General features: G+C 41.9%; 16 protein-coding genes across 24 annotated transcripts; 4 read left to right on the forward strand and 12 right to left on the reverse strand.

Annotated features, from left to right (window-relative positions):
- Positions 1–5,660: 5,660 nt before the first annotated feature.
- Positions 5,661–15,091, forward strand: LOC128454162 (neurabin-1). Of its 3 annotated transcripts, none has more exons than XM_053437435.1 (19): positions 5,661–5,755; positions 5,931–7,927; positions 8,576–8,708; positions 9,096–9,216; positions 9,306–9,410; positions 9,940–10,030; positions 10,117–10,272; positions 10,513–10,566; positions 10,975–11,075; positions 11,262–11,390; positions 11,537–11,624; positions 11,715–11,784; positions 11,933–12,069; positions 12,168–12,397; positions 12,504–12,566; positions 12,901–13,099; positions 13,293–13,391; positions 13,541–13,729; positions 14,544–15,091. In XM_053437435.1, exons 2-19 carry the CDS (start codon positions 6,191–6,193, stop codon positions 14,775–14,777), a joined length of 3,936 nt encoding a protein of 1,311 aa, XP_053293410.1. In that variant the 5' UTR covers positions 5,661–5,755; positions 5,931–6,190; the 3' UTR covers positions 14,778–15,091. The 3 variants fall into 3 exon arrangements, with proteins under 3 accessions (XP_053293410.1, XP_053293411.1, XP_053293412.1); XM_053437436.1 differs by having other exon boundaries at positions 11,966–12,069; XM_053437437.1 differs by lacking the exon at positions 13,293–13,391.
- A 217-nt stretch (positions 15,092–15,308) lies between these two features.
- On the reverse strand, positions 15,309–30,618 carry LOC128454163 (integrin alpha-6). The gene is made up of 26 exons (XM_053437438.1): positions 30,359–30,618; positions 24,500–24,627; positions 24,327–24,406; positions 23,704–23,965; positions 23,375–23,506; positions 23,054–23,267; positions 22,771–22,964; positions 22,545–22,642; positions 22,109–22,236; positions 21,938–22,027; positions 21,358–21,419; positions 21,059–21,210; positions 20,819–20,959; positions 20,588–20,706; positions 19,955–20,108; positions 19,752–19,835; positions 19,586–19,665; positions 19,331–19,405; positions 19,144–19,246; positions 18,854–19,024; positions 18,464–18,562; positions 18,237–18,347; positions 17,535–17,633; positions 16,782–16,907; positions 16,538–16,621; positions 15,309–16,076 (listed from the first exon to the last, which is right to left on the reverse strand). The coding sequence occupies exons 1-25, from the start codon at positions 30,532–30,534 to the stop codon at positions 16,553–16,555; spliced, it is 3,147 nt and encodes a 1,048-aa protein (XP_053293413.1). The 5' UTR covers positions 30,535–30,618; the 3' UTR covers positions 15,309–16,076; positions 16,538–16,552.
- Positions 30,619–55,931: 25,313 nt separating this feature from the next.
- On the forward strand, positions 55,932–57,615 carry LOC128454165 (putative nuclease HARBI1). Of its 2 annotated transcripts, none has more exons than XM_053437439.1 (4): positions 55,932–56,593; positions 56,673–56,785; positions 56,866–56,977; positions 57,086–57,615. In XM_053437439.1, exons 1-4 carry the CDS (start codon positions 56,161–56,163, stop codon positions 57,454–57,456), a joined length of 1,029 nt encoding a protein of 342 aa, XP_053293414.1. In that variant the 5' UTR covers positions 55,932–56,160; the 3' UTR covers positions 57,457–57,615. The 2 variants fall into 2 exon arrangements, with proteins under 2 accessions (XP_053293414.1, XP_053293415.1); XM_053437440.1 differs by having other exon boundaries at positions 57,089–57,615.
- Positions 57,501–59,406, reverse strand: LOC128454167 (uncharacterized). 3 transcript variants are annotated; one of them, XM_053437444.1, is made up of 8 exons: positions 59,029–59,406; positions 58,865–58,935; positions 58,438–58,614; positions 58,116–58,174; positions 57,980–58,042; positions 57,830–57,892; positions 57,610–57,741; positions 57,501–57,526 (listed from the first exon to the last, which is right to left on the reverse strand). In XM_053437444.1, exons 1-8 carry the CDS (start codon positions 59,199–59,201, stop codon positions 57,506–57,508), a joined length of 759 nt encoding a protein of 252 aa, XP_053293419.1. In that variant the 5' UTR covers positions 59,202–59,406; the 3' UTR covers positions 57,501–57,505. The 3 variants fall into 3 exon arrangements, with proteins under 3 accessions (XP_053293419.1, XP_053293420.1, XP_053293417.1); XM_053437445.1 differs by having other exon boundaries at positions 57,501–57,741; positions 59,189–59,406; XM_053437442.1 differs by having other exon boundaries at positions 57,501–57,741.
- A 3,514-nt stretch (positions 59,407–62,920) lies between these two features.
- LOC128454166 (eukaryotic translation initiation factor 4 gamma 3-like) lies at positions 62,921–66,021 on the reverse strand. The gene is made up of 2 exons (XM_053437441.1): positions 65,427–66,021; positions 62,921–64,009 (listed from the first exon to the last, which is right to left on the reverse strand). The coding sequence occupies exons 1-2, from the start codon at positions 65,829–65,831 to the stop codon at positions 63,524–63,526; spliced, it is 891 nt and encodes a 296-aa protein (XP_053293416.1). The 5' UTR covers positions 65,832–66,021; the 3' UTR covers positions 62,921–63,523.
- A 9,370-nt stretch (positions 66,022–75,391) lies between these two features.
- Positions 75,392–81,511, reverse strand: LOC128455020 (uncharacterized). The gene is made up of 3 exons (XM_053438649.1): positions 81,409–81,511; positions 78,942–81,098; positions 75,392–76,819 (listed from the first exon to the last, which is right to left on the reverse strand). Exons 2-3 carry the CDS (start codon positions 79,264–79,266, stop codon positions 76,497–76,499), a joined length of 648 nt encoding a protein of 215 aa, XP_053294624.1. The 5' UTR covers positions 79,267–81,098; positions 81,409–81,511; the 3' UTR covers positions 75,392–76,496.
- Positions 81,512–87,596: 6,085 nt separating this feature from the next.
- Positions 87,597–90,697, reverse strand: LOC128455019 (eukaryotic translation initiation factor 4 gamma 3-like). The gene is made up of 2 exons (XM_053438648.1): positions 90,103–90,697; positions 87,597–88,685 (listed from the first exon to the last, which is right to left on the reverse strand). Exons 1-2 carry the CDS (start codon positions 90,505–90,507, stop codon positions 88,200–88,202), a joined length of 891 nt encoding a protein of 296 aa, XP_053294623.1. The 5' UTR covers positions 90,508–90,697; the 3' UTR covers positions 87,597–88,199.
- A 14,401-nt stretch (positions 90,698–105,098) lies between these two features.
- Positions 105,099–108,833, reverse strand: metap1d (methionyl aminopeptidase type 1D (mitochondrial)). The gene is made up of 10 exons (XM_053438650.1): positions 108,723–108,833; positions 107,870–108,018; positions 107,594–107,743; positions 107,365–107,513; positions 106,954–106,996; positions 106,683–106,846; positions 106,462–106,559; positions 106,249–106,296; positions 106,084–106,162; positions 105,099–105,773 (listed from the first exon to the last, which is right to left on the reverse strand). Exons 1-10 carry the CDS (start codon positions 108,760–108,762, stop codon positions 105,689–105,691), a joined length of 1,005 nt encoding a protein of 334 aa, XP_053294625.1. The 5' UTR covers positions 108,763–108,833; the 3' UTR covers positions 105,099–105,688.
- Positions 108,834–110,120: 1,287 nt separating this feature from the next.
- LOC128454802 (electrogenic aspartate/glutamate antiporter SLC25A12, mitochondrial) lies at positions 110,121–119,036 on the forward strand. The gene is made up of 18 exons (XM_053438348.1): positions 110,121–110,212; positions 110,947–111,000; positions 112,217–112,362; positions 112,808–112,923; positions 113,285–113,424; positions 113,564–113,710; positions 114,364–114,502; positions 114,608–114,701; positions 114,817–114,901; positions 115,069–115,150; positions 115,266–115,424; positions 116,158–116,210; positions 116,513–116,593; positions 117,051–117,191; positions 117,307–117,445; positions 117,560–117,718; positions 117,826–117,916; positions 118,061–119,036. Exons 1-18 carry the CDS (start codon positions 110,201–110,203, stop codon positions 118,272–118,274), a joined length of 2,052 nt encoding a protein of 683 aa, XP_053294323.1. The 5' UTR covers positions 110,121–110,200; the 3' UTR covers positions 118,275–119,036.
- A 248-nt stretch (positions 119,037–119,284) lies between these two features.
- On the reverse strand, positions 119,285–128,332 carry LOC128454803 (dynein, cytoplasmic 1, intermediate chain 2a). 2 transcript variants are annotated; one of them, XM_053438349.1, is made up of 16 exons: positions 128,184–128,332; positions 126,399–126,507; positions 126,149–126,281; positions 125,564–125,648; positions 124,779–124,906; positions 124,597–124,686; positions 124,228–124,390; positions 124,024–124,123; positions 123,737–123,862; positions 123,096–123,242; positions 122,880–122,993; positions 122,656–122,789; positions 122,304–122,448; positions 122,067–122,207; positions 121,542–121,667; positions 119,285–121,150 (listed from the first exon to the last, which is right to left on the reverse strand). In XM_053438349.1, the coding sequence occupies exons 2-16, from the start codon at positions 126,504–126,506 to the stop codon at positions 121,049–121,051; spliced, it is 1,842 nt and encodes a 613-aa protein (XP_053294324.1). In that variant the 5' UTR covers position 126,507; positions 128,184–128,332; the 3' UTR covers positions 119,285–121,048. The 2 variants fall into 2 exon arrangements, with proteins under 2 accessions (XP_053294324.1, XP_053294325.1); XM_053438350.1 differs by lacking the exons at positions 125,564–125,648; positions 126,399–126,507; positions 128,184–128,332 and having other exon boundaries at positions 126,149–126,264.
- An 820-nt stretch (positions 128,333–129,152) lies between these two features.
- On the reverse strand, positions 129,153–130,812 carry and3 (actinodin3). Its single transcript, XM_053437996.1, has 4 exons — positions 130,758–130,812; positions 130,513–130,559; positions 129,965–130,108; positions 129,153–129,863 (listed from the first exon to the last, which is right to left on the reverse strand). Exons 1-4 carry the CDS (start codon positions 130,810–130,812, stop codon positions 129,153–129,155), a joined length of 957 nt encoding a protein of 318 aa, XP_053293971.1.
- A 3,603-nt stretch (positions 130,813–134,415) lies between these two features.
- pcyt1aa (phosphate cytidylyltransferase 1A, choline a) lies at positions 134,416–146,672 on the forward strand. 2 transcript variants are annotated; one of them, XM_053438351.1, is made up of 9 exons: positions 134,416–134,772; positions 140,600–140,713; positions 141,491–141,587; positions 141,800–141,916; positions 142,358–142,509; positions 142,648–142,726; positions 143,375–143,517; positions 143,636–143,824; positions 144,237–146,672. In XM_053438351.1, exons 2-9 carry the CDS (start codon positions 140,600–140,602, stop codon positions 144,453–144,455), a joined length of 1,110 nt encoding a protein of 369 aa, XP_053294326.1. In that variant the 5' UTR covers positions 134,416–134,772; the 3' UTR covers positions 144,456–146,672. The 2 variants fall into 2 exon arrangements, with proteins under 2 accessions (XP_053294326.1, XP_053294327.1); XM_053438352.1 differs by lacking the exon at positions 134,416–134,772 and adding an exon at positions 138,349–139,622.
- A 268-nt stretch (positions 146,673–146,940) lies between these two features.
- On the reverse strand, positions 146,941–159,693 carry LOC128454806 (AP-2 complex subunit mu-A). The gene is made up of 12 exons (XM_053438353.1): positions 159,137–159,693; positions 157,623–157,745; positions 152,118–152,383; positions 151,682–151,764; positions 151,148–151,153; positions 150,892–151,027; positions 150,273–150,417; positions 149,328–149,450; positions 149,062–149,197; positions 148,783–148,880; positions 148,466–148,577; positions 146,941–148,098 (listed from the first exon to the last, which is right to left on the reverse strand). The coding sequence occupies exons 2-12, from the start codon at positions 157,694–157,696 to the stop codon at positions 147,964–147,966; spliced, it is 1,314 nt and encodes a 437-aa protein (XP_053294328.1). The 5' UTR covers positions 157,697–157,745; positions 159,137–159,693; the 3' UTR covers positions 146,941–147,963.
- A 322-nt stretch (positions 159,694–160,015) lies between these two features.
- Positions 160,016–174,309, reverse strand: LOC128454782 (segment polarity protein dishevelled homolog DVL-3). Its single transcript, XM_053438321.1, has 15 exons — positions 174,078–174,309; positions 172,102–172,171; positions 169,433–169,548; positions 168,684–168,796; positions 167,706–167,841; positions 166,735–166,825; positions 166,560–166,629; positions 166,191–166,330; positions 165,448–165,524; positions 165,254–165,321; positions 165,014–165,163; positions 163,490–163,621; positions 162,924–163,091; positions 162,516–162,719; positions 160,016–161,320 (listed from the first exon to the last, which is right to left on the reverse strand). The coding sequence occupies exons 1-15, from the start codon at positions 174,236–174,238 to the stop codon at positions 160,962–160,964; spliced, it is 2,055 nt and encodes a 684-aa protein (XP_053294296.1). The 5' UTR covers positions 174,239–174,309; the 3' UTR covers positions 160,016–160,961.
- Positions 174,310–176,359: 2,050 nt separating this feature from the next.
- copb2 (COPI coat complex subunit beta 2) lies at positions 176,360–183,037 on the reverse strand. Of its 2 annotated transcripts, none has more exons than XM_053437420.1 (22): positions 182,907–183,037; positions 182,324–182,461; positions 182,114–182,200; positions 181,767–181,893; positions 181,495–181,643; positions 181,236–181,382; positions 180,991–181,090; positions 180,746–180,888; positions 180,332–180,531; positions 180,082–180,192; positions 179,902–179,990; positions 179,709–179,815; positions 179,452–179,595; positions 179,123–179,253; positions 178,806–179,013; positions 178,541–178,651; positions 178,192–178,406; positions 177,950–178,088; positions 177,646–177,783; positions 177,470–177,541; positions 177,141–177,323; positions 176,360–176,834 (listed from the first exon to the last, which is right to left on the reverse strand). In XM_053437420.1, exons 1-22 carry the CDS (start codon positions 182,907–182,909, stop codon positions 176,739–176,741), a joined length of 2,838 nt encoding a protein of 945 aa, XP_053293395.1. In that variant the 5' UTR covers positions 182,910–183,037; the 3' UTR covers positions 176,360–176,738. The 2 variants fall into 2 exon arrangements, with proteins under 2 accessions (XP_053293395.1, XP_053293394.1); XM_053437419.1 differs by having other exon boundaries at positions 177,141–177,329.
- A 2,599-nt stretch (positions 183,038–185,636) lies between these two features.
- LOC128454580 (uncharacterized) lies at positions 185,637–200,797 on the reverse strand. Its single transcript, XM_053437999.1, has 12 exons — positions 200,718–200,797; positions 198,998–199,143; positions 197,681–197,864; positions 195,691–195,776; positions 194,507–194,895; positions 192,621–192,735; positions 191,932–192,110; positions 191,753–191,837; positions 187,199–187,297; positions 186,612–186,790; positions 185,975–186,076; positions 185,637–185,808 (listed from the first exon to the last, which is right to left on the reverse strand). The coding sequence occupies exons 2-12, from the start codon at positions 199,107–199,109 to the stop codon at positions 185,755–185,757; spliced, it is 1,584 nt and encodes a 527-aa protein (XP_053293974.1). The 5' UTR covers positions 199,110–199,143; positions 200,718–200,797; the 3' UTR covers positions 185,637–185,754.
- Positions 200,798–223,308: the final 22,511 nt, after the last annotated feature.

The raw sequence follows: 223,308 nt of genomic DNA on the forward strand, positions 1-223,308 counted from the left end.
AGACACATTCACCGGTATATACTACAAACTAGCACTCAGTAGAGCACGTACCTCCGCCAAGAACCAACCGTTCTCTTTTTGGAACCAAGCTGCACCAAATGCACACAATCAAAGATATCTCTGCCCTAAATATAACAGGTAAAATAAATTGAGATCAATTCATTAGTTAATGGGAAATTGATCTAAAGGTCAAAAGAACACCAATGTCGCAATGTTGAAGAAAGTGAAAATAAAATGTTCAGATTTCCCCCTTTGTCCAGATCTGCTCCAAGGTTTAATGGGTTCTTTCCTGACCCATCCTTCCACCAGGTTTCATGGAACTATGTGCAGTAATCCTGCTGATAAACAAAGGGCAGGGGGGACAGCATAGCCTTCTTGGCGGAGGTAATATTTATAAATCAGTAATGAATTCCTTGGCTCACTCTCAGGCGCTTGAGTGCAACAGAGCCAATTCTCAGTGTTATTAGTAACACCAGTGCTTTTCTTGCAGCGACAGAGAAAATGTCTACACTTAAAAAGCCCTATTGGATGGACATTGTTTTTCATAAGTCATTTGGGGATAAAAAAAAACAATTATTTTGAAAGGAAGCTGTGATATCCATCTCGTTCACTCCCGGAACCTTACGGTAAAAACACATCCAGTGAGATCCACCCCAACAAGATGCCATTCCTATTCAGTTTCCTCTCAGTGGTGGTCAAGTTGTAGAGAACTGGCCTACGATAGGAGAGAAGTATTCACTTTATAATATTTTTATTTGAGGGCTATGATGTGCAACAAGTACAACAACAAATCAGAAAACACAACAAACTATAAAGCACAATTTATCTCATGTTATTGTGTTTTGTGATTTGTTTCTGTGTTTTACACTTCAAGGTCACAGTAAACTAGAGTCCCCCAGCAAGGCGTCAGACTGAGGGCAACACGGTTAAATGCTATTCACCAAACCAGTAGGAACAGTAACATACTTCAATAAAAAATGGTGCCAGTTAATATTTGCAGACCTAAGTATAAGAAAAAGACAATTATTTATTGAAATATCATATAATTACAATGATCATTATTCCAGATGTGATGATATTCCTTTGATACATACTGGTACATAACGCACCATATTGTTTAGACTCTTGACCAACGAATCAGAATGATAAAAGGGATTTGGTTGGACTAATGTCTCCTGACGAAAAGGAGGAAAGCAGCCAAACATGTGCCTGGTCAGTATTAAGCCGACCATATAAGGCAGCTGTATATGAGCACTGCTTCTGCAGAGGCGCTGATGTAAATAAGCATTGGTGCACGATGCTTCTGCCGCGGCCTTGAAGGATTCCATACGTGAGATGTTGTGCGAACAGCAGCAAAGCAGCGTTATAGTTTCACTTGTTATGTTTCAACACGACAGACGGCATCAGCCGAGAAGCAGCCTGTCACCAGGACGTCCGCAGCCAACACAGCAAATGGAGGAAGGAAAGAAGAAGGGGAAGGAGACTAAGAGGGAGCAGCTGAGCATAAAACTACCAGCTAACTTATGTCCCAATGCATATGTAAAATATGCAGAGAAGAAAAAAGAGAACACCAGTTGTACAGAGGAATTTGGATATGTGTTCATATCCTGTTCAGGGGAAAGCACAGCAGCCAGTTGTCTGTAACATGATGAATGAGACACAATGGAGGCAGGAGGAATACTATTGAAATTCAGGCTCTTTCTCCTTCACCTCACGCTGCACATTGATGTTGATAGAGCAGTTAGTTCTGCTGCATCAGCTGTATTGTTATGTGAGAATGAACCTGTTGAGATGTGCATGTGGACGTTTGCACCTGCCTCAGTGGCACTTCTGCACGCACGCATGACTGAAATACTGACCGGTGATTGAGCAGGTTTTCGCCATGCTGTTAATAATGAGGTGTAGTTGTGTGTCACAGTAAAAACGAACACAAGAGCATAGAATGAAATAATGCTTTAAAACAAATAATTAATGAATGTACATCTGAGGTTCATACAGGTCAATAATGTCTTGGCTAAGCCTCTTTCTTAAGCACGTACATGGATTACAGTTTTGGATTTCATCATGTTGGACCCTGGAAAGGATTGAATCCGTAACTCTGTGATGCCACGCTCTACATATTTATCGTGACAGGATTCCCTCACTATCACTGGTGGTGTTAAATAGTAAATGTGCAGTTCACACATCCAGACACAGAGCGGCAGTATCAGTGTTTTATGGATTTAGAGATGCAACAATAAAAACTTGCATTTAAGGGACACAGTCTAATTCACGGCACTGTATAAACTAACTGTTCATTGTGAAGAGCTCATTTAAACTGCTGACTTTGTGTGTGTGTGCGCATATTTAAATGTTCAGAGAATTGTTTCACAATTCCCTCGTGAAGCTGGGGAACTCTAAATATGGTTGACTGAACAGACGACCATATGGGGCATAACTGTCTGCATGACTGAGACACACACACACACACACGATGATATCAGCTGTAAAACAGATTATTTGTTTAAAGATGGCATCAGTCCTTTCCCCCTTGACTATTTAAAATCAACAGAGTAAATGAAGCTGCTCATTACACTTAGAAGTACAAATCTACTAAAGTCACAATGATCCTTTTGAGGCATATCCCAAAAAATAAAATAAATCAAATGATGCTTTAGCATTTGTTTGTTCATATAAGCTCAAAACATTGCATTAACATTTTTTACAATGATCCATTGAATCCTTGTCTAATATAATAGCGACACATATAAGTACTGAGTAGTCTGGTAATATAGTTCAAAGACAGAAAGATAAAGTTGTCAGTGCTCTCTGGTGGACGGACTCTGTAATGTCGACATAAATCTATACTATCTGTAAAGCATTCTCATTAGACCTGACATGCACCCAGTACAGATATAAAGTGTTTATGATAAGCTGAGATTAAATGGGGACAGAATGCAAATGGGCTCGTGAATCTGTGTCTTCTATTCGTTGTGTAACATAGATTATTTAGCTCTCATCACAATATGTGCTTCGCAAAACATGATACACGTTAAGCCATCCACCTGTAGCTGACACATACAGCTCAACACTATCTGTGCTCAGACTCACTGTGACATTGTGTGTGTCTGTGTACGTGTGCATGTGAAGACACGACTGTCATAGGGACTAAATTGAACTAAAAATCCCTGTGTGAGCCTGAGGAGGGAGCAAAACAAACTTCTGCAGAAGTCAAGGTGACCTGCTGCTGGAGAGAGAAATGGGAGTTGAGGCTTATGACGGCACTCACAGATCTTTTTTTATTTCTCATCCCACTCGCCTAAACAACACCGCTGTGGCTGCAAACAGAATTGATTTGCCTTTATTCCACAGCACGTATGATACCTGTAATGTGCTGTTTTCTCCACCTGCACCTCTCAATTCATACGACTGCCACGCCCCGAATAATTCTCTCTTCAACAAATCCAGGTTAAATTTCTCTCTCTCCTCTTTGTCTCCATCTCCATCTCCTCCCCTTCCTCACTCACTCACTATCTTACAATCTCTCTATACCTTGCCACCCACCCCTGACATCACTCTCTCATTTCCCGTCTCTCCTTCAAATTCACTCTCCCCTCCCTCCCCATCCTCTCATGGTTAGCCTCATTCAGGAGCGGGCTTTTGTGATTGGCCAGTATTTATATCAACTAGGTCCCAGTGCCACCTGGGACAATGGTCTCCAGTCAGATCCAGGTCACAGCAAGCAGAACCATTCTTTGGCACCGCACGGGTCGGTCCAGTCCAGTGAAGTCTGGTCCAGTCCATCTGCCACGCGAGCCAGCTTCACAGACAGAGACAGGTACTGCACCGACTGGCATCCCACTCACACACACACACACACTCACACACTCACACAGGTAGGCACACACATACATCAGCAGGTGCTGCATCACTGCTCTCGTCTGCCTCACACACAGGTAGATGGAGAGTGGGAGATCTGGCTGACTGTACTAACCTGCATCATGCTCACAGGTGACTAGTCGCACAGAGCTTACCTCTGAGCCCAGGGGAGCCTCTGTCACTGTGGTATCGGCTCTCACAGCAGATGGCGGCGCAGGCACTGATGCTGAAAGACAGGTAGAGGTAAGTGAATGCAACCTGCATGTTGTTATAGTGTTAGGTGCAGCTAGATTATATGTTTACGTCGAGCTGGCAGATGAAGCTATATTAATAATCATCATGATCACTAGCAATAGAGGAAAAGCTCACTATATGGATGTAAGGATAATGCATTGTGTAAGCAGTGATGAGGTATAACTCATAATAGAGCTACCTCAGAATTGCTGTCAGGTCGATTTATAATCAAATTTATAGAGCACATGCAGTTGACCAAAGTTCTCTAGAATAAAGGGAAACAATGCAAGATGCAAGAAAGGGTCAAATAAAATGAAATACTTTAAAATTTAAAACTACTATGATGTGGATAAAAACAACGTAGAGTATTTTAAAAGTCTGAGAACATGGAGGTCTTCAGTTTTGTGTTAAATGTGTCAAGCGAAGGGGATTTTAAAGTGCTTGTCATTCTCTGAAATTAAAAGAGTTCAAACCCACAACCTTCACTCTGGAGGGAAATCAGCCTTAACAATTAAAATAATACTAATAATGATAATAATAATAATGTGACATTAGTCATGATAATTATAAATATTGACTGATATGGAGAGAAAAAGATCTTGGTTTCCTTACTGTTCAGATCACCCAGAATCTAATGTGGAGTTTATGATGCCAAAATATCTATTACAGAAAATGCACGGGACTTAAACACTATATATTTTTTAATTATTAAAATGACTTTACACTGATGCACTTGAAGAGGCTGACGTGACGTTTATAGCAGCATATCGTTAAGATTCATGATGTAAATAAACCGTGCACATGTAGACTAACTTGCCTCGGGGCTGCTGCCTATACTCACCCGCCGGCCTCCCTCTGATAGTGGGGTAGTTTACACAGGATTACCGGCGGATCATCCACTTAGTGTATTTAGAGACATGAGTCGCCATCTGTCTGTATTTATCGCAGAGACGGAGGGAGCCACCGACTGCCTGCAAACAAATAACACCTACGGTAGGAGAGGCAGTCGGTAGAGGAGCAGAGAAACACTGCGATTCTGATACGACAGTTAAAGAGTCAAATATCCCGGGGGTTTCACGCCGAAAGCTGCTTTTTACCGAAGGTCCGTGAACGAGGTTGCGACCTGACGACTATCACGACCTTTAAACCGCGCGCGCGCTCCAAACAGGTTAGTGAGACGTGTTGCCTTTCAAGCCGTCGTAAACGCTGGCTTTCACTCTTATGCATTCCTTTATTATTTATGTATTCATTTTAGCTCAAAGCTAATGCACCACAAATATTGGTTTATACATTTAGGCTGCACAAATCTAACATTGAGGGGTTCTGCATGTGTATTGCAATGATTCAGACAAAGGTAATAAGTAATTGCGCCAAACGCCACAATTAGCTCCTAACATGACAAACAGCGGAAACACCCTAAGAGCTAAATTAGCTAAACACTAATGACTATCATTTAATTTGTAAAGTAGTGGTTTGTAGTGTGCACATGCATTGCTACGTCCCTGCACACTCCATTCTCTTCCATTTCCGACTGCACTTTAAAGCGGCGCGCAGCAGATTCATTACAGGTAAATTATAAAGACCTGCGTCGATTACCTCACTTAACTGAACGTATTCACGCTAGTTAACACTGTTGTGGTGGAGCTGCTCTTCCAATAGACCTGTGAGTATGAGTACACATGGAGAGAACATGTTGGTTTGTAATCACTGCATGAGAAAGCCACTCAGCTAGTTTGTAGTTTGATGTCATTGTTAATATACCGACCCCCATGTGCTGTGCTGTGTCACCTGTTCAAAGAGTCAAAACTTTACCTTCCCTCAAACTTTTGCATTTCCAGGAGACGTTTGCTGTGGAGAAACCGACCTGAAGACCATGAAGTTTCCAGAGCCGGCCATTGTTACCTGCTGCCATCCAACAAAGCCCGTAACCTCTTAAATCACCAGCAGCCCCATTATCCGGCACATTTCTGGCCTCATTGCTGCCATTCTGCTGCACCAGCACATCTTCAAATATAAAAAATATCCACCTGCTCAAAATTTGCCGCATTGAAAAGCTTCCTCTTCAGCTCCTTCACAAAAACCAAGCCTCCATTGTCAAATGATGCGGACGGACAACAAAGGCCGAAGTGCCTCCCCTCATAGGATAACCTACAAGTCTGACTTCCATGCCATCAAGTGTTCATTTGACGCCGGGTCCAGCCTACAGACCAGAACTGCTGCTGCTCGGTGCTCATCAGTTCATACAAACAGGCTGCCCTCCAGCCTGTCAGACCCCAACATGTCCCACACCACCAGCAGCAGCCCGGGCAGCAGAGGGAGGGTCAACAGCAACAGGGGGACCAAGATCAGAGAAAACATCTTCCTCCAAATGGACAGCCATCAGCTGAGACAAGATGGTGGTGCTGGGGTTCTCAGTTCCGGCTCCCCGCCCCTCCTCTCTCTTAGCCCGCAGCCCCAGACCTCGCCTTTCCCAGGATCCGGACGTTCCCTCATGGGTTCTTCATGTGTCCTGAGCACCGTGGCCCACATTTCCAGCCCAGAATCCTCTCTGCAGGACAGACCTTCCCTGTCAGATGAGATAAGGGATATCGACAGAGCCGCCCTGGCTCAGAAGTTCTCTGTTACCCGGAGGTTGTTTGAGAGCAAGGTGATGGAGATCGGAGGACCTTCGAAACATGTGACTGTTAGGGGAAGCAAGGGGGTGGAAGATAGGAAGGTAGAAGGAGAGGATGGGAGAGGAGGAGGAGGCAAACAGGTGGATAAAGAGGAAGATGCGAGTAGGAAGAGGGAGGATGGCTCTGATGAAGACAAATCCATAAACCTAGCTGTCATAAATATCTCCTCGCAGAAGCCCCCTGCTTCCACGTCACCGACAAGGCACCGATACTCTCCTGGCCCTGCGGAGGCATCCAACAAATCTCCCTCCTATCGTCTCAAACACGGTGAAACCACAGGAACATGGGCAGAGGAAGAACCGTCAGAAAGCAGTGATCTAGACCTCTGCTTGACCCCCGAGGAGCCAGTGAGGGCAGAACTTGTCGATGTAAATGCAGACTCGTCAGAAAGCGACGGGAGCGAAGAGGAGAAGGAGCGGAAAAAGATCAGAGTATGGTTTAAAGTTGAGGAGGAAATGTATGTGAACGCAATCGAAAGAAGAGGTGCGGAGGCCTTAGAGGATGACGTGTTTGAGGAAACGAGGGACAAAACAACAACAACAGCAGCAGGAGGAGGAAGGCCAGTTGATCCTTCAGAAGAACACCATAGGCAAGAAAGTGTAAGAGACAAGTATCAGCATGTGGATGAACCACGGGAGGGTGAAAGGGAGGAGCAGAACGGAGAGTTCACTGCACGAGAAGAGAAGTCAACAGACAAGGGGGACAACACAGAGAAAATGACAGATACAGGAGTGGGAGAAGGCGCTGGAAGGAAAGAGAGGGAAGTTGAAGGGAAGGGGAATGATGAACTTGTGCAAAGTCAAGAGGAGGAGACGTCTGAAAATGAGGAGAAAAGGCAGAGAGGAGAAGGTACAATGTCTGAGCACGCCGAAGAGGAGGTGAAACATGTGGTGAGTGGAGGAGGCAGTGATGGAAACGATGACAAAGAGGACAGGACAGGATCTGCGGTAATCTTAGGGATTGAGAACAAGGCTTTTGTGTGTGATCGGGAATCCAAGTGTCCTCCAGAACATTTACCATCACCGAGACGGGACTCTGGAAACGCTGAGGATCAGTGTTTATCAGAATATGAGGAAATTCCTGGTGTTCCTGATCAGGTTGATGAGGATTCACCGGACGTGGTGAAGAGAACGGTCAGGTTCTCATCAGAACCAATCAAGGTACGGAAATCTTTAAGAGAACCACACAAATGAAGGCTTTCAGCATCTGATATTTAGTGAATCCCGACTACAGGGTCACTTGTCTCTAGAGCAAAGCATTTATGGCGGCTCTTCGTTGAAGATTTGTGCGTCTGTGAGTTCCAGCTGCTGCTTAAGTCCATATAAGACACGTTTTAGCCCAGAGCCATGTTTCTGATCCATTAAGGGAGGGGGAGTAGGCAAGATCCCACATGCTTCAGTCTGTCAGCACTTAGCTCAGAGCTGCCTTGACACAAAAACACACCGCAGCCTGGTCCTGTTCTTTGCAAACTATTGCAGCAGCAGTGGTTAGTGTGTAGTATCAGCAACTCGCACATGGGAGTTGTGTTTGCACACTGAGATTTTTTTTACTCATATCTTTGCACTTTGCGAATCTCTCACTCTGATTCTCTCGCACTCTCGCTGACAGATTTGCCAACACAAACAGTGTCTTGTTGTGTCAATAGCTGCAGATGGTTCTCTTTACAGTCGGCTTCACATGTATTTGCTATCAATGCATAAAACAGTATTTGCCCTAGGCTGGAATTTTGCATCAGTGTTGATGTAAGCTGTGGCTGTTGCATTGTTAAATTTAGTTTTTTTAAGTGTATATTGACTGCTGTCTTCCAGGTGTACATCACCTACTCTAACGCAGACTACGACAGACACAATGAGGACATTGACCCAGTGTCCGCCTCTGCTGAATATGAGCTGGAGAAGAGAGTGGACACGATGGACGTCTTTCCAGTGGAGATAGAGAAAGGTTTTGTATCCCTCTGTTTTCCTCTGTGTTTTGTCGAGGTCAAATTTAGTGACATATTTACGATATAGCAGTATTCTTTTCAACTTTTTTGGCATAGTGGGACATCAGTTATGTCACTACAGTCATTTGCTGCAACTGTTCAAGGTAGAGCCTTTATACTCAAACCAAACAACTTAGTTGGGCTGTAAATTCAAAAGTAAGACTAGACTGATGTAATGAAATAGGTGAAACACAGAGATATTCTCTCCTTTTTTTTAAGCACCAGGTTTCTCTTGATGTGTTTCCTCCCTTTTTCATTTCATATCCTACGCCTCTTTATTGTGTTGCAGACTCTACCATGACTAATGTTGGTATGAGGATAAAATCCTGATCTCTGTTCCTTTTCAGGAGATGATGGTCTGGGTATCAGTATCATAGGAATGGGTGTAGGTGCCGACCAGGGACTGGAAAAACTTGGAATCTTTGTCAAGACTGTAACTGAAAGTGGAGCAACGCAGAAGGACGGAAGGTGCATTTCAGCATCAGTCTCTAGTTAACTGGGGATTCAGTGTGGCTTTACCGATGTGACTCTGTCCTGTGTGTGTGTGTGTGTGTTAGGATTCAAGTGAATGACCAGATCGTGGAGGTGGATGGAGTCAGTTTGGTTGGTGTCTCCCAGCTGTTTGCAGCCACAGTCCTCAAAAACACATCAGGCCTCGTCAAGTGAGTTACTGAGTCAGTGTGGTTTTCCTGTGCATTGTTTTTATTCTTCACCACACAGCTTTGCTTTCTCTGAACACATGTAGCAGACCTACCTCAATAAATTCCTTCCACCTTGGAGAAAGACTAAGAATATGCTCACTGCTGATTTCGATGCTATGTCTCAGAACTAATTTTGGCCTGGTGTTTGATATGTCCCTTTTTAAAACAGGTTATTTTAAGATGAAACAATTAAAGTGAGATAAATATAACTTTTCTCCAACAGATGTTGGCTTTATTGGCCAGTGGATCAGCTACACACAGTATAATGTGTACCTTATATTAATGCCATCCATTTTCCAAACCAGACCATAGTGTTGATGTTTAGTTAAAACACTGACGTGCTTCACTTGCATGTCGTCAATGTTATAGGTGCAGTCTCTGCTTTAGCTACTAAGACGAGCTAAAGTGTACCTAAAATGCAATGTACAAGTGCATTATGGGAAGTGTGGATTGCTTGCAGCTGTAACTTATTCGCCTTCTGCTGCTTCAGGTTTGTGATTGGTCGCGAGAGAGAAGGCGTGCAGAGTGAGGTTGCACGACTCATCAATGAAAGCCTGGAAATGGATAAAACGTCCGGAAAGGTGTGTTTTCTAAATGAAGTGTTTCTGAGTTGTTGAGAATTCCATATGGCTTCTTGTACTGTTTACTGTGTGTTTTAAATATGAAGAGGGAACGAGCAGGCGGAGACGAGGATGATTATGATGCCAGCGTGTCAGAGAAGGACTGGGTGGCTGAAGAAGAGGAGGAGGAGGAAGATGAAGAGGAGGATGTGTCTTTTCTTTCCGGTCTGGACAACTACCAGCTCTGCCTCAAATATCAGCAGGTATTCAACGTGAACTCTCTGACATGCATCTAAACGCACTAAGGGAGGGTTTCAGAATTAAAGACAAAGCAATCATATTTGCATTAATTTCATTGCAGTTTTATCATGTAGAGCAATAGATATTAGTCTGTGTTATCCCTTCCTTATAATGTTAAATGTGTAATAGTTTCTCCGTCCATATGAAAATATCCTAAAGGATCCATTATAATTCACAGCCCTCTTTTTTTACAATCTCTGTAGCTTCAGTCAAATCTACGAAGCAAAACGGCCCAACTTCACCAGGCTAGAGCAAAGGTAGGTCACTCAGTAGAGATTGAAATCACACACACACACACACAAACAATAAGTGTACTCACTTTAATACACGTTTGCATCCACTCTTAGAACAGTCTGACCCATTTAACTGTGCACGAGGTGGCTCGGCCCGGAGTTATTAGGACACGGGCCATGTTCCAACACGTCAGCCTCGCTCTTCTGCCTTTTGCTTGAAGTAATCACCACTGTGACATAAATGGGTTGCCTTTCAGTCGGAAATCTGGCTTCCCTCCATCCAACGGATCAGTGAATACCTAATTTGTTGTGTCGAAACGGCAAACAGGATCGAAGACGTATACTGAATGTTCTTTTGGGCCTTTTTTAATAAGCCCTTTTAATTGTAGACGTGCTTATATCAAGACATGCGTAATATGTTGTGTTTTTCAGTTAAAGGCATGGGAGGAGCGGCAGGAGAGTTGGGAGAGTCAGAAGGCTGAGCTGGAGCAGAGAGCAGAGGATGAAGAGGAGAAGGTTGAAAAGCTAGAGAAGTACGATGCTTTAGAGGCCATGCTCTATTTTTATTGTGGGTGTGTATAGTGTTTTGCCATGGTGGATGTGATTTCAGGTTTAAAGTACACAGAGTGGGGGGATGGAGCCTGCAAAATGTAGAGTAACATTATGCAGATAATTTTAGTTTTTCAGAGCGTATTATTGGACTGTCCCTCTGTTATCAGGTATTGGCAGGAGGCCCAGACCTTGTGCAGGGTTGTGAGCCAGCGACTGGCCGATGCCCAGAGCCAATCAGAAAGCCTGGAGATCAAATACAGCAAAGCCAAGAGACTGGTCAGAGAATACCAGCACAGGTATTTATACAAATCTGTCAGTGTGTCATCCATTACTCCAAAACTACTGAAGTGTATTTGGTAATAAAATTGTGTGCCGCTTTTATTTAATTGATTTTTATTCCCTCCATAGATTATGAATTAACTTTTCAAACATTGTGTTTCAGAGAGAAGGAGAGTGAGGAGGATTTGAGGGGAGAAATGGAGGCGAGAGAAGAGCAGCACAGAGACACTGTTGAAAGGCTGCAAATCCAGGTGAGGGGGGACTTCTCAATCCTGACTGGATTAACTTCACTGAGGCGGCCATTTCTGCTTTCACACAGTCTGTCACTCTGTTCGTCACAGATAGCGCAGCTAGAGAAGAAAGAGCCTGGAGCTGAAAGAAAGAACAACTCTGAGGACTCTTCACCCTCAGGTACGTGGCTGTGTTACTGAGTATACCGTTTATTTCAGTTTTTTTAAATGACGTAATGCCAATGAAGAGGAAAAAATTAAACAGTTTTTTTAGAAAAGCTAGAAACAAAATGTGCTTCTAACCAATCAAAAGGAACCGTTTGTCTCAGGTCCACACTGGTATGTTCCTGTCCCCGATACAGTGCGTCTAGACTCCAGTGCTCAGATAGCCAGAGCTCAGCTGGCCCAGAAATCCAAGCGCCACCCGCCCTCACGAGACAAACTAAGAGAGAGCTTTAGAAAACCGGTGAGTGGACAGACCAGAAGACGTGGCACAAAATTTGCCGTTTCAAAAACGGTCAAACCCTTAACTCGTCCCCACGCCCGTCTCTTGATGCTTTTTAGGAAGATGAAGTCCAGAAACGGCTCGAGAGACAGTCACTGTCTGCTCCCACACTGGTACCAAGGAGCAGCAGAAGTGACGTGTCCAGTACGTCCTCGCTCTCGACCCTGAGTCCTCGTCCTCCCACCAGCTCCGTCTCCACCCCTCCCATCTACGTCACAGACACGGTCACTCCTTCACCATGCAAGTCCTCCGCTTCGAGGAAGTCCAAAAGGAAATTTCCAGACTTCAGGTGTGGGCTCTCTGTCTCTCCCTACTGTCACCCAACAGCTAAGTCGCTTGTTTTTCCAAAATCCTTGATAAATGTAAGATTTTTTCACTGACTGATTTGTTTTCAGCGGCCTTCGCAAGTCTCTCAGCAAAAGGAGTGAAAAACGCAGCAGGAGGTTCATGATCAACAGGTGTGATAACGTCACGCATGCACAAAATGAACCTCGTCTATCTCGTACACAAAATAAGCGTATCGCTGTTGAATGTCATTAAAGCCATTTAAAACTGATGACCCAAAATATTGTATCTATTTCAGTTTCCCACTGCTTTTATATCCCATTTTTATTTATGCACAAACATCCCTCAGAAAAAAATGTGGAGCTATATTAAAACACGATGGAAACTGACAGTTTCTTCTACATCCATGACCTGTTTTACATCCTTCCACTCAAAATAAAAATGTTCCTAATATTTTTCGAATTTGCTTAAAATATGGGAAATTTAAACGTCCTCATTGCCTTCTAGCAAGGGGTCATGTGGTGACCTGGTGGATGAGCCCTCTGGAGTGTCTCTGTCTGGTTCACTCACCTCCATACCCTCCTGCTTGCCCTTTCCCTGGTTTGGTGAGAGAGGGAAGGAGGAGGAGGGGAGAGGCAGGGAGAGGCTTCGGTCTGTGTCCAGCAGCAGTTTGCCGTACCTGACCACCACAGGACGAAGAGATCGGGTAAGAAAAGGCTTTCTGGTGGCTAAAGCAGTGTTTAGAACTCCCACGCTCCTCTGCATGACATCCTCTCTTTTCACTTCCTGATGTAGATTCTTCTTTAGATAGATCTTTGTCAAATAAACCCCACGTGCATGGATAAGAATGCAATAGATGTGACATGTGCTAGCGCCCAGGTTTGTTTTCTCGGTTCCAGAGTATTGGCTCTCCAGTGGGCCGCTCCAGCTGGGTGGGTCATGCTTCTGATCACTCCCTCTCTGGACACTCTTACACTTTCACCTTTTCCTCCACCGAGGTGAGACTATCCCTCCCTTCCTTTCCCTTTTGCTTACTTCCTTCCCTACAGCGCACTCCTTGTCCTTTTTATATCCTCCTGAGCTAATCTCCTCTTTAGCTACAGTTTCCTCTCATTTGACTCTGTCCTCGTCTCTGGTGTCCTGTCAGACGTTGGACGATGACCCAGCTCCCACCAACAACAACAATCAGTGGCAAAGTCAACCCCTCTTGGAGTGGAACAACCAGCAGGTCTGTCTGTGGTTAATCGCCATGAACATGGATCAGCACGTGTCAGAGTTCACCACCAGAGGAGTGAACGGCTCACAGCTGCTCAATATGGACGCTGAGAAACTCAAGGTGAGCGGTAAATGACCATGTTGAATATATATATAACGTACCTCTCTCTGATTATTATTTTCCTTAATTTTGTTTTCTGTGATATCCACAATTCATAAATTTAAATTTATGCACAAAATGCCGCTAATTATTTGTCTGGAAATGTGATTACGTTTTTTAAATTAAGTCAGTGACTGGATCTACTGGATTTGAGGCCACATCAATTTATAAAGAGTTTAAAAGTCTGATTTAAATGGGAGTTTGCTGAATTTACAAATAAGGATCATTTTGAACCTTAAAGAATGGTTTTTAAGCTATGTACTGAGCTTTGCTTTCTGTACAAAATGCAGTAAACTGAAGCAGCATTAGCTGCAGCAGCAAGTCCTCTTAGAAACACTCGATGTGGGAAACGCATCGCTCCAGTCCCAGCTGAACTACACTGATCTCCCCTCAGATTTCAGACTCGTTGATCACTTTTTAAATCACTACCTGGTCTGGTTCCAGTTTGTATTCCAGAACTTTTAACTGCTTACTTTGCTCCGAAACCAATGAGATCAGACAACCAAATGTTTAAAGTCCACGATCCAAGTTTAAAATAAAGGGGTTCATGCATTCACTTTGTGCCGATCAGTCGGAACACAGTACTCTGTATAGCAATGCTTTAGGGCATCGTTGTGCATCAGCATGTCTTAACTGGTAGTAAATAGGCTGCTCAAGTGGGCTTGAACCATGTTTGTTGCCAAATGTGATAATACGAATCAGTTGCAGTGGAAACATTTTAATCTGCATCCTTGAACGTCTACTTTCACATCCACTCTCTTCTCACTGTCGTCAGGCTCTGGGCGTGTGCAGTCGAAGTGACCGGTCAGCAATGTTGAAAAAGCTCAAGGAGATGAAGAAAAGGGAGGAGAAGGAACAGAGGAAAGAGGAGAAGAGGCTGAAGGAAAAAAGGGAGAAGGAGAAGAGTGCAGTTTTGGAAAAGGAGAGCGTGAGAACAACAATGGAGGAGAAGTGTGTAAAGGACGTCGGGGGCAGTGGTAAAACTGTCCGAACAGAGTCCCTCTTATGAAGAAGGTGACGTTGGACACACCACCAGAATGAGGGAGCGTCTGCAGTCTGACCCCAAGAAATGCACTTGAACCATTTTTCTGTTAGGTTTTCATTTAGGGAACAAAGATCTTCAGATTTTGACTCCGGCACCAAAGTTTCCTCTCACAGCAGTTATCGATCTTTTAATGTAATGTGTTTGTGATAATTTTAGTGTATTTTATTTTCATGAACTTTAAGTTATCGTGTCTTTTAATATTTAACAAGGTGCTTTTTTAAAGCACCAAGGTATTTGCTGTAAATGCTTTTTTATGTTCTAATAAATAATTATTTTGACATCCTGCAGTTGCGTTAAACTCACAGGTCACATCCACATTCATTTTAGTTTTCAGGCCCCTGAAACAGACTTTTGAAAACACTGCCGGCCTGATGCTTTATTTACATTGTTTGTCTTTCCCTAGGATTACTCAATCTACCAAACCACATTACCCTTGGTGGAGGTATGCTCTCTCTAGTTCAATTTGACCTTGAACAATAACACAGAACAAATGGATATGGAAAAAGGTTTTATTTTGCTCTCACCTCCTTCCTATTATAGAGCCAGTAAGTTCTGCAGAGGCTTGGATGGAACTTTACAAACCGAGTATTTGACAACTGTGGATGAATTGTAGTTTTATATTGGAACAACCTGAGGCAGCTTAAGCACAACATACAAAAAACTGATCCGACACCAAGAGGCTCTGTAGAAATGAGTTAAAACTTGCGTGGGGTGGATGCAATGTAGTTGACAGTCACTTGTGTAAGCATTGAATGACTCTTTGGCCAGAAGAGCATGTAACAAAGAACTCAAAGAATAAATATACACAATTCTGCAAAACATTTCTTAAAAAATTTACAAAAACTGTAGAAACGCTCCCACAGCAGGACCATCTCAAACTGCCACTCAGTCCAGTGACTCATACAAACTATCTGAAGCAGAATGTTTAAAGTATTACGTTTTTTTTTTACATTTATTTTGTTTAAAAAAAAAAGGATGACTCTTTATTTACAGTCCGAGCTGTTCAAAGACAGGGGGGGGGGGGAAATCTGTGGAACCTGTATTTCCACTGTAAGCTTCGGAGGATCCGCCTGATCTGAGTCAAAATGTCATTGGCTGTTAAGAATAATGTTTGCTGTCATGCCAGGTCGTCATCCATGGCTTCTTCTCAAGGGTCGCCCAGTTACCATTTCCAGCATTTATGTCTCTCTCCTCCCGTTTGATCCGAACCGCATTGTAACTGGGGACCTTGTCTTCATATCTGGCACGATTGAAAAAGCCGCACTGCAGGCAAGAGGGGAAAAGTCATTTTTGTTTGAGAAAAAGCTATTCAAAAAGAATTAAGCAGAGAAGGCAAAATAGGTTGGTAAGATATTTAAGATGCTGCAAAGGTTTAAGAGGTGCAGAACGCCGCCTGCACTCTTAAAGAAGACATATTTTGTGATGCCCCTGGTTTTAAATGGAGAGAGAAAGAAACCTTCAGGAGGAGAGAAAATCAAATAGATGCAGAGCAGCCCCCAATTCCTCAGCAAATCAGATCAGCCATCACCTCCCCTGGCCATGCAGGTAAACTGTAATGATCCACACATACAATCATGTGTACAAAAAGGTCAGCTGTTGGAATAGCATTCCTGCCACCGTTAGGGTTGCCCACTTTCCAATACCAGGGCAGAAATGCTTTTGTAGCAAAAAAAAGAACCAAGAAAAGACGTTTCACTCATTCATGGCAGGCCATGTTATTTTACCCTCTCTCTCTGTTTTTATGCATTTGACGTCAGTGTCTCTTTTTCTGGTGCCGCGTCTTTATTCTTTTTTCCAAAGACTCCACACTGAGGAGAGGAACATTGTTAGAAGTTGTGTGAAATGGCTGTGATACTTATTGTTTTGTAAATGTTGGTTTACAGACTTGTAAAAACAGACGTGAGCTGTAAGTGTGTTCAGCAGCGCGAGGCAGCCGGTGTGTCCTGGTGCTGTATCCTTGAGTCTTACCTTCCAGAGAAGGAAAGCCAAGAGGCCCAGCAGCAGCAGGCCGAAGAGGATGGACAGCAAAATGATCCACCATGCCACTGCTCCATGTTGAGCTGCACGCATCTCTGGGAACACCGTCAGTTTCAGCTGGGAAACAGTGTAGTGGCAGAGCGTCGCTGATTAAGATCACATCCTCATCAACGTTTCAAAACTTCTCTTTATTCTCTTCACATCATCCATCTTTGTGTCCATGCACAACAATGACACCTACACTTAAGACCTGTTGTATAAACCTGCATCTGATCCAATAAAATAATCACGTCCCCTTCTTGGTCCAGGACAGTCACAAATTATAAAAGCTAGAATTACTACCCTGTGGTTGAATGCATCCACCAGTGCAGTTGAGTCTGCATACATTTTTAGTGGCCTAGGACCTTTGACCACGGAAATCCCATCAGTTAATCTGAGTCTAAGTGACCATTTGAAACAAATTTGAAAGGATTCTCTCAACGTGCTCTTGAGATAACACGTTCAAAAGGAAAAAAAAAAACATTGTGAGGTCATTGTGACATTGATCTTTTGACGTCCTAATTCTAATCAGGTCATGCTTGGGTTCAGTTCATATGTAAGTTCAAGTGAATGTTTTTGGTGTTCTTGAGATATGGTCACAGGAATGGGATGGACAGATGGAGGGAAAAAACTATAACCTAAAGCCTTTGGCCACTGACGGTCACCAACCGAGAGGCCCAATAACCTGTGTTTGTGTTTATTCACCTCAGTCTCAGTGTTTTCCAGAATTGTGTTCTTCTTTGTGCTGTCCAACTGCAGAGAGGCCATCACTTTCACCTCCACATGATGTAAATTGGAATAATGCTGTACACAGAAAATAGGATCACAGTTAGATTGGCGGAATAAAAGAACACACTAAAATAGACATTGGTCATCGCGTGTGTCTGTTGCAAACTTAATTCGGCTCTACTATGAACTGGTTATATTCACATTCAATTATTAAGATTCCCTTCAACAAAAATACTTATATAATTATTTGAATTACCAAAATTGGACAATAGAAGATTGGAAAAACGTTGCCTGGTCTGATAAGTCTCGATTTCAGCTGCGACATTCAGGTGGTAGGGTCAGAATTTGGCGTAAACAACATGAAAGCATGGATCCATCCTGCCTTGTATCAACGGTTCAGGCTGGTGGTGGTTGTGTAATGGTGTGGGGGATATTTTCTTGGCACACTTTGGGCCCCTTAGTACCAATTGAGCATTGTTTAAACGCCATGCCTTGTTGAATCTATGCTACGAAGAATTAAGGAAGTTGTGAAGGCAAAAGGAGGTCCAACCCGGTACTAGCAAGGTGTACCTAATAAAGTGGCCGGTGAGTGTAAATTGCCCAAAGGACAGTGAACCTGATTGTCACAGTTTCATAGAGTTGTAACATTATAGGACATTTGAGTAAAAACCAAGTTACCTCGATGAAGGTGCTGTTCCAAAGGCGAGAGTGAATAGTGATTACTGCATTACTGTCCAGGCCCTGCAGGGGGCACTTTATGGTCACACAATCAGCCCCTTTGTCACAGGACTGTCAACAAAGAAACGGAAGACAGAGTCACCACTGGACTCCTCTACTAGTTGCTGCAAATGCACATACAACATATTATAAAACAAAAGAATAGAACTTTGTTGTGTGTTTGTTACCAGAGAGAGCCTTTTCTTTCCTTCGTAACGGGACATTATGCCTTCATGAATTCCCTTGGAGTTTTCTGCTGATCTTCTTCTCCTGTTGCTACTTGATCCCTTAAAGCAAATGCACATTCAACTATTATTAACAAAAACACGTGATCCCTGCAGTGGAATTCATCATCATGTCCTGCCTCCTGCATGCTTTACTCAGACGCCCCCCCTCGCCGGAATGTTTCAATGGCGTTTTTCCTTTTGTTGTGAACAAACCATCTCCGGCTGTGTTCTTCATATATGAAAGGCAAACTTTCATGTCAGAAAACAGTCTACTTCTTCCCCCACATGCCAGGAAACATCACATATTCTCTTCGAATGCCCAACAAATAAGAATGTGATGCTCTCACTGACCAGACTCAGAGGGTTGATCTCGTCTTTAGGAGAGCAGCGTAAATTCTCCACTCCTGTGGAGCTGATCCTCATCAGGTAGAGCAGCCACTTGCCCGACTCCACCTGCTTTGGCCACCTGATGTTGAGGGTGGCGCTGTCAAGACCCGTCAAGCGTTTTCCCAGGTTGACTATCTGTAAAACAAGTCAAGAGCAAGTGTCCTGCCTCAGTAAATTAAGTATCAATTATCAACCTAAAGCACATGTAGAGTGCTTTAGAGGACAATTCTGATCAGGTAGGTATCTGTGCTCACTCTGAACTGATGTGTGATGGCAGGGCCTGCTTCACTTTCAGTCTTCATGGCCGCCTCATCTTTGACCTTTCCTGTATAGTAGACCTGAGACGGCTGGATTTGTCTAGGAGGACAAAAATGCCATTATGCATGACACTATGCATACTTTTGTGTTTTTTGGGTGTGTGCATGTGTGTGTCTGTTTTACCCTGAAAGCATCAGCTGCAACCTGATGGCCACCTTTGCCTTTGCTTTGACAGGAGCTATCACCTGGTTGCTTGTGCTATTGGATCAAAGGTTACACACAAGGTTACACACAGGCAATGCAAATGTCAACACATAATTAAATAAAGTGCATTAGTGCCTGAGCATGTCTGAGGATAAGTCCCCTAACTACCCAAGAAGTGTAATCCACGTTATTCTGCTGTTTGTGCTGCAGGATTACAAGCTTACAAATACTTACGTATTTAGCTGAAGATCAATCTCCAGATCAGAATTGTTGAGAGAGATGCGGGATGTACCCAAAATAATGTAGATGGTGATCTATATGGACAACAAAAACATATGCGATTTTTTGTTAACAATGTGTTAACAATGACAATTGTGCAGAGGAGAAAAACAGGACTCACCATTGAGTCACGGCTGAAAGGGTTTCCAAGATCACAATCCAAATTGGAACCGTCTTTATTGGCTCTGCAACTGACTTTGTTATCCTGAAAGTGAGAACAGGTCCTAGTCAGTGTTTGTGTGTGTGTGTGTGTGTGTGTGTGTGTGTGTGTGTGTGTGTGTGTGTGTTTGTGTGTGAGAGATTGTCAGAGAAAGAGAGACTCACATCAGGTACATGGTGAGCTGAGTAGGTCAGGGAGGGCGGGAAGGAGGCCACCAAACGTGCTTCATGTGCGTCATCTCCTTCGAGATTGGTCACTTTGACCTCCAAGGTGACGTCCTTCTGGTTGCTGAGCGAGATTAGGGGCAGGCCGTCCTCCCTTTCAACACACATATACAACATACATTTATGAATCTTCACATAGTGTGTATATGTATGTATGAAAAAACACTTTTATCTTAACAAGAAGCAAAAAACAACGGCCGACAAAAAGAAAAGCATCTTTATCTTTTAAGTTGAAATTCTATAAAATATCTGTTTAAAGTTAACTGTTTAAAGTATATTTTACTTGAATATACAAATACAATTGGCAACAATTTCTATCGGGGAAAAGTAGTTTAGCACGACACCTGCTGATGTGCTTGGCATGTGGTCCCGCAAACAGTTAATTGTATTGATAACTAGGCACATGCGGTAATGTTAATGTTGCCTGTAAGCCAGGCAACTACCAAAATTACAAAACACAGAAATGAGGCACCAAAATCTGCGTTGTGATTCGGTCTTGTAGTTGTGATTAGGTCCGCTAGTTACTAGGAACCGGTGCGTATCGGTACCCAGCCCTAGTGTGTGTGTTTGTACCCCTTTTTCAATGGAACGAAGGGGTCCTTGTCACTCGCCCTGCTGCCGTATTGACTTTGCATCTGCAGGTTGCTCTGGCAAACGTTGTCGCTGCCACAACCCTCCTTCAGAAAATTCACCTATAAACACATTAAAGGTAACACAGGGTCAGAGGAATATCTGCCACAATAAAATGTCAACGATATCTATCAATGATTCAGTTCACACACACACTGTCATGCTTATGCCCACCACTGATCGAGTTATCATCGGCTGTAGAGCATCTAGAACTGGGGCCAGAGGACCTAAGCTCTGCCTGCGTTTACGTTTGGCGTCCTTGATGTCCACAGTCACTTCGATGGGGATCCCTCGCAGCTTGTCTCGAATGTTCTCCTGTGGGATGACCGACAACACCACATGCAGCATTACTACCCACAATGCCGCAGTACTCAGGAGTGAATGGATACTTTGGTGATTGGAGAGAGTGATTACCTGAATGGCAAGCTGACGTTTAGTGCAGGTTTCTGCTCCTTGGCTGTTCATCATGATGGTCCCCTTGTCAGAGTCGGAGGAGCCGGGGAAAGTCGCCCTGGAAGGGAGACCGCTACTCCTGTCAGCGTCCGCCTGCAGAGTGTACTCCACCGCTAGATGGAACAGAATAAGTGAGTTCGCTTGACAGTGGAGTTTGAGCAATGAGCGATGAAAAAAAATAATTTTAAGTAGGTGTTTTTCACTGAAACACTATAAAGATGAAATTGAGCTTTAATGAAGAAGAATGTGGCTCAGCTTACTCAGTTTGGGAGTGTAGCTCTTGGGATAAGCAGTGTAAGTGAAGCAGACCTCAACCTCCAAGCTGGAAACACAGTGAGTATCAATCAGAGACATCAGTACTAAAATACAGTTTCCACATTATTTTGTCCATAAATTTGCAGGGTCAGTCTCCATACTTTTTTATTCCAGACTCATATGAGGTAATTGTGACTTTTGACCAATGAAAACCAAGTGACAACTGGTCAAAGTTTTAAAAAAAATTGAGCCCATCGTAACCTTTGACCACCCAAATTGAATCTGTTCATCCATGAGTCTCTGTCAACATTTGTGCCAAATTGAAATGGATTCCCTGTAGGTGCTCTTGAGATATTGCATTCACAAAGCAACAGCTCACAGTGACCTTGACCTTTGACCACCAAAATCTGATCAGTTCATCTTTGAGACAAACTAAATCTTTGTCACAAATTTTATGAAATTTCCTCTGGGTGTCTGGGAAAAAAAAAGATTAAGTTAAACAAATAATGGTTCCGCTTTTTCACGATAAGACATTAAACATCACATTTAAAAGAATGAATATGTCAAAAAACTGCGTACACTTACCAAAAGCCACTGGCACAATTCTTCTTGGTGAAGTCGATTTCCTTCGGTGTGAACCTGATTACTTTCTTGATGTTAATAACTGGCCGGGTTCTGCGTGGACCAAAACTCAGTGAGCATCTCAGTGAACACTTTGAGCGACAAACGACCAGATTAACACATCGGTTGACTCACTTGAACACAAAGACAGAGTCGGAGAGGGATCCGACAGCCAGGTCTGGGTAGGCGTTCTTATCCAGGTCCATGTTGCCTGCCAAAGAGTAGCCAAACAGCTTTACACCAAGAGTCTGGCCCGACAGCACCTACAGCAAGAGAAACACATATTCGTGTATGAGAACCAAAGTATAAACCAATATCACCCTGGAAAGATTTTTTACCAAAACGATTTTTGTATGAGGCTTTCAGGGTTTGGTAAAACAAGTACGATCATTAGGGTCACTTAAGGAAGAAAGTGAGACTGCAGCTCATTTCCTACATTCTTTTAATTTATTCTCCTAATATTACAATTTTCTTCTCTCTTACAACTTAACTCTTGTAAAACTACATTATTCTATTTTTCATTAGCTATAATGCCTCTACTGAGGCATTATAGCTGAAATGTCTTACATACCTGATCAGCTTTTTCAGAGCGGAGTCCTGCAGCTGATCCCATGTAGATGTAAACCTTCCCTGACCCTTTATCGTCATAAGGAGCTCCCACTGCAAAATCTGTCACAAAGACACACAACAGTACTTTTCAGTGTTGTTCTAATGGTACAAGTATTTCACTCACACAGAAACGTCATGAAAGGCCTGCAGGCCAGTAGGATGCATATGTACAGGTGCTGCAGCCTCACCCTCGTAACCATCCTTATTGATGTCTCCCAGGTTTTCCACAGCGAGGCCAAACATGGAGTCTTTAGGTCCGTCTATTCTGGTCGGTTTGACATTGTTCCAGATTCCTGCTTTGTTGACATAGACGTAAACGGCTCCACCAATTTCTCCGTCCTTCTCGAAGTACTGAGGTGCTCCCACCACTATGTCCTGCCAGCTAATTCACAACAGCAATACATGTCTGTGAGGATACAGGCAAAATGGCAATTTCAAAGCCGCGTACACGTATCGCCCTCCATCTCTCACCCGTCCCCGTTGAGATCCAGCACAGTCAGATCATAGCCGAAAGACGACGCAAGCCCCTCCCCTTCCAGGGTGAACTCTTCCAGCAAGATCTTGCTCGAGGTGTCGCCTTTCTTCAGCAGAACCACCGCCCCGCTGTGGTTCGCGCGAGGTGCTCCGGCCACCACTGTTAGCTCACGATTCTTGGTCAAACTCTTGCCCGAGTCCAGAGAAAATCCTTGAAGACAAAGGAACGCTTGCTTACATAAACGGAAAAACAGGTGCTTGGATATGCTTCTTGTGAAAATAGAACAACTAGGGCCTTGTGAGAATTGAGCGCTTTACCCAGGTAGCTGTTAGGAGGGGCAGGGACCAGGTCGGCCTTCTTTTCTCTCTCGTCTCCCACCTCAAATGGACCATCTTCATAGATGCCCATATCTAATAGCGTGTCATTTTTTTGTTCCAAGCGTACCACACCTTAAAGAGAGGAGCAGAGACAACACAAAATAAGATAGGATGGATTTGATTTGGGATGGATTTTGAAATACACATTTACACATTTACACACACATACACATACACACACACACAATTACACATACACACACACACACACACACACACACACACACACACACACACACACACACATACACACACACACACACACACACCTTTCCAGTTGTATGCTCCTGGAGCCCCAAAGATGAGGTAGTGGTAATCCTTGTCGAACGTGGCAGAGACCCCCTGCTGGCAGGATCCAAAACTCTCGTGGCCTCTGGGCCTCTGGTCACAAAATAGCCATCCACCTCCATCTTCAGTCGCACCAGTATCGATTTTCAAATTCTGACTCAGCACATAGCAGCGACCAATAATGTCACGTGATTCGATGGATGTTTTCACATTGGACCGGCGCTGGTATCGATGGGCACAGGTCTAACAGGGAAACAGAGACACAAAAACATGACATTTTCATGTCATGTTCTTGTCCAAACAGATATCGGAATATTCCTATCCTATCTAAAGTACATGAGTATTTTAGATAGATTTTTTTCAATAGTGTAAAAAACACATATTCACGTAAAATTCTAAACTACTTAGTAGACCTTTATCTGTATTTTATTTTAGTTTTATGTTTAATCCATATTTAACTTTTTAATCTCACTTTCTTATTTAATCTTGCGTCAATGGAGGACGAGAAAAGTACAAATGTCATTTGTGGTGCCACGCCCATTTCTTGAATCTGTTGTTGTTGTTGTTGTTGTTCATGGTGCGATACAAAAACAAACAGCCATACCACAATCTTCCCTCCTGGCCCTTGACTGTTGACTGACACTCCCATCCACTGGTTCTCTTTGCTCTCTCTGGTTGAATCCTCTTCAAATACAAAGAAGACACAGAGAAGATAATGTGACTCAAATCAAGGCAAGAAGTAAACCGTCTCAAATCACTGAACACAGATCAACTCACCTTTATCCTCAAACTGAAGTCGGTCGCAGCTAGTTGAGCTGGAGCTCATGTCACAGCCGTACAGTCCTCCTGTCACTTTGGATGTTTGACCTATCGTTGCTTTCGCTCTCGGGGCGCCAACCAGCAGACTGCAACAAACACACACACACACACACAAACACAAAATCCATTTAGCCATATGCAGCTCAATCGAATGCACATTGTAACACTCTTCTGTCATCTGGGATTCAGAACGAGGAGCGCTCTGGCATTTCTACCTCTTGAACATTAGTATTATAATAAATTCCAGTCTACTGTGAGACACAGCCCCATATTCACACACTCACAAACACACACATCCGCCGCCAAACTGATGTTCCGTTTCCTCATGGTCCAGCTGAGTCAAAGACAGCATTCAGACGCCTGCTGGGCCTGATTGACACAGGCTTTCTATCTCTTTCTGTGTGTGCACACACACACACACACACACACACACACACACACACACACACACAGGGTGCCTTTGTGGACCAAGGACAAGGGCAAATGCCACACCCAGGCCTTGGTGATGGGCCTTCAGTGCCCAGTGTTTCCTACAGAGTAAATAAAACATATCATCCTTTAAAATTATGCTTTGTTGAGGTATACAGTGGAGAGTTGGTCTCTCACACATTCTCACAAACACACACACACACACACACACACACACACACACACACACACCATCTGTGGGGGACTCCACATTTACATTCTGACTGTACAGTTACAGTAAAGAGCAGTGGCCACAATGGGATCAGCATGTTTTCAATGCAGACCTCCACAGTCAGCACCGCCAAACACTGAGTGCACATGGGAGGAGGTTTCACACGATAGAGAGGACTTTCTGCGACAGTGTAAATCAACAGGAACACTGACTTCAGCAGGCAGGATGGGGATTAGCAGAGGACAATAAATCTATTCATGTGACATACAATAAATATGACTTTAAACGGCGTTATCCGCAGAACTCTGCCGAGATGAGATGAATCTAGTTGTGTTTTGCAGGAAACAGAGAGAAAATGTGATTAACTTTCTTTACTTTTTCTACAATACACTGCAGTAAAAGAAGTCATCACAATAGAAGCACATTCCTGCTGCGTGACGGACAAATAAACACTGTTTTTCCTGCTTTAACTACTGGATTGGTTTTGGTCTAGTTTCAAAAACCAGAACACCATCATTTGTGAAGTCATCCACCGTTCAGTGACCTCTCCTGTTTTTTTTACAAGGGGAGGGAAAGACACTTGACACTTATAATCTGAACTCTACGTGCACACACAACATGTTTTCACACCAAGAGAAACTGTTAGGGCATGTGCTTGTCTGTCAATCAGATGAGTCTGTTTTGAATAAGTCAACACCTCAAACTAGGGATTTCTGACTAACAGTGAATGCCGGAGGGGCACATCTCCACTCATGAAGTTTGGGGAATAGAAGTAGAGAGCTCTGACAAAAGGGATCACTCAAGCCCCCAGGGGGTCCGTGAAATATCGATCCATTAGAATCATCATGATATATGGGTGTTCTGTGTTGACATGGGGAATATACAGTTGGAATGTCAAATACCTTTGTAAGACGTTCCACTTGTTTTTCTCCTACATAACTAAGTAAGAGTGTAAAAAAAAAAAGTAGTCTCTGTCAAATTATAAGGGAGGTCCATGGAACACTCTACCTTGTAGCTTGGATGAGAAATAAATGGAGAGCGTCTGTCCGAGTGTGTCTACAGAGGATGATAATGTATGGGCCCTACTTGTACTAGAAAATCAAAGCCAACCAGGCCCCTTATGAAACCACATTTCAATTCACCACATCTGGATTTATAGTTGGATCTGGACCAAATTGCACAAACTCTGAAAAAATCATCAAGATCCATGAATTTTCCTTTTTTTTATCCACGAAAATGTAAAAAAATGAAAACACCGTATCTTGCAAGAGCCTGATCTGGACACAACAATGTTTTATGGATTCTTTCCTGACCCAAACCGTATCCTTCCTCCAAGTTTTATAATCATCTGTCCACTAGTTTTTGCATAATCCTGCTAGGTAGTAATGTGATGGTGAAATAATGCATTATATTAAAATTCTATTTATCATTGAAACAGCAGAAACTTACAGAAGCTGCTTACGTATTACTACATATCACAATTAATAATTTATTATTATTTAACTTGTAATAAGACCTTTTTAAGAATCTTATTTGGCAGCTTAGCCCACTGGACAAGCTTCTTCTTTAATACTGTACTCATCATTGCTATTATTGTTTCTGACACCACAGACATGATGTGTCAGTGTCCCTGTGATAAGGTTGACCTGCTGCTCCACTGACAGTGACTCAGCTGTTTATCTAATCATTCACCAGCAGTGGAGGAAGCCCCGACACGCAGACTTAATCTACAGGAACGACTAAGACAAACAGGGAGAAAGAGAGAGTGTGTGTGTGTGTGTTTGTGTGTGTGTGTGTGTGTGTGTGTGTTGTTGTATGTTTGGGTGTGTGTGCAATGACACACACATAGTGGCGGTGGCACTCACTCACACTGGTAGGCTCCCCCAGCTCGCAGGGACCCATAACAGAGGAATCTCACTGAGAGAGGTGTGTTTTTTAGCCCATTGCTTAGCTCCAGCCGGTAGCAGCCTATCAACTTCCAACTCCAAATGGGTTGCAGATCCCGAGGGGCATGCCAGGTGTTACCTCTCCCTCCATCAGTCGGCCAGGCTGATTGAATAACTTCTCATTTTGAGTGCCCAGATGAAAAACTGATTTATGTTCCTCCCAGCATTCTTTCAGCCTTCACCTGTTTTTTCTTCCTCGGCTCCTCCTCACTCTTTCTCTCTTTGATGCTGGATAACCTCAACTAACCTGAAACTCTGCACAGAGTCTGTACGGACCATATATAATCACACAGGTGGAGCATTTCTTCTGCATTCTATTATTTCTGTAATCTAGACACAGCATGACATTGGCATTAGTTTTCTAACATCATTCTCACAACATGTCTTTGTATTCTTTACTGTTCTTACCACACACACACACACACACACACACACACACACACACACAGAGACACACACACAGACACACACACACACACACACCCACACATGCATATACATGACCCCATCAGCTCCTGCCCTCACCTGCAGGTTCATGTATCCCTCCTCCCCGTAGGGCATGGAAGACAGCTGAAGATTTTTTCAATGCAATGTCTCAATAAAAGTTGGCCTACATGACTGTTGAGGGATGGTGACTCACGGTGCACACCCAGCAGAGCCAATACACAAAAGCACTAGCACTTACATCAATACAAAATGTTGCAATGTACGTAAGTGAACTCACACAAGAAAAGAAAATCACTGAAGATCATCTGTCTATCTGTCTGTCTGTCTGTCTGTCTATCTATCTATCTATATTTCTGCCTCAGGTTGGGAATATATTAAGCAGCACAGTGAGCTCTCTGACACTCTTCCAAATAACTGACAACCGGGAAACGCCTCACTGCTCAGCCACAGCCTACATCAGCACCATTAAAACAGACCAAATGGGCACGCACACACACACACACACACACATACACACACACACGCACACAAAAACACAGGCAGCACATGAACGCATGTGCATACACACCAATGCTACTCCACAGCAAGGGCACATTCCTCTTGTTATGGCAGTAACTTGCAAACCAACATGGCTCCCTGCTAAGACATGCACACACACGTTCAAATAATAATGAATATACTATAATATAATACATAAATATGATATAATAATGCAACGCACACATTATCCGTTTCTATACTGATTAAATATTATAAAGCCAAAACTAGCTTAAATATGTGGAATTGCAATCTGGAATAATTTTGAATTTGATAAACAGCTCTTTGTGATCATACACTCACAATAAAAACATTTAGAGCAACAAATTTCATTAGCAATAAACTATTGATTAATTTCTCCATTAACAGATTAACTAAATAGTTTGATCAATAAAGTATTGTAAAATAGTGGAAAATGCCACTCACAATACCTCAATGCCACAGCTGCAATAATAAAATACCTATATTTATTTGAACAATAGTCCAAAACTCAGAGGTATTAAGTTGTTGATCACAGCATACATTAACATTTGAAAAGCGGGGACTGGCAAATGTGTCAATGTTTCACATCCAAATAGCAAAATCGTTTCGGTTGCTCTACAAATCGAAGTCAATCTACTTTATCTGTACTGGCATTTGTTGTCACAACATCCAGGAGTGTTGTGTTTTCTCGGATTCAACTTTACAACCTGACGAAGGGCGACTTCATGGTTGTCACCAGCTGATCAACATGTGTCTTTCATTTAGTCTAAAACCAGGACACAAACTGCCACTGTGTGTGTGAATGTGTTGTAGCAGGAGAACAAAATGTGAATAAACGTTAAAACAATTGTGAAGAAATACTGGGGGATGATTATTGGCTCTGAGCCGTCAGAGTCCAGAATATCTTGCTGTGGGCAAACACACCGTGTGTGACCTCAAGCTATTAGTTGAACCAATTCTGTTCAAACGAGTACTTGGTTACACCTCATCCACTTGACTAACTACGAGACAGAAAACCTGTGTCTTGATATATTTTGTGTAAAAATGTTGGTTAACGGCAGCACAACTAACTGATCATTACCAGGAGGAAGCTTTTTTTCCTGTAGGTACTGTAAGATCACTTAAATAACATAATCTAAGAAATAACATAATCTAAGAAATAACATTCTGCGCTTTTCTATGGACAGTGGTGAAATATAGTACATTAAGTACTGCACATAATTACATATTTGAGGTGTTTGTACGTGACCTGAGTCTTTGATTTCCTACTACCACTACTAAAGATAGAGGTTTTACCTTTTACTCTGATACGTACTGTGCTTAATTCAATCAGGATTTTACGTATGGAAAAATACGAAGAACTTGCAGCACTTAATGCGTCAAATCAAAATGTCCAACCCAGCATGAGGACACAGAAAGCAGTCGAACTCCTTCTCTACCATAAGGTTGAGATCCATATTACACACTTATCTGTGTTTGCTTTGTCAGCCTTTGATATTCTTAGTGCATTTGATAGGGTTGTATTTACATTGGTAATATTTGTAAATGTATAACTTTTTACAGGGTACTTTTAAAGTACCGGAATACTTCCTCCACCAGTGATTTTGGAGTCACAGAACTATCTGATGTACATGCAAACACACACGTATTTCTGGCTGGTTGATTTGGCAGCTTCCCAGCTGAAAGAATGTGGGTTCTCTGATCTCAGGTCAGCTAATATTTATGCTTTTTCAAACCAGTGAACCACTTGATGGCACCGGGCCTTTATGCAGCAGGACAAGTCCCTGTGAATCAGTGCCCATAAAAATGCCAACAATGATTCAGGGAGGTGTTTTGGACACAAATGCCACGACTGGATCTCACTTATAAACACTTCGGAGAGAAAGGAGACATTGTGCTCCTGTGGGAAAGAAAAAAACGCTGCTGTGCTGGTCCAATAAAAATCACAAATAAGTAACCTGGGAGGAAGGAGTTGCAAAATATATGAACAAGGTTAAGTCGTATGACTGAACTCAAAGCTGGATTTGTGAGAATAACAGTTTCTGCTTTCACCTGTGACACACCTGGACCTTCTTTCTTGCCCACTTGCTTCTATAACGTGTTTAAATTGATTATTCTCCTCATGTTGCAGCTCTAACAGCCCATAACAAACTGTTACAGTCATCTACCCGCTGTGACATTTTAATTACACGCTCACTGAGGTTATTTTAAAGACATTAGAGGCGTGTCAGACAGATGCACAATTCTGAATTCCTGGTGTCTTACAATCTCTTATCCTCCGGTACGAGCTGCCGGTGCATGGCCATGGAGAAGCCGAACAGGCTGCCCTGATCCCCGTCCTTCCGCTGGTAGTTTTCGGTGTCCAGGTTGAAAGCCCACAGTCGCCCGCATGCCATGAGGAGGACGGGCAGCCACAGTCCACAGGTGATCCTGCCCACCATGACGCACAGGTAAAAGAAATATAAACTCCGCTGGAAGTGGTGAAAGGTGAGGTCCTTACTGGAAGAGGTGCAGAGTGCGACTGAGTTTTCCAAAGAGTTCAGTGTGGTCCACTCCACTTATACCCGCCCCTTCCACACACACACACAAACACACACACACACACACACACACACACACACACACACACACACACACACACACACACACACACACACACACACAACCCTTGCTCATTTCCCCAACATGTATTTACATTGAAAACAATTACTGTATTCTAATTACTAGAAAGCTTTGGTCAGCACTGAGGTCTGCATAACCCACACAAAAAAGTGTATGTATTTCAGTGACATATTAAATTTCCGTGTCACTCTATTACGTAAGTATTCTATCATGTTGAGTTGGTGTGGACTAATCATATCACATGTAAAGTCGAATGTTTGCATAAATATACACATAAATCACAAGTTGTTTGTGTAAGTTTAACTATAACGTTGAACTTATACATAAATATCTAAATTAACACAACTTCCAGGTGTAGGTTTAAGGTTACTTAAACAAAAGTTTTATGTACAAGTTCAACTATAAACTTAGACTTAACATGAAGTATTCATCTTAAGTTATACATAAATATTCATCTCTAAAATGAAGTGAAATATAATACTATTCCCAGCCTCCCTGCCAGTAAGGGAGTAAGGGAGCTCTTGTTGTCTTCAACAGGATCATTCTGAAGCCATTCCATTGTGTCAGTTTGGTAATGATAGTAAAACAATTGAAACGGCAATCAGTTGTGTTTGGAATGATTACTATTGATTCACTTTATTGTGAATATTATGCTACAGTTATCTATATCTAGAAATGTATGTAATTTGTCATCATTTTGAGTTGAATCTGTTCTGATAACAGTGATATGAATGAGAAAAAATTTTTTCTGTCTGGTCCACTTGGAATTCTGTTTCACTTGCTGTGTGACTTCACTTTTTACCGATGCATGTTAGCAATCGAAAGAAATACCGTAATACCATCTTAGACTGTTGTTAGTCTGCAGCAGATCAAAATCTGCAGATCAATGCAAGGTCAATGAGGCCTGAGGTTGCATCAAAACAGATTTAGAGAACTAAATGATTTCTGCTTGAGGCTACACTGGCATGTAAATCTGTAATAAAGCCTTCAGTTGAACTGCTCTGAGTACACAAAACACATCCCAAGTCCCACAAGTACAGTCAATTGTGTTTGCCGACATTAAACATCCTTGTAGCTAGTTAAAAGGGAGACGTAGGAGAAGGAGGAGATGCTGGAACAGTTCGTCAATACAGTGTTTTTGTCAGAAATACCAGTATTCCCTCTTGGCACACGGCTGTTTAATCCAGACAACAATAGCACCGCAATGATCATGACAGATGGGAAGACAATGAGATAAAGATTTAAATTTGTACCAAAGGAATAGAAGGAACGGAAAAAGAGCAACTGCTGTGTTTGTTGTACATCAGCTGGCGGATGTACTGAGAAATTAGAAAGTCAATCCATCACGCGTTCTCGCTCTGATCGCAACATGCCATCACCACAGGGCCTGTTTCTCCTGTAACGACTCATTAGATGAGTCACAAGAGCCGTAAGGGGAGTCAGAGAGCGGCCTGGGCAGAGCAGACTCACACAATTAACACACTCTCTCACTAGATGGGTTTCAAGGCATTCCATGAGACACCGACCCAAAGCTTGTCCCCTGCAACACAGCACTTCAGCAGACAACTCAGGCTTTGTCTGCACGCAGAGAAAGAGGGCAAGCGAGAGAGGGAGAGGGGAACTGCCCACATACAGAAAGGAAGGCACAAATAATGGCTGCAAGAGAGGGGAGTGCAAAAAAGTGAAAGGGCACAGGGAAGAATGTGGTGCGTTATCTACTTAGAGACTTCATGAGCAAGCTCTGGAAATATCACAGGCTAGGGCAGGGGTGGGCAAACTTTTTGACTCGCGGGCCACAATGGGTTCTAAAATTTGACAGAGGGGCCGGGCCAGGACCAGATGGATGGAGTATTTTTGTGAACTAATTTAAATGACATGGAAAAATCATCACATGAAACGATTTGGCCTTTAACAAGTAGCAAAGCATTTATTTGCAAGGTTATTTAACAAAAACTCGCCTTCGGAGAAAGGCTTGCTAGCCTTTGCTATTTCGAATGCCACCAAAAAACTTACCTTGAGCCCTATACACCACACTCCGGGTCAAATTTCCCGGTCCATTCAACCCCGAGGGTACAAACCCAGAACCACAAGAAGTAAGAAAGTACAATTTCTTCCAAAATAAAGCAAAACTAAAAAATGCTATAAGTAAGCATTTTTTTAAATGTTCGGCGGGCCGGATTAAAAAGATAAAAAGATAAAAATAAAGCAAAACTAAAAAATGCTATAAGTAAGCATTTTTTTAAATGTTCGGCGAGCCGGATTAAAAAGCCCAACAGGCCGTATACGGTCCGCGGGCCATACTTTGCCCATGTCTGGGCTAGGGTCATCTCTGTGCTTCAAGATTACTTGGACAAAAAACTGAAACTATATCCTGATCTTTACTAGATTTTATTTAGATCCTGACTTAACAAATGGGGAAACCCACTGCTTTTGATATGTATTCAAAAACTATAAAATCCTCACTCAATCAGACCTTCAAAATCCCCTGCTCTTGTCCAGGTCAGTCACATGTTTAGCCTTCATGTTGATAATATTACTTTATCTGATAAAAATCTTTTTCTAGAAAGTAGCGGCATCCCTAAATCATGTGACCGCACGTCTGTCGAATCTATTTATGCATGTGTTTTTCTTTCCCCTGTCCAGTTTGAATTGTTCCTGATGTTGTTCCGGTTCCAGGTGAGAGCAGCAGTCGGCTGAAGGCACAGCAGTGATTTATTGCTCTGTTGCAGTAGGTCAGAAACAGGAATCAGCTCTATCGCTGATAAGAACAGCAGTCGGAGCGGTGTTAGCTTGCCCTTGGCTTGGTCATAGCTTTATGTGTGTGTAGGATTGTGTGTGTGTGTGTGTGATGACACATGGCACTTCCTCTGTCTGACTTCCAGTCTCTGTTTCTGGTGTTTGCTGTCTCAGCCTTATCAGCTCATTCATCCCTCCATGGCAGTTGATCATTTGTATGACCATCAGACATATTCTGATGGTGTTAATCGTCACAACTAACATCAACCAACATCATATAGAAATATATATCAATACAATTTGTGACATCCATTCATCTCATTTCAAGCGTGACTACACAAAATCTACTAGACAGATTTCCATGAAACTTGGTGGAAGGATGCTTAATGGGTCAGGGATCAGGCAGAAATATCTATTTATCAGGTGACACTAAATGTGCTTTCATAAGAGGACTATTGTCGGAGGTATACACTCTACTGAGTGTCATTCGATTGTATTTCTGTTACTACTTATCTGTCCCCTTTTCTTCTCCTCCTCCACTATCCACTTGGGAAATAAAAGTCCCATCTGGTTTAGACTGAAAACCCCCCGCAGCCATTAAGCATCAATCCATTGACTTTCAGTCACGACTTTAGGGTGACATTAAACTCCCATAATTACTAAAGAACAAATCTACAACTAACTGCAAATCAACAAAAAGTAAACAAGCAGCTTCTGAATCTTAAAAACTTACGACATAATTGGCTTATAAAATACTCAGTTTATTGAAAGAACCAGATTAGTCAGAGTATTATCACTGCTTGAAGATTCCTTTTATATGGGTCATTGCTGATTAACTCTGAATGTACGGCGCTCCCCGAGCGCCGTACATGGTCGCTCACTGCTCTGTGTGTCCTGCACCAGATGGGTAAAAAGCAGAGATTAAATTTCCCTACCTGCATGAGTGTGTCTTTGCATGTCTGTGCATGTGTTTGGGATGAATAAATGGATCTTAATCTTAATTCATCTTAATCTTAATCTTAATCTTAATCATATTAAGGTAGAAAAATACTTTATTGTCCCTGTGGGAAATTGTCCTCAATATAAAAACCGAATCATAAAACATTTACATACATTCAACTCATGTACATATGGTTAGATAAAATGTACATATAGAGCAATATAAAACAATGGTCAACGAATTAAACAATACATCCATATTTTCCAGTTTAAGCAGGGCTTTGATGGACGGTGTGGTGCCTTTTGAGAGGAGCTGCTACCTGAGTGGAGTCTGACAGGATTTTCTTGGGCCTGTCTGATTATGATTAAGCTACGTCTAAGTCTTTGATAAATGATTAATCATTAAACATTTTATAGAATCTTTAACAAAATATGCGAAAAATGTCCCAATAAAATATCAAACAAGCATGTAAACACTGTAACTGATTCAAATGAGCTCTATACATAATTAAGAAATGAGTTGTCTATCTGCGCTGTGTACAACATGAACAGTGTTACAACATTAGGGCAGGAAAAAGCCCTCCCTAGGGGGTTAAAGCAGAGGAGTGACAGTGTAAGCAATTTTCTCTGTGTAGTGCCCGGACTCGCCCGAGCCACAGCCCTGTTTTTGTTCTTAAAGCCATAGCTGCAGGTACACACAGGGAAAGAACATTCACACTCACCTGAGGGTGTGGCACAGCTGACTGGCAGGGAGTGTCTTTATGTCGCTGTAGAATCATGTAGCCGTAGGATACTCATAAACAAACACTCAGATGCACAATCAGTTTCACAATCAGATTGAACTCCACACCCAAGAGCAGCCACAACACATCAGTGTGTCGCACTTTCCCTCAGCGCCATGGATTACATCAGCCTGCAAATATGTTGACAGCACCTCAGCTCAGAGTTAATTCACGATGTCACACCGTTTAACCTTTAGAAGTGCAATAGTGTGGGGACCTTTAGCAAGGAAGCTCCATTAAAAAAATAAGTTACGTAATAAATACTGAACAATAACAGTGACAAGACAAAATGTACGGTGATAGAATAAAATGTGTATTTAAAGAGTGATAAGCTGAAAACCTACAATAGCTTGAACAACTGGAATGGCACTTAGAGACTCCAAACCTCCACCAAGGCCCAATAGTCCCACACAGTCCCATACAAAATCATATTTAAATTCAATAGATCCAGATTTATTACATGGATCTGCACACATTTTCACTCGTATATATCAGTCCCCTCAACATGCTTATTTCTTTCATTAAGATAAATGAATTATTGTCTCGGTATTTAGAGGGAATTTCAAACAACACCCTCTGTTGATCCTGGATCTGCGCCTGGAAATGAAAATTGGTTGGATAATTTCTGCATGATTGTGCTATGAAATAGAAAAAGAAACACTGATGAAAACATAACCTCCGTGGTGGTAGTAAAAGTGGAAGTAAGTAGCTAGGTTGAAAAAAGACACGAGAGAGACTAAATGTACAGTAATAGACTGAAGTGTGTATTCAAAGAGGGACAGCACAGTGCAGGAGGAGGATTAATGAGAGCTGCTGGGTGAGCTCCTCTCAGGTTACTGTCGGCCTTCTCAGTTTGAATACAAAGGAGCAGGCTGACATTTTGGAAAGTAATGCTTCTCCATTGCTGCGATCAGAGTGATAATGGCGAAACATTTGAATGCATTCTTAACAAGCGTGTGAAAGTGTAATCAGGATTTTACTGCTTTTTCCCCAGAGGTGCTGAGATTCATGAGATATCCCTGACGTGAATATGAAGAATAAACTGAACGAGGCTGGTGAGGATGTTGTGTTCATCATGTGCTGTAAAACAGAGAGTTAGCATCAGATGCCATTGTGGTGAGGAACGTCTAATTTACATTCCCCTATGTAGTATCTCCCATTCACTGTGTTGTTTGTGTGTTTGTGTGTGAGTGTGAGTGTGTGTGTCTGTGTGTGTGTCTCCCAGCCCTGGCCAGAGGATGTAATATGAGATGGCGGCAGTAAAGGGAGGGGTTCCAGTGTTATGTGTGGATCCAGGTGTGCTTCAGAAAGATGTGAACTAACCTCAAGTTCACTTTCCGCTCTGCTCACTTTCTTTTTCTTCCTGACAGATTCAGGTCGGAGACAAATGTGTGTCTCAGCGTATAAAAGAGCAAAAGCTGCAAAGTTGACCAGAATAACAACATGAATTGAGGAAACTGAGAAAATACGTGCAGGGAAGCAAATATAACTTTCCCAATTCTTTGTGAAAGGTAACAATGTCCAAATTGCCCCAGTAAAGCAACAAACAAAAAGAGCAAGTCAAAGTAAGAGAACACTGTGACTTTTCTGTTCAGCTCCCACATGTGAAGATGTTGAATGCTAATGAAATATGCTGCTATAAATATGCTTACTAGCTAAACTTATATGGTGAACATGTTAAACAATATAAATGCTGAACCCCTGTATGTAAAAATTCTCTGTTGCATGTGAGACATGTAGTTTAAAAGCAGCCGTGTGCCTGAGTCCAGCCTCACAGAGCTGCTAATTGAGTGCTAATTCAAAGGGTAATACACGTATAGTCTTTTTATCCAAATCTTATTGTTACTCATGTTTTGTTTTGTTTTAAAGAAGGGGCTTTACAGTCTTCAAGTATATATAGTCAAATATATATATATATATATTGTCAACAGCAAAACTAGTTTGTTATTTTGAGACAATTGAATGTAAAGCTCAATATCCCAAATTTGATCATTCAATTATAGCAGAATAATAATTTTATGTTCAATGATGCACAGTTTGATATGGTAAGAAAGTGCCTCCAAAACGTTTACAAGTTTTAATGGCATTCGAACTTGCAAGTGTTGTTAGTTTTTATTTATTATTTATCTCCACTCTCCCTCTGATGAACCACAGTGACTCTAATCATACATTTGTTTTGTACAGCATGTGAAGAAGGATGTCAGTATTTGTTGACTCTTTCTCAATGGTCTGTTTCGGTGAGCCCTTCTTGAAATCGATAAAAGACATTTCTATTTTGGACAGGAGACATAATGAAAAGGAAATTTCAAACTCCTAGTGAGTCCTGCCCACACACACACACACACACACACACACACACACACACACACACACACACACACACACACACACACACAAACACACACACACATACATACACACAGACAGAGCTAAAGGGGTTCTCCTTCTGTACAACTGTTTTTTCTCAGGTCCAAACCCACTGAGAGAGCACAGTGTGCAGGGCTATGAACTCCACTGTGTCTCTATATGTGAATGTGTGACAGTGTGAGTCTGAATCTCAGACAACAACAGACACAGACAAACAGCATTTATCTGAGACCTTTTATAGCTGCCTCCGGCGATACATGCCACACACACACACACATACACACAAAGTGCACCCTCGCTCTTATTGTGGCAACCTGCTTGGTTTGTTTAGAAGCAGGAAGGGTGAGAGAGGGAGAGAGATGCTCCCAGGAATCAGTGGACGCATGGAGAGCTTTGCTTATCTGTGTAAATATTTCCACTGTTATAAAAACAGCAAAAGGAATGAAGAGTCAAGAGGTTAGGGGAGAGAAAGGTTTTCCATCTTGTAAGTGTCAATCAAGAGGGAACCCTCCCTGCGCCAGTCTGGTGACTCCAGTTTACAGATGTTCCAATCAGGCACGCAGGCGAGCACGCACGCACAGACACACACACAAGCACACACACATACGCACACGCAAACGCACACATTCAATGCATTCTTGCCAATTAACTGTAACTTGTGACACACATATAAGCCGTGACCTAATTATGCTGCAAAACATGCCTCGCGTAAATGTGCTTGGACTCATTAAGGTTTTATTCCCGTAATCAGTGTCATCTGTTCTGCAAATTTCTTGGTATGAAAAAAATGATCTGTTTGTCAAAAGATGAATCGAATCTCTCTCTCAACACAATCACATGTTCATACTCTCTCTCTCTCTCTCTCAAGATGCCGAGAGAGATGACAACGCCGTCCCTTAGCTTGGTCAGTTGATGTCGGTCCACCACTTTGGTCCAGACCCAAATATCTCAACAACTACTGAATATAGAGCCGTAGGATTTCCTACAGATATTCATGGTGCCCAGAGGATAAATCCTGTGGACCTTTGTGGTCCGGTGACTGGTCCCACAGCACTACAAGCAGTTATCCTGTAAAATACTTCAATTTCTATTAGATTGAAGTACACACATTCATGGTTCCCTGAGGGGTTAATCGTAGTAATATTGGAGATCCCATTTCCCTTCTGTGCACCATGGTGTTGTGTGGTTTGCCAAGTGTCTGGTTTCAGATGTTCATGCCTCTCTCACCCTATCGACACGATGTAGAATGGAGAAACTCCATCCGCCAAGGAGGTTAAGTTTTCATCTGCGTTCCTTTGTTTATTTCTTAGCAGGATTAAAAAAAAGAACTACCAGGAGTATGACCATGAAACTTGGTTGAAGGATGAGGAATGGGCCAGGAAAGAACCCAGCACATTTTGGAATCAGGGTGCAGATAAAAGAATTGGTTTTCGAAATTTTTGTAAATTTCTCAAGCCTTTCGGTAGTTTTCTGCATTTCCACTTTTCTACAGTGTCATCATAAAAACGCCCTTCCACTGCAGAGATGCCTGTGTGTTGACTCTCTCACCATCGGCCTGTAGCCACACGTCCTGTTACAGGGAAGGCTCCGTGTCAGGTAACGAGTTGTTCTGTGTTGGCCTTCAGGTGTTTGGACACAGAGGGTTACTCTGGTTCAGAACATGCCATCTGTGCTTGTGTGCGTGTGTGTGTGTGTGAGAGACGGATCTGCTTCCACAAGTCTGTCAAGAATGCATCACTTTGTTCGAGTCATAATTCCTCAGGTAGCCTAGGGAACCGAGAATTCCTGTGATGCTCCTCAGTCAAGTCCCAGGTACGTGTGATATATCACAGTTTCCTTAGCGCGCACACACACACACACACACACACACACACACACACACAAACACAGATATACACACCTGGAACGCAAAAATGTTGGAGAAACATAACGTATCAATCTGCCAGTTAGGTTTTTTTTGCACTTGTTGCTTTTGTTGGTGAGCAGAATTATGCCAAACCTAGAGGACGGATTACCACGAAATTGTTGTTTGAGGGATGTGGGAGAAGGGAAGTATGAGAGGAGCGGGGCAGCGAATGAGTCCCAACATGCAGGAAAAGAATGACATGCATAGAGAGGGATTTCAACAATTCAGCACCTCACCGCACCACTCCCAGCTCCTCCCTGCTCCTCCCTGCTCCTCCCTGCTCCTCCCTAAAATCCTACCCTCTTACCCACCTCCACTCCCGCCCCAAATATCTGCCCTCTGCTCTATACCTTCACTTTCTCTCCGCCCTCTTCATAAAACCTCACATATCTTTCCTTCCGATTTTTGGGTCATGTTTGAAATTGAATTACTCGTGTGCCGGCCTGTTAGGAGTGGGTTACATCTATTGTCCTCATTCACAAGTAGCTCACACACCAACACAAGTTACAAGGGCAGTAACGCTTTTACAAAAAAAAGTCTACAAGTGCTGTTCAGTTCAATATCTGTGTGCCTGCTCATTATTTGTCATGCATCAGACAAATTATGACTTGTGAATCATTTCCTGGCTGGTCATGATGAGATTGAAGATTAGCTGGCTCACCTTTATTTGCCCAAACCCTTCCTGCCTCACCCACAAACTAGCACTGACACGAAACACACACACACACACACACACACACACACACAGACACACAAAAAACAAACACACACACACACACACACTCAAGCTAAGACTCATGCGTACACTCAAGAGTACATTGGCAGGAAGTGAAAGCACACCCTGCAGCAGGCTGGAATCCAATTGATCCACCCATCTTTTTTCTTCTCTGAAGCATCTTCACTTCCGTAGTCTTTGCGAAAATATCAAAAATATCAACCATTACAGTGTCCTCACACCACTGTAGCTAGACTGACAGTTTGAGAACTTGATGAAGTTTTGAACCACATACTCTGCACTCTGCACAAGATCACTTGTTGATGTGATCTTATGCTCTTATAGGTTTCGTTAGTAAATCCTCCTGCAGACTCCAGAAGGTAGAGAGGAATTGGAGAAACATCTGATGTTATGCCTGGAATTAGAACCCTCCGCAGCACTGTTGGTCTCAAGCTTGTACAGATTTGATTATGGACGTGTTAGTAAAACAATTTTTATTTTTAATGGGATTGAACCGATATTTCAAAGTAAGATGTCACATGGTCCTGTAAATGGATTTTCATTAGCCATTACTTAATCTCAGTTTAGATTAAACTAACAAGAGTCCTTGAGATAAAGTGACGGACTTGAAGCTGCTAAGATTTTCCGTTCCCTCCTCTGTCCTCATGATTGTGGACTAATTGTTTATGGTCAGATGCAGCTTCCTCCCATTCGTTCTATCAGAGGGAGTGAATGGTACAGTATGGAGGTTCAATTTAGTAAAGTATGTGCTGCCATCTACTGGTTTATATATGACTTTACAGTGTGTAATTTGACTGATATATGGTTTCCACTATCCTAATCAAAATGTGTATTAAATATCAATTACAGTTTGCGTCACATTGTTTTGAAGGCTGCACAAAATGTCTTAAAACCCCATGAACCTAATCTCTGCTGACTTTGTTTTCAGGGCAGCAACTACCAATGAGGAATCTGAAGTCACGCCTTCTGTTATATTCTTGGGTAATTTAAGAGACTCATGGTATGAAGTAAAAGTATTATTACACAGAGTACAGTAATATAAAGAATAGAAATCTTAAGTTACGCAACTATTACACCTAAGCTTTTAGTTATGAACCAAACATTATACAGGGTATATGCAGCAATCCTGAGATTAAATTCAATACTTTACAAGACCTTTTTCAAGACCCTTCTAATATTTTTCAAGACCCCAGCGCCATTCCTCTCGATCTCCTCGTCAGACCGAGCAGCTATCTCTCTCGTCTGGACAACAGGCTCAGGTTTCACTGTCGATGCAAATAAACAACCACAGTCACAACAGTGTGATGAATGGCAGAGAGTGAATGTGTCAGTATTATCGTCCTGTCTGTCCGGTGTTGGGCAGTGAAGTGCGTCTCACCAGGCTCTGGGTCGCTGCTGAGCTCTGACTCAGGTTGGTCCTTGTTGACGGCTGATGACGTTGAGGGCATCTCAGCGATCAGCGGCTTGTTGCTGCGATTTCTGTGCAAGAGTCATCAAGGATGTCAGTATAAATGAGAAACTGAAAATATCAAGCTTTTCACCCAATTTGGAACCTACTGCAAATTATTATCACTGACCTAAACAGAAGTGAAACAAAACCCTAATAACAAAACTAATTTATTTTTAAGTCAATGGAAACTAGTTAATCAGAGTTATAAATATCCTGCTAACAGGAGAGATAAATATCAGAATCACAGTGACACTTTCCTCATGTTTCAGAGAAACCTAACACCAACAGGATCCTTAAAATCAGACAGCGTTGTCATCTCATACCTTTCCCGAGTGGTGGAGGGCGGGGGTGAGGGACTGGACAGCAGCACTGTGAAGCAGTGCCGGCACACTGTGAGTGATAGTTATGTTCCAGAGATGAAACGTTACAAGAGAGATAAGTGAAATAATAAGGATTATTATTTGCAAATAGGTGTTCTTGTCCATTTGAGGCTGCAGAAAGAGAAGCGATTATGATCACTTGTCACATTTCCAGCAATAAAAACTACAGATGACAATAGTAGAAAATAAGAAAAGAAAAGTCTAAAGGTTTAGACTGGAATCTACAGGTAAAGATTCCCACTCTTCCATGTTCTCAAAATGTCCAGCAGAGGGAGAACTAAGCTTCTTTCAAAAGCACTGTCTGAATTCCGAAAGACCAATGTTAATCAACAACAGTTCCCAGCCACATTACTGCACGTTGTATTTTGTAAACATGAACACGAGACGAACTTTTCACAGCATGAAGAACGAACTCACCACTTTATCTGAATTACAAAGCTGGCGTTGTTTGCCCGAAACGGAGTTTTCAAAACCGCCTCCAGATTCAGCACACAAAAAAATTAGCCTCACAACTTTTCACATTGACTGTGCTCAGTTTCTACTCAGGGATCACTGCTGATTTCACAAAATCTACTATATTCAACCTCTCTTGTTTTGATAAATGTTTACAATATTAAACTCATTATACAAATCATTATGTATATTGTTGAACTGATTTACTCTGAGTTGAGGGCGTGCAATCGTGGGCGTGAGGAGGAAGCATGAAGACATTTAGTGACATTTCAAATCTCTTAGATCAAACTTCAAGAATCAAAATTTCAGCTAAAGTAATTTAAATATTTGAATTCTGTAACCAATTCTCCCGATTTTAACCGGAGGTCACGTCTGATAACGGCTTTAGTTTCCATGGAACACGACCAGTCACCACATGGTAATTGTTTGTCATTGTTTTGTGATTCCAATTATAGAAATATGAGCAAATCAACTATGAGGGACAGAAAGTAAATAGCAGCTTCACGTCTCCTTTATGCAGTACAATCCTCAAAGAATCAGAATCAGAATCAGAATGGAAGGTAAGAAAATGGTGGAATGGTAAGATCTGCATCTGGTCCCCTCTCCCTCTGAGTGCTGATCCTTAAGATCTGTGAAGACACACCCACACAAAAAAAAAAGGGAAATACAGGTTTAAGATTAGTTCACAGGAAATACAGTGGAGTCAAACGGCTGTGAAAGTGGCAGACAGAGTGACATTTCTGTGGTATGCTGCGTTACAAGATGAAATATTATGCAGGCCTGACCTGGCTGTCTCTTGGCCCTGGAGAACACTACCCGCTGAAGGTTTTTCTGAAAAATAATGTACAGAACCACAATGACATCAAACCCTGAATCAGACAGATTATGTAGTGTTAAACAGATTTCTTTGCCCTTTATCTTTGACAGATCATAGAATTTAGGAGCATGAATGGGATTTATCACACAGTGCTAGATACATTTTAGCATAAACAGAGGAATCAGTCAATCACAGAGGAATATTCTAATGACTGGGGACACACTGATGAATTCATTAAAGATAAAACGTTATCACGTCTTCATATTCATTAAATAGATATTTAATGAATATTTATTCATTAAACAGAATATGACCAGAATATCCAGTATGATGTTCCTGGTCATCCATCAGATCAGTGAAATAAATCTCTGTGGTAAAATCCATCTTACTTTGAAGAATTTGAATGTTGGACTCTTTACAATTGTGCAAATGAAAGAAACCACTGACCAATCTTCAATCACATAGACTAACATTAATTATCAGAAAAGTCTGTATATGTAATTTCTATATATGCCCACTGCTTTGTGGATTTCAGTTTGTGTATATTTGGTCGTACCTGGCTTATGATGAACTTCCTGGTTGGTGGTCCCCGTATTTGACAAAAAGATGCTGTATAAGTCTAATCAATCTTCTCTCCTTGTGAAGATAATCGAGGAGAGTGATGGTTTGTTAGTTACTACTGGAGCACCTCGTCCTCCCACCTTTAATGACACTGAGATAAATGAGTGATGGAGGCAGTTGCTTGAAAAAACAGTTCAACAAAGGAGAAGGACTCTAGTGACATAGATATCACTCAGGAGCAAAAATCTGCCTATAAACTTTAACAAAAAAAGCTGAGCTACACTGATCGAACTATATGAGATTTACATATAACATATAAAATATCTACAGCCAGCACAGAAACCCTCCATTACAGACAAAGTCCCAAATCTCAACAACGGTAATCATAACAATCACAACAGCTGGTTGCTCTGAGGTGGGTGAGCTGTAAATGAAACACCGGAGGGACACTGACCGGGCGACTCTGTGGCTGTGCATTTATTGGCTGTGTCTGGAGAGAGTACACTAGAGAGGGGGAGCCAGCATTTTGTCCAGGGTTGTATGGAGACTGGAGAGAAGAGATGGACAGAGGGAGACGGCTTGTTAAACACAAACCAGGAGCTGTGCTGCAATCTGTCACTTGTCATTTATTCTATACAAGTCACACTTTACATGGAGACATTATGCACATATTCAAGTTCATAATGTTCAAATGTAAACCGTGGTGCGTTGAACACATTGTATCTATGGAAGCCAAGACTTCTTATGGAAGAAATGACCCATGACAAGGGTGTAAATATGATGACATACGTCTGATGTAAGGGTTTAAAAGGACTTACTCTAACACAAAACATTTTTCCCAACTAATTGAGGGATGTAACCCTTTCCCTCAATGGCTAGCCTCAATTTACCGTGCCGAGGTAAGGACCTGGGGTCTCATTATATATAACAGTGCGTAGGATTCATAGTAAAAGTGTACGTGCGCACAAAAGCCGGGAAATGGCATACGCAAAAGAAAATTCAGATTTGTAAAACCGTGCGCACGCACACCTCCACAAGCCCACTTTCAACCATAAATGGTCAATGCAAAGAACTGCGTGAATATTTAATGATGCTGCTGACCAATGGGTTTCCACTATGAGTCCTGACGGAGTCACATTGTCAAGCGATGAGAAGAGGAAGCGAAACATTCTGACACTGACGTCGAGGTGTTTGAACGTGAAGTGGAGGTGAAGAGCGACTTTATGGGACAGCAGTGATGTCACTAATAAAGAAAATACACTGATACTCTGCCGCTGATGGGGATAACACAATGTGTGAGAGTGAAGACGAGAGAAAGAATGGAGCCTGAAGTAAAGTAAAGTAAAACCATTCAAAACTTAATCTTCTACAGGTAAACAGATTTTTCTGGAATTCAGATGATTTATTTTTGTCTCATCTCATTTTCGTCCGCTTATCCGGGGTCGGGTCGCGGGGGGAGCAGCTCAAGCAGGGGGCCCCAGACTTCCCTTTCCCGGGCCACATTGACCAACTCTGACGGGGGGATCCCGAGGCGTTCCCAGGCCAGTGTTGAGATATAATCTCTCCACCTAGTCCTGGGTCTTCCCCGAGGTCTCCTCCCCACTGGACGTGCCTGAAACACCTCCCAAGGAAGGCGCCCAGTGGGCATCCTTACCAGATGCCCGAACCGCCTCAGCTGACTCCTTTCTAAGTAAAGGAGCAGCGGCTCTAATCCGAGTTCCTCACGGATGGCTGAGCTTCTCACCCTATCCCTAAGGGAGACGCCAGCCACCCTTCTGAGAAAACTCATCTCGGCCGCTTGTACCCGCGATCTCATCCTTTCGGTCATCACCCAGCCCTCATGACCATAGGTGAGGATAGGAACGAAGATCGACCGGTAGATCGAGAGCTTTGCCTTGCGGCTCAGCTCTCTTTTCGTTACAACGGTGCGGTAAAGCGAACGCAATACCGCCCCCGCTGCTCCGATTCTCCGGCCAATCTCACGCTCCATAGTACCCTCACTCGCGAACAAGACCCCGAGGTACTTGAACTCCTTCACTTGGGCTAAGGACTCGTTTCCTACCCGGAGTAAGCAATCCATCGGTTTCCTGCTAAGAGTCATGGCCTCAGATTTAGCGGTGCTGATCCTCATCCCAGCCGCTTCACACTCGGCCGCCAGCCGATCCAGTGAGTGCTGAAGGTCACAGGCCGATGATCCAATGAGGACCACGTCATCTGCAAAAAGCAGTGACGAGATCCTCAGACCACCGAACTGCAACCCCTCCCCACCACGACTACGCCTCGATATCCTGTCCATGTATATCACAAACAGGATTGGTGACAAGGCGCAGCCCTGGCGGAGACCAGCTCCCACTGAGAACGAAACTGACTGGCTGCCGAGGACGCGAACACAGCTCTCGCTTTGGGAGTACAGGGATTGGATGGCCCTGAGGATAGACCCCCTTACCCCATACTCCCGCAGCACCTCCCACAGTTTCTCCCGGGGGACCCGGTCATACAACTTCTCCAGATCCACAAAACACATGTAGACTGGATGGGCATACTCCCAGGCCCCCTCCATTATCCTTGCGAGAGTGAAGAGCTGGTCCGTAGTTCCACGTCCGGGGCGAAAACCGCATTGTTCCTCTTCAATCTGAGGTTCGACGATCGGCCGAACCCTCCTTTCCAGCACCTTGGAGTAGACTTTACCAGGGAGGCTGAGAAGTGTGATACCCCTGTAATTGGCACACACTCTCTGGTCCCCCTTTTTGAACAGGGGAACCACCACCCCGGTTTGCCACTCCTTTGGCACTGTACCCGACTCCCACGCGATGTTGAATAGGCGTGTCAACCATGACAGCCCCTCAACACCCAGAGCCTTTAGCATTTCTGGCTGGATCTCATCAATCCCTGGGGCTTTGCCACTGCGGAGATGTTTGACTACCTCAGTGACCTCCACCAGGGAAATTGACGACGAAACACCATCAACCTCGAGCTCTGCCTCCAACATAGAGGGCGTGTTATTCGGATTCAGGAGTTCCTCAAAATGTTCCTTCCAACGTCCGACGACCTCCTCAGTTGAGGTCAACAGAGTCCCATCCTTACTGTACACAGCTTGGATGGTTCCCCGTTTCCCCCTCCTGAGGTGCCGGATAGTCTTCCAGAAACACTTTGGTGCCGACCGAAAGTCCTTCTCCATGGCCTCTCCGAACTTCTCCCACACCCGCTGCTTAGCCTCCGACACGGCAGCAGCTGCAGCCCTTCGGGCCTGTCGGTACCCTGCAACCGAGTCAGGAGTCCTCCAGGATATCATATCCCGGAAGGCCTCCTTCTTCAATCGGACGGCTTCCCTGACCACCGGTGTCCACCACGGTGTCCGAGGGTTACCGCCCCTTGAGGAGCCTAAGACCCTGAGGCCACAGCTAGCCGCCGCAGCTTCAGCAATGGAGGCTTTGAACACCGCCCACTCCGGCTCAATGTCCCCAACCTCCACAGGAATGCCAGAAAAACTCCGCCGGAGGTGTGAGTTGAAGATACCTAGGACGGGGGCCTCCTCCAGACGTTCCCAGTTCACCCTCACTACTCGTTTGGGCTTACCAGGTCTATCCGGAAATTTCCCCCATTCCCTGATCCAACTCACAACCAGATGGTGGTCGGTTGACAGTTCCGCCCCTCTCTTTACCCGAGTGTCCAAAACATGCGGCCTCAGATCAGATGACACGATCACAAAATCGATCATTGATCTTCGGCCTAGGGTACTCTGGTACCAGGTACACTTATGAGCACCCTTATGTTCGAACATGGTGTTTGTTATGGATAATCCATGACTAGCACAGAAGTCCAATAACAAACGACCGCTCGGGTTCAGATCAGGGAGGCCGTTCCTCCCCACCACGCCTCTCCAGGTATCTCCATCGTTGCCCACGTGGGCGTTGAAGTCACCCAGCAGAACTACGGAGTCCCCTACTGGAGCCCCATACAGGACTCCATTCAGGGTCTCCAAGAAGGCCGAGTACTCTGAGCTGCTGTTTGGTGCATACGCACAAACAACAGTCAGAGTTTTCCCCCCTACAACCCTTAGGCGCAGGGAGGCGACCCTCTCGTCTACCGGGGTAAACTCCAACACCGCAGCGCTCACCCGGGGATTTATGAGTATCCCCACACCCGCCCGGCGCCTCACGCCCTTGGCAACTCCGGAGAAGAATAGAGTCCAACCCTTATCCAGGAGTACGGTACCAGAGCCGAGACTGTGCGTGGAGGTAAGCCCCACCAGATCTAACTGGTAGCGCTCCACCTCCCTCACAAGCTCCGGTTCCTTTCCCCACAGCGAGGTGACGTTCCACGTCCCCAGAGCCAGCTTCTGCCGCCCGGGTCTGGTCCGTCGAGACCCCTGACCTTCGCTGCCACCCATGTGGCTGCGCACCCGACCCCAACGGGTCTTCCCACAGGTGGTGGGCCCATGAGATGAAGAGAGGGGGGGTGCCACGTAGTTTGTTCGGGCTGTGCCCGACCGGGCTCCGTGGCAAACCCGGCCACCAGGCGCTCGCCATCGAGCCCTCCGTCTGGGCCTAGCTCCAGACGGGGGCCCCGGGCTTCCTCCGGGCCGGGTCACATCTCCTCTTCCGTCGATATTCATTGGGTTACATTGAGGGTGTAACAAATGAATTGTGAAAATGTCATTTTTTTTAACATTTTGCATCTGATCTAATGAAAGTGTGACAAATCATTTCTAATATGAGTGGCAAAATGTGGACATTTGTCTCAAATACAAGCTTAACTGTTGCTTGCTCCTACCTTGCTCCTTGGGCCAGTCCCCAGATGAGCGATAACTATTGTATAAGGCATCTCCAGGTGTCGGGCCCAGGCAGTCTCCTGGAGCCTCTAGCTGAGGAGAGTCAATCGGCATGGTGGGACCCACCGCTCTGCTGGAACAGCTGCCATCCATCTCCGCGTTTCCACTTGTGAAGGGAGATCGGTTACACCCGACTGACTCGTGGTCACACATTTCTGAAGATCTGTCAACTATGTTCATTGTTCATTGCTGTATGAGGACAAAAACAGAAGTGTACAGTTTAAATATATTGTTCTTAATGGGATGTATTAAGATTAAACAAAGGCATGCCTTTGTTGTGTCTTTGACCTTTGTTGGTTTAAGATCAAAGACGAGTGTGACTCATGTAAACGGGGCGATTCAACTTTTTTTTTTTTTTTTTTAAAGATTATTTTTTGGCATTTTATGCTTTTATTGATAGTTTTAGAGACAGAGTTGAAATGGGGCAGAGAGGGGAGTGACATGCAGAGAACGACCGCGGGCTGGAATCGAACCCGGGTCCGCTGCTGGCCGAGGCCCATGGGGGGGACGCCCTACCAACCGAGCTAAGGGCGCCCCCCGGGGCGATTCAACTTTAACGCACAGCGCGCCCGCTCCCGTATTCATCTAGCGGCTATGGTTACAAATAAAATGACTAATGTCAATGTGGGAGCTGTAAAGTAAATGTTATCAGTGCTGTCCGTCTGTAACATTAATAAACAGTGTTCATTCAACAGGACAATACAATTGTTTGTGTTTGAAAAGTGTTGCGTTTCTCTTAAAGTTCCAGATTAAACAAATTCATGCATTTGTTACCACCACGAAACAAGTATGTGCCTTTGACCATTGTTGGTTTAAGATCAAATCCGAGTATGAACGCATGTAAACGGGGCGATACAACTTTAACACACAGCGCGCGCGCTCCCTTGGACGGTAATCAGTTTCTGGCAGACGGTCCCCTTTTGGCATGACACCTGCAACCTGGCTCACATTGGCTAACAGAAGGCTGCTAGACCTGTAGCATGCAACACCGCGAAACTTCAATAAAACACGCGCTAAAGCTCCATTTGACTACACACTGAGGTGGTCTGGGATGTGAAGGACTCAGCTGACGTCTCTGACTTGCAACAGTTTCACAAATTAACCAAGCGTGTTTTTTCCCTTCTCGGACAGAAATGACACGTGTTTATTGGGATATTCAGATTGTAATAGAGCTTTTACATGTGTTCATACACGTATCAGATAGATAGATAGATAGATGGATACTTTATTAATCCCGAGGGAAATTCAGATCTTCCAGTAGCTTGCACATTTAACACATCACTGACATACATACATTAATCACATAAATCACATAAATCACATACGGAGAGCATATTTATAGATACAGGAATGGAATGCAATGATGTGATTGTGTCAGTGTCCAGTAGGAAAGTGTTCTTGTGCTGCTGGAGTGGAAAGTACAACAAAATATAAACTATATATATATTATAGAAACAGCAGAAAATATATATATATATATATATAAATATATAGGAATATCAATCAATCACTCAATTAATCAAATTTGACTTGTATAGCCCATATTCACAAGTTACAATTTGTAGGTAGTAATTGCTTAATAAAGCAAAGACTGATATTGGTGCTAACACTTGATAAATATCTTGCATGAAGATTGAAAAAACATGCAAACGGAAATACCAGATATCTTGTCTGGGTTTGAGAAATGTGTGAGCAGTTTGAATCTTACCTTGTGTAAGCTAATGTTACACTCTAAAATAATTTCCTTATTTAAACCATCTATTGTAAAAAGGAAAAAGTATAGAATTAGAACTACCTTCATCAAGGCCCAACTGTCCCCTTATGAAACCAAATTTCAAGATCTGGATTATGATTTGGTTCTGAACCAAATTTCTAATTTGCCCATAATTCTATGAAGTATCAATGAAATTGTTGGGAGAGGCCCAATCCCGCCAAAAGCATTCCTAGATCAGCCCCTTGATTTGGATCCACACCAGTGTTTAATGTTTGCCTCCCTGACTCATACCTTATCCTCACAAACAAACAGATGAGATCAACCCCCAAGCAGAGGTAATAGTGAACAAATACAGTGCCTTGCATAAGTATTCACCCCCCTTGGACTTTTTCCCATTATGTACTGTTACTAACTGGAATTCAAATATACTTAAATAAACTTTTTCCTGTTTGATCAACAAAACATGCATAGTACTTTGGAGGTGCAAAATAAATTTTATTGTGACACAAACAATAATGAGAACAAAAAAGTTGACATCTGTTGGGTGCATAAGTATTCACCCCCCTGTGTCAATACTTGGTAGAACCCCCTTTCGCTGCAATTACAGCTGCAAGTCTTTTGGGGTATGTCTCTACCAGCTTTGCACATCTAGAGATGGAAAGGTTTGTCCATTCTTCTTGGCAAAAAAGATAAAGCTCAGTCAGATTGGATGGAGACCGTCTGTGAACCACAATCTTCAAGTCTTGCCATAGATTCTCTATTGGATTGAGGTCTGGGCTTTGACTGGGCCATTTTAAGACATTACCATTCTTTAATCCAAACCATTCCTTTGTAGCTCTGGCTGTATGTTTAGGGTCATTGTCCTGCTGGAAGATGAACCTCCGCCCCAGTCTCAAGTCTTTTGCAGACTGCATCAGATTTTCTTCAAGGATTTCCCTGTATTTGGCTCCATCCATCTTTCCCTCTATTCTGACCAGTTTCCCTGTACCTGCTGAAGAGAAGCATCCCCACAGCATGATGCTACCACCACCATGTTTCACTGTTGGGATGGTGTGCTCAGGGTGATGGGCAGTGTTGGGTTTTCGCCACACATAGCGTTTTGCATTGAGGCCAAAAAGTTCAATTTTGGTCTCATCTGACCAGAGCACCTTCTTCCACATGTTTGCTGTGTCTCCCACATGGCTTCTGGCAAACTCCAAACAGGATTTTTTATGGATCCCTTTCAACAATGGCTTTCTTCTTGCCACTCTTCCATAAAGGCCAGATTTGTGGAGTAGACGACTAATAGTTGTCCTGTGGACAGATTCTCCCCCCTCAGCTGTGGATCTCTGCAACTCCTCCAGAGTAACCATGGGCCTCCTGGTTGCTTCTCTGATTAATTTTCTCCTTGTCCGACTCTTCAGTTTGGGTGGACGGCCTCCTCTTGGTAGGTTTGCGGTTGTGCCATATTCTTTCCATTTTCTTATGATGGATTTTATGGTGCTCAGAGAGATGTTCAAAGCTCTGGATATTTTTTTATAACCTAACCCTGCTTCATATTTCTCCACAACTTTATCCCTGACCTGTTTGGTGAGCTCCTTGGTCTTCATGATGCTGTTTGTTCAGTAATGATCTCCAACAAACTTTGAGTCCGTCACAGAACAGGTGTATTTATACTGAGATTAAACTGCAGACAGGTGGACCCTATTTACTAATTATGTGACTTGCAAATGTGACTTGTGAATGCAATTGGTCGCACCAGATCTTTGTTAGGGGTTTCACAGTAAAGGGGGTGAATACATATGTACTCAACACTTTTCAGATTTTTATTTGTAAATAATTGTGAAATCCATGTAATATTTTCCCCCACTTCCAAATGATGCACTATTTTGTGTTGGTCCATTACATAAACTCACGATGAAATAAATTTTAATCTGTGGTTATACCATGACAAAATGTAGAAAAGTCCAAAGGGGGTGAATACTTGTATTATATACTGTATATGTGTGGTATAAGCTATTTGGACTCACTACGAATTTGTAGTTAACAAGTCATGTTAATGTTGCAGATTATTCTGTTCAGTACAAAATCAATTACAATCTGCAACATCGTAGTAACAGATGGGGAAATGCAGTTTATAAATGTCATCATCAGTGTAAGTGACCTTTTGAGGATTTCTTTATTACACTGCAGAAACAGCCGCTTGGCATTTCACCCATTGTCTCCATCAGGCATTCTTTAACATCAGATTCCTCTTCTTCTTCTTTGTTTGGTTTATTGGCAGGTGGCCACCAACATCAAGCTGCATAACTGCGTCTTCTTCTTCTTCAGCTTCCTTGCTCGGCCCACTGGCATGTGGAAACCAACCTCAGATTCAACATCTGATTGAATCTTCTGATGCTCTTCTGCTTTTTCTTCTTCATCAGATTTAAACATGCATTCAGCAGCTTCCTCATTAGTCAACACGTTTGTGATTCTTATTCATATGAAAGTCGTCATATCCTTGCTCTGTCTCACATGAATATTCCCACAGCATCTGGCACTCTAAAACGAAACTGCTTTTTATCTGTGGATCACCAGTGCCTCCCCTGGTCTCCACAGTCTGCTGTAACTTGCCTTCAGATTAGATCATCTTCATGGAGTGCCCTCAGGAGCCCCGACATTTCACTTGGCTCCTTGACATACAGTATGTTGTGCAGATTTAGTCTGTTCATAAAATGTTATTTTACATTATCATTCCTATTTTCGTTCTGTGTTGTTTTTAGGGATGAGCGAATACAGCATTATCTGTATCTGTATCGGTTTCTGTTAACCTTATGAATTATCTGTATCCGTATCCGTACTCGGAGTGGGCGGGGCCTACCCCGGAATTGGGTGGGATAGAGAGAGAGAGTAGCCAGACGCTAGAGAGTAGTCAGACACTCATGCGTGAAGTAAAAAAAAAAAAACTGTTTAAAAAAATAAAAAATAAATCTCCGACAGGCAGAGACGCAACGCGAGTCGCTTTCTGCCAGCACCACGTCTGAACGAACCCACGTTTAACAGAACTTTACTGGTTAAGTACAAACTGAAATAAAAACAAACTTCAAGCTGAAGAAACCCTAAACGTTAACGGAAAAGACCTGAGTGACTGAGAGACAGAGAGCTGTTCTGTGAGTGAGTGAGCAGAGCGGTGTGTGAAGGGGAGGAGCGCTGTGACGCTGTGTGAGGATTTTCATTCAGTCCGAGCACAGATATTTACTCGTATTACTCGTATAATACTCGTGCTCGGCAAAAGTGCTTTATATGTACCGGATACTCGTTTCAGCCGAGTATCCGGCTCATCTCTAGTTGTTTTATACCCATGTAAATGTATTAAAGCAATTTGTTTTGATAGTGCTTTAGAACTATAGTTTAATTACTGTAGTGTCCTGATGCAGAGTGTAGCAATTCTGCTTAAACACCAAGCTAAACCACCGTCAGAAAACACAGTAGACTGAGTAGAGTTGACTCTTTTTATCTCTTTGTTTTGTCCTTGACAAGCGGTGAAAACTGTAATATAAAAAAATACAAAACAGAACAATTATCTATAGTTGCAGACATATTGCATTATGTCACAACCAGAAATAAATACAAGTGTTAACCACTATTTGTGCTTTTCAACATGTTATCATGATAAATATACACACTCACGGCGTTGCCCAACAATGTTTCGAAGTGCCGGCTGTGGAAAAGCATCACAGTGCGTCGGTCTTCAACGTGCCGTTTTCCCTCACGGAGGAACCAGGAAGAAATGCGCATGAGGAAGTGATGTCACAGAAATCGAACTTCAAAATAAAATTGCTACCCACAATCCATCACATCCAAATGAACCTTTTCAAAGTAAACAACATAAATTATGAAAATGCCTTAGAGGCAACACAATTACCATTATATTTGTATTAGTATGTCAGCTCATTTTAATGATCATGGCAGATCATTTCCACATGGGGTCCCTATTGCCCAAAAATGAAAACTGGTCTTTTTGTCATCATCTGAAAATGTTGTTACATGAGTCTTTTAAATTACATTAACAGGCAGGTTTTAACTTTATGTCTCGTGATGAGACAATTCAACTGTAGCCAGTGAAGCTTCCGTTCATACAGAAACAAAGAGGCCGACGATTTCTTGGAAACACATTCAATACATAAAGGAGAACAAAATCTGTCTTTTTGTTCTGCACAATTGTGATCCAGCCTCGATTTGGCACGATATTGAATCCTCTCAGTCAAAGTGTCCCCTGTTTAATCTATTGTTTGTGAAATATCCAGAATCTGTTAAAAAATACTGTTCTAACCCTGTCACTGTTAGTACCATCAGAGCCTGGAGATCCATTCGCTCTATAGAAGGTCGGGCTCAATTATCGTCTCCTCTCATTCCCATTCTTGACAACCCGGACTTCCTGCCAGGCTGTGGCGATCAGGGCTTTAAAGTGTGGAGCACCCAAGGGCTGAAGAAAATGGGTGATCTATTTAAGGGCCAGACTTTGTTATCCTTTCAGCAGTTGCAACAAAAATTTAGTTTATCCAATCAGGGTGACTTTTACAGATATTTACAAATTAGAGATTTCATAGTTAAAGGCACCACATTAATGACTAATAACACCACTTCGTGTGTGGAGAAGACCTTGACTCTGCAGATTAGTAAGAAATGTATTACTGTTTTTTACAGAGCTCTGAACTCTAGTTCTCCTCTTACCTCACAAACCACCAAGCAAGCCTGGGAGAAAGATCTAGGCGTTGCCATAGATGAGGCTGACTGGCGGGAAGTCTGGTCTCAAGCCATGAACATTTCTGTGTGTAACCACACCAAATCCATACAGTTCAGAATTGTGCATCGCACGCATATAACACCTGTTGTCAAGAACAAAATGGATTCTAATATCTCCCCGCTCTGCTGGAAATGCAGATCTGAGACTGGTAGTTATGCCCACTGCCTCTGGTCATGTGTGAAATTACAAAGCTACTGGTCTAGTATTGTGATTGAACTGACTGTTATCTTTGGTGTCCCAATACGGATGGACCCTATGTGCCTGATACTTGGTCTCCCAGAGGGTAGGATCACTGACAGTAAACACAGGAGACTTTTTAATATACTGTCTTTTGCTGCTAGAAAGAATATTCTACTCTTCTGGAATAAGAATGTTGTTCCAACAAAAAAGTCATGGCACAACATTGTGATGGACTGCATTCCCAGTGAATACATCACATGCATGCTTCATTCAAAAATAGATTCCTTCTATAAGGTCTGGGACCCTTATTTGCAGCATATTGGGCCCACACTGTCATCTTCCTTGCTTCGTGGATTTCCCAGATCAGCCTAGCCTGTCTCTGTGACTTTGTCTTGAGTGGTTATGTGCACCTTGTGGCCTTGCTATGTCTGTATGCTCTGTATTGCCTTGTCTTGATGTGGAGGGGAGGGGGGGGGGGGGGGGCGGGTTGGGAAATGTGCCCAATGTCATTTATTTTTATTTTCTTAATTATTTTCTATCTACTGTACCCACATACCCACATTTGTTTTTTTTCCTTTTGTGTCGTGTCTGAGCAGGGGCCCGTTTCACAAAGCAGGTTTAGTGAAAACTCTGAGTTAGTTAACCCTGAGATGAGGGAAACTCTGGTTTTTCAGTTTCACAAAGCCAGTTCAGCTTTACTCTGAGTCAGTTACCCTGGCAACATACTCCGTGAACCTAACCTGCTCGCTGGCAGGTTTTCTTCAACTAACCCCGAGTTTCTCCTGCTCTTAAGTTGAAGCCTGCAGACTGAAGGCAGTGGCAGACATGGCGTGTCCTTTTATTGAAGAGCCAGTTGATGTCGAGGCGCAGATACTCCGCAGACATCTCCACCGGGAGAGGATTATTAGACCCCGATTGGATGTTTTATCATTCCCTGATGAGTATCTGTTTGAGCGTTTCCGTTTCTCTGCATCATCTATAATTTATATAAACGATATTCTCAGCCCTCACATCGCTCACATGACGCATCGTGGACATGCTCTCAGTTCCGAGCAAATTCTTTGTATTGCACTTCGTTTTTTTGCCAACGGCAGTTTTTTGTATAACGTCGGTGATGCAGAGCATGTGTCCAAGGCAACTGTCTGTCGGGCTGTCCGAAATGTGACACTTGCACTGAAACGGCTACTATGCACGTTTGTAGTGTTCCCAAGTCACAGACCCACCAGACTTCTCAAAGAAGAGTTCCACAGAATTGCAGGTATCAGTCTAAGCAGTAATTCATTTGTCATAAAGCTTTGAGACTTGAAGCACTAATCAGTCAATTTGATATATTTTAGGGTTTCCAGGTGTGATTGGCTGCATAGATGGCACTCACATTCCTATCATCGCTCCTTCAATAAATGAAGGAGATTATGTGAATAGGAAATCTGTCCACAGCATTAATGTGCAGGTAGGCCTAAATAGTAGCCTTTAACATTCCAAATTAAATACACTACACCATACAGCTAATTACTGTTCTCCACTGTGAAGATCATATGTGATGGAGCCCACATGATTAACAATGTGGAAGCGAAGTGGCCTGGGTCTGTGCATGACTCACGAATGTTTCGTGAGTCGACACTGAGTGCCAGATTTGCCGGTGGTGAGTTTATATATATAATTTATATACAGTATATAGTTATATCCTATGATCAAATATTTTGTTTCCTCCTATTGCAACTGAAACAAACTGTATCTTGTATTATCATAGTAGAGTTCGATGGTTACCTACTCGGAGACAGAGGGTACCCCTGCCAGCGCTATCTGCTGACCCCTTACCCTGACCCTGAGCCTGGCCCACAGCGACACTACAACTTGGCTCACTGCAGGACACGAGCCAGAGTGGAGATGACCATCGGGATACTCAAGGCCCGGTTCCAGTGCCTTCGTAGGCTCAGGGTCACCCCAGAGAGAGCTTGTGACATTATAGTGGCATGTGTGGTTCTCCACAACATTGCCACTATTAGAGGAGAACAATGTCCTACTCTTTCCCCCTGTGATCCAGGTATTAATCATACCCCCCCTGCTGATACACGAGATGGAAGAGCTGTTAGAGACATGATATGTGTCAATCATTTCTAACTGACCCATCACCTCCCCAATGTTCAAGAACGACAATATGCATCTCATTTTATGAGGTCTTCTTTATTTCCTAGAAGGACAAATTTTGTACAGTTGTTAATCCTTTGTTGTTGAAACAATTAAAAAACATCCACCTGTGGGCACGTCACCCACCTTTAACTGATGGTCCAGCAGTTGTATTTCCTTTTCTGTTTTGGTGATCTGCAGCCTTATGTGCTCCATTTCTAGGTGTGATTTGTTTATTTGAGATTCTAAATATACCTTGTAAAGTTGTTTCACAGGGAGCTATAGGAACATAAATGACATTGAATTTCAGTGCCATGTCTATTTAGTGTCATTGTAAGTTGTGGGTCAATGCTGAACAACATCTTACTGAGGTAAGCTGTGCTGTGGAGGTTGATGGACCTTCTTCCCCATTGTAATTTCCAGCATGGCTCTGTTAGAGAGAAAGAAGTTGCAAGTTGTATTGTGGAACAACACTATTAACTGAGCCAAAGTTATTTAAAAAAAAAAAGGTGTATACTTCAGCAGGCCTCTCTGCATCTTCCCTCTCTGTGGCAGCTGATAAGGTTTCTTCATCATCCTCCTGTAATGAAACAGAATGTGTGTGTTATATTCTACCAATTATGAAAAATCTGTGGAATATTAAGAGTACTTACAACAGCATGGAGGTCTGTTATGGCAGAAGGCTCAACGAGACAGATTACACCATCAGTAACTGGTAGAAAATGAAGATTAGACAGTTGATGATTACCCAGAAAAGTGCCCCACCTAATTTAAACACAATTTTTCAAACTCTGAGTCACCTTAAAATAGATTGATATCTGAAAGCAAAAGCAGCCAATTGCAAAGAACTGTAGCTTACTGCTACAAGAAAAATCAGTGTGCCAACTAAGTTGTGTCTAAGATGAATGGGTGGCCATTACTGAGCGAACACTAGAAAAAGGATTAACGTACATGCCATTCATTTGAATAACTTACCTCTTATGTAGGCCCCTGTGACCTGGGGCGTGGGTGGGTCCGATGAACTCCCCCCAGAGATGCCCTCAGCAATGGGTCGTCCACTGTTCTGACTGAGGGCCATCTTTTCAGCCTCTGTGAGAGGTGGTGGTGGTGGACCGCCACCTGTTTTGCGGGCCTCAGCCTTTTTTCTGTTGGCTATAATGGAGGTCAAATTTAAATACATACAGAAAACACATCTTTGGAGACTTGTATGTATAAAAGGCATTTAGGTGTTGCTTTCATAGAGACAATATTAAATACTGGCAGTGTTGGGATTTCTCTTTTTTTTGCAGATTTCCCTAATTACTTAAATATATCCATCACATGTTGAATGTAGCCACTAAATGCTGTTTAATGAGGGCAGGCTAAACAACATCACAATTGCTTGTACTTTATTATACCTTACCTGTTTGAACTACATTTTTATATTTCATCTTTAGCTGCTGCCAAGTCCGTTTGGTGCCTGTTGGGTTGCACCTGTGCTCACAGACACACATATGGAATATAATTGTTGAATAAGTGGAACATTCAAGACAAAACATTTCTTTTTTTTCTCAACTTAATACTGACGCATTGACTCGGTCAGCAATTTCCTGCCACGCAAGATCCCGCGCTTTTGCTGCTGCCACAGTATTGCTTCTTTTTAAAAATATATGCTCACTTTCTGCATACGCAGTCATTAATATTTCCAACTCCACTGGGGAGAAGTAGGAGGATCGAGGCTGTTTACCACTTGTTGCCATGGTGAATCATGTTATCTGTGTTCCATTGATGAAGGCTTTTTATATCCTCATGCACAAGCTTCACTCAGGGTTACCTTGACTCTGAGTTGATTGAACTAAGTGTTATCACCTGTTCTGAAACCGAAAACTTAGAGTTTGACAGCTCAGAGTTGCTCAACCCAGAGTTAAGGTTTTAACTCAGAGTTTGTTGAACCTGCTTTGTGAAACGGGCCCCAGTTCTGTATGTTTTGTGTTATGAGAAAATGTAAATAAAAAATATTATTAAAAAAACAAAAAAAGAAAAAAAAAAGAAACCATTGCTTTAAAACAAACATATTTAATCATATGAACTAGTTAAGAATACACATTCATACTGTGCAAGGAACACACTTTAACCTTAAAATGACATGAAGGACATTGTGAAAAATAGATAAATTATGTAGAAATCAGTAGAAATAATATATATTAACAAAAATCTTCGTTATTCAATGAGTTATATTTTCTAGGGACATAAAAACTGTTAATAATCTGTAAAACAATGAACGATGAATAATATGAATATCTGCTGATAAATCCTAATAAATCTTTTGTTGCGAAGGTTGCAACTGAATCACTTCTCTCCTTTATGAATCCTCACGTCTCGTACAATAGGAATGAATCTTAAACCTTTACCAGACCCAGATCAACTAAACGGTTTCTCTCCTGTATGAATCCTCATATGTTTATCTAGACTGCAAACACACAATAAAACACAATATAAAAACCGTATAGACTAAGTAGCAGGGGGAAATGAGCTTTTAATAAATGAATTGATACATCGAAAATTTCATTCTACTTTTAATTTCTAGTATGTGTAGTGTCCATGAATTAAACATGGACACTACAGGGGTATATCAGGCAGTCCATGCCCAACATACTATATTGCAATCTTTCTGCAGCACAAACCTGAGAAACGAGAATACATAACACATCAGTATCATTACTTAGGTTTCCATGGCTGTGACCCAACAGCTGCACTCCAGCTGTTTTTCTGCTTTGCTAATGAAAGAATACTGCATAGTCACATGCAGTATGCGTTGAGAGCATAGCATCCTGGTTTAAATGTTACTACCAACACATTTCTTTTGGTACTCTGTGTGCATCAATCATATTGAGTAAGGGTGAAAATTAAGATGAATTACACTACATACAGTACAAACGACACAAACCTGTTGTACTAACAGGAAAAAACTTCCATCAAAGTCGAACACAACACGATATGGATGATGGGTACACAGTTGTAGCGATGGTGGATACTTGTGTATTCAAAAGAAATGAGCTGTTAGAAGACCTACCTTGTACATAGCTAACCGTCAAGTAGATAAACTACAGGTCTTTTAGAAGAATTTAGAGAAACCATTAATATTAGAAGAAGAGAATTTCCTTCTCTAACAGAGAAACTGTCTATATTAATCCTAATATAGCTTAAAAACCCAAAGCAAAGAATTAAATCATTTCAACATGCATCAGTAGACATTCAATTATCTGAAATAGTTTTAATAAAACATGCACTTGTCGTAGTGTAGGTGTGCTATGTCTTGAAAAACAGCTTCAGATTCCTATCACTTGTCTGTGCACATGTACTAACTTTCTGGAGGCCAAGTATGAATTACGAAATGTGAAAATGGGTTTAAAAAAAAGAACTGTACTTGTGTAACAGTGTATTGTATATAGGTGCATCATTGTCAGCTGTAAAGCCAGTTACAGTTTATAAGTAGGGTCGCATCGAAAAGTAATTTCACGTAAAAAAATTATAAAATTTATAAAATCAAAGTATTCACACAATGTGCTTCTGTGCCATATCAGCAAACAGCTCCAGAAGGTTTTGAGGTACGACCAGATACTCTGAAGGGACATCAAATGGAGGGATAGTCCAAAGGAAGCGGAGAAACAACACATCAAGGCATAACATGAGAGATGGATGGAGTTGATGTGCTAATAGTCCAATAAAACCAAGTATATTATCAGGTGCACAATTCAGAAAGCACTGCTATCAGTACAGCTGATTTCAGACTCTTTTTATATTTTTTATTATATATTTTTATTGTTTTTTAAAGCTTACAATTTGGTCTGCCTGTGTGTGCATCTGTATACAGTCCAAACTTTCTTGGGGATGCATGACAGATGTTGGGGGGCGCCAATTTGAAATCTCGCCTAGGGCGCCAACATTGCAAGGGCCGGCCCTGTATTAACTCAATTATGTATTACCTCAATCGGGGTTGAAATCTACCGCTGGCCACAGGGCTGACTCTGTGGGGTTTTACTGACACCTACTGGACAGAATTGAAATCTCTAAAAGATCATTAGTAAGACTTTCTTATTGATATCATCATAATATTATAAGATGAGCTGGAGCCTCAGTATCACGGATCACGTTCTGTCATGTTTGGTTTGTCTGGAGTACCTGTCTCTATGAGGAAGACGTACGTCAGGTCTAAGTAAAACATGTGCTGTGATGGTATCAGTGACAACTCTCCCTCAGATGAGCTTATTGGGGGAAGTGACAGCTCAACACATTTGTGACACATGACTGTTGCACACTCTGCCAACATATCAGCCTCCTGGCAACGGGCTGCAGACTGAATAACAGAAGTGTTGACTTCTTGGAAGTGATGTCGCAGTCATTGCAACACTGTCGGTCATCAGGCCTTTATTAGTCCATGACCCTTATCCCCACCTGAGGTTTAGGGGCAACTACATTTCTTAAACTTCCCTCTGAGTTCAGTTTATTTTCATAATTTCTATCATGATTAGTTCAGTTTTGTATCTGTTTTATTATCTATATTATATTTCAACAACTTTGTTCTGAACGTTTATACAGCTAAAGTTATGATTACAACAAAATAACTGAGTTTTAAAAAGAATGAACCTGGTATCCTTTCATTTCTAAGTCCAGTATTCCACTCCTCTTTTAAGATTAAGATTAAGATTAAGATGCATTTATTAGTCCCAAACACATGCACAGACATGCACAGGCACACTCATGCAGGTAGGGAAATTTAACCTCTGTTTTTGACCCATCTGGTGCAGGACACACAGAGCAGTGAGCGAAAATGTATGGCGCCCGGGGAGCAGATGTTGGGGGAGTAAGGTGCCTTGCTCTGGGGCACTAGACAGGGTAGGGAGAATCCTCTTGGATTTTTGGACAGATCATCCAGGTTCGTCTTTTTGTTGTTTCTCCGTGGAATCGAACCAGAGACGTACCAGAGACCTTTTCTGCCCATAGTCCACCGCCTCTCTAAGTCTGTTATCAGGATTTGTTATGTTTCCTTCTCTTCCTTCATAATTACTGGATGCAGCTGTTTTTCAGAAGCACATATTACGGCGATAAGACATCACAAACCAAAATCACACTGTGTAATATCAGATCATATCCTTTATTTAGAATAGAAAAAAGAACAAGTGTATTTACATTCACATCTACTGTGGTATACAATACAATAAAACTTTACAATAACAGCGTTCTCCAAAGTCTGTACAGGGTTTAAGTGACAAAAGTTGAGTTTACATTGTGGATGTTAAGGCCAAGCTTCGGACACAGAGGCAGAGACAGAGGCTGAGGCAGAAGTAAAGTTTAAATATAATTTATTGGAAGTCCAATAATAAGGGCAGGCAGGCAGGCAGGCAGGCAGGCAGGCAGGCAGGCAGGCAGGCAGGCAGGCAGGCAGGCAGGCAGGCAGGCAGGCAGGCAGGCAGGCAGGCACTGGAGTCGGGGCAATAGTCCAGCTGCTGGTCCTGGGCAGGGAGACAGAGGAAGTCAGACAGGGAATGAACAGGACCTTTACGGAAATCTTAAATCTTGGCTGCGACAACTGAGTGTAACTTAGTCTATAGTCCGGCACCGACTGAGAGCAGGAGTGGAGCTTATATAGGCAGCTGGATAATTAAGACCCCAACTCCAGCACACCAGGACCTCATCTGCAATTAGCGACGTCACCTGCACACACAAGCAAGAGAGAGAGAGAGAGAGAGAGAAAGAGAGAAGCTAGAAGGCAGGTGAGGCAGGGGCCATGACAGTGGATCGATGAAGACGAGGTGGAAACTTTAAAAACCTCTGACTGAAGGAACTATTCACCTGAGCCGGTGAGGATCAGAAACATAATGTAAAAGTTTTGAAAATATCTCATCTCTCATTATATATTTGACACATTTTCATAAGATCAGACACTGGTAATAATTATTGTACTTGCTGACAAAGTGGCTGATGATACAAACAGATAGAAAAATCATCTCTGCCTGTTTTACTCTGTTTCTCTGCAGCACTGCGTAAAGTAGCCAGGTGGATAGCAGCATGCTGTGGCTGCTCACTTCCTTGCATCCACCGTGTCCTTCAACAAAAGGGAGAGCCTTGGTGCCCTCCTCCCTTTCTCTGCGACGAACTCCAGCTGGTTATAATATGAGTCCATCACCTCCCTGGACGTGACCACCTCCAGGTCCTGCTGGATGAGCTGGAGGAGCTCACAGAGGCTCTCGAGAGACGGCCCGTCTCCATTTTGCAGCAGCCTCCTGATGCAGTAGTGCATTGCTTTCTCATCCAGAACCTTGGAGAGGAACAGCTCCCCAATAAACCGGATGGTATGTATGGAGCGACAGGAGGGTTTGGCGTTGTTCTTCTCTTCCCTCAGTCGATCAATAACCCTCACGTCCCTGACTGGCTCTAGGCAGGACCCCCCCTTCCGGGAAATGTCCTCCCTGTCAAAGTTCTTCTTAAACTCTGCCTGGCAGTGCTTGACCAGCAGGGACCTGAAGGAGACGCTGGCCGACCAGTCGGACAAGGATTGGAATTCCACCTGAAGAGAAGAAAACCATAAGGAAATATTAACACAAATGCAACTCACATACTTAGGAAAACATTGTGATTATTTATGTGTAAAGAATCACTTTATACAACAAACACCAAATGCAGTCAACAGTGATCAGTGTGTGCTGATTTTTATCCTCAACTCTAAATTAACTTATTATTTTATTAACCAAAGTGACGATTAATTTTCCTCGATTTAGTATTTCAGGTATTCCTCAATGAACTTGTTTATGATCATCACAAATCCTTATTTAAATTTTTTCTTTCTTACTATTTGAAAAAAAAGTACTTTTTGTATCGCTACCCTTCTAATTCACATAATGGGTAAAAAATGACCAATTTTAATTTCTTATGTTATTTCATGCATGGCATGAGTGGTTCTTTGCTATATCTCTGAAATCAATTTATTTCTTCATTTAATATTCCAGATAATCATTAGTTATTTTGTTTTAGATTAACACAAATCATTATTTTCTTTTTTCCTTTCTTACCTTATGAACAAATGTAAATTCTTATTAAGAGTTTCTTCACAATCCATTACTAGTGAGAAAGAATAATATGTCCAATACAAAAATATATGTTTGTTCATAAAGTAATAAAGGAGAAATAAAGATCAATATTTCTGGTAATCAAAAACTGGATATTTAATGAATACCTGGAATATTAAATTATATAATACATTTATCTCAAAGATATGACCCATGGTGTGCATTAGAAGGGGTTAGCATAGCTTGTTTATCAAAGTGTTAAATGAATGTTACAACCTGCAAAAAATAAAATCAACTTCTCAACTAAAGCCTGAAACATGCTTCTGCGTTTTCACGGGCCCGTAAGCGCAAGAGCCCTTCCGGGTCCCTTACGTGCTTATGTATCCCTCCTTACGTGCTGACGGGTGTCGACCCCCTTTTCTAAAATTTACGGCAAAGCTCCGCAAGCTCACTCAGCCCGCAAGGCTGTGATTGGTCTGCTCTACATCCCTTCTGGAGCTGCATTTCCGGTTTCATGCCCCATAATACAGGCAGAAACAACGGGAGATTTAGAAGAATGAATATGGACCAAATAGAAGAGCGTTTGGCAGAAGAGATCCGAAAGTATGTCCACTTGTATAACCCGTCACTGACTGGCGTATTTGTCCGCCTGAAAAAGGCTACAAGGAGCCGCAGTAGCTATGTAAATAAACAATCGATGAAGAAGAAAGAAGGCGTCTCTCAGGTCGTCTTCGACAAAAAGCATTACTCCGCCTAGTGTTCTGGCGCGGAATTGCTTTGTAAGACGCGCAACGGTTGGGGAAGCATGAATGACAACGAGTCTTGCGCCACAGCGGCGTGAAAAGACGCAGACGCAGTCGCAGAAGCATGTTTCGAAAGAGGATAAAAGTAGCTTCCAGTCATAGATGCATCACTTACTGTTGAGAGGCGCTGACACAGCTCCGCGAAGACTGCAGCAGAGTCTGGTTTCTTCACGGCCCTCTTGAAGACGAGCTCAACCGTTTCCTGCAGGCTCTCCTCACCGTCCATCTCCTCGTGACTTATGAACGCTTGAAAGTTGTCCGTGACACAGCTGACGGACTCCTCAGGCCGGACCTGCTCCTTCCTCACAGCTTCCTCCTCTGTCTTCTCGGTCCTCTGGATAGACGGAAAGCCAAAGGCGATATTCACCTGCGGCTGATGCTCGTAGGAAGCAGCGTGGAGAAAGCCCACGGGCTTGGATGGAACGCGACGCCACTTCTCGCCCCTCCGATCAGGTGGGGTCCATGGCTTCTTGGAGGAGGCAGAAGCCTCCAAGGACACAACACGGGGCCTCCGGAACATCTTTCTCTTCTCTTCTGTCTATCCAAAGAAACAAGTTCAGGTGAAAGAAACGAGTTCAGGTGAAAGACCAGAGTTCAGGTGAAAGAAACGAGTTCAGGTGAAAGACCAGAGTTCAAATAGATCTTAGTTGAATTCAAGTCAAATCCAAAGAACAGAGTTCAGGTGCAACCAGCCAAGTAGTCAGACGAGAACTGAGCGAAAAGTGAAAACTGGCGGTTTCTTAAGTAACGACAGACTTCAAAGGTAAATAACTTTGAAGACTGTCGTCACTTGACCGTTGAGCTGAGGGGGGAGGGGGGGGGGTTGCTATGGTAACCTGCAGCGAAATGCATCATATGAATTTATCTAAACAGCCTATACCGATAGATACACACATACACACATAAATATACACACATACATACAAACTCAAACACACTTGTATGAATCTATTCACCTTATGTCTTTTGACCCTGACCAGAGAAGATTAGTGCCGTCACAAGGACAACAAGACTATCTATTATAGTATATTGTATTCTATTTGTATTTTTAATTTGTTTTTATATTTCATTGCATTAGTAGAAAGTATTACATGTTAACTTATTACTTTTCTGGTGTCTATTTCTGACTGTCCCCTTTGCTGCTGTAACAAGGCAGAGGATGTCGCTCCCTGTACAGTTTGTTGAGCCCTATGAGGCAAATTGTGATTTGTGAATACTGACTATGCAAATAAAAGAAAGTATTGATTTGATTCTGGGTCTCCATCAACTAAGATGCTAAATGGGAAAGACAGTTTAGAAAATTGATGGAATTATTACTCTGATTCATCACTCGCATGTATATAACAACAAGAAACAGTACAAATTATTCTCAAAATGTTTATTTACAATTGGGACTCAGTACCAGGAGATTTCTCTATGAACAAAACTCTCCACAGCTCACAAACCCCTATCGTGCACAACAGAACAGATCATTTATAAAGTGGATAGAAGTTTTATATAAAGAGTTAAAGCCTGAAAATAACTTTATTATCTGGATTTCAACTTGAGAAATTTGTTTAAATGTGTTATATCATCTTAAATAAAACCTATTTAGTTCTCAAGTAAACAAATGAAGAGGACAACATGATCAGATTAATTCAATTTGGAGCTGCACTATCAGAAAATGTATGATTAAGATTAAGATTAAGATGCATTTATTTGTCCCAAACACATGCACAGGCACACTCATGCAGGTAGGGAAATTTAACCTCTGCTTTTGACCCATCTGGTGCAGGACACACAGAGCCGTGAGCGACCATGTACGGCGCACGGGGAGCAGATGTTGGGGGAGTAAGGTGCCTTGCTCAGGGGCACTAGACAGGGTAGGGAGAATCCTCTTGGATTTCACAGTGAAGGCAGCAAATATATATTCTTGTTAGAACCAAATCTAAAACGTCCAGAATAATGACAGCAGGTAGGGGGATATTTTCAATGACAACACTGAGGTCACTTTGTGAAAGATTTGAAAGTATCTAACCTTAGTGACACCCAGTGGCAGTTTAAGAGAATACACCGGCAGACAGCAGAGCGTATAGTGAAAAAAAACTGAGGAAAACTGAGTTTATATAGTTTGATGTTCAATGCTAATGCAAATTCAATCATTAACCATGTAAAACGTTAACCACAGGTCTGAGTGTGAGTGGTTGTTTGTCTCTATAGGTTTTCCCTGCAATTTGCTGTTGACTTGTCAGGGATGTTCCCCTCCTCTCACCCAATGGCAGCTGGGATCGGCTGAAAACATTAAGCAGTATTTTGTATTATTATGTATTGAACCTAATAGATAAGAAGCTTGTTTTCAGTACTAACAGAAGAAATTTCACATAATCATCAATGCAAATAAACTGTGAAAATTGACATTCTGCATACATCTGACATTTAGTACATTTCGGGTTTTTAATCAATTTTCCAATTTTTTATTCTCATCAGTCAGAATCCAGCTCATCCTGTCCAATTCATCGACTCAGTATTTGTCAGGGATCATAGAAGAAGGCATTAGACAATAATATGCACACGCTCTATCGTTTTCACACAAACACACGCACACACACACTCCAGTACAACAGCCGTTAGGGTCTTTTGCAGCTGAATGGCATCTCCTTTACAGAAGGTAAGTGCTTTACAAGTTACCTCAAAAAGGTTTGTGCCACCAACAAAACCATTTGTATGGTCTATTCAAATAAGAGCTCCCACACATGCACACACACAGACACAAACACACACACACACATCCCAAAATGCGCACAACTTTATAAGCAGACACAAATGTATAGACACACACACACACACACACACATAGAGCTCCCTCAAATTGAAAGACCATGGCTTCTCTCCTAAGCGGGGCAATAAATACTTTGTAGCTGTGCCAACAGACAGCCCCTCTTTCAGTGTGTCATCGTGTCAACACGAGAAGAACTACATTAGTGGTCAAGAACAGGAAACTGCTGTCATTCCCAAAACCACAGCGGTGATTTTAAATCCTTCAATTGAATGAGGGTCTGAGGTTCTCATGCCTCATGTAGGATAGAAACGAATGCAGGGGGCAATACTTGAATATTTTAGCTCTCTGTGATTTACCTGTGATGTTGGATTGTCCATGTAGTTTATGAAATATAGTAAAAATAAGTAAACTTGTGATCGTGTCGCAATGCTAGGTCAAAGCTAGCTCACCTGGTCGCGTGGAAATACACAGGCTTGAGTCCTGCCGCAGGGGTCGCAGGTTCACTTCCAGCATGGCCCTTTGCTGCGTATCTCCCCCCCTCTCTCTCTCTGCATTTCACGCTCATTAAAGACAAAATACCCCAAATATATGTTTAATATAAATAAATAGTAGAAGTTCCCTCATTTTGGAAGATCAAAAATAAATCTTTGCTAATATGACGCCTCCCCAAAAGTGAAGTCAAACAGTCTCAATGGCCACCTAGTGGCTGGCTGCAGTATGGGTCATACATCCCATCTCCTCTATATAAATAGATGAGATATGATCCAAACTAAAAATCAGACTGTACATCGAATGTTTTTTTTACTCAAAGATGGTCTGAGTCATTGCAGATTATCAGCTGAGACTGACTCCTGATTGGTGGAGTCTGTGTATCGACGGGACCTCGCTACTACGCAGACTCTGGCTCCAAATTGGCATGATGGCGGTGATGGTATCCAGGTGGTTTAAGCTTCATTCCTGGATAGAAGGAGGAATTGGAGACACGTCACTCATTTCTATATTTGGTTCATATTATGAATTGTGAGGTGAAACTCAAAAACAAAGCTGAAAAATAATGTCAATAGAGAAGAGCAACTTTGCTCCCTTTATTTCTGCACAGACTCAATAATAATTGAGGGTAATAAGTTATTCCAATGTCAGCACAACATCCTGCTCAGATGTTATTGAAATCACTTCAACATCTTCGTCTGAAGACGCCGTGACCTTTGAAAACAGTCTGAGCATCTTCTATTTCACGCAGCACAACATTTCCATTTCATGCGCTCCCCCAGAGCAGAATATAAAATTTGACGACTAGCATTGAAAATAATTGGCCCAGTTACTCTTGTTCTAGTATTCTCCGTGCACGAGTGTCATTCCAAACAGCATCTGTGAATATTGCCATAGGGGACCAAAGTGAACGCTGTGGGTTTACGAAGGCCCCTAAAAGTGACTTCACTGCTGTCCAGGGGCTGTGATTTATCTTTTCTCGGATGTGAGGCAGCACTACCTTCACTGAAACAAAATATTCTCAACATCTGGAGCAGACATGTTTATCCGTGTGTGTCTGTGTATGTGTGTGTGTGTGTGTGTGTGTGTGTGTGTGTGTGTGTGTGTGTGTGTTTGTGTGTCTGTCTGTGTGTGTGCATGCTGTTCTACCCATTTTCATATTGACAGAAACCTTTGAAATGATACTCGGCCTCCTGTTCAAAATGACAGTATTTTTCCCATGAAACAAGACGTTTATGCATTTTTTCTGTCCTCCCTCTGTAAATCACTCTTTTTTAAAACACGCACATTTACACAAGTTACACTTACACTTCAGTGTGTCTTTTTGTTGCTTGAATGCGTGATCTAGTCATCCCACGATGTCTATACTGCACAGAATCTGGCTTCACATGCGAAATAATGTAGCGTTCATATTCAGGATATTTCATCCATCTTTATATATGGTTAATGATGTGGCAAACAAACATTAACTCATTAAACCATATACACAAGAAATCAGGTTCTGAGAGGTACTAGTGGTGCAAGTGGTTTATCATTTGTATAATCCTCCATGTGTCCTGTGAATGTGTGAAAATACCCACATGTACATGTGTGTCATGCTATTTAGTTGAATAATGGTCTATAAATGCAAATAAGAGTTTCCATGAATTTTTAGGGGGCCTGCCATTACTGACCTTCAGGGGGAAATAACACAGGAGGTTTGAAAACCACTTAACAGGCATGGTGTGCTATTTGTTACTGAATGGATTTATTTTTATTGAGGCTGGGTTATTATTGTTTTACAACACTAGCCAGTGTTACATGCAGAAACAGAGTCAGTCAGTACCTCTCTTTTGTTTAACACATGCTGTAAATGTAATTTACATATTTATGGCTTTAGCTTATTTCAGCATGTTGCAGAATAAATGGTGAGGAATTCATTGGCATGCAGAGCATATTCATCTGAGTTACTCTTGACACCTTGAAGGAAAACTAATATCCTCAGGCAAACTCATTCAACCCATGGTGTTACCTCTGCCAAGGAGGCTGTGTTTACACCTCTGTTCATATGTTTGATGGTTTGTTTGTAAACAAGTTTATGCAAAAGAAACTACTGGACTGCTTAATTTGGTGCAGATCCAAATCAAAATGGAAGAATGTAATGAATTCAAATGTGGTTTCATAAGGGGACTTTTGGGCCTTGGCGGAGGTGCGTACTCTGCTGAGCGCCAGTCTGGTTTGTTTGTTGTTGCTCCTGAAGAACCTCTAGCTCTGTGTGCCCCCCCCCCCCCCCCCCCCCCCCGCAAACCAAACTTACGTACAGTACATCCGTGCTTTCAAACAATCAGCTCATGTTCTGTGGGTTCGAGTGATCGTTTCATCAGTGGATCCACTGTGGCAATTTCACTTCTGAATGTTTGTGTATTAGTGGATCAGGCTGGTGATTTTGCTACTGTCAACACATCCCATGGAAATCCCAAAAGCAACAATAAATGGAATTTTGTGTCTGTTTTTTTGTGTCCGCAATTTCAAGCCCAACGATAATGATTTCCATTGCTTTACTTCTTATGTAACTAAATGTATCATATCCTCTTTGACCAAATTCAATAAACCTACGTACTCGGTTTTCTGTCCTCACTTTCGTTGTTTTCTAAATCATTTTGTATCAGCAAATATGAAACATGATCTTTTTTAATAGTTCTTCATCTCTCAGCAGATATCTTTCTTTATTTAATATATAAGCAAGCATGGGTGTTCCTCACACACACACATACACACACAAGCAGACGAACACCTTAACCTCAAACCTCATGCTAGGTGCAGACAGGACCACACACACTGTCTCACACACAAAATGTTTGGAATGCTATAAACATTTATTTCGGTTGAAAAGAGGATTTTTTGTATGTGTGTGTGCGCTTGCATGACTTTGTGTGTCTGTGTGTGTACATTACTTTTGCTGAAGGGGAAGGAAAGTTAAATTACACATGTTGGCCACCAGAAAGAAAGAGATCAAACGTGACTAAATATTTTGGGTGTGTACATAAAAAAAGGGTTAACCCTGCAGCTGAGTCACTCCTTAACCATAAAACATTTCTAAAGAGGAGAAAAGCTCGAGAGTCAATCTTTAATTTGTAGTTTTAGACCTTTGAGGACTTTGCCTGTTGTTGAGTTTGTTGAATTTATCAAATATTAGGTCCTAGAAAAGTAAATCGTTTTTTGTGTTTATCCTCAAGGTACTAACAAAGTTCTGCAGTCAATTGTTTCATTTTCTCGTGCATTGGGATTTCTCTTCTTGAATAGATGACTATGAACACATAACAAAACTTCGTAAATACACTTTTAAAAATACCTTGTAAGGATCTAATAACCATATTAATCTCAATCACTATTTAAAATGTGTTTGTGTGTGTGTGTGTGTGTGTGTGTGTGTGCCCCATGTGGTTGAGGGACCTCCCAGATAGTGGACAGTCTGTCAGGCATAGTGTGGCCACAGAAAGACACACACACACACACACTGAAGACAGTGGACTTGCTGTTGAAACGTTGTGGTCTTTTCTTTCCTCCTGTCTGTATCATTTCTTGTATTATTTAATGTCCTTCTCTGCCGCCTATGAATTATTAAATCTGTAATGTATCACCTTTCACTCCTGGTGGAGGACAACCCTCATCGAATGCGGCACTTCTTTTGGAAAAGTATGATTCTTTTAAACTACATAAGAAGGAATGAAAATACAACATTTTTAACAACTTATCCACTTTTCCTACTATGCATTGCAAAAGCTGGTTCTCCTTAAATCCAGAAATCACCATGCAAGGTCTCAAAACACAAGATATTAACAATGCTATTCTCAGAAAACACAATTAGATACAAAACTCATGTAACATCGAAATAACAGGCAACAGTGGCCACCACGGCATTTAAACAAATATGTGGACAACACACAGGTGAATGGACAACACACAGTTAGACTTGTCAGACAGACCCACGGTCCGACAAGCGACTTGTAGAGTAAAGTAGCCCCTTCCTGGCAGTAGGGAGTTGCCGGGCTTTTCCCACACTGGCTCTTCAAAACCCAGCCCAGATATTTCCTGGTTCTGACACCAGCTTGGCTCGCAGATCGCTCCAGCATGTGGAGAGAACCGGGAGAAGAATTACACCAACTGTGTTAGACTGAGAAAGAATGAATTTTAAGGTCTGGTGACGCAGAATGTTGTTGAAACTAAGAGCGTGAAATGCATTTAATTGCGAAAGTCCCTGGAAAACATGCTTCACATCGCTTGTTAGGGTCGATGACACTTAAGGTTTTGCAGCTGGAACTCAGATATTTTCGCTCCAACAAGATGATGACCTGTGTCTTGTAAAAAATCTCACATGAGAGAGTCATAGTTTAGAATGGGTACACAACAATTTAATTAAGAACATATTAACCGATCAGCTGACGATTAAATGGATTCCAAAAAATAAATCAAAGAAAAGTCTTTTCAGAGTAAGTGAATATCAGCAGCATTGAGCAGCGCAAACCCTTCCTGCCTCACCCACAAACTAGCACTGACACGAAACACACACACACACACCCACACACACACACATACACACACACACACACACACACACACAGACACACAAAAAACAAACACACACACACACACACACACACACTCAAGCTAAGACTCATGCGTACACTCAAGAGTACATTGGCAGGAAGTGAAAGCACACCCTGCAGCAGGCTGGAATCCAATTGATCCACCCATCTTTTTTCTTCTCTGAAGCATCTTCACTTCCGTAGTCTTTGCGAAAATATCAAAAATATCAACCATTACAGTGTCCTCACACCACTGTAGCTAGACTGACAGTTTGAGAACTTGATGAGGTTTTGAACCACATACTCTGCACTCTGCAAACCAACTTCTATTTAAATCCAAAGACCTATAATTAGCAATTGTTGATGTGATCTTACGCTCTTATAGGTTTCGTTAGTAAATCCTCCTGCAGACTCCAGAAGGTAGAGAGGAATTGGAGAAACATCTGATGTTATGCCTGGAATTAGAACCCTCCGCAGCACCTCAGATTCAACATCTGATTGAATCTTCTGATGTTCTTCTGCTTTTTCTTCTTCATCAGATTTAAACATGCAATCAGCAGCTTCCTCATTAGTCAACACGTTTGTGATTCTTATTCATATGAAAGTCGTCATATCCTTGCTCTGTCTCACATGAATATTCCCACAGCATCTGGCACTCTAAAACGAAACTGCTTTTTATCTGTGGATCACCAGTGCCTCCCCTGGTCTCCACAGTCTGCTGTAACTTGCCTTCAGATTAGATCATCTTCATGGAGTGCCCTCAGGAGCCTCGACATTTCACTTGGCTCCTTGACATACAGTATGTTGTGCAGATTTAGTCTGTTCATAAAATGTTATTTTACATTATCATTCCTATTTTTGTTCTGTGTTGTTTTTAGGGATGAGCGAATACAGCATTATCTGTATCTGTATCTGTTTCTGTTAACCATATGAATTATCTGTATCCGTATCCGTACTCGGAGTGGGCGGGGCCTAACCCGGAACTGGGTGGGATTTAACCCGGAAGTGGGTTGGATTTAACCCGGAAGTAGGCCGGGTTGTCTTGAAACGGGCGGGGGTTTAACCAGTATGTTATTTTAAGCATGCAAATGATATGGGTTGATCAGAAATTGTTATATTTATTGCTGATTGGAAAACTATTACAGGACAGCATCAGCATTGAGCTTCAGATCAATGATTTTGATCACAATAGCAAACGAACTTTTTACAGAACAAGTTTTGCAACAATGAATACAACACATGCTGTTGCAATTATGAAGTGAAATGTAATAACAAGTGTTTTCATACTCAACATAACTTTCTTTTTTAACTTTTTTATTTTTTTTTAATTTATTTCCACGCCAGGTGTGTGTGTGTAGCTTAATTTGTAATATTTTTTATACCACTACTACCTAGAAAGTGTCAGACACTCAGTGCGTGAAGTAAAATAAAACTGGTTAGAGCCAACTGACGGTTTAAAAAAAAAAAAAAAACTCCAACGACCGGCAGAGAGAGGGAGAGAGAGAGAGAGAGAGAGAGAGTAGCCAGACGCTAGAGAGTAGTCAGACACTCATGCGTGAAGTAAAAAAAAAAAACTGTTTAAAAAAATAAAAAATAAATCTCCGACAGATTTCGCAGAGTCGCTTTCTGCCAGCACCACGTCTGAATGAACCCACGTTTAACAGAACTTTACTGGTTAAGTACAAACTGAAATAAAAACAAACTTCAAGCTGAAGAAACCCTAAACGTTAACGGAAAAGACCCGCGAACCTGAGTGACTGAGAGACAGAGAGCTGTTCTGTGAGTGAGTGAGCAGAGCGGTGTGTGAAGGGGAGGAGCGCTGTGACGCTGTGTGAGGATTTTCATTCAGTCCGAGCACAGATATTTACTCGTATTACTCGTATAATACTCGTGCTCGGCAAAAGTGCTTTATATGTACCGGATACTCGTTTCAGCCGAGTATCCGGCTCATCTCTAGTTGTTTTATACCCATGTAAATGTATTAAAGCAATTTGTTTTGATAGTGCTTTAGAACTATAGTTTAATTACCATTATATTTGTATTAGTATGTCAGCTCATTTTAATGATCATGGCAGATCATTTCCACATGGGGTCCCTATTGGCCAAAAATGAAAACTGGTCTTTTTTTCATCATCTGAAAATGTTGTTACATGAGTCTTTTAAATTACATTAACAGGCAGGTTTTAACTTTACGTCTCGTGATGAGACAATTCAACTGTAGCCAGTGAAGCTTCCGTTCATACAGAAACAAAGAGGCCGACGACTCCATTATCTTTTTATTAGACTTTTATTCTTGGAAACACATTCAATACATAAAGGAGAACAAAATCTGTCATTGAATCTCGCGAACCAAGAAACCATTGTTTTAAAACAAACATATTTAATCATATGAACTAGTTAAGAATACACATTCATACTGTGAGAGGAACACACTTTAACCTTAAAATGACATGAAGGACATTGTGAAAAATAGATAAATGATGTAGAAATCAGTAGAAATAATATATATTAACAAAAATCTTCGTTATTCAATGAGTTATATTTTCTAGGGACATAAAAACTGTTAATAATCTGTAAAAAAATGTACGATGAATAATATGAATATCTGCTGATAAATCCTAATAAATCTTTTGTTGCGAAGGTTGCAACTGAATCACTTCTCTCCTTTATGAGTCCTCACGTCTCGTACAATAGGAATGAATCTTAAACCTTTACCAGACCCAGATCAACTAAACGGTTTCTCTCCTGTATGAATCCTCATACGTTTATCTAGACTGCACTTATGGTTAAATCTTTTGCCACACTCAGAGCAACTAAATGGTTTCTCTCCTGTATGAATCCTCATGTTTATCTAGACTGCACTTATGGTAAAATATTTTGCCACACTCAGAGCAACTAAACGGTTTCTCTCCTGTATGAATCCTCATATGTGATTTTAGATTCCCCTATTGCTAAATCTTTTACCACACGCAGAGCAACTAAACTGTTTCTCTCCTGTATGAATCCTCATATGTGATTCTAGATTGCTCTTTGGTTAAATCTTTTACCACAATCAGAGCAACTAAACGGCTTCTCTCCTGTATGACTCCTCATATGTGATTCTAGATTGCCTTTTTGGTTAAATCTTTTACTACACTCAGAGCAACTAAACGGTTTCTCTCCTGTATGAATCGGCATATGTCTATCTAGACTGCTCTTTTGGTTAAATCTTTTACCACACTCAGAGCAACTAAACGATTTTTCTTCTGTCTTACATGCCATATAACTTAGATGCTGTTTGTTAATTCTGGTATTTAAACCAGTCTGAGGTTCCCTGGTCTCCATCCAATCATCCTCACTGTCTTCAGTCTCAGAAGAGTCTTCAGTCTTGTCCTCAGTACCTTGTTGTAATCGTCCATTCTGGTCCTCCACAGTCCGCTCTGGACTCCTTCGTCTCACTCGGGTGAAGCTTTGACGATTTAAGTTTCTCTTCATCTTCTTCACTCTTCATATTGACAGGAGTCAATGTGAACTTGATATCAGCCTCCTCCAGTCCTTGAAGCTGCTGTCCATCCTGAGTGGTCCACGGTTGCTCCTGTTCCTCTTTAATGTGGGGGGGCTCTGGATCCTCCTGGTCGACAAGGGGGCTCCACTGCTGCTGCTGAGGGGGAACCTCTTCTTTAATCACCATCAGTTGCTGGACGTCTGCGGGACACTCTGAAACACAAAAACACACGTTTATCATTTCAGAGTTTCCTGAAGTGTTTTGAAAAACATGTGTTGTGTCGTTTAATGTCGACTGTTGTGATTTTTGAACGATCACATTCAGGAAGAAGAGATATTGAGGTCGTTTACAGTTTGTGTTACGACGCAGCTCATAAAGGAAGCAGCATTAAAAAAAAAAGAGTTTCTGGTAAAAAAAAGGCCAAATAAACCAATTAGGTCACTAACAGAGGAGAACAGGGCGAGGAGAAGTTAGTTAGTTGGTTGAACTGCTTTCAGACCTGTGGGTAAAACTCAGAGAAATGTGTCCTGTTTCAGACATTAGCAACACAGCAGCAGGTTTTCTGGACAGACTGGTTCACAACAGCATCGAATCCTCCTCATTATTCAGGTGAGAGGTGAGAGCAGCCTGGTGCAGCAGAAAGAGACAGGAAGTGGCGTATTAACTCCGCAGCTCGACCTGATGCTAAATAACGTTAGCTTGTGAGCGGTTCCTCTAGGGCAGTGATTCTCAAACTGTGTGGAGAGCTGAGATGTGTAGATGCTGCCATTGAGTCTGTTTTAGAAGACATCGACAGCGCATTCATTTTGAAAGAGGAACAGAGAACGCGGAGGCGACAGCAAGGCGCCGCGCTAATCCCTATCGCCCCGGCGCTTGGCTGTTCACACCAGACGCTGAAGCGACGCTGAACCGCCGGGCAGCGCTAATAATATCACCCGTTGATCAAACATTTGTCTTTTTTGGTGTTGTCTTTATACAACATGTTCCGAGGATCATACAACTCACTGTACTTCTCCACTTCAATTATTAATTTAATGTCATCCATGCTGAAGAACTTCTTGGCTATTTGCTCCGTTAAATGTCGGGTGTCGAGGGTAAATTACGTATTCTCCACTCAAGCCTATGTGGAGAATACGGAGCCCCCCCCCTTCACTCTTTTTATCTTTATCACTGCTTGTGTGGCTGTAGTGGATGGGCAGAGGGGGACATTTAATAATATCATTGGTAAAATTAAAACTCCAGGACAACAGAAGGGGAATTCAAAGTATGGGATGCATATTTGATGAATTATATCATTTAAAATATGTCATCAATATCGTTTAAAATCATTTTTCAGTGTGTTTCCTGTCGCGATACGCTCGCGTAAAGCGGAAAAGATAGACTCAACGCCGAAACGATCTCTGAACGGCGCTAGGCAGCCTTGGCGCAGCGCTGCGCTTCAGCCTCCAGTGTGACCCACACAAAGGTTTAACATGGGAGTGGATGGGAGCCAGCTGTTATTTTAGGCTTGGCGCTGCGCTTAAGCGTCGCTTTGGCGTCACTTCAGCGTCCGGTGTGAACCTGGCATTAGTAAATAACTCACAATGCGTCGCTTAACATACGTCACATACTACGTTGCTCTGATTGGTTGTAGGTCTATCCAATTGAGACAAGAGGCTTTTTTTCCCCCGGTTCGGTTGAAACACGCCCCATAATCATAGCCCAATGGAGCCGTATCAGACTCACATTCTGACTAGAATTGTGAGTATGACAACGTCAGGCTAGTGGCTCCCTATACAGCGTACACTCTCAGTCCCCGGGGCTCCGCCCCCCGCCCCCCTCACTCTCTCAGAGACACACATAGTGAGATCAGAGCGCGTTCACATGAAGCAGCCGGTTAGGGACAAACAAGAGACGGTGTTCAAAAACCAAGTTGAAAAGGAAGTACGATGAAGCCTGTCTTGCTCTTGGGTTCACAGTCAATGGGGTAGGACATGAGGAGAGACCAGTGTGGATTTTATGTCTGAAAACTCTATGAGACCCAACAAATTCAGAAGAATCTTAGAAACATTACCATCGGTCACATACATGTGTTCTTTTTGGTTGAGCTTTATCATCTTTGTAACAAAGTAATTATAATTGAATAAATGTTTTCTCTAATTATTGAAAAAGTACAGACTGATGGAGGAATGTAGTGATAAATGTCCCCAAAAGTTCTTCTATTAGGTGGAACATACACATGTTAAACTTGGCCATTTTGTTGGGGTGGGGGAGCGGGTGGTGCATGAAAAATATTCTAGACCCAAAGTGGAGCTTGACAGAAAAAGTTTGAGAACCACTGCTCTAGAGACTGACCTGCTCTGTGCAGCTGGACTACGGGCTTCATCGCGGCATCGAACAGCCTCCTCTGGCGGCAGATCTCCCGCTCGGACCGCTCCACTCCGTCGTCGTACTCTGCCAAGGTGTCGTCAAGCACCGCGAGGATGTCCTCCTCGATGAGGAGGAGATCGGTGAGCATCGCTCTCAGCGCCGGGACTCGAGCCTTTCCTCCTCCTATCTCCACCTGCAGCAGAAAGTGTTCAGCGACAGCATTGATCCGCTCAAGCACCAACACCCGCAGCAGCTGCACCAACACCCGCAGCGGCTGCACGACGGACATGTTCCTCCTCTCTGTGCACATCGAGTCTCTGAACCATAGAGCGATTAAAGAGAGAAAGCGGCAGGAAACCAGAGACTCCTAGCTCCGAGCCAGCAGCGACCCCTGTTGGACTGGAGGACGAAGAGGAAACCAAAGTACTAATACTGCACAGTAGAAATACTCGTTAAAAGTACTTGTTAAACAAGTACTAAAGTATAAGCAACTAAATAAACTAAACAAATAGTGGAAGAAGAACTCGGATCATTCACTGAGGTAAAAGTACCAAGACAGTAAAGTAATATTCCATTACAAGTAAAAGTACTAAGACAGTGAAGTAGAAATACTCAATAATTAAATTAAACAAACACCGATAGTAAAACCAAAAACAAAAAATTGCTTGCGTTTTGCACTTCCCTTCCTGCGTCCGACACGTGGTGTTAATTCTTGACGGCTAATTGCTCATTTACGGTCAACACTATCAATTGCACATCACACTGTGAAAACTTTATGTAAATTGAATGATAGTTGTAAAACAAAGCTTATTTCCTGTTTCCAGTAGGTGGCACCATCAGTATAATTACATACAGACTAATAGATCTGTTCAAGTAGGGGCTCTGATGGAGGGTGAGCAATTTTGTGTCAATTGGACAATGTTACAACAACTACATTTTCAAATTACTCCAGAATACGTAAAATATCACCACTTTCTAATCTTCTGCAAATGTTGGTTAGAATATGAGCATGTTAATCTATACAGTAAAAGTTTAATATTCAGTATGTAGGTAGTCGGAGAAGTCCTGAACACAGGCATATCAGTCTCTCTCTTATTGAGCAAAGTGTTTTTATAGAACTTTGAAATATCCAGAAATGAACTGATTTGATTGTACACATGTTTGACATTACTTTAAAAAATCTCTTAATCTATAAAGTAAAAATTGAATAAGACTCAAGGTTTTTTAATACTTTTTAAGAGTCTTGATTTTACCTAAATTCATATATCAACTTTTAATACTTGTCAAGACCCCGTGGATACCCTGTTATATACTTAAACAAATATGATCAAATTGGATTGTGATGAGGCAAAAACGTAAATTGTACAAAATGTATTCTGTAAAAAAATAAGTTGCAGCATAAAAAGAGCCATTTAACTTTTTTACAGACAATTTAGTTGTATGGTTACATGAACAAATGACAAGTGATCATACTTTAGTGATTTTATTTTAAAACAAGAGTTATTGCTACAGGTTTTGCTTGAGAGCAAGTTAATTACTCATGGCCTCCATGTTTCCTGGCCAAGACCCGGCTGATGTGAATTTCTCCCCTTGACAGTTACAGTACAAGTGCTCCTTGATTGTTAAAGGTCACATTAAACTATCCTGGGATCTACTGAACTGTCACAAAGGGATTGAACACATCCCATTGCCGGGCCAAAAAAGGAGAGAGTATGGGGATCTCTTATACTGACAATATAAACACTCAGACATGCAGAAAGCTCAACTTGAGTCATTGAATGTAGCAGATTATCTGTAACAGACAATTGATTTCTGTTTGTGCTCGAATCAAGATTGAAGTTTTACATTTTAGTCTAAATGAATACATAAATACTGTGTGTACTGTGATACTGTATGTAATCCTCGGAAAATAATAATACAATTTTAACTTAAACACCATAGAGAAGTTGTAGAAGTGGTTTTAAATATGTCGAGGTGAAGCACCGCTCAAGTTCTTGTAAATGGGATTCGATCAAATGATTCTAGCAGCCAATGTCAAGGTCAGCTGTTCAATTTAGTCATAGGTTGCTTTCTTCTGGCAGTTTGGTGAGAATATCCACCCCGTCGGATGTGATGACCACCGTGTGTTCGAACTGAGCCGACCTGCATGAAGAGAAGAGAAGAATGATGCTACTCTCCTGTCTGTGTATGTTACTATGGATCTGGAGATTAAAAGCTAAAAATAAAGCTTAGCATAAATACTAGAATCAGCTGGCCTGGCTCTCTCCCAGTCGAAAAACAAGATAACAAGCAGTTCTAAAGTTCACTAATTCATGAACTGTATCTCATTTGGTTTAAATCCAAACAAATAGACAATGACAAAAAACTGTAATGTAAAAGCTCAGCTGGGATAGCATTTAGAAGGGCTCTGCCACATGATGACTACAGGCACGCAGCCGAGACGTCTTTTTACCTTTTATCATCTGCAGACACTGCAGTCCACTTGTCCTTCAGGATTCTGAACTCTGAAGACCCCTCCATCAGTATGGGCTCTATAAATGAACATATGATATCAGCTCCACACTCACACACAGCAGCACCTTTATGTGCATATTAAGATGATAAAATTGGGTTGCAAAGTCCCACCATGAAACAATGAACACTAGCTCACATGTTTTAGAGTGTTCGCCTGTCAGCAAGAAGTTAGCAAATGGAGGCGTGTAGGTGAGACACTGCAGCGCTGAGTTGAGGAAGCATGTGTTCCCCATGTTCTTTAGTCCGGCACCGATACGGTGAACCTGGGTCCACTTCAGATCGAGGCGGTCTGGAGGGAAGAGGACCTTCTGCGGTAACTCAATACCGTCACCATTGCTGAGCACTGGACAAACAGAGGGACATCATTGCTTATATCAGATTTAATGTATTTACCAGATCGAGGACAAATACTTATATAAGTATAATCTGACACCTTAAAGTCATTGCTGATATTCCAAAATGTGATTTTTATGAATGTCTAACACTGTAAAACAAGCTGAGGGGAAAAAAAGAACATAAAGAGTTTGCAATTTACCCTGAACAAGTCAGATTACTGCTCTTTATATCAAAACAACAATTTTGTCACGAGCGCAAATGATTGATCATGCTCCAGCTTCAAAACTGGCTTACATTACTAGATAAATTAAGTAGAGTGGAAGCAGCAACATCACACCCACAAAATAAGTTGTGCTCTCCCACACTCCCATACAGAAACAGGAGCCAACAGAAAGTTGACCAAGCAGAGCAATTATTTTCAGATAATAATTCTCAACCATCCTGTAGGAGTATGTCACTTAAAAAATCACAGCAAATGGAAAATAGATACGTGGTATTTTGTGTAACAAATGAATTGTGAAAATGTCATTTTTTTTAACATTTTGCATCTGATCTAACGAAAGTGTGACAAATCATTTCTAATATGAGTGGCAAAATGTGGACATTTGTCTCAAATACAAGCTTAACTGTTGCTTGCTCCTACCTTGCTCCTTGGGCCAGTCCCCAGATGAGCGATAACTATTGTATAAGGCATCTCCAGGTGTCGGGCCCAGGCAGTCTCCTGGAGCCTCTAGCTGAGGAGAGTCAATCGGCATGGTGGGACCCACCGCTCTGCTGGAACAGCTGCCATCCATCTCCGCGTTTCCACTTGTGAAGGGAGATCGGTTACACCCGACTGACTCGTGGTCACACATTTCTGAAGATCTGTCAACTATGTTAATTGTTCATTGCTGTATGAGGACAAAAACAGAAGTGTACAGTTTAAATATATTGTTCTTAATGGGATGTATTAAGATTAAACAAAGGCATGCCTTTGTTGTGCCTTTGACCTTTGTTGGTTTAAGATCAAAGACGAGTGTGACTCATGTAAACGGGGCGATTCAACTTTAACGCACAGCGCGCCCGCTCCCGTATTCATCTAGCGGCTATGGCTACAAATAAAATGACTAATGTCAATGTGGGAGCTGTAAAGTAAATGTTATCAGTGCTGTCCGTCTGTAACGTTAATAAACAGTGTTCATTCAACAGGACAATACAATTGTTTGTGTTTGAAAAGTGTTGCGTTTCTCTTAAAGTTCCAGATTAAACAAATTCATGCATTTGTTACCACCACGAAACACGTATGTGCCTTTGACCATTGTTGGTTTAAGATCAAATCCGAGTATGAACGCATGTAAACGGGGCGATACAACTTTAACACAGAGACGCGCTCCCTTGGACGGTAATCAGTTTCTGGCAGACGGTCCCCTTTTGGCACGACACCTGCAACTTGCCCATAATTCTATGAAGTATTAATGCAATTGTTGGGAGAGGCCCAATCCCGCCAAAAGCATTCCTAGATCAGCCCCTTGATTTGGATCCACACCAGTGTTTAATGTTTGCCTCCCTGACTCATACCTTATCCTCACAAACAAACAGATGAGATCAACCCCCAAGCAGAGGTAATAGTGAACAAATATATGTGTGGTGTAAGCTATTTGGACTCACTACGAATATGTAGTTAACAAGTCATGTTAATGTTGCAGATTATTCTGTTCAGTACAAAATCAACCAGCACCATCGTAGTAACAGATGGGGAAATGCAGTTTATAAATGTCATCATCAGTGTAAGTGACCTTTTGAGGATTTCTTTATTACACTGCAGAAACAGCCGCTTGGCATTTCACCCATTGTCTCCATCAGGCAGTCTTTAACATCAGATTCCTCTTCTTCTTCTTTGTTTGGTTTATTGGCAGGTGGCCACCAACATCAAGCTGCATAACTGCGTCTTCTTCTTCTTCAGCTTCCTTGCTCGGCCCACTGGCATGTGGAAACCAACCTCAGATTCAACATCTGATTGAATCTTCTGATGTTCTTCTGCTTTTTCTTCTTCATCAGATTTAAACATGCATTCAGCAGCTTCCTCATTAGTCAACATGTTTGTGTTTCTTATTCATATGAAAGTCGTCATATCCTTGCTCTGTCTCACATGAATATTCCCACAGCATCTGGCACTCTAAAACGAAACTGCTTTTTATCTGTGGATCACCAGTGCCTCCCCTGGTCTCCACAGTCTGCTGTAACTTGCCTTCAGATTAGATCATCTTCATGGAGTGCCCTCAGGAGCCTCGACATTTCACTTGGCTCCTTGACATACAGTATGTTGTGCAGATTTAGTCTGTTCATAAAATGTTTTTTTACATTATCATTCCTATTTTTGTTCTGTGTTGTTTGTTTTATACCCATGTAAATGTATTAAAGCAATTTGTTTTGATAGTGCTTTAGAACTATAGTTTAATTACCATTATATTTGTATTAGTATGTCAGCTCATTTTAATGATCATGGCAGATCATTTCCACATGGGGTCCCTATTGCCCAAAAATGAAAACTGGTCTTTTTTTCATCATCTGAAAATGTTGTTACATGAGTCTTTTAAATTACATTAACAGGCAGGTTTTAACTTTATGTCTCGTGATGAGACAATTCAACTGTAGCCAGTGAAGCTTCCGTTCATACAGAAACAAAGAGGCCGACGACTTCTTGGAAACACATTCAATACATAAAGGAGAACAAAATCTGTCATTGAATCTCGCGAACCAAGAAACCATTGCTTTAAAACAAACATATTTAATCATATGAACTAGTTAAGAATACACATTCATACTGTGCAAGGAACACACTTTAACCTTAAAATGACATGAAGGACATTGTGAAAAATAGATAAATTATGTAGAAATCAGTAGAAATAATATATATTAACAAAAATCTTCGTTATTCAATGAGTTATATTTTCTAGGGACATAAAAACTGTTAATAATCTGTAAAACAATGAACGATGAATAATATGAATATCTGCTGATAAATCCTAATAAATCTTTTGTTGCGAAGGTTGCAACTGAATCACTTCTCTCCTTTATGAATCCTCACGTCTCGTACAATAGGAATGAATCTTAAACCTTTACCAGACCCAGATCAACTAAACGGTTTCTCTCCTGTATGAATCCTCATATGTTTATCTAGACTGCAAACACACAATAAAACACAATATAAAAACCATATAGACTAAGTAGCAGGGGGAAATGAGCTTTTAATAAATGAATTGATACGTCGAAAATTTCATTCTACTTTTAATTTCTAGTATGTGTAGTGTCCATGAATTAAACATGGACACTACAGGGGTATATCAGGCAGTCCATGCCCAACATACTATATTGCAATCTTTCTGCAGCACAAACCTGAGAGACGAGAATACATAACACATCAATATCATTACTTAGGTTTCCATGGCTGTGACCCAACAGCTGCACTCCAGCTGTTTTTCTGCTTTGCTAATGAAAGAATACTGCATAGTCACATGCAGTATGCGTTGAGAGCATAGCATCCTGGTTTAAATGTTACTACCAACACATTTCTTTTGGTACTCTGTGTGCATCAGTCATATTGAGTAAGGGTGAAAATTAAGATGAATTACACTACATACAGTACAAACGACACAAACCTGTTGTACTTCAGATTCCTATCACTTGTCTGTGCACATGTACTAACTTTCTGGAGGCCAAGTATGAATTACGAAATGTGAAAATGGGTTTAAAAAAAAGAACTGTACTTGTGTAACAGTGTATTGTATATAGGTGCATCATTGTCAGCTGTAAAGCCAGTTACAGTTTATAAGTAGGGTCGCATCGAAAAGTAATTTCACGTAAAAAAATTATAAAATTTATAAAATCAAAGTATTCACACAATGTGCTTCTGTGCCATATCAGCAAACAGCTCCAGACGGTTTTGAGGTACGACCAGATACTCTGAAGGGACATCAAATGGAGGGATAGTCCAAAGGAAGCGGAGAAACAACACATCAAGGCACAGCATGAGAGATGGATGAAGTTGATGTGCTTATAGTCCAATAAAATCAAGTATATTATCAGGTGCACAATTCAGAAAGCACTGCTATCAGTACAGCTGATTTCAGACTCTTTTTATATTTTTTATTATATATTTTTATTGTTTTTTATAGCTTACAATTTGGTCTGCCTGTGTGTGCATCTGTATACAGTCCAAACTTTCTTGGGGATGCATGACAGATGTTGGGGGGCGCCAATTTGAAATCTCGCCTAGGGCGCCAACATTGCCAGGGCCGGCCCTATATTAACTCAATTATGTATTACCTCAATCGGGGTTGAAATCTACCGCTGGCCACAGGGCTGACTCTGTGGGGTTTTACTGACACCTACTGGATAGAATTGAAATCTCTAAAAGATCATTAGTAAGACTTTCTTATTGATATCATCATAATATTATAAGATGAGCTGGAGGCTCAGTATCACGGATCACGTTCTGTCATGTTTGGTTTGTCTGGAGTACCTGTCTCTATGAGGAAGACGTACGTCAGGTCTAAGTAAAACATGTGCTGTGATGGTATCAGTGACAACTCTCCCTCAGATGAGCTTATTGGGGGAAGTGACAGCTCAACACATTTGTGACACATGACTGTTGCACACTCTGCCAACATATCAGCCTCCTGGCAACGGGCTGCCGACTGAATAACAGAAGTGTTGACTTCTTGGAAGTGATGTCGCAGTCATTGCAACACTGTCGGTCATCAGGCCTTTATTAGTCCATGACCCTTATCCCCACCTGAGGTTTAGGGGCAACTACATTTCTTAAACTTCCCTCTGAGTTCAGTTTATTTTCATAATTTCTATCATGATTAGTTCAGTTTTGTATCTGTTTTATTATCTATATTATATTTCAACAACTTTGTTCTGAACGTTTATACAGCTAAAGTTATGATTACAACAAAATAACTGAGTTTTAAAAAGAATGAACCTGGTATCCTTTCATTTCTAAGTCCAGTATTCCACTCCTCTTTTAAGATTAAGATTAAGATTAAGATGCATTTATTAGTCCCAAACACATGCACAGACATGCACAGGCACACTCATGCAGGTAGGGAAATTTAACCTCTGTTTTTGACCCATCTGGTGCAGGACACACAGAGCAGTGAGCGAAAATGTATGGCGCCCGGGGAGCAGATGTTGGGGGAGTAAGGTGCCTTGCTCTGGGGCACTAGACAGGGTAGGGAGAATCCTCTTGGATTTTTGGACAGATCATCCAGGTTCGTCTTTTTGTTGTTTCTCCGTGGAATCGAACCAGAGACGTACCAGAGACCTTTTCTGCCCATAGTCCACCGCCTCTCTAAGTCTGTTATCAGGATTTGTTATGTTTCCTTCTCTTCCTTCATAATTACTGGATGCAGCAGTTTTTCAGAAGCACATATTACGGCGATAAGACATCACAAACCAAAATCACACTGTGTAATATCAGATCATATCCTTTATTTAGAATAGAAAAAAGAACAAGTGTATTTACATTCACATCTACTGTGGTATACAATACAATAAAACTTTACAATAACAGCGTTCTCCAAAGTCTGTACAGGGTTTAAGTGACAAAAGTTGAGTTTACATTGTGGATGTTAAGGCCAAGCTTCGGACACAGAGGCAGAGACAGAGGCTGAGGCAGAAGTAAAGTTTAAATATAATTTATTGGAAGTCCAATAATAAGGGCAGGCAGGCAGGCAGGCAGGCAGGCAGGCAGGCAGGCAGGCAGGCAGGCAGGCAGGCAGGCAGGCAGGCAGGCAGGCAGGCAGGCACTGGAGTCGGGGCAATAGTCCAGCTGCTGGTCCTGGGCAGGGAGACAGAGGAAGTCAGACAGGGAATGAACAGGACCTTTACGGAAATCTTAAATCTTGGCTGCGACAACTGAGTGTAACTTAGTCTATAGTCCGGCACCGACTGAGAGCAGGAGTGGAGCTTATATAGGCAGCTGGATAATTAAGACCCCAACTCCAGCACACCAGGACCTCATCTGCAATTAGCGACGTCACCTGCACACACAAGCAAGAGAGAGAGAGAGAGAGAGAGAAAGAGAGAAGCTAGAAGGCAGGTGAGGCAGGGGCCATGACAGTGGATCGATGAAGACGAGGTGGAAACTTTAAAAACCTCTGACTGAAGGAACTATTCACCTGAGCCGGTGAGGATCAGAAACATAATGTAAAAGTTTTGAAAATATCTCATCTCTCATTATATATTTGACACATTTTCATAAGATCAGACACTGGTAATAATTATTGTACTTGCTGACAAAGTGGCTGATGATACAAACAGATAGAAAAATCATCTCTGCCTGTTTTACTCTGTTTCTCTGCAGCACTGCGTAAAGTAGCCAGGTGGATAGCAGCATGCTGTGGCTGCTCACTTCCTTGCATCCACCGTGTCCTTCAACAAAAGGGAGAGCCTTGGTGCCCTCCTCCCTTTCTCTGCGACGAACTCCAGCTGGTTATAATATGAGTCCATCACCTCCCTGGACGTGACCACCTCCAGGTCCTGCTGGATGAGCTGGAGGAGCTCACAGAGGCTCTCGAGAGACGGCCCGTCTCCATTTTGCAGCAGCCTCCTGATGCAGTAGTGCATTGCTTTCTCATCCAGAACCTTGGAGAGGAACAGCTCCCCAATAAACCGGATGGTATGTATGGAGCGACAGGAGGGTTTGGCGTTGTTCTTCTCTTCCCTCAGTCGATCAATAACCCTCACGTCCCTGACTGGCTCTAGGCAGGACCCCCCCTTCCGGGAAATGTCCTCCCTGTCAAAGTTCTTCTTAAACTCTGCCTGGCAGTGCTTGACCAGCAGGGACCTGAAGGAGACGCTGGCCGACCAGTCGGACAAGGATTGGAATTCCACCTGAAGAGAAGAAAACCATAAGGAAATATTAACACAAATGCAACTCACATACTTAGGAAAACATTGTGATTATTTATGTGTAAAGAATCACTTTATACAACAAACACCAAATGCAGTCAACAGTGATCAGTGTGTGCTGATTTTTATCCTCAACTCTAAATTAACTTATTATTTTATTAACCAAAGTGACGATTAATTTTCCTCGATTTAGTATTTCAGGTATTCCTCAATGAACTTGTTTATGATCATCACAAATCCTTATTTAAATTTTTTCTTTCTTACTATTTGAAAAAAAAGTACTTTTTGTATCGCTACCCTTCTAATTCACATAATGGGTAAAAAATGACCAATTTTAATTTCTTATGTTATTTCATGCATGGCATGAGTGGTTCTTTGCTATATCTCTGAAATCAATTTATTTCTTCATTTAATATTCCAGATAATCATTAGTTATTTTGTTTTAGATTAACACAAATCATTATTTTCTTTTTTCCTTTCTTACCTTATGAACAAATGTAAATTCTTATTAAGAGTTTCTTCACAATCCATTACTAGTGAGAAAGAATAATATGTCCAATACAAAAATATATGTTTGTTCATAAAGTAATAAAGGAGAAATAAAGATCAATATTTCTGGTAATCAAAAACTGGATATTTAATGAATACCTGGAATATTAAATTATATAATACATTTATCTCAAAGATATGACCCATGGTGTGCATTAGAAGGGGTTAGCATAGCTTGTTTATCAAAGTGTTAAATGAATGTTACAACCTGCAAAAAATAAAATCAACTTCTCAACTAAAGCCTGAAACATGCTTCTGCGTTTTCACGGGCCCGTAAGCGCAAGAGCCCTTCCGGGTCCCTTACGTGCTTATGTATCCCTCCTTACGTGCTGACGGGTGTCGACCCCCTTTTCTAAAATTTACGGCAAAGCTCCGCAAGCTCACTCAGCCCGCAAGGCTGTGATTGGTCTGCTCTACATCCCTTCTGGAGCTGCATTTCCGGTTTCATGCCCCATAATACAGGCAGAAACAACGGGAGATTTAGAAGAATGAATATGGACCAAATAGAAGAGCGTTTGGCAGAAGAGATCCGAAAGTATGTCCACTTGTATAACCCGTCACTGACTGGCGTATTTGTCCGCCTGAAAAAGGCTACAAGGAGCCGCAGTAGCTATGTAAATAAACAATCGATGAAGAAGAAAGAAGGCGTCTCTCAGGTCGTCTTCGACAAAAAGCATTACTCCGCCTAGTGTTCTGGCGCGGAATTGCTTTGTAAGACGCGCAACGGTTGGGGAAGCATGAATGACAACGAGTCTTGCGCCACAGCGGCGTGAAAAGACGCAGACGCAGTCGCAGAAGCATGTTTCGAAAGAGGATAAAAGTAGCTTCCAGTCATAGATGCATCACTTACTGTTGAGAGGCGCTGACACAGCTCCGCGAAGACTGCAGCAGAGTCTGGTTTCTTCACGGCCCTCTTGAAGACGAGCTCAACCGTTTCCTGCAGGCTCTCCTCACCGTCCATCTCCTCGTGACTTATGAACGCTTGAAAGTTGTCCGTGACACAGCTGACGGACTCCTCAGGCCGGACCTGCTCCTTCCTCACAGCTTCCTCCTCTGTCTTCTCGGTCCTCTGGATAGACGGAAAGCCAAAGGCGATATTCACCTGCGGCTGATGCTCGTAGGAAGCAGCGTGGAGAAAGCCCACGGGCTTGGATGGAACGCGACGCCACTTCTCGCCCCTCCGATCAGGTGGGGTCCATGGCTTCTTGGAGGAGGCAGAAGCCTCCAAGGACACAACACGGGGCCTCCGGAACATCTTTCTCTTCTCTTCTGTCTATCCAAAGAAACAAGTTCAGGTGAAAGAAACGAGTTCAGGTGAAAGACCAGAGTTCAGGTGAAAGAAACGAGTTCAGGTGAAAGACCAGAGTTCAAATAGATCTTAGTTGAATTCAAGTCAAATCCAAAGAACAGAGTTCAGGTGCAACCAGCCAAGTAGTCAGACGAGAACTGAGCGAAAAGTGAAAACTGGCGGTTTCTTAAGTAACGACAGACTTCAAAGGTAAATAACTCTGAAGACTGTCGTCACTTGACCGTTGAGCTGAGGGGGGAGGGGGGGGGGTTGCTATGGTAACCTGCAGCGAAATGCATCATATGAATTTATCTAAACAGCCTATACCGATAGATACACACATACACACATAAATATACACACATACATACAAACTCAAACACACTTGTATGAATCTATTCACCTTATGTCTTTTGACCCTGACCAGAGAAGATTAGTGCCGTCACAAGGACAACAAGACTATCTATTATAGTATATTGTATTCTATTTGTATTTTTAATTTGTTTTTATATTTCATTGCATTAGTAGAAAGTATTACATGTTAACTTATTACTTTTCTGGTGTCTATTTCTGACTGTCCCCTTTGCTGCTGTAACAAGGCAGAGGATGTCGCTCCCTGTACAGTTTGTTGAGCCCTATGAGGCAAATTGTGATTTGTGAATACTGACTATGCAAATAAAAGAAAGTATTGATTTGATTCTGGGTCTCCATCAACTAAGATGCTAAATGGGAAAGACAGTTTAGAAAATTGATGGAATTATTACTCTGATTCATCACTCGCACGTATATAACAACAAGAAACAGTACAAATTATTCTCAAAATGTTTATTTACAATTGGGACTCAGTACCAGGAGATTTCTCTATGAACAAAACTCTCCACAGCTCACAAACCCCTATCGTGCACAACAGAACAGATCATTTATAAAGTGGATAGAAGTTTTATATAAAGAGTTAAAGCCTGAAAATAACTTTATTATCTGGATTTCAACTTGAGAAATTTGTTTAAATGTGTTATATCATCTTAAATAAAACCTATTTAGTTCTCAAGTAAACAAATGAAGAGGACAACATGATCAGATTAATTCAATTTGGAGCTGCACTATCAGAAAATGTATGATTAAGATTAAGATTAAGATGCATTTATTTGTCCCAAACACATGCACAGGCACACTCATGCAGGTAGGGAAATTTAACCTCTGCTTTTGACCCATCTGGTGCAGGACACACAGAGCCGTGAGCGACCATGTACGGCGCACGGGGAGCAGATGTTGGGGGAGTAAGGTGCCTTGCTCAGGGGCACTAGACAGGGTAGGGAGAATCCTCTTGGATTTCACAGTGAAGGCAGCAAATATATATTCTTGTTAGAACCAAATCTAAAACGTCCAGAATAATGACAGCAGGTAGGGGGATATTTTCAATGACAACACTGAGGTCACTTTGTGAAAGATTTGAAAGTATCTAACCTTAGTGACACCCAGTGGCAGTTTAAGAGAATACACCGGCAGACAGCAGAGCGTATAGTGAAAAAAAACTGAGGAAAACTGAGTTTATATAGTTTGATGTTCAATGCTAATGCAAATTCAATCATTAACCATGTAAAACGTTAACCACAGGTCTGAGTGTGAGTGGTTGTTTGTCTCTATAGGTTTTCCCTGCAATTTGCTGTTGACTTGTCAGGGATGTTCCCCTCCTCTCACCCAATGGCAGCTGGGATCGGCTGAAAACATTAAGCAGTATTTTGTATTATTATGTATTGAACCTAATAGATAAGAAGCTTGTTTTCAGTACTAACAGAAGAAATTTCACATAATCATCAATGCAAATAAACTGTGAAAATTGACATTCTGCATACATCTGACATTTAGTACATTTCGGGTTTTTAATCAATTTTCCAATTTTTTATTCTCATCAGTCAGAATCCAGCTCATCCTGTCCAATTCATCGACTCAGTATTTGTCAGGGATCATAGAAGAAGGCATTAGACAATAATATGCACACGCTCTATCGTTTTCACACAAACACACGCACACACACACTCCAGTACAACAGCCGTTAGGGTCTTTTGCAGCTGAATGGCATCTCCTTTACAGAAGGTAAGTGCTTTACAAGTTACCTCAAAAAGGTTTGTGCCACCAACAAAACCATTTGTATGGTCTATTCAAATAAGAGCTCCCACACATGCACACACACAGACACAAACACACACACACACATCCCAAAATGCGCACAACTTTATAAGCAGACACAAATGTATAGACACACACACACACACACACACATAGAGCTCCCTCAAATTGAAAGACCATGGCTTCTCTCCTAAGCGGGGCAATAAATACTTTGTAGCTGTGCCAACAGACAGCCCCTCTTTCAGTGTGTCATCGTGTCAACACGAGAAGAACTACATTAGTGGTCAAGAACAGGAAACTGCTGTCATTCCCAAAACCACAGCGGTGATTTTAAATCCTTCAATTGAATGAGGGTCTGAGGTTCTCATGCCTCATGTAGGATAGAAACGAATGCAGGGGGCAATACTTGAATATTTTAGCTCTCTGTGATTTACCTGTGATGTTGGATTGTCCATGTAGTTTATGAAATATAGTAAAAATAAGTAAACTTGTGATCGTGTCGCAATGCTAGGTCAAAGCTAGCTCACCTGGTCGCGTGGAAATACACAGGCTTGAGTCCTGCCGCAGGGGTCGCAGGTTCACTTCCAGCATGGCCCTTTGCTGCGTATCTCCCCCCCTCTCTCTCTCTGCATTTCACGCTCATTAAAGACAAAATACCCCAAATATATGTTTAATATAAATAAATAGTAGAAGTTCCCTCATTTTGGAAGATCAAAAATAAATCTTTGCTAATATGACGCCTCCCCAAAAGTGAAGTCAAACAGTCTCAATGGCCACCTAGTGGCTGGCTGCAGTATGGGTCATACATCCCATCTCCTCTATATAAATAGATGAGATATGATCCAAACTAAAAATCAGACTGTACATCGAATGTTTTTTTTACTCAAAGATGGTCTGAGTCATTGCAGATTATCAGCTGAGACTGACTCCTGATTGGTGGAGTCTGTGTATCGACGGGACCTCGCTACTACGCAGACTCTGGCTCCAAATTGGCATGATGGCGGTGATGGTATCCAGGTGGTTTAAGCTTCATTCCTGGATAGAAGGAGGAATTGGAGACACGTCACTCATTTCTATATTTGGTTCATATTATGAATTGTGAGGTGAAACTCAAAAACAAAGCTGAAAAATAATGTCAATAGAGAAGAGCAACTTTGCTCCCTTTATTTCTGCACAGACTCAATAATAATTGAGGGTAATAAGTTATTCCAATGTCAGCACAACATCCTGCTCAGATGTTATTGAAATCACTTCAACATCTTCGTCTGAAGACGCCGTGACCTTTGAAAACAGTCTGAGCATCTTCTATTTCACGCAGCACAACATTTCCATTTCATGCGCTCCCCCAGAGCAGAATATAAAATTTGACGACTAGCATTGAAAATAATTGGCCCAGTTACTCTTGTTCTAGTATTCTCCGTGCACGAGTGTCATTCCAAACAGCATCTGTGAATATTGCCATAGGGGACCAAAGTGAACGCTGTGGGTTTACGAAGGCCCCTAAAAGTGACTTCACTGCTGTCCAGGGGCTGTGATTTATCTTTTCTCGGATGTGAGGCAGCACTACCTTCACTGAAACAAAATATTCTCAACATCTGGAGCAGACATGTTTATCCGTGTGTGTCTGTGTATGTGTGTGTGTGTGTGTGTGTGTGTGTGTGTGTGTGTGTGTGTGTGTGTTTGTGTGTCTGTCTGTGTGTGTGCATGCTGTTCTACCCATTTTCATATTGACAGAAACCTTTGAAATGATACTCGGCCTCCTGTTCAAAATGACAGTATTTTTCCCATGAAACAAGACGTTTATGCATTTTTTCTGTCCTCCCTCTGTAAATCACTCTTTTTTAAAACACGCACATTTACACAAGTTACACTTACACTTCAGTGTGTCTTTTTGTTGCTTGAATGCGTGATCTAGTCATCCCACGATGTCTATACTGCACAGAATCTGGCTTCACATGCGAAATAATGTAGCGTTCATATTCAGGATATTTCATCCATCTTTATATATGGTTAATGATGTGGCAAACAAACATTAACTCATTAAACCATATACACAAGAAATCAGGTTCTGAGAGGTACTAGTGGTGCAAGTGGTTTATCATTTGTATAATCCTCCATGTGTCCTGTGAATGTGTGAAAATACCCACATGTACATGTGTGTCATGCTATTTAGTTGAATAATGGTCTATAAATGCAAATAAGAGTTTCCATGAATTTTTAGGGGGCCTGCCATTACTGACCTTCAGGGGGAAATAACACAGGAGGTTTGAAAACCACTTAACAGGCATGGTGTGCTATTTGTTACTGAATGGATTTATTTTTATTGAGGCTGGGTTATTATTGTTTTACAACACTAGCCAGTGTTACATGCAGAAACAGAGTCAGTCAGTACCTCTCTTTTGTTTAACACATGCTGTAAATGTAATTTACATATTTATGGCTTTAGCTTATTTCAGCATGTTGCAGAATAAATGGTGAGGAATTCATTGGCATGCAGAGCATATTCATCTGAGTTACTCTTGACACCTTGAAGGAAAACTAATATCCTCAGGCAAACTCATTCAACCCATGGTGTTACCTCTGCCAAGGAGGCTGTGTTTACACCTCTGTTCATATGTTTGATGGTTTGTTTGTAAACAAGTTTATGCAAAAGAAACTACTGGACTGCTTAATTTGGTGCAGATCCAAATCAAAATGGAAGAATGTAATGAATTCAAATGTGGTTTCATAAGGGGACTTTTGGGCCTTGGCGGAGGTGCGTACTCTGCTGAGCGCCAGTCTGGTTTGTTTGTTGTTGCTCCTGAAGAACCTCTAGCTCTGTGTGCCCCCCCCCCCCCCCCCCCCCCCGCAAACCAAACTTACGTACAGTACATCCGTGCTTTCAAACAATCAGCTCATGTTCTGTGGGTTCGAGTGATCGTTTCATCAGTGGATCCACTGTGGCAATTTCACTTCTGAATGTTTGTGTATTAGTGGATCAGGCTGGTGATTTTGCTACTGTCAACACATCCCATGGAAATCCCAAAAGCAACAATAAATGGAATTTTGTGTCTGTTTTTTTGTGTCCGCAATTTCAAGCCCAACGATAATGATTTCCATTGCTTTACTTCTTATGTAACTAAATGTATCATATCCTCTTTGACCAAATTCAATAAACCTACGTACTCGGTTTTCTGTCCTCACTTTCGTTGTTTTCTAAATCATTTTGTATCAGCAAATATGAAACATGATCTTTTTTAATAGTTCTTCATCTCTCAGCAGATATCTTTCTTTATTTAATATATAAGCAAGCATGGGTGTTCCTCACACACACACATACACACACAAGCAGACGAACACCTTAACCTCAAACCTCATGCTAGGTGCAGACAGGACCACACACACTGTCTCACACACAAAATGTTTGGAATGCTATAAACATTTATTTCGGTTGAAAAGAGGATTTTTTGTATGTGTGTGTGCGCTTGCATGACTTTGTGTGTCTGTGTGTGTACATTACTTTTGCTGAAGGGGAAGGAAAGTTAAATTACACATGTTGGCCACCAGAAAGAAAGAGATCAAACGTGACTAAATATTTTGGGTGTGTACATAAAAAAAGGGTTAACCCTGCAGCTGAGTCACTCCTTAACCATAAAACATTTCTAAAGAGGAGAAAAGCTCGAGAGTCAATCTTTAATTTGTAGTTTTAGACCTTTGAGGACTTTGCCTGTTGTTGAGTTTGTTGAATTTATCAAATATTAGGTCCTAGAAAAGTAAATCGTTTTTTGTGTTTATCCTCAAGGTACTAACAAAGTTCTGCAGTCAATTGTTTCATTTTCTCGTGCATTGGGATTTCTCTTCTTGAATAGATGACTATGAACACATAACAAAACTTCGTAAATACACTTTTAAAAATACCTTGTAAGGATCTAATAACCATATTAATCTCAATCACTATTTAAAATGTGTTTGTGTGTGTGTGTGTGTGTGTGTGTGTGTGCCCCATGTGGTTGAGGGACCTCCCAGATAGTGGACAGTCTGTCAGGCATAGTGTGGCCACAGAAAGACACACACACACACACACTGAAGACAGTGGACTTGCTGTTGAAACGTTGTGGTCTTTTCTTTCCTCCTGTCTGTATCATTTCTTGTATTATTTAATGTCCTTCTCTGCCGCCTATGAATTATTAAATCTGTAATGTATCACCTTTCACTCCTGGTGGAGGACAACCCTCATCGAATGCGGCACTTCTTTTGGAAAAGTATGATTCTTTTAAACTACATAAGAAGGAATGAAAATACAACATTTTTAACAACTTATCCACTTTTCCTACTATGCATTGCAAAAGCTGGTTCTCCTTAAATCCAGAAATCACCATGCAAGGTCTCAAAACACAAGATATTAACAATGCTATTCTCAGAAAACACAATTAGATACAAAACTCATGTAACATCGAAATAACAGGCAACAGTGGCCACCACGGCATTTAAACAAATATGTGGACAACACACAGGTGAATGGACAACACACAGTTAGACTTGTCAGACAGACCCACGGTCCGACAAGCGACTTGTAGAGTAAAGTAGCCCCTTCCTGGCAGTAGGGAGTTGCCGGGCTTTTCCCACACTGGCTCTTCAAAACCCAGCCCAGATATTTCCTGGTTCTGACACCAGCTTGGCTCGCAGATCGCTCCAGCATGTGGAGAGAACCGGGAGAAGAATTACACCAACTGTGTTAGACTGAGAAAGAATGAATTTTAAGGTCTGGTGACGCAGAATGTTGTTGAAACTAAGAGCGTGAAATGCATTTAATTGCGAAAGTCCCTGGAAAACATGCTTCACATCGCTTGTTAGGGTCGATGACACTTAAGGTTTTGCAGCTGGAACTCAGATATTTTCGCTCCAACAAGATGATGACCTGTGTCTTGTAAAAAATCTCACATGAGAGAGTCATAGTTTAGAATGGGTACACAACAATTTAATTAAGAACATATTAACCGATCAGCTGACGATTAAATGGATTCCAAAAAATAAATCAAAGAAAAGTCTTTTCAGAGTAAGTGAATATCAGCAGCATTGAGCAGCGCAAACCCTTCCTGCCTCACCCACAAACTAGCACTGACACGAAACACACACACACACACCCACACACACACACATACACACACACACACACACACACACACAGACACACAAAAAACAAACACACACACACACACACACACACACTCAAGCTAAGACTCATGCGTACACTCAAGAGTACATTGGCAGGAAGTGAAAGCACACCCTGCAGCAGGCTGGAATCCAATTGATCCACCCATCTTTTTTCTTCTCTGAAGCATCTTCACTTCCGTAGTCTTTGCGAAAATATCAAAAATATCAACCATTACAGTGTCCTCACACCACTGTAGCTAGACTGACAGTTTGAGAACTTGATGAGGTTTTGAACCACATACTCTGCACTCTGCAAACCAACTTCTATTTAAATCCAAAGACCTATAATTAGCAATTGTTGATGTGATCTTACGCTCTTATAGGTTTCGTTAGTAAATCCTCCTGCAGACTCCAGAAGGTAGAGAGGAATTGGAGAAACATCTGATGTTATGCCTGGAATTAGAACCCTCCGCAGCACCTCAGATTCAACATCTGATTGAATCTTCTGATGTTCTTCTGCTTTTTCTTCTTCATCAGATTTAAACATGCAATCAGCAGCTTCCTCATTAGTCAACACGTTTGTGATTCTTATTCATATGAAAGTCGTCATATCCTTGCTCTGTCTCACATGAATATTCCCACAGCATCTGGCACTCTAAAACGAAACTGCTTTTTATCTGTGGATCACCAGTGCCTCCCCTGGTCTCCACAGTCTGCTGTAACTTGCCTTCAGATTAGATCATCTTCATGGAGTGCCCTCAGGAGCCTCGACATTTCACTTGGCTCCTTGACATACAGTATGTTGTGCAGATTTAGTCTGTTCATAAAATGTTATTTTACATTATCATTCCTATTTTTGTTCTGTGTTGTTTTTAGGGATGAGCGAATACAGCATTATCTGTATCTGTATCTGTTTCTGTTAACCATATGAATTATCTGTATCCGTATCCGTACTCGGAGTGGGCGGGGCCTAACCCGGAACTGGGTGGGATTTAACCCGGAAGTGGGTTGGATTTAACCCGGAAGTAGGCCGGGTTGTCTTGAAACGGGCGGGGGTTTAACCAGTATGTTATTTTAAGCATGCAAATGATATGGGTTGATCAGAAATTGTTATATTTATTGCTGATTGGAAAACTATTACAGGACAGCATCAGCATTGAGCTTCAGATCAATGATTTTGATCACAATAGCAAACGAACTTTTTACAGAACAAGTTTTGCAACAATGAATACAACACATGCTGTTGCAATTATGAAGTGAAATGTAATAACAAGTGTTTTCATACTCAACATAACTTTCTTTTTTAACTTTTTTATTTTTTTTTAATTTATTTCCACGCCAGGTGTGTGTGTGTAGCTTAATTTGTAATATTTTTTATACCACTACTACCTAGAAAGTGTCAGACACTCAGTGCGTGAAGTAAAATAAAACTGGTTAGAGCCAACTGACGGTTTAAAAAAAAAAAAAAAACTCCAACGACCGGCAGAGAGAGGGAGAGAGAGAGAGAGAGAGAGAGAGTAGCCAGACGCTAGAGAGTAGTCAGACACTCATGCGTGAAGTAAAAAAAAAAAACTGTTTAAAAAAATAAAAAATAAATCTCCGACAGATTTCGCAGAGTCGCTTTCTGCCAGCACCACGTCTGAATGAACCCACGTTTAACAGAACTTTACTGGTTAAGTACAAACTGAAATAAAAACAAACTTCAAGCTGAAGAAACCCTAAACGTTAACGGAAAAGACCCGCGAACCTGAGTGACTGAGAGACAGAGAGCTGTTCTGTGAGTGAGTGAGCAGAGCGGTGTGTGAAGGGGAGGAGCGCTGTGACGCTGTGTGAGGATTTTCATTCAGTCCGAGCACAGATATTTACTCGTATTACTCGTATAATACTCGTGCTCGGCAAAAGTGCTTTATATGTACCGGATACTCGTTTCAGCCGAGTATCCGGCTCATCTCTAGTTGTTTTATACCCATGTAAATGTATTAAAGCAATTTGTTTTGATAGTGCTTTAGAACTATAGTTTAATTACCATTATATTTGTATTAGTATGTCAGCTCATTTTAATGATCATGGCAGATCATTTCCACATGGGGTCCCTATTGGCCAAAAATGAAAACTGGTCTTTTTTTCATCATCTGAAAATGTTGTTACATGAGTCTTTTAAATTACATTAACAGGCAGGTTTTAACTTTACGTCTCGTGATGAGACAATTCAACTGTAGCCAGTGAAGCTTCCGTTCATACAGAAACAAAGAGGCCGACGACTCCATTATCTTTTTATTAGACTTTTATTCTTGGAAACACATTCAATACATAAAGGAGAACAAAATCTGTCATTGAATCTCGCGAACCAAGAAACCATTGTTTTAAAACAAACATATTTAATCATATGAACTAGTTAAGAATACACATTCATACTGTGAGAGGAACACACTTTAACCTTAAAATGACATGAAGGACATTGTGAAAAATAGATAAATTATGTAGAAATCAGTAGAAATAATATATATTAACAAAAATCTTCGTTATTCAATGAGTTATATTTTCTAGGGACATAAAAACTGTTAATAATCTGTAAAAAAATGTACGATGAATAATATGAATATCTGCTGATAAATCCTAATAAATCTTTTGTTGCGAAGGTTGCAACTGAATCACTTCTCTCCTTTATGAGTCCTCACGTCTCGTACAATAGGAATGAATCTTAAACCTTTACCAGACCCAGATCAACTAAACGGTTTCTCTCCTGTATGAATCCTCATACGTTTATCTAGACTGCACTTATGGTTAAATCTTTTGCCACACTCAGAGCAACTAAATGGTTTCTCTCCTGTATGAATCCTCATGTTTATCTAGACTGCACTTATGGTAAAATATTTTGCCACACTCAGAGCAACTAAACGGTTTCTCTCCTGTATGAATCCTCATATGTGATTTTAGATTCCCCTATTGCTAAATCTTTTACCACACGCAGAGCAACTAAACTGTTTCTCTCCTGTATGAATCCTCATATGTGATTCTAGATTGCTCTTTGGTTAAATCTTTTACCACAATCAGAGCAACTAAACGGCTTCTCTCCTGTATGACTCCTCATATGTGATTCTAGATTGCCTTTTTGGTTAAATCTTTTACTACACTCAGAGCAACTAAACGGTTTCTCTCCTGTATGAATCGGCATATGTCTATCTAGACTGCTCTTTTGGTTAAATCTTTTACCACACTCAGAGCAACTAAACGATTTTTCTTCTGTCTTACATGCCATATAACTTAGATGCTGTTTGTTAATTCTGGTATTTAAACCAGTCTGAGGTTCCCTGGTCTCCATCCAATCATCCTCACTGTCTTCAGTCTCAGAAGAGTCTTCAGTCTTGTCCTCAGTACCTTGTTGTAATCGTCCATTCTGGTCCTCCACAGTCCGCTCTGGACTCCTTCGTCTCACTCGGGTGAAGCTTTGACGATTTAAGTTTCTCTTCATCTTCTTCACTCTTCATATTGACAGGAGTCAATGTGAACTTGATATCAGCCTCCTCCAGTCCTTGAAGCTGCTGTCCATCCTGAGTGGTCCACGGTTGCTCCTGTTCCTCTTTAATGTGGGGGGGCTCTGGATCCTCCTGGTCGACAAGGGGGCTCCACTGCTGCTGCTGAGGGGGAACCTCTTCTTTAATCACCATCAGTTGCTGGACGTCTGCGGGACACTCTGAAACACAAAAACACACGTTTATCATTTCAGAGTTTCCTGAAGTGTTTTGAAAAACATGTGTTGTGTCGTTTAATGTCGACTGTTGTGATTTTTGAACGATCACATTCAGGAAGAAGAGATATTGAGGTCGTTTACAGTTTGTGTTACGACGCAGCTCATAAAGGAAGCAGCATTAAAAAAAAAAGAGTTTCTGGTAAAAAAAAGGCCAAATAAACCAATTAGGTCACTAACAGAGGAGAACAGGGCGAGGAGAAGTTAGTTAGTTGGTTGAACTGCTTTCAGACCTGTGGGTAAAACTCAGAGAAATGTGTCCTGTTTCAGACATTAGCAACACAGCAGCAGGTTTTCTGGACAGACTGGTTCACAACAGCATCGAATCCTCCTCATTATTCAGGTGAGAGGTGAGAGCAGCCTGGTGCAGCAGAAAGAGACAGGAAGTGGCGTATTAACTCCGCAGCTCGACCTGATGCTAAATAACGTTAGCTTGTGAGCGGTTCCTCTAGGGCAGTGATTCTCAAACTGTGTGGAGAGCTGAGATGTGTAGATGCTGCCATTGAGTCTGTTTTAGAAGACATCGACAGCGCATTCATTTTGAAAGAGGAACAGAGAACGCGGAGGCGACAGCAAGGCGCCGCGCTAATCCCTATCGCCCCGGCGCTTGGCTGTTCACACCAGACGCTGAAGCGACGCTGAACCGCCGGGCAGCGCTAATAATATCACCCGTTGATCAAACATTTGTCTTTTTTGGTGTTGTCTTTATACAACATGTTCCGAGGATCATACAACTCACTGTACTTCTCCACTTCAATTATTAATTTAATGTCATCCATGCTGAAGAACTTCTTGGCTATTTGCTCCGTTAAATGTCGGGTGTCGAGGGTAAATTACGTATTCTCCACTCAAGCCTATGTGGAGAATACGGAGCCCCCCCCCTTCACTCTTTTTATCTTTATCACTGCTTGTGTGGCTGTAGTGGATGGGCAGAGGGGGACATTTAATAATATCATTGGTAAAATTAAAACTCCAGGACAACAGAAGGGGAATTCAAAGTATGGGATGCATATTTGATGAATTATATCATTTAAAATATGTCATCAATATCGTTTAAAATCATTTTTCAGTGTGTTTCCTGTCGCGATACGCTCGCGTAAAGCGGAAAAGATAGACTCAACGCCGAAACGATCTCTGAACGGCGCTAGGCAGCCTTGGCGCAGCGCTGCGCTTCAGCCTCCAGTGTGACCCACACAAAGGTTTAACATGGGAGTGGATGGGAGCCAGCTGTTATTTTAGGCTTGGCGCTGCGCTTAAGCGTCGCTTTGGCGTCACTTCAGCGTCCGGTGTGAACCTGGCATTAGTAAATAACTCACAATGCGTCGCTTAACATACGTCACATACTACGTTGCTCTGATTGGTTGTAGGTCTATCCAATTGAGACAAGAGGCTTTTTTTCCCCCGGTTCGGTTGAAACACGCCCCATAATCATAGCCCAATGGAGCCGTATCAGACTCACATTCTGACTAGAATTGTGAGTATGACAACGTCAGGCTAGTGGCTCCCTATACAGCGTACACTCTCAGTCCCCGGGGCTCCGCCCCCCGCCCCCCTCACTCTCTCAGAGACACACATAGTGAGATCAGAGCGCGTTCACATGAAGCAGCCGGTTAGGGACAAACAAGAGACGGTGTTCAAAAACCAAGTTGAAAAGGAAGTACGATGAAGCCTGTCTTGCTCTTGGGTTCACAGTCAATGGGGTAGGACATGAGGAGAGACCAGTGTGGATTTTATGTCTGAAAACTCTATGAGACCCAACAAATTCAGAAGAATCTTAGAAACATTACCATCGGTCACATACATGTGTTCTTTTTGGTTGAGCTTTATCATCTTTGTAACAAAGTAATTATAATTGAATAAATGTTTTCTCTAATTATTGAAAAAGTACAGACTGATGGAGGAATGTAGTGATAAATGTCCCCAAAAGTTCTTCTATTAGGTGGAACATACACATGTTAAACTTGGCCATTTTGTTGGGGTGGGGGAGCGGGTGGTGCATGAAAAATATTCTAGACCCAAAGTGGAGCTTGACAGAAAAAGTTTGAGAACCACTGCTCTAGAGACTGACCTGCTCTGTGCAGCTGGACTACGGGCTTCATCGCGGCATCGAACAGCCTCCTCTGGCGGCAGATCTCCCGCTCGGACCGCTCCACTCGGTCGTCGTACTCTGCCAAGGTGTCGTCAAGCACCGCGAGGATGTCCTCCTCGATGAGGAGGAGATCGGTGAGCATCGCTCTCAGCGCCGGGACTCGAGCCTTTCCTCCTCCTATCTCCACCTGCAGCAGAAAGTGTTCAGCGACAGCATTGATCCGCTCAAGCACCAACACCCGCAGCAGCTGCACCAACACCCGCAGCGGCTGCACGACGGACATGTTCCTCCTCTCTGTGCACATCGAGTCTCTGAACCATAGAGCGATTAAAGAGAGAAAGCGGCAGGAAACCAGAGACTCCTAGCTCCGAGCCAGCAGCGACCCCTGTTGGACTGGAGGACGAAGAGGAAACCAAAGTACTAATACTGCACAGTAGAAATACTCGTTAAAAGTACTTGTTAAACAAGTACTAAAGTATAAGCAACTAAATAAACTAAACAAATAGTGGAAGAAGAACTCGGATCATTCACTGAGGTAAAAGTACCAAGACAGTAAAGTAATATTCCATTACAAGTAAAAGTACTAAGACAGTGAAGTAGAAATACTCAATAATTAAATTAAACAAACACCGATAGTAAAACCAAAAACAAAAAATTGCTTGCGTTTTGCACTTCCCTTCCTGCGTCCGACACGTGGTGTTAATTCTTGACGGCTAATTGCTCATTTACGGTCAACACTATCAATTGCACATCACACTGTGAAAACTTTATGTAAATTGAATGATAGTTGTAAAACAAAGCTTATTTCCTGTTTCCAGTAGGTGGCACCATCAGTATAATTACATACAGACTAATAGATCTGTTCAAGTAGGGGCTCTGATGGAGGGTGAGCAATTTTGTGTCAATTGGACAATGTTACAACAACTACATTTTCAAATTACTCCAGAATACGTAAAATATCACCACTTTCTAATCTTCTGCAAATGTTGGTTAGAATATGAGCATGTTAATCTATACAGTAAAAGTTTAATATTCAGTATGTAGGTAGTCGGAGAAGTCCTGAACACAGGCATATCAGTCTCTCTCTTATTGAGCAAAGTGTTTTTATAGAACTTTGAAATATCCAGAAATGAACTGATTTGATTGTACACATGTTTGACATTACTTTAAAAAATCTCTTAATCTATAAAGTAAAAATTGAATAAGACTCAAGGTTTTTTAATACTTTTTAAGAGTCTTGATTTTACCTAAATTCATATATCAACTTTTAATACTTGTCAAGACCCCGTGGATACCCTGTTATATACTTAAACAAATATGATCAAATTGGATTGTGATGAGGCAAAAACGTAAATTGTACAAAATGTATTCTGTAAAAAAATAAGTTGCAGCATAAAAAGAGCCATTTAACTTTTTTACAGACAATTTAGTTGTATGGTTACATGAACAAATGACAAGTGATCATACTTTAGTGATTTTATTTTAAAACAAGAGTTATTGCTACAGGTTTTGCTTGAGAGCAAGTTAATTACTCATGGCCTCCATGTTTCCTGGCCAAGACCCGGCTGATGTGAATTTCTCCCCTTGACAGTTACAGTACAAGTGCTCCTTGATTGTTAAAGGTCACATTAAACTATCCTGGGATCTACTGAACTGTCACAAAGGGATTGAACACATCCCATTGCCGGGCCAAAAAAGGAGAGAGTATGGGGATCTCTTATACTGACAATATAAACACTCAGACATGCAGAAAGCTCAACTTGAGTCATTGAATGTAGCAGATTATCTGTAACAGACAATTGATTTCTGTTTGTGCTCGAATCAAGATTGAAGTTTTACATTTTAGTCTAAATGAATACATAAATACTGTGTGTACTGTGATACTGTATGTAATCCTCGGAAAATAATAATACAATTTTAACTTAAACACCATAGAGAAGTTGTAGAAGTGGTTTTAAATATGTCGAGGTGAAGCACCGCTCAAGTTCTTGTAAATGGGATTCGATCAAATGATTCTAGCAGCCAATGTCAAGGTCAGCTGTTCAATTTAGTCATAGGTTGCTTTCTTCTGGCAGTTTGGTGAGAATATCCACCCCGTCGGATGTGATGACCACCGTGTGTTCGAACTGAGCCGACCTGCATGAAGAGAAGAGAAGAATGATGCTACTCTCCTGTCTGTGTATGTTACTATGGATCTGGAGATTAAAAGCTAAAAATAAAGCTTAGCATAAATACTAGAATCAGCTGGCCTGGCTCTCTCCCAGTCGAAAAACAAGATAACAAGCAGTTCTAAAGTTCACTAATTCATGAACTGTATCTCATTTGGTTTAAATCCAAACAAATAGACAATGACAAAAAACTGTAATGTAAAAGCTCAGCTGGGATAGCATTTAGAAGGGCTCTGCCACATGATGACTACAGGCACGCAGCCGAGACGTCTTTTTACCTTTTATCATCTGCAGACACTGCAGTCCACTTGTCCTTCAGGATTCTGAACTCTGAAGACCCCTCCATCAGTATGGGCTCTATAAATGAACATATGATATCAGCTCCACACTCACACACAGCAGCACCTTTATGTGCATATTAAGATGATAAAATTGTATCTCACCTATCGTGAAAGCCATCCCTTCATCCAGGGTCATGTCATTGTCATTAGCTAAAAATAAAGGATGAGAAAGACCTTAAGGCAACATGTCATTTATTTTAATATTAATTTCAGTTTTCAATATCACTGTCAATTAATTAGAGATTTACAGTTTACAGTTCCATTACAATCGACAGAAGAATTTGTCTCATCAGCTGACCACAGACCCAAACTTACCGTGGTGCCAGATTTCAGGATGACAGTGAAAGTAGGAGCCTATTCCATGTCCAATGAAGTAAGGACACACTTGGAAGCCATTGGTGCGAGCTATTTCACTGCCAGCAGTGCAAAAAATATATCAGTTGTCAAAAAGAGAAAAATCTGTGTGATTATATAGGAAATATACATTTTAATGTATGTATTACTTTTGTCTATATTTTCTGTGTGCATGTTTGTACCTAATAGTGTTTCCTATAACACAGAGCTGTGCACCCGGCTTGCAGGCAGCGATGGCCTCGTCTCGGCAAAGCCTGGCAGTTTCCACCAACCGCTGGCCAGCCTCATCCACCTGGCCAATTAAGAAGGTTTCTGATGTGTCACCATGGTAACCCTCAAAATACACCTGGCAGGAACAGGAAGGATTCGGGGTCAGGAACAGTGTTTCTCTGACATATCATGTTTCTATGAGTTTGATGGATTGTTTGTGTGTCTGTTAAGACTTCCACTTACCGTCACATCAATGTTGATGATATCTCCATCTAGAAGTTGCCGGCTGCAGGACACATCCATTTAAAAAGATAACTGATGAATACAGAGAATCTTACAGTTTTCCTTTTTTAACCCAAGTTGCTTTATAATATCATAAATACTAGACATCATCAAATATGTACACAGTCAGAAATCTATAGACTGTATCTATATATACTGTATTTGGTTATTTCCCCCCAAAATGAACTCTGTTTCAAAATGATACAGATATGTTGTGGTAACAATAAAAAAAAAAATATATATATTCATGCAGCACAGAACCAAAATGTATCCATAAAATCCAACATAAAACATTATTTCAATGTAGTAGGTAGAATCTTATATTGCAAGGAAATAAAAGTATGCAACAGCTGTGAGCATATGACCAGTTACCTGTCCGGTATCCCATGACAGACCACGTTGTTCACAGACGTACAGACTGACTTGGGGAAACCGCCGTATCTGAGAGGGGATGGGTAGGCGTTGTGTTTGATTGTCTCCTGGTGCACTATGAAGTCTATCTCCTCTGTTGTCATGCCAACCTAGAAGCCAAAGGTCATAATTTTTTTTTTTATTGGTACTTTTTAAGTACTAATACTCAGTGTAGTAGTTCGGTACTTACCTTCAAACTGCCTGCAGCGAGTAAGAGTACATGTCTGGCAAGCTGACACGCTCGGGCAAGGCCATTGATTTGCTCTTGGTTTTTGATCTCTATGTAATCCGGCCACTCCGGGACCATTCCAGTTCCGACATAGTCAGGTTGCACGATGTGCTGCAGGCGGGAAAGACAGGATATGAAGGGTCATACATTTGTCCCAAGGTTCCATATAAAAACAACACTTTAAAGTTTTCCTTCAACATTATAAGCATTGTTCCTATGGGAGAGTGGGTCCTGTACCTTGGGCACTGCATATGCAGGCCTGACATTAGCTGGGCGAACTACATTGTGAGAGTTTTTCCACTTCCTCCAGAAGAAGCGGCGGTGTTGCTGACATAGTGGGGCTGAGGGACGACCGCCACAAACTCTATGCAGGAAACTGCCCAATCCTGGTGAAAAGGAAAGCAGCACAATAAAGAGATAATTGGATAAATGTTAAGTGATATTGGGTTTGGCTTCATGCACTTGTGCTCGAGAGGGTAACAGTAAAGTAATGTACAGTCATGTGCATCTATAGATAGTGAATCGGACTGTTTAATATATGTAAGAGTGTTATGTGTGATGTTGGTAGGCAATATAAGCTCATCTTTTTGTAAATATGGTATGCACAAACCTACTTTTCCAACTATCTATCTATCTATCTATCTATCTATCTATCCCATATATCCAGTGATCACTACATTAGACACATACATGCACAGTCTAACTCAATCTAAAAGAACAGTTCTAGGTCTGCTTGTACTGTGCCTAGAATGTCCCACAGTATTGACACTGTCCTATGACCTATGTCTCAGTATAGAGGTCACAGTTAGTGATCGTTTTGAACTGAACTGCAGCATATTCATTATTATGGCTTTTTAATCACTCTGCTTCCTCGTGCATGAAAACGATGACACCTCAGTGTAACTTCTAATATATATCTGTACTGGAGTTAGCAAGAAACACCGGCGTTTAATATGGAAATATCGGAGGTGCTGTCTTTTGTTTCGATGTATTTGTTAATCGAGCACATTGTTTTGACTTTGGCGGGGGGAGAAGCCACTAAACCGAGCTGCTAACTCGGGTGTACAAAGGATTTTAGCTCGGTTTCTACCTGATCTTGTGAACAGCGCTGTGGAGCAAGGAGCCGCCATGGGTTGTTATTGGTGGTCACATGGTACGGAAGTCACCACCTCCAGAAGTCTCCACCTCCGGAAGTCACGTGATGAACGACTCAATGAATGAAGAGCGTAGACCTATGGCGTAGACCGTCTATACATAGGTGAAGATCTATATATACAGTCTTTGGTGAAGATGCAGAGTTTAAACGGGTTTAATTCATATATATATATATATATGAGTTTAAACTTTGTTTTATAATGTGACATGTTTTATTTTGTCAAAACCACTGCAAGACAAAATCAACTTATTTTTTTTAAATCATAAACATATAGATCCGTTTGGCATTTTCTGGCCATAAATGTTACTTTATGGCCAGAAAATGCTGATTTCTAAATGTTATAACAAAAAGGATTATTAAAATCAATAACAATTGTATGTGCATGAAGTAAAACATTACATAATAAATATATATACAGGTAAGAACAGTATTATTGTGTTTACTATAGGTGTGCACACAAATCTTACCAGCAATCACATGCATCAAAGTCTACTTCTGTTTTTATGTTGTATTTTATTTTTTTATTTTTTTATTTTGTATGATTTGTTGCATTCTTTTTGCACTTTGGCCTAAACGACATCTCACTCAGTCATATACTTTGTAAGAGGTTGAATGACAGTAAAAGTGAACTTAAACTTGTATTCTTGACTTGTATAGAGTGAGTGGTGATTACACAAAGCAAGGTGGTCATCCATCATATTGTCAACTGTAGGGAGAAATGTATGGAGGAGTCTATTGGAGGTCTCCAACACCTATTTATAGAACATTATCTCTTACAGATGATTGTTAAACAATTATGTAACCACAGTGCAGAGATACTGTAGTAGGTCACTGCCTTATCACTAAAAACCAATACTCTATCGAACATGGCAACCTCACTAAGGTCACTGAGATAAGTGCTCATTGTAAATAAAGCAGAAAAAAGTGAAAACATTCCTGAGCACAATCTGTTGCTACATCTCCTGGAGGCTGAAACAAGCTGCAATGAAAATATGCTATAAATCTCCATCACATAGGACATTCTACCATAGTGGCAAAACTACACTATTACTGATGGTTTGATCATTCTCATTGATAATAAGTCTTAATAAATATTACTGACTATTACATCATATCCAAATCATCCCCACTGACTTCTGCTTCAGGCCACATTTTAGGCCCCCCCTCATCTTTCATTCATATTTGAAATTCATATTATTATTATTTGTAGTAGTAGTAGTAGTAGTGGTAGTATTATTATAGAAGCTGCTTCCATACGAAAGCTTGTGAATCTCAGTCACATCATTGCATCATCGTACGTCCCCTACAGTGTGTGTGTGCGTGTGTTTGCGTGTGTGCTTGTGTGCGTGCGGACCTGCTGCAGCTACTGTGAACGCGCTCTGCGCCTGCACTGTTCGTGACGTCAAACCAGTATGGCGGCCAAGGTGACTTCGGCATCGCTCCCTCAGCGGTGTCTCAACCTCTGCTTTTACATACTTTCATGACTTGTGTCGCGTTTTCCTCCGTCGGAACGATGGACGCTGTTGTGTGAACCGGGGTCGGGGGTCGTGTCGGCAGCGGGGAACCCAGAGAGGCTGCAGCATCCCCGGTGCTAGCCGCCGCCCCGCGGTAGCTGGCCGGCCTTGAGACATCCACAACCTCGGAGTTAGCGGCGCGATGCTAAGCGGCTACCGCTCCTAGACCCGCCGTGATACAGACGCTCACCTCACCCGAACCCGCGTCTTCTCACCGCCGCCGCCTCCTCTGTCGTCGTGTCGCAAGTTTCCATTTGAAAGCGTTAACGTGCCCTGACAGCGGTGTGTGTCCTCGTCCTGTGACAGTGGCTCTTGCTAGCTGGCTACACAGCTGTCAGTGGGAGCTTGTGGACACTCGTTCACTAACATTACGGGTCACTTCATTAAGGAACTGAATCGTGATGTTTGTGCACCGGGACGCAGTCGTTTGCTTTTCGTGAGCGTGTTGTTCCTGTCGGGTTGTTCCCCCTTCACCGCAGTGGACGTGTCAAGGAGACTTTCATCCTCCTCTGCCTCTTGTTTTGTTCCAATTCGCCGCAGAAAACGAGCTTTAGCCGGCAGCGTCTTTCGTCTAAATACATACACATTCGCTTTCACTTTGTCCGACAGTGTCGTGATTTTTTTTGTGTATTGTGTTGTTTTAGGTGCAATCTACTAAACGTGGGGACCCGAGTGAGCTGAAATCCATCTTCCAGAGGGTAAGATGCGCCACAGATCTGTGTTTAATCCCTCTCTCCGTTTCCGGCTATGTTCACACGTCATAAATGTCTTCACGTCTGTACATGTCCCGTATTTGTGAAACAGCCACATCTGTACAAAACATCTGGTCCCAAGACTTCACTTGGAGAAGGATCTTGTGGGATTGTGTCATGGGGTTTAAATTAAAGCATTAGCCACAGTTAGAGGTCCGGCACAGGCTGATGGAGTCACATTAACCTCACAGTCAACCGGAGATGAACAGGTTTTTCAGTTGATGCATTTTTCTTTCTAATAGAAGTTGAATTTTAACAACAATTGTGGGTCAGACGTGTCAAGTCAGCTGTTTTGAACGCAGTGGTTGTTGTCATGACTCGCTGAGGTTGAAAGCGTGCAGTCAGAGAATGTCAGTGCAGCTTAGACCTCTAATCTGAAGGCCCAGTGCTCAGGATAGTGTGTCAGGTTTCGCTCCAGCACAGCACCGGCAAGGACGTGCTTCCTCTTGCACCTGAAGGATCAGGGATCACCCTGTCACTCTGGTGTGTGAGAATTGTTCTGTCGCGCTGAAGCTTACTGCATGACCGTGACGTGTCATGAGGAAATGCCATAAGAGGAGTGTGGTTAATCTTCACCTTTCTCCAAATGTCCTCTGCGTGGCGAGGGAGAGACCAGCCTGCATGGTGTTATGTGGGCCAGTTGTCGGTCAGCTGCTAAACACACACAGGTTAAATTGCTTTTACCAAAACATTGGCGCACGTGTTCCTGCTCGTGCATGTAACGCCACAACTGTGAGATCAATGACCTTGATTTTTCCGGCTGCAGCATGAATCACCCGCCCAGCGAGGGAAAAGACCAATGACAGTCCCAAACCTCGAAATAATGATGTTTATAGATATTTTGACACAAATGTTAATCATTTGAAAGTAATCGTCAAGTGTATGAAGTGAAACTTGCACACTAATGTTTGTGTAATGTTCACAGCCTGTGACACCAGCTTTAAACGAGTAACAAAGAGCCTTCAGTATACAGAGACCTGCTGACTCACTCAAACCCATGTTCTCTACACAGGCCTCTGAGCCAGCTCGGACACTGTGAGGGTTAACTAAGCTAACGTAAAATCATGCTTTTGAGATGGATTAACTCTTGGTCATGTTAGCGTTAGCATCAGTGAAGTGTCATGTATCCATGTTAATGTTCTTTTTCTGTGTCTCCCCTCAGTATGCCAGTGTCGCGGACAATGAGGGGGAGAGGTTCATGACCCCGGGAGACTTTGTCCAGAGATATCTAGGACTACACACACAGATCCACCACAACCCCAAAACTGTGCAGCTCATCGCTGCAGTGGCTGACACCACAAAGGACGGGTGCGTAGGGACAGACACACACACACACACACAGCCAGCTTATCAACACCAATTAACACTTTATTGAGGCATTTCTGATTAGTATTTACCATTATCAGCCCTTGGAGATGAGATAAAACTCCTATTGAGTCCTATCCTCCTGATTGTAGTTTCATTCATGCAATGAACCCTCATTGGAAAGTAGACGTTTTTATAAATCAGATGTAGGTCATGTTATTTGCTGACGGGCCTTTCAGTTCACACACAAACGTTAAACAATAATGGTATGCATTTTGTAATGCTATGTAAATGATTCTGTCTGTTGGTTGAGAACTGGTATCTCAACCAACCTTATTTCACCTGATCTTGGCTTCTTTCCAAGTTCTGTGATGTGTTTGTGTTAAACCATGTTTAATTTCTTCCTCTCGTCTCGTGCACCCCCCCCCCCCCCCCCTCCTATCGCCAGGCTGATCTCATTCCAGGAGTTTCTTGCTTTTGAGTCGGTGTTGTGTGCGCCTGACGCTCTCTTCATCGTAGCCTACCAGCTGTTTGACAAGAATGGATCTGGATCTGTTTCCTTCGGTATGAGCCGTGGCTTTTTATTATTTCTTGCACGACCTTTGATTTACTGATGATGTCAGTGAGCACATAAAAAGGACAGTATAATTATAGCACTGTATTTTGTGTTAAATATGTTTGCAGCGCCCTTTTTCTAATTCCTGCAGTGCAGTGTGAGAAATGAATTTCCTAATGTGACATTGTGAACCAGATTACTCCTCAGTCTAAGTCCTGGACTTATATAATCGCTCTCATGCACCGTGTCTACTTACTTTCTTATGTCACTCACAAAGCCTCATGGCATTAAAATGATTTAACACTATTATTGTTTATGAAATTTGTCTTGAAAATGAATTATTCTTTGGAACGTGTATTTTTGCTGCAGAAAATGTACGTGACATTTTCAGCCAGACCACCGTGCACCACCATATTCCCTTCAACTGGGAATGTGAGTTCATCCGTCTGCACTTTGGGCACGACAACAAGAAATGTCTCAGCTATCTCGAGTTCACCCAGTTCCTGCAGGTACACACACACACACACCCACACCAATCAGTATTGCTGCACTCTCTTCCTCTTTCACTTGGTCTCTCTTTCTCACACACTGAATGTTACTCTGACTTTATTTTTACACCCAAATCCTGTGGTGTCATATTTTGTTCAGGAGCTACAGTTGGAGCATGCACGCCAGGCATTTGCCCAGAAGGACAAAGGGAAGAATGGCGTCATCTCTTCCATGGACTTCAGTGACATTATGGCCACCATCAGACACCACGTGCTCACACCCTTTGTGGAGGAGAACCTTGTCTCAGTGAGTGTTTGTGTCAGTGAGCGGCTTACTGACAGTTTTTTCTATAATGTCACACTATGACCACAGTGAATATCATCTTTGATTGACAGGAGTGTTTTCAGTGGGCTATAGTATCTCCGATGTTTTTGAGCAGCAAATGTATGTATTTAATCAAAGTTTAACAGAGACAAAAAGTTTTGAAAAACAATCCTTATGTTTTGATCACTGGCAAGTAGAAGAAAAATCGTCCTATTTGGGGATCTAAGCCCTAAAGGATGCATTTATAATTTCAGTATTTTTAAGTGTTGCTCAGGCGTGTTTCCATTTTCCCGTGACAGAATAACCCAATCTCTTATTTTATCTAGGATTATTGTCATATCCTGCAGAGATTTTCTGGGTAGAAATAAGCGTTGTGGATTTATTCAATTAAATCTTTAGTGTCAAGAGATGCATTATGAATGACCAAGCTCAGGCAACAATCAAAAATATCTCAGTACAATAGGAGAGTTAAAATAAAGGAGTGAAGTTTCTCCTTAGCCATCGCAATACAGGAAAGAAATGAAAGTAATTTTTGAATCTATTATATTTGCAACTGCACATCTTTGCTTTCTCGTTTGGGGATTTAATAAGTAAATCTTTTGTATAAAGTACGTGATGTGGTTCTCTCCTACCAGGCCGCCGGTGGAAGCACTTCTCACATGGTCAGTTTTTCCTACTTCAACGCCTTCAACTCCCTCCTGAACAACATGGAGCTGATCCGTAAAATTTACAGCACACTGGCTGGCACGCGGAAGGACACGCTCGCGACCAAAGGTGCACACATCGTCATGTTCCAGTGATTTTGTGTGTTTGCTCTTCAGCTGATATGTTTTCCCGTGGAGTGTCATTTCCTAAAAATCTCTCTCTTTCTCCCTGCAGAAGAGTTTGTACATGCTGCCAACAAGTTTGGTCAAATCACTCCCATGGAAATTGACATTCTGTACCAGTTGGCAGGCCTGCACTCCCCCTCTGGGTAAATGTTTACCCAGATCAGTTTACAGATATTCACTGTTCACTCTTATGAACTACCTGCACCTGCAAACATTTCGGTAATGTTACTAACAGGGGAATAAATAACTGTGTCTCAGGCGCCTGAACCTCGCTGACATTGAGAGGATAACTCCATTAGAGGAAGGATGTCTGCCACACCACCTGGTTGAAAGTCAGAAACAGGTAGGATGCTTGTAACTCCTAATGCATAATTCTGTTACAGTCTCTTAAAATGTCATTAAAAATCTAATCTATTTGCTCTTTATGACACATGGATTCCTTCTCGTCTTACCATCGTGAGAATTATGTTTAATAGCATTGTGTTCTCTTGTTCTTTTATGTTTCATCAGACCCATGGAGACGGCTCCAGGCCTGTATATCTTCAGGTTGCAGAGTCAGCCTACAGGTTCATGCTGGGCTCCATCGCTGGAGGTGAGTTGCACCATGACCCTGTGACAAGTCACTGTCTGATGAGCACACGGCAGCATCCAGTATGTGAATTTGATGAATTAAATTTAGTCCGAGTTGTGTGTGTGTGTCTGCATAGCCACGGGAGCGACAGCGGTGTACCCCATCGACTTGGTGAAGACTCGCATGCAGAACCAGAGGTCCACAGGATCCTTTGTCGGGGAGCTGATGTACAAGAACAGCTTTGACTGCGCGAAGAAGGTTCTCCGCTACGAGGGTTTATTTGGCTTCTACAGAGGTAGGACATGTTAGGAGACTGCACCTGTGTTATTCACACCACCAGGTATTTGGGCTCGAGGCTCCTGTCTTTTATTTATTCATTCATTCAGCTCAGCTGCGTTTTTCTAAATGTTTTAGTTAATATTCTTCGCCGTTAAAGCCTTTATCATTATATTTTTTATTGTATGGTGTGTATTATATAAACTATATATTTTATCAGCTAAAGCATTTTTTCAGGTGCTTGGCTCCTTTTTACCACTGATGCACACTTCAAATATGAGCCAAATATGTGATGCTATAATTTTTTTTACATTAATATTGTGGTTTGTGGAAGTGATGCAGTGTCATTTTTTGTCAAAAAATTGCAGCATTTTGTTTCTGCATTACGCAAAAATAATATTCTATCACATTAGCATGTATTTTTCTATAGCTGCAAATGTTCAGAGGAAGTGATTGACACAAATCTCTTAAAAATACAGAACAGAAGAGCTCTGCTAGTGACAGAAATCATCTCAGAAGATGATTCTATCAGCCTCAGTGAATTGGGACTAGACTGTGAGACAGCAAATGAGTCTTGGCTCCAAGGTCATGGTCATAAACTCTCCTCCTCGCACACACTCCTGTTTTTGACATCCTCTGACATTCCATGTTATCATTTCCTTTCGATGGCTCATTTTTCTTGTTTCTGTCTGTTCTGTATAAACCATTGAAATGAGATTCTCGTGTCACCTGTTCCCCTCAATGCCCCACAGGTCTGGTCCCTCAGCTTATAGGTGTGGCTCCTGAGAAGGCCATCAAACTCACTGTGAGTACAACCCTGCACAATAATGACCCCCCTCCACTCACTTTGCATACACACTTGCTATGTTACTTTTAATTATAGCATCTTTTACTTAGATGTTTTCTGTTCGTCTTATCCGTACGGTTAAGGTTCTTTTATTTCTGTAAAGCACATTGAATGACCTGTGGATGATAACGCTGTATACCAATTGATTTGCCTTGAATCATTAGAATTGTATTATTATGAAAGTCCTTGCAAATTTACAGAAGCCAAAATGAACCTTAAGTCTTTGGTCTGATGCTTGTTTTTTGGTTTGTGTCTCACAGGTGAATGACTTTGTAAGAGACAAGTTCACTGACAAAGACAAGGGCATTGCTTTCGCAGCGGAGGTCCTGGCAGGTGGCTGTGTAAGTACCAGGTTCCACACAGTTTTTGTTTGTAACTGCATAAATGAACCGTAGATGAGATAAAAATGTAACTTTGTGCGTCGTACCTCGTGAATGAAACCTCAATGTGTTTGATTAACTTGCTTGCAGAGTTCCAAATAATGTCACTAACATCAGACTGAAATATTAGACTGTTCCCAGAGTGATGGTCTCACTGTCAATGCAAAATGTTTTTTTGTTTTTGTTTTTGCGATAGCGTTGTTCATCCTTACACACATTGGCCCAGCACTGCTTACCATCCAAGGAAATGGAAAAGTAAATGAGCGATCGGGATTTAAATTTTGTACTTTTGATACGTGTCTTGAGCGAGACTTGGCTTCCATACCTCAGCTGCATATATGTGACATGCAGGAGAAGTGATGTGTGTCGTTTCTTAATGAAGTCGGTGAATAAGCTGCTCTTCTCCTCGTGTCTTCAGGCTGGAGGCTCTCAGGTGATCTTTACCAACCCGCTGGAGATCGTGAAGATTCGCCTGCAGGTGGCAGGTGAGATCACCACGGGACCTCGAGTCAGTGCAGTCAGCGTGGTCCGTGACCTGGGTTTCTTCGGTCTTTACAAGGTACTGGACCCTGGTTTAATTCACTGACTGTCACTCTTCCATCTGCCTCAGTCTTTCAGTCTTACTCTACAAGCACAGTCCACTACATATGTCTTAATTTTGTTTGTGTGTCCAGGGTGCTAAAGCGTGTTTCATGAGAGACATCCCGTTCTCAGCCATCTACTTCCCCGCGTACGCACACCTCAAGACCATGTTCGCCGATGACCAGGGCAGGCTGGGGGCTCTGCAGCTTCTCACAGCCGGAGCGATCGCAGGTAATTTGAGATTGTGACCCAGAACAGAAGCCGTCATTGAGAACGTGATCCAGTGAATCATCGGATCAATATTGTAGCTTCTCACCCTTTTTTCTTTTTAACTTCATTTCCCAGGTATCCCTGCTGCCTCCCTTGTGACGCCCGCTGACGTTATCAAGACCCGTCTGCAAGTGGCAGCCAGGGCAGGACAGACGTCTTACACCGGAGTCATCGACTGCTTCACGAAGATCATGAAAGAGGAGGGTTTCAGGGCGCTGTGGAAGGGAGCTGGAGGTGTGTGTCTGTTTGTGTGTTCACCTGCAAGCAGCAGCACAATGTATCTCAGAATATTGTTGCACTGAAATGATGCTGACTTGTTTGCCTGCTTTCCTTTTCTCCAGCTCGTATGTGCCGGTCCTCTCCTCAGTTTGGTGTGACTCTGGTGACTTATGAGTTCTTGCAGCGGTGGTTCTATGTCGACTTCGGAGGACAGTAAGTTGACACACAGACTCTTTAAATATTAAGTGTCTAATCTTATTTCTTTTGGAATTTGCTGAAAATACATATGACTTATATCATAACACACATTTATTTATAAGTACTTAAAGTCACATTGTCCTCCTCTCCTCCCCATAGTCGTCCGGCAGGATCTGAGCCCACACCCAGGTCTCGCATCTCCGAGCTTCCTCCCATCAACGCAGACCACGTGGGAGGCTACCGCCTGGCTGCAGCCACCTTCGCAGGGGTGGAGAACAAATTCGGCCTCCATCTCCCCAAGTTCAAGTCCTCCGGCGTGGTGTCCATACATCACCCAGAGCCAGCCGCTGCCACGCCAGCTCAGGCCCCGTAGAGGCCCCGGCGTCTCCATATCATTCTGCTATCTCTCTACCAGGAGCCAGAAACTTAGATACACAAACAAAACAAACAACAGTTAACAGGCACTCCCCAAATAGGGGCCATAAAGTTAGGAAAAAACAACAGCAGCCCGTCTACTCTCTCCAGGGTGAAGGTGTGATCCACTGGTCCCACAGGCGCCAGTTATAGAGGCAGACAGAGACGGGACCAGAGCGCTGACTGTGTTGTATCTTGAGTGCCTGCTCGCTCCTGGCCTCTTCATCCTTTGTGTTCCTTCTCTCCAGCATTTGTATAAAATTGACTCTTGCACTCCTCTCTCTCTCATGAGTAGCTGATATGATTTGTATTTTGTTTTCTGTCTCATACTCAGTTTGAGTAGCGCTTCTCATTTTGGACAGCGGGCATAGAAATGATTAGATTGTTCAGCACGGTGTTTGGGCGTCGATCCAGTCCTCACACAGGAGGTTACGTACTGTACATATTGTATAACTGCAACAAAGATAATGCTACGAGACAGAGGGCCAGTCGTAACATTCAGTTGGAATCATTATACAGTAACTGTAATGTTAATGGCAACGTGGGGCCTCTGGTCCTGGTCTCTTGAGAATCGCTCTTACTGATGTACAAAGGTTTTCGATTGTGTTTTCTTGGCAAAACAAGAATGGCGAGCAGAGAATTAGGAATTAATAAATTAAATGTATCTCAATTCAGTCATTGTATTTTATTGAAATAAATCATCCATATGGGTTTAATTTTACTGCTAAGTCTTGAGTTTTATTCCAATGGAAAAGTGAATCATCTGTAACAAGGAAGAACACGGTACAATTATTCTCTGCAGAATAATGACAATTCTGGTGGGACAAACATGGTGGCTACAGTGCAATTTTCTCATTTTATGTATTGAAGCAAAATGTTTTTCCAGCCTGGTGACGACGGACTTCTGCATCATGAAGAAAAATTGGATGGAGAAAAAGTATGAATTATTTTCCACACATCTTTTCCAAATTAATTCAGATCTTAATTTAGTTTATTTAAACCCCTCAATGAGTACATGTCAGGAAACAATTCTTACTACTTGGACAGGTACAGAGTAGAAAACAACCTTTGGTACAGAAAAAAACACTTTAACTGTACTAGTGTCAATAAATTCAAGGCAAGTATAGTATGAACTTTAACTGGTAAAAGCTTTTAGGAATGTACTAGTCAAGCTTTTAGTACAACGCAGCATTTTTAAACAAAACACAAAATTTTAATAAGTGCCACCATTTGAATAAATAATAAATATTGTAGTGGTTAAAATGTAAGAGTGACACACTTCCGCACAGGCCACAAAAGTGTCTGTTTAAGCACATGACCCGGTTTTAGTCATCAAATTAAAGTGCTGCTGAGGATACAGAGGAAATGATACTGATATGTCAGCGTTTTCTGTTGCTCCCCTGAAAACACTCCCAACGCCAACCGTGTGCACAAGTGTGTCCCGAAAATATTAAAACATGTAAAAACACTAAAATGGTACTAAAAAGGTGCAAGTACAAAGGTTTGCATATTTAAAAAAAAGGACTGAGTTGGTTGAGGCTTCAGGACAGGAGCAGATTCTGGAGCACCGAGGATGAAATCAAAGCTAGAAGTGTAGAGAGTGGACAGCCACTGGTCCATCCTGGTTCTCACTTCCCTGTGTTCGTCTCAATCACCTGACTTACTGTGCTACCCCTGCTACATGTGACATTAATCGTATCTACAAATGTTCTCTAAAGGGACATTTAAAAACAAGTCATATACTGTCTTTTCTATCCGTTCTAGCTCTGCACCTCTCCTCGGGCCAGTTCATGTAGTAGTGGGTGGAAAAGGTGGAAGTCAAAGAGGAGAGCGCAGCTCCTCTTGGCAGGGTTTGTGCCGTAAGTTGATAAGTTACCGGGGCCGGTCGCACCAGCTGGTCTCACATCTGGTGTGAAGCTAAGTCGCTGTTCGGAGTCTGACCTCATAGTTACACCAGTTGCACTATCTAGATCTTAAATCTTCTTCTCTCTCTCTCTCATTGACTGTCCTCTTGTTTCCCTGAGTGGCTGAAACAGGGTTTACAATTTTTTTAAAGCTAAAAGTCTCAGACACCAACATGTTCTGTGAAGAGCTCCAAGATCTTTGCTTCATTTCATTACATGTGCTCCATTAAAAGGTTCAGTGTGTAAGATTTAGGTGAAAGGGATCTATTTAAAATAATTTTAGTGATATTTTCACTAATGTGTTTCATTAAATTGTACAAGTTGTAAATTACTTTATCCTCGAATGGGCCTTTTATATTTAAATACTTTATATTTACATCGGACGCGGGTCCTCTCTACGGAGGCCGCCATGTTTTTTACAGTAGTCCAAACTGGACAAACTAAACACCTTAACATTTTTATGAAAATTGAAGGTTACCACAGGTTCTCTTTCATGTTTGGAAGGGGAATGTGAGACTTCACCACTAGATGTCACTAGATTCTACACACTGAACCTTTGAATTTATTTTATATTAGTAAGCAACAACTGTTTGATATATAAATGTGAAACAAGCCAGTTGGTCTGTCAGCATTAATTGTCTATCAGCAGAAAAGTGGGTATTTACATGACTGCGCATCGCTAAGACCAGGCCTAGTTAAGACTAAGTCTTATGTTCAGTTGGTGCAACTGAACTTAAATCCATTACAAAGACTGACAAAGACCAATTGGTGCAACAGGCCCCAGAAGAGGAATTAATGAGCAGTTGTTAGTGAGGTGGGGTGTACATTATCAGACATTGGCCAGCTCCTCAGCTTCATCTCGGTTCTCATTGATCTCAGCCAGCGTCCTGACGAAGCGCGTCCACTCGTCAGCCTTTGGAACGCAGATTTGCTGCAGAAAGACAAGGACAACGCACCAGCAGTGTGTCAAAGAGAGAGCAAAGACAGGAACAAACAATGCAGTGAAGATACGACTTGTGTTTACATTTTACATTAAAAAAAGAATGATTGACATATTTGGCTGTATTTGGATTTTCTTTTCATTTACAGTTATTTCTAAGTTAATCTGTTATAAGTTAATGCTTAAACTGTAAAATATCAAGCCTCAAGTACAGCCATTTAAAAAAAATATATACTTGTTATCTCGATAGGGTATCGGAAATTTTTACACCACTATCAGTATCTGCATTGGCCCCAAAAACTCCAAATTGTTCGTGCTTTAGCTTGTGTAGCAACGGCTGAAATTACAAAAAACAAATAGTAAAAAGGCCATGAGGTCTCACCTCTCCTACGTCGTAGACCTGCACCTGTCCATCCGAGTCCCCAGTGGCGATCTCTTTTCCAGAGTGAGCCCATTTCACACGGTTCAGAGCTGGAGACCCCTCCACACACACACTGGCGGTGGGAACCTAGAAAACACACATCAACTTACAAGATAGAAGATTCATGGAAGGTCCTGAGTGATTCCATTCAACGTAAACACTGTGCTTTCAAAAAGCTTATGAAACAATTTTAGACATTTTAGCAAAAAATTGTAGGATTCACCTTTCATAAAAAGGGTTAAGACCAAAGTATGGTAATTCACTTTCTTGCCCAGAGTTAGATGAAAAGACTGAAATAACTCTAATGGTGCCAGAAAATAAATATTTCATACATTTACAGTAAATTTTTTAAAGATTAGACTTAATTTAACAAGTTTATTAGTGAGCTTTAGTAGTGCTAGTACTGCCAGGGTGACTGTTTATACATGCCTCCAGTCTTTAAGGGGGAAATTAAGGTCTTGAGCTTCAGTGTGTGTGTTTGCATACTTCAGTGTCGTTGTTGAGGTTCCACAGGTCCAGACGTCCGGCGAGGTCCACGCAGGCAAACAGAGCAGGGTGTGTCGGAGACCACATCGCATCATAGACGTAGTCACAGCTGTCCTCGAATGAGTACAGTGGACGGGTACTCTGTAAGGAGGAGACGAGTGAGAAATGGATTCAAGTTGAGGAACGTAGCTAATGGTGCTTCTAATAGACGTGTGTGAGTGTGTGTGTGTGTCTCACCTTGGTGCTCCAGAGTTTGACGGTCCAATCAAAAGAGGAGGAGATGAAGAGATGGGAGAAGTCAACTGGTCCACCAGCACTGTGGCAGCTCAGCCCAGTCACTGGACCATGGTGGCCTTCAAACACCTCAGTGATACCTGCCTTACTGTAACACACATAGGACACAGAAGATTACTGTAACACAATTTGAAGACACTAAAATTTGGAACTTAACTGTTACACACATTTCAGATGTCTGTGACGAACACTACTAATTACTGTCTTTCCCCAAAAGGCCTTCCCGTTACTTTTAGGAAGTCTCAGTGTTTATTCAACATGCAAACAGGAATCTGATATTAGAAAGAACTCTCACCTCCCGTGTCGACAGGCGGTGTAGACGGAGCCATCCTCGCTACCCACCACAAAGTTGTTCACGTCTCCCAGAGGGAAGGCCATGGAGGTAACAGCCACTGCCTTGCTCTGTTTGAACACCAGCTCCAGACTGTCCTGCAGGGAGAAAAGAAAAATCACACAACCTCAGACTCCCTGACATTTAACAACAGTGTGTGTAGAATCATCCATGCACATTCATCATACCTGCGGCTGTGAGAGCATGTCAAGGCTCCAAGAGCACATCTTTCCATCAGTGGAAATGCTGATCAGGTTGTTGGCATTCTGGGTTCCCACCACGTTCACACAGTAGACTGGGTGCTGAACACAACAGAGCACAGCAACATAAACATCATCCAGAAAGAACAACTGACAGAATACTGGCTGACAAACCTAGAAAGTGGGTGAGCTGTGGTGCTTTACTGTATGAGCAGCTGCAGACAGGGGGGTTCTCTGGACAGGGGTGCGCTTGTTGCTCCTGTTATCCCACAGGACAATCTGTCCCGAATACGTCCCACCCACCACCAGGTTTGGGTGAAACTTTGCAAATCCAGCTGACATCACCTCTGACTGCAGAAAGAAAGAAATATAATAAAAATATTTCTGCTATTATCTTAATGTTTGGTTTTCTAAAGCACCTTTTCAAAAGGTCCACTGTGTAGGGTTAATGGGAATCCATTGGGAGAAATTTAATATATACATAATTATGTTTTCATTTGTGTATAATCAGCTAAAAATAAGAAACGTTTTTTTGTTTTTACCTTACAATGAGCTCTCTATATCTACATCAGAAGCGGGTCCTCTACCAGAGTCTGTTTTGTTGCATGCTTCTACAGTAGCCCTAAATGGACAAACCAAATTCTGGCTCCCCAGATGGCCTTTACTGTTTTTACATTACCCGAGGAAGCCCTAGCCTCTTCAACATAGCTGGGAGTAGAAGGTGAGGTGAGGGGATTGTTGTAAGATACCTAGATACTCACACTCTCATTCTAAGGTAATAAATAAAAAAACTTCAAAGAAAATTAGATGCTTGCAGAGCAACAGCATGGGAGTTCTTCCCTCACCTGGCAGTGGAAGATGTACTCAGGTGTATCCTTCTTGTACTTCATGTTCCAGACCAGCGCCACTCCGTCAGGCTCATGAGGAGCATCCTCATTGTTGTTGTATGAGGCCAGGAGCAGCTCTGGGTACTGGGAGAAACATAGCAGCCAATATTAGAAGCAGTGGAGCAAAGCAAGAATCTTTACAGGGATTTAAAAATCACAAATGAATCAATACAGACTTTCTGGAACTGGTTCTTTTCTAAAAAGCTTGGATTTATCTGTGGGCATCAATGACAAACACCTCATACCTGAGGGGACCAGTCAAGACAGGTGACCACTCGGTTTTTAGTCCAGCGCTCATCTGCAAACTGCCTGTTCAGAACCAGCTTCGCACCTGCCTGCAGGTCACTGAAAAAGACGGAGAAAAATGAGTACTTACACCACCTAACCATCTGTCCATCACCTTTTCTCTAGTTACAGCATTTACACTAAGGTTTGTTAATTTGCCTCACCCCTCCTTATCCTCCAGATCTCTGCCACTGTAGTCGAAGCAGACGTCCACGTGCTCAGCCAGAGCTCTCTCAACAATTCTGCTGCCTCGCTCGAAAAACGACAAGAACTCCTCGGAATGCATGACCTGCAGCTTCTCTTCTTCAGTCAGCTCCTTGGGAGTTTCTATACAAAGATTATTCAGTATTCAAAGGAGAAAAAACGTTAAAAAAGATCTTCACTTTTGTTATGATACTGTAACGAATTTAGTGGATAGAAATGATCTCAAAAGTTGGATAATGTAAGCTGAAACCACTTGTTTCCAGTAATCTGCATTATTAAAAAGCATTTCCTGTCACTGTTATTTACATGTTACAAACTTAGGTCCTTACCCTCATCCTGCTGTTCACCCTGTTCATCTTTCTCTTCGTTGTTGTCGTCCACGGGAGGAGCAGCAGTTGTCTCCTCATCCTCTTCCTCATCTTGAAAACACACACACACACTTCATTTCATTTCGTTTTCACAAAAAAGGTTGGAGAAAAGGTCAAGTTGGTTTGTGTCTTTGTTTTTTTACCTGCTTTTTGATCAGCGTGTGACAAAGCCTCAGTGGGTGTCTGCGTCTCTTTGCAGTAAGACACCATTTCCTTCGGGACAAAGTCCACCTGGGTCAATTTGGACATGCCCAGCCTCACAGCTCCCCGTCTGCCCATACACACAATCACACACACACATAAAACCACAGTGGACATAAGCTAACACATGCACAGGAGTGTGATAGAGTGGAACTGAACGCAACGTTTACATGAAGTAACAGAAATAGTGATGTACAGAGATAATATTAACACATTTGGACAAATCTAAGATGAAACCACAAATACTGATCAAGGCTGGAACACAAGCTAAAGGAGAGAGGAGGAGCAGTACCCCATCAGCTCAGAGTCGGAGTGCAGTTGCAGAGTAGAGGGGTCAGGATCCCAATGCAATGTCCTTATACAGCCAAACCACCACATGGTATTAATAAGAAGAAAGACGGGACAGAGAAAAAGAAGGAGGAAAACAAGGGGATGAAAGCAAATGCAGAAAATGGGCAAAAGGTGAGCAACATAAGAAATGTGAGAGATTGGAAAGACAGAAGAGAGGAAGAGAAAGGAGGACAGGGAGAGAAGAAGTAGAACGGAGTGCATGTTAATAAAGACACATCAGCGTGCTGGTGAAAAGGCAAAGAGGAGACACGTCAGAATTCATCAAGTGTATTTACAATGTTAACACACACACTTAGCATGCAAGTACGACTCTAAGTCACAGAAAAATGAGCTAAAACGACCCGTCCCCAGCTCTGTCGGTCACAAACACACAAACCTTGGTCCTGCGTTTCCGTCCCCAGAATCTTGGCTTCCTGCGTCACTGCCCACTGATTTGTTGGAGGGAGACATGGGGGCAGGGACTAGGTAGTGAAACAGACATGTATCTTCTGTTACTACCCTCAGGGGCTGAGCTGTGAGTGCGTGTGTGTGTTTGTGAGTGCGTGAGTCGATGAATGGGTGGGTGAGTGAGTGAGTGAGTGAGTGAGAGATTGAGGGAGGGAGTGAGGTATGAAAAGAGTGTGTGCCCGAGTGAGTGAGTGAGTGAATGAGGTTGCATGCAGTGAGGAGGACAAAACACAAAAGGACAGAAAAAGGGGAGAAAAGAGAGAATGAAAATAAATGGCAGGCCGGTTGTAGGTGTCATGCGCAAAGACAGTTGTGAAGCATGTTGAGATATGTTGGGAAGACAGGGGGGAGAAAGCAGAGTGGATGTAATCAAGCCAGACCACAAAGTTAGAGGTGACATTTATAATAAGGGCAACTCCATCAAGCACACAACCAGAAAATGATGGGAGATAAGTGGGGTGAGGGACAAAAATAGAGGCAGGCTGGCAGTGTGTGTGTGTGTGTGTGTGTTTACCATGGGGTATGTCAGGAGTGATGCCAACACTCTGCAGGAGCGCCTCCGCCTCCCTCCTCTTCCTCTCCAGGTCAGAGTCTTCATGGCTGCCCGAGGAACCACCTACCGCCTCCGCTCCGCGCTTTGCATCTCCCTACAGAGAACAGAACGTAGTCAACCTCACCTCAGCACGAAAACACATCAGACATTTCACTGTAACTGAACACTGTCAAGCTGAATTCAATTAAAAAGGATTTGAAATGAAACACACATCCTTCTTTTTCTTCTCCTCTTCTTTTCTCTTTTTCTCCTCTCGAATCTGGGCGATCCGTTGTTTCTTCCTCTCCAGTTCAGCCTTCAGCTCACTCTTGTCGGACATACTGCAGGAGAATTAAAACGGGCCGGTGAAAAAAAACTAAAAAGCTAGATAAACTAGAAACCATCCTTTACATTTGAAGTAAAAATATTAAACAGTCTGTTCTCAGCTTCTCAAATGTGAGGATTTGAATCTCGATACTTTCCTTTGTATTATACATTACTGAACTAACTCTCTTTGGGTTTTGGACTGTTGGTTTTTAGATTTCGTTATAGTTTTATTTATTTCCAAAATTTATAAAAAAAGGCGTGATACATAAATTCTGATGGAACGTGAAGGAGAATTGCCTAAAAACCCTCCAGCTGAAAACTACAGGAAATAGGTAAACAACTTTTATTATGCCAGTTATCTGTCTCAATAGCTACATTTAACACACAGCAAAAACATAAACATAGTTTTACACAGGGCATTAGTTACAGTTTATCCCATAAAACCCGATCCATTAAATAATTATACTAACTCACACGCACGTGAAAAACACATCACTAATTCATGCAAGTGTACACAGACACATTAGCAGAATAGGATCACACGCTCACGATTTGGACAACAAGGACAACACGCTATTACACACAATATATATATATATATTTATAGTAGAAACTTAAACATTTATTGGACCAATCTTTTATAGACAGTTCACATGAAAATGATTGGTTGGACAGAGGAAGGACTTTAATTCAATAACGTTGATAATTTGAATTCTTCCCTATTTTAAAAGGCATTTCATATTTTAAAATCTCAATACATTTGTTGCTGTTTTATCGGAAACATCTAGAAACTAGATTATTGGTATATTACAGCAGGGATTTGTTCATTCATTTAGACCTGCTTTATTTCAGAGCTCCTGCATGATGCATCACTCAACATAAACAAACAGCCCCAGAAAAGGTCATTTGGACAGGAAAGCTGTGCTCCTATTAAACGACGAAATCAGCTTTTCCAGTGTGCAGACTTCACATGAGAGAGATAAGAGCAACCCAACCTGCAGCAGCCCGGAGCAGGTCACACTGGAAACATGTGAACCATAAACCAGCTGTTCACAACAATGATCTCTTTATCTGCTCTCTGCACAATGTCAGGGCCTTGAACCACTGAGCTGGTGTATTAGTTCAAAAACATCCATGCTAAACGAAGATGAATGCCTAAATGATGCTTTTATCCTAAATGATATACACCTTAGATCGTTGTATTGACTCTTCATGCCTTTATATTAGAAGTCAGAGGTCACAGTGTTATTAAGGATGGTGTAGACATGACAACAGATACACACTGGTTATATTCATGTGCTAATCCTGTCTGGGTGAGGAGTGTCCACAACACTGAGACAACTGAGACACTCAACATCTCCACCCCACTGTCAGAACTGTAGGACAACACAGAGAGGAGCCTTCGAGTCTGTTGCACCTCAAATTTCCTCTGTTGGCTCTACGTCGGCTTTATGTTGTCAACTGTCTAGGATCTGTCAAACGTGGGTTATAATCTAACTACTCCACTGTCGGCTAGATGCTAAGCTGGCTAGCTGTGTTAGCATGCTAATCTCCATGGCAGGAGGAGGCCCGTCTCCTACAATGAGCGGATGTAACGGAAACATCGGAGAGCAACGCCCGAGTTTTTCTGTCCCGCCGTCCCCGGGTACGTCTGAAGGCCACGCGGCTGTGGAGGTGGACAGATAAATACCTGGTGCCGGGTGCCGGGTGTCAGACGGAAGAGGACGAGAGGACGACAGCTTCTCGAGCGACAGGGATGATGGAGGTGAACAGTGATGATGCTGGAAGAGAGGGAGCCGCTGCAGTGCTCTTCTTCAGCGCTCATCCCGAACACCAGCAGGAGTATTACCGACCTCTGGCGGCACAAACTGGAACCTACATAGAGGCATTATATTTTACTGATCTGTGCTCATTCTTCATGCCCCCTGCTGGCTGCTGGGTTCCTCTGCTGCTCTTGCCTGGTTTGTGCAGCTTGTGATTAACTAAAGTTGTCCATAAAAGAAAATCGTTATGATCCTTCAACGGCAATTTGATGTAGAACCAACAATCAGTGCGTGACAAAAATAAATCAATATATACAATGTAAATAAAACACAATATAAAAACCCTATAGACTAAGTAGCAGGGGAAATGAGCTTTTATTTAATGTTGTAATCATATACTACTGATTTTACTGACTTTATAACAATGCATCCTATTTAGTATTGTATGCGCTTTCATTATTATTATTATTATTATTATTATTATCTTATTATTAGTAGTAGGAGTAGGAGTGCGTAGCATATTGGCCCATAGTTAAGTCATAACTATCTGAGCTGTCAAATAAAAAAAAATGGTAGGAGGTAAAGATATACATTTCTTATTTCAAAACCCTGCAATGACAAATTAAAAATATAATCACACTTGTTTTTTGTCGATACATTTTTTTATTGTTTATTTGTTTTTATCCCACACAACATTCTATTGTGTATCACAATATGAGCACTCATTCACACATACTGTACAGGTGTAGTGTGGAAAACCATGAGGATAAAGCTTGTGTTTTCATGTCTGCCTTGTTAGACATGATGACCTGCATGAGTTTTACTTTTAGTTTGTGGATTTGCTCGCAGTCCTGTCATTATTTATTTATGTATGATTTCTCAAGCACTGTGTTTTTTTACTCTTCTGGAGCTGGATTGGCATATTTAAAGGGGTCATAAAGGTCACGTTTGAAATCATAAGGGTCAAAGTGAGGTTCAGGGTTTTCCTCTATGTTTGGCTCTGCAGGGGCACTCTCCTCAGCTTTTGCTTCTTCCTCTATCACCACTTTCTCCTCAGCTGGTGCCTCTGGTGCAGATGTTTCCTGGATAGGGCGGGGAGGGTGGTCAATGAGGCAGTCAGGATCCCAGTAAGGGTCGCAGTCATACTCCATACCTTTGGCAGCGATAACAGGAGGTGGAGGAAGAGAGGGAGGTGGGGCAGACTTTTGGGGAGCAGGGGGAGGTGGGGCAGGCTTTTTGGGAGCAGGGGGAGGTGGGGGAGGAGCTGTAGCCTTAATCTCCTCCTCTGTTTTGGGCCTGCAGGCGGGGTTGCGTCGTGGGTCACACAGCACCGGAACAGCCCCCGTAGGCAGGTAGACGATCGCAGGTTTGCACAGCGGGTCTCTGGGGTTGCACAGGTAGATCCTCTCAGCGTTCTCCAGGGGGTCTGGTGTTGGAGCAGGGGTGGTGGGAGGTGGAGGAGGAGGAGGCAGGGTAGTTGTAGTTGGTGCAGCGGTAGTCGTCTGAACACCTAACATGTTTTGGTAACTGGAGGCGTCTGGGCCGTAGGTCAACTCCAAGTGACGCATCTGCTGGTACAGTAACCTAATCCTGTCGATCTCATAGATCTGAGAGAGAAAAAGAATGTGCTCAGAGAGTACACAGAACATTTTGAGCTGGATAGATCCACATTTGTTCACGTAAATATTTCAACTCATTCTCCTCTTACGCCCTCGATGTGTCCAATGCTGTTGTAGAAGCGGTAGTAGGACTGAAAGTCAGGAGTCCCTCGGTGCCACTTTGGGTCGACATTCCTCTTTGGTCGAGAATTAGTCAAGAAATCATGAGCCTGAGCTGAGTCAATGTTCACTGGGTTCAATGTGGAAGAACATGGAAACAGGAATTATAAAGATACATATGCCAATATCACTTGATATACAAGTTGAGAAGCATTCTGTTTTAATTTACTGAGAATTAGTAGGTATAATATATATTTTATTAAATATAATGATATACGGAAGTTGTAAAGTAACATATGAACTATGCTCATGGCATGTAACTTTGAAATAGTTAGATGGTAAATGTACCTTAAAACCAGAATGTCTAAAAATGGCTGCACTCAGATTTACTGTGATATTTCACGAGAAATCTCAGCCTTTAAACGATAATTTAGATATAGATTTTAATAAGTAGCAAAAAAAATTGTACCGTTTATTTATTTCTGTTTATACTTTGAATCTAGCCTGATTACAATCTGCATCACATGAAAGATCAAATACCTCCAGGATTCTTTACTTTCATAAGAGAGGTTGCTTCTAGCAAACCTGGAGAGAAGCAGAGAAAATCTTAGACACACATACAGAAAATATACTTGAATACTTTACATTACATATAAAGCATGAAAGTATATGGCTAATATTGTAAAGACTTTCCACTCAAGACCTCAATCCAAGTTATGGTCCCAGAGCTGTAACTCTTAAATTCAACTTAAATGAAAAAGAAAGTTAATGCATTTTACAGACCTGACATAAACAGCAGACAGCATATCGCCCTCAACAGGAACTCGTCAAACATCATCCTTGATGTCTGAAATAACAATATTAAGCAAAGCCCCAATTATTGCAATTTGCCTTATATGGCCACTGTTATTCACAAAAGAACATGAGATTAAAGCACAAATGACACAACACATAACAAAAGGGTACACAAATATGCAGGGACACTCAAACGTGCCACATAACATGATAGTTACAACCAGATGTAGTTCAGCTGCCTTCAAGAAAAAGAAACCAGGATAAAATTAAAATTACCCAACTGTAAAAATCCTGTAAAATCCCAGTAGGTACTTAAAGTGTATGTGTGTTACATCATAGTGATGTATTTCCCTGTGAAGTTACTACTGCTCTTTGTAATTTGATCAGTTACAGAACTCTCTGATATTTATTTGCACAAAGGCAGAGAATCATGAGAATGCAGAGAATTGTCCAAACAAGTGCAAATATGAAATGTTAATATTTGAAAGGCTCTGCTTTAAACCTGACACGGTTACCGCAGAAAAGAGAAACCTGGTTTAACTGAGCGTGCTTACCTGGTGTTGCATCTCCCCCATCCTGGACTAATGTGCTGCACAACATATGTGTTCATAAATACTGCTGATAACCCTGAGGTGTTTCCATTGGCCACTGACCTGCTGGCAGGCCTGACTCCCCCTCTCGTGCATTTTCTGTATAGACGTGGAAGAGCTCATTAGCAGGTTGAGCATGGACCAGCAGTAAAAAGGTGAACTTCAAACAAAATGTGAAACCTTGTAAAGTCACAGGAAACAACCCAGTTACAGCAGGACCCCCCCCCCCCCCCCCCCCCCCAGGGTCAGACAGACAGTCCAGTTACTTACATGTACCATAGGGATTATAATCCTGGGTGAAGCCATGAGTAAAGGCAGAATTCATGCATGCTTTTTTCCAAAATCTATATCTGCAAAACACTGATTCCTCAATCTGTTTTATGCTCCACATTTGCAAAATATGGTGAAATGCACCATGTAACTGTAGCGTAACAAAATAGACAAAATATGCCTGGCAGGTAAAAATTAACCCTACGTGCCCAAAACAGCTGGATGTGTCCTATTAACTTTGGTCCTGGCCAGCCAAGAAATAGAGGGGGAGTTGAGTCAACTGCTGTTTCTGTCCCCAGGAAATATGCAGGAGTTATGGGCCTGCTTGTCTCAACATCAAGAATCTGTAACACAGACCAGGGAATTGTTGTTCAGACACTTCAAGACATATTTCTCAATCTTTGGATACCACAAGTAGATACATATGTTCGTTTTAAATTAAAATCTGGTTAAAAGTTCAAGTAAAAATTTAAAAAATCCCCCAAAATATTGGGGGATTTTTTTTAAATTTTAAAAGTTTCGAGTGACAAACTATTGAGTTATTCAGAAAAATGCAGTTGTTTAAAATGAACCAATACATGATATGGACATGCTGCAATATGTATTAGTGATAAAAAGCTATTTGTCTTTGTCTGTACTGTATAACTAGGATCCTTCAGTTATCTGTGAAATAGCAGTGTAACCCATACGATTCTAAAGGGGGATGTGCATGTGTTGGAGTGTTGGTTGCCCCAACTCACTAACACATATTTCATTATCAGCAGTCGCCCCATGTGCAGAGGTTTGAGTCCTCTGCAGCGGCTGCAGGTTCAGATTTGATCCAGCCCTTTGCTGCATGTCTTCGAAAGATCTGAGATCTAAAAAAGAAATATGAAGTAAGAACAAGCAATTAATATGCTCTGGCTAAGCTTTGGACAAATGTCAACCATGGCTCAGTCAGGTAATATATCAGTTATTTATCTGATTTGTACGTACTTCATTGCATTCTCCGGTCTTATTTTGACCCATTTGGACTTTCTCGCTTTCCATCTTGCTCAGTGACTGTCCACCCATCCGCTGTTTGACATTTCAACAGGGAAGCAAATTCTATCCTTCAAACCAGCAGGTGAGGCTGCGATCAAAGAGCACAAGAAGGAGACAGGGAGTCTGAAGGAGACCTGCCAGGTGGCTAATGGTGAACATCGTACTGTAATTGCTCTGTGCACATGACAAAAATGGAAGGGTACGGGCACCTATTACTCTTAAATGATATACATTTATTTCACCTGTATACTGGGACAAACAGCTGCAGTACAAACTCAACTATTTTCAGTGAGTGTAAAAGGGAGAAAAAAAACTTTATGTTCCATTTTTGCCACGCAGCAGATAAACTTTCTGAATGGATGAAAGACCATGCTACTATATGTTTAGAAAAAAAAAAAAAAAACACACATTAAAAAGAGTTAATCGTGTTAAACGAGATTGTAAGTTATATCTCTATTGTTTTGTGATGGAAAAAGTTAAATAAGTCCTCTTGTGCCCAGCTATTGGATCAAACCATGTGACAACACTTTTTAAGTAGCTTAAATGCTTACCTGTGGTGTGAAATCTCTCCAGGGCGAAATTACACACCTCGTAATTATTTTAATGCTCTTCTTATGTATGTATGTTGGAGACCATGTCGTGGTTGCATTACTGTGGTGTACGGCTTTCGTTGCACAACTTAAACACGTCACCTTCAGGGTATCAATTATCATAACGTGTGCCCCTCTGATCTTCAAGTCAAATTACACCTTTTCAGGGAGCTCTCTGCAGGAAACAAGAGGATCAGCTCCAGGGAAATGTCTTCAGGTCATTCCAAAGCAAGTAGGTTTCTGACAAGTCAAGAAGTCCGGGGTGAGAAAAGGGATTGGTAAAATGTAAAGAAATAAAAACTAATGGTTGACATTTACTCAAGAACTAGATGTAAGAAATATCGTATGCATATTTCCATTTCATACATCTACTCCAAATGATTTGCTAATGATGCCTGTGTAGTTTACTAAATTAAGATTTTGACTCACAACAAGAACACTGTTTGTAATATAATAGTTTTTGTATTTAAAATGATGATTTGCTACATTTTTACTTCTCCCACCTCTGGGAAATGTCCATGCAGTGAATGACACAAATAGATTTGTGGAATTTGTGAGATCAAGAAAAGATTTGATAAGATACAATAAGATGAGGCAACAACTTTATTGATCTACACACCGGGGAAATACAGTTGTTACAGCAGAAGGCAGGTCAGAATGTAAAAAAAGAATATAGCCATAGAATAAAAAAATTAAATTTATTTTGTATAGAAATGTTATAAAGTAAAGTGATGGGGCAGAGGATTATTGCACAAGCAAGTAGAAAACCAGTTTGTACATAAATTGTGATGTGCAGATTATCCAAAGTGGAAAGAGTTACTTATTGTTGGAAATAGTGCAAGTAGAGTAATATAGTATGAGTAGAGGTGAAATGAGAAAAAAACAGTAAAGTATTTTATTTTTAATTTTAGATTCATGTATTGTCTGACAGCAGAGGAAATAACTATGATTTAAAAATAATGATGCATAGTATTGGATATGTGAGGAATGAATGGACGCACAAAGTAGCTAAATGTACTAAATTCAAAATAAACACCTCAGTAAGAATTATGTCATAAAACACAGGCCATATCTTGAGGAGGCTTCCCTGCTGCCGCGTGCAGGACCTCCACTAGGTGGCAGCACAATAAAACAGCGGAAGTGCTGTTGTGGCTATCGTGTCGTCATTTCCCTTAAGGATGTCGAAGTTTTGTAGTTCCTGTGCAGTTGACCTGTCAGCGTTGTAGTACAAGCTGTCACTGCCGCTAATTTATTTGTCCTTCTGGAGGTTACAGTCTCCCAGCGGCTGCGACACCAGGGCTTCTCACGCTCAGGGCTGTTTGTTCTCACTGTCGCTGCTGCTGTCAGCTAATCGGCGAGCTAACACCTAAAGTTAGCTAACGAGCCCAACAACTTGACAGCTAGCTCGCTGGCTAGCTAGCGCTCGACGGTAGCTAGCTGCGTAAGCTATCCAGGCTGCTGCTCGTAGGAGGGGAGGAACCCGCCCACTCCTGCTAAACTAAACAGCCATTCCGGACAAAAGAGTGAACGGTAAGTGAATACAAGCCGAAAGCAACGAGCTAACGTTACATCGCTTTACTTTACGGGATAGTTCACATCATGGTTCCTGGGGGTTCAGTGTGCAGTTACTCAGGGGTTTGACAGTGGAGCTGCCGTGTCACCAGTTCAACTCCTCTGTTATCTGCTTCACTCTCTGGGTTAACTTCACTGTCATGAGTCCAGCTGGAGGGGCACTGTGCGGACTCAAGCTAACCTGTGGCGTATTTCTGTCTGTTTGTGACGCCATATGTAAAAATAGGCGATAAAACCGATGTAGGGAACATTGTGTGACATGCAGATGAAGCCTGTGCTAAAAGTTGGGTTCAGGAACCAATAGGAGGCCGGGAGAGGATTCCTGTAAATTAAACGTACCTAATGATTTCTTTAACTGAACATTTCTGTAAGATCAATTACAGGAGACCACACTGACTTATGGAGAGACCTCCATAGTTATATCCCAAACCACAGTATGCAACACTAATACTAGGTATGGTGAATAAAAGTATGTTAGCATTCTGCTATTTACATCAAGCAAACAAATACTGTAGACAGTGGTGGACTGCACATAGGGAGCACTGGAACATATCCCGGTAGCCTGATGGTAGTTCTGGTCTGTCTAGGGGTGGACAGGGACAATAAGTCAGGCTGGGAATTTGCTAAGAACCAGGCACAGCATGGAGCTAGGGCAGACACCTGGGGACCCTGGACTGCTCCACTGGCCCAGCCACAGAGCAAACAGCCCGGGCAGAACCGAGCAAGAGAGCACGGAGCCACAAGCTTCTTCTTCTATGTTCGGTTTATTGGCAGGTGGCACTAACATCAAGGTGCAATACAGCCATCTATTGTCTTCATCTTCATCTTCTTGTTCAGACTTCTCCAGAATGCTCCACCTAACAGTTGCTAAGCAACATCCAATCAACACTCAAAATTATTGCATATTGCTCTAATCTTCATCATTAATAAATGTTTTTGAATATTTCTAGAACTGCCTGCCTTCTCATGAGCAGTGTCTCCGAGGCTTCTCAATCACTCTCATCCACCTACTCACACACACCACAGTAAAGTTAACCCAGGAAGTAATGCAAAGCTGTGCTGGCCCAGCCAGAGTGCACACAGCCCGGCCCCAGCACCACCAAGCCAAACTGGTAATTGTCTCATTAAATGGGTTCACATGTTCTGTCATGAATCTCTGTTGCAAAACTTCTGGTTAAACAGGACCTGGCACTGTCCTTTTGTTGTTTTCTTATTATAGCAACAAATTCAAGTGTGATGACATGTAATCCTCATATAATCTCTTCTGTCAGTGTTTAGTGGGAGCCCTGCACGGCTTCTCACTCAGCTGCTGCAGAGAGAAGGAAGCGGCCAGGTGCTTGTGCAAGCATTTGGATTTGTGGGATCAGATAGCTGGCACCACCAGCAACATGTAGTGCCACGTCAGTCACTCATTATACTTAGTCACCCAGGCATAACTGACACAGCAGCAGTGGTCCTGACTGGCCTTTTTCAGAATTAAATGCATGTTCAATTTAAATAAGGAAGTAATGACCCCTCCCTTTAATGACCTGTGGCTTTATATTTGGTGGCTTGATGGAATGTGTGGAATGGGGCAGAGCCTTAAACCATAACACAGAAGCCCTCTGTAATGGGACCTCAGCACTACTTTTTATTGTCTCTGTAATCTGACAGATATGTATGGAGTCACATTGACATTGTAGATAGGATCTTAAAAGGTGTTTCAAACTCTCTTTAGGGAATGTGGTGTTAAATTCCAGTCCTGTTCGGAAAGGATACACAGGACAATTTCAGGTTCGCACTAATCACTGAACTTAGACTTCTTGGTTTATTTCGATTTGTGTAGTCAGTTAATTGACGGAAAAATCCATATGCAACTATTTGGATTATTGATTTATCATTTAAGCAATTTTAAGTGAATACTTGATTGTGCCCATCGTGGCAGACGTTTCTCTCCTGAAGGCTGTTTTTGTTTATTTTCATTGTTCTGCCACTACTGCCCATGAATAAGTTTAACGCACTGATAACCTACGACTGGCCGACATTACTGGACATTGGCTGGTAACATTTCGAACAGTATGAACCTGCTTTAATCCAAAATTGTATCGTCCGACCGGAACGATGGACAGCACCGCAGAGATGCACACCGCCACCTCCCGAGAGGAGCAGCAGCCAGGGGAGACGGGGTGACCACTGCGCCGGGGAAAGCAAGGAGGCCTCCATGCTAGTCTAAAAACCCGGGCTAACCGACCACCACTGCCCAGCCTGCTGCTCACTAACATGCGCTGACTTGAGAACAAGATGGAGGAACTGGTTCGATCATGATGTGTTCGAGCCAGGCTTCTAACACATCGTGAAACCATGGATTGCTGTGCTTTGCTATTCAAGGAGACATGGCTGTCATCCGACTGCCCTGACTCCGCATTACAGCTGCAGACCCACTCCATCTACAGAGTTGGCTGCACAGCTGACTCCGCTAAGACCAAGGCTCAGCAGATGTGGAAATGTTAATGCTCAAGTGCCGGCCCTTCTATTTACCACTTGAATTCAGCGCTGATTTCCTGGTGTGTGTTTACATTCCCCACCACGCCAACTCAGCAGCAGCTCTCACACTGCTCCACGACGCCATCAGCATGCAGGAAACTGCACACCTTGATGCAGCATTCAGAATCGTGGGAGATTTTGACCACTGTAACCTACTGTTCTGCCTAAATACTACCAGCATGTCAAGATACCGACAAGGGGGAAAAAAGTCACTTGATCAAGTGTATAGCAATATACGTGATGCTTACAAAGCCTCAACCAGACCCCATTTTGGATTATCAGATCACATCTCTTTATTCCTGTATCCAGCCTACAGACAGCGCCTCAAACAAGCTGTACCTAAACAAGAAAAATCAAGGTATGGTCCCCTGATGCTGAGCTCATATTACAAGACTGTTTGCTAGTACTGATTGGGACATTTTTAAAGCTGCATCCACATATGAGGCCTCAGACACAAACATAGAGTATGCCACATTTGTGACTACAGCAGTACCTGCATTGAACGTGTGGTGCTTACTGTACAGATCCGTCCATATCCAATAAAAAGCCAAGGATAAATAACCAGGTAAGACCCATGCTGCATGCTCGCTCCACCGCTTTTAAATCAGGCAATGCAAAGGAATAGAGGCTGGCAAAATACAGACTCCGGAGGAGCATCATCAGGCCAAAAGACTGTACCGACAAAAGCTGGAAGGTTTCTACTCTGCAGCTGATGCCAGGCAGATGTGACAGAGCCTGAACCCCATCACAGACCATGGTGGCACCAACTCAGGAATAACAAACTATAACACCTCCTTACTGGATGAGCTGAACACATTCTACGCTCGCTTCGAACAAGCCCATCAGCCACAGAAGTCCTTAGATTATGGAACACACAACCCACTGCTCACTGTGTCAGCAGCGGACATATGCAGAACCCTGAGGAAAATCAACGACCACAAGGCCATGGGCAGTAACCTGCTTGAATGATTGATTACAGACCAGTTGCACTTCCACTTACACCCATTATTATAAAGTGCTTCAAGCAGGTCATACTGGGTCACAGCAAATCCACCATTCCCTCCACACTGGACCTCCTGCAGATGGCATACCGGTCCAACAGATCCAGGACACCTACATCAGAATGCTTTTCATGGACTACAGCTCAGCATTCAACACAGTCATCCCTGCCAAACTAACAAAGAAAGTGTTCAGCCTAGGACTGAGCCCACAACTCTGCAACTGGATCTCAGACTTCCTGTCGACCACAATCTGTCAGGATAGCAACATCACTTCCGGAATATTATTCATGACAACTGGCACTCCTCAAGGATGTGTACTCAGTCCCATACTTATAGACACTCTACACACACAACCGTGCAGCCTCACATCAAGACACCACAATCCTGATATTTTGTGATGACACAACAGTCCTGGGTCTCATCAGTTACAACAATTAATCAGCCTATCGCAGGGAAGTTGAAGACCTGGTGCTGTGGTGTCAAGACAATAACCTGTCGCTCAATTTCAGCAAAACAAAGGAGGTGATAACTGACCTGAGGAAAGGGAGGAGTCAACACACACTATAACACATTGGTGAGACTGAGGTGGAAAGCGTTGACACCTTCAAGTTCCTCGGTGTCCACATCAGTGCGGACTTCACCTTGACCCACCACATCACTCAGCTGATCAGGAAGGCAAAGCAGAGGCTGAACTTCCTGTAGAGGCTCAGGATACCCAAGTTGCCATCAGTACTCCTCTGCATACTGGTGCACCATTGAGTCCATTCTGATAGGCAGCATTACAGCATGGTATGGCAACAGCACACAAACAGACCGCAAGCGACTGCAGAGAGTGGTCAAATCAGCCCAGTACATCAGTGTATAGACCCTCCAAAAATCGATTTAAATGCGACTCAATGACGTTATAATGCGCTAATGCTATGAATACTTGAGTGCTACAGCTTCTTCATATTCTTTGCTTGGTTTATTTGCGAGCGGCAACCAAAACCAATGTGCATTACCGCCATCTAATTTGCCTTCTTCTTTGGTCTGCCCACCGTTCCTGTAGGTACTGCATTACCAGGTCTATGCGTGAAGTGGATGGAGCGAGCGCCTATTCCATCTCCCTGTTCCAAAATCTATTTAAATGCAACGTAGTCTCAATGACGTTACAATGCACTTATGCTATGAATCATTGATGGCTACAGCGTCTTCTTTCTTTGTTCAGTTTATTAGCAAGTGGCAACCAACATCAAGGTGCATCACCAGTCCCCCCTGGCTGGAGTGTGAATCAGTGCCATCCAGGTCATATTCAATTATTTTATCCAATCCTGTCTCTTTCAGATAATGGCGCGTACTCCCTATTCCAATGGTCAATTGTATTTACAGGCTCAGCTCTTCCACTCCATGCTTTCCAATTTCTAACAAGGGTTAGAGATCAAGAAACTAAGGTTGGGTAACGTTCACATTTGCAACGATTCCGGCTACTATAAAATAAGTTTGTATAACTTAGTTTAGTTTCCAATAGTTTGCTAGTAAAGTTTTCTGGAATATCAGTCTACCCCTTAATTTACTCCTTAACAGCCAGGCGCAGAACTAAGGGGTTAGAGCCAAGTGGTAGGGATGAATTTGGAGAGGCCATTAAATTATTGCGTAGGCCCCATACAAAGAAGAAGTAAGTGGAATAAGGGAGTGATTTTGGGGGTGCCAGTTTGCAGCAATGTCTGATGAAGAGAAGGCACCGATGATGGCAAAAAAAAATCTCCCACTTCAAAGCATGAAGTGGAAGAACTAAACATTGAAATTGTATTTACCATTGGAATAGGGAGTATGCTCTAACACAGTAGGAGGCAATGCACCTAACACTGGTTACCACCCGCCAATAAACCCCCCAATTTTTTTTAAAGTTGAAACAGATTGTATTAGCTTACTTCACTTAATATTTCATTTATGGGGGGTTAATGTAAAATGTAAAAAATTGGAAAAATGTGAGCATTGCAAAATATCTATTTTATGTTCTCACTTTGTATCATTGTTGCTCAATAAAAATTGTATTACTGAGCTGAGGCTCATACTGTTATCTTTATGTTACTGGCTCAATGCTGACTCAGGATATGTCATATCCCATAACCTCACACCTTTCTATATATACTGTCCGTCTGTACAGTATACTATGTAATGCATACTGTTATAATGTATCGTAGGTGTCATATCCAGAGGTCATATATGTTGTATTAGAGATATTCAGTATTTTATTGTTTTTTCTTTGGCTTTTGACCCAGATGGAAGCCGAAGGCTCCAGTGAGATGCTGCTGACCAGGAAGAGAAGAAGAGAGAGTTCCAATGGGGACAAAGATGAGGGCGAGAGGCATGTGAAATATCCCAGATGCACTGTGGTGAGCCAGCTGTCCCTAAACAGCATATTTTCATAGGTTTTGTGTGTGTGCGCCAAACAGACGTATAATATGGGGATGCATACCTACAAGTTAAGCATAGATTTATGGTGAATGTTAAAAGAAGGATATACATTTTTGTAAGTCCTACAGCATACATAATTAATATATTACGTTTTTTACCTTCTCTTTCGAGGTCTGAATCTATTTTTTTATCTTTTGTATGCATCGCCATTTCTACAAGTAAAATGTTGTATCATATCCTATCATATTGCACATGATTGCAAGGACACCTAAACCCAAGTTTAACACAAAGAACATTGAGCAATAGGGATTTTTAAATATTTCCCATTTCGGTTAATGTCATGTGCTTATACAATTGTAAAGAGACTACATTTATATCACGCTGGACACCACAGGTCTCCTTCACCCTTCACACACATTCAAACAGCATTTTTAACAGGCTTCTCTATCACACATCCCGTTCTAACCGTGTCAGCACAGTCGCCAGTTGGAAATTGGACACTTTGAAATGCAAACTGGAGGAGCAGGGGATCGAACCACTGACCTTCTCATTAGTGGTCCTCCTGAGCCACAGCTGCATAAAATGTCACCAGCTGTTTTAAAGTAACAGCAACCTGCTAGTTATTAACATCAGTCTTGTTTTGTCCAGGAAATAATGTTATTCAAAAGAGGGAGTCAGTCGAGTGTAAAGCAACGATTTCTGTGTGACACAGTAAAAACTCAAAGCCTTTCATTCTGTTGGTTCGGGTCTTTTAGGGACTGAAGCACCCTGCACCTTTCGCAGATGAGCTGGAGCCAGCTGATAAACCCTATCAGAGGGTCAACATGGAGACGGCCAAGAGGGGAACACCACGTGAGTCTGATTCTCCCTTTAAGCTCATGGCGCTCGATCTCATGCACTTATCTTATTCCCGTTATTTCTCGTATTTCTTACACACATTCTCCTTTCGTTTTTCTACCAATATAAGAACGATTCCTTTCAGTCTTCAGTACAGTCCTACTCATACAATCTTGGCTTCACTTTTAATCGTTGGTCTCTCTTGTGTCTTGTCTCTCTCCGTCCAGCTGACAGACCAGTGCGGGTGTATGCAGATGGCATCTTCGACGTTTTCCACTCGGGTCACGCCAGAGCTCTCATGCAGGCTAAATGCCTCTTCCCAAATACACACCTCATCGTGGGAGGTAACTATGACTCTCCTGTCTGTGTGTGTGTGTGTCCATATTTCACAGCAGCCGACTGTGAAGTTGCTCTTTCAAGTGTGAAACGGTACACACTGAAACACTATCGAGCTAACATTACCGGTCTGATGAATTTAGACATCTGCTCACAGTTAGAATACTGAGAGTGAAATGTGCAAGATAAGGAAAGTTAACTGTGGTACTTGCTAGATGTTCTTAAGTTTATCATCTTCAGCTTATGAGTGGCCACCACACTTCACATTTTGATGCATCTGATCAGTGCTTTTTATCAAGTTGTATTTTTCAGTGTCCATTGGTTGTCTTTCCTTTCATCACTCAATGAGGGTTTGTGTGAACCAGATCATGCTCTGATGTTTTTATTTTGGTTCCATGGTGTATGTTCGGTAAATGTTAACTTCTGTAAATATCTCTCACTGTCCACAGTGTGCAGTGACGACCTGACCCACACATACAAGGGCTTCACAGTGATGAATGAGGATGAGCGCTACGATGCCATCAGACACTGCCGCTACGTGGACGAAGTGGTGCGGAACGCCCCCTGGACGTTGACGCCAGAATTCCTCACGAAACATCGCGTGAGTGGATTAAAACATTTTAAATACATAATCAGACCTTTGAGAATCTTTAGGTGAGAAACCAGCAACAACATGTTTGTACTCAAAGAACTACTTTAGAATCCACTGTGTTGATGTCTGTTGTATTGACCTCTCCAGATTGACTTTGTGGCCCATGACGACATCCCATACTCCTCAGCGGGCAGTGATGACGTGTACAGGCACATTAAAGAGGCGGGTGAGTGTCATAGTAACCATAAGGTTGTGTGGTTACAAATAATTACACAACCCAGTTCAGTGTTTAACAACTCTTGAACATTTGAGACTGGATAGCATGTTGGATTTAAATATGGACATTTTCAACTGAACTGCTAGAAAAGTTCCCAGATTTGACAAGAGAATATTTAACTCATTTAAAAAAAAAAAAATCTATTCATACACCCTTAGGATAAAAGCAGTTTGGTTAAACATAGTATTCCTAGTCTACAGTGACACTGACCTGAGCTGCATTTGATACCAGGAAATAGATGCTAGATAACATGTCCCTCCTTTATCTGTCTGTTCACATTCTTTCTCTGTGAGATCCTCTGTGGCTCCAGTCAGAGCGATGCAGGTCTGATATTCATCTTAAGGGATTTCTCTTGACTCAACATTTCTTTGGGATGACGAATACAATAAAGAGTTTCCATTGTGATACAAATCCTTATAATATATGCTCAAATAATTACACTTCTGACCACCCAAACATTGAACCTCTATTTACAAATGGGGAGGAGGAAAAAAAAGTCCACCATCACTAAATAAATTTGAGTAATAGAGCTCTGATTTATACTGGTAAATATGTGACATCTGGAGTCTACTCTGACCTTTGACCCGTGTTTCCCAGGTATGTTTGCTCCGACCCAGCGGACAGAGGGCATCTCCACCTCTGACATCATCACACGCATCGTCCGTGACTACGATCTGTACGTGAGACGTAACCTGCAGAGAGGCTACACCGCCAAGGAGCTCAACGTCAGCTTCATCAACGTAGGACACGCTCCGCTTTGGTTTAGTTAGGGCAACAAAAAGAGTTTTGTTGGCACAATGTGTATTTATATGTGTGTTTGAAGTGATTCATGGCCTTTTCTGTCCTCACTCTCGACAGGAGAAGAAATACCACCTGCAGGAGCGCGTAGATAAGGTGAAGAAGAAGGTGCGTGACGTGGAGGAGAAGAGCAAGGAGTTTGTGCAGAAGGTGGAGGAGAAGAGCATCGACCTCATCCAGAAATGGGAGGAGAAATCCAGGGAGTTCATCGGCAACTTCCTGCAGATGTTTGGACCTGAGGGAGCTCTGGTGAGGATGTCACTTCTCTATGGTATTTAATGACAGGCAGAACATCCGTAGTCCCACTGTTGGTTGCCCAGGGAGCGCTCAGTGACATATGGTATTTTCATGTAGTCTCAGTCTCCTCTGACTCTCAGCTAGAAAGTGAATGAATATTTGCCGGAGAGTGTAGCATTTTGCGTCATTGTTATATGAAGTTAAGATTGTAATATTAAGCACATTGCAGTGTTTCCTCTGGGACTTTTGTTTACCAGGGGGAGACGCATTACTTGTTGAGACTGATCTGCTCTTTACTAATCATTCCCATGTAGAACTGATCTTTATAGTGACCTGATTAACCAGGGTTTATTCCGCCACTCACCCAACGTCTTCTAACGTTTCCCTGATTGTTATTTCTCTCTACATGGCTCCGCCTCCACAGAAACACATGCTGAAGGAAGGAAAAGGCCGCATGCTGCAGGCCATCAGCCCCAGGCAAAGCCCCAACAGCAGCCCCACCCGCGAGGAGCGCTCGCCGTCTCCCACTTTCCGTCTCCCCTTCTTCAACAAGACCTCCCCTCCACCCTCACCTCCGCCCCACCACAGCGGCGCCCGCCCATACCTCATCAGCGAGGACGACGACGAAGACGACGAAAACTGAATCGTCAGCTTTGTGGATCCGCGGCCAGAGTGCTACCAGTTAGCTGAGCTGTCGAGTAGCGTGGTTTTCGTCAAGCTCCTGATTCCATGTTACGTTTTTTTCATTTTATTTCGATGTTTAGCACCTCAGTGTCACGTTAACTTTAACAACCAGTTTCTCCACAGCTCTTGTTTTTAAACAGCCAATTCTGTCTCTGTGTAACGGTCAGTAAAAGTTACCACTATCCACTTGAGTTCTTTGAAAATTTGTCTCATTAATCTCAGTCACTTTTGATGTTGATTTTTATTAGACAATGCCATTTAGGAATATCTGCACGTGTCACACTCTGTGTCACACTCCGTGCACACTTCCATCTCTAACGGTGTTCTTCAGGTTTGCATTGTAGGAGTTTGTTGTTTTGTTCTCGTCATGACTTTAGCGGGAGGGGCTCGCGGGGGTTTCGGTCACTTGTTGGAACAGCACATGATGCCTTGGTGAGCGAGAGGTGATGCTGTTGAGTTTATCCTGGAGTGGGTCAGAAAACCGAAGGTTTTAATGACCTACTCATACAATGGGGCAGTTAGCTAACATGAAATCAACCTGGCTTTTTATTAAATACCAGGGGAAACAATCAAACCAGAGCTGAATCTGAGAGTAACGGTTTTAATCGTCCACTGAACAGCAGGTTTTTTCTGAAGTTTGTCGCCTGCTTTGGGGCTGCGTGCGGCTGTGTGTATGTGCATGTGGTGTTTTTTGCGTACAAGCTCTAAAATAACATTGGCATTTTTGAATTGTCTCCTGTCACCTTTCTCCATCTGTTGACAGTTCTGGGTTCAGCTTGACTTTACTGCGTTTAGTAAAAAGTTCGCTTACACATTTGTTTTTGTCTGCGGAAGGAAATGGGTCTTTGAAAGAGACGTATCCAACTGGACGCCTTTTTAACTGGCAGAAGAGAAATTCTCGTAAGGATGGCAGGGAGAACCCGTTGAAATGTTGATGTAGAAACTTATTTTTGTAGAATTCCTCTTTCCTTTCTTTATCCTCTGTACAGATGTGATCTTAATCATCCCCCTTGTAGAAGCACTTTTTCATGCTGAGCCGAGAATCAACGTGAGAAACGCTGGACTTCTCTTTTCGTTCCTTTTTTGTGTGGCAGATCTGGGCCATTAGGGAGTCAACGTTTTCCCTCTGATACACATGTGTTGCTTAGGGAAAGTTCGAGGTTTTAGAGAACAGTCTCTATTTGTAAGAAATCACGAGCACAGCAGGTTTCATTAGTGTGTTCCCCTCATTGGTCACACACACACAAATACACGTATGGATCTGAGTCTGTGCTGCAGTCTGTGTGTTGATGGCCTGGACTGAGTTTCACATGTGGTTGAAGGGTTTGAGTTTATGTATCGGTGAAAGTCCAGTTTTTTTTTTTTTTTGTAGCTACCTCCTTCTTCCCTAAACTGATTCTCTTTTCCTTTAGATGAGCACAAGGTGTGAGCGCTATTATTTTTTCCTTTCTGAACAGAGCCATTGTAACAGCACTGAACCAATGTGACTGGTTAAATATTTGATTTTCAGGCCTCGGTGTGTGTCTGTGTGCGCGCGACTGTGTATTCATCCTGCATCTCCAGTGATCATAAAGCATGTGTTGTCTCCTATATAACCGATAATGAACCATCACAGGTGACCTGAAGATGTAATGCAATACTGTTAAGACGACTCCATTATAAATGTTGACGGATCAATCTGTTCTAGGCTTGGTTTCTCAAAAGCACCTGTGGTTTAAAATCGGTCTTTGCTGCAGCGATAGAAACTGGCTCTATTCTCGTGTGTTGTATGTCCGATTTTAAGATTTGTGGAGGAGGGGGTAACGGTAAAGAATTCCCAGTTATAAATGTTCTACTTTTGGTATTTAAAAGTACTAAACTCGACTAATCTGCTGAGGAAATCCAGCCTAGATTTTGGTGCTAAGCTACTTTTGGGAAGCCTTGCCTTGATTCTTGTGGAATCTGTTCTTTTTAAAAATCAGTGTGAAACTTCTCGGAGCATGTTGTCGCGTCGGTAAAAGACTTGAGTGGCGAGTCAGTGACAGCCACTGCTGCAAAGATTAACAAAATGTAAATGTTTTAACAGCAAGTGTTTTAATCAAGTGTTATTTTACAATTTTAGGGCTCATTTTGTTTTATGTCCTGGATGTAGAGGAAGCAGACTGGAAAAATGTATTAAACAATGTCGGCCAAAGCATTTCCTGTCTCTCTCTCATGGTTTAACATCACTTCTGGGCTTTATATTTCAATAATCACAATCAGGGACTTTATTGCTTGAACTTCTGTTGGTCAGATTTCAGGCCACAGCCACATCACACACCAATATCACCCAAGATTCATTATGTCTACAGCTCCCCCTCCCCCCAACCTCATTTCAAACAATGTCAAGAGGAAACAGTGAGACAATGACATTTAAGCAAACATCAGTCAAATGAAAAGAAGGAATGAGAGTGGGGGGGTTGGGATTTGGTTACATAGTCAGATTTTATTGGATAGAACGGTCACCAGGGCTACACACACAAAGAAGCAGATAGTGACGAGGCAAACACCAGGGGGAGACCTCACCTCACTGCAAACACAAACACACATACTTCCAGGGCCTGATTTTTGAATCAAGATAGTGTGACGAAAGTTGATTTTAGTGCTTAAGAAACATGGAGGAAATGGAGTCCTAACAAGGATGATGGTCGAACTTCTAAACTGTCTGGAATGTTCTTTTATGTTCTGACTTTACTTGCTGGTAAAAAAAAGAAAAAGATAGTGGAAACGGGAAAGAAATTACATTTAAAAAAAAAAAAAAATGAACAAAAAAACCTAAAGAGCCCAGTCATTTTAAATCCTCCTCTTTCCACCGACAAGAGAACCAGAGTGACAGTTCCAATAAACACAGATCAAACATCAGTCAGTGTGCAGCACGAGGATCAGACGACGCAGCTCGATTCGAAGGGGTTGACTACTCAGACAGAAGCTCATGTACAGGGACTAGATCGGGATTCATGGTAAACCACAACAGCTACACACCATCATAGCGGGGATTACTCTACGACACGTGGGACTTCTAAAGGAAGTGGATCGTCGAACAATAACACTGAATTAACACAAGAGAGCAACCCTGACAGACACCAAGCGGTGCCCCCAGACCTCTCCCCCTGGTCCCCCCCTGCCTCACTTGTCTTTTCCTTTCGGACACCAGTTGGTGTACAGGTTTACTCATCACTACAAGATATATACGATACAATGGTTCACATTTTGCATATATCTGTGCATTATACCATATTTTTTTTTTTTTATGATGTAAATTCAATCTCCGACACCTAGTTAGAAGGGGCGAGGGAGGTGGGAGGGATGAGAGAAGCTATAAGGAGTTTGAGGGGGAAGGAAGAGAAGAGACAAAGTATGAAGAGGAAGAAGAAAAACAAATCTTTAACAGGATAGGATGGGGGGGAGGGGGGGGAAGTGGTCAGCTCGCTGCACGGCAGGGGTCGACTTCAGCAGCGCGTTTCGTAGATGCCGGAGCGGCCGATGTACCGCACCCATTTGATGACGTCGTGGTCACTGTAGTTGAGCTTGGACTCAAACACCTTCAAGTAGCGAACCTTCAGACCAGACGGCGCGAAAGGAACCTGCGGAGACGAGAGGAGGGTCAGGGCGTGTCGGGGCTTGCTGGGAGATGTAGGCCACACAGGACAAATAATGAAGGCAGCTCCGAGCAGGAAGTGTGCGTATGAGGAAACAGTGAGCCCTATAGGATTTGCATGATTGATAGTGCCTGATTGTCTGGCTGCCAGCTCTGTACATAAAGTTAGTTCAGACAAATATTTAATCAGACACCTTTTTTTGGTCTAAATTACAATAATTCAAACAAGCGTTCCACATTAGTGTGATGGATTTTTAAACTATTCAACAACACTGAATTGGAAATCTTGGAAAGTGAGAGAGAGACGTGTGTGAGAGTGAGAGAGAGACTGTAGTCTGTTTATGTGTTCTGACCTCAAAGTTCATAGAGATGGGAGGCCTGGCCCACTTCTTCTTATCGTTGGTGGGCAGCAGCTCGATCTCTGCGCTGATCTGAGACTCTTTCATCCCAGCCATGCGTTTGATCCTACACACACACAGAGACAAATAAACAACCTTTTTAAATGTGTCACCAGAAAAACAAGGACCAAGGGGGAAAAGGTGGGCTACAAAAAGAGGACAGTCTGTGTAACAGGGAGGTTAAACAACCAGGTTAAAGAGAAGAGGATGTTAATGTTTAACGCAGCAAAACAGTTTGCATACATCTTGTGAGCAGAGCTCCAACAACTCACTTCCACACGATGGCGTTCTCACTGGCCTTGTACTTGGCTTTTCCCTTCATACAGATCACCTGCACTCCGCTGGTGTTGAGGGGTGTTGGGATACGCACCTGGGAAATGATAATATGTTTAATGTTAAAGCCGCTAAGATTCAGACACATATTTGAATCAAGGGTTTACAAATGTCATTTTGCAATGTGTGGAAAATATTCAAAAAACCAGGATGTGTGCGCGTGTGCTACTTTATGGTTGTTTGCATTTATCACCAGCTTAACTGTGATGAGATCTCACCTCGATCTTCTGAGCCAGCAGTGAGGGTTTGAAGTTGGACTTGATGACCACCTTAACCTCCAGTTTAGTGCGGCCCACCTCCCGCACCAGAGGGATGACCCTGAACGGCAGGATGATGTCCTTAGTGGTGCGATACCTGCAAGTAAAATGGTTATTTAACACAAGACTTCCTTCTTGTTCACCCAAACCTTTCTCTGTCTTATCTCAACATTTAGTTCATGAGAAATTGGTCCTGGTAAAAACTATTCAAACTTCCATCTACTGACCTCATGAGCTCATATTCTCCATCGGGGGGGATGAAGCTGATGCTACGCTCAGAGTCAAACTTACTGAGCCGCACACACTGGTGGAAAGTGCAGTCGTCGATTGCGATGGACTGCTTCCCACTGCTGGGAGAGCAAACACATGAGGAGACAGGGAAATAAGAGAGTATTAGTCCTCTTCTATATTACTATTCAACTATTGAAAACTATGATTCTCACATCTCCAAAAAACAAAACTACTACCACTACTATCCCTCAACTATTGTCCATAATCAAAAAAGGAACATCAAACCCATGAGGACAGAACTGTTGGTAGCAAGACATGAGCCCTTTTGAGTTTAATGTTAAAAAAGAAAAGAAAAACTATCTGTGAGGTGAGCTGGTAAAGGGTTAAAGTCAAGCAGGGAGGTGTGGGGAAACAAAACAAACAAACCATTCTACTAAAAACAGGAAACAACCACCGGGATGATTTGGATATAGTGTGGGAGACAGTGCATGACATGTTCATTTGCTCAAGGTGCTTGGACTAGACAAGTGTGTTGGTACAATGTGCATGTGTGTGTGTGCGTGTGTGTGTGTATGTTTGTGTTGAGTTGACAAAGGGTGGACACTTGTCAGTACAGTACCTTCCTCCCCCTAAATCACTGATGTACAGCACATAGAAAAGAAAGAGAGGGAAAGAAAGGAGAGATGCATCCAAAGAAAAGGAAAAAATAAATTGTAAAGCCAGTGTTGTTTTAAAGTAGACAACACTCAAACAGACAGGGGGCTAACACACAAGGTGGTGTCTTAGAATTTTAACACAACAATACAATTATCTTGTCAGGATATAAAGCAGCAGGTTAAACACAGAAACTTAAAATGCACATTAAATATGTATATATATGATTTGCAGCCTCAGTTTAAATATAATTGACTTTCTACTGAAGCCGATTTGTGGTCTCTCACCTCTTCCCTGCGTCATCCGATGCTCCTCCCTTTCCCTGTTTGTCAATGACGATCTTGTCGTTCATGCCAAATTTACACTCAGGCATTCCACTCAGGTAGCTCTTCATCACTACTCGGCCCGACACGTGAGCGCTGAGGACCTGGCCTGAGGGGAAACAAAACAGTCAAATAATAATACCTTTCTTTGTGTTGTGCGGATCTTCCTCTCAACACTCTCAGCTCTATGTAAACTTAAGTATGAGTATTGGGGCCATTCAAAAAAGATCTGATGTGTATAATGGCATGATAAAATAATGACGTGATATTACAAGATACAGGATAACAAATACATTTGTAATTGAGAAGAAAGTCAATAGACAGCAATAAAGTCATAATCTAATGAGAAAAAAACAAACATACTATTATCAGAATAAAGAAGAATTTATTTAAATAAATTTGTATTTAACTCACAATTTACGACTTACGAGGCCATAATACTCCTTTCTACTTAAGAGTATCGTTGCGATAAAACATTTTATTATTTAAAAACAGATTTTGTTGTAAGACTAGTTACAAAAAAAATCTCTTTTCGTTAGTAATCTTTTTAAATAAAATATATTGTGAAGGATTGAGCTCGGACCTTGTGGCGACATCAGCAGGTTGACGCTCTCCAGGACGTCCAGGAAGAGTTCATTGCGGCGATACTTGATGCCCTCGCGACGCCAGCCGATCTGCCCCGTCACCTGGCTGGTGATCTGAGACTGCTCCTCTTTTGTCTGGGAGACGGGGGGGGGGGAGAAACTGTGTCACTAATACAAAAGGAGAGGGCTGACGAGACTGACAGAAGAAAGGCGATGATGAAAGGGGATCATCAGGGCTACAGTGTGTTGTCTTACCTGGTGCTGAAATATGACGGGTCCAAGATGAAGAGCACAGGTTGGTGAGAGAATGAGAGGAAAACAGCTAAATGTTAATTCAAAGCTAATTTTGGGTCATCACACAATAACATGTTTCATACATTCTTATGAGGTTTTATTGCTCCCAGTCTGTCATATTTTATATTTGTTGTTGTTGTTTATAGATTTATTTCCTGCATGATGAAGGATGCACACTCAGGCTACAGGAAATGCTTTAAGTCCCCTGTGTTCTATATCATATCCATATAGAGAGTGCCATCACCTGGGAATCGCTAATATTATACCTTTCAAAAAAGCAATCACGACTAGTGTCTCGAAAGTGGTTGAAATAAAAAGGTTTCAAATAACCTTCTATTCTTTATAAAAGTAAGATCTATTGCAGGAATTGTGCATTAGATTACCTTTAGTATGTTGTACCCAATGAACTGGCAGCTGGAATGTACTGTCTATCCTCAGTCTATCAGCCTAACATGTCATTATCATCTGATGGGAGTCTACATCGGTCTCACTGACCTGTCCCTTAATGCCCTGCTGGGTTATGAAGGTCTTCAGAGCTCCAGTCTCTGAGTTCTGGGGGTAGCCAAAGTCCAGGATCTCTGTGTGAACAAACAGATAACAGTTGGTATGAGATAAGACGGTAAGAGGAGGCACATTAGTCATGTAGCGACTGAAAGAACCCACTCGCACTTAGGGAGACATTATATTTGTACTAATTACAATCAACACGCATGTGTCGGAATAAAAACTTTCATTTTTCAGAATTAACAATATATAGAAAGGATGTGCATTCGAGTTATAATTTTCATTTCTTAATTAAAGCTTGGTTGTATTTGAATCTTATTTATAGTATTTTTAAGGTTTTTTAAGGTATCATTTAGGTTCTCAATGTATCTACTACACAAATATAAAATACTCGAGTCCCTCTACTCCAGGGGCCGTTGTCTCGTACCATCCAGCAGCTCGTAGATGAGCACGAAGTTGTTCTTGATGTTCTCTTCGCTGATCTTGCCAAAATAGGCCGTCATGACATCGCACATCTTATAAAGGAACTCGAACACCATGGCAGCGTTGACATTCTGCTTGGTGACCGCCGCCAACCAGATGTTGGAGCGCTTGACATGGAAGAAGCTGGTGCGGGCGATGTTGGTCACCGGGGATCGGACCTGCTGCCGGGCGTGAATCACGTTCACACGGAAAGCGTCCACAGCGTTACGCCTGGGATGCGAGGAAGGTGGAGAGGGACAGAGATGGGGGCGAAAAAGAAAAGGGAGGGTTTGAGATAATTGTTTCAGGTGTTTATCAAACAATTAGAGTGTTGTCTCACACTAACCCACCCTGTGAGATCATGTGAGATCCAGGGCTCTAAATAAATAATCTCTTCAAACCTCAACAACATTTCCACCCATTTCAAGTAATAAGCAATAATCAAAACATTATCTAACGACTGGAAAGGGACACATTGAGCTGCTGCTTTTCGAGGAAGAAAAGGAGGATTGTTGTGTAAATGGTGATAATTACAAGGAGGGAGAGAGAGACGATCACAGAGCTTACCTTGACACCCAGAAAAAAGAATCACAACTGATTCTGGACACTCCAGGAACTAAAGATGGTCAACTATGATATTTATTTGGTTTTATTTTTCAATGGCAAAGGCCACTTGAATTAGATTTTAAATACAGTTCTACTGAAAACAGGCAGGACGACGTAGCTTATTGCAACAATGCTTTAGGAAATCTCATCCTTGCTTACTGTGGATATGGAAATAACAGGGCTTAGTGCAGAGGAGTCAGCACGTTCTGACAAGAAAACAAAATCCTACTGAGAGACGCCTGAGAACATCTTTTGGTCTAATTCCAGTTACAAACTGCAAAGTTACCAAAAATCAAGGCAACTCCATCTACTTCTTAAGATAAATAACTCTGGTTAATAACTCAAGTGTAAGGAAAATGTACCAAGATCTTTTACATTCCATACAACTCCATGTAAACTTTTCAAATCGCTGATATGAAATTGTACTTTTCCCGAATGGTACCATTAGGAAAAAACAAAGCAGACACAAACAGTCTCTTTTGTTGAAGTAACATTTTTGAAAGATGCAAGTCTAGAAATTCAAGATGATGATAACTCAAGGCTATTAGCACAACGGTACAGTACATCAGTCTAGGAGGCTGTCGTGATGTCTGAATTACACATAAAGCTAAGCTGTTGGTATGAGCATCTAGCCTGGATGCCAGACGAACTTAGCCCCGCCCACAACATTTTGGTCGGGCAGTTCGGTCTGGAGTCGCTCCATTGGGAAAAAATTATGGGGCGTGTTTCAACTGACCAGGAAGTAAAATTCCTCTTCGCTCAATTGGATAGACCTACAACCAATCAGAGCAACGTAGTATGTGACGTATGCTAAGCAACGCATTGTGAGTTATTTACTGGGTTCACACCGGACGCTTCAGCGCAGCGCCAAGCCTTAAATAACAGCTGGCTCCCATCCACTCCCATGTTAAAACTTTGTGCCGGTCACACCGGAGGCTGAAGCACCGCGAGGCAGCCTTGGCGCAGCGCGGTGCTTCAGCCTCCGGTGTGACCGGCACAAAGCCGTGCAGCGATCTACTGGATCAACGGGTGATATTATTAGCGCTGCCCGGCGGTTCAGCGTCGCTTCAGTGTCCGTTGTGAACAGCCAAGCGCCGGGGCGATAGGGATTAGCGCGGTGCTCTGGCGTCGCCTCCACGTTCTGTGTTCCTCTTTAAAAATGAATGCGCTGTCGTTGTCTTCTAAAACAGACTCAATGGCAGCATCTACACATCTCAGCTCGCCAGCGGCAGGCATGTTTGTTGAAAACGAATTCAACCCGAGGGCACTTTGGTGACGTGATTGATTACGTCACCGTTGATCATCTGTCAATCATCGTATAAAGCCCGCCCTGACAATCTGATTGGCCCGGTCCGGCCATAATTTTTTCCCAATGGAGCGACCCCAGACCGAACTGCCCGACCAAATCTGTTGTGGGCGGGGCTAAGTTCGTCTGGCATCCAGGCTAATGAGCATCATCTACACCAAGAAATCCTAAACATTAATATTAACATCACACAATAAATTAAACATGAAATGGTATTAAACTGAATTGAGCAAAACCCTGTTGACTGAAAGCTCATACAATTAACCTTGAATAATCTAAAACATTTTTGAATTTCTATGTGAAAAATCACAGTAGAAACAAAACATGAGGACTTAATCAGTCATATTCATGCTCAGACTACATGCTTAGGCATTGGGTAGAGTTGGTAGAGAGCAACAGTATTAACTAAGGACTATAGAAGGGGCTGGTGTCTTTGGCTTTGATTGACAGATTGATTTATTTGTGTATTTCAGTAGCTTGGGGCTTTATTTATCATGACAGGTGACTCATGCTTAGAGGAAGATTCAGCACGTTGACTGTGGCGTCAGTGGGCATGCAGTTTAGGGTTTCGGGGAAAGGGAGGTCATTGATCGGTGGCCACGAGAGGGAGGGGGTCATGCTCGATACACTGGAGCGATTCTTACCTATTCCTACAGGGGGCCAAGATGGACAGATGGAGGAAATGGTGATACAGAGGATAGAGAGGAAACACGGATGAAGTAACGGAGGGAGGACAGAGACAAAAATGCACGAGAGACATTTTCGTGCATCATGTACAAAGACAGAGTGAGTAACATGGTGTTTGTGATGATGCTATCGTTGTAATCGAATGTGCTGAGGGAAGGTTTGCAACATTACATTGCTCCATGTTGTTATGTTATGTTATGCCTGTTAGACTCTGCAATGCTGCAGAAACAGGGAGGATATCGAAAAGCAACCGATACTGGTGATGTGAACGGAAATTATCACCATTAAAATGTGCCGAGAACAACATAAAATGCATCGATTTCTGTTTTCCTGCAGAATATTTCTAAGGGTTAAGGGTGTAACAGACCACGATCGATCAGTTTGGTCACAGTTTGGAAAGCATGTGAATGTGGAATTGTAGAAGCCTTCCATGTCGATTAAGTCACATGCATGGGAGCATTTCGGCTTCCTGGTAAAATAGAACTATTTAAGGAAGAAGGGTGGCAGACAACCCCATTGCATTTGTAGGAATCGTACCATGAGAAAGCCATATGAATATGGCACTACATTTAGCATGGCCACACATATGAAGTGACATCGACCAAATTTGTCTGAAGCAGGACCTGAACATAAAATGTGTTTTTCCACACAATTGATTCGGTCTGTGGCAGTACGGTCATCATTCAACTCTAGCCTTTTCTTACTTTGGGTCTGTGCTGCTCTTAGTACTTATTGTACTGTGTCTGAGGAGACAGTGTTTGTGCTCTTGTTAGACAAGGGCGGAGCAATAATTACAATTTAGCAACCACAATTCCATCTTGCTGCCTAGAAACAATACAAAGTGGAGGAAGGTTTTCATGTCATTTAGATATTAAAACAAACATGAAGAACCTCTACACATTTAATTGACTTATACTTTTTAATGGGGTCTCTGCAGACACCACTCATCACATTAAGCAGCTTCGACATTACTCCGACAAGCAACTGAAATCTTTGTGGGTCTGCACAAGAATTGATCTGCAGACCCTGTATTTGTTCTGTGTTAGGACATCCATTTCTACCCGTGCCCTCTCTGTACCTTTCTGGCCCTCACTGTTTAAATCTAAAAGACAACATGAAAGAACCGTCCTACTCTGTGACATCCAGTGTTTGGATTGAAGTGAGAGTTTACACAAAAAAAGAGTTGGATCTGCGCATGGAGACTTGGTAATTCCAAATCCCACCAACAGTGCGTATAAGGACAAGTTAAAATAAGAAAAAGAACACAGAGACCATTAAAGTTAGATTTTCAGAATATACATTCAATTTTAAAGGAAAGAGGTGGCAGGAGGGCTACTGGTGTCCCTCAAACCACTGGTGCTCATGGAAGGGAATACAGGGCATAAAGAATCCAGGTCCAGGCCCTCAAAAGTGGTTTGAAAAATGTAAAAAGCTTTAAATGGGCTTTGAGCTTTAAAATACACCAACGCATATCTGCTTGGGCCTTCATCAGGGTGTATGGACAGATAGAGACAAAGAGTAATTATCACTTCATGTGTGCAGTGTTAAAACATGCCGCTTCTAGCCGATATGCGTTGGTGTAGTTTTGTTTGTCTGTAACATATTGATGATACAGGTGATTCAGTGTGGATTATCCTTTAACCAGACACATGTCATCTTTTACAACATGGCTAACACAGTCTACACTGGATATGACTCAACCAAGGTTTTAATCCTCCATTTTACGCAAAAGGGACATTTTCCTACACAGAGGATCTTCAGGAGCTTTGCATAGACTCCTACCTCAGCTGATTAGTTGCTTAAAGTCTCTTCAAGCAACAGCCACATTTAAGAGGGGGTCATTACAACCTACTGATATTTGTAACCCATTATTTCCTACCTAGTGAGTTATAGATTCCACAGCCCCCCCATGTCAAAGGTAGAAAATATATATATTTGACATTATTTATTTATTCAAATTGAATTGTGCCATGTTTGGCTCCAAATACGGACAGACAAAAGACAATGATCAACTATCAAAATGTGAAGATAGGAGATGTGCACACCTACACATTATGGATATTTTCAAGTTCCAATTGTGTATTAAAGGTGGCAATGATGGAGGACTCATATGGTGTGATCTGTCTATGATTTTGAAAGAATCTGCAATATCTAATTCTTGCATGCCTTTATATCTTGCCTCACTTAAACGTAATGTGAAGACACTGTTTGGAATTATACTAAATATTAACCTGCTCAGGGACTCCCGATGTTCAGATTTAACAAAAAATATAAATATGTTTTGAAATGATGAGGTAGTTTATACAAAATATACACAATTAGACTGAAAGTAATTATGATCAGGTATTTCAAAGTACAGCCAAGCCACTACACTATCCAGAGAACTGAAAGGATGTTGCTGCCAGTGATAAGAACAACAAGGTTTCTGTACCTCTTCTGCATGCGGCATTAGTTAATGTCTCATATCAACACTGATGTCAGCTCTGAGGAATATTTCCAAATAGCTGCACTTTTGAATGGAAGGTGTGGTTTGATAAGCACGAATGAACTGAATCCTTACATCAAACAACATGGGAAACAGTATATGAGCAATAACTGCATGTTAATTACATTGAATTGTATTTTGTTGTTTATTTACTAGGAGAATATCTGGAAAAAAAGGTTTAGACCAAATTATATTTTATCTAAGAATAGATTTTTTAGAAGATAACGCAACAAGACAAATGTGAAGTTCCTCGAAAGGAAGCACGACATAATCCTTTCTCATCCCTTCAGGATCAATATCCAACCTGTCGACCAACACCGGATCAGGGCGTCCTCTGTGACCTATGTCACCCACCAAAATGTAACTTCACCACTTGAGATACGTACCCTATGTCATCTCGGTAGACCCGGGAGATGAGGACCTCCCCCTTGTGGTTGTATATGAACAATCCTCCAATCATTGTGGCTGCTTCTCAGTCCCAACAGGTCATGGTGAAACCAAAACCCAGCCTGGGAAGAGATAGAAATGGAGCAAGAGATTGCAGGAAGGAAATTGGGGGGGAAAGGGAAAAAAGTGGGTGACAGAAGTGAAAGCAGTGAAAAGTGAGGGAGTGACCAACAGTACACAGGGAGTCGTTTGTCCGTCACATCCTCTTTTTCTGTCGTTCTCTGTCTCTTACACACACATCACTCTCTATGGCCAGTTGAAGATGGCCTGCAGCTGGCCCACTGTGGTGACTCATTTGTGTTCATATGCACATACACACATGAAGAATCATATAGGATAGAAAGACTCAAATAGCTCTACTCTCACCACAGCCAATTCCTCGTTTTCAACTAAAGGCAGATTAACAGCAGATTAGCAGCCACCAGTTTGAAGCAGGATGCCACCAGGTAGCCTGCTGGGAAATATGCTGCTTTTACTGGGTTAGATTCTACATCAATTGTTGCCTGGATCTCAATAGACTAAACATAAGATCAGCACATAAAGACAATAATTTCCATCTACATGCAGTGCAGTTATCACACAGCAGATTTTGCTGAATGGTTTGGATCCACAATTTGTCTCCATTCAAGAAGGACGCTTCTGGAAACCAGGAGATGAAGGACAAGCTCGACATTTCTCGTAGACCGACGGCTGACATGTTGAGCACACAGAGCTCAGTGGGATTACACAAAACGAATGTACGCCGTGGATTAAACAATGTTTGCCCAATCAGACATCAGAGTCGTGACCGAGTTTAAAAACGCAATCGCCCTTTTATTTGGTCGATGTCAAGATGTCTGCTCCCTCGGTCCATTTCCCAAACGTTCATACATTTTTCATCGTTTCTCGTTTGAGACTCGATTGACGTGGGAAATGTTTGCTTTGCATGAATCCAGCACAGATGGAGGCCTGACCTTCAGCTATGTTCAAAGTGATGGGAAATAGACCGAGTGAGAGATCGCTAGCTAATTTAGCTCACGCTAGCAGGCTAGCTGGCCGATATGTGCAGCGAACCAGCGACTAGCTGTGAGCAAATTCAACTTAACTTCCGGTGGAAAGAAATCCAGTTCGTTCACAACCCTCTCCCAGACTCCATTATTATCTATACATGGTTATAATCTAGTTCAAAATCCACAATATCGAATACAAGCACCAATTGTCCACAACGGGTTAAACTCGATTTGAAAACGTACAAGATGACACGTTATGCGCTTTTATTATGAAGGAACTAAGCCACCTCGTTTCCGGTTTCATGCTAGCTTTACGTTAGCTAACGGAGCGGATGCTAACTATGCTACCGTTAGCAACTCCCGCGAATGAAACCGTTCCACCGGCTTTTCCGCAGCGGTCACCGCGCTACATTTACACCGGTTTAACCACAAACTCTCGACCATTTCGACCGAGGTGAACTTACCCGACTTCTCACGCTAGCGCCACCGGTTTTCACCCCCCCTTGTCGGCCTCGGAGACAGCCTCAGTGACGGGCTCTGGCAGTGCAGCTCCCAGTTCGCACACCCGCTAATTCCGCTCCTTCCTCCCGGTCCTCTGATGGCTGTCAGCTGACCCGCCGTCCTTACGCACAGGCGTTCCGCTGAGACAGGAAAAGGCGCGGCTGGAGCGATGTGTAAACCGCACCCAGGCTCTGTTGTGATAAGCTACAAAGGCTGCAGCTCAATTACTATTACTTTCATGGCGGTTAATTAACGATTTATGGATGTATAGCTGCACGGATGAGTTACACGACGAGCTGGCACCGCCCTCCCCCTTCTTTAAGACGGACTGTGGAGTCCAGCTTGTTTCATGAAATGGTATTGAGTAACGGGAATTCACGAAAAGCTCCAGCGGTGGATCCGAACCACTGACTTCCTTGGATTGCATTGAAGCCAGAAAACACACTTGTCATCTGACTTTGACTTATGGTTGTGTGGGTGCTCTCTGTCCCGCAGAATCCATCTGTTTCAACTTTCAACTTGTTTTATTATTTAACTGAATCACCTTTCTACATAAGGTACCCCCCCCGCCCTGCTGCCTAGAAACACACAACATTCGGCATAAGGTCATTCACTTCTGAGGGAAATGCACCCCCACACCCACACTGATCTCTTGCACACGCGCACACACACATCTGTGCACCAGACTGCCTGACCTTCACATTCCTGCTCGTGGACAGTCTGGAATCTGCTGCTTTTAAACGCAAATATGACCTGCGGTAACTAGGTTTCAAAGTGCAGTTTCACTCACACACACACACCAACAACACCAAAGCAATAAAAAACAACGCAGAGCAGCACAGTTAAGTCATAAAACTATATTTATAAATAAAAAGACATTTTTTCCTTGATAAAAGAGTAGTGTGAAAGACATGGTAGGATTTTTTTTCCACTATACATTATCACAAGACAGAGTCAGAAAATGCTCTGGTTAACAGATGAAAATGCAGCAGTGTAGTGTAAAAATGACTCTGGAAGCTGGATGCTCATGTTAAGCATTAGAGAATGAAACTAGTTGTGACCAACTACGTATATATAATTAAACAAATGCATTCTTACAGTAAGAAGGACTGCGATTCTCTTGCACTACATACAATTATTTCCATTTCTTTCTCTCTTTTTAAGTCAAGCAAACATTTAAAAAGTCTGAATAAGGTCAACAGTTAGTGTTCGTTTCGGCTTTGTTACAGTTTTTTTTCCTCTCTCGTCTTGTTAGGGGTCAGCAAGTGGGAATTGAAAGATTGGCTTCTTTTTTTTCTCTCTTTCAGTTTTGACGTGGACAGGGGTGGGGGAGGACAGAGAATGCAAGATAAGGAAGGCAGAGAGGAGGAAAGAGTGAAGAGAAGAACAAATGAAAAACATCCATGTAGAAAAGCGCTGACTCATCCTCCCCTGCCGTCCGTTTCCACCGCCTCCCTCCCTCTTTCTCTCTCTCGCTTTTTGACCTCACACAAACTCTTCCCCACCAAGGAGCGTAAAAAGGAGAAAGGCTGCTTTGGTTCAATCTTGACTGAGGGGGCTTCTTCACTGAAGAAAGTATGGCCACTACTATAAGGAAAAAAGCAAAAGAGAGGGGGAGCATTTTCTCTTCGCACACACAGCAGGATTGGTTCTATTCAGGAAATTGGAATCATAGCGTTGGGGTAACAGGACCTCCCGTCCTGTCACGCTGTCCTTCTCATTCTCATTCTCACAACGTCATGAGAAAACCCAATCTGCTACTTTAATCGGCCTAAAACCTGCATTACATCACATCACATCAACGAAGAATTCTCCGGCGTTGCCCACCGCCATGCGCAGAGACTGGCGTGATCCAGTGATCTCAGGGGGTGCAGAGGCGAGCTCTCTGCCCGGTGGGGCACCAGGCGCAGCTGTAGACAAGTGTGGGGGCTGGGGGGGCAGGCCAGGGGGGCCGTAAACGAGGCCAGGCCCATAGGCTATGGAGTGAGAGTTGGCGCTGCGGTGGCTGACAGAGCTGCGGACGCTCCGCTCACTGGGGGGAGCGACCGAGCGCTCGCTAGGAGCTCGGTGGCTCCTGATCTCAGGTTCACTGCCACTGCCGCCGGACTTCCGCCCCTCGTTTTTGCTGCAGTTTGAACCACTGCTTCCTGTGGACAGAGGAGAAGACATGGTACTTATTATCCAAATGTGACATTAAATTAAAAAAAAACGTACCCTTTTTTATATTATATCTGCATGACCTACATGAGCCTCTCCCTCCCACCTGGGTGCCAGTGAAGTGATGCAGTCAGTGCTGACCCAGTTTGTGGGAGACACTCAGGAGAGCTTCATGACTAACTCAGACATGGTCACAGAGAATGATCTGCCTTCACCGGCCTCATTTTGCTACCACAAACAGCCTGTTGGCTTTTACAGCAAGTTCTTCAGAATAATGAATGAAACCATAACAGTTGATATGAATAAAAAGGACTATAGTGCTAGAGTTGCATGTTCCGTGAAATTATATTAAATCCACAGAAATGAAAAGATTTTGTAGGAGTTTACTTGAGAGACAGGTGTGGTTTGTTAGACTAACTCAGCACAAACATTTCAAGCAGGAAAAACATGAAAAGCAATGAAGCAAACTGGTATTTTCATGTTGTATCTTGTTAGCTAAGATATTCACCAGCACATTCAAATTGCCGTAGTGTGCAGGCATTAAATCAGGACAGAACACATGAGATGTTGTGTGCAGTCAGTGGGTCCAGCTGTTGTTGGTCAGCAAACACTTCAATTGCGTAAGCAGACTGCTCCTAAAACCACAATGTCTGGTTTTCTATTTCTACACTTTCAATACACAAAATGCATCATGAAAATAAGGCAGCTTTGGCGTGGCTGGAAGACATATTTTTCACTCTCAACAGAGCCAGACTGTGTCCCGTTAGTCTTTGAAGTACTATAACTCAAACACGCACTGGACAAGTTACTGTATGGAGACATTTGTGTTGATATGCTCATCTGGCTCTATGTAGAATTCCTCTCCCTCCTGAGGCCCCTCTGTCCCTCATTAGAAATGAGAGAAGGCCATTCTAATTGGGAAAAACCTTGAGCGTTTGCTACAGATAGATTGATTAATATCCTACTATTTGAAAGCTTTCAATAAACATTTTTATAAATATTTGTTTGTGAAGACACAGATAACTCTTCACCCAAAAGATTGATTTTGGATGGATGATTTTCCAATATTCAACATTGTATCAGAATAGTTTCAAACAACTACAACACTTCCCCTTCTCTTGAGATTGTTTTTCAATACAACTATACTGTTCATGTGATGAAACTTCCTGTTCAGGCTGCACTCACCACTCTGCTGGCTTCCTGCACTGCCAGCGCCTGGTCCACCTTTGAAGGGCTGTGGCAGGTCGTAGGGATGCGGGATGGGGAACTGGTAGGGCAGGGGCATTGGCCAGGGAGCTGCCCCTGGGTGGGGGAGAGGGGGCAGGGTGTCCTGATCTGAGGCACCCCCGCTGGAACCATCGTGATCATGGAGAGACAGGTGGGTCATATCTGAGGGAGGAAAGAGGAAGAAACAATGACGTAGACTACCGCAGTAACCACCCACTTCTATTATATATGTGTCCTCCTTTACAACAGTGCATTCAAAAGATGTGGCAGGAAATAAAACTTAACCAACAAACTGTATAGCATTTTAATATTACTGCTCACACTCCAGGCAGATCTTAGCAAATGAAGGCTGCAGTTTGCACTTACTGCCACAGAGGTCTCCAAAGACGTAGTAGCACTGCTCAGAGAAGGTAATCTTGTTCACAGTGTGTCGGATGTAGCCGGCCTTCAGCAGGTTGCTGGCATATTTGCGGGCTTCGCGGCGATCCGAGAAGCCTTCCACGTGATGGAAGAGCCAGTCAACCACATCAGAACCTGAAGACCAGAGACGCGCATTCATAAAATGTGAATTCTGCAGTTTTGCTTAATTTTTGCTGTGTCTTGGCCAGCAACAACACACAACAGTACATATACATTTTCTGTATAAATGAGCAATGAACCAGGAGATCTGCCGACTTCTCAACAGGCAAAACAAATTCATGGCTTATTAGCACAACTGTCATTAAACGGCTGTTGCCATGAAAACTTGTGATGGTGCTTCTTCATAAAGACAAAGAATAATTCTAAACTGGAGTAAAAAGCTTTATGTCGTCACTTTAGAATTGGGAGAACCAGTCTAAAAACTAAATGGAGAGAATAAAAGAAGATGTGAATGCATACTAATGAAGGACATTACAAATGCAAGGCCATGTCCTCCGCTCTGACAGACGTACCGATAAAGGCATTCGCGATGGTGATCTTGAGCCACATCCTGTCCCGCACCTCCAGACCTGACTCTGGGCAGGCCATGGCCTTAGCAACTGTTGCCATGTCGCTGTGGATGGAGAGGTGGAAGTCATCGAATCCTGGGAAATATCAAAGAACACGCGATCAAATAAACACAGCAGCTGAACCACATTCTCCTCACAGAGCTGAGATACTCTGGCTAACCATCTGACGTCGAACATATTTACCACTGAACCTGTTTGGAAAAAAATATGTTATTCTCCTACATGTATAAAAACAGTTGAGAGCTTTTTGTTTTCTCCCCCTAAAACTCAAAATGAAAAAGTAGCTGAGTGCTGTTATCAGGACAACTACAAAAATCTAAGTCTGTTTAGGAATAGTATTTGGTTTCCTGTGGTCTGGAGTGTAGTTTGTGTCCCTTTCTGCCTTGACGCAAATCAGGCAAGATCAGGTTTGATCTCTGTTTGAACTGGACCACGACTGAGCCGGTCTTGACAAATCCCCAACAAAAGCCTGTTCAAAGTGAATTAAATGTTCTCCTTAGAACATTATTATATCTTACGTATCATCTAACTGAGGATTATTGCAGTCAAATAATGTGCTGTAATTCACTTATTAAAGTTCCGACTTCCTCTCTCACTGCCTCATTTACCTCCCGTTCGACCTTTTCTGAGCGCTGCACACGAGACAGTTTGACATTGGATATAACTTCAAGGAAAGTAGATGTTTTCATTGAAGATTAACAATGCTAGGTTTCATTGTTTTTTTGTAGTGCTTTTTTCCATAAAAAATAACCCACACCAAAGACTAACTCTCTTTTAAACTGTAGCTACACTTTTTACCCTCTTACCCAATTATCCACAGCACAAGATAAATATGCAATTAAATTTGAAAAATGGTGACAGAACCAGCCAAACCTCTCTTTTAAGTGTAGAGATATCGCAGATATTTACCAAAAGCATGTGATCAAGTGCAATTAATGTTCTTTCTGAGAGGGAAAATCCCCCAAACTTGATCAGAAAGTCTCTTAAGAGTGGAGGTATTTCTCCAGAAAGAAAGGAGAAAAAAGCATCAATGTCCTTCCAAAGATTACAGGGAGGATGAAAGTTGTGAGTTATGAGTTACTGAGCAGATGGAAGCTGTGCGGCCGAGCACAGTAAAAAGCTGGAACGGAGAGAAGTTGCAGGAATGCAGTGAAAGGGCAGGGCCACAGTTAACAGAGATTTACTAACACGCCAGAGGAAGATAGTGATATTAGCGCAGTTTTGGAGGTTGGAGGGTTTGTGTTTGTTTTTAAAAATGCACATCTTGGCATATAAACTATCCTGTAGGACTTTATACCTCAGAAGAACAGTAAATATAAAAGATCCTATTCAGGGTAGATACTGAAAAAATAAAAGGGAATGGAATCCACGACTAAGAGCTAAAATACAACGTGTTGAGTTGTTTTGAACAAAAGGTCTTTTATTAAAGGCCACAACATGCAGCCCTCAGTGGGCGACAGGACTCACGTTCAGTCTCAGGGATAGAGCTGCTGATGGAGGAGCTGGTGGAGGTGACAGTGCTCATGGAAGGGCTCATGCCATACGGAGGGTACACCCCGGTCATGGCCGCCGTGTGGGACACCCATGCAGCTGGGTCAATGGGCCGGATTGGCTCGCCTGTTGAAATGAAAGGCGTGGAAGTCATTTGGGAGTTGGTGACCGTATTCGAGCCAGAGTAACACGATGGAAGAAGAATCAAATACTCACTCCTTGGCAGAGCAAAGCAGCCACGAGGATTTGGGTCCCAGCACTTAGCCACAGTGAGAGTAATGGGGCTGGTAAAAAACACAAGCAAGTTTACACCCACATTGATCTAAAAACAAACTGAAGAGTCTCAGCTGCACGATTTATGGAATATTATGATTATCTGGACAGAGTTTGTGCTAATTTGTGCTGCTCACCCTGGCTTGTGCACGATGTCTCTCAGCACTCGGACTGCATCGTCATTGCTCATGTTCTCAAAGTTGATATCGTTCACCTACAGGGATAAAAAAATATATATATCAAATCTGATACTCAAATGATGACAAACCTCACACTCCATTGTTCTCTGTATAAAGAGGTATAACATTTTCACAGCCAGTCCATTAAATCCAGCTGCACAGAGCAATTAGCAAGACTGGCATTGTTTCAACATGAGGTCCCATATAAGAGCCATAAAGTAAAGTGAGGCACAAAAGAGATTCTTAACCATGCAATACAGAACTTTTACTGATAGTATGTGAGTGAGCCCTGAAACGTAAACAAGCATGGGATAGAGGAATAGATAAAGAGAAAAAGGTTTGTAGAAATCTTTAATCACATGTTGTGTAGTGACATAATGCTAAAAGCATTTGTGGCATTGATTAGAAAAACGTTTATTGCTCACACATTACTAAGTCTTTCCACTTCACTACAGGTGCTGGCACTTACACACAACATGCAGCTACCTACACTGGAGAGGCTCGGATCGGCTCCGACCACATCTGAATCCACACACATGCTTGACTCACAACAAACGTTTAATAACAGTTATGCTAATAGGACATGAATTTGTTTTGCCTGTTGAGAAGTTTTGCCCTGGTAACAACCTACACACATTGTTCATTCTCTGTCTGTACTCTTTCTCTGTCTCAACCCCCCATGCACACACAAAGACACACACCTGCAACAGCATGTCCCCAGGCTCTATGCGTCCATCTGCAGCCACAGCTCCTCCCTTCATGATGGAGCCAATGTAGATTCCTCCATCTCCCCTCTCATTACTCTGACCCACAATACTGATGCCCAGGAAGTTGTACTTCTCTGTGAGGTGGAGGGGAACAAACGAAGCAGCAGGGATTTAATTAGGAATTAAAGTAGAACAAATTGTTAACATTTGTGTATCTTCCGGTCTAGTGAAAGGACTTTTTGAAATCTGGCTCAATGGGTGACAGCACAAGGAAGCTTATTAAGGAAAATAGGCAGACTACATATTTTTTCATTCAAATCCATCATGTTCTGTGTAGGACTTCCGAATAGTTAAGTCACTTACCCATGTTGAGGGTGACGGTGATGATGTTCAGAGACATGGTGGAGTCTGTGATGCTGCTGAATGACGACGACTGGAGGGAAGAATGAAATGGGAGGAAAGCAAATAAATACATTTTCTTAAAGAGATTTAGGTAGGATTTGCAGTCCTGTACTTCTAAGTGTGAGCCTGGTCTCACCCTGTCAATATTGGAGGCCTTCGGTTTCCGTCGACGACGGCGGTGTCGTCGCATTAGACGAGAGGAGCTCTGTTCGGTGGAGCTGCTAAACCTGAAACCAGAAGATATTTAGCATTTGAGTCAACTTTACACAACACTTCAATGCTTGATCTCATCATGACTAACTATGCCATGATGTGATTATGCTCACTTAAGTACAAAGCAAAGATAGATATAGAAGCAAAAGAAGAGCTTAACGCTGGAGAAAGCTCTTGGCAAGGAAAGAAATCACGTTTGGTATAGAACTTGTAATGTGTCAGCTAGATTGCTAAGTAAACAGCTGTTAATAATATGCTATGCAGCAACAGCTAAACTTAAATATAGCTCTTTAAATAAGAAATTAAACCATATAATTTCAGTTATCTTTCTACCTAAATCAAGTTTACAATCCAGGACATAATCTAACAAAAAGTACTTGTACCGAACCATAATCATAATCAAATTGTCATGTAATTTGTGTAAATGTTGTATGTAAACCTCCCTGTTCCGCACATAACTTTAGTTATATTTCCATAATAAAGTTATGCTGGCCAGGGGTCAGGATGGCTTTAATCGTTTCTGCGACAGCATCCAGTTAACTTAATCTAGAAGTTATGTCCTGACAAAGCCTCAGTTGGCAACAGTATCAAGACATTTTGTTGAGGCGAAAAAAATCAATTTCATTCTGCAGCAGAAAGAATCTGTAAATAAGGTCTATTAGAGCTGCAACAACAGGAAAGGTAATCCTGGGAGATGCCTAAAGGCTGAGAACAGCAGAGGCTTTAACGTGGGTTGCAGATATTTCTACGAGCCCTGGAGGAGATCCAGGGGGTGACCACAAAACCGCGAGACAATTAGTCTGTGCTAATCTCTGCCAAAAGTCAGCATCTGTAAATGTAGATGCTTTCCTCCAGCCAGAGAGCTTTTCTGAGTGAACAAGCTAAACGTCTGACCTGCTGGTTGCGTCGTCATCCTCCGAATCAAAGCAGGAAGTGGACTCTAACTCGCTGCTCATGAAGGACGAGCAGCTGTCATACTCTGCGCCTCCGCGCCCCATTGCCCGCGATGAGACGCCATTCTGCCTCCCAGCTGCAGCAGGACGACATCATGATCAGAATGCATGTGACAAATGGAAATTAAGTTCTGTTAAAAAAATTCACAAAAAACAATATGAAAACTGTATCCACAAATCAGACTAAAATAAGAAACTAACTGAGGTCAGTTTGTCATGGGTCAGACTCTTCTTTCCATCTAAATTCATACTATAGCTACTAAAACAGTGACAGCACAAACCCAAGGATGTAACTCTAACATTTCTTAGCAAAGGGTTTTACATTAAAAGGTTTTAATTGTGCAAATTTGGGAGAATCATTGTGAAAAGGTAATCAACTCCTTGAACAAAATTCCAAAAACATTAAGTAAAACGAGAAACATAAAAAAAATTAAAAAAAACACAAAAGCTGTTTTCAGACATGTACGGAAAAAACTTCTATGGGGATTTTCCTCGAGCTGAATGTGAGGTCAAAAGAGTCCTAAACAGATATTCTGGACATTTATCAGAGCTTTTAGTGCCATGTCTGGAAAATGTCTGAGTGAGCCCACTTGAGAATACAGCAGGAAAATGAACAGTGAGCGAGTTTACAAAGTTTCTAACTTGCGCCAGTAGCAAACCAGAAAAAAATAAAAACTACAAATGTCTCAGGATGGGAAAGAGGTGTCAGATACTGTACGTAGAAGAAAACACTGACAACAATGTCAACTTGTTTACTTCTGCAAACTAAAACATTTTCCCGATGTTGTGATCGGGCATGACCCGAACAATCTTCCACTGTGTTCATCCCATATGAAAGTCCAGAGAATGCCCAGACCGAATTCTCCAGACTTTTTCCGGAGTCCATGTCTGAAAACAGCTTAAGTTACAGTTTTCTGACCGTGGTCGTTAGTTTTTTTCCGTCTTGGCCTCTCCTTCTCTCTCCGTTGCGACACAATGGAGCCGGTCTCTGTGTCGTTGTCCAAACTGTCTCGACCGCTTGCTGCTTTCCCACTTCAGACAGAGCGATAGGACAGGGGAGAGGGTGGGCATTAAAAAAGAGAAATTCAATCGATCAACATCAGTGTAGCAGTCAAGTCCATTTCAAGTTTATATAAAGTACTACTTTTTAAAATCACATCATAAACTGTATCAAATGTAAACGCTCTGCCTTAGTGTGGTTGAGGATTCACTCTGGGGCTGAAAGAAATTGGAGTTGTTGAATGTGTCTTTTACATACTTTACACTGATTTACTTGAAGATAAATGTAAAAGCTTTTAACAAATACATTAAAGAACTAACAGACTCGTTAGAGCGGGCATGACAGAGAAATCTGTGCTCTACTTTACCAAATCAAAAGTTACAAGAGATTTATTTCCAGCATGAAGACTTGTTTGATAATGGCTGGATTATTTTTCCTCCTCAGCAGTCACAAGGTATCATTCTTTTTCTATAAAATTTGCGGTTTCCTGTGAAACTGAGATTATTAGAAAACACAGATGGGTTCATTCAAGACACATACATAGAGCCAAACAAAGTACACGTGGCATCTCTGGCTCTTTCACACACCCACAGAATCAAGAGTTACACAAACTCGCTCTTTTGCACATTAGACAAAGATGCCACAAGTCTTCTTTTGAGTGTACTGACTGATAGGAAGGTGGTCTAGAGTCTCCGATGCCCCCGGTCCTCTCCAAAGGGGGGGTCGGCTCTATACTATCTGCAACTGAGCCGGTGTCTGTGTGGGCCCCGTCTCCCGAGACCAACTGTTAACAAAGAGAACAGAGAATCAGGTCAGTCTGAGGGGTGAGACAAAGACAGAGAGGGAAGAGAACACATGAAGACACAGAATAAGTGGGCACAGGCACACGTCAGGGCACTACTATATTTACACTACACCATATTCAGGATATCTTGTTGTACTATCACAGCCTACAGCCTGAACAACATTTACAGGTGGTACGTAAACTATTACTACAAAATAAAAACAGCCAATAGCTACAAATGGGCTCTTACTTTGGGGACTAAAAATGCTTCAACAAATACTAAAACCTTATTTGCCTTCTCCTAATTTCCTGCTGACAGAGCAAAGCTGTCCAGAAGCAGCTAACGATTAAAGAAAGAAAGAGAGAAAGAAAACATAGAGTCAAGAGTTGTGGTTTGTCTACCTGACAGCGTTGCCTGAGTTACCACAGTGTGGGAAAAAGTGGGCTCCAATGGGCCGTGAGCGCTCAGAGGAAATTATTTCACCAGCACATTTTAATATTAGCACATTCAGCTGTTTACATTTCCACCTCTTTTTAACTTCCAACACATTTCAGGGAGCATTTTCTAAACCCCGTCTAATGTGGTTCTTAAGTTCTGTAGCATCTTGGCTGTTGTCCATAGCTGCATTTGCTTTTGCAACTTAAAATCTAACTATCTGCTCTTTTAGCAGCTTGAAGGGGGTAAAAAGATCAAATTTGGTAGGAGCTGATATAATAGCTGAACTATATATATTTCAGTGTATACTGTATCTTTTCTGTAGAATAATAATTACAAAATAAAGAAACGCAGCTGTTTACTAGATTCCAGGGCAAAGAATCATGTTCAGTTTTTTCAGAACACCAGGTTCATTTTCACAACATGTGTCTAGAGTCATATCTCATGTTATCCTCACCACACCCATGAAATCTATCAAACATTATCTCCATAGTGCTTAGCTGTACCATTTCTGAAGCCAAACTAAAATAAATTTACTTTTTTTTTTACCCATCACAGTTTCCCCACAACCCCAGGTGATCAACAAGATGTGTTATTTCTGTCCTCCCAAAACATAAAGATGTTCAGATCATGAGACTGAATGTCAAGAAGAAGCATTAAATCTCCACCATAGAGAAACCAGACTCTTAAAATATTTGGCTTTTGTGCACCGTAACGGATTTTTACTATGAAAGTTTTGAAAGGGAAGAAAATGGGGGATGTCCAATAACAAAGGAAAACAACAGAAGATTAATTGTATCATACTGGAACTGGGCAACTTGTCTTAAACGAGATATATTAAAATTAATGACCAGTTCAGAAATAATACAGCATACTATTGTTTTAAGACCGTAATTAAATAAGTGTAATTATTGTTGTAACGATCTGCCGTACAACTAATAATGTTAACCCTTCTCAGTTATATCTTTAGATAGTACACATACGCACTATCACATTTGGAGACAACTTCAGTACATTTCATTTTTACAGCAGGACAGTTGTAGCAAACTAAGGTGTAAAGATTTAAATAGGCAATATACCTTTGTGAGCTGACAATAAAATAAACATGGCAGACTCGGGGTGCTGGCCCATTGTGATGATGTGGTGTGATGCTAGCGAGCCAGGCCCCTGGACCCCAGAGAGCAATCAATCAAGCCAACAGAACGGTGGAGACAAACAAATGGACACAACGTAACAGGAATAACAGCTCCTTGTACACGGAACATTTCAACAACCCCCAAGAGATAAACATGTTCACTCACTCACACACACACAAGGAGGGGACAGGCTTTGAACTACAGCGAACCAAACCTCTGCACAGTCTAATGAAAATGACCACAAGAGAGGGTTACATTGGAAGGAGCACACTGGATAACGCACACCAACATGAAGCGATAACACTGTTTTGATGTCCCTCAAATAGGATCTAATATAAGAACACTGTATTAACCAAATGCATAACCCTTTCAGATTATGACACACAACATTCTTTCTCTCAACTTTGTTCTCTCCTTTCGTTAAGATTCAATCTTCTTGTTAGATTGAAATGCAGTGAAGCTCTTTGTTATGGGGTGTTTTCCTCCTATCCTGTGATTTCACTTGTTCTTAATCCAATTTCAACGTCGTCAAGAGAGGAAGGCCGACTGGGCACCAACACCAGATGTCTCTAATTTTTGTGGAGATGGGAGGATTATTGCTTAGAGCCTCTAAATCGGACACTACATAACGTTAGCTCGTGTATGTATGTGTTGCATGTGGTGACTAGCATATCCAATCATTAATAAAATAAAATAAAAACTTTGAATCACAGAAAAAAGGTGCTTAAAAACACAAAAAGGAGAAAAAGATCACGCTGTTCATGTCTGTGTTGCTCCTCGGGTCATTATGTGATAATGATATTATCACGCAGATGCATGGAGCCCCTCCCTAGAGATGGAGTAGGGTTGTGACTGGCCGGCAGATGGGAATCTCTGATATATATGCATACACGCAGTTGCCCCACAGACATGGTGAACACAGAGAGAAACAAACAAATAAACAAACCAGAGCAATGACTCCGGGATGTACGTTAAACCTACCCATGACACCACACGTCCATTAAAACAGGGCAGCTTAGCGTTGTCATCGGATATTTCCTCCTTCACCACCCTGTAAAGAGAACAAAGCTTTGTTTCAGAGAACCTTTACCAACACAAAAGCTCTCAGGGCAATAAAACATGTGGCTGTATTTAGATGCAATGGAGATGGGCGAAACTTCCGCAAGGGCAGACACTGAAAACTGGGACGACCAATGCTGACTTAATAGTGCACTCACTACACTACTATTTCTCTTCCAGAAAAACAAGATATACTGCGTAAACAAAGTGCCTATAGAAAACCTCAGAGCAGAGTATTGTGTAGCGACAGAGGGAAAACAATTGAAATGTCCTCAATGCAGAGATAAACTGCTCCTTGATACTTTGTAGACGGTAACATGAAACTATGGTTAAGAAGAAAAACAAATAAGTTAGGAGAAACTATTCAGCATGCTGCCCTGTATAACAAGTGGATGTGGAAAATGAACCAGTGATAATTGGCTTATTAACATGCATGATCTGCTTACAAATTGACACAATATAACACTGTTCAAAAGAGAATCTCGAAACAATATCAAGGTGAAACCGGACATCATTATGTTTAAGAAGCTACAAGCACAGACATGGAAAACCAGTCAAAAGACGCCATCTTGGTCAGGCATAATATAACTGCCATGCCTATGGTCAAATGGTACCAGAAGGGAAATGTTGGGTCTGAGGTTAAAAACAGTCTGAGGGACATAAAGATAACCAGGATAATCATGATTCCTCTCACATGTTTCAACCAAATAATAAAATGTTTCGATCGAATAATCTACAACAGGCTAAGGCTCACCCTGTTTCAGTGCTATGACCAGAGGATGTTGCACCTTGTACAGATTGTTTAACCATATGAGGCAGATTGTGATTATGGGCTGTAAAGATAACATTCGATTGAGGTGTCAAATGGTTCCTCTCAACCACCTTGTCACTTCAAGCAAACAAATCAGGCACAAATGTAGCAATTGCCTCAAGACTACAGGTCGGGACAGGAATGGTTGTGCATCTTGGTCAGTGGGAGTTTCTGTCAGGATCTCTGTTTCAGTCAGGCAGGTTGCTCAACCTAAATCAACACAGGTTGGAGTAAAGGTTTCACCATCTAATATACAGGATTATCCAGAACACTCTTCACAATATGGAAAAGATGGGCCCCTCTCAAAACATTTCTTCCCCACTTGCAAACGTCCAGGAGTTGTTGCCCCACCCTGGAGTTTGGAATTAGCCAAAAACAACTTTGGAAACCTGGCTTAGCGGTTTAAAAATAGTACATTTGCCCGTTTCCCTGCTGAGCAGGAGTCCCTGTCTGGAGGCACATAAAACGTCTACTTCTCCAGCCTCGTTTAAACACAAAGGGACGTGCTCATAAAGCTGCCACGGTGATGAACAGGGCATTCCTGTGTTCAACTCCGCATTCCTTGGGCTAACAGACAACAACAGCGGGGGCCTGCTGGACTCACTGAAACTGGCCGTGTACATTCTGACATTAGCATGTTAGCACATTAGCCTGGTGGTTACTGTAGTAACTGGTTGTTATCAGTTCAGTCAAACACTACCATGTTCCCACTTTACCTAAAATGGGTCACGGTGCCAGCCAGGGTTTTCTCTGGTGTCCGTTAACATGACAAACACCAGGCTTGGTGTGACAAAGTCAAGGCACCCGAGTCGCGTAAGCTAGCCGCACCAGCAATGTAAACAAACGGGGTCAGGACGCTGAGCAGAGCTGCTAACGCTGGGAGCTCCGTCGCTAGCAGCTAACAAAGGAACGGCAAGGCAATGAGCTAGCTAATGATCAGCAGCCAGGTAACGTTAACACTGATGACAGGCCGGCTGAATGAGGCAGTAACCAAGTTAAGTGTTAATGTAGCTGCTGTAGCGTGAGGAAAACCCCGGAGCCTAATGTCGACTCCATGTTAAACACGATAAACCCATTGGACAGTTACCCGAAGTCATCATCCATAGATTTGAAGAAGAATTTGTAGTTCGGCTTCTTCAGGACGTTTTTGAAGTCTGCAAGAGTGCATTTGTCCGCCGGCACGGACACTTTCACCAGATACGGCGTCTCCTGGTCGTCGAGGTGGTAGATAATCTTGGTCTCCCCCATCTCGGACTGCGGCTGAGGCGAGGCAGGCAGGGTGCATCAAGCCGAGGGCCCGGCAGGCTCCCTCTCGGGCCCCGACTCCCCGTGGCGCTGGCGGCGGCTGTGCCGTGGTCTTCCCGGCTCTCCCCGGCAGACCGACTCGCTGCGTAGCCCTGGTTCTCGCTTCTCTACGCCAGCTCGCCGATGCGACGCTACGCCAGCCTTTTAAATTCGAGGAAGCACCTTGCTCCACCGCAAAGCGTCCGAGCCCCGTCCGACGATTTGACTGCGTCAGTTCCCGTTCGTACCAAACTTCCGACACCGCAGTGGAGGCTGAGAAACGAGTGGAAAACCGTGAGAAAAGGCAGGAAGATAATCGGTATCTGGCGGTTCTGGTTCCTCCGCTCGCCAGCTGCAGGCTCCTACTTTGTTGCACACGAACCGCACACAACCGTCCGAGCCTCTCTCAGAAGTGCGCCACCTACAGGAGAGGAGGAGAGTGGCAGCTTTGCAAGGCCTGCTGCAGTGCATACAATCAACAGAGGCGGTCCTACTGAGCGGGGTATGGGGATGGGGGGGGGGGGGGGGGGGGTGCACCTACGCTGCACCTACGCTGCAGGTATAAGGTTATATGCGGAAGTGAACAGCAAAACACAACGACAAATCTAAAACAAATTACAACTTACATATATCATTATATTTAAAGTATAGTAAAGTATATATAGTGATATTGGCATATGTATCTTTATAATTCCTGTTTCCATGTTCTTCCACATTGAACCCAGTGAACATTGACTGAGCTCGGGCTCATGATATCTTGACTAATTCTCGACCAAAGAGGAATGTCGACCAAAAGTGGCACCGAGGGACTCCTGACTTTCAGTCCTGCTACCGCTTCTACACCAGCATTGGACACATCGAGGGTGTAAGAGGAGAATGAGTGGAAATATGTACATGAATAAATGTGGATCTATTCAGCTCAAAATGTTTGTTTGACAAGTTTTTGTCGTGCACTGATTGCCTGTTGTACATAAAATTGCCCTTGAAGGATAATAAAGATTTTCTTTTTTGGACAACTTTAGTTAATCACTAGCGCGAAAAAACCAAGCAAGAGCAGCAGAGGAACCCAGCAGCCAGCAGGGGGCAGCCTCAGTAGGGCCTCACTGTCTGTCAGTGCCTGTCAGTGCTCCGGCCGTAATAACAATTTACATAATACAACGACAAATCTGAAAACACAAATCCCACAATATAAGAAATCACTCAAAAATAAAAATCTTCCTGTTAAAAACATGGACAATTTCCCCATCCAATCAGTGACAAGCCTTGTCAAAAGCAGTTACCATTCTTTTCTTTTAGAAGTTGATGCCTTTGTGTTTTGCTGTTGCGAATATAGATTGGCTGCTGTTTAATATGTACCATTCTCCTCTTGTCATTTTGTTTTATTTGTTGTTGTGTTCTGCACCTCAGGACCACCATGGTGTACAGATCAAAATTGAAATAAATGTTCTTGATAAGGAAAACCTTTAGGATGATCTAGGGTATTGTTTGAACACCCCTCAAATCTGCACCCACTCATTATCATAACACACGGCATTTTATGTGCATGAGGTGGAAAAAACGTTCATCTCATAGGACTTGATTTGTCAAGTCCCAGAAGGCTTCAAAAAACAACATGTTTTCCAAAGTGCTTTACAAAGACATAACATTCAGATAGGTACAGTAGATGGATAGAAATATAGAATTAAACAGACTTCAGATTTTCACATTGTCCAGTGTTAACTTCCATCTCATTGCTCATCTCATTGAACATTACGACTGTGTTGTCACAAAGACAAACACAAGATATTCCATTACAATGGTTGTGTTGCATTTAATGTATGACTATGAAAGACACTAGCAGACTTGAATAGGACAGTCGTCCACAACTTCATCAGCTGCACTTGTATTTGGTGGCATGCAATAGGTGTAACCTATGTCTGTTATCCTTCACATTCAGACACTGGGGATTTTTTTAACATTTACAATTTATTGTCCTCTCACGTATAATGTTTTGAAATCTTCGGGAGATAATGGTGAAACCTTGATATGAAACTGGAGCATCACTTCTCGTTCAACCCCGAGTATGAAATACTACAAAGTCAAATGTCAATATGTACAGAATCTGCAGTTTATTGGACTGAATGTAGTTTGATTTGCCAATACAGACAACACAAAGGCGAAGAGTAAATATAACATATCACTCAATGAATAGTCAGTGAAAGTGTCTGGAACAATCAATGAATGGGGTAGAAAATGGTGTTCCAGAAATAGACATTATGATCTGTCTACTTTTCATCCGAGAATAAAGTCTGACTGATATCTTCATCATCATCATCATCATCGTTGTCATCATCTACTGAAATCCTGTCCCTTCAGTATAATAATATTACATACAAATACAAAAAAGTGGGGAGAGGGGGTTTGGTCTCTTTCTTTTTTTTAAATAAACTCTCAAGTGTGCTGAGGAGCAGAGTGGTAGCAGGTCTTAATCATCTAGGAAGTCATCATCAAGGTTAACGTCTGTGGTGTCAATGTCATCCAGCTCCATGTTGTCAAGGTCCACTTCCAGCTCATCCAGAATCTATATTGAAAAGAGTGTACAAAGGACAATTATTACCAACTTAAGTGTCCCAATTGTATTTGAAAATATAACATCAAGAATAATACAACTACCAATTCATTAACTTCAACATAACGGAAAAATCACAATATATAAAAATTAAAGGTCCTTTAAACAATTGTAATAACTATTTAGCTCCAAAATAAAATGTAAAGTACAATTAAAAAATATATATAATGGAGGGATAAAACCAGCTAATGCTACCAGGTGAGCAAATGGCACTGAGGACCCAGCAGACAAATGTCTTAAGAAAAAATAAAAACCAACCTTGTCTTTGAGTGAAAATTCAGGAATTTCCTCCTCCTGTTCCTCCACTGCTGTGGGATCAGCAGACTCAGGTTGAAAAGCAACCTCAGGTGCTGCTGCTGCTGCAGCAACAGAAAATTCTGCCATTGAGGATATTAATTTCTCCTCCTCCTCTTCGTCCTCCTCCTCCTTCTTCTCAGGATCCTGTGTCTGACAGAATCAGGCAGCTAATGAATGTATGAATATCTTCCTATAGATTCTATTCAACCGTATGAGCGTGTTAGCAAAGCTAAGCCACTGGCTGAAACTGATATGCGAGTCATCAGTAATGTTGAATACTGTCAACAAACCTTTGTAGGAATGAAGGTTCCTTTGGGCTCGTATCCTACAGCCTCCTCAAGAATGTTCCTGTCTTCATTGGGCTGAAAAACATATGGAAGAGACGTTTGACAACTAATAGACAATAGAAATATTGGTTGAATACAAAATAACACCTTTTTGTCACTCTTTAAGTCATACAACTCACTGTGACAAGAGGATAGTCAGTTGCAGGTCTGGAGGTGCCCAAGCAGGTCTCTCTCAGATAATACTCGGCTGCAAAGGCTTCTTTCAATCCGGGGAACAGATTCTCATACTCTGTAGGGTCTGCTAATGATTCAGCCGCCTGCCACGAAGATTTAGTACAATGTGTCATGGTCAAGAACAATATGCACAAATAACTCTCCAGCATCTACACTGATAGATAGTTTTTCTTGATTTTTCTTCAGGAAACAACTTTTGCTGCAGCAATATTGTTTCTGGTAAACTATGACTTCAACAACAGGACTGACCTTCTGGTTGACCTTCGCCAGGTTCTCCCTCCACAATTTCACCACACGGGACACCTGGCTGGGCAGGTAGGTGCGAGCCAGGAAGGCAGCCTCAGGCAGTCGGTTGGTCTTGATCAGAAGCTCCAAACACTGATCCAGTCTGAGAAAAGAAGAGAAAAGTTAACAGTCGTCATGACTGATCCCTTTCCCTAATTTTGTTCGCTAGTGTCACCACCTTGAAGTCTCCAACATTCTATACTCACTTCCCCTGCAAGAAGTAGGTCATGAAGGCCACATTGTTCTTCCCGTCCCTCTCTGCCCCCTCAGCCAGCTTGCCCACCATTGTGGCGTTACCAGAGGCTGTGGCAAGGAGGAGCAGGCCACCGTAATCCTGGGCGTGGTGCAGACACTCCTGGGCCAGGCTGAATTGACACTTGCTGATAGCAAGCTCTGCTAGCTGCTTCCATTTCTGCTCCGACTGCAGAAGAAAGGACAAATATGAGAAATGTGTGTAACACAGAACATCTTTGAGAGCTTTTTTTGAATTGTATGGCAATGTTTCTAAATGATGAAACATCTAATTTAAAAAAAAAGAAGCTAGTATGATCTTACCTCTGCCTCCACAGCCAGCTGATAAGCAATCTTCAACTCTCCCAGCTGCAAGGCCAGCTCAAACCTGTGCTCTGGGTCTGTGGACACAGCCAGTGCCTGCTGCTTGAAACCCTGCAAAGACACAGATTGTAGTCATTATCATTATGTATCATCAGATAAAATGTTCAATCTTTTTGCAGAGTAGATTACAAAAAATACTGCATCTTAGCTAAATTAAATTTATGGAAAAATTGAATGAAAAAGAAAAGCGCTACTGTATTCTAACCTGTTTCTCCAGGAAATGGGCCACCCTGGTCCGCTGCTCTTTTGGAATTGTGGGCAACACCTTGTCAGCCATCCCAAAGTCCCTCCTCATTACAGCAGTCTGGTACTCCAGAACGGAAACCAGCAGGGAGTAACTGACAATGTTGAGCTCCTTGTCTCCGAGGTACAGACGATCATCTTTGGGTATGTAACCCAGTAAGTACATGGTTCTGCAGGGAGAGAGGGCAGCATGTTTAATAGATACACAGCAAGCAAGATGACATTTAGAAGATAGCAGGCTTTTATTCAAATTCAAGATAAATCTCTCTGTTTAATTACCTGTCCAGATGAGCAATTGTGACAATCTCTCCTCCAACATAGTAGTTAAGTCTGTTCACAGAGCTGGTGTAGATGAAGCAGTCTCCGACCCAGAGACCAGTCTTCACAATCTCCTGGATCTCTCCTTGGACCTAGAAAGAGACAACAGGGACAACAAGATTTATAAATAAATTAAAAAGGTAAGTATAGGAAAGTAAAGTAAAGAAAACATTTCATTTTAGTAAATAAATATTACCAAACTGACTAAGCTAGATAACAAGTCAATTTTAGCAAACAAATACTGAAAATATAATTCCTAATAAGGGATGTGCACACATCCACATACCCACCTCAAAGGCATCTTCAATACCATCCTCAGTCACTCCTTCATTGTTCTCATGAGAGGAAGCTACTTTATCAGCCAGATAACGCAGGATGAAGAAGGACTCCTCTGTAGCAATGCAAGCCAGCTCACCAGAGTCTGACCAGAAGATCTGAATGAATTATGAAAAAGACGAAAGGATAGTAGAGATGTGAATCAGACAAAGTAAAAAGCCAGTAAAGAAAAACAATGATGGACATTTATCAATTGAGAAGCCAATCTTACGTGTTTAGGCTGGATCTCAATGCGGCGGACCAGCTCCGTGTTCTCCCAGTCGTAAAAGGCCAGGCCATTCACTGACCTCACCCCAAGCAAGAAGCCTCCATAGATCCCTGAAGTAAACACATTCACTAACCTGGTGAGGAAAACTGTCGACTTCTGAAACCCCAATCCCACCACACATTAGTGTCCTCATTACCTTCCGCTCCAAAGTCAGGCTTGAAAGATTTTTTCTCCTTGAAATTTTTGAAGAGTTTGACGACACTGTTGCTTTCTCTGATGGCATACCTGTAATAAAAAAGCCGTTGCAGTTAGCTATCAGCTCTCTGGCAGAAAGATTAAGAGCAGGGAAGTATCTCTTTTCAAACTGCCTACTTACTCAGAGGAGTCGTGAGCCCAGGCAAACTCCTGAGCTGAACCGAAGCTCTTGTTCCTCAAAGCCATGGCAGTGTAAATGATGTACTCTCCATCTCCGCAAACCACAACGAACCTGGTGTACACACAAGTTGATAAATGAGTGAACTCTGATAGAAATCTTATTGTATATTCATCGTTTATCTGTCTGCCGAGCACAAATATTTGGAGGCTTGTGTCTGTGTGTTTGTCTGTGTGTTTCTCTGTCTGTGTACCTTCCATTAGGGTTATGCTGGATGGTTTGAGGGTAAATCTCACAACTGCCCATGTCTTTGACAGCTAGTGGCAGCCTCTCTCCATCCTTGATTTCAGCATCACCCATGGCCTTCAGATTTGCCTGCTGTACTTCACTGTGTTTGGCCCAGATGATTTTGCCATTTGTGTCCATAGACATGGCTGGCTCCTCACGACCCACCTGCAAAGCAGAAGAATAAGATTAGATGTATTTGATTAATCTATCTATAGTTGAATTGTGTTCAAAACCTAAATGTATTTTTCCTCCATATTTAGCATTTTGAATGTAAAAAGGTTAAGTAAAGCTCCTTTATTTTGATAACACACTTCTCATAATGCATTTTATAATTTAAAATCAAAAGGACTTTTTAAAAATGACTCCTTCCTCTGCTCACCTTAATAATGATGCTGCCTTCGTCGTAGCCCAGCGCCACGTTGTTGGAGCCCCTGAGGCCACTTACACACCACACTCTCTCCATGCCATAGTTCAGTGTACTCTCAAGACGGTAAGTGCTCGAGTGCCAGATACGCACAGTACCTACAGAGTGAAGAGGTAACATTACATACAGCAAATATCAGTAAGATCAAGAAAGTGAGGTGATGTTTGTGCGGAGTCAGAACAAGTGGAATTCCTCCTCACCATCCTCTGATCCAGTGATGATGATGGGCAGCTCAGGGTGGAAGCTGACACAAGAGACGTTCTGGGCGTGGCCCTCCAGAGTTTGAACACAGGTCTTGTTCTACCACACACATAGGAGGACAGTTGAAACTTTAAGATGAGGGCACAATGCTGGGGCTCTATGATCAATGTTCTGTAGTCTACGGACCTTTCCAGAGAAAGAAGTTAATAAAAAACACTAGGGGGGAATCATAATGTTTTCTAACCTGGTAGTCCCAGATCTTGACTTGGCGATCATCAGCCCCTGAGATGAGGTAGGGCTTGTCTCCTCCACTGTAGTAATCAATACAATTGACTCCTTTCTCATGGCCCTCCAAAGTGAAATTGGGAGATGAAGAACCAAGCTGCCACACCTGAAATAATCAAGTGGACATGACAGAGAATCACTGAATGTGTTTTCAGAGACTGTTTCTGAAGAAGCTGCAGCACTGTACATTAAAATCAACAACAGTAAGTGGTTGCTACCTTAATCGTCCTGTCCAGGGAGGCACTGGCAAACTGATTATTATCCTTGGGGTTAATAACAATCTGCATGACGTAATGAGTGTGGCCCTCAAACACCTGACTGCAGGACCACTTCTTCTCCCAGTCCCACAGCTTGATCAACATGTCATCTGTGCAAACACAGAAAGGCATTCATGCATTAGTGATTAACTATATGTACATTTGACAAACAAGGTAAAAGAGGAAAAGTTTAGTGCACCACCAATTATGTCATCGCAAATTCACTAGCTTACCACTGCTGGTAAGGATGTATGGCTGGGTCGGATGGACAGCGATGCAACGGATGTAGTCAGAGTGGGCCTCAAACATGTGGACCCGCTCCAAGGTGTTGTAGTTGAACACACGGATCTGCATGTCATCCTGTGTGAGGTAGGAACAAAATTCATTACCAACTGAAAATGCAGAGTAAATTATCTGGATCAGATGTCAAGTTGAAGCATAAACGATGTGATGGGAAAACATTGCTCAATATTTTACTGCGCTTAAGCCACACCAAATCAAATAAGTTAAAAATTGTACTCTCTGAGTTTATTCAAGTATACCACTGTCATGAACCCACAGATTCATGGACACAACTCACCGCTCCTGTGATGACCCAGTTCTTCCTTGCCACAAACTTAGAAGCTCTGACAGGAAGGTCACACACTTCGAAAGTCTTCACGAGAGTCTGGGGGATCAGAAAATTCAGACTTCATCTCTGACTGAATATTCAGATATTCAAAGATTGACTTTTAAACATCATTCTCCCCATATTACCCAGGAGAAGAGGGCCAGTGACTGCTGATCATACCTGTGTTTCGTGGTTCCACACACAGACGCTGCCGTTGTAGAGACTGGCCAGCATCCATGGCTCAGTAGGGTGGAGGTCCACACTCTTCACCCGGTCTGACCTGGCTGTCAGCCGCCGCTTAATGTCCAGCCTCAGAGGCTGAAAACAGGGAGGGCGTCAGTGTCTCTATGTACATTGTTCATATTCTCGGCAAAAGTGTAGCTAAGTCTTAGATGATGTTTTGGAATTATAAACACCCTGACGTCCACTTAAATACCAGGAATAAAGCAATGCTAGCTGCTAGCATGCGATGAAAGGGCCGGATGCATTTCATCGCGATAGCAATTCCATAATTGTAACTCGTACAGTTGAAACATTAGACAGCGGACTCAATTCAAATGACAGGGCAGGAATTCAAGTCTGCGAACAGCAAAGTTTAGACATGTTAGCAGCCCGTAGCCACAAGCTAACTAGCCGTTTAGCTATTAACGCCAGTGTATTGTTATTTGACAATGTATCACAGTCATTTTAGAATAAACCAGGAGACTCACAAGACTCTTACGGAAACAATATAATAAATTGAGTGATTCTGAAGGTGTCCTACCATATTGTTTCCCCGTGTTGTCGCTATAAAATCAAATAAATGTAGCGGTCGGTCTCTTAATGTGGCGATTCCAGTGAACAGGGACACTGACGTGGAACTTCCTGAAACGTAATCTCGCGTGAGCTGCGCTGAGGAAGTGGTGACGTGACATGAGGGCGGCTGCTGTTTGTCTTTGAGCTGCTCGTTATTGGAGACATGTTCAGGGCCCCCCCTCAGCTCCACCTGAGAGAGACACATGGCTGCTGACTGCAAGTCCAGAGAGATGCACAAACACAAAGACACACACAGAGAAACTTGAAGCAACAACCAAACAAAACGAAGTGAAGATGAACAAACTGGGAAAGCAGCTTAATGTTGCTTTGCACCAAAGGTTTGGAACAAACTTCCAACACACATCAGACAAGCTACCTCTTTTTTTTAACACAATTCTCTTTATTTCTTATTTCTTTCTACCTTTTGCCAGTTTTATGCTTTTATCCAAAGTGTTAATTTTATTGCCAACATGTTCTTACTGATCCATCTTATTTAATTTCTCCGATTTTGTTGTAAAGCATTTTAAACTGCATTTAATTTTACAAAGGCGCTGTATAAATCACATGTATTATGCTATTATTATCATTGTCAAATAAAGCCACCAAAGATGCAAAATTAGAAGAAATATAACAACAACAGGGACACAACACAACAGGCTTGCGCAGGTCAGTCACCTGTGAAGACCAGCATCATTTACCCCTGAACCAGCGAGGAGAAATGATGATGATAATGAAAAATTTCATATAAAATAATTAAATATATAATTGAATATAACAACATTTAAATTAAATTAAATTAAATTAAATTAAATTAAATATAAAAACAATTAAATTAAATTAAATGGCGCAGAAGCCCATTGCGCAGGAATCTCGCGCATTTTTTTAATTTTTTTTTTTTTAATTAAAATTTTCCCTGATTAAACAGTTAATAAAGTTGTCCATAAAAGAAAATCTTTAATATCCTTCAAGGGCAATTTGATGTACAACCAGCAATCAGTGCACGACAAAAATAAACCAATATATACTATGTAAATAAAACACAATATAAAAACCCTATAGACTAAATAGCAGGGGGAAATTAGCTTTTAATAAATGAATTGATAAGTCGACCAACAGAAAATTCCCCGTCAACTATTTAGATATTCTCAAAACATTTCATTCTACTTTTAATTTCCTGTTGTGTTTCTAATAATTATTAATGTTGGTGACATTTCCTTTATAAATGGGTGGAGGTTTTATTACCTCTGCTAAGGAGGTTATGTTTTCACCTCTGATTTGTCAGTCAACAGGTTTATGTAATAAACTACTGGACCAATAACCACACAACTTGGTAGAAGGAAGCTGCATGGATCAGAGATGAACCTATACGGCTCTGTTGAGCTCTACTGAGTGCCAGTCTAGTGAATGAATCTGGAATCTTCTCTCAAAAAACACCCCCCCCCCCCCCCATAGGGTTTGTAGTGCGAAGCTAATGAGGTGTTTTATAAAGATGTGATCGAAAACATCAGACCAAGTGAATCCACTTTGTTTCAGCATGAACAGAAAAAAAAGAAGGGAGTTAAATTCACCTCACAACAGTTCCTCATAGCAGCATGATGCATACAAAGAGATGTATAAAAACCTATTCATTTCCGCAGCATAGTAGGGACATTTGCTGACGTCACCACCCGTGGCTCTGTGGACAGGCAAGCCAGCATCTGAAACATCCTCCTGGATGGCTCCCTGTGTGAACAGTCAGGCGGCGGCTTGCACAGAATTTGCGTCAGGTGTGTCCCTGACGTACACGCTGCGGTGATAGACTGTGGTTAGAGTCAAAGATGAATAAAAAAAGATTAAATTATCAGGTGCACAATTCAGAAAGCACCGCAAAGTAGAGGAGGAGAAGAAAGAACAATATAGAGGTAAGAATCATCCCGATTGTGGACATCATTAATGTTTATTTGTGTCGACATGACATGATATGCTATCAGTACAGGACTCTTTTGATATTTTTTATTATATATTTTTATTGTTTTTTATAGCTTACAAATTTGTCTGCCTGTGTGTGCATCTGTATACAGTCCAAAAGTTCTTGGGGATGCCTATGGCGCCAACATTGCCAGGGCCAGGGCCAGGGCCTGGTATCACTTCAGTATTTCCAACATCTTAATGAAATTAAGAAAAGACAAACTATTACTTTGCATAGTATTAAACACATGTTATGTATCAACATAGGCTTGTGCTACTTTAAACCCTTCAGTTTGTTTATTAGTGACAATATAGGAGGAGTAGCGTCATCAATCATGTCAACTTTTGCAGACATAACACATAACTTCACTCGCTATCGAGGCTGGTCTATTTTCAACTAACATGTAGTATCAGGCCAGATGTTTCATTTTCAAGGTTAAGATCCATTGGTGTCATTGTTTTGATTTTTTTTTTTACTCAGAGCTCAACTCAACTCACCTCACTTCCAGGATAGTACCTTTTTTTGTCCAGCAGATGGCGAGTATGATCTCTCATGAAGAAGAATACTAAATGTCAATTGCAAGTGATTTGAAATATAGTGGTGTGATTCTTGACTTCCTTGCAGCCTCTGTGTGCCTGAACACACTAGTCAAATAGTCCCTTTGCTTTTCCTGATGATGAACACCTGAAGTTAAAGTGGATTCACAGTAGTAACAGGTGTCCCCCCCCCCTTCACACACAACACAGCATGTTGTCTAAAAACTGCCTTTATTCATTTTGTTCAAATGTGGGGAAACATGTCACTGAGGAGCATGCAAGGACATAGTTAACCAAGCAAATCAAAACAAAAACAGACCTTTGCACATATTTTATTCTTTTCTCTTGAACACCTGAAGACAAAGTACATCTTCACACGTCAGCTCCTGTCAGCAGAGAGGAAAATGAATCTTTTAATGGGATGTAGCAGAGGGATTCGTAGAATAAATTGCATTTAAAGTGTTATAATCATATTCCACTGCACATCACACCTTGGCAATCCAATATATTATCATTATTCTATTATTACCAGGACCGTCCCTGTCAACCCACCAGGTAAAGTTTGTCTCCCTCTATCCAGTGTTTCCAGCCTCGATTTGCCTTCTCTCCTTTCTGGCTGCACACCAGCTTGTCACCGTCCCAGTTTACCAAACACTACAAGACGAGATATGAATCTGTATGAATGTTTTTTTTTGATTTGACATGTTCATAGGTACACCCGTGAAACTGCCTGACTCCACCTCACTGATTACGTTCACCACTTACAATATACTGGACGTGTCAGTGTGGAGTCTCACATGTCTGTAGTAGTTGAATTTACACCTTCAGTGAATCACCATGTCCTACATTGAATTGAATTTTTTAAGAAATGTAAAAACAAAGCGTTTACATTTTCCCCACTACCTCCAATGTCATTAATCCATTTCTTTACCCAGCACTGGATGACTCAGAAGTTAGAGCAGGTCGTCCACAAACCAGAAGGTTGGTGGTTCGAGCCTCAGGTGTCGACCCACCATTGACGTTTTTTATCTCTGATGTTACACATAGGCCACAGAAACATTTCACCCTGGACACACCTAGATAGCACTGCTGTTGTTAACACATAAACAACAAGGGGCGAATTCTGAATAGATACACTATCACCGTCTCTTGACACGTCAAGGTCTCCTGACATGCGAGGGCAGCCCACCTTGATGTTCCTGTTGTCGAGTCCCTTGGTGTGCTCGTCAAACTCCACCCCCACAGTGAAGGCCAGCTCATAATTCCTGAAGGTGCTCAGTGTTTTGAAGTCAAACTTGTCTCCGTCCTGGGCGACCACTTTGGTCTGAGACAGGGAGATGGCGATTTTCCTCGTGGCAAAGTCAATGTCTGGGGTCAGAGGGGAGAGACGTGGTTATTCAGAACAGACACATCACTCCGCATGAAATAAAGGAACAGAGAAATAATTCAATTCTGAGCTTTTCACTGACGTCTGTGTTCAGTCATAAGTAGAGGACACTCTTTCTTGGTTTATGTCCATGATGAAATAGTTGAACAGTTGAATGATACAACAGTTGAACTCAACACAAATCTGTAGTGAAAGTGCATTAACTCCAGGGTAGATTGGAACAGGAGAACAGAAGCGCTGCAGAAAGATTGAGAGAGCATGAAATTGGATGACTTTGTTACTCGTGCAGCTTGTTCAACCTCTCTCATCACCCTGGAACTTTGCGTCACCGCTGAACACAGACGACAGACACTCAAACGAAACCTGTTACAATTAAAAAAGTTTCTTACTTAGTGCTTTCAAATACTCCTCAAATTTCTCACTGGTTTCCAGTATCCATTTCCCACTGAAGTCTGCTGGCATGGTGGCAGATGGTGACAGTGCTGTGCCTGTGTGTAGACTTTAGACAGTGCAAAGAGAGGGAAGGTCCACGTTGTCCTGCTTTTATGCAAGATAGAGTCGGGGGGGAGGGCAGAGGACTATTGATAAGTGAGTTTATAGCTTGAAGAAGATTGGCGGGGGCTATTATTTATTGTTGGGTGAGGGAGGGGGTAGGAGTCATCATTTTACCTTGGGTCATTGGGGAGGTTACTAGGCTCACATGTCTTAGCGCCCCCACACCCACAGACCCACAGACCCGAATGAGCCCACCACCGCTCTGTCTCTCAGATGTACCCATGCAGATGTCACTGTGGTGGTCCCTGTGCAATGTACAGACGCTGTGTTGTAACGTCTGCCAACAGTGAGCCCTCTCTATTTGATCACTTTCTAAGGCAAAGTCAACCGCTAAACAAGAGGAGCTGACCTTTGAGCGTGGTGGTTAATAAAGTTCAGTCTTGCAGTGAAGACAAAATACATTTTAAACCAAATTTGAATAAATATTTAGATCTGAAATAAATAGCCGAGTACGTTTTTACCCAGGATAGCCCCCAGGCAAATAAAATATGTGTTTTTGAACGATAATTTAATTTCATATGGTTTAAGAGCAGTTTCTACCATCAGGCCATCAGGTTCATAAAGTTGCAGTCAACACATGACTAACAATCCTCATCTGTTTTCCTGCCTATTTGAACTTAATTTGGAAAAATGTGAAATAACTTTTCATACACACACTCAATACAGATACAGTTGTTACTTCATTTGCAACGAATGTCACACTGCACCTTTAAATGTATATAGTTTTAGTTTTGTATTGTATTTTACTTTTTAATAGTAGGCTCTTTCTCCCTTTCTTTTATTTCAATTGAACTATTGCACCGCTAAGCTGACTGGTTTCTTCTTGTCCGACACCTTTCAATGTACTGCTGCCCCTGTGTTAACTTGTATATGACAAATACATCTTAAAGCTTTATCACAAAAAATGTAACTATCTAGTTTCGTTTTTTTAGATTGTCTATATATACACTCTTTCTCCCCTATTGAAAAATTCCTGCTTTAGTTTCAGTAGTTAAATATGAATTCTAACTACTGAAACTAGTAGTTAGAAACTAACCCTAACCCTAACCCTAACCCTGCTTCATACAGCTTTCCATCCTCTAGTGATTGATAACAACTTGAACTTAAGGACACAGAATGGCTCCTGCTTCACCCAAACCGACAAAATCCTTCAGAAATGTTTTATTGAGAATAAATGTGAATGTAGTTTATAGCTCCTCTGGCATTAGACTGTGGTTGGACCCCTCCCTGACAGCATAATCTTTGAACCAGCCAAACCCCCCCCCCCCGGGAACCATAAATAAACAGAGTCTGCAGGTATAGAGGCCAGGTTGGAAGGCAGGGTGTGAATGCACAAGAAGCAGCAGGAAGAAAGAGCTGAAGGAGTAAAGAATCAGTCGGATACATTATATAAAGTGCTTGGTTGGCAATGGCAAGAGTGAGCTGACAGATTATCTGATTCAGAGCACAGTTGTGTGTCTGAAGCTCCGAAGGCTGCACGTCAGTTCACTTCTGAAATCTTCAAGTTCAGCCCCTCGGATTCCTCGCGCACATCCCCAAAAAGGCTTTTTGGATAGAAGAGGCTCCAAGCTCCAAACTTAGGTGAACAGGAACATTTCATTTAAATGGTTTGTGTGCCAACCAAAACAATTGATTCCATCCATCCATCATCTACAAGGCTTATCCTCTAAGGGTTGCGAAGAGAACATGTAAACTCAAGAAAAGCACAACCTGGACAAAACAGGATTCAAACCAAGAACCTCTTTCACAGTGACCACTTCAACACCAAATAAAGATCTCACAAAAAGTACTCAGAAGAACGACAAATAACATTGTTGAGATCTGAATAATTTATTGATTCATTAATTTATACTATCAATTGCACAGTCCTAAAGGATCATGGAGGGATATATACACACACATCGTATCTGATATCCATTCTGCAGAGACTAAGCTTCAGTCACCAAGAAACTTTAAGTCCACAACCAAACTAAGATCATTGTATTCAGTCCAACTAAAAATAGTTCAACCCTTTTATTATCAACCCTCTTATGATTAACCTGTTATTTCACTGCTCTCCACTTTGAAACAGACATGGACAGATAACGTTACATGATACACACACTGACATGCACTGTATATGAAACTGGCTATTGCAGCTAACTCTGTCTCCAGCAGAAAGAGCGTATACAACAAATTAATACACATGACGTAGGTGGATGGATCTATGGAGAGATGCTGAAATAGCCCAAATGGAAGTTGGGGGTGTGTGTTGGAGTCGGAGGCAGCTTAGGTCTTCTTGAACACCTGCTTGCTAACAACTCCCCCGGCTCTCAGCTCCTGTAGAAAACAAGGGAGATAAAAGATGGGCAAGTAAGGGGAAAAACTTGGATGAATCGCTTTAAGTTTTGACCAATCAACATGTCCTCTTTTCCATCAACCTGAAAAGTGCTTTTGATTGAAAGTTAACATACTTAAAGTAATTATAGGCTGGGATAAGGATGGGGTAAATGTTAATAAAGGATTTGTCACAGACATTAAATTTGATGTACAAATCATTTAGGGTGTTTTTAATTATTCACCGTCTGTTAGTTATTTTCCTTGTTTGCTAGTTGGTTGTGGAGGGGTGGGACATGACCTCAGGAGGAACCCATCACATTTTGTTGCAGTTCCGGGTCATACAGGAATTTCTCAACCCTTCCTCATTCGTCTTTCAACATTTTCATCGATTTCTCGGAGAATGAATCTCAGATCTTGGTGAATAAATCAGCCATGTCCAGGGAACTGATATTTAGCGTGTGTAATTTGGTGCAGATCCAAATAAAAATCCGGATCTCATGGATTTAAATGTAGTTACATGAGGGGACTTTTGAGGTATTTACCCTTATCGGTTTCTACATTTTGACACAGATGATATAATGTGTTTGACAGTGAAATGAATCAGTTAAAAACAACATACTTACAGTAGATTTACAAGAAATATCAGGAATTCATAGTTTCCCTTGACAATGACAATGAGCTAACCTGAAACTGTCATGCTTTCACCCGGTAATGTCATTTCTGCCACCAGAGGTCACTGTTGCTGCACATTCAAACCCTCTTCCAGCTCTTAGGAACTTTTCACTAACAACCAATTTTCATGGCAGCTGATTGAAAACATTAGTTGGCACCACTCTAACCATTTAGAGTGGTACCATTTGGCTGGTAATTTTTTTTTGTAGCCTTGATAGCAGTAATCATACAGAGGTAAATCTGATAATGCAGAGCTAATGAAAATGGTAATGCACCAGTCATTACATTAAATTCTTTTCAGATGCAAATGCTTTTCATTACGCAGCCACACTGGGGCCACACTATGAATAATTTCACAGAGGAGTTGTCTGGAAAAAAAATGCTACTCGAGTCCTTCTAACAGAAATTAGTTTTGCAGAGTCAGGATATAACACGACAGAAGTTGGCGCTGGTGCATACTGGATCACTGGAGCTCATGAAGAAACAAGACATTTTAATCTTATATTATTCAGCATCAATCTTTTTGTTTGACCAGGAGGAAAAGTTTGAGATGAGAATGTATGAAACTATATTTTTTTCCATGGAAACAACATCCTCAGATGTGATTTCCTACGCAGAGATGTGATTTCTATGGCAGTAAATGAGCTTCACACTTGTAACCTTGATGATCTTCATCTCCTGTGTTTATGCGCCGCACACAGTATAATGTAGCTGGAGCTGGTGGGCAAATTCATACTAGAGCCCCACATAAAAAAAATATGCACCGCACATACAGCGCTGAGAGGCATTTTAGATTTGAATTTAAGTGACCAAACTGCAAACATTAATATTCATGGAAGGAACCGATGTTTTCTCACCAAATGAAGCTCATCTCCTTCCACCCAGTGGCTCCAGCCTCTTCCTTCGATCTCCCCCTTCTGCACACACACCAGCTTGTCTCCATCCCAAGTGATGGTGGTCTGGGGGGGGTCAAAGGTCAGGGTGAGACACGAGATGTGTCAGTGGGGGATTTATTGAACTTGACAGTGTAGGTGCATGATTTAAACATATGGAATATGCAGAGTGAGAGGACACGCACGCACGGACGCATGCACTCCAACACACACACACACAAACACACACACGTGACCCCTCTCTCTCTCTTTGGCAGAGAGCAAAACAGCTTATAGCTTATCTATAATCAGAATGAGGGGGAACTCAGATAATCTTTAGGCCCTTTCAGTATTCACTGACTCTGATCAAATAAGTGTGAATCTTGACTTATTTCTCTGCCTCTTCCACTTCTTCCCCTGCAGTGTCTGACCTCGCTCTCCATTATGTCAATCTGCTGTCAAGCGTCTGAGGAGTTTGAGAAGTTTTAAAAATGCAGGTGGAAAAGTTTTTATGCGGCTCATTACAGTCCAGATATGTGCCACCGAGAAGAGTCAGTTTATCTGTCTGCAGGGTGTGCACCAGATGTGTCCGAGCCATAGGTCGCCACACCTGCAGCAGTGTGAGGTAACTTGAGCAGCTTTGCCCAAATGCACCGTGTGTACCTTCATTAACATGTATTGAGTGCCCCCTGGAGCACACTCACCATGCATTTCCTGTCATCCACTCCGGACAGATCCTCCTCAAACTCTTTGCCCACGTGGAAGTCCATGTTGTAGTTTTTGAAGGTGCTGAGGGTCTTGATGACGATGTGGTCGCCGTCGTGGCTGATTTCCTTGTCAGGCTTCAGCAAGGTTGCGATTTTCCTGATGGCGACATTCACATCTGTGGAAGTGGAAAAGGAATAAGGAACAGGCGGAGGGAGGTGAGCAGCAGGGTATTTCAGTGCAGTTATACAACTTCAGGAATAAGATGCTTAGTTTTGAAAATTTAGAGGATATTATATTTTGCAATCTAGCTAAAGTAGAGCACTTCTGTTAAAAAGAACATTATCTTTTAGCTGTTAATAATTATAGTTTCTCTATAAAAGTAACTGGAGGACATTACATATCAGAGCAAATTTGCATTTCCTTTATTCTGGTAATAATATGAGATTTGAGCGAAAAGAACAATTATCTCATATACTCAAATCTTATTCTATTTATGAACACTGGACGATTGTTTGAAAACTTACATATTTATATACCTAATATATTACATATCTGCTGACTGACATTTAAATATGAGTCTGTTCTGATATTGATATTCTATACCAGAGGATGAGGTGAGGCAGGTTCCTCTACAGTCAACAGGACGGCCCTTAACCTACTTCCACAAAAGTTTCAACAAACTCACCGAGAGCCTTCAGGTACTCCTCGAAGTTATCACTGGAAATCATTTTCCAATATCCATTCAGATCGACAGGCATGATGGCTGTGTTTCTGCGGGCGAGGAGGTCTGCTGTGGTCGACTGCTTGTGATGGAATGGAGAACTCTGCTGTCAAAAGCCTCAATTTGAACCAAATTCAGTTTAATCCGATTAACCTGTTCCCCACTCCTCCCACCACTGGCACCACATAGCCCCACAATCCCCAGCACGCTTCCCCTCCATGTATAACAGGAACATGCATACATAATGCAGAGTACACTTGTGTGCTTTATGTTGGGAGAGTGCTTACTCTGCCTGTGTGGGATTAGGATGAACACACTTCCTTTATTAATTGACCCACTTTTGTGTTTGTGTGTGTGTGTGTGTGTGTTTGTAATTCCACGTGTGGTAGATTTGGCTTCTGTTGTATAAGATGAGGCCTGTTTGAATTGTGTTAAGATAACTGAGTCATCAACAATCAGTCTAATGGAATCAAATTACAAAAAGATCAATTTAAACATTGATCGCCCTGTGCTACGACTGAACGGAGCGCACGTTGTGGATGAAATGCACGGCACAAAAGCGGAATCACCTGAGCTTAAAATGATCCAACTCTACAATTAAATTGAGCACAAAAGGCCTGTCACATCTTTTGTCTCGCCTAAATAACTCAGTTAATTTGATAATCTCTCTTTTGGGCCCGCTGCAGCCAAACCACTGTCTAAATCCTTTAGTGGCTACAACACAAACACACTTCTTTCAAAGGATGCCAGTGTGTATCAGTGGCACAGTTCTGCTTTCAGCCATTGGCCTCAGTGAGATATCACCTCCTGTAGCTGGGCAGCTGTCAGGATTACTTTAAATCCTGTGGCGGAAGAAATAAACGACAGGCCTGCAGACACACAGTGTGTGGATGATAATGGGAAAACTGCACGGATACACAATGAATGAAAAATAATCAAATGAGAAGAAATTCAGAATGGGGCAACAACAAAAAATTTACAAATGATGACTGGTAGCATGGTGATTGAAAACTGTGAACCACAGCAAAACAACCTATAGCGCACATAGAGGGTTGGGTAATTCCAACAGAACAAAGATTTTAGTTTTGTGGACTGGACGAGTGAGGAGGAGGTTTTCAATAAACTATATATAATCTATATGATTAGATCTTGCTTTGTGTCTACTTTGATCAAGTTAGGTGGTCTGTGTAGACACCAGTGATCAATGTAAATGAAAAGAGTTATGGTTCTATGCCAAAAAAAGTCTGCCATGTTGCATTTGTATTAAAAACCTAAGAAATATCTCCATTAACAAAACAAAACCTGTGAGATTTAGCTATTTCAAAAACTTTCATAAGTGATACTTGGGTTGGGTTGTTAAGGGGCTTTATGATATTTTATATTTTTACTGCCTGGCTTAAGATTTTATACCTTTATATAGATATAATTATTAATAAAAAACACCAGTCACACAAGAAATACTTCACATACATAGATTTTATATCGGTTTAATGAATTGCAATGATGTGCGATGTGAAAAACTACAAAAGATAGAAAACTGTTAGCAGACAAATTTTGTTTTTCACAATGGAACAAGGATACATGAAACTTCATGAGTGAATCAACAGACGTCACAGCACTGTGCACCAACACAAGTGATGTCTTGAAAACAAATTTAGACCTAACATGTGTTTTTTGGTGCAGACATTTAAAGGCTGTGCAATCCTCTTCCACTCTGCAGTCCAGTGGAAACAAAGAGAGCTTCCAGTCCCTGAAGTGAAGCACTGATCTGTGAGTAAATCCACTCTTCGAGGACTCTCATGCTCAGCCATGACGCATGGGTCTGTCTCTCAGTCATCCAGACTGCTCACTGGCTCTTGTGCCTGCTTGGTGAGTGGCCTCAGCGCCGTGCCCTTATTCCTCCTCTCGCTGTCCTCTGTGTAAAGCTTGTGCTGGTGAATATATTCTATCACTGAGTCTGGGATCAGGTACTTCACGCTCTGACCCCGCCTCAGAGCCCGACGCACCTCCGTGGCGCTCGTCTCATTCCTCATCCACTCCCTCACCAGGAAAATGTTTCGCTGGTGGCGGGAGAGCATGTCCGACTCGTGCACAGTCTGCTCAGGCTGCAGCCCGCCGCGGCTGACAGAGACGAGGCCGAAGCGCCCGACCGCCTCCTCCACGTGCTCGTCCTGCCACAAGCCGGGGATCTTGAAGGTGTCGAGGAAATCGGCTCCACAGAGGAGCTTCAGCTGGGGTCCTGAGGACTCAAAAGATACAGGCTACATGTATGGAAGTTGTGAGGCATTAAAACAATATATTTATTCTGAATATAAAACATAATCTACGAAATAATAAAAAAAATAATACAAATATTAAGGTCTAAGGTTTTTTTAATAGCTATGTCTATTCTGTATGTGATGTCACAGAATATGTAGAGGAGGGAACATTTTGGGGTCAATTGTCATTTCTGCACAATCAGGTAAAAAAATAGGAAACCAATAAAGTGTCTCCAAAACAAGCACTGATATGAGGAGCACAGAGGTTGGTTTTACAGGACAAAGAAAAAGTACAACATATAGGTCTAAAAATTACACAACTTAGATATTCATGTTGCTGGAGGCTAAAGTTAATCACAACAACGCTAACTACTATTTCCACTGAAACTCAAAGTAAACTGTGTGAACTTATGTTTACTAAACTCTCCATGAAATCTAGTAAAATACACAATAGGAAATAATCATTGTCATCGCGAACAAAATACATATTTTATCTGCTTTCTCTCTGATGAGCTTTCAGGGCTTTTCCTGTTAATGATATTATTTCAAAGTTAGCTAACACACACACACACACACTAAAAGAGTATCCCTAATACTCTCTAAACACTATTGTTCAGCAGCACACTGCACAGGCACATTATGTGGGATTAACAGCCCTCTGTTACAGGGAATGTTAAAGATGTGATGAAGTTATGTGCTGGGAAAAAACTTTCAAGTTTTCATTGTGTTAAAACTTTTACTGAACCAATGCCAAGTTTCAAACAAGCAGTTCTCACCTGCGAGGGTAGTGGTGTCACCGTTGGAGTTCATGTGCTTCCCTGCTCTTCCCTCATACTCCTTTAGAATACGTCCATAATGATACCTGCAAATAAACCAATAGTAAAGGTACGAGAGAGAATTTGAATTTGATATGGTAATGCCATAGAATGTAAATGGAGATGGATGAAATGACAGCTCACAGAAAATGAAGCCAAAGTGTCTCGATCGCCACCTAGGGGCTGGCTGCGGTATCTGTCATAAACCCGCCTCCTCCATGTTAGTGGATAGGACTTGGACCAAACTCACTGTGCATCACTAGTGTGCAAACTTGCACTCGTTTCAAATGCGCAAAATGGCAGTGTTCATATCCAGGATATTTTCACTACATTTCTGGATGGTGTGAAAGTTGAGACGCGTTGTCCATTTTTAGATGCAGTCTATGGGTTATACACAGCGTCTTCTGTCTTTGTTTTTCCCAATATGCAGAGTTGTAATTTGCATCCACGTGACGCTTATTATTACTTCAATGTGTATTCAATTATTATTTCACTTTCTCTGTTTATGCATTTGTTTGAACTGGATTTTTCCAGTGTAATTCTGCCATTAAAGCTTTATGAAAACTCAAGTGAACGAGAAAGACAGAGTGACAGAGGAACCTTTAACAAAAAGATGAATGAAAAACCTCACTGTTTTCAAGTAAAGCTTCTTAAAGAGGTCATCACACATTTGCGCTTGTGTGTGTTCGGGGGAGATGACGTGTGACGTGGCCTCGAACAACAGGCCCCTTATGCCTTGATCCGCACTTGTGTTGCGAAATCACAGCTTACAGAGGAAAAAGTGCGGGCGGGGGTCACTAATGAGGGGATTTGTGAGGAGCAGGAAACAGGGAAAAGTGAGAAAAACTTCTAAAATTAGCTCAGACATGCACCTATAAGCAAATGCAACTTACTAAATTTCCATTTTTATCATTAGATGCTGATTCATTCCCCCGGGCGACACACTTGATAGGGCCCAGTTACACAAATAGCATATTTCTGCCTTTAACCCAAACCTGCATCAGCTCCAGTCTCGTCTGGCTTCCTCAAGAGACTACAACCTATAATTTAGGCTTGAATATCGGGCTTAAAGAAGGGCTGACAGAGGGGCAGAGAAGGAGAGCGCGTCCCTGGGAACTCTGCCGGTGCTATGGCAAAACTAGGAAGTGTCAGAAAGGAGGAAATATTTGTCTTGTGTCCCAAAGAAGGTCTAACAGGAGACAGTAAAATCTAATGGAAACATAAAGCAGGGAGTGAGTAACGTGCTGTTGGTGGAATGGAATGTCCTTGACCCTGTCGTGAAATAGGTTTATCCTCTAGTGCGTTAAAAAGTCTTCAACGACTCGACATGCCATTAAAGAAAGGGGCTTTTGATACAGTAATTCAACTCAATATAATCCTTGTGAGTAGCTAGAGGTGAAACGGTGTGAAAGTTCCACATCAAGATCATAGAGACCAACGTTTTTATGGTTATCAGTGTTATCGCAGCATTGTTCAAATATCCTGAAAACGTCACTTGAAATGGTGCAACTCATTGAATTCTACCAAAGTACACCATGATACCTGGAACTGTTTCATCCCTTCGTGAAGTACACTGTGACTTTAATTGGAGTAATCAGGGTCCATATAGGTTGATTCAGAAAAAAGAGATTAGAGTATGAGAGTGCTGGTACTTACACTTAATATAATCTCATAATATCTGTTCAGCCAAAGTAATGGAATTTATTCTGTGCTAAACACAAAGAAAATTTTTCCAGAGTGATTAACCACTGAAGCGCTTTGAATTGAACAGTGAATGGAAATAGACTGACTGAATTTACGGGCTGCTGTTATTAGAAGCAACTTTAGATAGAATAATCAAAGGCTGGCATCAACCGAGAAACTCTTGTCCTCCGACTTCGACCCCCTGGAAACCTTCCCTTGTTAAATGAAGCAGTTTCAACTCCGATGTCGCAGTAAACTTGTTTTATACCTCATAGTTACCACCGTCTCCGTCCAGTCTGGCTGCTGGCTCTCCCATTCATCAACCGTGACCCAGTTGGAGCTCTGCAGCGCCAGCTTCGCCATCGCAATGCGGTGCTTAGCCAGTACCAGGCCTTGCTTTCCATAGCTGTCGCTCACTGGAGACACGATGCCACCCACCACCTGGTATTGGCCTGAGGGGAGAGATTATTAATACAGTTTTTCTGGGTCAGGACAGCAGATACAGAAATGGAATGTAAATCAGCGGATCAAGGCGTCTCTATAAGATAGTGATGTTGAAATTATGAGCGTTTTGGCCGATCTTACATTTGAGGACAAAGGCTTGATCTTTTTTAAAGGAAATGAAGATACACATAATTAATTTTATTGGTTAATCTATAAGGTTCGAACTTGTGCTCATTTTTTGGTTAAAAAAACACTTCAAGCAGCTCCTGAATGCAGCTTAGACTCGTTCTGATTGTTACCCTCACACCAGTCAGCTGATGTTCGATAGGTTTAGGGTCAAAGGGAATCTGTAAGAGCATTACTTATGTCCCTGCTCACAGAAAGGCTGCACAGATTCATAAAGCATCTTAGACTGAGAGAGAGAGCTGACTCAGGACCAGCGTAACTCTAACAATTATGTTGTTACGACCATGTGATCAGGCCAGTGCATGCATTCAGAGCTGCTTCTGACATATACATGGTGCAGGGTTTATATAAGGGGACTGGGTCTGCTGACACGGGTGCCGCATGAGAGTTACTGATCTTTGTATTCATTCATGAAGAGAGCATCAGACAGTTTGCACATGTTTATCATTGTGTGTGGGTTAGTCAAAAATCATGAAACAATTTTCATTTGATTTGATGCTTTTTTGGAACGATAATTATCATATAATATAATTTTAATGAGATATTTAAAGCTGGATTTAAGAATATTTTGGCCACTGGGGGAGGGGGGGTACAACATCTCTAAAACAAGCATAAAACAAACCCCTGTTACCGTCTTATAAAGTTTTCATATTAGGAAATACCCGACTTTCACATTAAGGAGAAATAAAGCAATGCCTTCGTCTGGTTTTGTCTTTCTCACAAACAAAATCCAATATTCACTCTCCTTTATTGCTTTCTGAAAATTCCTGAGACAAACATATGAGAGGTTTAACAGGAACTGCTCTGACCCCGAGGGTTATCCAGGAAGTAAGATGAAACAAACAAACAGCCAGCACAGCAAAAAATGATGATGTATGTTCTGTAGGATATCAACTTCTGGTTGACATGCAGCTCTAGTCCTTATGTCACAGTGTCTGGGACGATCAGATCTCACCTGTGCTGTGCATGTGGTCCCTGGCCAGCTCAAACAGTCTCATGTGCTGGTTAGTGATGGGATTAAAGGAGCCGCAGGCTAACAGGACTAGTGGGACACGCCGGTTAGCCATCTTGGTTAATCCCCTCACACCATGGCCAAAGAACCTTGGAGGAAAGCAGAAGGAAAGAGTTATAAACATTGTGTGGGAGACAGACGATTGGGACACAAAGGGGACGGAGCTGAAGGAATCAAACAATTACAGAGTTGGTCGTCCGCTAGAGGGTTCCACAGGTCGTGATAAGTCATTCTGCACTTCTAATAATCATGATGTAGCTTTTTGAAGAGCTTAGCCTGAGTTTCATTAACCTTAAAAACTAATTTGTCATTTGGTTGGAGTTTTTATCCCATGAGGACAGAATAAGTTTAGGTGGAGTCAGCGGAAGACAAACCCAAGCTGCTCCCATTCTCTGACCATCTATCATCAGGACACCCAATGTACTTAGAAAAAAAGGTGGAAGTAATTTACCGAGTCAGACACAGGAGGAGGCTGTATAGACATTTTGTTTGAATGTGTACATTGTTGTAATTAAGGATCCGTGGGGGAAATAAACACCAGCCACTGTTCAGCTGATGGTAAACTTTAAGTGAAGAGCCTGTTTATTCAAACAGTCAATCTAGCAGGTATCCAGCTAAGGATCTATATTTATTACCGAAACGGCTGTGGCTCAGGAGGTAGAGAGGGTTATCAACTAACCAAAAGGTTGTGGTTCGATGCCCAGCAACTTTAGTCTGCATTCCGAAGTGACCTCGGCGAAGATACTGAACCTCTAATTGCATCTGACGGCTGCTAAGACAGTATATGAACGGGTGTGACAAAATAAAAAGCATATAGTAGCGCTGAATGAATAAGTGCATGAATGGGTGAATATGACTGGAAAAGCACAATATAAATACAGTTTAACATTACTTGAGAAATGTCATTCAGGTGGTTGTCCGCTTTGAAAGAGTCCTCAGGCTTTACATTTTCCCTATTAACATATTTTTATTGCATCACCTTCCCATCTAATCTCTACAAGTCAGGTCAAAGGTTATTAGAATATAGCACATTTAAAACAAACACATTTGACGGTGCTGAACAAGCTTACAATACAAAAATAATAGCATATTTATAAAACCAGAGAATAAATAGAAAATACAGAAATAAATAAAACGTTAAACATTAGAATAATTTGAGAATCAAAACATTGCACGATAGCTGACATATAATATTGCGACATCCCATAATAAAGCAACATAAATATGCCTATAAATGTATTTGTAATTCATTTGGATCTGAATTTGCTTGGTTGCATGATGTTTGGTCTGATTTGTATCTGTTAGTACATTACATAACGTGGATGATGTGTTGGTGCAGGGTTGTGTTAATCAGGTGCCCACTCCACACTGTGTACAGCCGAACAGACACACACGTTGTGTTTCCAAATTTTTTTAAAGAATCAAAACACAGAAACTGTGGTTTAAGTAGTTGCCACAGTATGATGTAAATCAGAGGACAACCTCCCAACAACACTGAGAAGCTCAGCCTTGACATTGAACGAGCGGGCTAACTATGGTTAGCTCTGACATGCTACGTCAACTCATTTGAATGTACTTAGAGCTGAAGCTGTTAAACACATTAAACCCGTCACAGAACAAACACAAGAGGTGTCACAGCAGCAATGAAGATTGCTTCCATTACCTTCTCTACACGGGTCGGTCAGTGTGTCACACTCTCTGTGTTCCCTGGATCTGAGGAGCTGCCTGTCGATGGTTCCGCAGAGAATCCCTGATTGAAGTGCGACCCCTGCTGGCAGAGCATGAGTCTGAGCGGACGGAGCTCTCCGTGGTGCTGGAATACGCAGCAAAGCCCGATCAGTGAGGGGATCCACATTCATCCCATGCATCACACTGTGATCTGTGTCATAATATTACTGCGAGTTTTAGCTGAATGTGTTCTTGTCTGGGTGAGGACACCATCTTCCTTCATAGGAATCTGACCTTTACAGCGACGCAGCATCAAACACCTACATGCTGCAGGTAACCTTTCGCTCCATTGTTGTTAGCTGCTTGGCAGATGGAAGGCGGGAACTTTGTTGAACACTAAACGATTGTCTGTACTGCGGCAGGAAACTGATTTCTAGTAGACCATACAGCAAATGGTTTTACCAATGACATTGGTCTGCCCAGTGAGGACAGTTACAGTCATAGGGATGTACATACAAGCTGCAACTGCATGCATAAACAAGCTTACTTTATTCTTAATTTCTTCTTATCTATAGTATAGTAAATATTGTAATTGTCAGAGTTAAATTGTGGATAACTGAGGCCTCATGCATTCATCATATTTCTGCCATTAATACAAGTGAGAAGGAGTTTGTCTCAGGGGTGAGCTGAACACCAGTGTCTTAGTCATCACCGCTATGGTAGTGTGCCATGACATGGATTGTGCAATACAGTGAATCACTGTGATAAATTAACAGCTTCATTTTATGGAAACTAAAACATAATCACTCTCTGCCAGCGACTGCCTTCATGCAAGGTGCATGCTAACAAGGGAGCAGACCAGCCGATTGATTAAAGCATCAAAACTAGCATCTTAGCACAAATTGATTTTAATTAGATAAAGTAATATCGTAATATAATATCATCACCTTCCAAAAACTGAAAAATAGAGTGATATAAATTTTTTCCCATCACCTACCCCTATTTTGATTCACCCAATAATCCATGAAGCCACATCAGAGTCGGTCAAGATAAGTGGAAAAAGAGCTCCTAGATACATTTTCTGAGTATGGATAAACATATTGTTTGGAACTGAATAAATAACCCACTACGGTGCCTAGAAGTTAATCTGACTAACCTTAACCCGGGTGGACAATAGGTCTAGAAAGTGCGTCCCGATGGCAGCAGTGGCTCAGAGGTTTATTTGTATGGAAACGATAACAACAATCATTCTGATTTGTAAGCTGTGTGCTGTTTAAGGCAAACATAAAATACCTAATCACAAGGAGGGTCCAGTAACTTAATGAATTAATTTATTAACAAGATGAATAATTTAGCAGTCGTAAACTTTTTGTGTCAATACCTTAACGATCCGAGGGCAAATGACTGATTCTGTCCCTCGTCTTAAACGGTTGTTTACCCCAGAGCTTGAGCTGAAGGAAGAGGGACAAACAGCTCATCACACTTTGTTGTGTCGCTGCGCCGCTGTAACTTAGGTGCTGCCCATGGAAACAGCCAATTGGGAATAGATGTGACTGCGTGTGCATATAAATGTGGTGCTGCATGTGTGTGATTCCATATGCATGTGTGTGTGAGTGTGTGCACGCTCTATCTTTGTTATCCTCTTAACTCACTTGAGGTCTGCCCCCTCTCTCTAATCCCCTGCACGCACACCCACACCCAAAAGAAGAAGGAACATGGGGGAATAATTGAAGAACACGCGGCCTTTAGAGGAAAAAAACAGGGATTCCGCCACAGGGTGAAAACTGAAAGACTCTAAATCTGTGAGGGGGAGTATGCCTGTGCTGCTCGGGCTCTGGTTAGGAGGATACAGATGGAGACACAGCGTAACAGCTGCCTTATTCGATTATGAACAGTGAGGACATTCAAAGATCCACAGCTCGTGTCATTCCTTAATTTAGTTTTTACATTTCCCAAAGTGGTCTTTCTTACACAGACAGTTAACAGCTAAATAAACCACCTCAAGGACGCACACGAGCTGCAAATGAATCCTAAACGACAAGGAGGTGGAGATCACCAAATCATGGTCCCTGATCTAATATGATGTCAGCAAGTGTCGAGAAAATGTTAGTATGAAGCTTTTTAGAGCAGGGGTTCAGGTGGGACCACGAGACAAATACAAGGGTTCAAAGGATCATTGATTTATGAGCAGTTTCATGTGTTGAGCTTGAATCCCTCTGCGCTCGTAGCACTGCGCTCCCACAGCTCCCATAACAAAACAGTCATTGCCTCATTTCGGTGGATGTGGTAAACTCGTGGTGCCCTATCGCACCACAGCTTGGGGATATTGATTTAATAGTTGTTCTGGTGGGAATGCAGCCCGTCCTGGGGGTGTCGAACCCCCCCCCCCCCCCTTATAATAACACCACACCACCAACACATGTCACTCTCATCTCACACAGATCCCCCTCTAGCTCCCCTGCTGTCCATCAATAGCTGCTACTCTATTTTTACATAAAGCTCAACAAAATCAACGCCTTGAAAGGAAACTGTGATTCTTCAACATAAAAGCGTAGAATTTGTCTGGCTTGTAGTACAATAGTTCTGGAGGGCCTATAATTAATAGAGTGCCATAACATACATTTAGAAGTACAAAAAGTTGCATAAAGTCATAAGAGTATAGATGACATAATTTGTTTTCTACTTTTACACAATTAAACAATAGTGTTAATTGTATTTTATTTTGAAAATAAACGAGCGGCTATGTGGTTTTATCGATGCCGTTTGAACGTCTCCCTCTCTCTCTCTCCTGACAAATACTCGGTGAATCTCTCTCTCCTCACAATACTTAGTAAATCTCTCTCTCCCTTCACAATGATTAGTGGATCTCTCTCTCCTCACAATACTAAGGAGACTAGTTCTCTCTCTCTCTCTCTCTCTCTCTCTCTCTCTCTCTCTCTCTCTCTCTCTCTCTCTCTTCACAATACTCAGTGACTCTCTCTCTTACTCCTCACAATACTCAGTGACTCTCTCTCTCACCTCACAATACTCAGAGACTCTCTCTCTATCTCACTCTCTCGTCACAATAGTAGGTGAGTCTCTCTCTCTCTCTCTCTCTCTCTCTCTCACTACTCACAATACTCAGAGACTAACTTTCTCTCTCACCTCACAATACTCAGTGAACCTCTCTCTCTCTCTCTCAATCTCTCTTTCTCTCTCTCTCTCTCCTAAAAAAACTCAAGGACTCTCTCTCTCTCTCTCTCTCTCTCTCACAATAGTAGGTGAGTCTCTCGCTCCGTATCTCTCTCACTCGCTCTCTCTCTCTCTCCTCACAGTAGTCAGTGAGTTGCTCACTATCTCTCTCTCTCTCTCTGTCGTCAGTGAGTGTCTCTCGACCCACGCCGTCTCTCCTCCCTCCTCGCTCTAGCAGCAGCAGAGGAAGCTCTTCTCGCTCAGGAGGAGCAGATCCAGGATCATAGGAGAGGAGGAGGAGGACGGAGCAGACATCACCCACACACACACAGCAGCAGCGGCTCCACCACCATGCACGCACCCGGGCTCTCCTCCGTTTGGCTCTTCTTCTTTATCTGGGGCTCCACCCGGACTCTCGGCGGAAAAGGTAAAGCACGTGAGAAAAGAAAAGAAAAGAAAGAGGGAAATCAACTTAGCTTCGACATGTTTGTTGCTTTTTCTGCATTTGAGTCGCAACGGTTTGTACGACAACTTCGTAGCCATTTGTGTTGGACTTTTCTTAGGCTGTTTGACGCTAAGTTCTTGCGGAATAGTCAGTAAATTAAAGTGTTTTTTACTTGTGAATTGTTCGCTAACCGGAGGTTCACGTGATGGCGGACAGGTGTGATTATCAGGACAGGTGTTCAGGGGCAGTGGGAAGTTACAGCTTTGTTGTTGTTCACTGTGGTGGGGTAAATAAACATCTGGCCAATATCTGACTGTTGTATAGACATTAGGGCTGCTTTCATCATTCATTTGACCCATGAACACGAATTATGAAAAACACCCATTTCAATGTCTTAAAACCCTGTATTGTCTTGACATAAACCCCAAAATATATTCAATTCATATCTAAAATTAGTCAACTAAAGCAGCAAAACCCGACAAATGAGAAGCCAACATTTTTTTGTTTACTGAGCTGTAAACATGACAAAATGATTATTGGATTTTCAATTTCTTTTCTCTGTTGTCTATTCTGCTCTGATGGTAGAAATAATTTACCTCTTTAACTTATTTCACACACTAAGAATTCAAATACAAGTATTTTTAAGACCTAAAAGGGTAGAAACCCCATAATATTATAGAGAAACCCAACAGTTCCTACAAATGGCAAGCAGCAGCGGAATAATCCTTACATGGCCCCCGCTGCTTTTTGAAATGATTAACACCATTAACTCAACATTAATCGAGGGCATCAGCGGTAAGTTGCTGGTCATGATTGGCCGGTTGGCCAGCGATCTGAAGATGATTTCTGGTTAAGATAATCGATTAGTGCTCAGGGAGGGCAGCCATTGTCAGGGTGTTGTATTCAATCAAATCCTCACCCCGTGATATCTTCACATATCTCTCTCTCCAAGATATTTCTGTCACTCTAGGTAGTTCTTATCACAATGATGTTTGTTCAAGTGTTATTTTAATGATAAGTTTGGTTTTAATTACTTGATGCCATTATAAACGGGGTGAACTGTCATGATTGATGTCTGAGACTGACTCACTGTTGGATCGGGGCGACCTTCCTACCGTTGCCTCATTCCCCGATTACTACTGCACAGAGTGGCTTCTCAAAATGGCGGCATAGTATCCTGGATATTTTGGCTTTAGGAAGATTTGGAGACGTGTCGTCCATTTTCATACACAATCTATGGTGATTTCCTCTGATATTCATTGGGTTTTTGCAGTCAAAGTGCTGGACCGACCTACTGTCTAGATTCAACAGAAAAAAAATTATCTGTCTGTTTATAAAAGACCTCCATGTGGCCAGGAGCCAGAAGCAAGGCCACTGTAGCTAGGTTGGGATTAACTGTATAGAAGAGTCTTTTCTATAGACTTCAATAACTCACTCAGTTTTCAAAGATGAATGTAAAGTGTGGACTCAGCTTTGATTGACATATACAATATTTGTACAGAATGTCTACATCTGTTATTGGCTAGGCAGTGCAGAGGAACCACAATCTGGTCATATTATGAAATGGTTAGATTGGCTTCAGCTCAGTAAAAAAAAAAAAAATCAATATCGCTTCTTCAGAACAGAAATGACCTGGTATTGTTATGTAAAGCCATTTCCTCTTAACATTAGAAAAGGATACGATCAAGGCCTCGGTGCTGACTGGATGTCAGATAGACCCAGAGAGCGATTTATTTGTGTGTGTGGAGGTTTTCCATTTTGTGCACTCTACAAGCTCAGCAGAATACAGTATATACATGAGACAAAGGCTTTACCGCTGAATACCTTTTACATAAGAAGTCGGGGAATAGAGCAGAGCAGATGATTGCCAGAGAAAACAGACTGAGAGGATATGAGGGGCGTCGAAAGAGAAAGAACCGAAGAAGAAAAAAAAAAAATCGAAAACAAGATCAGATTTATGGTTGTCTTTTCAACAGAGCCGTCTAGCTGCATTATCCTCGCCGGAACATAAATCGTGAAAGCAATGTGGAACTCTGAAGCATAACTCAGGCTTTCCTCTTCTGTGCAATGACTGGTGAAACAATGTCTGCCGGGAACTGCTCTCCCCCGTCCTCTTGTGCTTTTTCCTTTTTTCCCCCGACTTCATTTATGCCATCCTATTCTCTTTCTTTCCTCTGCTTTCTCACTTGTGTTTTTTCTGTCTTTCTTGCTTTGACTCAGCATCACTCTCAGCTGCTCCGCTCTGTTGAGCTGATGCCATTCAGAGGCCAAATGTCACAGAGGGAGAGAAGTGTTTCGTCACTCTCCCTCTTCGAGCCTGAACACCTCTCAGTCTGATTTCCAGAGCTCTCTCCTTCTCTCTTCATAGCTGTCGATTCAATTCCAGAGTTTTATGAGCTTAAGTGAGACGTATAAACGGTGAGACAGTCTTCCTGTGTCTTACTTTGCCTTGTCTCATCTGGAGTGTCACATTCTTACTCCATCCTGGATTCCTCTATTATCGACTCTCTTCTTCATCCCAGTTATGTTCCCTCCCTCCCAATTTTTCTCTGCCTCTTACCCCTGCTCTCACAGAAGCCCATCGAGGAAAATAACAACCACAAAAGCCACGACACAACAGCAAAAGCTACAACACAACTACAAAAGCGCCATGATGGAAACACAACCACAACGGAAGTGAGCGTCAGCAGATGTTGAGAATGAAACAGGAGTTACTTGCTGCGGTCAAGTGAGCCGTGTTGTGAAAACCCAGAAATCCAGTTGCCTTGTCTATTTGAGGTGTTACAGTAAAAGTAAAAACGTATGTTTTCCTCACAAATCTTTCAGTAAACATGCGTTGATGCTTAGATCTGTTGTGGTTATGTCTCCGTTGTGTGACTATTGTAGTTGTGCTGTCAATTTTGCATTTGTTTTATGGCTTTTCGCGTTTGTGTTTTCTGTTGATGCACTTGTGTGAGATGTCTCTGCCATTGTACATGGTGGTTTGCAAAGGAGAATATATGCAGCATGTTCACTGTTTGTGAAACCCACATGTGCATGAGCTGTGTTTCGAGGAAGACTGATTATTACCCTTGTGCTTGGCATTTATCCGTGTGTGGAGGAATGTCCGGTCTATCTGCTGCGAGAAGTGTATGCAAATGAGGGCAGATATGCAAATGAATATCCTAATTTGGATGTTAATTACTCAGCACAGCTAATTATAATATGTCTGATGAGGCGTAAGGTGGAGGAGAGGACTGAAAATGGAAGGACTGCCATCGGATGATGTATGTGTGGTGAGGAGAGAATTAGTGCGTGTGTTGTGAGTGTGTGTGTGTTGTGAGTGTGAGAGAGAGGTGTTTATGTTTAGAGCTGTGTCTGTGCCACCATCACACCAGCTGGTCCAATGGGCCCGATGGGGCTCTCTGGTCAGCGCTGCTCAATATGTGGTGGATAAACAGTGCTCACCTCTGAGAGAGACTGTTCTCTCACTAAAGCGTGCAACACATTCACAGACACTTGAACACTCTTACGCTGTAAAACTACCCCTTTAAACACTTATTTCTTTATAAAGACACACACATTTTCCCCTTGAAGCTCTGCCAGGTGGCGGCTCGTCGGGAAAATGAGCAGGGTGGGGCTGTAGAGGAGATGGAGACAGAGAGAGGAGAAAGGGTAATGGGAGAGGTAGAGAGGCATGAAAGTGCATGTGGATTCGGTATAATTAGTACACCAGCACCCTTTTACTTTCCTTTTCTTTTAATGACTGGATTTTGTTCATCATGAAATTTAAAAACACAGAAAGTTGGACGGCAAGAAAGGGATGTAGACACGCTTTCCCCAAACCCTGTCTGTCCCTGCAGCATCACAACACTGGTGCATGGGTTAGTCAGTGACACTTAAGAATACATCTGGATCCCACACTTAATTCAGTTAAGTGTCAACTGCAACAACAGATGTGTTGCAGTTCAGTTCTGTAAAAATGTTTACTATGTGGGGACTCTGCCTTAGTCTAGAGTCTAATGGGCATTAACTAACTTGGTTGTGATTGACCAGTAAGCCCAGTCCTGGAATAAGGATGGCACACACACACTCTCATAATGTGGACAAATCTCAGTGAGGTGCCGCAGTACACCACTGCATTGTATATTTGTCGTTACGATGAATGCACAATGAACCAAGATCTTAATATAGATAGAAAACCGCTGAAAACATTCACCATAGTGTCAGTGACCTACTGGCTAACTAGGGCACGCTAGGGGAAAATCCAGGACAATTAAAAGCTGATTTACTGTTACATTTCCTTTTAACATCATTGGACAAACTTGAACTATAAAACTACAGTTGTAGACTTCAGTGTACGTTTCAGAAAGGTAATATATCATTATTATAGTTGTTGTAAAATGCAGTGTGTGAACAATGTGGGTTGGTCCTTTTCGGCTTGCTATCCATTCAATTCTATTCCATTGTATTCCATCCAATTCACAGCAAATTACTGCCATGTACTAAAATATCAAAGGGATAACATGACATGAGATGAACAACCTTAGCAGCAACCTATTAGTTTATCCAAGCTTGCTGACCTGACAGTAGAAACACAGCTGCGCAAAACAAGAAGAATTGTCTCCCCCCCCCCCCACACTTTTTTTAAGCAAGCATGTAAATCATGATTCTACATGAATTATATGCCAACTCACATAAAAAGGCTACACAGAGACGAAAGGCAGCAACAACTTCTAACAAAACAGATATATTTCACATATCTGAGGTAGATCTATTATGTGGTATAGCTCCTCATAGTTTTTTTTCTCTTAAACTGCTTAAAGAAGACTTGTTATGATGGTAGGTTAGGTGATTCAAAAGTTAAGAATTCGGGTTTGAATTTCAGATAATTGAATTCGCTGCACCGAGACATTCTCTTTCATGAGAGTCTTGAAAGAAGGAGGAGGTTCAATGCCTTATCTTCGGAGGTTTTGTCTAAAATCTTCTCTTGAAATGGGATATCATTTTCTCTAGTCTTCATAAAAGCAGGGTACCAGTTTTAAAATGGTTCGTCTTTGGTCAGAGTTTGGCTGAATAGCTGTTCAACAGCGTCTTACAGACTGAGCTGAGGCACTGTGCTTCAGCTGTGTCCCATGAGCTGGTGTCATTGAAGTGTTATCTTTTGTCTCTATGCACACAGGCCTGGCAATCCTTTATTAAACAATAGATGGCATTCTGTTGTGACTCATGATAAAGCCTCCAGTTATGAAGACATGCACCACTGCGCACTGTTTTAATTATAAGTCCAATACAAACTTATTAGCTTGCTGTGTATTTTTCCACCTAATAAAATGTGTTAACATTGAGGTGTGTGTTCAACTTCGACCGAATGTAATATAGGACACACACGCACACAAGCACACAAAGCTCTTTTCATGTTATCCCGAACTGGATTGAGTCATCTCCTTCATCTTCCTTTCAAGTTGTCCTGTGTGGGTCTCTTGCATAATCAGTCCAAAGCCTCACTTTATGCTTTGAAGTGGCTTTATATTTGATTTTTTCATGGCTTCTGCTTCTCCCCCGTAGAAACCATGAAAGAGACATGTATTTCCCATCGCGAAATATGATTCCGGAGATGTTTTACAACCGCATGGTTAGGTAAATATTGGAGAGGTGGGCTACAATGTGTAATACAAATTGTAACATCACAGGTGCTGCGGAAAGTCATGCCAAAGGAAATTCTTTCAACCCTTTAATACTTTGCCTACAAGGCGACTCGAACGGTGACTGAAAAATAAATTATTTTGAAGACAACAAAAGAATACCTTGAGAGGAGACTGAGCTGTGTGTGTGTGGAGCAAATGATAAAGTCAGTTTGTGTGGTTTGCAGTCATATCTGTGTGGTATATAGAACATCTCAGTTTATTTACCCACTCACATGTAGCTACACATATGTCCTTTTGTCTTTAGTATATGTACTTTATTTTGTAGTTTGACAGATACCCAAATGTGGGTGTACAAGCCATCCACGCCCGACAGTCTTCAGTTTGCAGTTTGCAGTTACAACCAGAGATTAAGCCCCTGAAGTAAAAATCACTGTTCATTATCGACCACTTAGTTATCTTTGTTTTCACCTTTTGTTTGGTTGTTTGCTAATTAGCAGGATTACGCAAAAACTGCTCAACCGATTTCCATAAAAGTTTTGTGGAGCAATGGGACATGACCCAGTTTAGGTTTTGATCCAGGAATTATTTTCACTTTCTGTAACATTAGGCGAGAGGAAGTTTTGCAGCATTTTCATTGATTTCTCAGAGAATAATTCATGGATCTTGATGATGATCAGACATGTTTAGGGGACTGATATTTATGATTATGTGCAATTTGGTGCAGATCCAAATAAAAATCTGTATCTACTGCATTTAAATGTGGATTCAGCAGGGGACTGTTGGGCCTTGGCGGAGGTTTGGGCTCTAAGGATTTTGTTAGTTTAATTGTTAGCAGCAAGTTTGGTTTGAGGGGTGGAGTCTTGGCCAGAAAATAATTTAAATCTTTTTACGGATTATAGAATTGATCCATGAAGTATAATATTAATCATTTAGGTAATCAGGCCATTTCCTTTTTTATTTTATTTATTTATTTGATAAGAACTTGAATGTATGGCATTGGTAAAGGTACGGGCTCCCCGGAGTGCCATTCTAGTTGTTGATGATATGATAACGTAGCTTAATTGTATTGTACTTTGGAAGATTAAGCTAAACTAGCACATATACAGTTAATGTCAGTTGTCACTTGATGCCATAGCAATGTTAAATATTCACATATTGGTTAGTGAAAATTAAAATGCAGGATCAAGTTACATTGTAAATATATGTGCATTTTATTCAACATGAGTTTATAAGTTAAACCTTTTAAAATGTGTTTAATTTGTAACACATACCTTTTTTAATTGGTTTGTAATGGATTTATTGTTACGTACAAAATATACACATAAATGCAGATTAGAGAGTGAGTTTGAATACCTTTCTGTTTTATTAGAATTAACAATCACTAATACTTTATTATATAAGCCAATTTGATAGCTTATGTAATTCTGACGAATGGTTTTAATGTGATTATTTAGAGACTGCATTTTTGGGATACTGAGATTTTGATACAATACTATTGTTGTTGGCAACTACACGCAGAGAATAACAGTGCAGCCAAATCACTGTTCATTTTCCTTTATTCCCTCACAGTAATACCTGCCCTCCTTTTTCTTAAAATATCTTTATCCTGATGTGATTCACGAGTGCAACATCTGCATGCATGTAGAGACTGGTGCACCTGCTGTACCTGATATTGCATTGGCTGCTCAGGAAGAAAGACGTCTCAGCGGGGAGGGAAAGAGCAAGAAGAAAGGTTTTTATTTCCATGAGTCATCAGTCAGTGGAGTTATCTCTGTTTCTCTCCGTCAGTCTTTCTGTTTCTTCTTATGAGTCTCTCTTTATCACCCTACCTGTCTCTGTCTGTGCCTTTTGACTCTGTCTTTCTATTCTTCTCCCCTCGTGGCAGCAGTACTTTAGATTTGATGTATAGATGTGTATGTGTGTATGTGTGTGTGTCATTTCAGTGCGCATTTCCCTGTTTCACCATTCAGATCACTTCTGTATTTTCATCTTCTACTTCCTTTGTAAAGCTGCCAATTTTGAGCCTCACCTCACTACAGACACCATTTCTTCAGCTCCGTCACCCCCCCTTCTTCTGCTCTCTATCCCTTTGCGTTCCTTACTCTGCATCCTCTTCTGGTGAATTCAATAAATTATGTAGTTACAAAGTACAACTGTGTTTTGAAGCTACTTTGCTCCATCGAACTGTTGTGTTTGTCTGTTTCACATTTGTATGTTGTGTTGTGAGCAAAATCATCTCGGCGGTTTATGTACCAACACCTTCACCTGCTTATTAGTTTCAGCTTCATGCTTCTCGGGCTTAGATTACATTTATAATGTGATGTTGAAAAGTAATTTTTTATTGGTAGCAAATGAACGGTAGATTAGATTTTTTTCTTGCCTAAGAAGAAAGCAGATCTGTCTCTAAAAACCTTGATGGTGTAGTAAAAAAATACACATTAAATCTCTTTAAAGCACAACAACATGGGTCTGATATGCCTAATGAATTCACACTGAAATGGGCTAATAAATTAAATAAATGCTGTAACGAGAAAAGCGCAGTTATCTGTAACACATGGGATTTTCATCTGAAAACATCTGCTGTGAAAAAGGCCTCTACTCCAAGACTCAATCTCATTTATCTTCTCAGTACTGAGCAAATCAAAACCTGCTGTGGTTTTACACCAGCGCAAATATTGACTTCTCCGAGTCACCAGCTACTTTAACAGGAAGTGTGATGGGCATTTAAGTGGACTGAAGAAAGTCAATTAATCACCTTATTTATTTCATACTTTCAAAGTATAATTTCTTGTGTGTTTCAACAGAAGCTGACCCGGTGCCATCAGGCTTATGAGGCCCTTTACATTGTTGTTCCATGTGAAGCAAATTCACCTGATTGTTAGTCGTCTAGTCCACTGCCTGATTCCCTGATCCATACATTTAAATGCGTCTAAGCGGAAGCTCTATTTTCGTTTTGTAATTTACTCTCCAGCTTCACCATCTGCAGTGTTTTTGATGAATGGTTTGTTGCCCTGTAAGTCATTTGCTCCTCCTCCTCTATACATTCTTATTATATACTAATAGGATCTTTCAAAACTCTTTTCTCTACAAAGAGCTGTTTAAGTCGCTCTCTCTTCTCCTCCTACTTCTCTTTATTTTCAAGCCCTAAGGAATGAGCAGTATTCTACCACCCACCACTCTTGCGTCAGCACAACAACCTTTTCCATCAAGTCCAAGTCACAACAGATGATTTTTAATTTGTACTTACTCGGGTGTAATGAATTTTGTTTTGTTTATTTTATTCTCATTCCGCAGCTTTTTTGCTATTATTGCTCGGTTCTTTGTCAGCAAAAAGAAAAATCCTATTCGTGTTTCTGCAGGTTCAGCATTGTGTTTGTGGTCTGATAATGGTGCTTACCCAGGTATTTCTTTCCTCAGGTCATTATCATTAATCGATTGACATCCATCATTACAAACGCAAAATGAAAAATCCCTTTGTATCCTTGGCAGCTCCTCCGGGCCTTTGTGCATTGTGATGCATAAAATCTCACAATAGTTTTATACACGTGTGTGACAATGGCTTTGTTGTCTGAGGTGTTACTTCCTCTTAGAAGTTGGCTGGAAAAGTGAGAAGATTGTGTTATGTGCAGATAACAGCAGTTATTGTTCACATGTTTTTGTATAGTAAGGGCATAGAGTATGTGTTTGTGCGTATTTGTAGTAACTGATCTAAGTAAAACTTTATTCATGAAAAGATACTTGGTCTTTAGCCGTTTCTTACATTTGGCTCAAATAAGACTGACTCAGCCTTATTATTGATTATGTGAGATTCTGGTGTGCTGTGTTAGATGGCACGTCGTCACAGGCTCTCCTAATTACTCTTTTTATGCATATAAATATATATTTATACACACTGATGTTCAATTAGACTCACAGACTACCTGATTAGATTTTGGTGGTCAAAGGTCAAGGTCATGATAGTCTCATAAAACATGATGTTGACCTCTTGAACATGATATCTCAAGTCTACCTTTCAGGGAATTTCTTCAGTTTTTGAACGGTTGTCACCTGGACTCAAAGATTAACTGATTCGATTGTGGTGGTCAAAGTCGGGAATGGATCTGAAAAACAAGTGTACGTAGACCGACACTGCCCTGGTTGGAGGAGCATACAACAGCAGGGTAGATATTCTATCTTATAGAGGCTAAATGCAGAGAAATGACCATTATTTATTCTCTCAAAGTGTTTTGCTAGATGGGGGGGAGAGGACAGTGTGAGACAGTAAAATGTCTCCCCGTCTGAGTGTGTCTGAAACACACTTTGCTGCATTGTTTTCGAAGAGAAGACGGCAGTCACATCACAGACCTTGCAAACAAAAAGCCTGGTAAGTATCTAAAGTAAGGACGTACCCGTCACAATTAACCCACCATTGAACTGCTTAGTTTGTATTGAAAAGCCAAGGATTTGTGTGTCGATTTCTCACTTCACACGTCTCTGTGGCACCTTTCCTTTGTAATTACATTCTCAAGCAGACAATACATTTAGTGTGTGGAGTTGAAAAGACAGCGCCACCACACAAGGAACATCAGAGAGGTGTGTAATATTTAATTTGGATTGTTGAAACCGTCAGCCTCCTTGTTCCTGCAACATACTTCACATCCGCCTTTACTAAAACCAGAATACTATCGTCTGGAATGTGTTTTTTCCACTCCAGATTATTGGAAGAGTAAATTCTACCATACCGTCAATAAAAGGTTTCATTTGACCGTTTATGCGATCCACTGGCAACATCGTCTGAAATATGTCAGACATTTATACAGCAATGGGTCGAACAGCAGCACATTACAATGATACATGTGTGTCATTTATACGCCTGTTACATTGTGCCGAATATCAGTTTTTACTCACCATGATATGTTTGGATTATAGTGGGTTTGAACCGATGATTTCACTTCATTTCCGGTCACGGGAAACAGGTGTTTCGTCTGAGAAAACCGAAACGCTTTTATTTGAAAAACTTCACACCCCTAGAGGCAGTTGAGAGGGAGAGAAATAAGGGTAAGAGGATCACAGATGAAATAACATGAATGGAAGTGAATGAGACAGCTTCGATAACCCTGCTGATGTATTGGTTTGGGATGTATTAGCATTAATAGACACCATCAGTCCTCTCCCCTCTGCTCCTTCCTCTGTGTGACCACTCTCCCATTATATGTTATTAGTAGTTGGCCAGAAAATGTTTCTCAGCCGTCATCAGAAAGAAGAGTGCTCCTGTTAGCAGCCGTGACGGCCCCAACCTATGCAAGTTATGCTCTTAGTGACAGTTAGTCTTCATTGGAAAACTAGCCTGTTGTTTCTCTGCCTCCTTCATACCTCGTCTCCCACAGCTGCCCTTTCCCCCATGGCCCTTGCACTTACCTCCCTCTTTCCTTCCCTCATGCACAATTAAACAGACACACGCGTACACTTTCACTTAGCGTCTCCTCAGCCTCTGTAACAAGGCAGCTGTCCTCCTCAGTAATGGGGATCAGCTGTTAGTGGAGTGGTCCAAGATGGCAGCTCCACGAGGGGGAGCAGACAGACGCTTGCAGATGAGACAAATCAGGGGGAGGATGTCCAGCTTATTCGTCTTGTTAACCCCTGACCTTTGTCTCTCCTCCCTCTGTCTTCCCACATGGACGACTGTTACTGTACGACTGCTCACATCGGCAGCAACTAGGCCGAGACGCCATCAAATATTAAAGAGCTGCACTGTTTACCACACAAGGTGCTGTTGGCCTCTCGAGCATCATTTCTTTATAAAGACAGTAGCCTGCAGGGGCAAAGTGAAGGGGAGCTCCGGTAATTGCTTGGGAATCGGTGACAGCGGATCACCATCTCGGACTTTAGCAGCTTTTATAGCTTTTATACTCTCTTCCTTTTAGTTCGCCATTACTTTGAGGAATGAGGTGATTTCAAAACATATGAGGCGCTGATGCTCCCCTCTTTGTTATTGCAGAATATGTAATTCATCCCTGTTGTCAGATATTGATTTTCGGAGAAAAGTGATGATAAACAATGTTTTCTTTCCCACCCCGATCCGTGTGTTAGATTAAAACAAACTGCTGCGAGTAATATGGCCTGGCTTTAGTATTAAATTCTGAAAATGCCCTCCACAGGCTTCTAGCTTATGATACTGCGGAAGTACTATATATCTATAATACTCCTAATATATCAATCCCCCCAACCCTGTGGTGACCTCGATCCCCACATTCTCTTTGTGGTGAGATGATGTTTTGAAGAAAACATTAACAACACTATGAAATTCCACATAAATGGTTTCTGTCAATGAAGCCACTGCAGTCTGAAGTGTAGTGTTTCCTACACAAAAGAATAAATATGGTTTAACAAACTTTGTCATGGCTTTCGCATTGAGGCCGGCATTATGTGCCATCTAACTGATATCCTGTCCACATAGTCTATTTGGTGAAATCATTAATTTGCGGAGTGGTGGTTAGTACGGTTACCTACAGCAAGATGGTTCCTCCAGGTACTCTGGCTCCCTACCACAGTCCAAAATCATGTACATTGGGTTTAAGTAGGTTCGATACTTTAAATTGATTGTAGGTGTAGATGGTTGTTTGTCTCTGTATGTTGGCAACCAGTCAAGGGTGTACGCCGCCTCTCGTCCAATGTCAGCTGGGTTTGGCTCTAGTCCCCACACGACCCTGAATGGATAAGCTGTATAGTTAATGGATGGATTGATCGGTGGATCCTCATGATTCCTTCTCTAAAAACGTTTCATAGCTCCAAACCAAGTATTGGGCAATGGATTAGGGAAATGTCCATTTCTAACAATGACAATGTGACTAATGTGAAATATCATTTCTGTTTGCTTTTGGTCTCTGTAGCAATTTATTTGTCTTTTATTTTTGGTTTGTCTGTTGTGCTTTTCTATTAATTGGTTAAGTGGTTATTGGTTTGTAGTATGCACTTGTTGAACATATTTTCTACAGTTTTTCTTAAAAGGATTTTATTTTAAATATCATCAGGTTAAGTGTTATTATACTCTCTGTCCTATGCATGGACAAGCTACCTCTAATGTCCTTCTATGTATTGAACCTTCAGCCTTCTTTCCCCACTTGAAGTTGAAAGAAGGCATAGAGGACAGAGATGCATTTGAAATTACAAAAGAGAGAGAAAAGAATCAGGCTAGGCAACAAGAGGAGGGCTAGAGAAGAAGCGGTGTGGGGAGCCGGAGAGCAAGGAAAAAGAATGAGAGCACGGTGACAGAAAGCGAAGGAAGATAAAGGGGAAGAGAGAGCCTGCCTGGTGTGGAGATGTTTGCCATTGCCACTCATTGTTTGGCGGTGTGAGCGGTCGGCGGTCGGCGGCAAGCCCCGGAGCGATTCATCATGATTATGTGGTGGTAGGCAGGTAATGTCACAGCAGGCAGGGGCGGGTATACCTGAGGCGGAGGCTGCTGCTGATTCTGGGCATCTGTCTCTGCCAGCCAGGATCTAGTTGGTGACATCAGCTTACATTGTGTCTCTGCTGTTCCCTCAGGAAGTCGCTCTACTTTTTTCGCCCCTCTCTCTCACTTTGTAGTTTCTTTGTTTTCTGTTGATATGATTACCATGTGGATAGAGCTGCAGGGCCACATGATGCGTTACTTACTAAATTTACTTGTGTGATCTAGCCTCTTTATGTTGATGTTGTTATTAATACTCCCCCGCTCTCATCTGCTGTGACACACGAAGCTCCTGTGACTAATTACACATGTTTTAAATGTCAAATGTCTCTTTCTATCTCCATCTGTTCTGCTCTCACCTGCTTCTCTCCCTCTCTCACCTTTTCCTCCCTCTCACCCTTTTCTGTTTTCTTAATCTTACCCTTCTGGTTTCTCTGACTTCGGTGGCATTTGCTGTCATCTCTAACCTTAATCATTTACATCTGTTTCGTGTCTCTTCTTTCGGAGTCAGCCACCTTTCGCTCCTTCTAGAATGACTCGCACTCGACTGTGATCAACCCCTGCGCTTGTTTGTCCAAATGTCAACTGCTAACTATATAAACCTGATGTTGTCTTGTATGTGTGTGGGTGTGTGCTTTTCGTGGAAAAAGTCCCTTGTGTGTAAAACGTTTGGTTCTTGTGTATATGACCAGCTTTTTGTGTTCAACACACAGTTGTGGGTGGATGCTTTTTTATGTAAAAAAACATACACACACACACACACACACACACACACACACACACACACACACACACACACACACATAGTTTAGTGCCATGTGCACTTCCTGTACACCACGTCTCTAATGCACAGTGTGGTAGTAGAGAAGTCTAAATAATTAATGAACGCCTCAGTGGTGTGTCTGCCAAGACTGCAGCTAAAACCAGTGTCGCTCTCTCTTACTGCTGTCACTCCATGAATATTCTATAGATTATGGACCTGCTTGCCTCAAAAAGTAAGTTCACTTTTGTCCTTTCCCCACCAGTTGGTCATGTTTTATTCGAGCTAATTGTCTTCGCCAGTCCCTACTGCCAATTTATGTACTGAAGTACTATCCCCAGCTTCACCCCTGTAATTTAAGCTGTTTAAACTCCCTGCTCATAAGTTCTCTATTTGTTGTGGACAGTTTAGTGGAGTCTTTAATTTTTCACTTTCAGCAGCTTCAAGAATAGGTATGTGGAAAATGCTTGGATGAATGGCAATAAACATTGTGGACCAGTGAAAGGACAAGGCTGCAGATATTTAGCATTTTTCTAATTGTCAACAGATTCAGTAAACAGACCAAAACAAACAATGATATCATCCTACGCCCTCCTTAGTATTACCGGTGTAGTCACAGCCTGAAACAACTTAATTTCTTAGTCTTCCTTAGTGTCCCAGAATATTAAAAACACTAGTGAGGGACACAATTACACTGTGACACATGTATTCACATTGTCTAATACTGTTAATACACATTAACCAACCAAATTTCTATTGAATTGCAGGAAAAAAAAGAGGCTCGCAGGAAATCCATACATTACATTTACACCTAAGTTACTTGTGCCTGTTTCGTTTAATTTTATTTAAAAAATGAAAGTATTATATATATTTAAAAAAAATAGCTTGGGGCATAGTGTATACATTATATGGGACTCGCTGCAGCAACATCAGCCTGATTCTTCCAAATGATACTCCAACAATTTAATACCACATTTCCATGAAGTCTTCAGGCTCATTTGAGAAAAATATAATGATTTCAATCTAGAGGACAGATATGATTGGGTCAAACTGCAGGAACCCAGACTTCTAAACTTCTAACATTGCAACTTGATGGCATCTTTCATTATTTCACGGAGATGCTCTGCCTCCTCAAATGGCCACTTTTGCCAAGCTTTGTTAAAAACTGGAGTCTCAGAAAATTCAACTGACATAATCCTCAATGACATCATGAGAGTAATTTACTTAGACCCTCTCTTAGAGCTGCCCACAGAGCTTTAGATGGCATAATACAACAGTCTTCCATCTGTGACTGGTTAACTTAATCTACAATAGGTGGAATGGCCCTTTTAGAGACCATTCACACAGAAAGATGTCACAGTACTCAATACGTTGTTAGATTTTTAAAATGCACTCTACTTACTTCACAGCAATGAGCATTTAGCAGTGAAAAGGGCGAAAGGTGAGAGAGATGCAAGAGATTACAACTTCATGTTGACGACATCTATTAAAGCATGTGCTTAACTGCGGAGGTAGTGTCAGAGTAATCATCTGTAGTAATCACCACGCGACAGTCGATATTATGAAAAGGATTAGGGCATAAGTCTGCTGCTGAGTGCCCTTAGGTGCTCTGGAAGATGATTACCTGTCTGCAGTTTTGCTCTGTCAGCACAATCTCCAAGGCAAACAGAGCAGAATATAATTTAGATTTTTTTCTACCCTGACAGACTGTCGGGATCCAGCTGTTTAGGAAGCTGTTAATACTGTATGTTATGCAGAAATATAGCTTTGTGTGTGTATGTGAGTGTTGTATGGGCCTTTGCGTTCTTTGTTTTGGAAAATCCCCTCCAATAACCTCCTCTTTCAAAGTAATGGTGTTCACTGTAAGCTGCTTCTGTTTTTAATTGCACTGCTCGTACAGATACCAAACGCAATCAACACCTCCTCACCCAGCACTGTACTTTCATTATCACCTCGAGCGCTCTATAGGATATCTCTGGATAACACTCGAGATAATGAATAAGTCTGGATCCCATCCAACCCTAACATACATCCAACAGCTCAACTGGAGGTGAGAGTGCTGTGTGGCGAGCTCTTCTCATGAACACTTCTCATGTCGCCGTCGAGGTTTGGGTTCTGCTTCTGAAAATGATCAAGTGTCCTAGTTAGAGCCTATGTAGTTATATGTAGCTTGTGAAAAGTTTTGTTTATTTCTGTAACTAGGTTGTCTGTGATGTTATTTATAGCATCTTATTTTCTACAGAGATGGTTTTTCTACAATATTTTTCCATCTCCCGGTTTAGGTAAACAGAACCTTTCCTTGTGGTTGTGTCGCACAGTATTTTTGTATAGTTGGTTTGATTAGAATTGCTTAAATTTGCTTATTACCCCCACCAAGGAGGTTTGTTTAATTGCTGTTTGTCTGTTTGTAAACAGGATTGCGGAAAAACTAATGAACCCATTTTCTTGAAACTACAGTAGTTGGAAGCGGCTAAGGAACGACCTATAAAACTCTGTAGAAGATTTAATTAAGGGGGCAGATCCTCCATTTTTTCTTTCACTTTCTTTTACATTGCGAGATAGGGCATTTGCCTTGGTGAAGGGACTATCTCTCTTAGTGGCCTTTTAGTAAAAGAGCTGTGACCAGAATTATATATTTGTGTTCAAATGAAAGTTTTTATATCATATTATCACCGTTGCTAACTTTAATTTGAAAAAGCTTGATACATTTCTTTGTTACCATTTGAAGTAATGTTCTTCAAATTGTTAAACAATTTACCTTTTTCAGTTGACCATTCTGTGACATTGTCAAAGCGCTGCTTTATAAAGCGTCATAAAAAACTGCCTTCATGACTTAATGATGGGCTCTACAATGAAACCAGGGATGGTGTTTAAACTAAATTATCACTAATATAATTTATACGCTTTGTGAGATCCTCTGTTGTCTTCCAATTCACCACCTCTCAGAGTGTTTGGAAGTCAGCCACAGCTTTCTCTTGGAGCTGTGTCCATGAAAAGGTCTACGCTGATCAGAGTTTTTAATAGATGAAGCACATTTGCCTTAAGTGTCTAAATACTGATTAGCTATTCATCGTGCTTCACCCCTGTTTAGGCTTCAAACGCTGAGCTGCGTACCACCGATGCAAAGCAGCGTGAGAGAGAGAGAGAGAGCTGGTGAAGCTGTGCTAAAAACTGCGACAACTTTTAAGTCATAATTTGAGCAGATGCTGACTTAAAAAACAATGTCGCACCACTGCTCTAATTTCCATAAACACAGTAAATGCCGTGAACACCAGTGCCATCATTTCATTTCCAATGGGTAATCAGATGTGATTATCTTCATCACAGTCAATTCACTGAACACCATCAGACTTTTTCCCCCGAGAGTGTCCGCTCAACAGGAAGAATAAATAAAGCCTGTTTCCTCTAATGCTCAGGTGAAGGGGGGGGGGGGGAACAGCTTCCAAATAAATGGCTTATAATCACATAAATAATGTTCCCTCCTAAAATGCTGCTGCTCAAGCTATGACCAGGTAGGTACACACGCTCAACATGTACTACTGACCTCTAGAGGCTGTGCTATTATTCTCACATAGTTGAATGATGACAGAGAAACTGCACACACGCCTTTTTGACTCTGTGAAAAGACTGAAGCTAAAAGTCAAACTCAAATAAAAATCACCTTCCTAATAACACGATCAATGTTAGTGTCAAATTAAAAAACAATTAACTCAACTGAAAGAAGAAAATCATTTATTTTTGACAGGCAAAATTAAACATTCCTCTTTTATATTAGAATTGGTGATTTGTACAGAGGTAAAGTAATTACTGACAACAAAGACATTATTAGCTGCTTTAATTGTTGTGTTGTCCAGTGCTCGTTCTTAATGTTAGATTTAATATCTGGACAATTTCCTGCACAGATTGTTGACCTTATCATGTATTGTTGCAGCTTTTTTCCCTCTCCCTCCTTCCTGTTCGATTACAGAGCTGTCCTGCTGTATTAAATCAAACATCGATAGGTAGCGGCAGAGGAAATTGACATTGAGCTTTCAGAAATCCTCCCTGGAGCGATTCTGTTTGGTGACAATAACTGATGAGTTTTAGGGTGTCTGTGCTATTACTGCAAACATTGCAAAGTTTCACAGTCATCTCATCACGGAAACTGTATAAACTGTGCACATATATGCACGCACATGCACAAACTAGGCTACAAATAAACATGCAGGACAGCAGGTGGTAGAAAGAACAACAGCAGCAACCTGCAAAAGAAGGCCAGTGTTTTATTTTCTAACTGTTAGAAGGACGCAGAAACATGAAGATGAAAAGTTGCTCACGACAACAAAATACACAGAAACACAAGATCAACATACTTCAAGGAAAATGATTCCCTTTAGAGAGATTTGGGGGCAGTAACTGCTTTCAGCAGACAAGGACAATGACAAATATAATTAATTGCTGCAGTCTGTTTGTAGGAGATGGGCATTAATCTTGATTTTCTTTTTGATCCGGTAAAAAAAAAAAAAAAGATGGCAATCTGCCAGAAAAATGTAACAGCTCTAAAGCAAATAAAGTCATAGAACATTCTTCTTTCAAAATCTCTGTGGTCTTTCTTTTCTTTTTTATACCCAACCGAAACATTATAGCAGGCTTATCGACAGGTATTAACTACAGGCGTAACCTTGAATATAACTTTTGTTTACTTATTACTATATTAAATTGCCTTAATAAACCATTTTCAAGTCAAAGTGAATCTGACCGGGAGTGTGGTGTGTCAGCCTCCCGCTCTGATTTGAGGTTGCCCTTGTCACCTGCACTCACCTCCATGATGGATGGGGATGCTGGTTCTTCTGAGGCCATAGTGTTGCTGAAAAGAAAATAAGAGCCCGGCTTGCCCTGTTCTCATTGATTGTCAATCAATGACTATGAATTAAAGGCACAACATATAAATTGTGGGTCTCTCAATGTAAACAATAAAGAACTAATCAGAAGATGTGGCGAAGCAGCATGGGATCAGCTTTGTTGACTTCACCACGAATGTCCCATAATCTTCTTGGGTCGCTTAGTTCCCTTATGCGCTTGAATTTTAATGAAAGAGCTTCTGCAACTGAATATGCAGCAAATTGCAATGAGTTATTTTGATCTATTATGAGTGATAACAGTGGAAGGAAAAAA

Source organism: Pleuronectes platessa, chromosome 13 (assembly GCF_947347685.1).
Source record: "Pleuronectes platessa chromosome 13, fPlePla1.1, whole genome shotgun sequence".
Classification (NCBI taxonomy): Eukaryota; Metazoa; Chordata; class Actinopteri; order Pleuronectiformes; family Pleuronectidae; genus Pleuronectes; species Pleuronectes platessa.

Bases quoted from the DNA above. Each gene is read 5' to 3' on its own strand.
- and3 (XM_053437996.1), bottom strand. From the start codon at position 130,812: ATGATGTTTGACGAGTTCCTGTTGAGGGCGATATGCTGTCTGCTGTTT. The intron at 130,109-130,512 runs ATTTGATCTTTC...TCCACATTGAAC, and splicing joins AAGTAAAGAATCCTGGAGGT to CCAGTGAACATTGACTCAGC. The intron at 129,864-129,964 runs GTAAGAGGAGAA...TTTCTCTCTCAG, and splicing joins GCATTGGACACATCGAGGGC to ATCTATGAGATCGACAGGAT.
- LOC128454580 (XM_053437999.1), bottom strand. From the start codon at position 199,109: ATGGCTAACCGGCGTGTCCCACTAGTCCTGTTAGCCTGCGGCTCCTTT. The intron at 194,896-195,690 runs GTGAGAACTGCT...TTGAGTCCTCAG, and splicing joins TGACACCACTACCCTCGCAG to GACCCCAGCTGAAGCTCCTC. The intron at 187,298-191,752 runs GTAATGAGCCGC...GTCTACACACAG, and splicing joins CGGTGGCACATATCTGGACT to GCACAGCACTGTCACCATCT.
- metap1d (XM_053438650.1), bottom strand. From the start codon at position 108,762: ATGGCGGCTCCTTGCTCCACAGCGCTGTTCACAAGATCAG. The intron at 107,514-107,593 runs GTAAGTACCGAA...TTTGGCTTCTAG, and splicing joins TCGCTGCAGGCAGTTTGAAG to GTTGGCATGACAACAGAGGA. The intron at 106,297-106,461 runs GTAAGTTTGGGT...CTTTATTTTTAG, and splicing joins TCCTGAAATCTGGCACCACG to CTAATGACAATGACATGACC.
- LOC128454806 (XM_053438353.1), bottom strand. From the start codon at position 157,696: ATGATTGGAGGATTGTTCATATACAACCACAAGGGGGAGGTCCTCATC. The intron at 151,765-152,117 runs GTACGAGACAAC...TTGTTCACACAG, and splicing joins CATCTACGAGCTGCTGGATG to AGATCCTGGACTTTGGCTAC. The intron at 148,578-148,782 runs GTGAGTTGTTGG...GTGTGTGTGTAG, and splicing joins GAGAACGCCATCGTGTGGAA to GATCAAACGCATGGCTGGGA.
- LOC128454803 (XM_053438349.1), bottom strand. From the start codon at position 126,506: ATGTCCGACAAGAGTGAGCTGAAGGCTGAACTGGAGAGGAAGAAACAA. The intron at 125,649-126,148 runs GTAAACACACAC...TTCACTACCTAG, and splicing joins CACTCCTGACATACCCCATG to TCCCTGCCCCCATGTCTCCC. The intron at 124,687-124,778 runs GTAAAAAAACAA...TGTGTTTTCAAG, and splicing joins ACACGCTGATCAAAAAGCAG to ATGAGGAAGAGGATGAGGAG.
- LOC128454165 (XM_053437439.1), top strand. From the start codon at position 56,161: ATGGCGTGTCCTTTTATTGAAGAGCCAGTTGATGTCGAGGCGCAGATA. The intron at 56,594-56,672 runs GTATCAGTCTAA...GATATATTTTAG, and splicing joins AGAGTTCCACAGAATTGCAG to GGTTTCCAGGTGTGATTGGC. The intron at 56,786-56,865 runs GTAGGCCTAAAT...TCCACTGTGAAG, and splicing joins TCCACAGCATTAATGTGCAG to ATCATATGTGATGGAGCCCA.
- LOC128454163 (XM_053437438.1), bottom strand. From the start codon at position 30,534: ATGGTGGGCAGGATCACCTGTGGACTGTGGCTGCCCGTCCTCCTCATG. The intron at 19,406-19,585 runs GTAAGTATTTGT...TTGATCCAATAG, and splicing joins ATTGATCTTCAGCTAAATAC to CACAAGCAACCAGGTGATAG. The intron at 16,908-17,534 runs GTGAATAAACAC...ACTGTTTCCCAG, and splicing joins TGGAAAACACTGAGACTGAG to CTGAAACTGACGGTGTTCCC.
- LOC128454782 (XM_053438321.1), bottom strand. From the start codon at position 174,238: ATGGGGGAGACCAAGATTATCTACCACCTCGACGACCAGGAGACGCCG. The intron at 166,331-166,559 runs GTAAGTGACTTA...TCCACCTCACAG, and splicing joins CACCGTCACCCTCAACATGG to AGAAGTACAACTTCCTGGGC. The intron at 163,092-163,489 runs GTACGTCTGTCA...TCTGGTCTTCAG, and splicing joins CATCGCGAATGCCTTTATCG to GTTCTGATGTGGTTGACTGG.
- copb2 (XM_053437419.1), bottom strand. The intron at 180,532-180,745 runs GTGAGCAGAGGA...TCTGCTTTGCAG, and splicing joins AAGGCAGCATCATTATTAAG to GTGGGTCGTGAGGAGCCAGC. The intron at 178,652-178,805 runs GTTAGAATACAG...GTGTCTTTGCAG, and splicing joins CCCATTTCCTGGAGAAACAG to GGTTTCAAGCAGCAGGCACT.
- LOC128454166 (XM_053437441.1), bottom strand. From the start codon at position 65,831: ATGTTCCGGAGGCCCCGTGTTGTGTCCTTGGAGGCTTCTGCCTCCTCC. The intron at 64,010-65,426 runs GTAAGTGATGCA...TCTTCTCTTCAG, and splicing joins TGTGTCAGCGCCTCTCAACA to GTGGAATTCCAATCCTTGTC.
- pcyt1aa (XM_053438351.1), top strand. From the start codon at position 140,600: ATGGAAGCCGAAGGCTCCAGTGAGATGCTGCTGACCAGGAAGAGAAGA. The intron at 140,714-141,490 runs GTGAGCCAGCTG...CGGGTCTTTTAG, and splicing joins AATATCCCAGATGCACTGTG to GGACTGAAGCACCCTGCACC. The intron at 142,510-142,647 runs GTGAGTGGATTA...TGACCTCTCCAG, and splicing joins AATTCCTCACGAAACATCGC to ATTGACTTTGTGGCCCATGA.
- LOC128455020 (XM_053438649.1), bottom strand. From the start codon at position 79,266: ATGTGCACAGAGAGGAGGAACATGTCCGTCGTGCAGCCGCTGCGGGTG. The intron at 76,820-78,941 runs GTCAGTCTCTAG...TTTGTGTTTCAG, and splicing joins AGTCCAGCTGCACAGAGCAG to AGTGTCCCGCAGACGTCCAG.
- LOC128455019 (XM_053438648.1), bottom strand. From the start codon at position 90,507: ATGTTCCGGAGGCCCCGTGTTGTGTCCTTGGAGGCTTCTGCCTCCTCC. The intron at 88,686-90,102 runs GTAAGTGATGCA...TCTTCTCTTCAG, and splicing joins TGTGTCAGCGCCTCTCAACA to GTGGAATTCCAATCCTTGTC.
- LOC128454802 (XM_053438348.1), top strand. The intron at 113,711-114,363 runs GTGAGTGTTTGT...CTCTCCTACCAG, and splicing joins TGGAGGAGAACCTTGTCTCA to GCCGCCGGTGGAAGCACTTC. The intron at 117,917-118,060 runs GTAAGTTGACAC...TCCTCCCCATAG, and splicing joins TATGTCGACTTCGGAGGACA to TCGTCCGGCAGGATCTGAGC.
- LOC128454162 (XM_053437435.1), top strand. From the start codon at position 6,191: ATGATGCGGACGGACAACAAAGGCCGAAGTGCCTCCCCTCATAGGATA. The intron at 8,709-9,095 runs GTTTTGTATCCC...GTTCCTTTTCAG, and splicing joins TCCAGTGGAGATAGAGAAAG to GAGATGATGGTCTGGGTATC. The intron at 12,567-12,900 runs GTGTGATAACGT...ATTGCCTTCTAG, and splicing joins AGGAGGTTCATGATCAACAG to CAAGGGGTCATGTGGTGACC.
- LOC128454167 (XM_053437442.1), bottom strand. From the start codon at position 59,201: ATGGCAACAAGTGGTAAACAGCCTCGATCCTCCTACTTCTCCCCAGTG. The intron at 58,615-58,864 runs GTAAGGTATAAT...CCTCCATTATAG, and splicing joins TAAAAATGTAGTTCAAACAG to CCAACAGAAAAAAGGCTGAG. The intron at 57,893-57,979 runs GTATACACCTTT...TCTCTCTAACAG, and splicing joins ATGCAGAGAGGCCTGCTGAA to AGCCATGCTGGAAATTACAA.